General features: G+C 33.8%; 4 protein-coding genes and 1 long non-coding RNA gene across 5 annotated transcripts in view; 2 read left to right on the plus strand and 3 right to left on the minus strand.

Annotated features, from left to right (window-relative positions):
• Window positions 1-322, minus strand: part of LOC129226917 (uncharacterized) — an 8,311-nt gene extending 7,989 nt beyond the window's left edge. Inside the window, exon 1 of the long non-coding RNA XR_008580814.1 lies at window positions 263-322. This is a non-coding gene — a long non-coding RNA (uncharacterized LOC129226917). The remainder of the gene's footprint in view (window positions 1-262) is intronic.
• A 9,516-nt stretch (window positions 323-9,838) lies between these two features.
• Window positions 9,839-32,056, plus strand: LOC129226907 (dnaJ homolog subfamily C member 17-like). The gene is made up of 10 exons (XM_054861539.1): window positions 9,839-9,907; window positions 12,463-12,532; window positions 14,419-14,477; window positions 15,005-15,092; window positions 18,425-18,495; window positions 22,184-22,268; window positions 24,257-24,321; window positions 27,189-27,266; window positions 27,345-27,422; window positions 29,379-32,056. The coding sequence occupies exons 1-10, from the start codon at window positions 9,839-9,841 to the stop codon at window positions 29,628-29,630; spliced, it is 915 nt and encodes a 304-aa protein (XP_054717514.1). The 3' UTR covers window positions 29,631-32,056.
• A 12,671-nt stretch (window positions 32,057-44,727) lies between these two features.
• LOC129226925 (techylectin-5A-like) lies at window positions 44,728-73,488 on the plus strand. The gene is made up of 6 exons (XM_054861557.1): window positions 44,728-44,856; window positions 45,939-46,110; window positions 50,749-50,915; window positions 54,741-54,846; window positions 70,358-70,522; window positions 73,097-73,488. Exons 1-6 carry the CDS (start codon window positions 44,824-44,826, stop codon window positions 73,387-73,389), a joined length of 936 nt encoding a protein of 311 aa, XP_054717532.1. The 5' UTR covers window positions 44,728-44,823; the 3' UTR covers window positions 73,390-73,488.
• A 7,400-nt stretch (window positions 73,489-80,888) lies between these two features.
• LOC129226936 (genetic suppressor element 1-like) lies at window positions 80,889-205,766 on the minus strand. Its single transcript, XM_054861568.1, has 17 exons — window positions 205,620-205,766; window positions 117,974-118,192; window positions 114,575-114,762; window positions 112,944-113,119; window positions 111,807-112,007; window positions 110,365-110,547; window positions 107,864-108,111; window positions 104,606-104,832; window positions 102,768-103,694; window positions 101,194-101,245; window positions 99,603-99,833; window positions 97,690-97,809; window positions 95,588-95,737; window positions 93,736-93,918; window positions 89,490-89,681; window positions 85,191-85,294; window positions 80,889-81,435 (listed from the first exon to the last, which is right to left on the minus strand). Exons 1-17 carry the CDS (start codon window positions 205,699-205,701, stop codon window positions 81,340-81,342), a joined length of 3,579 nt encoding a protein of 1,192 aa, XP_054717543.1. The 5' UTR covers window positions 205,702-205,766; the 3' UTR covers window positions 80,889-81,339.
• A 49,269-nt stretch (window positions 205,767-255,035) lies between these two features.
• Window positions 255,036-277,773, minus strand: LOC129220129 (endonuclease/exonuclease/phosphatase family domain-containing protein 1-like). Its single transcript, XM_054854476.1, has 7 exons — window positions 276,833-277,773; window positions 274,808-274,859; window positions 272,399-272,515; window positions 267,443-267,574; window positions 266,558-266,663; window positions 261,412-261,537; window positions 255,036-255,385 (listed from the first exon to the last, which is right to left on the minus strand). The coding sequence occupies exons 1-7, from the start codon at window positions 277,771-277,773 to the stop codon at window positions 255,036-255,038; spliced, it is 1,824 nt and encodes a 607-aa protein (XP_054710451.1).
• Between the last annotated feature and the right edge of the window lie 10,585 nt (window positions 277,774-288,358).

The raw sequence follows: 288,358 nt of genomic DNA on the forward strand, positions 1-288,358 counted from the left end.
GTTGCCATTTTTTTCTCGAATATGAACGAAAAAAATTCTGGCTTTCGTTTTGAGGCTTTTTCTGAAATTAGGAGATTTAAAATCTTTCCTGTTTGGTTATTTTTCTGCAATCAATACTAATAATTGAACAAATTAATCCACTCAACCAAATGGATTTTTTTGCATAACTAGTATATAATACTCAAAATAACAGATGAAGTTAAGTTCAAACAGTCCTAATTTGTTATTTAATTCAAATAGAGGAAAAGGAAAATATCTTTACCTTCTTTTGATTCTCTGAATGCAAGAATAGCATCCACATTTAGTTCCAGACCTCCACTTGAGCCGTCTAATAAAACCATCAGAATAAAATTAGTTTTAATAATTTACAATAATCATTAAACATTCATAACTGCTAGGCAATAATTTTGGCAATGAATTTTCTAGATACTTGAAGAAATTCATTTTTTTTTTTTTTTGCATTGAATACTAACAGTAGAAAAATGTTAGAATTAGATGTTTGTTTTCAGCAGAAACTAAACGAGCAAAGTTTGTATAAAAAAGCAAACTAACTTGTAAAATAGACAGGGTTCATACTCTATTTGGATGAAAAAATTCCATGACTTTTCCAAGACTTTTTCATGACTTCAATGAAAATTTTCATGACCACGTTACACGAAGAGAATAGCACTGTTTAAGGGGAGTCAGTACCCCCTATACCGTCAATGTTAATTCGCACAGGTTCATGTACCTTTTTCTGAAAATCTATTTAAGAAACATTTATGAATTTTATTCTGTACCTTAAGTAGACTGTTTTCTCTATACTGAAGTAACATTTTACAGAAAAGAAGCTTAGTTTTTTAAAAAAAAAATTCTAATGCGGAAGTCACTGTTTTTTTTTTCAAACAATGTCATTTTGTAACACGAAATCAGCTCTATAAAAAATATATTTGGAATATGAGAAAGATTTTACTTCAGTATATGCAATTAGGTGTATGGAATAGGTTGTAAAAATTTCAAAGCCTAACACAATTTAGTTTCTGAGAGAAAGGAACATTTAGCTTCAAAAATACCAGTTCGAGATATTGCAATTTAAAGGGGAAAATCATACCTTATCAACATGTATTTAAATTTTTTTAAAGCTTATTTTAACTTACTTCTAATATGAGCACGATCAAGAAATTTGTATCATTAAAAAGGTATTGAAATGGAGTTTCAAAACATATAAAAATAAAGAAATCAAATTTTTGAAAGTATTTAGGGTACTGACTCCCCTTGGTAATATTTGGAAAAGAGCATTAGCAAAACGTCTATATGAATGCCACAGCCTCATTGAAGCACTTACTCATAATTGAAAAAATATAAGTGCACACTTAAAAAACTAAACACAATTCTTATTTGCCTTCATCATATGAATTTAAATAAAGCAAAAATGCAGTGAAGCAAATATGATGATGCTTAAATGTCTGATATTTTTTTTAAAAACAGGCAGAATGATATTGAATGGGACAAAGGTTGAATGAGTCATCACTAAGTTTCAATAAATTTGCTTCAAAAGTTACCTTTTAGTGTCCCAACAGTGCCTTTAATCATCCACGTAACTTTACAGCATTTTGGTTCTTTAAAGTAAAGCCACATAGTTTAGTTCTTTATGTTTCTAAACCAGATCTTTTTTGAAAAAACCATTCAGTAATGAATCAATCTTCTGATTCAAAAGTATATTTGTTTTGTTTACAAATTTGCATATTTTCAAATGCATATAAATTAATAGGTTCAGAAATTCCAGAACACGTTTAATTCCCGACATTGAACGCAGCAGTGGGTCGCATGGATTAATTTTGCGTGCCGCATGTTGGGCACTACTGTTTTAGAGCATTAGAATTCCTCTTTTTCTGTATTCTATCGCCTGACTTGAGATCTTTATTTCCTAAAACATTCAACAAATTAAGATACACTCTGATAAATTTAATAATAAAGTCCTTACGAGTGATGGAATCGAACTCGCATGCAATTGAATTGCTTTTTTTTTTTTTTTTTGAGTGGGCGTGGCAAAACTAAGAACGTGAAATTTCGCTACTACAGAATATGAAACATAAGAAAAATTGAAAATAACAGAAAATTCCAAATAAGTGATGTCCAGGCAGTAAAATCACATCGCAAAAAATGGCAAGCGGCTGCGGCAGAAGTGGATGCAATGAGATTTCAAAATTTAGATTTGATTTTTGGATCGTTTAGTTTTCCACTTTTTTTTATGCTTTTATGTGCTATACTGTTAAATCACTCAAGATTTCTAATGCTCCTTTAGCTACTGTTCCTTTCTCTTTGTCCAGGAAATTTTTCCATGACTTGAAATAAATTTCCATGACTTTCAATGTAAATTTCAATTTTCCATGACTTTTCCAGGTCTGAAATTCTGTTATTTTTTTTCCATGACTTTCCAGGATTTCCATGACCCGTACGAACCCTGAATAGATGACAAAATGCAAAAGAAAAATTTGCAGTTATTGCTCTTTACCTGTCGATGGCAGACTATACTGTGGATTCCGGTTTATAGGATCACATTGGGATGGGACCATTTAGGTCTGGTCCTAATAACCGGCGGTCCGATTAAGCGAACAGCACCTGTGTAAGTGACCAAACATGCTAACCATAAAACATATAAAAGCCCTAATGATTATCATGAGCCCCATATGTATCGTGTGCATGCAAAGAAGAAAAATTGCTGTTTACGAAATTTTTCTACAAAAAAATTAAGTAAATGTGAATAATCTTTTTTGCACTCGTCTCAGACCGATACAGTTTTTGTTATTCCTTCCAGTCAGTATCTATTCAATTCAACAACCAGATGTAACTAAAAATGTGAGAGTGAAAAAATAAGTGTTAAAAAGTATTAAAAAATTTCCAATGAAATGTAAATTATGTATTTTACAACTGAATTGAAGGAATCAGAAATTTCACTAAAATTTGATTTCTGCTGGAACAGTGCTGCCATGAAATTGGGGAGTTTGTTAACCTTTTTTTCCTGTAAATATTGCTGGGTTTAATTGAAAGTTACAAGGAAGCATTTTTATTACACTAACTATTAAGTTTGTTGACCCATTTAAAACTCGCTTCAAGTGTGCAATTTAAAATTCTTTCTTACTTTGTTCTCATGCTCCTTGGTCCGATTAAACAAATTTTTGGTCAAAATAAGCGAATAACATTAGGCTTGTGTAATTGGGTTTGTTTTGGTTTTTTAAGATTTGGTCCGAATAAGCAGCTGGTTCAGTTAAGCGGATTCCACTATATCTTCATATTTCTGGATCTTCAGACTATAAACTTTTCCTTTAGAATTTTGAATGCTACAACTGCAACTATGTTACCCAATAATTTTGTATATTTACCAGCAGTGTTCACTATAAAGCAGCGGTTCCCAACTGGGGCTTCCCCAAAGGTATGAAGGGAGTTCGCGAAAGTAATATTGTAATGGTGGAATTTTAATATAATTGTTTGACTTGATGTCTTAAGTTAAAACGGATTTTTGTTCATCATTTATTCATTTGTCTCTCGCACATTCGATACTCACATGAAAATGTTAGCATACTTGCTTACATACTTTACATTTAAAGAATTAAGTCTCTCATAACAAGCCGTGGGTTTTACCACATTTATTGATAATGATAGATCTGAAGCCATGTCAAAAAGGTTACACATTTGAATACAACAACAGCACATTTGAATCAAACACTGTATCTGATAAAAGAATATGAATGGTTTTCTCAGTAATATTTGAAAGGATATTTTGATTAAACTTGATGGAAACATTACGTGGAGCTCTTGGGGTATGCCGAAAAGGTGTAGCGATGCAATCACACTGCTATCTATTACTACAATTTTCACACTACAGATTGAGCAAAATTTATTTGAACTTTGTTGTTGAAAATGGGAACGACTGGCTGCAACCCAAACAATGCCAGAGAAAGTGAAAGAAAAAAATACTTTGTTCAAAAAAGGAATTTATGAAATTTGCTTTTATTCTCCACTTTTAGTATAAGGACAAGAAAAATTTTCAGCACGCAAACGATTCATGTACACTTATCAAACAGTTGAAAACTTAGTCATTTTCAAGAAGACATAAATATTAAGATCTATGTGATTTTACTGGAAAAAAAACATCATTATTTAATCGGAAAGTTCTCTGAAAGGTTTAAAGATTATTCTTTAATTGAGTTCTGATTCAATGTGAGATAATAGTACTATTTCATCAGAAAAAGAAATTTAAACATTATTCTCTAAGAAGACATAAATATTGAGATCTATGTGATTTTACTGGAAAAAAACATAAGTATTTAATCTGAGAGTTCTTTGAAAGGTATAGTTTAAAGATCATTCCTTAATTGGGTTCTGATTTAATGTGAGATAAATGTACTGTTGAGTCAGAAAAAGAAATTTTAAACGTTATTCTCTTTTTGGACAACGTTTCAACATAAAGTAGGATTTTAAACAGAAATAGAAGCAAATAAACTGATGAATCTAATGTATGACCATAATCAATGTCAGATATTTGAGCCAAACATATATTTGACATTATCTTTGTGCTTTCAAAGTTGACTGAAGCAAATGATGAACCAAATGTATGACTAAAATGTCAGATATTTGAACCAAAAGTTTAGTATGTTTGTGCTTTCAAAGTCGACCGAAGCTCAACAAAGAATTCATTTTGCACTCATTTTCCAGATATCATTTTAGTTTTTAGCAATGTTTTATGTTATTTTGTCTTGTTATGAACTATTAAGCAACATCAAACTGAAAAAAAAAAAAATCTTCCAAATTTTATTATGGGTGTGCATGCGCGTTTGTATTATTCATTTCTTCGGATTTTGGAAAGGGTTCTCAAGGGGGAAAAGGTTGGGAACCATTGCTTTAAAGGAAATAAGGGCAGGGTGCTGGTCTTTGAAAGGGGCACTTCTTTTCATAAAAAGGGCCCTATTTCAACGCGGTGTCCCCCTCCCCACCAAAGAGCAATGATGCACCCTCTCAAAAAGTTACAAACGTCCCGCCTCCCCCAAAAGAAGAGAAAGAACAATTTAAAACATCTTGCAAAAATTCAAACAGTTTAGTCTGCACCATGAATGATGTATAAGTTGACCCCCCTACTTAAAGGACGAAAATCAGGAAAAAATTGAAAACCCGCTTATAAGTCAAGCCCTTACTAACTGAAAAAATCAGGAACATTTTACCACTAATTTTGAATGTACAGTCGTCCCTTGCTACTTTGCGCTTCGACTTTCGCGGCTTCGCCACATCGCGTTTTTTTTTTTTTTTTCCAAATATAGTAATTAGCTTTTTTATGCACTCGTGTAAACTGTTTCCTACATAATAACAAAGTATGTTTTTTTAAGTAAGGTAAGCTCTTCTGAGGGCTGCAGCTGTACTAGTTGAGGGAGTGGAAGTATAAAATCGTCGAAGAAAGATTTGGGAATCGCTATCTCATTTTAATCGTTAAACGCTAACTAAAAAGAATAAATCACTGTATTATTACACAGGGTTGGCAAGTTTTTGCCAAGTGGCAAAAATAGATTTTGTGTTAGTTTTTTTTTCCTTTCATATAAAAGTAAAAGCATGAAAAGATTTTTATAAAATTTTTATTTAATTATTTTTATAGTTTAAAAAAAAATTAAGGTTTAACTTACTTTTAAAGTTATGGAGCATTTTTACTTCTAAATTTTTAAACGTTAACATAAAATTTCAATTTATAACATCTAAAACAAATAATTAACTTACCATGAAAATGTAACTAGCTTGTTTATTATAGCATTTTTTACAGAATACTAAATATCTATATAAAGTATACTTAATCAAGATACAACTATAAAATAAAAGAAATAAAAGTAATTGAAAAGCAAAATACACATTTTTTTAGATTGAAATATCACTTAAATCATCATAGTCTATACCATCTTCATCAAAACCTATTTGTTGTTTAAGCATAGCATAGCAATAAACTAGTTTCGTGAGAGAAGCAACTGACAAATGGACTGTACAAAAGAAAAATTTGAGAAATATCTCTCTATTGCGGCAGAACTTGCAGGACACATTTGAACAGATGCGACTCGTGTGCAGAAATCTTTAGGTACTGTACTGCATGTAAATGCATTATTTCTTTAGTGAGGAAAAGTTAATATTTTTTTATATTCAAGTAAATATTCTGTTATTAATTAAATAGCTTAAAAATCTTAGTGGGATAAAAAAAGTGATTGATTATATATATATATATATATATAATTAGAATTCAATCTTTTTATTAATTTACTAAGCTTAAGTAAATATTCTTTGTTTTAGCATTGAAGGAATTGGCTGATTCTGAAAAAATTGTTTTAGCAAACATTTAAAATCTTAAGTTTTGCAATCCCAACATTTCTTTTTTATTTATTTTTCACCTTATAAATTGGAAGTAACATGGAGAGACATAACTAAAATATTAAAGTGCATTATTTATATTATATTGTCACTATTTCTTGATTAACAATATAATGCTACTTTATTTGCAATTACGTTTTTTCCATTTTTGCCATGGTTTTTTCCACTGTCCCGGCAAAAATATCTTTTTGCCGGCAAAAAACCCAACCCTGTTATTACATCTGTAATTGTGAATGGTGTTCCAAGAATTTACTAGATTTTTAAGTTGTATACGTAATATCTTAAATGAGGATAATTGTAGAGGAAGAACCGGGGCACATACGGTCACTAACTGGCAATTAATTCATCATCGAACAAGTTGAGCCATTTCTATAGATTAGTAGTAGTGTGAATGAACTGCATGTGTGTGTGTGTAGTTTATTTCCCAATAATTAACAATGTGATACCCATTATGTCTAACATATCTCATTTTCTCATACTTTGCAATTTTTTAAGTAATGCAAATGTAATGGTGGCTACGTTTCATGTCTAGAGGGCTCTACCTATGTTAAAAACCTATTTAAATTGGCTTAAGTAAGTTTTACGCACTCCAATTAGGAAAATATATGGTTTATAAATACCAGGGGTGATTGTGGGTTCATCAAAAAATACCTGAAAGTTTCAAAGCTAGAACGGGGGGGGGGGGGGGTAATCTTTGGCCCCAATAACTTAAGTGCACCTATGCCATAGTATTAAATAGTTCAATAGTCGGTGTCAAAATAGTGTGTGTACATTTGATTAAAATTTTAATGGGTTACAAAGTTACTTTTGAGCTGGTGTTATACAAAATTATCTTGACATTTGTCCACCTTAAGGGATAGGTGTCCATCTTAAGGCTCTTGCAGGTATATTTGATGAGTATTATATAATTTTTAAAAAATTGCGGAGGTAGGGAGGTAAAAGCATAACAAAAAAAAACATAATTCTGGTATTTTCGGACATAAAAATACCGGAAATATGTCCGTAAATACCGGAAATTCGGTAAAATACCAGAACACAATCACCCCTGAAATACAGAATCCTACATCGCAGAAATTCAGTTATCGCGGTAAAGTTTCGAACGAATTAACCGCGATAAACGAGGGTTGACTGTAAACCTTATAAAAAGGAGGAAATTAAAGCGTAATGAACATTTTTATATTAAAGAACGCCCGATTACAATTCTTTTGCACAAAAAGGGTTCACTTCTGAGCTTTTTGTAAAGGGTTTGATTTTGCTATTACGATTTCTGTTACTTGTTGCTTTTATTTTGAATAAATGTCGATAAAATGCTGTGCTGTAGCAACATTATATTATTTTTAAGAAGATGAGCATAAGTTTGCGACTATCAGAGAACGTGTAGTCGGTGGTTTACTGTAATTAGTCTTTATTTTATAATCAGACCATGTAAAATTATAGCAGAATGTGTAAGTATTTACTTCTATAGCATCTGCTTTAAAGAGTTGATCCAAAATCGGGAAAATGTTCACGTTTTCAAGTTTTTTTCACAAGAAAATCGTTAGGGGAAAATTTCTGCCCCGCGTATAAGTCGACCACCTGATTTTTAATTTTATTTTTTGCACTAAATTTCGCGACTTATACGCACGTATATATGGTGATCTTCATACTTTTTCTGCTGGCATCTTATTCTTCTTTTCCCCCAACTCCTTTAATTTCCTTTTAACAGAAGGCATGAGTTGTTTGCGTTGCACTCTCTTTTTCCAAAACAAGTACCCCCTCTACTTTTCCTAGAACAGGAAATCCTAATCCTACATTAGAAAATACTATGAAGTTTTCAAAACCATCCACCTCTTATTGTTGATTCTGAAAAGAAACAAGACTTGAATAAAATAATCTCTCCCTCCCCTTCGCGGATGACCAGACTGCTTCCTCACACCCTTTTAAGCCCCCCCTGGGAAGAATAATCTTTTGTCTTATCCTGAGAATCTCATCCACTATCTTTGCCTGGGTGTTTGCTTCTCCTTTTATTTATGGTGTCATTTTCAGGGTGAAATTCTGTGGATAATACATGGACGTTTTTGTGGCCGATCACTGGACAAGTGAAATTGCCCCGATAACCGCAGGGTCCTATACGATACTCGAGGTATCTTTTTAAAAACACAGGGAGCAATTTGTTATTTTTGCAAAGGGCAGGGCGCATTTTGAGGACTAAAAGAAGGGCAGCGCGCATTCTGCAAACATAAAAAAAGGGCAGGGCACTGTGCCTTTCAAAAACGGTCTAGCGGGAACACTATTTACCAGAATCTGAATCCTCTGAATCTTCACTGGTTGTTTCCACATCTGAACTTGATTCATCACTTTCTTCTGATGTTTCATCCAATTCCTCAGATACACATGAGATACTTGTCCTCTGAACAAGAGATGATGTATGGGAACCCTGTTGTTCAGATATGTTTTCATCATTATTTGTCCAATGCATGCTAGCTGCTTGATTTGCTACATTGTAATAGTGATGTTGATGAATGTGTTGCAACCAAGATGTCATTTGAGAATGCTGCTGCACATACCTGTTATAAAAATCACTGCGTCTAGAAATTTGACGCGAGATAGTTTGTTGATCCCACATAAATGACCTGCAAAAGAGTAAAAGGATTTACGTAAATAAAGAGTTACATGTAGAAAAAGAGAGACGGCAACAAAAGGTTCTAATGAATAAAATATATGTCAAGAGAGTATGGCTCAATGAAATACGAACTATATTAATGAAATTTATGAGTAAGCAAATAAACAGGAATGTTTATGATAAAAACATTTATTGATGGAATAAAATTTAATTCTTACGACTTATCTGTGAATAAGTAATTAATAACCTAAATTAGCACTTTTCAGAAAGACAGAACGAAGTTTGTAAACCAAATCAAAACAAAATTTGATCCATTGTGCAGTTGAAGTTAGTTAAATTAACTGATACATTATTTTTGAAATTTGTTGTTTGAGTAGAAGAATAATATAGTAAACTGTATTTCTCTAAAATTTGGAAGTGGTAAATTTTTTACTTTAGGTGAATTTTTTTTTTTTTTTTCTGTTGACGCTTTCTAGAGTACTACTGGTAGCGACCGGTTGGTTGATCACGTGACAACAATGACGAACGCTTTCGGTTGATCAAATGTCACGTGGTTCCATCAGCCAATGAACCAGCTGACCGGTTGAACAACCGATGAGGCTCATAGAACAACATCGGTATTAGTCACCGGTAGACCGGCTGAGCTCGTCGAACGCAACCTTTGTAGGATTATTAACTAACGCTAACTGTTTGACCTTACCGGCAACTGCAAGTTTTCTGTTTACAAAATTTTCAGAATCGAAAACAAAAAAAAATAATGATATTGATCAAATGACATTAATGTAACAAATTCAACGTAAAACATTTACAAAAAATTTAATGAACAATCTATGAAATTCATTTCTATCTTTTTATAGAATGGACGACCTGATGAAAAGTGATTTATATGAACTCTTAAACATCAGTATTACCGCTGAAGAAAAAGAGGTTATTTTTCGAAATTTTTCTGTACCACATAAACTTTTGATAATGCATAATATTTAGAATGTATTCTTCTGTGAGTGATATAAATAACGAAGTTAACATATTTGTATATGTGTACATCCGTGCTAGGGATTTCAAAGATGCTAGGCAGTAAATTAGCCAAATTTTAAAAGTTTTACTCAGACTAAAATATAATGCATTTTAAATGTGAGTTTTCAAATTTAATTTTGCAAGCTTCAATCAGAAAACAAAGGAATAATTTTATAAGCTATACAACGCAAGTGCTGATATTTTAAATATGCAGCATATATGGGGTAACCAAAATCCCCCCCCCCCCGCCACCCCACAAAACGGAGCTCTTTAGGATTTCAGGCTATAAAAAAATGTGAATAAAAGTAAAAACTAAGCAAAACTTAAAGTTGACCCCCCCCCCCACTCCTATTTTTTAACGGATCATGCTTATTACAAAGAACAGAAATGAACAAAGTAAAATAAAGAATGGCACCACAGATTTCAATAGTACACTTAATCACTATTAATTTCTTAGCCTAATCTGATAACTTCAACAAATAGTGTTTTCTATTTCCATGTCTCAGACCAGGGTTGTCAGATAAAAAGTTTTGAAAATAGCTAAAATACAACTTAAAATTAGCCAAAAGTAGCTGACATAATGTGAGAACTGCATGACCTTTTGATAATTTTAAAAACTTTAATTGAAAAGCAACACTTGAAAATTTACAACATATTCTCTGTATTTTAACCCAAAAAAATTTAAGTTGACGTAATAATTGGAGCTTAGCTATTCTATTAATTTTCTAAGAGTGATTTATATAAAAAAACAAAACCAAATTTGTTAATATTTTCAAAATATGGTAACTATTTCCTACACACTGTTCTATTAATTTCATGGTTATGCTTACTTTGCTCGATTTGTTACTGCTACTTTTTAACTTAATGTGACCTTAAGATAGCTTTGGTTTTTTGATTTAGACCAGAAGCCGAACAATCCCCGGTTCAGCACTTTCAGAGGGATTGATTCACCTGTTGGACTTTATGATTACGACATACTTAATGTGCTCCAGTCACCATTAGCGAACACAGATGATCTTTGAGAGGCTGGTATCGAGCCGGGACCCTTTGATTTTAAGTCTTATGAAAGACAGGAAAAGGGGAATATTATCCAGTACTTCCTTTCCAAGTAAAAAAAGATGACTGGGGGAGGAGAGACATTGATACCAGGCCTTCAAGGGGGTGGGGGGGGGGGGTCATGGCGCAGACTGTGCTATTGAAATTTTTAGGGAGGGATGTTTTCAGGCATATTTTTCTCGTTTGAGGGGGGGGCGAAGAGCACCCCCTGAAAATTAAATAAGAAATACATTCAATGTTATTTTATGCCTTTCTATTTTTTCTATACAAATACAGTCAATTCGCGATAACTCAAATATCACCATAACTCGAAGTTTTTATCAAGTCCCTACCCCTTTGTCTTTAATTCCATGCTAATTATTCTCAATATCTGGAAGTTAACTTCCATTAGCTTGAAGTTTTTTTAAAGCTGACTCAAAATTTATCTCAAAAGAACGAAAAAAAGAAAGAAAGAAAGAAGCAAATAAGAGAGAAAAATTAATTCACCTTCACTTGCAATTCCTGCACAATATACCTCTAAAGCAAGAAGAACACCTGTTGAGCCAATGTGAGATGAGTTACACGTGCGAAAATGAGTTAGCTTGCTTTCTTTTGTTGTACCGTACTGTTTACACTTTGACATATTGCTAGACTACGAATTTGCTTTTAAGCTGTCAAGTTGTCAAGTCAACTGATTGTACCTTGATTCAAAGGTAGACCTAAGTTAAGATGTGTTCCCCGTCATTCTTTAGTTCGATTATTTGCAGATAAGTTCCTGAGAGACAGAGTGATTTTCTTTGCTATTAAAGATGTCTAAGCAAGTACTCTGTCAATGATATTAAAAGAAAAATAGAAACTTCGAAAGCAGTAGAATTCATGATTCCAAAATTGAAACAAATGAAGATGTGCACCTTTCCTGAAGTAGAATCAGTTCTATTCAAGTGGTTCCAGCAGTATCAAAATCAAAACCATGCTTTTGATTATTTTTCTTTCAATATTTTTGATTAAACTGCGTATTGTGCTTAGAAACTTTTAAGTTCTGTAATTTTATCTGTTTTATGTACATATTAATTAAAATATTCGATGGTTTTTAATAGTAAAATTTAGAAACACGAAACTAGCGGTAAGCGGCAACTTCAGATAATTTGAAGTTTTTCGTTGGTCCCTCTAGATTTGAATTATTGCGAATTGACTGTAATTACCTGTAAAAACAAGTTATGTGCTGTCCAAGAAAATTCGTATAGAGTTATTATTGTAAATGGATTTTAAACCCCCCTCCTCTGCCCCCCTCATTTTCCAACGCCATTTTGTTTTTCAATCACTATGCAGTGTTCTAAACAAATAATCTAACGTTGTATGTTACAATGTTTGAAATCTGTTCTTCCATTGTGTGAAAATATAATTAAAATTCTTTTATCTTTTATCGTTTTCAGATTAAAAAAGCTTATAGGAAGAAAGCTTTAACATGCCATCCGGACAAGAATCCTGACAATCCTAAAGCAGGTAATTTGCTTTCTTAAACCAATATTTTAATGATTTCTCACTCTGAACTTTTATTTAGTGTTTTGTACCACTTTAGATCAGGTCTATGATATTTTCAAAAATATCGAAAATATCCGATATTTTGATATATATCAGATATTTTGATATATGCATCCGATATTTTCAATTAGCACAAACTAAAGTCTTCAAAATAGTAAATGCATCCTCAAATCACTCTTTATTTTCTTATATTACAATTACAATATGTAGATTAAAAATTAATGTTTCTTTCATTATTTATATCTCATATTTCAGTTTAAATTTCTATCAATTTTAATGGAGTTCATTTAGCATTAGCTATTTTACACATTTTTCTTCTGTTAGCTACTTTCACAGTTATATGATTCAGAAATAAATAATTTGCATTAGTCGGTGAACAGTCAAAAATACATTTCCTTTTTTTCTTATCAATGTTTAAATTTTAATTTGGCACTTTTAATATGAATTAAAATTCTTACATTACTAGTAATTTTATGAATATAAAATACAAGTAAAAAAGTGAGATTATATTACTTTGTTATATTAGTGATGTATTAACATTACAAAAATATAGTACATAACTTATGGTTATTTTTAATAATAAATGTACAATATTACTATGATTAATATACTTTTTATATTAAAAATACTATAGTTGAAAAAATAAATATAGAAAATACCAAAATATCATCAAAATAAATATCGGATATGTACCATGATATATATCATAATATATATATATAGACTGATATATATCAGCGAACCCTGTTGGAAACATTTTCGTTTTTGTACAGGTCATAATCAAAAGTGCATGAAATGTAAAATTACATTTGAGATTAATGATATCTTCCTCTTAAAAGTCGTTTTGGAGCAAATAAAGGATATATTATATAGAAAATTACAGTGTACTTTAAGCTTTATTAGTGAAAAAGAAATTTCTAACCAGTATAAAGCAGACATAAATGAAAAATTTTTATTTTTCTCATCAATATCAATGGTTTTCAGGGGTTGATTCAGACACAAATTAGGTCCACTTTGCTGCCTCATCACAAATTTCTGTCATAAAAGTGCCCACTTCACACAATTTCATAAAATAAGGCCTTTCAGAAAATGTCATTTGTAAAAACAGTTCTTTGAGCACTTTTAAGCTCAATCAGTTCATCTGAAAGCAAAACTTTAGTAAAAAAAAAAGCCTCCTGCTTTCAAGTCATTCCCAGTGAAGTCCTCTGGACCAAAGAAATAGAGGCGTTATATGTAATGAAAGATTCTGAAAAGATTTTCAAAGGCCAACAACACTTGAAAGAAACATACTCAAAAACTTGGACACTTTCATGATTTTAAGCTAATCTCTTTTAACTAAAAAAGAAAACCAAAGAGTGCAATACAGCTATACAAAGTTAAAAAACAATGTTTCATTGATATTAGTTCAGAATTAAAAATTAATCAACAAAAATACTGCTTGCAACAACAAAATCTTGACAAAAATCGAGATTTTAAACATGAAATTTTCTGGTGCACAAGCATTTCGGATAATAAAGCTATTTAAAACCACGGAAAGGTAAATGGCAGTATCTGCATAAATGAATTTTTGAGGTATTTCAAGTAACTAATTTTAGTTTCCCATACTAACTGTAAGAAAATTTTGGACATTGCGATGCCTATGATAAAAATAAATTACTTACAATTATTTGGAATTCTTAGTAGTAACTGCTGAAAAAAATGTTTCTATAAATGTTCATCTTATGTGCAAATTTTACCCGAAAATATAAAATTTTTCATAAAAATGAAACTTTTTTGCAGTTTTGTTTTATTTATGTTGCTAAAATGGCTCATTTCTGTTTTCTGAAAATGTCCTTTTTGTTTCATAGCTGAACTTTTCCAGCAGCTTTCAAAGGCTTTAGAAATACTTTTGGATAGTTCTGCAAGAGTAAGAAAAAGTTTTACTTTCTTATCAGTATACATTCATACGTACTATCTATGATAAATAAATACCTTTATACTGAACAGTAAAGTAAGAAAAAACAACGTTAAAAAAAGCACAAATTTGCCAATTATAGCAGACACGTGTTTCGGCGTTACAGGGAACGCCTTTTTCAATGCAAAAAGTAATGAGCTTATGGATGAAAAGCCATCCGACAAAAAACAAAAACGTTTATTGGATGTCTTTTCATCCATAAGCTCATTACTTTTTGCATTGAAAAAGGCATTCCCTGTAACGCTGAAACACGTGTCTGCTGTAATTGTCAAATTTGTGCTTTTTTAAATGTTGTTTTTTCTTACTATACTATCTATATATTATTTTAATTTAATATATTTATTTAAAAATTTCACATTTCATTTAAATTTTCAAAAAGCATTAGTTTTGAAATGTTCTTGTTTGTATTTTCTTTATTATTAAAATATGAGTGATTTATTATTATCATTATTATTTTATTTATTGTTTTATTTTTGCAGGCTGCATATGACAAAGTTCTGAATGCTAGAAAAGCTTCACAAATAAGGAACAGAGAATTAGATAGTAAACGAAGAAAACTAAAAGAAGGTAACACTTTCTTTTTTTTTTTTTTTTGCTTTGATGTGATTAGTCACTAAGGTTTGTAAGCTTCTTTTATAATGTGTGCTATGTTATTCTGTATGTTCTTAAGTTTTTAGACAGTAAAAATATCAATCTCCTTTCTTCATGTTGAATGTTGGTATTTATATCTAAGTCATCACTCACATACCCAAACCTTGTATCTTCATTTCAACAACTATACCGTCACTCACTGTTTGCCTTAGAACTATACTATGGTTTCCTCAGTTTGATAATAGAACACCGACTGGTGTCATTTCGACGCTGGTCAAAACTAAGTGAGATATTCGAACGAAATAAATGCAATTTTCGTTTTAATATCTTTTTAATTTATGTATAGTAATAAAATAATAAAATGACATCAAGTTGGTTGATAGATGAATTGGAGATATCAGATAGATGAGTATATTTTCTGTTGTATTTCCGTTTTTAAACATTTTAGATTGTTATTTTGCTCTTTTGGATAAGTAGAAATGGTGGAGCTTGATTTTATTGTTCAATATAGGTGCAAGGGCGCCCATACGGGGGGGGGGGGGGGCTCAAGACCCCCCTCCCCTTTGAAATTAGAACTTCCTTGCTTTCAATACTTTTTTCTTTGCAAAAATGTAAAAACATTTCTTCTCCATCCATTAATGAATAATTTATCAAAAATGTCAAGCTTTAATAACTCTAATCTGTACTGAAATCAATTTCTATGGGGAAAATATCCTGCTAGGTAAACCATGGGAAAAATATCTGATCCCCCTTAAAATTTTGCATATGGGCGCCCTTGTATAGGTGTTCTTGTTTCTTATTGGTCTATTCATTGAGCTTTTCATTGATTGCTAGTCTGACCATTTAAGCCTTTTCTGTTTCTAACTTTACAGACATCTACTAACATATTCTTGCATTGATAAAGTTTCCTTATCTCTTGCTGTGCGTTATGATGAAAGAATCAGTGCTCATGAATGTGTGACATGGATCAAAATATCTAAACAAAATTGTTACTGCATTTATCTTCTTGCTGTCGATCAGGGCAATCATGGTCGTAAAAAGGCACCAATTTTCATTCTGGGCTGTACAATTGTCATCCAGCAAACAATCATTTTTCTGCCCCCTTCTAGTTCTAAAGCTTTAATGAAAGATAAGGTCAATTTTTTACCCTTTTGTCGAGCCATACCCTTTTGTCAGAGCACTGATACGTTCTTCCTCTTTGTATTGGATAGATGTTGAGCGTTTCTTTGATCCTCTACGATGGCAAAGGTTTCATGGAAAACCACAATCCTTTTCGTGAAGTAGACTGACTTGTGATCCTAAGAAAATTTCAGTCCTTGAAATGCTTAAAAAAAAAAAAACAGACAGAAATGGATGCAAGATCAGCACATGGTGCAATGCAGAAAAGGATGAATTAAAGCATTTTATTCTGTTTGTGCATTACAGTGATGCCTGTTTAGATTAACCCAGAATCAAATCGTATGATAAAATATTTCTACTTCGTAATGTGTCACTATGTTAAAGAATAAAAGATTGAATGCATTCTATTGTAGTTTTAAAGATTGAATTTGAAGCTTTTGATCATCCACTATGAAAATCAAACTTATGAATTATATTTAAATTATAACCCGAGTAGCATCAACTCATCGGCCGTTCATCGAAATCCGATCAAACTTTGATCGGATTCCGATGAGTTTTCATCGGAAATTGCTCCAATATGTCTCATCGGCAGTAGTAGAATCCGATCATCGGAATCCGATGAATTTTGCTCCCTATACCGATGAGATTTGGAGCAATATACAAGCAATGCTGTTCTGAGGCGATGAATTTTGGATGAAAATACGATGAGATTTGGAGCAATATACGAGCAGTGCTGTTCGGAGGCGATGAATTTGGGATGAAAATACGATAAGATTTGGAGCAATATACGAGCAGTGCTGTTTCGAGGCGATGAATTTAGGATGAAAATACGATGAGAAGTAGTAACAACTGCAATATAGGGACAAGCAGGAGGGAAAAAAAAATTAACAGTGGGATCCGCCATCTTGGATGATCACGTGACCCTTCCGCCATCTTGAAAACTTTCAGGAGGGGTATTTTCGAATGACGTCTTTTGGGACAATTATTTAATATATTTTAATTTTTTTTAATAACTTGCTTATTTAATTTCTAATTTTACAACTTTTGATGAACGTGATTCATGAGCTCACTCTAAGTCGCTTTAGCCGGGATCGAACCCTAGACCTCTGGAATACGAGATTCATATGCTAACCACTAGACAAGTAATGCTCTTTCCAAGGAGGAAAATAATGTATTAAATGGAAAATCATTTGTGGCGCCATCTATCGGGGGGCAAGGCCATGACAGATTTCTGAACGGAAAGTGAGAATTTTATTCAGTGAATATACTTGTGGCGCTAGCTAGTGAAGAGTCGGAGTCGATCATTTTGCCCGCAAACCGAGTCGGAGTCGGTAATTTTGGGAGTCGAATTGAACGGAGTGGAATTGTTTTGGAGATAGAGAGAAATCATTCAAGAGTCGGAGTCTCATTTTGTTCGCAATTCCAGTGAGGTAATCGGGTTTGGAATCGTGGAGTTAAAGTTGAATTGATTTTGCAGCAAATCGGAGTAAACCCTTTCAAAATCCAGGAGTCGGATTCGGAGTCAAAGTCACAGTCATTTTTCCTCTGATTGTACACCCTGAATGTTGATCCGTATAGCCTTACGTTTGATCAATAGTCGTATATTCGAATGATAAAACTTTTATTTTAAACTGTTAAACCTATTTTAACAGTTGGGAGATTTCCAAAAATTTTAGATTGGGAAATATTTTATCGGAAAATTTAAACGACCTACTTTTTTTAAGATGAAATGTAACTCGGCAAATTTTCATCGGAAAATTTGATCGTTACGATTTCGTTTTTCGATGAAATTTCGCTCGGAAAATTTTCATCGGAAAATTTGATCGTTACGATCTGTTTTTCCGATGAAATGCAGCTTGGCAAATTTTCATCGGAAAATTTGATCGTAAGGATATAGTTTTCTGATAAAAAACAGCTCATCGAAAACCGTTCTCGGATTTTGATTGCAACGATATCAGCGTGCATTACACGATGAGTTTAGGAGGAAAAACTTGGGGGGCCTGGGAAAAACTTGGTATTTGTTGTCCTAAAATTTCATCATTATTGTGTCCTAAAATTTTTGAAATCACCACTCCCCCACCTCCCCACAAATCACCTCCCCATCCTGCAATACTGTAACCAAGCCAATTTGTCAATGCTTGTAATTTTACTCTTATAGTCTATTTTAATAATTTATTTGTTTGTTTCAGATTTAGAAGCAAGGGAGAAAAATGCTGAAAATTATAAGGAAGTTGATCCTGCAGTAAAACTGAGAGAAGAAGTAAGTTTCATTAGTTGATCTAAAAAGTTAAATAATTCCCAATCGAGGTTCCAGTTATTGTTATGCGAGGCATAGGCTTTGACCATCTTGTAAAGGATACATATGTATATCTATATAAATAAAACAGAATATATGTGTATATATACAGTGAAACCTCAATAAGTAGTCGACCGGTTAAGTGATCACTCCGTTGAAGTGGTCGTTTTTCTTTGGTCCCAAAAAAGTCTCATTCACAGTAATGTAAAATGATCCTCCTTTACTGGTCACCAAATTTAATTTTACCCGGGTAACTAGTCACTCAAAAATTGTTTTCTAAAATTCCTTTTCCTTATCGAATCTTAGAAAATAGTGTCGGACTTGTTTGATAGTCATTTTTCCTTGAAACCTCGATCCTCCGTTCTGGTCGTTCAAAGCATACTTCTTGCTGTGACTCTGCCGAGTGCCAAGAGTATGAATCAAACTCCTTTCAGCAAGACATACAAAATCTAATACCTGGATAAAGTTAGTCAGTACTTAACATCCGTTCAAGGAACTACAAACACAGAATTTAAAGTTTGATGTATTTTAGAAGAGATCATTCTTTTCCGTAAGCAACAACTTCATGAGTCAACATTGAAGGATTGTATTAATGTACTGCAACTACATTAAAATAAGTTGTTGTTATTTAGTAATGTATAAGTAAGAGAAAATGAAACAAAGTAACTATCATTAGTATTTTCCCCCCTTTTTAATATTTCCACTAATTTATAGACATTGATTACATAAGCTATTGTTTTACTCACAGAATTCTACTGCTATTCATGAATATTTGTAAGGCTTTTTTTTTCTTCCTTAATTTCCCACTCCACATAAGTAGTCACTCCGCATAAGTGGTCAAAAATTTGTAGTCCCTTGAGTGACGACTTAACGAGTTTTTACTGTATATTGTGTGTATTGTATGTTTCCTGTACAAATCCAGGTTACGCCAGATTGTGACCAAATTTGGCAGAGAGGTATTTGGGCACTCAAGAAGGAACGTAGGGGGGGTTTTCAAACGCCAAAAAAGTACTGAACCTTTTGAATTTTAATTTTAGGGCCAGAAAACGGCATTAAACGGCTCTTTCTACCCGAAATAACTATCCGATTTTCTTGATTTAGGTCCTTTTCGAAAACCTGCGAAAAATACCCCTGAAATTGTTTTTCTTCCTTTGACTTCCAAAATAATAATAATAATAATAATGTTTAAAAAAATCTAAAAATTTTAAATCTAGAACCAAATTCCAAATTTAAAATATTTTAAAATTAAAAATTTTTTTTAATGAAGTTTAAACTTTTTAAAGTTGTAGTGAGTGAATTCTATCATGTGTGCATCAGCACCCCCCTCCCCTCCAAAAGTAGATTTTAGTGTTCTCCAAACTTGGAAAGTAGATCATCTGTTATTTAGGTTGCCGACTGCTTTCTTAGACATTTAAAATGTGAGAGAAAGAGAAATTTGCACTGTGTTGATTTCTCATGCCTAGGATGGTGATACAAGTAATGATTCTAAGGCTCTGGTAAAATTTTGGACATTTTTATCAGAACATTGTGGCTCTGGTAAAATGTTGTGAGTGGCAGAATGCTCTGAAATGTTGCAAGTTTCTCAAACTGAAAATTTTTTTCATTATTTTTGTCTGTCTTCAAATATGGACAATCGTATCATTTTCTTTTTTTTTCTACACACTTAATCTATTTTAGTATGCAAAAGTTTATCATTTACTGAAACCTTGTGAAACAATTCATTTTTACATCCTTTTACAAAAAAGGAAGTGTTGTATTCGCGAAAAAAATTTCACTCAAAAATCGACCTTAATTTCCATTTTTCTCACCCTCGAATGAATGTTGAGTTTTTTTTTCGACTCGACCACACGTGGATATATGCCTAGGAACCAAAAGACACCCGAAACATCCATTTTGACAACCCCCGAGTTAATTACAACGAATTTTCTCGTGACGTCTATATGTATGTATGTATGTGCGTATGTTTGTATGTATCTCGCATAACTCAAAAACGGTGTGTCCTAGAAAGTTGAAATTTGGTAAAAAAAATTCCTAGTGGGGTCTAGTTGTGCACCTTCCCTTTTGGTTGCATTCGGATGTTCCTAAGGGGGTCTTTTGTCCCTTTTTGTGGGGAAATCATTGTTAATTTCGATTTAAACTAAAGTGGTGTTATGATTTGTCGGACACTTGGCGATATATCGCCAGTCTTTTGGTCACCAAGTTTCGTGACAAATGTCGCCAACTTGGCGACAAATTTGGCGATTTTTTTTTTTAAATTTGGTTTGAATTGCATTAAAATTGCCAATAATGGGGAAATGACATTGAATTGGAGTAAAAGGAAGTCATGTGATGCACACATCAGCTCGTTTAACAATATTCGCTAAGGTCAACCACTTTTGTAAAAACACTTTGAACTTAAAAATTTATAATTTATTTTTTTTGGTTCTTTTTAAATGTATTGACACATTAGGTCCGATACAATTCGAAAATTTTTGTTGCTATAAATCTTAAAACTTTCCTAGAGCTATATTCCTTTCAATTTACATCTTTCTAACCTGGTGATTATTTGCGAGTTAATTTGCTTAGATTTTAGAAATTCCAAAAAAGGTCTCGGCAAGTTGCCGTTTTTCTCATAAATGTTACCTCCATAAAACATTCTGTAATTTCTTTTCGAAAAATAAATAACCCAGCAAGTCTTGATTAAACTATCTTAAATACTCAGTTTTAAGTCAAAATGGTATAAACATATATTCATTTAAGAAATTTTAAATATTTGTAAAAAGTTTTTCTCATAAGTGTTACTTTGTTTCCTGAATAAAGGGTAAACTTCACGAAAAACATATTAAGTTATACATGTAATGTTTCCATTGCAATTACCAGGAAAACCTCAAAAATTTCAATATTGAAACCAATTTTTAAAGATTCAAGAAAAAGTTTATTAATACAAAATCTAAATTTTAGCTTTAGAAACACTCATAAGAGATGAACTCATTAAATTATAAATTGTAGAGTTTTGGCGGTCATTTTTCTAAAATATGTAGTTGTTTGAATACCATATCTTGATTGAGAATTAGAGTCTTTCCTTAACAACACACAAGAATTTCGTTTTTGAAAACATTAACTTAGTGTCAGTGTTCACTCTTCAATTTTAAAGGTAACACTCATGAGTTGCACATAAGGACACAAACTACATTGAAATTTTAAACTGTTAGAAGAGTGGTTCAGTAAAATCTATTTCAGATGTGTGTAGCTAACGAATATTACTTCCTTCTTCAGTGCACAAAAAGTAAAAAAGCTGCTTGAAAGAGTAGAAAAAAGTTTCTTTAAATGTGAATTTTCTAGTTAAGACAAGGAAATTTCCGTTACTAGCTAACTAAAGTAATGGAAAAGGCTTATTAATCTATGATCATGAAAAAAAAAAGCACTGAATGCAATGAATTACGTGTAAAACAATGCATTACTACATGCTTTTTCAATGCTAAAATAATAATTTTAGCAACACTAAACAGAACAGATGAAATCAGGACACCAAACTGTCAATCGTTTTGAAAATCGCCCCTTTTGCTTAGAAAGTATCAATTATTAATTTGTCAGAAAATTTTCATTCTACTTCTTATTATTACTACCTTTATTATTATTGATTTAATTATCTTGTTGAATTTCTTATTTGTAGATTGAAAGGTTGAGGAAGGAAGGCTCAAAGCTACTGGAACAAGAAAAAGAATTATTGAGACAAGAAATTGAAAGAGAGAGATTTGGTAAATAAGTTTTATTTCTTGTGTATATGTGTGAGTGTTGCTGAACATTTTTTAAAAATGTTTTTAATTCATGTTGCTTTAAATTGGTTTAAAATTTAATTATTATTATTATTTTAGTAATAAGAAAAAGTGTGTTTTAAAATGTTTCAATAACTTCTTTCCTTCTTCTTCTTCTTCTTCTTCTTCTTCTTTTTTTTTTTTTTTTTTTTTTTTTTGATTCTAATTTTTAAAGGAACAGCTTTTTCTAAATGTGTGAATTATGATTACACTACGCATAATTTTTCAAAAACGTTTGTCGATTGTCGTATTTTTAAGTGCTAAACAGGGCCTGATTATGTGAAAGAATTATTAAATTATACCAAGGTTATTTTTAGGGTCCCTAAAAGTGTAGTTGAGCCTTTATTATTATTATCATCACTAAATATAAGAATTTTGTGAATAAAATATTGTAAACAATATTTATTTATTCTATTCGATTAAAATATTGAATAATAATTATGAATTCCGCAATTTTTAAAAATAGTTAAATGACCTTGTTTACATTCAATCAAATTCTTAATATTTCACTTGACAATTAGTCCAAAGTTAATCAGGCCCTTAATGCTGAATCTCTTCTTTTTTTCTATTCCAAAAAAACGTATTTCTAGTTATATTTTCTAGTAAATATGTGAAGTGTACACATATTATTTTAGAAAACTCTTATTGGATGACTTATACATTAAAGCAGTTAATATACACTGGTTGAAAAACAAAAAACGATTTCTTCGTTCCGATGCGTCAATGGCTGACTTTTTCAAGAGTTTAAAGGTAAGAACGAAATTTAATACTTGTAACGGAAAGACTCGAGAAAAATCAGAGCCTTTACTGGCTATACTTGTACGTTTCCACCAATCATGGTAATTTAATTAAAAACAACTGTACAAAACTGCTGTTTCTGAAAAATAAAAGAAATACTAGCTACGCCGCCCGGCATTGCAGTCCACCTCGAAAATAAAAGTTATGTCAAGTGACTCGTGTTCAACAATCAGGCTTAAACAAAAAAAAAAAAAAATCAGCAAAATTTTGCGGCAAATTTCAGAAAAATAACCAAAAAGTAAACATTTTAAATCCCCTGATTACAGGAGAAGCCTTTAAAACAAAACTCAGAATTTTATTTGCTCATATTCGAGACAAAAAATGGCAACAGATCTTTCGTTTCAATGATTTTTTTCACGCTATAAATTTTAATGGAAGCATTGTTGCGGAAAGTTGAGATGAAGCATTGAATAATAATTTGAATGGAGGAAAGCCTTCGAAAAATAGGAATTTTTTATTGAAATCAAAGTGTCATAATTAATAGTTTTTAATTGATATCTCCCTGCTAATTATTATCAGAGGATTATGTTAAAGATTAAGAAACCATTGATACCTAGTTCGATGGTCAGTTCACTCTCGTTCGGGAGAAGAAACTTGGACATAGATACATAGGTACATACGCTCAGTTTTGAATTATATAAGATAATCAAAGAGTTTCAGGATACTAAAGCCGTTCAATTCCATTTTTCTTTTCTTGAGACCAAAATTTTCTTTTTATTTTTGAGTTCTAATATCAAGCTTTAGTTCAAGAAAACACATTTGCATATTAAGTATTATTTATTTTTTGCTTGCCTTATAATGTATACATTCTTCTTTGAAAGTACACTGAAATCTGCTACCATAATTCCTTTTTAAAAAAATTTTTTTATCAGGAATGAAAAACAAGAAATCTCCATCTCTCCCCTCCCCTCCTGAGTCATTTTTTTTCTATAAAAATTATCTGTATTTAAGTAAAAATTCTTTTCATAGGCAAGTAAAATCAATTATTTTCACAGTTAAAGTGTTGTATTAAGGCTATCTGTAGCAATTGCAAACAAAATTATAATGTTCTGAAGCATAGTTACTTAAGTAATATTTTGTTTGGAAAACAATTTTTGTGTATACTTAAGGACTTCGTATCTTGTTGATAACAGGCACACAACTGCAAGAAAATGTTGCTGCACAACAACGAGAAAATGCTGTTTTGCCTAGGTTAAAGGTAAGTTTTTTCCCTTTGCACCTGAGATTTTGTTTTATTTATTTATTTATTTATTGGAGATAATTTTAAATTTATGTTTCGAAAGAAAATCAACTATGAATTACAAAATTCCTTATGTATTAAAAAATATTTAGTTTTCTTTAAGACTCTCCTTTAAATTATACTGAATTGCAACTGCAGGGTTGCCACGCACCGGGAAAACCGGGAAAACCTGGAATTGTCAGGGAAAATGAAAATGGCCGAAAATCAGGGAAATGTCAGGGAAAATGAAAAACTGCATATTTCGGATCGTTCTTAGCGCAGCTCGCGGTCTATGACATCAAAAAAAAAAAAACTTTCAACCTTGTTTTTTTCGCCGCCATTCCCTTCCCTTCCCATTCGTCGTTTTGTCATTCCCCTCTTTCTTCTTCCCCCTGCAGCCTTTTTTATCAACTCTCTGCCATTGGCGCGTGCGCCATAGCAGTCGGCGGCGGACATGCCCAGAAGGTACTTCTTTTCTTCCTCGTTTGAGCGGGCTCTGTTTAAACGCTGCTTGTTTACGTCAGCAGTTCTGAAGTTGTTATGATGCACAGCACATTGTTTTGTCTGCGAGTGCGCTTTTTAATGAGCTGCAATAATCTTTTCATATTTTATATTATTTCTTTAAATTAATTAATGAAATCGTATTATTCTAAACAATTTTGTTCTGTAAATTTAGTTCATTAGACAATTTTAAACTTAGAAACTTTCTTTTTTACAGAAGTATCGCGAATCTTTTAGTATTTTGGTAATGATCTTTAAAGATTTCCAATGCGCTTCTTTCTTTCAAAATAAAAGTAATCCGATTAAAAAAAATCTGCACATCAGAGGAGTTTCTGATCAATGCTCAAAATTTAACTTTATGACAGGGTGCCCACAGGAGTGATTATGGCGCAAGTTGCGCCATCAAAAAAAAAATTTTTTTTTTTTTTGGGGGGGGGGATTTTTTAATTATTTATTTTACTTTATTTTTATTCAAATTATTTACTCATATTATTTTACTTTATTATTTTCATCTGTGTGTGTGTATTTTATTGGAGAGCGAGCACACTTTTCTTTCAAAACAATAATAATTAAAAATAAATAAATAGGTAAAAAAAATAAATAAAAAAAGAGGGTTAAAAATAAAAAAAAAGCGCTAAGGCGTTCAGAAATATTGGGGGTGGGGGTTGTGCCATTGAACTGGAGGGGGGGGAGCAGCCCTGTTTTATGAGCAACAAACAAGGGGAAATATGTGAAAAGCTAAAAGATGCATGATTTTTTTACAGGCCAAAGTCTAAAAGCGCTTTGAGTTCAATGGATTGGAGGAGTAGAAGGCAATAATTGAAAAAGTTTACGTTTCATAAGTTTTTAGTTCAGATTATTTTAGCAATTAACTTTATTTTTGTGATACAGATGTCACAATTGTTAATTTTGCAGTTCTTTCACTTGATGTAAGGCAGTGGCTCCTCGCTATTGAATATTAGATATGCTACATTTACATTAATTGTTTATTACAGTGATTTGCTTCACTTGTGTTAGTACATTAGGGTAGTTCAAAAATACACTTAAAAAAAAAGGTTTCTCCTAGAAAACAGGACACCACTCAATGTTTTTAGACTTGTGGATAGTAAAATACTGGAAGAATTTGAACTTCATATTCCAACTGAAAGAGGGTGCTCGACCCCCTCCCTCAAAACTTCATAAGTATGAGGAGGGGGTTAAAAAATACATTAAACTGAAAAAACAATGTTACATACTATAATCTACACGAGTTATATGCATATTTATTGCAATTAAATAATTATTTACATAAAAAAAACAGCTGGGGAAATGAAATGTTTCTAAATTCGTGACTTTTTCTATGCTTGAGCTAATGTTAAATTAAGTGGTCATTGATCACCCTCTTAAAATTTAAGTAAGAAGCTAAAACTTTTACAGCATAATACTATTAGTAAGTCTAAAAAAAATAAGGGGCGTATTGGACTCGAGCTGAGAAAGAGAAAAAAAAAAATTGAACCACCCTTAGTACATATTTTTGATTATTTCAGCTTGAGTAAATTAAATTTGGTAACCATTGTTTGTAAAGTTTGAAAATGAGGTAAGTTTCATCAAAATTTGAGATGTATATATTAATGTTGCAAAATGAAGGTGGAGATCGATAACCTGGAATTTTTTTCAAAACCACCTGGAAATGTCAGGGAATTTCATTCTTGAACTTCCGTGGCAACCCTGAACTGTTATTATATTTAAAACTTTTCAGTACACAAAATAAAAAAATTAATTGAAATTTTACCGTTGTATTTCACACAATGCTGATTTGAACTATTTCCAAACCATAGACCTGAACGATTGGGTTGTTTCCGAAATTTTAAAAGAATTTTTTTCTGAAAGAGCATGCTTAAAAACATTAGATTAAACTATTTTTAAAATAATTTGACAAAGGGTAATATTTTTTAACAATTATTTTTTAATCAGTGCGCAATTTCATTTTTTTACGCTTCTACACAGGAAGGACATCACAAGTGATGAAATGCCATTCACTGATGCCATTAGTGCACAGCGCAAATTATCATGTCCTTGCAGTGCAGTTTACAGAAAAAGCGTAAACATTTAGTGTACCAATGCAGTAGCGCACCAAAGTGCAAGTTGTGATGTCATAAAGACCACCACTTATTTTCAAAGTCAGACACTTAAAAAAATGAAAAAAAAAAAAATTCTGGCTCCATATTATTGTTTTTTTTTTCTTATTTTATCACTTTCAGTGACTAAAAGTAGTACTTTGTACTGAAGGAAACAACCCCATTAAGGTTTTTTCTATCTCCATATGTAAACAAGAATTGGTTTTTATTTATTTTTTAACCATTTAGGTCAAATGGAAAAGTGAGAAATCTGATAAACAGAATGGAGGTTATTCCGTAGAAAATTTGCAACATTTGTTTCAAAAAGTAAGTTTTTAAAAGTTTTACTTCTATAATCAGTAGGAAGCTCTTTCATTTTCTTATTACTTTTGAAAACCTTTGCAGTATGGGCACGTTACATGTTTGCTGTCTTCTAAAAGAAAAGGTCGTGCAATAATTGAATTTCCAACTATAGATGCTGCTGTAAGTATTTTCTTCACAATATTTTCAGATGGATTCTGTTTAATTAAATTGTGTTTGCAAAGTACATTTATTCTTGGATAGGTTCTTTTATCTGGAAAGTGAAGTAGGTAAATGTTTTTGTTCTTCGCTGCAATTTTGGGTAAAAATGCATATCATTACTCCTAGTGTGAAATGCTTATTACATTACTGTTCAGTGTTGCAGTGAGGGAAAATGATTTGGGGGCTGAGGGGGCTCTCCAACCCTTTGGTTTTATGGTTTTAACATTAATACCAATTCTAATTACTTTAGTTTATACACATGTAAGGACAGTTTTGATCCCCCCCCCCCCCCAAGAGAAGGTATCCAAACTAAAGAAGCTATTAAATTTAATACTTACCTGCAATCAAAATTAATAGCAAAGATTAATTTTTAATTTACTAATTAAATAAACTGTTATTTATTAATTTTGCGAATTTATCAATATTCCAGCTGTTGTGTGTAATCTACATTGAGTTTGGCTAAATATTGATTGAATAATTGCTGAATATTCCTACCTGAATATTGATAACTTTTATTCTGAATACTTTACTATATGAGGGATAAAGACTGAGGGAAGGGGGGGAGGGGGGCTGGATTTTAAACATTTTAGTTCGTAGTAGTTTTTGAAATAAAACATATTAGTGTGATTTTTTTCAGCTGAGAAAAATTTGGATCTAAGCTACTTTTTTAAACATTGTTTCTGATTTTGAGTGCATCTCCTGTTTATGATTTTGAAAGCTTTTTTACAACTATGCAATGTTTCATCTGTTTATTGAGAATAAAAACAGATCCCACAGTTACTTATAATTTTCTTTGTAAATGGTTTAATACAGAACTCACAATTTACTGTTTGTTTTCCAACATGCCTTTCATAGTCAAATCCTTTGGAGTAATTGAGATAGTGTTTCTATGTTTAGCAAAAACATTATGCATATAAATATGTGCCATATTAAAAAAATATCTTGCAATGCAGCTAAGCTCGAGGAACTAATAAAATGTTTATTCTTCATGAATGCTGTTCAATTTAGTTATTTGATTTACCTTCATTAATTTTCCATTGTCTGTTAATGTTATTTCAATTTGTTGAACTTTGGCGTTTCCAAGGTTTCTTTCTTTCTTTTGTTTTTTGAGTGGGCAAGGCTGCTTATGCTTTCACTTTGTCATGGCATTTCATAATTTATTTTATTTGTGACTTAATCATTTTATTTTTCATTCTATGATTATTTTATGTTTTATGGTATTTATCTTTTTTTTCAGCTGATAATTCTTTTTTCATCTTGTTTTTATTATTATTTTCATAAACATTATTTACAAGCATTATTGAAGTATTCGGTTTAAAAAGCTAAAATAAAAAACCTTTACATATTTCAAGTAAGAAAAAAATGGAATAATTTTTGATCTGCAAAAGTTATTTTCTGGTACTGGGGTTTTTGAGGATTGTATATCCCATATGTTAAGGATTTTTTTTTCTTTTTTTTTAAAATTATTTTTAAAATGCTTTTGCTTTATTTATTTAAATGCTATATAGTCAGAGTGGATGCATATTCAGTTTTGTATGTATTTATTATACCCAGTGATGTTCCCATCAATTTTTCTGAGGGTATACTCCCAGTAATCCATTATGCAGAAAATGTGCATGCAATCATGTACATAATAGGTCATAATATGAACTTTTTTGAAGCTTGAGGGTATACACTATGTATAAGTTAGAGAGTATATAGCGTATATTCCCCCCCCCCCCCTATGGGAACACTACTGATTATACCTTGCTTACCAGCCAACGCCCACTCTCAGCTGCTCAGCCACATTTTTCTTGATTATGCCTCAAAGAGTTCTTGTATGTTACATAGAGAGGCGAACAAGATTTTTTTGGCAAAAAATATGATTTGAATGCATTAAAACTTAACTGAAGTTCGTTTGTTTTTCCCTTTTTGCAGAAAGCAGCCTTTGAGTTGGAGAAAGGCCATAAACAAAACCCTTTGTCTCTGTCATGGGTTGCCGGACAGCCGGAAGTTCCTCCTAGCCACGGCCATTTTAAAGATCCTTCCTTAGTGAAGGGCCCCGTTCCGGAACATAGTAAGGACAGTACCTTAACAACAAGAGACTATGAAAGCATTGTGCTTATGAAACTGCGACAAGCAGAAGAGAGGAAAAAGCTTATACAACAGATGATGGAGGAAGAAGATTAAAGAACTTAATTCCGGATAGACTTTAAAGAAATAATAAATTCGAACTTTTGGCAATATGAGTACAGTCAGACCTCGATATAGGGTCATCCGCTTTTAAGGTCACCCCGCATATAAGGTCACTTCTCTAAAGTCCTGGCTCATTGAATGGGAATTCTATGTCATGTATTATCAGATATATGATCAGGTCTTAATACATTAATTGCTTATAAGGTCACTTTTGTCAGATTTCTTTGAATTATTTCAGTGCCTAACAGATTCACTTCACCGCGATATACAATCCTTAAAAAGTGAAAAGTCGTTTTTCCTATTAACGTAGCAGGTAGTGCACAGAATGCAGTAGCAAGTGAGCATGATGACAGTGATACTAAAATATGAAACAGTAATGCGGGCACTCAGCGTGTACGTATTGCACTCTTTTACCAGCTGAAAAAATTTTCAGAAAATAATTAAAAACCATTGTGCTTAAATTAGAGAAAAAACACATTAGTCCTGTATTAATGATAATTTTAAGTAAGGTAAGTTGCACATCAGTTGTTTGCTTGGGGATATTTGAATGCAGCTTTACTCTAAATGAAAGTTTTAAAAAAGTCATTTCAAAATTTCTTATTGATTCGAAAAATTTAAATTGGTTCAAATCAATTTGACTATAATAACCTAATTAACTGATAGTTTTGAACGTATTAAATTTTGAAAAGAATTAATGAATTACAGGTTTATTTATCAATGAATATATATGAATTGGTTACAAGGTCAATCCGCTTATAAGGTCAGTTTCGTGAAGTCCCGAGGGGTAACCTTATATCGAGGTTCGACTGTATATCATTTTGTGCTAAATTCACTCTGAACCTTTGAATGTTTTATCAGTTGCCACTTATATGTATTGAACTACTCAGGGATGGACTCTAGTAGTTCTGCTTCCCTAGGCGATAATAATAAGTGCCACCCCCCATTGAATAATATTAAAATAATAATAATGTAAAATAATAATATATTAATAAAATAAAAATAATAGTAAAGTGCTTAAAATTAAAATGAGTTTCGAGTTAAATTCCAAACTAGGTTTTGCATATCCAAGCACTGGTACACACTTTAAATTACCTTTTTTAATATTAAAGTAGTGCATCTTTTGGCACTGAAACAGATATTGATATTTTCAAAAGACTTAAGCCACGCAATTTGCCGCCTCTAAAATTAAGTTGAATTTCTACTTAAATTATTAACTATGTTTTGCATATCCATCCAAACATTGGTACACTCTGTTTTTTTTTTCCCTCCTGCATTGAAACAGTGAATCTTATGGCGCTGAAAAAAATACTTTTAAAAAAATGTTTCAACTTCGACATTTGCCGCCCCTGATATGTGCGGACCTAGGCGGTTCCCTACCCCAGGAGCCGGGCCTGGAACTAATAGTGTTTTTTTCATGATAGGGTGAGGCAACTACATTTGTTTTTCAACTACTTACACCTGTTCTTTATTTTTTTAGTTGATGATATATTTTTCTCAACTATTTTTGCTTCTGTTTTATCAGTTGAAATTTCGAATATATAATAAAATTGATAATTTTTTTTATTTTGCTCAAAAGCATTATTTGAAATTTAAATGCATTGTAAAATTTCAATAAAGTATTAGCTCTTAAAATGAGTTAATATTCAACTGTGTTTCTTTAAAATTTGTATACATACCTTTTTTCTTTTTAATTCATGGTTCATGAGTATTCAGAGGATACATATTGTAGAAGAAAAAACAGCAATAAAATACACATGCAAATGTATAAATTCATTATGTTTCTATGATCCCGGGTAAGCACTGCTTAATTCTGCAAGTGATGCGCCCTATCTGTATTTTATTTGATTTTTTCTTTGTTTTTCAAGGGTTGCCACAAGTGCTTAAAACGCCACTTTTTTGCTATTTTTTCCCTTGAAAGACCTTTTTTTTTTTTGCTTTTTTTGTCTTTTACATTTCAAAAATGGATTAAAAATTCACAGATTAATCCATTCATCATATGCTTGAAATCTCAATACAAAATATGTCATGTCATTTGAATTGTTGGCGTAAGGTATGAGGGGCCATTGCGTATCCTATTGTCTGACATTCATTGCTTACGTTTATATGTAGTTTAGTTCTTTGTTTCATGTTTTTGATTTCAGTGCTGAGAATGAAGCCTCATAGCAGTAACAGTTGTCATTTTTTAAATTTACTTTTTCTGAAGTCAACATTCAAATCATTTTAAAGTTTTACAAATCTGATCATCATGTAAGCTGAAGATTATAAGCTGAGCTTATAAGCTGAAGCTTGTAATGAAGATAAAACTGAGGGTTCAAATCCCATGTCTTATTTTAATCTCAAACATTATGCTTGCAATATTGATTTTATCTAAAATTTCAATGAAACCAATTTTTTGTGTAACACTTTTATAGCAATAAACAAAAAACATTACTTGATTTATGCCTTTTAAATTCCCCCCCCCCCCAATTTACTGATTTTTTGTTTGCAATAATGACTGGAAAAAGCTGAAACTTTTGAAGAAAAACAATAACCTGTAAATTCAAGTTTGAAAATAATTTGCAAGTGGCAGAGTGCTAAGAATGGAAATTAAGGAATTTTAATGCTCTGTCATCTGTGTGTGTGTGTGTGTGTTTATGTGTTGGAAGTTATGGTATAAAATGTTTTCTATTGTGTTTACATGACTGAAAATTCCAGTCTTCATATTAGTGATTGTTACTGCCTAATATTCACACCATCATGCCTGTAAAAAATATAACAGATTTATTTAGAGTTCGATATCAGGCTAGGAAAAATGAGGATTAGTCAAGGAAATTGAAAATGCGGTTAAAAAGTAATGGAAATTGGAAAAATATTTCCGATTACACTACGGTCGTTTAAATGCAGAATGTAGTAATGTTTTTTTTTTTTTTTTTGGTTGACTGTTGGATATTGTCTATGGGTTTTATTCATTCCCATTATTTTTCTAATTGCTAGTTTGAAATACTTAATTTTTTTCTTTCAAAAATTCAAGTAAAAGTTTTTGGATTATAGGTATGTTAGTTGCACATGCGATCAGAAGAGACATTAGACAACATTTTTCCCATTTTCGGTATATCGCCCGGAAAAAGTTACCGAGTAAGGGATTTTTTTTGGGAGGTCACAGTGGCCTCCCATTGGGGTGCGCCTGTCTGTCATATTCTCAGACAAGAAGAAATTTAATTTAGATGATCCCGATGACTACCAGCACTACTGCCGTAATCTTAAGAATGAAGAAAATTTTTACTGAACTCGCTAAATGATGGAAGGAAGTTTGATGATGTGGTTGGACATTTGCTATGAAGGAACTTGCCTAGTATTTTTAAACTAGAAAGTTGCCCGTCAAGGTATGACGGGTGAAATTTGCTTCTCTCCTTCTACATTTTAACGAAGCAATTGCCTGTTTGGTGAAATTTTTTTGATAGTTGAAATTTTAACCCTAATTCCAGTGGATGAACCCTCCACAGATAGTGCTCATAGTCAACCGCTTTTTCGTTTCTTCATTCCCCTGAAATGAGTCTTACCAGCAAAAACAGTTAAGTTGCCGGATCGAGTTCAGCCTTGTTACAATAAAGCCTTTCCCTGCATATTAAATATTACCAAAACATATTATCAAATTATTATGCCGCTGCGCGAGTTTCATTGTTGATGACGGCAGGAGCGTTACTCAATCATCGGCTATTATTTATATGAGGATGGTTGGTAAAACCACCAAGATTATGTTTCAAGTGTTGGAATCTGAACTTTTTCTTTACGCATAGCAGTTAAAAGAAGAAGACTGGACAGTCTGACAAGACTGCATCCATTTACGCAACAAATTCTGAAAAATTTGTTCTGCTTTACCTATGTTCGAGTTTTGCCATGGTCAGTCAAAAGCCTTGATTTAAACCTTCTAAAAGGATTAAGGCTGGACAGTGAAGTTCAATGGATATATGGTGAAGGAAAGTAGTGAAAGTCTGTCCATGAGCTTAATCATCCAGCGGCAACGGCCTCCATACCACCGTTAAACAGGGTGCACTTTGATACATACACTATTTTATACATATCAATTTTTGACATATGTTGCTGCTGAACCTCGTTAGTCTAGTATGCTTGTCCATTTGCTTTATGATTTGAGGTACAGTAGTGGTAAAAAAAATTGCATCATCCACGCCATAAAGGATAGGAATATCATCCTGACTGCATTCAACACACAGTCCAGCATCGCGTATCCCAGATGATTTGGGGATGTATTTCTGATCAAGGAATTGGTGGGCCTCACTTTGTGCAAGGAACAGTAAACACTCAGGTGTGTACTGGCATTTTGGAGGAGAAATTGCTTCCTACTATCCGGGATCACTCTACTTCAGTTCCAAACGTCATTTTCCAGGATGATCCTGCTCCGTGCCACAGGGCAAAACTGGTAAGTAACAACTCAAAAACCTTTAAGCTGCCATTAGACTTAAATTGACATGGGGTTAAGTAATTTTTTTTTCTCTAAACTCACACCCAGGTTCAGAAATGGAAAAATGAGCATAGGGTCAGCAGTTTGCCTTGGCCCGGAAACAGCCCCGATCTATGTAAACAATGATCGGATCCCGGCTGTGAAATGTTTATTTCATAAGTTTTTCAGAATTTCACATATATTCATCATTAATCGGTCTACCAAAACTTCTCATGTAACCCCATGAAAATGTGAGGGTGATGCATTTTTTTTTACCAGCTCTGTAACTTTTATGCTCAGTTGAGTTCAGTGTTTAAAATTGAAACAGTGTATATCTGGGAGATGTGCTTGACTATTTGAGTTGTTTGTATTGTTATAGGATTTTAAAAATGTTTTTATATAATGGTAGAGCACCGTTTCACTGTATTCCTAGGGTCCGTTCTTAGAAAAAAAAACATATAATTTTAAAGCCTGAAACACTAGAGTAAATTGAAAATCGAATGCAGCAAAAACTCACTGAAACAGTTCCACTTCTATCAGATACAAACTCATATCTCTCAGATATAAACAGCAGATGTGCAGACAGCTACCGACACTAGAAAAATTTCAATGATGACTAAAGGTAGGTCAAGGGGGGGAGGGTGGAATAGGTAAAGCCAGACGTTTGTAGCGATATCTGGCATAAAGCTATGAAATGAGAGTGCCTGTATTTCTCAGATACGCGCCCAGTGGAAGGTTAACTTTTTGACAATTTCTATCAATCTGATATTCAATCATTATATGGTTTGATGTCAAACAGAATTTAAACGTATCAAAGTAAATAGAAAGAAGACTTATAACTAAATTATTAAGTTTCCAGTCCTAACTGCCCCAGCGCCTTTCCGCTTTTTCTAAACATTGAAATACGTAAAGTAAAAGATAATTTTTTACAAAAAAATATTAAGTATTTTTAAAACTCTCTATTTAACAGTGTTTTTGTTCCTTTAATCAGTACATTCTGTTTATAAAATAATTTACGTGTAAAAAATAAAAGCTTCCGTTTTTGGTTAAAAATTCCAAGTGGCCTTCTACTTTTTTTAGTGTAGAAGGAATTGGTGGGTCTCACTTTGTGCAAGGAACAGTAAACGCTCAGGTGTATATTGGCATTTTGGAGTAGAAATTGCTTCTTACTATCCGGGATCACTTTACTTCAGTTCCAAACGTCATTTTCCAGGCTGATTCTGCTACGAAGATGAATAGGTTAAATCTAGGAGAACCTATCCGGGATTGATGCCCCCCGCCCTCCTTCTATTTCTTTTTATACACCTTGTGTGGCTTCTTATCCTGAACCAGGACCTATTTTGCGTGGGAGCTCAGCTCCTGCACTCATTTTTTTGTAATGAAGTTTTACAAATTATCTGGTAAGCAATGGAGCTTATGAATATAGGGCTCAGGTTCAGGAGCCCACCTGTACATCAGTTCTAAAACTAATGAACATTCATCTTCTTCCTGCATACTTCTTCCTGTTCTTTACGTATAGAAATGTTCACGCATGGATGTAACTTGTGTTACATTTCCTTGTTACTTGCGCCCACATGGGGGGGGGCTCAAGCCTCCCCCCTTAGACTTTAGAACTTCTTTGCTTTTAGTACTTTTTTCTTCGCAAAAATATAAAAACACTTCTTGTCCAGCAGTTAATGAATAAGTTATTTAAAAATGTCTAATTTTTAATAACTCTAATCTGCACTAAAATCAGTTTCCATGGGGAAAATATCCTGCTAAATCATGGAGAAAATGCCGGAGCCCCCCCCCCCCCTTACAATTTTGCATATGGGCGCCCTTACTTACACCCAACTGGTATCTTCTAACTACCGGTGGAAGTTTTAAAGGGTGGTCGAAGGTGGGCGTCGTATCCTCCTTTTATTTTCAACATTATGTTAGTTATGGGTGTATGTTTCTTACACACAGTTACCTTGAGGTCTTTAGAGTCATAAACATCGGTAGAACATCCCCCATATCGTAACACAGCTGAATTCTGCGCCATGTTCTCGTAAATGTTTTCAGGAAAAACATCTCCGAATCCCCGACACTCAGTGAAACATCTGTAAGAACAATGGTCCAGAATTCACCAGTGTTCTTAGCCACCGAGAGACGTGCGCCCCCTCCCCCCTGTCGGTTTGGTCACCGGGCTGACAGTGTCTTTGGTAACTGTGTGCAACCGGAGTAGTATTCATTCGACTAGTTTTGTGGAAGGACTTCCATAAAACTTGTCAAATTAATACTACTCCGATTCCGAGTCAGGCTCTCAAAAGACGGACCCCTTAGACTGACATGGCCTTTCGTCGGCTCTGCCATACGACATGGAAGGTATTCTACCGATGTTTATGACCTGTTTGTATCTGTAAGAAACATACACCCATAACTAACAAAATGTTGCAAATTAAAGGCGGGTAGACCCACTTTCGGACCATCCTGTATTATGCATTCAATAGCTTTATTTCACAGTTAGAACACAGTAGCGGCGGACTGGCTGACTTAGGCCCAGTCGGCAAAAATATATTTTGGCCCACCTCTGTAAATTAAAAAAGTTAAATTAAAGAGTGCCAGATCTCGATTCTTCCAAGGCGAGCTAAGACATGAAACTACCATTAGTTTCTATTTTCCTTTAAGTTTCTAAATCAAATTCTAAGGTTCTAAAAAAAATGTGAAACCTAAAAAAAAACTAACTGACATAAAAAATAAAATAGCTTTTTTATGTGCCTTGAAAGAAGGATACCAATCGTTACAAGTCTTAAAGGCACATCTTTAGGCTTCTATTTTGAGAGCATAGGCAGAGGGCACGAAAAAAAGGGGGAATTAGGTAAATTTCCCCGGAAAATTTTCGAAATTGAGTGATCTATATAAACTTAAGGAGAAAAGAACGGGAGAAGGGATTCAAGTTCTCATCCAAGCGATATTTTCAAAATTGAAGAGAAAAACAACGATTTTACAATTTTTCGGTAACGCTAGACAAGAGTAAAAGGAAGATGTTTCTCTATTTTATTTTCTTTTTTCTTCAAAAGTGAAGTCCATCTTTGTTTACAATAGAATGCCAGGGGCTCTTGGCGGACTTTCTCCGAAATGTAAAGTTTTTGAAATACAATTTTTCATGCTCCCCTTAGTAAAATCAATGGAACAGAGTAGCATCGGGGGCTCTCTACGAAAACTCTTCGACGTTTAACTATTAAAAAACGCAAAGGAGCCATTCCACGGAAAACGGTCATTTTGTCCCTCATGTGACGCCTCATATATGTCATTAAAAATAATACTTTAAAATATTCTTGAACAATTTTTTTCTGCTTAACAAATTACAAACTTATGTGTGATATCTGAAGCAAAAAATTTTGTCATTGCCTTTTAAAATTATTACTTTTAAATGAAATATATGAGCCGTATGACCCAAAACTATCTTTGGTTACGTTAGAGAGAGAAGAAGGCTCAATGATCTCATTAGGAAGCATTTCAAAACTGAAGTCTACTCGACCCAATTTTAAACTACATTTAATTATTCTAAAGAATCTGGCGACCCTCCTTCGGAATTTTTCGACATTGAAATTTTAAGAACATAATCGCATAATATGTTTGGAAACAGTTAAAGGAAAGGAGAGTTTTCCCTAGTGTTTCCCCCAAGATTTTTTAGGAGGTGCCCTTACGCTTTTAAGCCAACCTTTGACATTCAACCAGAAGCGTAGCATAACCAAACATTTAGGGGGCAGGGCTTTGGCCAAGAAATGTGTTGCTTCCCCCCCCCCCCCCTGGTTTTTAAGAAATCGAGCCGCCAATTTCGTGTTAAAAGAAATAAAATAAAAAACAGAAAGGAAACATTCGCGATCTTAAGAAAATGGAATAGAAATAATAAACAACAAACAGAATAAAAGTTTCAAAAAGGGTTTTTTTTCGGCGAAATTTTGAAAGCAAATGAAATCTTTAAATATTATTTAGGAACATCCAAGGTTCTGCCTTATGATTTACCTAACTAAGGGCCGCTGAAACGAATGTTTCGAACATTTTTTTTAACCAAGTTTCAGTCAAATAAAAAATGAATTGGTGAATAAACACAGGCAGCATAGATGGTGCTGATATAATTACATTTCTATCTTTTTTTTTTTCTTTTGCCTTTTTTTAAAATCAAAATATTGTGGAAATCGCAGTTCAGTGGAGAAAAATGTATGTGCTGCCAAAATACGTTTTAAATAGAGAAGAGGTTGAAACAGAGTAAGCGAGACTTTAATAAAAAAAATTTTGAAAAAAAAAAAACCGACTTTAAAATTGCTCTAAAAAGGGAAAAATAATTTTATTCTTTAAACACCATCGATAATACATGCTTCGTTCATTTTTTTTTTTTCAGAAAATCATCCAAAAGTTAGGAATTTAACATTTATACTAGCTGCGTCGCCCGGCTTTGCACGGTCCACCTCGAAAATAAAAGTTATGTCAAGTGACGCGAGTTCAACACTCAGGCTTGAACCAAAAAAAAAAAAAAAAAGTCAGTGAAATTTTGCGGCAGATTGCGGACCCCCCCCCCCCTCTACAAAAAAGTAAACATTTTAAATCCCCTGATTACACGAAAAGCCTCAAAACAAAAACAAGAATTTTACCTGAGCATATTCGAGAAAAAAAATGGCAACAGATCTTTCATCTCAATGATTTTCTTCACGCTCACATACATTTTAATAAAAGCATTGTTGCGGAAAGTTGAGATGAAGCACTGAATAATAATTTAAATGGAGGAAAGCCTTCGAAAAATATGGATTTTATTTTGAAATCTAAGAGTCATAATTAATAATTTTTAATTGATATCTCCGCTAATTATTATCGGAGGATTATGTTAAATAGCCAAACATGAAGACGGGAAGATGACGAATCCATCGATACCTGGTTCGATGGTCAGTTCACTGTCGTTCGGGAGAAGAAGCTTGGACATAGATAGATTGATACTCAGATTTTATATGTATAAGACTAGCTGCGTGCCCGGCGTTGCACGGGCTACCTAAAAAATGTAAGAGCAGTCCAGTTGATGCTTTTGTAGTACACTGACACTAGTTTCTAACGCGTTAAGGAATAAATAAATGCGCGTAAAGCAAGGTTTGCAAAACACCAGTAAAACATATTTTTGCCAAAACACCTCATCAACGTTAATAATCGTTATCAATGATACAAGTTATGAGTACATTTTCAGTCAGCACAAAAGGGGAAAATATATGCATTATCAACTATAATCTTTACTCACGTTAAACTGAATTACATCTGATAGACTATATCGGAAATATTTATGCACAATAACAATCCGCTTTTTACATAAAATAGTCTACTACCCGGCGTTGCCCGAGTGTTTATTAATACAACATACCACTCAGATAAATATTTGGATGGATTCTATCCACATGGTCGTACAAGAATTACATCAATCCGTTTTCCAGGTACAAACCCTCAAAGAACTCAAATAACTTGTAAATCACTCATTTACTTTACGACGTGCACGGTCCTCCTCGAAAATGAAAGTTATGTCATGTGACGCGAGTTCAACACTCAGGCTTGAACCAAAAAAAAAAAAAAAAAGTCAGTGTAGTTTTGCGGCAGATTGCGGAAAACCCCCCAAAAAAGTAAACAATTTAAATCCCCTGATTACAGGAAAAGCCTCAAAACAAAAACAAGAATTTTACCTGTTCATATTCGAGAAAAAGAAATGGCAACAGATCTTTCATCTCAATGATTTTCTTCACGCTGTAAATTTTAATAAAAGCGTTCATCCGGAAAGTTGAGTTGAAGCACTGAATAATAATTTGAATGGAGGAAAGCCTTCGAAAAATATGGATTTTATTTTGAAATCTAAGAGTCATAATTAATAATTTTTAATTGATATCTCCGCTAATTATTATCGGAGGATTATGTTAAATAGCCAAACATGAAGACGGGAAGATGACGAATCCATCGATACCTGGTTCGATGGTCAGTTCACTGTCGTTCGGGAGAAGAAGCTTGGACATAGATAGATAGATAGATAGATAGATACTCAGATTTTATATGTATAAGATCGTTACTCAAATACGTTGACATCAATGCATAATGTTTGTGGTAGTGAAGAAACCGGGCTGGTTAAATTTATAGTTGTAGTTCAGCTATATGGTTGTGAATGATTTTATCTATCGTTTTTGCTCCGACTTCAAAAATTATCTTTTAAAGTATTATCGATGGTGTTTAAAGAATAAAATTATTTTTCACTTTTTAGAGCAAATTTGAAGTCGGTTCTTTTTCTTTTCTATTTTTTGAGCAATCACGATTGCTTATTGTTCTCATTTGACCGTTTTTGGTGTCCGTGCCTTTTTCAACTTGGACCAGAAGCCTTTGCAGCACAACCGCCCACCGTCGTCTGCTGGCGGCGCAGCGCGGCGCGGCTGCTCCGGTTTTGAGCCATCCGCTTCTCCCGTTCGGAGGCGTCCATGTCCTACACACACGCACGTTCACACACATATACACTCACGACTTCACACACATACACTCACACACACCTACGTGCATACACACAGGTCTACGCACCCGCACAACTATGCACAAGTAACCGCCCAGGAGGAGAGGCAGACTTGGGGGGGGGGGGGACAGGAGCCGTTTCTAGAAACAATAACTCCAATGAGTAGGGTCCTGTCTCAGTTCGTGATTGCGAAAAACATAATTTGAATTAAAAATTTCAGAATTCAAATTAATTTTCTTTTTTTTCTCATTTTTTAAAGTGTAAATGTATTTCAGAAATAGGTGCATAGGTGAGACGCTGTAAGTGAACCAAAAAAAAAAAAAAAAAAACCATACAGGGAAGTACAGGGTGCGGTAGATAAGTAATGAGACTGGCCGCTGCGAGGCGCCCCGGTCGCTCGTAGTGAGGTCTCCACTGGCTGACACGATGGTGGGGGGTAATGAGCTAATAATAGAACCGGTCCGCAGTCAGGGACTGATTTACGGCGGGGCATTCGGGGCACCAAAGGAAAGGGCGCACCAAATTTCTGTCATCATTTTTTTTAAAGCAAAAAGACAGAAAAAAACTCCAAAACGGTTTTATGATGGACAATGTGAAGAAGTCATATTAGACTCTAAGCAAAGTTTCAAGGTTTCCTGTTTTTATGTAATCTGTGATAATTTGATTACAAAACTAAAATTCAGGATGTCAGCCTATGATGGCATATTAAAGAAATTTTCTTTCTTGTTTGAATGCGACAAGCAAAATATTCGAGAAAATGCAAAAGATCTTTAAAAATCTTACTCCTGTGATTTGGAGGAATCTTTTCCTGATGAATTTATTCATATTAGTTCAATCATCGGAAAAGAAAGTTTAATCACCGAAAAGTTAAAAAAAAATCCATAAACTTGATAAATGGATACACTGTAGAAAAATTCCGAAACCTAACTGGTTATTTCCGTGGAACGTCTCGGGATTTCATACGTTTTCACCTATTTCCCCATAAAAACAAGTATCTTCAAAAAAAAGTTTCCCGAATCGCTACAAGTTGCACGCGTGCAGACTTTTCACTGTTGTGGAAAATATTTTTAGCAACCAGTTTAAAGATTGAATGAACGTGTTTATTAAGTGTATCGGCCTAAGATTGTTTACGGCCTGTCCAGATTGACTAAGCTCTCAATGAAAGCGAAAATGTCAATGGATAGCTACAGCTTTATAAGGTTGGAATTGCAGGCAAGAGATATGCTTGGTTTCTTCTTGCATAGCCGTGGTCGCTCTGATTTTTATGGAGTCTTCTTGGTAAATCAGGAAGGTTCTAATCAATAACATTAATACTACTTAATTTTCCTAGAAGGTTCTAGAGTCATGAATAGCTTTAACAGGGGAGATTTCGCACTTCTGCAGGAAGTTTCAAGGTTAATTTCAGAAAGGTTACTGACTTTTAGCAGAAAACGTTCCTGGTTTTTCCAAGATATGTTACTGGAAGAAATTGGGCACATCAGCTGCCTATTATTTTCCAGGAACGTCTCTGAATCGTTTTTACAGTGTACTTTTGCCAGCGTAGATACAGCTCTGAAATTGTTTTTGACTTTGCCAATCTCCAATTGTTGTGGAAAACGAACGTTTTCGCTATCGAAGAGAACTAAGTGTCCTTTGCGTACTCTCATTTCTGACAGTAAATTATCGTCATTAGCTCTATTATCAATAGAAGGAAGTTTGACCGCAAAACTTGGTTATAAGGACATTATAGAAGAATTTTCTACAAGAAAACAAAGGAACGCAGAAAGCCTTATAACCAAGCCTTATACCTTAACCATCATAGTTTCTCCATCTGCGACTGTAAAAAATTTTCTTACATGAAAATCAGGAATTTATTGTATTTTAGAGTCCTCTTTCTATCAAAATAATATCCAAAAATTACCTTCATATTTTTTTTTTTTTTGGGGGGGGGGGGGCACCATATTTGTCAATGCCCCCGGGGCACCAAAGTGTGTAAATCGGTCCCTGATTTGCTAATTAATAATCAGAAACAATCTTCTAAATGTGTTCTGGGTTTCACTGAAAGATTTTTTAAACTAAAAATTAACAGGGTTAAATGCACATTTTATAGATTTGTTTCATTTTATATTTCCTGATATCAGAATGTTTCTTAAAGTTATGGTGTTCCAGTGAGATTTTTAAAGAAGCAAATTGTAAACGAAATACTGCTCTTGATCACTTAATGACATTTTGACCAGTTGCAAGATCTTTCAATTTATTTTCCTAGCTTCAGAAAAGTTTTATTCATTACTAGTGGCATCCGCACGGCTTTGTGGAAAATTAGAAGGTCATTTGGTTCGCCTATATATTTATAAATAATGTATGACGAATTTCTCGCCAATTGTCTTGCCCATGTTACGGTTCCACGTTATGATAACTTGGTCATTTACTCGTCCATCTTATGAAAATTTTGCTCGGGAAAATGTTCTTAAAATTGGAATAGAAAAAGAACAAAATCGAATTTTCGAAAAATCGCTTCAAGGTGCACACCCCCATGCTACAGACTAGTTCTGTGCCGAATTTCATGAAAATGGGCCGAACGGTCTAGGCGCTATGCGCGTCACAGAGATCCGGACAGAGAGAGACCCTGACTGAGAGAGATCCAAACAGAGAGACTTCCAGCTTTATTATTAGTAAAGATTCAATAAATATATGAATTAAAATCACATTTTCAGACAAAATTTGTACCAAATAAGCTTTACATTATGTTACTGCACATTACCAATAAAGCTAGCACCTATTTCACCAAGTATGATACTCTTTTTTGTTACACCAAAGTTTATTAAGTTTTTAAATTTTAGTCAGTATTTGGTCAGTAGTAGTCAGTATTGGTCAGTATTTTATAAATTTTGGTCAGTAAAGTCAGTATTTTTGTCCCTCCAAACAGTTTCCCCTCCCCCCCCCCGCGTACAACCATTCAGCGTGTCTTTGAGCCAGTCCGGATAACTTTTGTGCCACTTCAGATTTTTTTTTATAGTAATAGTATATTTCAAAATCTAAAGAGCAGAAATCTTATTTTATACTTTCGCTAGAAGAATGCACCGCTGCTACTTCTAGTTTTTTTCCAAAGCCGAATAAACTAAAAAATATGAGGTGGGGCAAAGTTAGCTGTTCTGCTTTTCGGGAAAAATAAATTCCTTTTGAATAGAAAACTTGTTACAACTCAAGATTAAATTATTTCTCACCGGCGTTTCGGTACTGGAAAATGTACGAATTCACCCCTGCTCACATTTTTTTCCCCACAAGCCACAACCTAAATGCTAACGAAAACTAATTTGTTTATAAGCAAGCCCGTGGTTTCGAATTTTTCACGGGAGGGGCAAAAGGTTTTAACTCAATGCAAATTATGCACAAAAACCACATAAACACGCAGACTTATTTTTGGTTACGGTGATTTCTCTAAGCTCAGGTGAGGGGGGGGAATTGCTCTCCCCAACCCCCTAAAATGACGGGTTTGAATTTTGTTTTTATCAGTTGTGTCCCTGAGTTCCCGCAACAATAACTTCCTTGTCTTTGAAATCATTGGTAAATAGTTTCCAGTGCGCCCCAGCGTTAGGTGACCCCTAGACCAAGCCTCATATGCCCTACTGCAAATTCAGGTCCTGCATATTCATGCAAGCTACCCTTGTATTTTCGTATGCACAGTTTTTGATTTGTAGAACAATCCATAGGAATTCAGTTTGGAAACACGTATCTTTTAAACTTCAAGAATTTCTTTCCAAGTCAAATGACTAAAAAGTAATGGAAAAATCCGATGTCAAAAACAATCATCCGAAAATAGTTTGTATTGTCTTTGGAAATTGAAAATGAAAATTATTGTGATTGGAATATTTATACTGTAATTGTTCATAAATAATATTTAATTATTTTTGTTTTAACAGTTATTTTAGTGCATCCCTTTTCCCCCATCCATATACTGTGTCCTGATTGATCTGCTTTTTTTTTCTTCCTTGTTCAACCAATTTCAAGTTTTAACACAGTTTTCTTTCTATTCGGCGAAACGCGACGGTCATTTCTGTTGGAGTCTTATCTGATTCTCATTTACAAGGAACTAAGTATCACAGAGAAGAATAATGAGAAAAAATGTTGACTGCTCAATCCCAGCGCTTGCCCATAAATGGCGAGATAGTAGGAAGAGGAACTAATATATCGGAGGTTGCGTCATTACGATTTCTACCGAACTGTCAAGAGGCCGAATCGGGTTGTGGTACAAACAGAAGTTCATTCGCATCCGACTCTTCTGAATGGTTATTGGCAAAAGGATAGATGCTGCCATGGTAAGTTCATCGCAGGAGTGCCCCCCCCCCCCAAGTTCGGTGGTGAAAATCGCCCCCCCCCCCCATTTTATTCCCTCAACCCTCTTTTCCTGTACATTTTTTAGTTTTCAGCTCTATTTTTTTACTTTCTTTATTTTTAAAAAATATTTTTAATTTGTTTGTTCATTTATTTATTTATTAATAATAATAATAATTATTATTATTATTATCTTTTAATTCGAAAAGTTCTGTTCTACGCCAATGACATGCACTTATACAGCCACACACACACACACACACATACACACAAACTAAATAAATGAATGAAAAAAAATAAACAGTATAAAATAAAATAAAATAAAATAAATAATTTAAATTCAAAACGATTTTCAATAAATTAATACAAAAATTTTGATAGTGCAACTTGCGCCATAATCCCCCCCCCCCCCTTCTGTAAGCACCCCTGGTTCATCTTGCATAAAATCTATTTATTCATTAAAAATGAATATCTGCTTTTTGATATTCATCAAATTCATAGTTGGTTAGTCCAGATAATTAAACAGTTTAATGACGTAGCAGTCTTATTAATTGCCAGTTTACTATTTCCATAGAGAGTAATGGGTTTGTAAAATTAATCTTTAGCTAAAAACATTAAATGAAAAAGTATGATTAATTAAAGGTTCTCCATGAATGATGTCACAGTTTTTTTTCGGCATATTTGACTCCTTTTCCCTTTTTTGACTCAATGTGTCACACTTCATCTTACCCCCTTCCATCCTTTTGTCTCATGTCCCTCTGATTATACAAGCCTATTGTCGGATTTTTTTTTATCTCCACCTAATTGTGTCATGTCACGCTTTTTGCTACCCTCCTTCCCTCCTCCGTGTCACAAACAGTCAAGTTTCCACAAAAATCCCTCCTCCTCAAAACGTGACATCATTTGTGGGCTGCCCGTTACATGTCTTCCATATCTCGTTATTTTGAATTCATTTTTGTGAATAATAACAATGGTGTAGTTTTTTTTTATTAATGTATCCAATAACTGGTTAATGTGCATACTTATTTTACTTATTTATTCATTTACTTTGCATATCATCAAACAGCTTTTCTGGAGAACGATAGTATTTACTCTGGTATGCATTGTGGTACATCTATCATCTGGAGTGCTGGGCCAAAATGGAGAAACTGCAACTCAGTGCAACAGTGCCAAAGCAGAAGCATACATAGCAACAACAGCAGCTTTAATCGAGAGACTCAGGGATACTTTACCATCAGGTCAACATTTTGTTTTCTCTTTTAGTGTATGAATATAATGTAAACTATACACTTTGAAAATTGTCTTTCAAATTGTGATTGTGACAGGAGAAAACAAACCTGCCAGCATCGTTCGTATATTCAAGCATCCAGAGCCTAAGGAGTGTAGCAAATTAAAAATTTGAAGAGAAATAGTAAAATAGTAAAAGTGGTAGGATAAACTATTATTTGTTTCGGCACAAGAGCATGATAGTTGCCCTGGCAAGTGTGCTGCTATGTAGTATGATTTAGAAAAACTTTCCAATGAAAAGGTTTGAACTACAGTGAAACCTGTGTATAACGATAACCTGTCTATGACAAAAAATTTTTTGGCCCCAGCAAAATGTCAGCATGAATAATCAAACTGTCTATAACGATAACCTGTTTATTACGATATTTTTTTTAGGTCCCAATAGTATCGTTGTAGACAGGTTTTACTGTATACAGGCGTTTAGTTTACTCAATGCTCTTTTAGGTCCACTTAAATCCCATTGCTTTTCACTGCCTAATCTGATGATTGGATTACCAGCCTGGTTTTATTTTCTTACTAGCTGCGTTGCCTGTCGTTGCACGGTCTGCCTCGAAAATAAAAGTTGTGTCAAGTGACGTATGTTGAACATTCAGGCTTGAATAAATTTAAAAAAAAAATGTCGAAAAGAAAAAAACTTTCCCGTCAACGTACTCAAAATTTAAATTTAGATTTTTTTGGATTTTTTTTTAAATTTAAAAAATTTAGTCCTTGTTATTTATCGGAGCAAACATTCCGTTTCTTAGATTTTCTGGTGAAAACCACCTCCTAAGGCAGTTTCTCTCCCATCCACCCCTATGTGAGTTCTTGAGCATCAAAGGACCTCTTTTCCCAAGATCTATGTAATTCTTAGTACGAAAATGTCTTCAATTTGTGTGGAAAAATTAAAATGAAATAAATTTGAGTGCAAACGCACTCAAAAATGTTTGTAAAATTTGTTATACTGACATTTATTTAAAAGATGTTTTGGTTTGTTAAGCATAGTATGAAACATATTGGAATGTTTGAAGAACAGAAACTAAGAGTTAAATGCATGAGGAATTTACTCAGTTATCAATATTAAACAAGCAATAAATCTAGTTATTTGAACATTCAGTTCATTTTATGTTTTCATTTTCGAAGTGTACTCGTAGTCAGTATAGTTAGTTTCAAAAAAACTCAGTAACATAAAGATGAAACAAAAAATTATTCTCTAGACTCGCCAAAACTTGATTAGTTAGCATCCTACGATTTGAAAAAGACCGTTCTATATCACTGTTCGCTAGGTTCTGCACCACTGATCCACCCCACTATTTACGCTTTCCATCTCAGTACTTTCTACAGTGGTGGTCAAAATTATAAGGACAAAAGAAAAATCCTCAGATCTTAGCTGCATTTGGTCAGAAAGTTATGCAAATTTTATGACTAGAAACTAATGGTAAAATACAATTTTTTTAGTACTTTTGTTGGAAATACATAGAAACTTCGTATTCATACGATGAAGTTTGAATTTATAAATCCCTGTTATTGGGGGGAAATTCTAAGGACAATGAGATTTGTGTGCTCTAAAATGCAAAATTTGCTTGTTTTTTTTTTTTTTTTTCCTGCACATTGTACTACGTAAAGATATAAATGCTCAGTAAACGATTGGGGACGTCACATTCTATATTTACAGTCACGCCGTTAGGAACTAAACTTAAAGAATTTGAGAAAACGAAAGTGGTTGCTTGAAAAACTTCACGACTTACTGTACGTCAAATAGGAAACAAATCTGAATAGATAAAGATTGGTTATTTAGAGCTTTCTCAAAAATCCCAGCAAATAAGGGCCACAAAGACGAACAGGTAGGAAATCTTCTGTTTCAGTACGTGTGAAAAACACGATAATGAGACAAATTTGCTCTAAAAAACAAACATCAAGACGTATTAGACGGGAATTTAAGTTACAATGCAGTTCTCGAACTATTCCACCTGTTTTACAAAAAAAAAAAAAAAAAAGAAAAGAAAAAGTTTCATGATGTGAAATTAATGTTACGGCCAACTCTAAAGAAATTCATAATAGATCAAGGGTTGAGCGTTGCTAAAAATTGTGCTGTTATGGGCAAAAGGTGACACAATGCAATGTTTTCTGATGCGGAAAAGTTTCATTAGGATGGACTAGATAGTTTTTTACTTCCTTTTACAAAAAAGGAAGTATTGTATTCGCAAAAAAAAAAAATTCACTCAAAAATCGGCCTTAATTTCCATTTTTCTCACCCCCGAATGAATGTTGAGTTTTTTTTTCGACCAGATCACACGTGGATATGTACCTAGGAACCTACAGACACCGGAAATATTCATTTTGACGACTCCCGAGTTAATTACAACGATTTTTCTCGTGACGTCCGTAATTACGTATGTATGTGCATATGTGCGTATGTGTGTATGTATCTCGCATAACTCATAAACGGTATGTCCTAGAAAGTTGAAATTCGCGGTACGTAGACTCTTAGTGGGACCTAGTTGTGCACCTTCTCTTTTGGTTGCATTCGGATGTTCCTAAGGGGGTATTTGCCCCTTTTTGTTGGGAAATCATTGTTAATTTCGATGGAAACTCAAGTGGTGTTATAATTTGTCGGACACTTGGCGATATATCGCCAGTCTTTTGGTCGCCAAGTTTTTTCGCCAACTTAGCGACAAATTTGGCGATTTTTTTAATTTTTAATTTGGTTCCAATTTGGCCACTGTTGGTGATATATAGAGAGTAAAGAACACATTAAAATTGCCAATAATGGGGAAATGACATTAAATTCGAGTAAAAGGAAGTCATGTGATGCATACAACAGCTCGTTCTACTTCTAATGCGCGATCTCTCTATTAAGGATTAAAAAAAAAAAAAAAAAAAATCTCAACGCATACATTTCGAGGTGGCTCAGTAATGGTCTGTGGAAGTTTCACTACGGACGGAAACTATACCAATGTTTCTTGTGCACGGCAGAATGAATTCTGAGAGTGATGTTGATGTACTGAGCAGTATTTTTTTAAACCAAAAACTAATTACTATTTAAAACAATTTGTTCCAGCAGGATAATGCCTAATTGCATGTTTCTTAAGCCTCAAAATCATTGTTCAATGCTTATTCGTGAAATTGATATACTGGTTCGATAAAAGGCTTGATCTAAGTTTAATATAAACTTTGTGAGGCATTCTGGCACCCGAAGTATGAAAAAATGGAACTCAATGTCGAAACAAGCAAGAACTTATTTTATCCTTCGAAAAAGCCAGGATAAAAATTTTCAAGAACGTTCTTCAACTTCCATGTCATCAAGACTGATGAAAGTAATTGAAATAAGGGAGGAATTATTGGTTACTAGGGTTTTTCTGTGCAAAATGCTCGTTGTCCTTATAATTTTGCCCAGTTTTAACGGTAACAATTTTTCATTAATCACGGCAAAACATTTATATTTTATATTTTCAAATATTCTGCTTTCCACAACGATTTCTAGCATAAAAAGGCACTTTGTGTATAAATTTTGCTGAATTATTCTAGAAATAATTTTTTTCTGTGCAATTTTCTGCTGTCCTTATAATTCTGACCACCACTGTATATGCTGGTTCTACGTCACACTTTATGCAATGAATGAACAAGCCTGCAATGAATTAATATACGTATATGGATGCTTTAGGTGCCAAATCGATTAACTCCACTTAAAAAAAAAAAAAAAAAAAAAAATCCTCATTTCTGCTTTAATTGTGCTTAATCAATGCTTAGAATGTTTTTTTTTTTTTTTTTTTTTTTTTAAATTTACGCCCACAAACGTCCTCTCGGACATAAGGCACCTTGCAGTCCAATACAACAGAGATGCAGTAGCACAGCGGGAAAGCTCCCTGAATACGACATCCTTCAGCACGTCGAGAAGAACGGGGCAATCAAAAAGATGCTCCCCTGTCATTTGCTTAGTCCCTTCACATAGTGGGCACAGCGGGGAACTGGCCATTCCGATTTTAAAAAGATGGGCTTGTAAGTAGTCGTGACCAGTAATTGGAGCACAACGTCTTTATCGGTCTCAAGAAGTGAACTAATAATGAGTTTACATTCAAACTCAGTCTCGGTTGGGAAAAGGTTATGACGTCTGTGATTGACTGTATTGGAGCTTGGGAGTCAACAAAAATAACAATTTTTTGGCAAGACAGCTCAGTGACAGCCGTGAGGGACATATAAATATGCTTAGAATGTGAAGTTACATTAAAGTTTTGGTTCAGTAAATTTCTGATCCTGCGACGGCAGAAAATGTAACACGAGGGCCCATTCACTCCTATGGATGACACTATTTTCTTCATCACTTTTCTCTACTTTTTGTTTTACGGAGTTAATCAATTTGGCAAGTGAAGCATCCATATAATAATATAACTTTTCCCAAGATAAAACTGATGATGAGAAGTAAAATGAAACTTAAATGTAAAACTGGCGGCAGCTTTAACGAGTTTTTCATTAAAGATTTAATTAGAATGCTTATAGAATATTAAGAGACTATAAAATAATGTGAAACGATTATAAGAATTTACTGAATCGAAGCTTGTAAAAAAGAAAGTTGAAATGCATATTAAATAAGTTGTTTTTATGTTCTTAATAAGGTGGTGGTGAAAACTGTAAATGCCCACCAGAGCCAATGGACTGCGATGAAATACTTCGATGTGGATTCAATCAATCGGGGGTTTATCCGATCTGGCCACGTAACAGGATAATGCGGGGAAGTATCGATGTTTATTGCGATATGGAAACGAGCGGAGGTGGATGGACGGTAAATGTTTTTTTTCTATTTATGTATCTCTTACGTAAATTAATCTACACGTCTGTCCGTCTTCCGGACTGTCTATATGTGCATATCAAGACAGGTATTAAACATCCGTAAGAAGCCATTTCGCTCGGTCTCATTGCTCTGAAGCTTAAGCACCGCGGATACATTAATTAAATCCTACACCATTAAAATCTGCAAGCACACGTCATCCGAGACTTTTGTGAGATGTCATTCAAATTAAGCAAACTACTTGATTGTTGCGCGATTGTTGCGTTAGTTTGGCGAAATATAGCCAAATCCGACGCCAAATTCCAAGCAGCCGCAACGGTTTGACCATTTGACGAGCAGAGCGACTGGTGAGAAAAGCTACCAGTCAGAATCTTCTAATGAAAGTAAAGCTAAATTTTTACTGGACAACTGCACGATTAAATCATTTGTGATAAGTTTTTTTTTATAGATGTCAAAACTTTTAAGTATTTAATCAGTTCAAAAACTACTAAAAATAAATTTCTTAGTTATATAAACTAGAGGTGCCCGCCCTCTCCCGAGAGTAAGTGTGCACCCTTAATATTACGACCTCCTTAAATATTACGACCCCCTAACAAAAGAGCGAGAGCCTGCCTTCCAAAAGGAGAAAAAATTCCCCTCGAAACAGCCCCCTTCCATAAAAAAGGCAATGGCGCAGCCTGTACCCCCTAGGTAGTCAACTCTGTATAAACATCAAACACAAAATGAAAGTTTTTCCCTCAAAAAGAAGAAGAAAAAAAAAAAAAAACCTTCAGCAGTAGATCGACTTCTATGAGTGACTAAGTTTAGAAATGCAAATCTTTTATCCGTCTGGTCGTTGGTGTCGTTTCTAAAAGACATAAGTAATTAATTCGAGGATTGGGGTTGAAGGATTTGTTCTAATCATGATTCAAAAGAAAAATGCATTACAAAATTTGTTTGAAGAGAAAAAAGATCCTATACAGGATTTTTGTTTTAAACTCACATGTGATGTGTTATGTAATATATTTTACAATTTCTGTTACAATAACATCAATCTATTGATTAGCCAACGTTTTGTTTCTAAAAATGAAATTTGTAACGATTGCTGTCGTGGCTTAACTTGCTACTGTTTCTGCCCTTCGTGACATGAACTAATTATTACTGCTAAATAATAGTAGAGTTAATTCCGATTTTTCCGTCTCCGTTTTTACAGAGTTTTTCCGTATTAAATTTAAACCCGCAACTGCCAGAACAAGTTTTTTTTTTTAACGCTAAACGTCGCAATTTTTTCTTTTCTTCTTTTGAATACGTAGTCACATTTGCTCTGAATCAGAAGTTTTCAGAATTCTAAACATTGTGATTAGGGATGTGCCGATTAATCAGCAGTATCGGTTAACTGACCCCTCTGCCAATCATTTCAAATTGGCCAGATTTTTAATCGCCGAAAAAATATTTTCCAACATAAATTTTATGTTGGAAACTTAATCATACATTCAACAAGAAACAAGATGAATACATTCGTTAAGAAAAAATAAATGTAATTTTCTGCAAATATTACTACAACATGTAGTTTGAAAGTGTTCAGAGTAAAAACAAAATACATAGGTTAGAAAGTGAGTAAAACTGAATGAAATATTAAAGGCTCATTTCCTAAGTTTATGTTATGATACCCTCACCCCAGCTTTTAATGACCTAACATTTTTTACCAGCTAACTATACATGAGATTGCATCGTATATTTTACAACTTACTCTTTAAATTATTAATTTTTGATTCAAAATTTTTTTTCTAACATCATTCATTTGATTAAAAATATATGTACATACTTTAATATTACTGTTTTTTACGAACTGTTATTTTTTCTATTTTGAATGAAGTGCTTTATTGAGAGTGGGCAGTAACTCAATACTTGAAATTTAAATGTCTCACGATTTTTCCTTCTACACTTAATGTGGTAAAATTAAAAAAAAAAGGAATTATTTTAGGTCTTTTGCGAAACACTATGAGAAAAAAAAAATAAATAAAAATAGAAATGATTAATAAAATTTGAAATTTTTTATGTCTTTACTTCGCTTACTTCATGATGTGTTCTGCTTTTAAAATAATTTTAGAAATTATAGTAAGTTTGAAAACAATTCTCTAACGGTAAGTGTAAATATTTGCAGATCCTTTGGTAATCCGGCGAAAAGTTATTATTGACACACTAATTGGAAATTTGTTTTGAAAATTGCAAAACAGAAAGAAGGAACAATGTGTTTTATAATAAAACTTGCATTGAAACGTCATTTTTTAAAAAAAATTTGGCAATAATTTGTGCCTTCAAAAAAAGATGGAAAGTTTTCACTTTTTTTTCATGGGGCCAAGTGAAAAATAAAATACTTTTCTAATGAAATATTTTTTGTTCGATTGTAAGAATCATTTTTGATCAAATGACTAAACGAATAAGAGGAATGAATAAATTAAATGATAACGAAACAATCAACTAATAAATAAATAAATAAATAAATAAATTATGAAAAATAAATGAGTGAATATAATACTGAATGAGTAAGAGAATAAGTGAATTATTAAATGAAGAAATGTAATTTAATTTATTAAAAAAGGAATACGTAAGTGATTTAGTAAACGATTGAATGAGCAAGCGAAATGAACTATTTTACTTTGCCCCATCCACTTTGTCCCGCATGCACTTGACTAAATGTGGAAAATATTTAAAACACAAATAAGCCTAATATTTGAATGTTAAGCTTATGTGTAAGCTTATGAGTGTTAAGCTTCATGTATTTTTGCCTTAGCCCTGGCTGTAGGCCGGTAACTTATTAAAAATAAGCTTAATATTACCGAAATAAATACTGCACCAAATATTAGTAAGTCTCAATTAATATTTAAAATGTTCAACCCAGAACTTTATCATCTTTACTAATAATAAAGCTGAAAGTCTCTGTCTGGATGTCAGTAGGATGTCTGGAGGATGTCTGGATGTCCGGAGGATGTTTGGATGTCTGGATCTCTCTGTGACGCGTATAGCGCCTAGACCATTCGGCCGATTTTCATGAAATTTGGCACAAAGTTAGTTTGTAGCATGGAGGTGTGCACCTCGAAGCGATTTTTCAAAAATTCGATGTGGTTCTTTTTCTATTCCAATTTTAAGAACAAAACTATCATAAGATGGACGAGTAAATTACGAAATTATCATAACGTGGAACCGTTACATGGACACAAGTCAATTGGCGAGATACAAAATTATCGTAACGTGGAGCCGTATAATGGGTACAAGCCAATTGGCGAGAAAATTCACCATACATTATTTGCAAATATACAGGCGAACCAAGAGACCTTTTAGTTTTTCTATTACGGACAAAGCCGTGCGGGTACCACTAGTTTTATAATAATCAATTTTTAGCATCAATTTTTAGAAATTGCTTGTATACTCACATACTACAATCTTTGGCGGTATTTTTTCCTGGTTAAAATAGACTGCATGTGCTCTACTACGTAGTTTAAATATTTCCAGATAGTTGGAGCTAAAAGCAGAGTAAATATTTTACCATTTCACTTTGCCCCGCTGTTTCACTTTGACCCACATTCCCATACTTTTGTACATCAAGCTTATTTCTTTTAAATTTTCTTTGGATTTAAAGCTACTGTCAACAGAGATTACTCAATTCGATTAATGACCAAATGTATATTTCAATGAACTGATGGTCAATATCCAATGTCAATAAAAATACTGATCAATGAGTTTATTTCAGAGAAGGAAAAAGTTCAAAAGAACCAACTAGTTGAAATACATATTTGGGAATTCATTACCCTGTATAATTATCTTTTATTACCATTTTAGGTATTGCAGCGACGAGGAGATTTTCGCCGACCGGCGAATTTTTTCTACAGATCCTGGCACCAATATAAAATTGGATTTGGAGACCTTCGCAAGGACTTCTGGTTAGGTAACATAATTTCTTCTAATTTTAGTGTCTAAAAATTAATTGGTTCTTTTAAATAGCAGTGAAAAAATGCAAAAATTCCCCTTCAACGACTAGAAAGGAGCAATTTTATGACTCAAAATTCAAAACTTAGACTATTTGTTTAATTCCTAAACTTCAGTCATTGTTATTAATAGGCGTAAACATTCCGTTTCTCGGATTTTCTGGTGAAAACCTTCTAGGATATGGGTTTCACTCTTCATAGGTGCGAAAAAAAAAAAAAAAACCTATGAATTCTTGAGCATCAAAAGACCTCTGCGCCATGTTTAACAAAGATTCGATGTTAACTGTGGATTCGTATAAGGTAGAAAACCTTATGGAGTTGGAGTGGAGTCGCCTCCCATAACGGAACAAAAACTACCCTATGTGAATTCCTGAGCATCAAAGGGCCTATGTGACAAAAATGGCCAAAATCCGACGTATACTGTGGGTTTGTGCGGAACAACAAACGAACACATACACATAAATAAAACTCCATTTTTTACAGGGTGTTTCTGAACTCTTGGGAAAAACTCTAAGGGGTGATAGTACATACCAGGGCAAACAATATAATGGCAAAATTAAGGGACCTAAGCGAGTTCCGAAGGAGATAGGAGCCATTAAATTTTAGGGTCCAAAATTTCAAATGATCATATAAAACGGAACAATTGGTAGATTCGTTTGCGTTTTCGTTAAAATTATTCTTGAAATCAGTATTTTCTTGAAAATCAAGTTTGAAGATGTAGTTTAAATTATGCCGATAGAGGGCGCTTTAGACTTTGGGGGTAGCGAACAACTATTTTTTACTGCTATTTATGAATCTCATTAGATTTTTTCTAATGCTTGGACTTAAATTTTCAGCTCTAAATCAGAATCATTGGGCGTGATTAAGTTGCGCAAACTGAACTGTGTTCAGAAGTTGAAATACACTCTGTCACAAAAAAAAAAAAAAAAAAAAAAACATTAACCCAGATGGTCACGAGCGATCTTCATGAAACTTAAAATGGATATGGCTATGACAAGATAAGGAAATGATTACAAATTCAGAACAAAAGATTCTTTTATTAAGAAGTTATGACACAACAAAGGTTACAAAACCGTTAGTTGTATAGCCTACTCTGACAGTTATACAAAACAAAACACGGCGTGGAATGGAGTGAAATAGGTTACCTATGACCACTGGGACTAAATCAGGATTCATCGTTGAAGATAACATGCCTCCTGTACTGTCTGTCACAACCCAGCTAATCAAGTGCAGCAAATATCCAATCGACGAAAATCCAATTCATCGCGTTAGACTCCGGTTCGAGATACCAGCGTCTTTCAGTCTACTCAGAATTGTTTTTCTTGATACCATAAGTTTCTTGGAAGGTGTTAAACGGCATGGAACTAATGTTAGCGACCTTGCTGATACGGTAGTGGCCGTTCTTATGAAGTGCGATCTTCGTGCTCATTTCTGTTTCTAGAATACCTTAACCGATCGCAATGGAGTGATTAATTTTTCCCCTATACTAATCTACTACCATATCGCTCCGACCGAGATGGCGGCAGATACGCACTTACAACCAACCAGCTTCTCTGAGACCTACTGTACGTCCCTTTAAAAAGTCCAACAATTCTTCGTATACCTCTAAAATGTCGTCCAAGTCACAATAGCGTCCATATAACTCGACAGTTTCGTTTGAAGTGCTCTTTGACACAAGGTTTCCCTTTCAAACGTACCTATCTGCGCATCTTTTATGCGCATAGTGTCCTTACCATTTCGCCACTGGCGACGAAATTTAAATCATCTCTTACCAAAATACATTCCTGCCGAGTTTGCTGGTTGCAGATTTTTTTATTTTTGATGCATACATTTTTTTGTGACAAAGTGTATTTCAACCTTTGAAGACAGTTCAGTTTTCGCTACTTAATTACTCTCAACAGTTTAGATTTTGAGCTCAAAATTTAAGTTTAAGTCCAAGCATTAGAAAACATTTAATGAGATTCAATAACGGTAAAAAATAGTTGTTCGTTACTCCAATGTCTAAAGCACCCTCCCCCCTATCAGCATTTTTAAAACTACATCTTCAAAAATTTATCTTCAAGAAAATACTGATAAAAAGAATAATTTTAGCGGAAACCGCAAGCAAATCGACCAATTGTTCCGTTCTTTATGATCATTTGAAATTTCAGGACTATAAACTTTAACGGCGTCTATCTCCTTTGGAAGACGTTTGGGACCCTTATTTTTGCTGTTATATATGCCATTTGTCCAGATGTGTACTATCCTCCCTTTAAGTTATGCCCAAGAGTTCAGAAACACCCTGTATAGATAGTAAACGAACGACGACGCTTTTTACGAAACAAAACTTCCGTTGCCAGCTCTTTATTTTTTGCACCAACCCGTGCTAGCCTTATTTTAAACCGGTTTTGAAGGGTTCTCGTCCAAGGACAAGCGCTATCAATCCTAAGGTGCACTGTAACATATATACTGGGTGTTCCGTTTTAACTTGCAAGACTTTTATTTTCGCAACCGTTGGTCCTAGATGTATATATAGTTCCAATTGCAAAAATGTTCAAAATCAGATGCAGAGTTAAGATAGAGAAAGTTTGAAGCAAAAATAAAAATTTGTCAAAAAATACAAAAGTTAACTTTTTATATGATTCCCAGGTCCTCCAACTTATATTAAGGGAAATAATCTCCATTGAAAACTATTACTGACACAAAAAACTTGACATTTGTGCGACAAAAACTCAAGGAGATTTTCCATTTTAAAGTTTTTAAGGGACCATACAGAAGATGAGATTGGAACTTATCGCCCTTTCAAAAGAATAACAGGTCGTCAAAGTATGAAAAACAAGGTACTTATATTTTTTTCATTGCTATTTAAAAATAAATGCAAAGGTTACGCCGTGATACGCAAAAATACGATATAAAACCTCAAACAGTTTGTAAAACCACACTCTATGCACACATTTAATTTTAAACACATATAATTTTTAACAGCTATATTTCCCCCCAAAAGGTGTTATTGACAGCGACTGAAAAGTGGTGTAAGTCAGAAAACGCTGCGTTTCATATCTCGGTGAATATTGGTTGTACTAATTTCAAACTTTTTGTGTTGGAATTGCTTTTCAATGGAGATTATTTCCCTAAATATAAGTTAGGGGACCTGGGGCCCGTATAAAAAGTTAAATTTTGTATTTTTTGACTCATTTTAATTTTTACTTCAAACTTTCAATATCTTAACTCTGCATCTGATTTTGAACATTTTTGCAATTGAAAGTATACCTACATCTAGGACTAACGGTTGCAAAAATAAAGGTCTTGCAGGTTAAAACGGAACACCCTGTATATTGCATTTTAAACTCTATTATGAAAACAAAAGTGTGAAATTTCTATCGGACTTATTTTTACACGTAGGATTTTAAATATCTTCGAATAAATATTTTCTATTAAACTTATATTTTATTCCACATTCTCCTTTACATTAACAGTTTGGATGAAAAAAATTTTAATATTTACTCAAAAAATTTCCTTTTATCTCCTTCCTTTCATTATTTCAAGCTTTTAAAGGCGAAAAGTATCCGCTCTTCATCTACGTTTTCTTTCTGCGCGAAATATCCAGCTTCGTGGACGACTTTTTGCCAGAGCAGGAGACGAGAAAGCTTTTAAAGTTCTTCTCGGGGGGGGGGGGGGATTTTATTTTTATTTCTTGGGTGAGATGTATATTCTTTCTTGATGGAAAACGCCTATGCATTTAAAGTAATGTATGCAGAAAAAATATAGGAAAATTTCTTACTCATTTCAGTTTTTGTGCTGCTAACGTGATATTAAAAGCTTTTCCGAAATCAATTGTTTTATCATTCTCAAAACAAAAAGAAATTCTTTCATGAAAGGTTAATTTAAAAGGTAATGCGCAAATGACTTAAAAATATATTTATGCGTTATCAAGGTTGCCTTAGGGATTTAAAATAACTTACTTTCCCTTATAATACTTTAAACTTACCAATTACGCTCGACGATCAGTTAAACTGCTGGTGGAGGCTAAAAGGAAGTGGAAGCAGTTTTTCAATCGAGAAAACTACGCTTAATAATAGCTGCAGCGTGCATGTAAAATCAGCACAGGGAGAACACCACCCAATGAGCACCAAAAAAAAAAAGATAATTTGAATTTTGACATCTTGAATTCAAAATATGTTTTTCGCAATCACGTGTTTTTTTTGTATGTGTGTGTGTGTGTAGGTGTGTGTTTGTGTGCAGGCGTGTGTGTGGGTATGTGTAAGAGTGTGTGTGTAGGTGTGTGTTTGTGTCTGTGTGCAGGTGTGTGTTTGTGTCTATATGAGTGTGTGGTTTTGTGTGTGTGGGTATGTGTGTATGTATGCGTCTGTGTAGGCATGCGTGTGTGTATGTATGCGTGTAGGATATGGACGCAACCTAGAGACGGTTTTCGTTTGAGGAGCAGCATTGTGAGGCTGGTCAACGGTGGTGCTGGCAGAGGGTGCTGGCGGGAAAATAAAATCATAGCACGCCAAAAACAGTCAAGTGAGAGCAATAAGCAATCGTGATTGCTCAAAAAAACCACATGCATGAAAGAAATTTTTTTGTACTCAAATTCTCGTCAATTGAAAAAGTTGGTGCTATAAATAAATAACTTCCTCAAATCGAACTAAAAATCTATATTTGAATTGGGAAAATGAAGCTAACTTGGCAAAATTTTATCAAAGTAGCGTACAAATGTAAATTAAATAAAAATTTCATGCAAAAACTATTAACTCGAAGCAGTATTTAGTTTCCCAAGGAAGCTCGGAAAAAGAACCTCCTTAGAAGGTTTTCTACCTACGGTCTGAAGGAACGGAGGGCTTTAATTAACGAAGAAAAAACTTATTAAACATTTTAAGTACGGGAAAATCAATTTAACATTCGACATTTGAATCGCTGTCATTTCTGTTCAAATGTGGGCAAATAAAACTCGTCAACGGATTTAGGCTTCTCCGATAATGGGGGACTTAAAATTTTCCCCTTTTTATTATTATTTTTTTGTTATTTAACGTCTGCGTATTTATTTGTTTGCGCAGCTTAGAAACGTTCGATAAATAATTTATTTTGAATTTATAATGGAGTCGTTTCCAAAATTTTAAAAGTATTTTTTTCTGAAAGAGCATGTTTAAAAACAAAGTATCTGACATTTTTTTAAATAATTTATTTAAGTTTAATATTTTTAAAAAATTACTTAAATCGTTGCACTTTCATTGTTTACACTTCTGTCGTGTGACATCACAAATGATGAAATGCCATTCAATGTTGCCATTCACAGAACAAAATATTTAATTCGCATCTTTACTTACGTGTGTTGGCAACGATATGGTTGATAGCAAATTGAGAGTGCAATTTTAATTCGCTGCTTGATTATCATAACGTGGAAACGTAGTAGAAAGATGCGCCGAATTGCATCATTTGTGACGTCATAAAGATCATGCCTTGTTTGAAAAATCGGACATTTAAAAAAATAAATTAAAAAAAAAAACTTTTGGGAAAATAAAAGTATTTTTTGGGTCCATGTAATTTTTTTTTGCTCATTCTATCCATTTCAATGACTAAAAGTAGTACTTTTGACTGAAGGAAACCACCCCATTGAATAAATTAACCAGGAAAAAAGTCATAAGCATTTATAGTAAGGGAAAACAAATTTTAAATTAGAAATTTGAAATCGTCTGCTCCTCATATTGGTTTTTTTTTATGGAGTGAATTTAGCTGAATAAATGCCATTTGATGCTATTTTTGCTTTGGTGTGGAGAAATAAAATTCTTCAACTGTTCTTAGGTTTCTCAAATAAAGGGGATTTTAAAATTTCCCCTTGATTGTTATTTAAAAGTCATTTATTTGTTTCTGCTGTGCAGTCTAGACACGATCGCTTAAAATTTTATTTTGGACTAGTGGCACCCGCACGGCTTTGCACGTAGTAGAAAGTTAAAAGGTCATTTGGTTCGCCTGTATATTAACAAATAATGGAGGATGAATTTCTCGTCAATTGGCTATGTTAAATGACCAGGGCTGCGGAGTCGGAAGGAAAATGGCCGACTCCGACCTCGACTCCGACTCCTGAATTTTGAAACGCCCGACTCCGACTCCAACTCCGACTCCGACTCCGGATGTTTTTGATTTTTTTAATTGTATTTTTTCAACTCCCTCTCTTCCTTCAGGGGAAGGGGGAAAAACCTCTAAACAGAGATTGAAATATTGATTCCTTTTCATGAAAATTTCGCATTTTGTTTTTTATTGTAAACCCAAGACGCATACAACGTTAGAAATTCAATTTAAAAATCAAATTTTCCAACAGTTACGAGTTAAAAAGTGAGATGACTTAAAAATCCCTTTTAAAAAATTTGAAACGGATTATCTGTAATTTGCCCCTTTTTAATGTTTAACAAATAGATATTGATCAAATCGTGTGCTTTCAATTTTTGAAAGCAGTAACTTGAGAGAAAAAAAGCTTTTTTTCTAAATCCAAGTTCTTGAGAGGGGGTGGTTTGCCCCGGGTGACACCCATCAGGTAGATGATACCCAAAGTTAATTTCAGAGTTTATAAATACTTTAATTCTGAAAATTTTCGCGAATATATTTTAAATTATATTTCATCAATCAAATTTCAACGAAAATAGGGCACATATACATCAGGAGCTAATTTTACACAAAATGCGGCGGTATACAAATTTGTACGAATAGCTTTTACTATACCTATATTTCTTCTTCGCTAAATTTTTAATTTAAATTTTATTGTCTGCTTTAGAATTAACCTTAATATTAAGAGTTTAAGATTAACTGCAATTATTGAGTATTGCAATCAAGAAATCATTTACACTTATTTTGTTCCATACTTTTTAGTGAGAACCAAGCTCATAGAAATATATTTCTATTTTTATTTGAAAGTGATTTTTTGAAAATGTTAGGCAACAAAACCGTTTGCTGACAGTCGCTATTAGTTAAGTTAAAAAGCAAGCAAACTAGAGGACGGCTACAGTAAGTTCGGTAAGCATTCAGGCTAGCTGATTGCCATAATGGCAGTTATTTTCTCATTAGTATCTTTTTATACATTATAATCGAACCAATTAGTAGTCAGTTTTTAAAAAATGCAAGGAGAGTCAGTGAAAAGGAAAGAAAAAAAGAAACCCGGAGTCGGAGTCGGAGTCGGCAAGTTTTCTAACAACTCCGACTCCGACTCTTTTACCCCCAAATCAGTCCGACTCCGACTCTTCGACTCCGACTCCGACTCCACAGCCCTGTAAATGACTCGCCCATGTTACGGTTCCACGTTATGATGATTTCGTAATTTACTATTCCACGTTGTGATCATTTGCTCGGAAAAAATTTCTTAAAATTAGAATATAAAAGGAACAAAACCGAATTTTCGAAAAATCGCTTCGAGGTGCACACTCCCATGCTACAAACTAACTTTGTTCCAAATTTCATGAAAATTGGCCGAACGGTTTAGGCGCTATGCGCGTCACAGACATCCTACAAACATCCTCCGGACAGAGAGACTTTCAGCTTTATTATTAGTAAAGATTTATGACTGAAATTTTCATTACTGTTGCATTTAATATAATCGGGATCTGAAACTGACTGTTTTAACGTTATTTAAGAATAGTCGAAGCCAGTGATTCTTAATCTGGAAGAGATCACCACCAAAGGAGCGAGTTAGGTCCTCACGGGTGTGGTAAATTTTTAAGTTGTGACAGAGGCGGCGAGTAGGGCCTATAGGTGCGGGGGGAATTTTTTTTTAGGAAGTTGAAGACTATTTTAGGCTATCTTGGGTAACTAGGGGGAGGGGGGGGGGGGGGAGGGGGTTCTGATGTTTTCTCGCATGAATGTTTTGGAATTGTAGTTTTAAAAACACCGTTTTGGGAGTTTTCTTAACGTTTGGGGAATGGAGAGTGTTTCTAGGGTTTTCCTCGTAATGTTTCTTTTTGATAAAGTCTAATTAATAATCCTCATACATATAAAAGTCAATGATCGAGTAATGCTCCTGACGTCATCAGCAATGAAACTCGCGCCACTACATGATGATTTGATAACATGTTTTGACAATGTTTAACATGTATGGAAAGGCTTTATTGTGACAAGGCTGAACTCGATTCGGTAACTTAACTGTTTTACTGGTTAGACCGTGTCATTTCAGAGGAATGAAGAAACGAAAAGGGGGTCAACAATGAACTCTATATACTGGAGTTTAGGGTTAATCCACTGGAGTTAGGGTTAAAATTTCAACCATCAAAATATCACTAAACAGGCAATTGCTTCGTTCAAATCAGGGAGGTTCAAATGTAGAAGCAATTTTTACCCGGCATATCTTGACGGGTGATTTTGTAGTAATAATAATAAAAACATGTTTTGGTAATGTTTAACATGCAGGGAAAGGCTTTATTGTGACAAGGCTGAGTTGGATCCGGTAACTTAAATGTTTTACTGGTAAAATCGTGTCATTTTAGGGGAATGAAGAAACGAAAAGGGGGCCAGTAATGAACTGTATCCACTGGAATTTAGGGTTAATAATCTACTGGAGTTAGGGTTAAAATTTCAACCATCAAAATGTCACCAAACAGGCAGTTGCTTCGTTCAAATCAGGGAGGTTCAAATGTAGAGGCAATTTTTACCCGGCATATCTTGACGGGTGATTTTGTAGTAATAATAATAAAAACATGTTTTGGTAATGTTTAACATGCAGGGAAAGGCTTTATTGTGACAAGGCTGAGTTGGATCCGGTAACTTAAATGTTTTACTGGTAAAATCGTGTCATTTTAGGGGAATGAAGAAACGAAAAGGGGGCCAGTAATGAACTGTATCCACTGGAATTTAGGGTTAATAATCTACTGGAGTTAGGGTTAAAATTTCAACCATCAAAATGTCACCAAACAGGCAGTTGCTTCGTTCAAATCAGGGAGGTTCAAATGTAGAGGCAATTTTTACCCGGCATATCTTGACGGGTGATTTTGTAGTAATAATAATAAAAACATGTTTTGGTAATGTTTAACATGCAGGGAAAGGCTTTATTGTGACAAGGCTGAGTTGGATCCGGTAACTTAAATGTTTTACTGGTAAAATCGTGTCATTTTAGGGGAATGAAGAAACGAAAAGGGGGCCAGTAATGAACTGTATCCACTGGAATTTAGGGTTAATAATCTACTGGAGTTAGGGTTAAAATTTCAACCATCAAAATGTCACCAAACAGGCAGTTGCTTCGTTCAAATCAGGGAGGTTCAAATGTAGAGGCAATTTTTACCCGGCATATCTTGACGGGTGATTTTGTAGTAATAATAATAAAAACATGTTTTGGTAATGTTTAACGTGCAGGGAAAGGCTTTATTGTGACAAGGCTGAGTTGGATCCGGTAACTTAAATGTTTTACTGGTAAAATCGTGTCATTTTAGGGGAATGAAGAAACGAAAAGGGGGCCAGTAATGAACTGTATCCACTGGAATTTAGGGTTAATAATCTACTGGAGTTAGGGTTAAAATTTCAACCATCAAAATGTCACCAAACAGGCAGTTGCTTCGTTCAAATCAGGGAGGTTCAAATGTAGAGGCAATTTTTACCCGGCATATCTTGACGGGTGATTTTGTAGTAATAATAATAAAAACATGTTTTGGTAATGTTTAACATGCAGGGAAAGGCTTTATTGTGACAAGGCTGAACTCGATTCGGTAACTTAACTGTTTTACTGGTTAGACCGTGTCATTTCAGGGGAATGAAGAAACGAAAAGGGGGTCAACAATGAACTCTATATACTGGAGTTTAGGGTTAATCCACTAGAGTTAGGGTTAAAATTTCAATCATCAAAATATCACTAAACAGGCAATTGCTTCGTTCAAATCAGGGAGGTTCAAATGTAGAAGCAATTTTTACCCGGCATATCTTGACGGGTGATTTTGTAGTAATAATAATAAAAACATGTTTTGGTAATGTTTAACATGCAGGGAAAGGCTTTATTGTGACAAGGCTGAGTTGGATCCGGTAACTTAAATGTTTTACTGGTAAAATCGTGTCATTTTAGGGGAATGAAGAAACGAAAAGGGGGCCAGTAATGAACTGTATCCACTGGAATTTAGGGTTAATAATCTACTGGAGTTAGGGTTAAAATTTCAACCATCAAAATGTCACCAAACAGGCAGTTGCTTCGTTCAAATCAGGGAGGTTCAAATGTAGAGGCAATTTTTACCCGGCATATCTTGACGGGTGATTTTGTAGTAATAATAATAAAAACATGTTTTGGTAATGTTTAACATGCAGGGAAAGGCTTTATTGTGACAAGGCTGAGTTGGATCCGGTAACTTAAATGTTTTACTGGTAAAATCGTGTCATTTTAGGGGAATGAAGAAACGAAAAGGGGGCCAGTAATGAACTGTATCCACTGGAATTTAGGGTTAATAATCTACTGGAGTTAGGGTTAAAATTTCAACCATCAAAATGTCACCAAACAGGCAGTTGCTTCGTTCAAATCAGGGAGGTTCAAATGTAGAGGCAATTTTTACCCGGCATATCTTGACGGGTGATTTTGTAGTAATAATAATAAAAACATGTTTTGGTAATGTTTAACATGCAGGGAAAGGCTTTATTGTGACAAGGCTGAGTTGGATCCGGTAACTTAAATGTTTTACTGGTAAAATCGTGTCATTTTAGGGGAATGAAGAAACGAAAAGGGGGCCAGTAATGAACTGTATCCACTGGAATTTAGGGTTAATAATCTACTGGAGTTAGGGTTAAAATTTCAACCATCAAAATGTCACCAAACAGGCAGTTGCTTCGTTCAAATCAGGGAGGTTCAAATGTAGAGGCAATTTTTACCCGGCATATCTTGACGGGTGATTTTGTAGTAATAATAATAAAAACATGTTTTGGTAATGTTTAACATGCAGGGAAAGGCTTTATTGTGACAAGGCTGAGTTGGATCCGGTAACTTAAATGTTTTACTGGTAAAATCGTGTCATTTTAGGGGAATGAAGAAACGAAAAGGGGGCCAGTAATGAACTGTATCCACTGGAATTTAGGGTTAATAATCTACTGGAGTTAGGGTTAAAATTTCAACCATCAAAATGTCACCAAACAGGCAGTTGCTTCGTTCAAATCAGGGAGGTTCAAATGTAGAGGCAATTTTTACCCGGCATATCTTGACGGGTGATTTTGTAGTAATAATAATAAAAACATGTTTTGGTAATGTTTAACGTGCAGGGAAAGGCTTTATTGTGACAAGGCTGAGTTGGATCCGGTAACTTAAATGTTTTACTGGTAAAATCGTGTCATTTTAGGGGAATGAAGAAACGAAAAGGGGGCCAGTAATGAACTGTATCCACTGGAATTTAGGGTTAATAATCTACTGGAGTTAGGGTTAAAATTTCAACCATCAAAATGTCACCAAACAGGCAGTTGCTTCGTTCAAATCAGGGAGGTTCAAATGTAGAGGCAATTTTTACCCGGCATATCTTGACGGGTGATTTTGTAGTAATAATAATAAAAACATGTTTTGGTAATGTTTAACATGCAGGGAAAGGCTTTATTGTGACAAGGCTGAACTCGATTCGGTAACTTAACTGTTTTACTGGTTAGACCGTGTCATTTCAGGGGAATGAAGAAACGAAAAGGGGGTCAACAATGAACTCTATATACTGGAGTTTAGGGTTAATCCACTAGAGTTAGGGTTAAAATTTCAATCATCAAAATATCACTAAACAGGCAATTGCTTCGTTCAAATCAGGGAGGTTCAAATGTAGAAGCAATTTTTACCCGGCATATCTTGACGGGTGATTTTGTAGTAATAATAATAAAAACATGTTTTGGTAATGTTTAACATGCAGGGAAAAGCTTTATTGTGACAAGGCTGAGTTGGATCCGGTAACTTAAATGTTTTACTGGTAAAATCGTGTCATTTTAGGGGAATGAAGAAACGAAAAGGGGGCCAGTAATGAACTGTATCCACTGGAATTTAGGGTTAATAATCTACTGGAGTTAGGGTTAAAATTTCAACCATCAAAATGTCACCAAACAGGCAGTTGCTTCGTTCAAATCAGGGAGGTTCAAATGTAGAGGCAATTTTTACCCGGCATATCTTGACGGGTGATTTTGTAGTAATAATAATAAAAACATGTTTTGGTAATGTTTAACATGCGAGGAAAGGCTTTATTGTGACAAGGCTGAGTTGGATCCGGTAACTTAAATGTTTTACTGGTAAAATCGTGTCATTTTAGGGGAATGAAGAAACGAAAAGGGGGCCAGTAATGAACTGTATCCACTGGAATTTAGGGTTAATAATCTACTGGAGTTAGGGTTAAAATTTCAACCATCAAAATGTCACCAAACAGGCAGTTGCTTCGTTCAAATCAGGGAGGTTCAAATGTAGAGGCAATTTTTACCCGGCATATCTTGACGGGTGATTTTGTAGTAATAATAATAAAAACATGTTTTGGTAATGTTTAACATGCAGGGAAAGGCTTTATTGTGACAAGGCTGAGTTGGATCCGGTAACTTAAATGTTTTACTGGTAAAATCGTGTCATTTTAGGGGAATGAAGAAACGAAAAGGGGGCCAGTAATGAACTGTATCCACTGGAATTTAGGGTTAATAATCTACTGGAGTTAGGGTTAAAATTTCAACCATCAAAATGTCACCAAACAGGCAGTTGCTTCGTTCAAATCAGGGAGGTTCAAATGTAGAGGCAATTTTTACCCGGCATATCTTGACGGGTGATTTTGTAGTAATAATAATAAAAACATGTTTTGGTAATGTTTAACATGCAGGGAAAGGCTTTATTGTGACAAGGCTGAGTTGGATCCGGTAACTTAAATGTTTTACTGGTAAAATCGTGTCATTTTAGGGGAATGAAGAAACGAAAAGGGGGCCAGTAATGAACTGTATCCACTGGAATTTAGGGTTAATAATCTACTGGAGTTAGGGTTAAAATTTCAACCATCAAAATGTCACCAAACAGGCAGTTGCTTCGTTCAAATCAGGGAGGTTCAAATGTAGAGGCAATTTTTACCCGGCATATCTTGACGGGTGATTTTGTAGTAATAATAATAAAAACATGTTTTGGTAATGTTTAACATGCAGGGAAAGGCTTTATTGTGACAAGGCTGAGTTGGATCCGGTAACTTAAATGTTTTACTGGTAAAATCGTGTCATTTTAGGGGAATGAAGAAACGAAAAGGGGGCCAGTAATGAACTGTATCCACTGGAATTTAGGGTTAATAATCTACTGGAGTTAGGGTTAAAATTTCAACCATCAAAATGTCACCAAACAGGCAGTTGCTTCGTTCAAATCAGGGAGGTTCAAATGTAGAGGCAATTTTTACCCGGCATATCTTGACGGGTGATTTTGTAGTAATAATAATAAAAACATGTTTTGGTAATGTTTAACATGCAGGGAAAGGCTTTATTGTGACAAGGCTGAACTCGATTCGGTAACTTAACTGTTTTACTGGTTAGACCGTGTCATTTCAGGGGAATGAAGAAACGAAAAGGGGGTCAACAATGAACTCTATATACTGGAGTTTAGGGTTAATCCACTAGAGTTAGGGTTAAAATTTCAATCATCAAAATATCACTAAACAGGCAATTGCTTCGTTCAAATCAGGGAGGTTCAAATGTAGAAGCAATTTTTACCCGGCATATCTTGACGGGTGATTTTGTAGTAATAATAATAAAAACATGTTTTGGTAATGTTTAACATGCAGGGAAAGGCTTTATTGTGACAAGGCTGAGTTGGATCCGGTAACTTAAATGTTTTACTGGTAAAATCGTGTCATTTTAGGGGAATGAAGAAACGAAAAGGGGGCCAGTAATGAACTGTATCCACTGGAATTTAGGGTTAATAATCTACTGGAGTTAGGGTTAAAATTTCAACCATCAAAATGTCACCAAACAGGCAGTTGCTTCGTTCAAATCAGGGAGGTTCAAATGTAGAGGCAATTTTTACCCGGCATATCTTGACGGGTGATTTTGTAGTAATAATAATAAAAACATGTTTTGGTAATGTTTAACATGCAGGGAAAGGCTTTATTGTGACAAGGCTGAGTTGGATCCGGTAACTTAAATGTTTTACTGGTAAAATCGTGTCATTTTAGGGGAATGAAGAAACGAAAAGGGGGCCAGTAATGAACTGTATCCACTGGAATTTAGGGTTAATAATCTACTGGAGTTAGGGTTAAAATTTCAACCATCAAAATGTCACCAAACAGGCAGTTGCTTCGTTCAAATCAGGGAGGTTCAAATGTAGAGGCAATTTTTACCCGGCATATCTTGACGGGTGATTTTGTAGTAATAATAATAAAAACATGTTTTGGTAATGTTTAACATGCAGGGAAAGGCTTTATTGTGACAAGGCTGAACTCGATTCGGTAACTTAACTGTTTTACTGGTTAGACCGTGTCATTTCAGGGGAATGAAGAAACGAAAAGGGGGTCAACAATGAACTCTATATACTGGAGTTTAGGGTTAATCCACTAGAGTTAGGGTTAAAATTTCAATCATCAAAATATCACTAAACAGGCAATTGCTTCGTTCAAATCAGGGAGGTTCAAATGTAGAAGCAATTTTTACCCGGCATATCTTGACGGGTGATTTTGTAGTAATAATAATAAAAACATGTTTTGGTAATGTTTAACATGCAGGGAAAAGCTTTATTGTGACAAGGCTGAGTTGGATCCGGTAACTTAAATGTTTTACTGGTAAAATCGTGTCATTTTAGGGGAATGAAGAAACGAAAAGGGGGCCAGTAATGAACTGTATCCACTGGAATTTAGGGTTAATAATCTACTGGAGTTAGGGTTAAAATTTCAACCATCAAAATGTCACCAAACAGGCAGTTGCTTCGTTCAAATCAGGGAGGTTCAAATGTAGAGGCAATTTTTACCCGGCATAACTTGACGAGCGATTTTCTAGCAATAATAATAAAAAACGAAGAAGTTTGGACTGTCTTTGGTAATGGAAGGGTAAGGAAGGCGCTTCCCGGAAAAAGATCTTAAACTGATGTCTTAAGGACACAAATTAAAGCCATCTTTAGCAAACTTAGAGCAAGGAGTTTGGGGTTGTCCCCCAGAAATTTTGCAAAGTTTAAAATATTTTTTAAACATCTTTTGAAACATTATTTCAGACTTTTCTTTTGTTGATTTAAGGTGAAACGCAAGGGTTCGAAAGTTCTCCCAGTTTTTTTTTTTTTTTTGAACTGATGAAATCCTAAGAACTCAGTCTTGAACTTCCTTTGTTGACTTCAGAAAAAGATTTCCGATTTTTTTTTCTCTTCTCCTCGGGACCCTTACGCAATTGATGAATGGCCCCTAAAACATTAAATATATTTTGCTTCAAAACTGATTTGCCATTCACATCCTTCGTTATTTCTAGTAGCCATTTCTTTTTCCTTGATAATTTTGTTCTTAAATATAGTATCAGTTTGATTAAGTTGCAAAGCTACATTGTAAAGTTATCGCTTGGTCTTTATTGTTTTCTGTTTGTTTTTCTTTACAGGAAACGATAACATTTACGCTATAACCAACCAGAAAAAATACAACCTTCGTATCGACATGCAAGATTCCGAAAATCAAACCCGATACGCATTTTATGATCAGTTCTGGATTGACGATGAGAGTTATCGGTACAAACTTCATGTTTATGATTACAGCGGAGATGCAGGTAAGATGATTAAACAGAAACGTTTTATGAGAATTAAAATATGAAAAATTTAATGATTTTTAATGTTGTTGCTTAAATCACTCGGGTATTCGATCTTGTGTAGCGACGCCAACTTGATTTCAGGCAGAGAGGTATAGCTTCCGTTTATAGAGCATATTAAGGTGGAAGTCCTTTTTTCGACTCACACAGCACACGTAGATGGAAGCACCATCCATCAACATTTCGATAATTTAGAAACAAATCAGAAGCAGAACACCTCCTAGTTCAACATCCCCAGAGGTATCGATTCACTTGGAGGACTTCATGACCACAACTTATTTAACGTGCCCCAGTCATCATCAGCGAACATGGAGGATCTTCTACCGAATGGCATCAAACCCGGACCCTTCCAGTTACGAATCCGATGCCGTACCTATCAGGCCACCTCGGCCTTCATGATTATTTTTACCAAATGTTGTCTTTAATATACTTAAGGCTACAGTAATCAAGAACAAACATTGCAGCTCTCCGTCGATTTTACGCAAAAATATGTAATTTAAATAAATATTTAAATTCTGCATGTTAATTCTATTGTCTGTTTTTACTAGCTATGTATGTTCACCACACGGGAAAGTCTGGCAATGATCATAAAACGTTCGAGAAGATTGATTCTGATAACTGCAAGTGTTATGCTTACAACTTACAACATGCAAGATATTTGATTTCAGAAATTTTTCATGAAAGTTTTTAAGTGTGAAAATGTTATGCAAAACAATGAAGATCGAAACATTGAAAAGTTACTTAATATTTTTGTTTTTAAATCTTTTCCGCTCGCTTCTATCAAAATCACGGGGCTGAGCTTTCGTCTCTCTAATTCTTGTGCCCGTGAGAATTCCGGGCTAGAGCGCACTACGTTTTTTTTCCCTTTGTCCCTAATAGGGCTGCGTTACGCTATTTAGCCTTTTGCGACCTAGTGTGATCCAGGGGGGTGCACAGAAATTTTGGGGCCCGTCACAAATGACTTTTATGGGCCCCTATCCACATTGTTTACTCTTTCGTCTACGTTATAGATTTCACCCCTCTTTATGAACATCTCGGACCCCCTTCAGGATCAGACTCGGGCCAACAGGTGTCTCTCCTCCCCCTGCGCACGCCCCTGGTGCGATCCTCCGATACGGCATCCAGTCTTTCACGTACCACTATTATGGCGCGAATATCCATGGCACAGATTATTGTTCTGTGCGAAATATTTACTACTTGTGTATACTGTTATATATATATATATATATATATATATATATATATATATATATATATATATATATATATATATATATATATATATATATATATATCCAGGATGATTCTGCTCCGTGCCATTGGGCAAAACTGGTAAGTAACAATTTAAAAACCTTTATCCTGCCATTAGACTTAAATTGACATGGAGTTAAGTAATTTTTTTTTTTCTCTCTAAACTCACAAACAGGTTCAGAAATAGAAAAATGAGCATGGGGTCAGCAGTTTGCTATGGCCCGGAAACAGCCCCGATCTACGTAAACAATGATCGGATTCCTGCTGTTAAATGTTTATTTCATAAGTTCTGCAGAATTTCACATACATTAATCGTTATTTGGTCGACCAAGATTTCTCACATAATCCCATCGTTGTGAAAGTGCGATGGTGATGCAATTTATTTTACCTGCACTGTAGTTAGATTACAATATGTGTTAGTAATAATATTTTTTATATATGGGTAAGCATTTCTTCGCTTTTTCTCAGTATCATTGACTCACGGTTATTACGAATAACGAATAATACGAACAAATTCGTGGATTTTTGACAGTTCGTATTGACCGAGTTCAACTGTAGTTAAATTGTAAATATTATATTGTTTAATACATATTTATGTGTTTGTACTCCTAATTAAACTGATTAAATAACACTGCGGACAGTGCCTTTGGCGCTCTTTAGTGTTGAATTTTTACTACTAACTCATGTTGAACTATAATCTAGAATTTCTTAATGTTTTGTGATTGTCGTTTGTAATTCACGTTGTATGTTTTAACTTAATTTTATTTTATTTTGCTTACTGTTTGTTATGTATTTGTGTTTTCTTTATCTTTACTAATTATAAAGTTGAAAGTCTCTCTGTCTGGATGTCAGGAGGATGTTTGGATGTCTGGATCTCTGTGACGCGCATAGCGCCTAGACCGTTCGGCCGATTTTCATGAAATTTGGCACAAAGTTAGTTTGTAGAATGAGGGTGTGCACCTCGAAGCGATTTTTCGAAAATTCGATGTGGTTATTTTTCTATTCCAATTTTAAGAACATAATTATCTTAAGATGGACGAGTAAATTACGAAATCATCATAACGTGGAACCGTAACATGGGCACAAGCCAATTGGCGAGATACGAAATTATCATAACGTGGAACCGTAACATTGGTACAAGCCTACTGGCGAGAAAATTCACCATACATTATTTGTAAATATACAGGTGAACCAAAAGACCTTTTAATTTTTCTATTACGGGCAAAGCCGTGCGGGTACCACTAGTTGTCAATAAATCTTATCTTATTTTTTTTTTCTACCCAGGAGACAGTTTAGCACGAACACACGATGGATTCCATTTCTCCACTAAGGACCGAGATCACGACAACAGCACGGAGAACTGCGCCGAACGCCACAAGGGAGCATGGTGGTATTCCTCGTGTCACACTTCCAACCTGAATGGGATTTACCATCCACCAAGACAAAAGAGATCTTCGGACGGAATCATATGGACCACTTGGAAAGGAGCTTCGGAATCTTTGAAAGCGGTGGAAATGAAGGTACGGCCCGTGACGTTTAAGCGATCTGGTCTGGATCTTGGTGTAGAACCGGCATAACAGTTGTTCGCTTTCGCCGAAGCTGCTGTTTAATTTATTAAAGCATATATTTTTTTTATGAATTGTAAATACAGTATTATAAAATATTTATACCTATTAGCATTGTGTTCTACTTCTGCTTATGTTTTTTCAGTTTCCAACATATGAAATGTATTTTCTCAGAATGTTGAATATTTCACGTCTTGTCAGTATCTAATCCTATACTTACTCTTCTTACTAATCCTAATCGTACTTTTACTACTAATCTAAATTTATAAAGGTGACGGTGTTTCTTTGTCTGTTTCTTTCTTTGTTTGTACCCGATGGCCAGAAAACCCCATAGTACCTACAGCCCTGAAACTTGACACAAAAATTCGAACGTACCCCAGACCCGTGCACCTCGAAGCCGAAATTCTAAATTTCGAATTGTTTTTTTATAATTAACTAATTATGCAAAATTTTGGCTAATTAGGGGTAAAAATTCCCCCCACCCCTAAACATTATATATCGTTGGAAAGGGTTTTCCTTCCCAAACAAGATAATGTTTGTTAAATTTTTCTCAATTAATTAGAACAGGGGCTATAAGCGATTCTAATTGAGCCAATTTTCAAGGCTTCTCTTCCGAGAAATTGCTATAACACTAGGTCCATTTTCCAGACAATTTTTCAATTACTTTCTTTTTAAACATTTTGTAGGAAGTCGCTTTTGTTGCTTATGAATATTTTACTGTTATTACTTTATTTTAAATTCATTGTGCGTATGTTAATTGGTTTTTAATTAGAAAGTAACTTGGCGAATTTGGCGATGAATGATGGAGTTTTTTACATTTGAAAGCTATTGCAAATGTAATTTTGATGTAATTTGTTTTTCTTTAATTCAACGGATTTTCATTAAATTTTTAGCACAGTCATCACTGTGCGGGTACTGCTAGTATTATATAAAAAGGATTTTTCAAGATACAATAAATAGATGGAACGATTGTACACGAAAGGTTCATCTGACTAGGTTCAACATTCGCCAAAATTGTGAACATCAAGGAATTTTTTCAAAACCAATCAAGATGCATCAAAAGTATTGATTTGATGATTTATATTTAAGAAATACCGCTGTATGCGAGAATCATGTCCATTGTGGTACGACAGTTATGTGTCGCTTAAAAAAATGAGTATCATGTCTCCAAAAAAAAAAAGTATCACGTCAGGCGAAAGACGTAGTGTAGTTTGTCTGTAATGAAAATAATTTTAACATGGAGAGTGGCCCATTAGACGAGTGCTTTTAATGTTTGAGACCAAAAAATTTTAGAACAGGATGAAACCTATTAGAAATGTAAGAACATATAATAAAATTAATAGGAAAAATAATTACGGGCGATTTGAAGTAGGGAAGGTGGGGGGGGGGGGGGTTAAGGGTTGAAAACGAATTATCACGATTTCTGGCAAAACTGCGAGTCTTATCGAAAAAAATAAAGGACTAAGTTGTTGGTATTAAAAACATCTATAGCTTTTGTATTTGCACTTTTTTTATATATATAACCTCAAAATTTAAGCGAAAAATTCAAAAAACCGACTTTTTGGTTTTTTATTTTTATCTGCCACGAAAAACATTTTTTTTCCCACGAAACTTAGTGAAAAGTTACATTTTTATGTCTCAAATACACTATAATTTTTTTTAATTTAAAATGTTTTTCTTCTTTTTTGATTTAATATTAAAAAGCATCATAATTTTCAATTGAAACATCTCACATCAAAATATTTGATTTTTTTAAAAAACCGGTGAGTGTTTTTTTCGTTGTAATCTCTGCTTTCTGATTATATAAAAAATAAGCACAATACTATGGAAAAATTTCGCAGAAAATAAAAAGAAAAAAAAAACCCGAAAAACCTCGAATTAAAAAAAAAATCATTGCGTAAAATGTACTCTTTAATTGCTCAAAAAATGTAAGTTTCCATGTTGAATTGCTAAATTAAAAAATTGAAAATCTATGAAACAGAGATTTCAAAAAACATCCGAAAATAGTTATAAAAACATACAAGCAGTATGATAATGCGCTTTTACTGTGATTAAATCAGACACATAACTCAAATGAGCTATATTTTTTTTTATCGAACCATTCTGTGTGTTATGTTTTTGAATATGCTGTCATATAATGTCTCTTGTGTTGTTATTTTGAACGAATCGTATTTTTTCTTTAGAAATATTATCAAAAAACCCACCGAAAAAGAAAAAGAAAAAAAAAACAATGAGATTGGAAATTAAAGAGCGTCTTTGTAGATTTCTTTTTCTTCCTTTGATTTTCCCTGTCTTGAAGTACGAAACGTAGCTATTGCAATCTCATCATTCTATTAACTTTGACAAGTTCTACGAATAAAAGGTGACATCAAGGAGTTACAGTACCTCAAAAATGATGAAACGATCAAAAACATTTTTATTGCTTATTTCAAAACTAAAAACTATTCTAAACATAGGGAAAAAGTTTCATTGCTTTAGTTTAAATATTTGAAAAGTTATGAGTGGTTTTAGGCCATGCTCGCTATGTGTTCTTATGCAAAAGAGAAACTTTAAATTGTTTTTTTTTTTCCTTGATGATGGTTTTTTTTTTTTTTGTGTTTTCATGTCATTAGAATTCCTAAGGATTTTTTTCTATTAAAGATACAGCTTTAAAGTAATACTTTTTGCAATTGGGATAACATATTTGACAAAACTGTGCATTGGATAAACATTTTATAAATTACTAAAATGTTTAGAGCATGAAACCTTTAAAAACCAATTTAAAAAAAACTTTGATTTTTTTACATAGTTAATCACAGAAAATTTTCTTATAAACTCATAAGCAAATGAATGCACGGATTTTTAGAGATGATTATAATAATCGTTTAGCAAAAAAGCAAAAATAAAAAAGCCTTATTGATTTTCAAAATTGAAATTTTCCTCAATTTTTTGAATTTTAAAAAAAAGTGGGCAATATTTTTAAATTTTGAAAATAAATTATTGATTAAGAAATAAGTATGCATGTTATGGTTTCAAAAAAAAAAAAATTACTTAAATTTTAAAAAAAATGTTTGAAATGTACTGTGACTCCTTTAGTTCTAAATTTTTTTGTGTTTATGGTAGACTCCTTTCTTGCGAGACCCCACTAAACGATAGAAAGATGTTCTTTTTTAAAGATATTTCATATTCTTGCTTCTCATCTGCCTTATTTCAGATTATGCAAACAGATTCATCCATACTGAAAATCTGAAAAGACGAAATCATTTTAATTATACAGGTGTCTCTCGTATTACACGGTTAAAACGTTCCGTGTAGTATCGAATCAGTGTAATACGAGACTTTATAAAAAAATAATTTTTAAACTTATGTTTTACACTAATTAATCATGTACATATCATAAATCATGTTAATATGCATCGTGTTGTAGTATCGAAACCATGTTCCGTGTTATATCGAAACTGTGTTATAAGAGATAAATAATGTAAAATCAAGGGATGTGTACCGTGTTATATCGAAACCAAATTTCATAAAAAAAAGGAAAAACTTATTACAGTTATCAAAATTAACAGAATGTATTAAACAAAAATGAAATTTCATCTTTTTTAAAGTTAACATTCATGTTATATCAAAACCGTTGACCCCTTCAGTCGGAATTATGAATTACTTGACCAAAAATGTTTATATTTAGTAAACAGTATACTATGGTAAAGGGTATCTTATAGACAAAGTTTAAGGTTTGTAGGGGAAAAACTAAAAGAGATATGGCACGTCCAATATTCCGAACTTATATTTTTGAAATTAATATTTCACATAAAAAAACGATAAAATACCAAACAAACTTCATTATAAAATGTTGTTTAAACATAATATATTCGTTTTAAACGATTAATTAAAAACTATATATATTTTTAAAAATCAGGAAAAAAAGACCTCGCTTTTCGGACGAGAATCCATGGTTGGAAAAATGAGCCACTCTCTATCTCAATCCTTATATGTCAGTGTTGTCAATCCCAAAACGAAAAATTATGTCACAGATTCTAATAAGCAGAATGTAAAGAGTCAACTACAAAAAAATCAAGGAATTTAATCAATTATTAAATGATTAGCAGCTGTTTAAACTGTATGTCCGGTATACCGGACACCAGGTCTGAAGGGGTTAAGTATTAAATTCAAGTTTCATACCGTGAACGATGTGAAGAAACGATGTATTAATTTTTTAAATGTTGTACTAAAATATTTCAAATCTATTATTGATTGCAAAAAACATTTTGCATGTTTTTTGCAATCTCTATGTTTTATGGATTTTCAATTTTTTTATTTAGCAATTTAAAATGGCAACGTACATTTCTTGAGTAATTTAAGGGAAATCTTTAATAAATAGCTAAAATTTTACGTAACATTTTTTTTTCAAATTTGAGTTTTTCGTTTTCTTTCTGGAAATTTTACCATAGTATTGTGTATGTTTTTTATACCATCGGAAAGTAGAGATTCCAACTAAAAAATCTCGCACCGATTAAAAAAAAAAAAAAAACAGATATTTTGACGTGAGATTTTTCCGATTGCAAATAAAAAAACGGATATTTTGACGTGAGATTTTTCCGATTGCAAATTATGATGTTTTTTTAATATTAAATAAAAAAAACAAGAAGAAGAAGAAGAAAAATAAACATTTTAAATTAAAAAAAATCTGTGTTTTTGAGACATAAAAAGATAACTTTTCACTAAAAAATTGTTTTTTTTTTTTTTCTGTGGAAAAAAAAAAATAAGAAACCAAAAAGTCGGTTTTTTGCATTTTTTCGCATAAATTTTGAGACTATGTAAAAAAAAAGTGCATGTACAAAAGTTCTAGATCTTTTTATTACCAACAATTTTGTCATTAATTTTTTTCGAAAGGACTCGTAGTTTTACCGGAAATTGCAATGTAACCATTTTCAACCCTTAACCCCCGCCCCCCGTCCTCCCCCCTTCCCGACCTAACCTCGCCGGTAAATTATTTTGCATATTAATTTTATTATATTTTCTTATTTTTCTAATAGGTTTCATCCTGTTCTAATTTATTATTATTATTATTATTATTATTATTATTATTTTTTTTTTTTTTTTTACCATTTTCAAAGGCATTTGGCACTAGCCTGCATAGTGTGGCTCTGATAAACTGATCTATGGCCTTGACCATGTTTATGTCTTTTTGGATATTCAGTGGAACAGGGACGTGTTATTAGCACGGATTTGCGTTGGAACGCTTTTGCTAAGCTACTATAAAAATAATTCAATTCAATCTGTGCCAATTATCCTTCCGAATCACCCCCCCCCCCCACCCCACCAAAAAAGGGGAAAGCATTGTCCAGGTCACAACTCAACTTATCAGAGCCAAACTACTGTTTGACCACGATTTGTATGTAATTCGGCAACCTGCCAAGTAAAGATGATTCCATCTGAATGAATCTGGCAGGGGAGAAGGGAAAATAACGATGGGATTTTGATGCACGAGCTTTATAATGTCACTGGTGCCTTAGTCATTTATTGCACTCTCAAAAATAAAATAAGGGGAAACAAAAATACTTACCATGGAAACAACAAAAAGAAAATAAAAAAATTTCATTACTTTCAGGAACGTAAAAGCAAAATGGTAAGCTCAAAACTTAGTTGTGAATAAATAAATCAATTAATTTTTGCCGTGAGAATATGGATCGAATATACTTTAGATTTAAAAAATTTTGTTGTGAGCAAATTTTCATTTTTACGAAACTGAGGCTAAATAATGGAGAGGCAAAAGTGCACATCTGAAACAAACCAACATTATAAAGTAATAGATACGTCCATTTCCGCCTATAAACCGGATATTAGCCTTTCCATGGTCAGACAGTACTGTTCATCCTCGAAAGCCAACACTAGCATGATTCCATTTTAAAAAGGGGCGAGAGGTTGGGGATAGCCTCTTTCTGTTCGTACTTGCTATCTATCTCTTTCGATGCTTCTGTTGAATAACAGCTGAACACGTTATTTTGCATTTCCAACTAGCATAGTTTTGTTTCTTGGTTTCCACCTCTACTTTAATAAAATCAGAGCAAACCTGACCAAGGGCGCATATATAGGGGGGCAAGTGGGGGCTCGAGCCATCCCCCTCTTACAAATTAGTACTTTCTTGCTTTTAGTACTTTTTACTTTGCAAAAATGTAAAAACATTTCTTCTCCAGCTATTAATGAATAAGTTATCAAAAATGACAAATTTTAATGACTCTAATCTGTCCTGAAATCGGTTTCCATGGGGAAAATATCCTGCTAAGCCACGGGGAAAATATCTTACTAAACCATGGGGAAAATATCTAAGCCCCCCTTATAATTTTGCATATGGGCGCCCATGAACCTGACGCATGCGCAGATTCTTGGAAGGTTTCGATTTCGATTCCGAGTCACAACTGACTACAACTGTATTTATGTCGAGGACTGCATACTAAGTGCCTTGCCTCCATTTTTTATACCGATAGATGGCAGCACCATCAACGGATCGAACAGTCAATGAGAATTTAGAACTAGACCAGGAGCTAATAACTACCTGGTGCTAGCACCCCCAGTGGTATCGTTTCACTTGGAGGACAAGTGAGACCACGAGCATATTTAACGTCGCCCAGTCTCCTTTAATGACGACGGTGGATCTTCGACCTTCGAGGTTCGAACTCAGGACCCTTCGGCCCCGAATCCGACACTCTACCGATCGGGCTGCCACGGCCCCTTCTTGGAAGGTTTCAGCGTAGGAAAACAGACACTATATGAGTTGATTACTTCTGTTTATAAACAGGACTCGCAATGAACGTGCTTGGTTCTGCATTTCAATGAAGGAGAAGCAACACCATATTCAATATACCACATTTAATTCTTGTAACCTAAATAAAGTAAAATATAAATATAACAGCCCAAGTATATGTATTAGTGTGCAAAACATGAAGGTAAATGACAAACTTTATGATGATATTAACAAGAAGAATCCAATGACGGTGGTCTTTACATAGATGACACATAAATAATACATCGTGTATAAAGATTCAACTGTGAAAAGTTCGATCTTGCTGACCAGGAGTTAGACTAGTTTAAAACCACTAAGGTACACTGGTATGTTAAAATACTTTTGACATGGTCCCTTATTCACAAAGGGTATTGTTTGGTCCTAAACATGATTAATATAATTGCAACAACATTAGGAAATATGTTTTTTTTTTTTAACATAAGAGGTACTTTTACGTCATAGGTACGTCACGGTGCGTTTTCAATCTTGGCGATTATTTTTAATTTTGTTTATTGTCGCCAATTTTAGTCACATAGAAACTGCGCATTTGGCGATACCATACACTAGTTTGCCTTTTTAAAGGACTTTTAAACGAAACAAGACTAAAAGCTCAATTGAAATGAATAAAGGTGTACCAAATGATTAAATCAAGGCATTGATAGTATAAAACAAACTAGCTTGTAATAATAATAGTTATAAAACAAGCTATTAAATCACATGAAAAATCTCATTAAAATAGTTTGCCAAATCAACTTTAAATGCTCCATTAATCCGTCCAATAAAAAACCAAACAAATGTACAATTGTATCGATCAAAAATAAACATTAACACTTTCATTACAATAAAATTAGGAAAAGAGGAGCAAACATGGCGACGATGTAAACGAAATTTTTCTATTTTCGCCACGGTAGAAATCAGACAAGCCAAGCGGCGTACCTACAATGGAAAAGTACCACATAAGAAACAGAAATACAGACTAGGCAGAAAACAGTTTAAAAAGTCGCCAAAACGGCGCGGAATTTGTTGCATGTTTGATGATGACAAAAAGAATCGTTGCTGTCCAAGATCTGTCTTGACCTGAGATCGGCCAATTTGTCTTTGAGGTTTCAGGTTCGGACTAGAGAGTATTATCACTGGGTAAAAACGTAATGAAACATTGACTATCAAAATTATCGATTCCAGTCTTCGTTTCGATATTGTTACCTTCCGAACTGAAGGCACTGTTTTAAGCGATCGATTGCACATTGATGATTAAGTCTCTCATCGTCCATTTCACGTTTACGTTTCAGCAATTCCTGTAAAATAAAATAAGAATCATTAGCTTTTTTTCTGGAAGCTTCAACTAAGTTGATATCAAGAACACCTTCAAAAGAAGTATACAACTTTAACAATTTTCTCAAATCCGGCAATCCGAAATCCGCAATTCTCCATAATCCGTACAAGGTTCGATATGTGAAGTATGAAATTTATAATTTAATTTTAAGTAGGGATTTGAGATGGAAGTAACTCAAAGGTTTTATTTTTATTTTAAGGTTTAATTTGCATAAATATAGTTTAAACTAGCCGCCTGCGGCAACCAGCTGGTTCGCCTTTTTACGCCATTACCCTTCATTGCAAGCAGCCGCCTACGGCGGCTTCTTGACTTACTTGTCATTCACCTTTTTACTCCAAGATTGCCGCCTTCGGCGACTGTTTAAATAAAAATGGCTGTGGTATTAATCAATAAAAATCTATCTTTATCAATATGAATGTGAGTAAAATATTTTCAATTTCTATCACCAGTTCTGTTTTGTGCTATTCACCCTTTCACGCCAAGAATGCCGTCTGTGGCCGCTTCAATCTATTTATAGACCTATCACAAACTTTTATAATCCATCTCTATTTATTTTTACCTAACCACCCATTTCGTAACAAAAACAAAGATTTAAAAAAATAAAAAATCTCTCCTTCATTCCCCGTAGTGTGCAAAAAGTAGCATTTGCAAAAGACGAATAACAGAATTTTTTAAACAATTTAAAAATATATATATTAATTTGAATTTTTGGCATCTTGAATTCAAATTATGTTTTTCGCAATCACGAGCGTGTGTGTGTATGAATGCGCGTGTGTGTTTGCGTAGGCGCAAGTGTGTGTGTTTGTGTAGGCGCATGTGTGTGGGTGCATGTGTGTGTGAGTGTATGTATGCATGTGTGTGCACGTTGTGTACGCAGTGCAGTGCGTGTAGGCGTTCGTGTGTGTGTATGTGTAGGCGTTCGTGTGTGTGTGTATGTAGGCATGTGTGTTTGTGTCTGTGTGCAGGCATGAGTGTGTGTGTGTATGTGTAGGTGTGTGTGTGTGTAGGTGTGTGTATGTATGCGTGTGTGTAGGACATGGACGTAACCTGGAGACGGTTTTCGCAAGAGGAGCAGCATCGTGAGGCGGCCGGTCGACGGTGATGCTGCAGAGGGTGCTGGCGGGAAAGTAAAATCAGCGTAACGCCAAAAACAGTCAAATGAGAACAATAAGCAATCGTGATTGCTCAAAAATACTAAGCACTTTTCATAATGCACTCAAGAGAACAAAATAACTTTTCTGGGTCAGAAGGACAATATTTAAGTATTCCTGTAGTTTTCAATCATTCCAAGAAAATGACTCCACAAACGAAGAAAAGTGCGGCTCAAATCAGGTAGAGAATTTTTTATCATGATCTAACTTTCTGTCATAAGTTTGAGTGTTGAAACATGCATATGGTTACAAATTCTGTAAATAGTAATTATTTTTGTGATTAATTTGTCGTAATCTAGCAAAATTTGACGTTTATTAAATTTTCGCGTTATTTTATCTTTTATCTAAAATTATTGTAGTAACGTAACCTGTAAATAGTTTCTTGTCATGAATATACACCCCCCGTACATTCGGCTTTAGTGTACGGGTCCCCTCATTTCTGAATGATAAAATTTGTGAATGAAAAGAAAATACGAGAAGCATTTGGAATATTATGGAAACTTTTCGATGTCTATAAATAGCCGTGCCGCATGATAAAAAGTCAGTCTCGAGTTAGTGTTTTGCTTGTGAATCGTTACAGCGGTACGCTGGAGAGTATGTATTGCTCTGTTTTGTGAAGCCTTTTGAGCTGTATTTTTGCTTATTTGGATGTAAATACGTGTGTAATCGTTGAGTTTACGGTGTTGATTGATATTTGCTTAATTGCTGATGATTAATTTAGCAGTTGTTAACGACCTTTCCTGTACATAGTGTAAATAAATCTCCTGTGTTTTTCTCAAGAACCGTGTCGTCCTTTCAAGAAAGTTTGAAGCTGCACCGGAACCCTTAACAATATTTTTCTGTGAAAGTTTGGTTTGAAATGCCTTGAGCCGCACTTTTCCTCGTTTGTGAAGTCACTTTCTTGGAATAATTGAAAACTGACATTTTTTTCACGATTACAATACTTCTTTTACTACGCAAAAGAAAGTAAAAATAAATTAATTGGTAAAATAATGTTTCCTAAGTAGAGTAACACCCCAGTAATTGGCAGGTCACCAGTAATTGGCACTTCCAACAAAAATTTCCTAAAATAAGATTCGTATCCAATCTTTTAAAAGTAGAAGGTTATATACAACTGATTGTATATTTACTTTAAAGATTATAATTTTAATTCATGTTGCTAAATGGTAGCAGTTCATTGGAAAGAGAAATAATTGTGACTTGTGTCAAATCAGTCGTTTTTGTTGCAAAAGCTTCTTTTCTGGCTTAAGGGAAGCATGCGCATCAATCCATTAAAATCTGACTTAAAATATATTTTAAAATTTCGTTGTCAAAAGTTTTGTTTAGTTGAAAGGTGTTACTTTGAGGGGGTAAATATATTTTTGTCTCTGTTTGGATTTTTGAAATAATGATGGATGCCATTTAGTGGTGCTTCAGTTTTGTTAGTCTCCGGTAATTGGCACATGAGCCTATAAACACTAAAGTGTAGTGCGATGTGTCAGTAGATTGATTTCTGATACTTTTGCAGCAACTATATCATATGAGTTCTACTATTAATTTGAATCCTACAAAATGTTCAGTTAAATTTTTAAGAGAAACAATAAAAAACAAATATGTTTGACCATCAGTCAGATGTTGCGACTGTAGAGAATCGGTTAATATTTTATGGTCCCTTAGAATCATCGGGTCAATGTTCTTTTTTCTGTGGACGTAGCTATAATTCGTAAAATCGAAACTACCTACCGATTAATGAAACAGCAATAATCTCGATATTTTTTTTCAATCGAACACTCCAAATTAAGTTTTATTTCTCTAAAATACTTTTTCAACGTGAAGATGTGTGATTTAACATTAATTTATGTAAAATTACCTACTTAAAATTAACATTATGTTTCTTATGATGATAAAATATGATTGACTAAAATTATGTAATCTAAAAGTGAAAAATAAAGTGATTTTCCAGTTTTATTAACACGTGCCAATTACTGGTGATTTTGGTAACTTTGTTCAGTTATATATATATATATATATATATATATATATATATATATATATATATATATATATATATATATATATATATATATATATATCAATTCAAATATTTTTGATTTTAGTGAACTAAATAGATGCACAGATGTGTATTCTTTGATACAAAAATATTTGCAAGTGACTATTTTTTTTCTAAGTAATGAAAACAAAGGTATGTTTAAAGACAAAGTCTTAAAATGCCAATTACTGGGGTCGTTGCCCTATTTTAAATTTTGAAATAAAGAGGGGTTAAAAAGTGATTGTATTATTGATTTGAGTTGCAGCTACAAGAGTAACTAACTATGATTAGTGCATTGTAGAAACTCTTCGAAGTTCCTTATAAATTTTTCCACGTTCAAACATTTTGCAGAAATTCAAATCTGTATTGATCATATATTTTTGACAAATTTGAAACTGCTTACATCTACGCAAAATGTAATCCGTTTAAATAGTGCTCATTCTAAATCCATGTTTCATACGTATTTTAAAATTTCCCATTTTATTTTTATTAGAATGTAATAAAATTATTTTTGTTGACACAAAACAGTTTTCTTACCGACATCCGCCGACTAAGGCTTTCGGCTTCTTTTTTAAGTTCTTCTTGAGTATGACGTAATAGTTGACATCTTTCTGTCAAAATAATTTTCTCACTTGATTGTTCTAAGGAAATAAAGAGTGAAAATATTAATTATATACGCTATCCGTTTTTAATAAATGATATTTTAGTTCAAATTTCAACCCTTCATTTTATGCTCTGTTTCATATTTGTAACACAAATTTTACTTTTACAAGCTTTAACTTACTGAAATACGAAGAGTCAAAGAAAATGTGTTTAATGCTAAACTGCAAATGTTACATACATTTCAAATGTGATAAGTGTGAATTCTACTTTACTTTACTTAACTACAGCTTTTTTAGTTTTCACTGTTGAAAACTAAAAGCTTTTGTTTAAACCAAGCTCATGATTCTATTAAAAGTTTGGGTAGTCCCTGATTTATTCCTTTCAGTTTTAGATTTTTACATACCAACTAGAGGTGCGACATCGGTGGCAAAACATCGAAGTTAGAAATTGAAACATCGATGGTATTGATACATCGACCAAAAAACATCGATGTTTCCAAACATCGATGTTTTAAAACATCGCTCTTTTTATCAATGTACTAGCTGTACCCGACGCGCGTTGCTACGCCAAAAAAAAAAAAAAAAACCATCATTATACTGATTTTCATGACAATCGGTTGAACGGGGCAGAAGTTGCTACTCTGCAGTGCCACCTGGTGGCGAGTGGCTTCAATGAGCATATTATGCACCTTCTCCGTGGAAAAATACATAAATATAGCAATTTTCATAATAATCGGTCCAGGTATCAAGTGAAGCCGTGACTATACTCAAATTTTCTACTCACGCAGATTGCAAGATCAATCAATCGCTAAAAATATCAAATAGAAAAAGTTTCAAATCCCCCCGTTGCATGAAAAGCCATAAAACAATAAAGAAAGAATTTATTTGTTCAAACTCAAGAAAAATGGCAACAGCTAACTTCTTATCAATGAGATCTTTCACGCGAATTAATTTCTGCAGCCGATAATTTTATTCGTATTTGTCCAATGGATTGTGACTTAAATTGCAATAAAAAGGAACTATCGATCGAATTTTTTTCGAACTGGTCTATAAACATTCCCAATACCAAAAATAACAAACGGTGAAAGTTTCAGCCAAATCTGCCGGGTAGTTTTTGAGTTCATGGATGACATACAAACATTCATTTTTATATATAAAGATAACATACATTTTTGAATATACTACACTAAGTTAAGCAATACAAAAGAACACGTACCCGACGAATATATTGAAAATACTGAGCCTCAAATCATGAATATAATTTAATAAGAATAATTTCGCAACATCTTGGTATTATAGTAGGACAAAAATTGATAATATAAGACAAGCACCGATCAATACAAACTAGTTATAAGAAAATATTTTCAAACTGAATGAAACTAAAAGTAAAATTACATCAAAAAAGAATCTAACTAGTAAGAAAAATGTATCATAGCACTTACAGTCAGTTTAACGATGAGAAAAACTTGTGCTAATTATTTAAAAGATATAAAATTAATTCTAACAATTATTTTTAAGAGCAAGAAATATGTGTTGTACTGTTAGTTAATAATTAAACACATATTGTAAGTAATAGAGGGACTACTTGTTGGGGGAAGTCGATAAGTAACCCCGAATATTGGTGTTGACAGTTTGGAGAAATAAAAGTTTGTTTACTTTGTCCCCCAGAAGCGCATTTCTCTTTTCGCAGATTATCCCACCACTCAGAGAAACATCTCTTTCCAATGGAACAGAAATTGCCATCACTATCAAATACTTTAAAGCAACTCTTACCAGCTCTCTCTTACCAGTTATAATTTTCATCCCAGTAACGCATAGGATATCCCTTTAATTTAAGAACCGGGGCCTTGAAATAGACTGCAAGTTCTGGCACCAGACTACCAGTGTCAGGTTCTTCCAATAGCTTTGACCTTTTCCTCAATCTCTAGTTAATCTTTCACTATCGTGTAGTGATCTTCTCAAAAATCATCCTCTACACAGAAAAATCGATCTTATAAAATGAGTGCAAAAAAATGATATATTTTTTTGGCAACTCTATAAGTAAACTTAATTACCTAGCGAGGAAATTGGAGCGAATTTTATGATAATTTTCAATTAAAATGCTAAAACATCAACATCGAAAAAACATCGAAACCAAAACATTGATGGTCCAAAAACATCGATGTTAAAAACAACGATGTTTTAACTAAAACATCGATGTTTCCAAAACATCGACAACGATGTCGCACCCTTAATACCAACTTCTAATCACATTTTTTTCATTCTTCATTTCGGTTATACAGTAGAATTTCAAAAATCCGAGGTTCCGTTTAATTCGAAGTACCTATCTAAAAGTTCGATTTGCTAATATAGTCATTTTTTGCCGACTTCAAAAATTATGTTCAAAAGTAGTATGGTGTTCAAAGAATAAAATTAATTTTTACTTTTAAAGCAATTTCCAGCTGCAGTTTTGAGTTCTGTTTTTTTTTTTCAAAATTTTTTTTTTTTTTTAAGTTTTAAAATGCTTTTTATATGCACCAACGACAGAGCAAGTATCCTAAAAGTTGATTTAAAAAAAAACCGAGCTGATGTGTGCATCACATGACTTCCTTTTACTCCAATTTAATGTCATTTTCTCATTATTGGCAATTTTAAAGTGATTCAATAGTTTACTCTCTAAATATCACCAACAGTGGACAAATCAAAACCAAATTAAAAAAAAAAAAAAAAATCGCGAAATTTGTCGCCAAGTTGGCGACAAACCTTGGCGACCAAAAGACTGGCGATATATCGCCAATTGTCCGCCAAATTATAACACCACTTGAGTTAACATCGAAATTAACAATGACTTCCCCCCAAAAAGGGGCAAAAGATCCCCTTAGGAACATCCGAATGCAACCAAAAGGGAAGGTGCACAACCAGACCCCACTAGGAGTCTACGTACCAAATTTAATCTTTCTAGGACATACCGTTTTTGAGTTATGCGAGATACATACTGTCACGAGCACTTGATAGTTTCGGCATTGATTGTTGGCAACACAGACACCTACAAAAAGGGAGTTGCTGTATTGCTCGTGCCTTTTTCGAATGTTCGTCAGCCGTCGATGTTGAGTTTTGAAATGAGCCGTTTTTGCTCAACCTTTTGAAATGTGCCATTCTTTTTACACGTTTTTCAATGTACATATGTTCCAGCTACTAATTAAAGTTCTAAACAGTTTAAAATGTTGAACTGTCGTTACTTCGTATCGAATAGAAAAATTTGCTCTCCCAAATAATCAAGCTATTTCGATGATGAATTGAACACATACACACATACGCACATACATATGTACATACAGACGTCACGAGAAAACTCGTTGTAATTAACTCGAGGATCATCAAAATGGATATTTCGGGGGCCTATACGTTCCTAGGCATATATCCACGTCAGGTCGAGTCGAAACCCCCCCCCCCCCCCCCCAACATTCATTTGGAGATGAGCAAAATAGAAGTTAAGGCCGATTTTTTGAGTGAAAATTTCTTCGCGAATGCAATACTTCCTTTTTTGTAAAAGGAAGTAAACGAGCTGATGTGTGCATCACATGACTTCCTTTTACACCAATTTAATGCTATTTCCCTATTATTGCAATTTTAATGGGATTCTCTCTCTAACTCTTTAAATATCACTAGCAATGGCCACATTGAAAGCAGATTTAAAAAAAAAAAAAATCGCCAAATTTTTCGCCAAGTTGGCGACAAAACTTGGCAACCAAAAGACTGGCGATCTATCGCCAAGTGTCCGCCAAATTATAACACCACTTGAGTTTGCATCGAAATTAACAATGATTTCCCCCCAAAAAGGTGCAAAAGACCCCTTTAGAAACACCCGAATGCAACCAAAAGGGAAGGTGTACAACTAGACCCCACTACGAGTCTATGTACCAAATTTCAACTTTCTAGGACATACCATTTTTGAGTTATGCGAGATACATACGCACATACGCACATACGCACATACATACAGACGTCACGAGAAAAGTCGTTGTAATTACCTCGGTGATGGTCAAAATGGATATTTCGCGTGTCTATACATTCTTAGGCACTTTTCCGCATGTGGTCGAATCGAAAAAAAAACTCAACATTCATTTGGAGTCGAACAAAATAGAAGTTAAGGCCGATTTTTTGGGTGAAAATTTTTTCGCGAATACAATACTTCCTTTTTTGTAAAAGGAAGTAAAAAAGGAAGAAAGTCGAATAAAATACAACTTTGACTTACCATTTTGATGTCTAAAGAAGGCCTCCATGACGGATTCTAAACCAGGCCAGTTGAAAGAATCTTTCAACGACGCCAACGTTCCTTTTTCAGAATTCAGAATGCCAGCATCTACTTGTGTGCCTATGGAAATGACACTCGTTGCAGGAGGGTACAGACACGTCCCATGGATCGTATTCGTTACAATTTGATTGTCTGAGGGGAAAAAAGAAAGAGGATCAAAGTAGAGTCATAATTGAAGAGACATTACGGAATTATGATAAAACATTCTTAAAAATTCCTCCTAATTCTTTTTAGCGTAAAAGAAACGAGCTGATGTGTGCATCACACGACTTCCTTTTACTCCAATTTAATGTCATTTCCCTATTATTGGCAATTTTAATGTGATTCAATTGTTTACTCTCTAAATATCACAAACAATGGCCAAATTGGAACCAAATTATTAAAAAAAAAAAAATCGCCAAATTTGTCGCCAAGTTGGCGATTAAACTTGGCGACCAAAAGACTGGTGTTTACATCGAAATTAACAATGATTTTTCCCCAAAAAGGAGCAAAAGACCACTTTTAGAACATCCGAATGCAACCAAGAGGGAAGGTGCACAACTAGGCCCCACTAGGAGTCTACGTACGAAATTTCAACATTCTAGGACATACCGTTTTTGAGTTATGCGAGATACATACACACATACGTACATACGGACGTCACGAGAAAATACGTTGTAATTAACTCGGGGATCGTCAAAATGGATATTTCGGGTGTCTGTAGGTTCCTAGGCATATATCCGCGCGTGGTCGGGTCGAAAAAAAAAACCTCAACATTCATTCGGGGGTGAGAAAAATGGAAATTAAGGCCAATTTTTGAGTGAAAATTTTTTGTGAATACAGTACTTCCTTTTTTGTAAAAGGAAGTAAAAAACTGCTGAAACGTTCCTGGAAAATAATGGTCAACTTGTGCGCCTAATTTCTGCCAGTAACATATCTGGCATGAAACAAAAACATTTCCCGCTAAGAGTCACTGGACCTGAAAATTAATCTGGAATCTTTCTGATGAACTCAGAAACCGTCTAGGGCCATTCCACCGTCACGCGCGGGACTAGCAGACGCTTAAATTTAATAAACACATTTTGTCATATCTTTTAATACTCTAATTAAACAGGGCTAAGCAATTTTTTAAATCTTTACATTTGATACAAAGATATTCCTGGGTAGGCTTGCCAGACGTCTCGCCACTGAAAAATAAATGTAAATATTGCTTAATTCTTCCTCACTAGTGGCACCGCACGACTTTGCCCTTAGTAAAAAATTAAAAGGTCTCGCCTGTATATTTACAAATATTGTATGATGAATTTATCGCCAATTGGCTTGCCCATGTTACGATTCCATGTTGTGATAACTTGGTAATTTACTCGTCCATCTTATGATAGTTTTGCTCGGGAAAATGTTCTTAAAATTGGAATAGAAAAATAACAAAATAGAATTTTCGAAAAACGGCTTCTAGGTGAACACCCCCATGCTACGAACTAATTCTGTGCCGAATTTCATGAAAATCGGCCGAACGGTCTAGGCGCTATGCACGTCACAGAGATCCTGACAGACGGAGAGAGATATATCCAGACAGAGAGACTTTCAGCTTTATTATTAGTAAAGATTCAAAGTGTTTCTTCTTACTAAAATAGCGTGTAAATATTAACATGCAAGAAGTAAAATTTTGAAATTTATCTGCTTGTGTGATTTTTTACTACCCTTGTTTTTAGGTTCATAATTAGCAATCATTTATTTATAGCATCGAGAATGAACTGCCCAGTAAAATACTCTAAAAGCCAGCCTTTTGAATACTCGTGACGCTGGGGAGAGGAGGGGATTCTGGAGTCCCGGTTGGGCATTTCAGAAATCTGGAAAACCTACCCCTGATACAGTTACATTTTTATTAAACAATTTTGATTTTTAAAATTTAATTCATTTGCATACATCACGTGCGGGACATCAGAAGTCGACATCTTGTAACTCGCTGTATGAATGAGTTAATATTTTTGCTCGTTTAATATAGCAATGACAAAAAATTTGAAAACAAAGGTTCCAATATAAAGGAAACAAATCTCATTTGTTGAGAAATAATAGTTTAAACCTTTGAAAAAATTATTTATTCTGCCATTCGACGAAAAAGTAGCCACTTTTTCCTTTATGTGACGGTTCATATATTTCATTGAAAAGTAATAGTTTTAAAAGGTAATGACAAAATGTTTTGCTTAAGGAATCACACATACGGTTGCAACTTGTTAAGTAAAAAGTAATTTTGTTTATTACCCTTTTAAATTATTATTTTTAATAAAATTTCTGAAGCGTCACGTGCGGGATAAAATTTACCTTTAAAATTTTCAATTTTCTGGAAAAAATATATGTTATGCATATATTAATTCTGAACACCTTACCTTACTTATTTCTATACGCTAAAAACTTTTCAAGTTATCGTAAAAATGAGTAAATTTTCCGCATAGAGATTTATGTTAACAGCAGTTGTTCAGACTTCTTTTTTCTCAGGTGCCGGTTTCTTCAGTTTTCTCGTTTTGCGCTCATGATATCTCAGAAAGTTTCTTATATATCTCCGTAAAACTTTTCATGCATATTTTTCTAGTTTATTTTTATGATCTGAACCTAAATTTTAACTAAAAATAAAAGTTAATATTAGAAAAATAATAATAATTTTGTCCAAAATTTTGGAAATTTTCGATACTAACTTTAATAAAATAATAATAAATAAAATTTCTAAAAGAAAAAAAAATAATTAAAAAAAAAAAAAAAACTAAATTTAGGTTCAGGTCATAAATATAAACCAGATAAACATACATTAAAAGTTTTTCAGAAATATATAAGAGACTTTTTGAGATATGCGCGCAAAACGAGAAAATCGAAGAAACCGGCAGTTGAGAAAAAGACGCTTAAAGAGCTGCTGTTAACATAAATCTCTACGGGGAGAGGTTACGCATTTTTACGATAACTTGAAAAAGTTTGTGCATAGTAATAAATAAGGTATCAAGTTGTTCAGAATTAAAATATGCATAACATATGTTTTTTCCAGAAAGTCGAAAATTTTGAAGGTTAAAAGTCCTTAGACCCGTTAAAGGCCCTCAAATAAAAGCTAGTTACGTTTCTGATTTCTGAATTAGATCAGGAACTTACCAAGAAAACTTGGCATCTTCCAGATTTAAAAAATATGGCAGTATCTAAAACAGAATTGCAAGGAAATTCCGAACAATTCATTTGATTGCAACTCCTACAAAGCTATACAATGTCCAGAGACTGCATTTTGCCCTCGTTTGGAGCTCAGCCAATCTGGAAGAGTCGTAACCGAGCTAAAGGCGAAACACCTAATAAAGAAGACGATCATATCTTTACACTGGCAGCTAAAAATACTTTTCGCAACAGTGAGAAGCATGCATTGATGCAACTTGCATTCACGAAATTTTTCGTCTTGATACTTGTTTTTCACAGCAAACAGTTGGAAACCCGTGAAATCCGGGAATGTTACCTCGAAACAATTTATTACGTTTCGAAGTTTCCTTGCAGTGTAATATGCCGCATTTGCAATTGAACACCGACATCGAGAATATGTTACTTAAATTTTAATCCAGTGACATAATAATACAGGGTGTCCGAGAAAGATCCGTACAACTTCAAAAATTTATTGAAAAAGAAGCAATAGGGTTACAGCGAAACTAATTAGTACATTAGATAGAATAACTCAAAAAGTTTTTTTCTGCAGTATGTTTCTGACCATACATGGCGCTACATGTCACGCAAAGGAATATTAAAGCATTTTAGTTATTTCAATGGCGGATCGCGTGAAGAAAGCTCTATGTGTTGTGTGGTTTACCGAAACAAATCCAATACGCAAACACAACGGAACAAAACATCCAAACAGCTGTAGCTACTGTTGATGTAGATACTGTTGATGTTAGCATGCTGAAACTGTCGTGAATGGAATTGGATTATCGTCTTGATATTGTTCATGCTATGAAAGGACCTCAAGTAGAAATTTCCTAAGGTAATAACTTAAGTTAGGAGTTAAGGAAAAAGTAGGCGGTAAGGAGTTAAGTTAGGAGTAAAGAGTTGAGTTAGGAAAAAAACTTTTTGAGTTATTCTATCTAATGTAGTAATTCGTTTCGCTGTAACCCTATTGTTTCTTTTTCAATAAATTTTTGAAGTTGTACGGATCTTTCTCGGACACCCTGTATTTTTAAATGCAGCTTACTCTTCGATTCAACCGGATCTGGAAACCTCCACTCGTTCTTTAAGCTGTGACCTCGTTTGAAAGAATATTTATTGAAAGACTTCCTTTGGAGCACTGTACACGAAGAGTCACTATTCATCATTTCTGGAGGATTGAAAGATGAACCACAAGAATCACTAGGTTCTGAAGTAATCATGTAAGGCACTAGAAGAAGGAAAACACGAATTAGTCTGTTCAACTTTCAAAAGGCACAAATATCAGATCTGTTCAGACACATTATTATTATCTACACTCTTAAAAATAAAGTTCAATATTTCACCGAAAAATTGGTTAAACCTACCGAAGGTTAGCTTCAACTAAGGCCCTATATATAAGAGCCGGCGCATCAGCCATTTTGAATCGGAGCGCGTGTTTGATTGGTTGTCTTTTCTGGCAAGTTATTGCGTTTGGTGATTTTTCCCTGCTAGCCAATTATTTTCGCCACGTGAATTTTCGACTAATTTGGCAAAACCCGTAACTTTGCTGTGGTAACCCTAGCTCCGCAACAATGAAAATACCGATCCAAAACGGCTAAACTTAAGCTGATGCGTCGGCCTGTTTATATAGCGGCTCTAGCTTCAACCATCAGATAAGTTTTACGAATGTAACGGTGCTTTCGGTGATTACCAGTTTAAAAGCTCCATTATGTAAGTGAAACGTAATAAAATTATATGGGTTGCAGCTACGTTTTGTTAGGTTAAACAAATTTCTTGGTGTACGTGAACTAAATTTTTAACAGTGTGCTATTGCAAGGTTTAAGCTAAAGTGAATCAAACACTATCGATTTAAAATGAACAAAAAATAGCAATTTAAAAAAAAATCCTCCCGCCCCTCCAAAAAAATAAATAAATAAATAAATAAATAAATAAATAATAAATAAAAAATATAAAAAAAAAATAATTTGAATTTTGACATCTTGAATTCAAATTATGTTTTTCGCAATCACGAGTGTGAGTGGGGGGGGGGGATATGTGTGTTTGTGTGTATGGGGTATGTATGTGTAGGCATGTGTGTTTGTGTCTGTGTGCAGGCATGAAAGTGTGGGTAGTTTTGTGTGTGTGTGTGTGTGTAGGTTTTTGTGTGTGTATATGTGTAAGTGTCTGTATGTATGTGTGTTTGTGTGTGTGTGTGTGTGTAGTTGTGTATGTATGCGCGTGTGTGTAGGACATGGATGCAACCTGGAGACGGCTTTCGCTCTAGGAGCAGCATCGTGAGGAGCCGGTCGACGGTGACAGGGTGCGGAGGGTGGCGGTGGGAAAATAAAATGATAGGACATCAAAACAGTCAAATGAGAACAGTAAGCAATCGTGATTGCTCAAAAAAATAATAATTTGAATATTGACATTTTGAATTCAAAATATGTTTTTCGCAATCACGAGTGTGTGTGTGTGTGTGTGTGTGTGTGTAGGCGTGTGTTTTTGTGTCTGTGTGCAGGCATGAGTGTGTGTGTGTGTATGTATGCGTGTGTGTAGGTGTGAGTATGTGTAGGTGTGTGTATGAATGCGCGTGTGTGTAGGATATGGAAGCAACCTTGGAACTGTTTTCGCAAGACTAGCAGCATCGGGATGCCGGTTGACGGTGGTGCTGCAGAGGGAGGTGGAGGGAGGGGGGAATAAAATCATAGGACATCAAAACAGTCAAATGGGAACAATAAGCAATCGTGATTGCTCAACAAACAAAACAAAACAAAATAAATACTATAAAATGAAGCTAAATTATGGTTTACATGAAAAATGATCAAAAATACCTTCAGCTAAAATGAATTAAGTCAATACCCTTATGAAGTTTGTCAAAATTACTTTAACTTCAGAAACATATCCAAGACTTTGAATACCTTTTTCGTACTTTGGCGTGAAGCTTTGACTAGCATTTGAAACATTGAACTCAAAAAGCTGTTGGTCATCTTCCATCAGCTTTTTTGACATCAGTCCATTGGGAATGAAATTTCGTTCTTTCATTTTCCTCAAATGATCAAGCTTCATAGCTGGAAAAAGAGAGAATATATTAAATGTAACAGAATGTAAAAATAGAGAAAGAATATGAAAAAGTGGAAAATGGTTAACATTTCTGCATTTCGAAAGCAAAACGTATCACCTTGTTCATCTTGCGAACTTGATATGTGAGCAGTCGCTAAATTGAATATTTTCTGTAAAAGTACAGTACTAATTTCGTTGTGGGTGAAAATAACATTTAGTGTTTTCTGCAACCTGATAATTAACATCAAATTCCAGTTCGAAAAATAGTTGACGATAGATTTTACGAGCACCTTGGGTTCACGGAAAAAGCTTGTAAAAACGAAAGTTTTTAAAATCGAAGCGCATTGAAAGCTTTTTACTATGAACGTTATATAACGTAATATATATATTGACTATAGAGTCAAATAGTTAGAACGAAAAATAGCGTCATTTCTGCGATAAAGATGGGTGAGGTGTCATTTTTCTCAGTTTCGAGCGACAAACAGACGGTGAATATTGGTATCATTTTTTTATTGCAGAGAAAATCCTCAAAAGTGGCAAACCTTCTAACAACCCATTTGTTTTCTTTTGATCTATCTTTTAGCTGAACAAAGTATAGTCTATTTTTGAGTACAAATAAGAAAAGAATAATGTTAATATTTAAGTAAATTAATCCTTAACAATTTACTCTGTGGTCCATTAAGAATGTAATTCTAGAGTTGTTTTCTATGCATTTATAATTGCAGGAGTCGGGAAGGCATTAACCAACTCCCTAATTTCGTATATAAATTTGACTCGATTATATTATAAAAATCAATCACACTTTATTAGCATCACACATTACGTTGTTACACCCCCAGAAGTCGCTCAGTTAAATTAAAAACCTATCAAACACGATCTCGGGCGTCTTTTACTTTTCAACAATGCTTTTCAACAACGAGGTATTGCCATTAGGCAGTTTGTGCTAAAGTGAAATAAATAAATAAATTTGACAATTGAAAGGCATTACAAATATGGATGAGGTGTTTCCTTATATATTACTAGAGATTTACGTCATTACGTGGGAACACAATTAATTGAGAATAGCACCTCATAATTTTAAGAGCATAGGTAGAATAAAAATAGTGCTCCATTCAACTAAAATCCTTGCGATTTTATACTGTGGCCAACTTAGTTTTTAACTAATGGTTAGTGCCATCAGTGACAACATCTTCGCTGTATCTTTTTATTTCCTTTTACAAAAAAGGAAGTATTGTATTCGCGAAAAAAATTTCACTCAAAAATCGACCTTAATTTCCACTTTGCTCACTCCCGAATGAATGTTGAGTTTTTTTTTCGACTCGACCACATGTGGATAAGTGCCGAAGAACGTACAGACATGCGAAATATCCATTTTGACGATCCCCGAGTTAATTACAACGAGTTTTCTCATGACGTCTGTATATACGTATGTACATGCGTATGTATGTCGCATAACTCAAGAACGGTATGTCCTAGAAAGTTGAAATTTGGTACGTAGGCTCCTAGTGGGGTCTAGTTGCGCACCTCCCCTTTTGGTTGCATTCGGGTGTTTATAAAGGGGTCTTTTGCACCTTTTTGGGGAAATCATTGTTAATTTCGATGCAAACTCAAGAGGTGTTATAATTTGGCGGACACTTGGCGATATATCGCCAGTATTTTAGTCGCCAAGTTTTGTTGCCAACTTGGTGATTATTTTTCTTTAAATCTGGTTTCAATTTGGCCACTGTTGGTGATATTTAGAGAGTGATATTTAAAATTGCCAATAATGGGGAAATGACATTAAATTGGAGTAAAAGGATGTCATGTGATGCACACATCAGCTCGTTTTGTATCAAACTAACTGACAGGGGAATGTATTTTTCGTGATTTATCGCCATTGCTGCTGAGTATATGGAAACATATGGCTAGAATACGAAAACATTATGTATGTATTCGATGGTAAAAGAGAGTTTTCAATTACCTGCTTCATTTTTTGGCACAAATAAGCGACGAGGTGAAGCTTTTCGGTTGATTTTGGCAAGAAAACGAAAATGTCGCTTCATCTTTTCTTCTTCAACGATTCTTCGAATACGTTCCTTTTCTAAAAACAAATAAGGAATGGATTTCAGTAATGCGACACACAAATATGCGCAAATTCCCAAATTATTCTGAAAAATTTCAATGAAGGATTGACCTACAAGTGATTCTCTATAAATGAGCAAACTAAAATATTTAATACATTTCAAATTTAAATAATGTCGTTGACTAATAAATAAAAAACTAATGGTAAAATTTTGTTTTTTGATTTGAATGAAGATTTAGTATTAGGAATAAAATGTATCGATAGTCAAAAATAAAGTTTGAAAGCATTACATATAGGTTTATTTTGTGTCAGAAATGATAAGGAATAAGTAATACCATGTCATTATCGCATTTCTAAAAAACTCGATGTTCAAGAATTTATTTCAGATGCATTTATATACGCTCCAAAAGTTTTTCTTACGCTAACGTTGGGGAGAGTTGGGAGGAAGGGGCCGTCGGCATTTAAGCCGAAGCAAAATGTGAAAAATTATTTGTAACTTGTCCAGTAGATGTATCAAATTAAAATTATGCAAGAGTCTTAAGATGCGACATCTACTGAACAAGCTATACAACTGTTTTTTTTTTTTTAATTTTATTTCCACATAAATGCAGCTGTCCCACTCCTCTTGACTCTCCTCTGCCCTGTTGCGTTACAGAAGGATAAGTAATAGAAAGCTTTCTTACATTGCGCAGCGTCTTTAAGCATCATAGCTCTAATGTGCATAAACATCTCTTTTGTGATGGTTAACAAATTCGCGTCAAGTTAATAAGAATATTCTTCCCTAAATAGAGATTTATTTCAAATGGAATTGAAACTTGTTTTCAACCGAACCAAAAAACATTATTTTGTGAAAAAAAAAAATAATCTAGCAAAAAAAAAACAAAAAAAAATCTATATTTCCTTTTTCAGCATAACAGGAGTAATGAAACGTTTACATACCCCTTAATGCAAACATCAGCTTAGAATATATTTTCATTTCACCATTCTTTCGTTTTAACCATAAGAAGTATAATCCTCATATAAATAATAGCCGATGTTCGAGTAACCCGCGTGTTTCAACAATGAAACTCGCGCCACGGCATGATAATTTGATAACATGATTTGGTAGAGTTTAACATGCAGGGAAAGGTTTTATTGTAACAAGGCTGAACTTAATCCAGTAACTTAACGGTTTTACTAGTAAGATTGTTATTTTAGGAGAATGAGTGGGGCCGTGGTAGCCCGATCGGTAGAGTGTCGGATTCGGGGCTGGAGGGTCCTGGGTTCGAACCTCGATGGTCGAAGACCCACCGTCGTCATTAAAGGGGACTGGGCGAAGTTAAATATGCTCGTGGTCTCAATGTCCTCCAAGTGAAACGATACCTCTGGGGGTACTAGCACCAGGTAGCTATTAGCTCCTGAACCAGTTCTAAATTCTCATAAACTGTTCGATCCGGTGATGGTGCTGCCATCTATCGGTATATAAAATAATGGAGGCACGGCACTTAGTATGCAGTCCTCGACATAAATACAGTAGTAGTCAGTTGTGACTCTGAGTAGGAATAGGAATAGGAGAATGAGTAACTTAAGAATGGTCAACAATGACCGCTATCTACTGGAGTTAAGGGTTAATCCATTGGACTTAGGGTTAAAACTTCAACTACCAGAATATCATCAAACAGGCAATTGCTACGTTCAAATGTAGAAGCAAATTTTCACCAGTCATACCTTGACGGGTGAATTTCCAAACATTTAATGACATCTACATAATTATTGACATGTAATTGCAGTTGTATTTTATTAAATGTTATGAACATCAGAAAAACATTTACCTTCTTTCTTAACTAAAGTAATAGGGGTTAAACCAAGTTGTAGGAAAAATTCCAACTTTTCGGGAGTCGTCTCCGATCGAAGTTTCTCTGCTAAATGATCCAAATTTCTGCTGTCAGATGGCAACGGGAGAACGAGTTTTTCTTCCTCTTCAACATCAGAACTCCAAGGCGAGATATTCGACTCTTCTCGAAGAATTTTTCTTCGTTTTAGGTACATGTTGAATTCAATTTCTAATGAAGTAAAAAATATAATTTAAACCGCACATAATTTCATATTTTTTTGCATTATTATAATTTTTCCACACATTATTGCAATTTTTGCAAATAGTAATATGGTATTTATTACTACAGTAAGCCTGTGTAAGTTGACCACTTGAGGTACAATACTTTAGAGGTCACAACTTAAACAGGTGGTCAACTTATAAAGGTTGATTTATATGATACAGGAGTAATTCTGTACCTGAAAAAAGCTGTAACTTTGACCGGCGGTCAACTCACAAAGGTTTGACTTTGTGAGTTGACCGCCACTGCAACTCACTGCACAGTTCAACTTTGCACTGCACAGTTCAACAACTTTGCACTGCACAGTTCAACAACTGAAACACTGCACAGTTCAACTTTGCAAGTTTTACTGTGCAGTGAAAGCTGTGTAAGTTGATCACTTGCAGTACAATACTTCAGTGGTCAATTTAAACAGGTGGTCAACTTATAGAGGTTAATTTATATGACATTGGAGAGATTCTGAACTTGAAAAAAGCGGTTATTTAGACAGGCGGTCAACTTACAAGTGTGGTCAACTTTACAGGTTTTACTGTACAGTGAAACCTGTGTAACTTTACAGGTTTTACTGTACAGTGAAACCTGTGTAAGTTGACCACTTTCGGTGCAATACTTTAGTGATTAACTTAAACAGGCAGCCAACTTATAGAGGTTGATTTATATGATATAGGAGTAATTCTTTACTTGAAAAAGCGGTAACTTAGGCAGGCAACTTACAAGGGTGGTAAACTTTACAGGTTTTACTGTATATTTGCGAAAATTACAATAATTACTAAACGTTTTATTGTTTATAAAAACAAATATTTACTACAGAAGCTTTAATAATTTAAATTAAATAGTTTTCATGAGACTGACATATCTGTACCTCAGGGCAAATGAAAATAGCCAACTGGCAAGAAATTCATCATCCATTATTTGTAAATATACATGAGAACCAAATGGCCTCTTAATTTTCTACTACAGGCAAAGCCGTGCGGGTACCACTAGTACGCTCATAAAACTCGATTAGAAAAAGTAATCGTAAGAATATGTGCAAGTTTTTGGCCTTTAAAAGGGAAAATCTGAGCAGTGAAAGAAAAAAAAAAACAGATTAATAGTAAGAAACATTCAATTGCTTTAAAATCACACAAAAATGTATCTCTTCATCAACATTACATTCAAAGATAATATCAATCCCAAAAATTGCAGGTGCTATAGAGTTTAGAAAATTTATGATCTCTCATTGTTATAATTAAGATGCTTACACTCTAAAATGTTAAAACCTCACATATATGGTTAAAGATCAGAACTAGTTGCAGAAAAAAAATCTTACTTTTCCTTTTGAAATGCGTCGTTAATCCTAGCAACTGCAGAAACTTTAATTTCTGAAAATATTTCAAAAGAAACAATCAACATTATTTTACAAATCAGGTGTCAAAATTTTACACTATCTACATGCAGGGTTTTTTTTTTTCTCTCGTAAACGTTTATGAATTTTAATTAACATAGCAAGCAGATAGAAGTATTATTTACAAGCTGATAGAATTATTATTTACTAAAATTCCGCTCAAGTATTATAATGACTGCTGTGGTATAGAGATGAAAATCAGATTTTTAATAGTTAAAATTCCTTACTGACATTGTGATTTGCTATAGTTAGTAAAAATATTTTATGCCAATATAAATTCCTCCTAACTTTTAAAGGATAGTTTTCTAAATATTGTTGCATAAAATGCCCATATTTCAGACAACATAATAGTAACTAAACATATTTACAGTGAGAAATAAAGAAATACTTCAATACAGAAAAGTAAAAGAAAATATTGCAAAGCTAAATCGCCCAAATTTGCAGAGAACTTCATACATCTGTGTCGGGGTTACAAGGAACCCTTTTTTTGAATGCAAAAAAGCTCTTTTGTCGAATGTCTTTTCATTCATAAGCTCGCTTCTTTTGTATTGAAAAGGGGTTCCATGTAACTCTAAAACACGGGTATGCAGTTCTCTGCAAATTCGTGGCGATTTAGAATTGTAATACTTTCTCCTACTATGTCTGCATTACTCTACAACATTTTAAAATGAGGCGATCCAAAACCTATTTAAATAGAAAACATATGTATTTAATTTCGATAGTGAAAGAGCGATTTAGACATGAAATCGTTTTGCAATAAACGAATAACGAATTTCAGGAAAATCAACACAATAATTATAAACAATTTACATAGAATAATAACAATTTATTCTATGTGAGATAATCCATCGTTTACTCATTTTTAGCAATAATTTACGATAGGAAGCTGTGGCTATAAAGCATACTTAAGACTAATGGTAATTGCTTTGAATCAAATAAATTTAAAAGTGAAAATACTGAATATCAATCACAAACAGTTAATCGACATGAGTTCTATAATTAATTGTATGATAGTTACAATTATGCTAAAATTGAGTATTTTTACCCTATTTCAAGGGAACTGATAGTGAATGTTAACAAAGCGACGTGACAGTTGGAGATATTCTTGCCTGCTTGGCACGGAGTAGACTGGAAACGGCGCCATTTTGAATGAAAAATCTTGAAGTTCTTCACTTTTTTTATTTCTTTTTTTGTCATGAATAAGAATGCATTTTTTTTTTTTTTTTTTTTTGTAAACACTCTGAGAGAAGATAGGGCAAGTTATATTTTTTATGCAATTATCATGCCTGTAACAGCTGTATCTGAAGCGGAATCGAATTTTATATAAAAAAAAAAATCCTGCTCATTTAGTAGGAATGAAATGACCGAATCAGTGAGGAAACCGTAAATGTGGTAAATGTTGGCGACAAGACGTCAACCCTTTTTTGTTGATTTCGACTATCAGTTATGGTAAAATATGGTATAGATTATATTAAAAACACATCTAAAAATGTACACACCTGTGGATTAGGATCAAACTTTAGAGGAGGGCCCTTAGTGATTATGAGCAGATTTTTTAGCCTTAGTTCTTCTTTTCCTTCGTCTTCAAAGAATTTAAGATCGTTTTTCTGCAGTCTCTTAGCATCAACATCAAGCTTGCTCACCACAGGTGTCAAATCAACGTTACTTTTCAAAACAGGAGCACTATAATAATCTGTATACATTTTATGAGGTCCCATATCTTTAGATAGAACCGGTGGAAAAGAGGTTTTGTACGTCGGTACAATAAGCCTTTCGTTTATGTTATTGTAAACTTGTGGCTTTTGCTGCGTGTGTCCATTCAACTCCAGTCGACTTTTTTCTGATTCCAACAGACGGGCATGCATTCCTTCATTCTGATAAGGACTGGCTTTCAGGATTGCCCCATTGACAGCCTTTCGTTGATGATTGTGGAAGGCTTCCTTGGACTTTTTCGATTCGTGGCTTTTCCTGTGATTGTTTGTGCAGGCTTTTTGCAACTTCTCGTGTCTCCACTCATGCGCACCGCTGTCCTTGCTCGAAGAGTCTGAATTCTTGTGCTGTTTCTCTGGCCTCCAGTCGTGGATATTGCCTTCCTTGTGGACCACTTCTGAGGACCTCTGGACTTTCTCGTGCCCCCACTCGATGGGGTGGATGTCTTTGCTTTGCATTTCATTGGGGTTGTGAGTCCTCCAGTCGAAGGCATTGCTTTCTTTGTTCGACAGTTCCGTGATGTGGTGGTGGATGCTGTCGTACTTTTTGCCCTCGGAATTGTGTGGTTTCGGCCTGTGATCTCTGTTTTCAGTCTCTGATGAAGTAGCACTGGAGGCATTGGAATGTTTCTTGTCGTTTGGAATTGGCGGGCTGAACCTTAAGCTCACTTTCTCATTCACTTGATGGTCTTTTGTATTAACATGTCGATGATTTTCCTAAAATAAGAAAAAAAATGACAAATATATTGAAAATATAAGAACTGATGGTAGAACTGAAATAGAACTGATTTTAATTCAAAGATCTAAAAGTGAAAATGGAACTTTTTCGAAGCAAAATTATATTTTTTTTAAATTTCTTTTTGTACGAAAGAAAGATTGAAGGTAAAATTTCATAATAAAACGAATGTATTAAAGTGAAATTGATAGACGTACGTAACATCAGAAATTGGTGACTATTTGACGATGTTTCTTTAGTTTGGCACCGAAATTACTTGCCGAATCCAAGTTCATCTTGACGATATTTAATGAGCTTCTCCTAGAATTCCATGTTAAGTAACTGACGAGATTTTTATTGACAATTTCTGTAAAACTGTCTTTCCTGCCTCAGTTGACAACAACCTAATAGGTTTGCAGGTTTTTAAAATTCTTCCCTCTTTAATTCTAAAGCAATTTTGTGTTGTATATTTTTTCTTCTTTTGCTCATTCAATAACTGTTTTTGCAATTTCAGATTTCAAACGCCAACGAAAACATTTTTTTTCTTTTAATTTGTGCCATTCTCTCTATTTCTTTTACTTTATACTTACTTTTCATTTATACCTACTTATTTTAATATATGCTGTCACAAAGATGTGGCTTTGATCATTGCGATATTTGATCATATTTATGCTTATGACTATTTGGGCTGCTTTCAGTTACAAAACTTTTCAAACATAAAAAGTAAAAAAAAAAAAAAACATATAATTAAATTTGAATACTGAAATGTATGCTCTAGAGTTAAAAAATAGTTTACTTGACTCGTTTTGCTTAATGTATTCTATTTTTGCAAGAAATATTTTACCAATAAATCTAGTAAAAAAAGTGTGGTTTTTGAATTATCATAGCTGATGCAATACAAGATGATTCTCACCTGCGTTCGATATGCGGGGTGTTTAGAATTGCTTCCCATTTCTTGACTAGCATTATCTTTGGGATAAGGATTGAGAGGCTGTTGCCATGGTAACCACAGTTCAGTCTCCTTTTTGGGGAGTTCCTGACTCGGGTGCATGACGAGATTGAGTGGAATCGAGCTGCTGACCGGCGTTGACTGACTCGTGAGAGTGGCCGTGGAACTCGTTCCAGATGGGGCTCTGGCGTCTGAAATAAATGCATTTTTTTTTTCAAACTCAAAGTAATTAACTCTTAAGTATGTCCTTTCAAACAAGATGCTAAATCATGTCTTGAAAAATAGACGTGGTACGGTCTCACCAAAATGAACAGTTACATGCAATAGTTTGTTTTAGTTGATACATGTAGTTTTATTTAATTTCATGTATCAGAGTAATTTCTTGCAGCAGAAACACTATGGAATAAAGAGTTTTAAAAGGTGCGAGTTTTTAAAGTCTCACTCGTAGGTAGCACAGTGGCAAGTGTATTAAACAACAACAAGAAACTCAAAAGAACATTAACAATGTAAATTGAAAACTATGTAAATATGAAAACTTGAACAATATGAACATTAAGATAAATAATAGAAGTATAGATAGCGCTGTCTAGAATATTTGTAGAATATTTTACTTGAAGTTTTAATAATTATATATATATATATATATATATATATATATATATATATATATATATATATATATATATATAAAAATCTTCTGTGCGGACGTTTGTCACCATAAGGCTTTTAAACGGCTGGACCGATTTTGATAAAATTTGTAGTGTGTAATTAAGTTGTGGCAAGCATGGTTTCGAAACGCAATGGATCGAATCGGAAACGTTTTTGTTAATTAATTAATTAATTTAAACATTGGATGGTTATATCTCCCACATGATTAATATTTATTTTAACGTATTGTTGAGCGAGAATTGAAATAAATATTTACCTGTTGCAAAAGGACAATAAGAAAGCCAGCTCTGCTTTTTGTAATGAAATTTCGTTCCGTGAATGTCAATTAAGATTAATTAAGATTAGATAAAACGTAGAGAGAGAGAGAGAGAGAGAAGCCTTCATTTCTTGAAAGCAACGATTTTAGGTACAGTGATATATTTTAAAGTAAAGTACTGTAAGAAATCGGATTTCTTTCACTAGGTTCACGCAAAACGCGTATTTTTCGTCGTAGTTAAAACATGTGACCAGGTCGGTGCTTTAGGTTTCCCTAACCAAATGATCGGATAGTACCGTACATAACAACATTTGTTTCTCGGTTCAAATCCATCTGAGTTTTGGCACCAATGCCAACAATACTTTAAGGATTATCAAACTAATCATTACATTAATGAAGGAAAAGATGGTGGAATTTGAAGACGAAACAAATTTTATTTTTGTCCAGATTAATTACAACAGGGTAGTTCTGTACACAAAAAATCAGTAGAGTGGAAGATTTTTTATCTTTGGTGGAAAGAACAAATTAGGCAAATATATGAAGTAAAGATGGGACCGCTAATCGGTCGGAGTTCGCTTCGCTCACTGATCGGCTGTATTACAGGAACGTGGTGGCTTGGCGACCTCGGCCATAACAATTTAGTTGCGTGATTATTTGTTTACTACTATTGATGCAATTTATTGTATTTTTTGTTCATTTGGTGAAAAATTTTAAATTGTCAAGAATTGGTTTTGGTTTTTAAAGAGTGTTTAGTCATTTTAATTGAAGAACGTGTTTATTTTACATCGGGAGGGGAGGGGGAGCGATTTTCGCTCATTCAGAGAACTGTTTTTACCTTTATTATTTTTATAAACCATATCCTTTCGATTGTTTTATTCTTTTTCATATGGAGGATGTTGCAGCGGGATTTCCCATTTTTTCTAGATGGGTAGTTAGTTTTTTATACTTAATATGTGAGGATTATTTTTATCTTTTGAGTATGTCTGAAGGAGCAAACCATACAATCTAAGATGATCTTTCAAGTACGCGAGAAAAAATAGTTGATAAAACAAATGATCAGTGGGCACTAGATAAATCAAGTTGTAATAAATATACGCATTCTGACACCAAGCAGCTTAAAATATTTTCTATTTACTTATTTTTTTCAACGGTTCAAATACTTGATAGTTTATTGAAATTTTTTAAATTTTCAAAGTTTGAACAGAACAACGTCTGTCGGGTTCTCTAGTATATATATATATATATATATATATATATATATATATATATTGCCAATTTTAATAAAAACCACTGATTTAAATTCCAAATATGATAACATTAGATATGGAGTGAAATACTGAATAAAACGAAGTAGATAAAGGATTCATTCCTTCATACATAGCTGCTCAAATTCAATTAGGTTCTAATAGCTGTGCTTGAATTTGGAATATTTCATCTGTATGCATTTTTTATGAAAGTAATTTCGCGTCTGGAAACACCTGTTTCTATGCTCTTTTCTCGTAAAAGTTGTTTTAAAAAAGCATAAAATCAGGCTTCATTAAATAATTTAATAAGCACTGAAAATTTAAAAAAAAATTGAAAGCAAGGTAAGAAAATAGGAAAAATGTGCATTTGTTGGTATGTCTTTCCAACCTCCTTTCCCATAACTTTTGAAGGAATGAAATCTATATAAAATATTTTTTTTTCGCTGAAAATTCTTAGGCATGATGTCTCATTTCCACATTCATTTTTTTTCGATAGAGAATAGTTTAAAACCAATTTTGAACAGAGCAGTGAATAAATCAACAAAATTAAATCCAAAAAATCTTATAACATTTGGCCATACGAGAGATTTTAACCCTATAAATATTTTGAGGTGAACATGTGTTTTACAATAAAACTTGCTACTGACGGATTTACTCTGAACAAATTGAAACAATACAGTGAAACCCCGTTATAAGGAACACTATTACAACAGAACATCCATTACAATGAAATTTTCGTTTCAACGAACAACATTTTCGGTCTCTTAAAGCTCGTTGTGACAGAATCTCACTATATTGATTGAATAGCGTTTTGTCATCTAATGTTTCAAACATAAAATTAACTTCAACCACATGAAAAACCTTATGATAAAAATACTAAATGAAGAACGTAACTGCAAGAGGAGACGCTCGGAATTTCAATCATACCTAAAACAAGTCAGACTACACATGGATGTCTATAAAACGCCACGAAACTCAATTCCAGAAGAAATATCCAGTTAATCCCCTCCACTTGGAAACCAGAACACATCTTTCAGATAGAATTCCACTTACTTAGCGATTCGCTCCTTTTGGGAGTGGAACTATGACTAGAATTGGAGAACGATTTCTTGTGTTCGGTCGCGCTGTCTTCTTTTTCTTTGATGGATTTCTCCCGCTCTCGCTTCTCCTTCTCCCTGTGTTCTCTTTCTCTGGCCTCTTTCTCCTTCTGCTGTTCCCTTTGTCGTTCCTGTTCCTTGTTCCGACTTTGGTCCAGTTCAAGCTCCTTTTCACGCATCCGGCGTTCTTCCTCTTGTTTTATCCTGAAGTGGAGAAAATAATTTGAGGCGCTGGAAAACCACTTTAAAGTCATTTTGCTGCGATGCTTCTTTTTAATGAATCAGCAATGGGATCGCTTCCAAAATTTTAAAAGTATTTTTTTTTTTTTTGAAAGAGCTTACTAAAAACAGGATCTGACCATTTTTTAAATAATTTGCTTTCGTTTAATATTTTTAAAAAATTACTTAAATCGGTGAGCTCTTATTGTTTACGCTTCTGTCTGATGACATCACAAATGATGAAATGCCATTCACAGAGCGAAATATTTAATTCGCATATTTATTCACGTGTATTGGCAACGATATGTTTGATAGCTAGCGTAGAGCGCTATATTTAATTCGCTTGTTGATTATCATAATGTGGAAACACGGTAGAAAGATGCGGCAAAGTCCATCATGTGTGACGTCATCAAGACCACGCCTTGATTGAAAAATCGGTTATTTAAAAAAAAAATAATTAAAAAAATAACTGTTGGGAAAATTAAAGTATTTTCTGGGTCCATGCTTTTTTTTTTTTTTTTTTGCCTATTCTATCAATTTCAGTGACTAAAAATAGTACTTTTGACTGAAGGAAACAACCCCATTAGAGACAGGCTTTAATGTGAATTAGAGAGACTATGTTTAATTTAATGTCGCATGATTTTAAGGGAGGACTCTAGAAGATATTCTAATTGCACGCATGTATTTTTTTAAACGGCTTTTTTTTTTGCATACATTACAATATTACAATCTAACATGAACACGCAAGCACAAAGAGTACAATTCCGACTATACGCGACTCTGTCAACCGCTATTTTTAGTTAACCGTAACCTTATAACTTTGGTTGTATTTTTATACAAGAAGCAAACACTGAAGACGCAAATGTAATGTAACCCCATCAAGTGCTGTTTTCTGTTTTTTTAAAAAAAAAGAAAACGCCCCTCCCCACACGCTAAACAAAATGCAGACAAAAATGTGCAATGGACTACTTTGGGAAAAAGCATACTATACTAACGTACTAGACTAACATATTTACTCAGTAAAATTCTAAGTTTGCCTCATTCACTAATTTTTTTATTATCAGATATGCTTTTTTATTAACAAAAGTACATAGCAGATTTTACACATTTTTAAAGTTATTCTTATTTATAAACTAATTTAGGTAAGAAATTTAATTTTAGTAATATATTTGTAGTCTTTCTGTTAACCGATTATTTCGACTTTTCGCCACGCTGTCGATCCCATGAGTAAAAAGTGAGAGGAAATGTAATTATTGTCTGGATTTAGTTTTCAGCCTTACTTTTATACAGATTTCGTCTGCAAGAGCATGAGTTGAGCATCACCATCATAGAGAATTTTATGTTTTATCAGGAAGTTCAGTGGGTTCGAAACACAGTTCGCTTACAAAGCTAAATTATCTATAGCCGTTAGGCAAACTTCATCAAACTCCATAAACTCAATGGTAAACACTTATTTACATCCAAATACAAAAAAAAAAAAAAAAAAACATTAAGATCAAAATCACAGCTACAGAGCTAAGCGCGCTCACAGCCTAGTTAAAAACTAGACTGATTCCCATTGAAGTCGCTTTCCTTATCTAACGTTGAATGAACATTCTAGCATTTCCTATTTAAGTACATTCTAGTATTTTTTCCATTCAGAAATATTCTATTACTTTCCTGAGGTTATAGGGGTTGTCCAATCATTAATAGCATTGAAATATTATAAACATGTTAGTGTCCGAAATTCGCCAAGCTTGGCGACAATTAACGATTTCATGCCAAATTTGGCACCAAATATAGGTCGGCAGAAATAATGCCAACTTGGCGATAGCTCTTAAATATCTCGCCAATCCCATAAACGCAAAATTAAATGGTGCATAGCAGGCAAACTCAAAATACGAGTTCCAGTAAATTTTCAAGAGCTATGGTAATTTTTAACGAAAATTAAGGAATAAGCACCAAATTTAGCCAGATTACAACAAATTAAGCATATGTAAACCTAAAAAATGACTAGTACAGTAGGCTCTCTGTTTAACGACGCTCTATTTAACGACTTTCTTTATTTAAAGACGGCTTTTCACGGTCCCAGATGGTCCACTATAGTGTTAACAGCATTCCATTTAAGGACGATTTTTTGTGGTCCCTTGAAAGTCGTTAAACAGAGAGCCAACTGTATTTACAAAATTTGTAACAGTATGTGATATTTGACGACTGAAATTCACGGAAAATCTTTTAAAAAATTAACACACAACAGACCTCTCATTGATGATGCTGTTATTGGCTGAGTTGAGAGACATTGACTGTGCAATGAGGTCCGCGGCGTATCGACTGTTGGGGTAGAAGGCAGTGGGTGGTGGCGCCATCATGCCTGCTTGCGGATAAGGCATTACAGGTGGCCTCAGCAAACTATAGCGTTCTAAATATAACGGGTCATCAAACCTGGAAAAAATGTTAATTTAAATTAAAAAGTTAACTTGTTATAATATACCTTTAACATGCTATGTTGGTTACTTATACGGTTACTGCACAGTTTCCAAATTTCGCGCCAAATTTGGCGATAATATTAATTATCTGTAAGTATATCAAATAAAACTTGTAGTGATTTTAATGTTTCACCAGGCAGTTTATTTTTCACATATTTATTCCATTTTATAAATCAAGCTTCGGAATAAATGGACAACTTATAAAACACAAGGCAGAAAAAAAGAACGTTAAAAAATATCTGAAAGCATGTTGGAGAAGAGAAATTGTACTCTTTTTTCGAGACATAATTCTAACCAAGAAATCATACTTTAATGTAATAATGAAAAAAAAAATCATATAAGTAGCAATTGAAAGAGCATAGTACAGTAAGTTTTTTGTTTCGTGATTCAATGTCCCTCGTTTTCCCATTATCGAAACATAAGGTCTCAATTTTGGGCAATATTTTGAAAAGAATGGTCAAATTTAGCTAGAAATGGAAAATAAACAGCTTTGTTAACATTCACAGATGTACACATTCTGATCACAATTTCCAGATCCCCCCATTTCTCACGAAGTTTGGCGACTGTAATTAAAATATCACCCAACTTAAAGATCTCACATTTCGACAACGGGGTGACGAAGTCAAATGATTTATGTATCAAATGCATGTTTCATAACACTATTTTAATTGCTACTCATTCAATTTTTCTATTATCACACTATTATTGTGGTTCCCTGGTTATACCGATTGTATAATGCCATGTACCATTGTAGGAAAGTCTGACCACTGACTGAACATCTAAGCACAATCTCATTTTAAAAATATTATCACTTGTTTAAAAGATGTAGTACTTGGTTCTTGACATTAAAGCATCTTTATTGGTAAGATTTATTTTATGATTCTGCTTCAATTTTTTTTTAAGGAGTAAATAAAATAAACGCGCAACAATTCAATAAATGAATCTCTCAGCACAACGCTTTCTGGTTGTTTCTTTTTTAGAATTGTGTAGAAGAAAGTTACTGTTGCCAATTCATTAAGGAAAAATAATTTGAAACCTAATTTTAAAAAACAAATTAGGAACTATTCACTAAGGGATGTTCGCTCACTGGTGGGCCCAACCTAAACCAGTATAATTTTAATCCTTCTAACAAATAAATCACTTCAGTGTTTAGGGATACAGGAATTTGATGCTCTTAATTATATATTTTAAAACTTTTCTCGAAATAATACTTACCTATAAGCGGGATGTGTAAGATGTGGAGGAGGTAAAAACGTAGGGCCGTATGGATAGGAAGTAGCAGGGTGGTGTTCGAACAATGGGAGGTGGTGGGGAAGTGTATTGCGAGATTCTTCTGAGCCCCGGTAAGGTTGAAAACCTCTGGATGACGTCAAGGAATCGTCTGGTCGAGGAAGGGGAGCAATCGTAGCATGTGGCCTAAGATGAAACATCAAACATAACTCATGATCAAACAAATGAAATCAATTATTGTTTTTCAATTTAAAAAGAAACTGTAATACTGTCTTGCAGTGACCATGCAATCATTTTGAATTGTACCACTACAGAGTACGCAAACATATCTTTAACAACACATCTCACTAAGGTTGTGACACTAATGAAAGATTAAAAATTAAATGATCATTCTTTGAACACAATGTGTGAGGAAACGGTCCTGATGTGTGTAGAGTATCTCAATAAACTGTAATGTATGTATATATTACTGTGAGAGACCAAATTGGAAAATGTCTACATTCACCGATAGTTAACCGGAAATAGTTGGTTTTCCCCCGTAACATATGCACTCTTTGATTGGCTATAACATTAACTATTATTGTGATGCAGAAAAGTTTAAAGAATCAAAATTTTAATGTGAACAAAAATGTAACTAGGCATTTAAAGTGTGCAAATTCTCAGGATTGTGATCCGGGCAGTGAGCCACCATTGTCGGTTCATTTGCATTTCTTTGATTTAAAAAATTGGAATTTGGAGAGTTTTTTTCTATGGCTCTTCTAGATTTGGCAATCTAGTTTCATATCTTATAGGTGTTGCGGATTTCTCCTGAGATTGACTAACAAGGCGGATAAAAGTTAATCAATGATTTTCCTTTATTTAAACTGCTTCTAAAGTAATTAGCGTCAAAATAATGTATTTAATGTTTTTCAGTTACAAATGAGTTACAGTACAGCTGCTGAATATGTTTGTGGTGTATACGACAGTTTCATTTCCAAATTTTGCTAATATTTTTTACAGCTCACATTTGTCAAAATATTATCTCTTCTCTTCAAAATATCAATGCATAAAAAATTCTGCATGTAACATTTCTAACAACGATTATAACGGTATGAAAGCTATATTTTATTTCATGAAATGTACCTGACTTGCGGTTGAGCCGATTGCGCGGAGAGAGGACCTTTCTCCTCCCACTTCTCTTGCGGCCTGCCCGGTGCCTTTCCAGCGTCCATCTTCACTGCAAGGCTTTCTGGCAAATGACCATTCGTCATGCCTCCAGAAGTGTTGTTTGCTGGAGGAACACTGCTGAGGTCCATAACCTGTAAAAGTATTTTAGTATCAATAAAATGCAAGAGTCACAACATGTTCTGTGAAATCTTGAAAGTGGTTTTATTTAATTAATTCCTTTTATACCTTTGAAAACCCAATCAGTATTTGTGACATGTTTTCCAATACATTAATCGTTTACAAAATGAAGATGCATAGATTAACATGTCACAAATACTGATTGGGTTTTCAAGGGTATAAAATGAATGAATCAATTAAATAAAACCATTGTCACAACATTCAATATTTCATAGAACATGTTGTGCCAACAAGCAAACAAATATGGTACCAAATAAATTGCTTGCTAGGAAAAGTAGAATTCCACTAATAACTTTTTATTATTATTATTATTATTATTATTATTATTATTATTATTATTATTATTATTATTATTATTATTATTATTATTATTATTATTATTTAATATCAGTTTTCTTTGCAGCATAATGATTAGGATAAAATTCATGATTGAAAATATAAAGAATCCGCAAACTGATAACTGAAATTATTTGTTTCACTTGTGTATAAGTAATCTTTGCTTAAGAGCGGGCTTAGAAATGAAATGCAATAAACCAGCTTAATGCCGCAAATGGGAGTTAAATGAGTAACAAAGTTAGGTAATATTTGAGCAACACGACTGCTGAAGTATTCCGTTTTCTACCTTCTAATGGTGGTTCAAAAATTCTACCAGCAGCGATCAGGTTTTTCCCATGCACAGAGAGTTTTAACGGTTTGAAAAGACCCGAAATGAGCTGCCTTTTCGTCAATGTAAAGGGGCTTACATGAGAGGCTTAACTACTTTCAGCTTTGCTATAGCTATTTCAGATTAATGCTCCCTAATAATGTCGAAACTGCAGTCTCTGAATGTTGTTACGAACTGCTGGTATTTGCTCGTAATTCTGCAAAAGCCACCAAAATTTTCCCTGATCTCTTTACAATCTTTGTTAGTTGTACTCTTGCTTAACTGGTGTAATTTGTTACGTATACAGCAATCGAGTACAACATCTACATCTCTACTAATAATATAGCTGAAAGTCTCTCTGTCTGGATTTCTGTCCGGATCTCTGTGACGCGCATAGCGCCTAGACCGTTCGGCCGATTTTCATGAAATTTGGTACAAAGTTAGTTTGTAGCATGGGGGTGTGCACCTCGAAGCGATTTTTCGAAAATTCGATTTTGTTCTTTTTTTATTTCAATTTTAAGAACATTTTCCGGAGCAAAATTATCATAAGTAGGCGTGTAAATTACGAAATTATCCTGACGTGGAACCGTAACATGGGAAGAGCGAATGAACATAGCCAATTGGTGAGAAATTCATCATCCATTATTTGTAAATATACAGGCTAATCAAATGAACTTTTAATTTTCTCTTCTGGGCAAAGTCGTGCGGGTACCGCTAGTTAACAATAAAATAAATCGAGGATATCTATCGTTTTTGAAGGACTTACCTTTCGACTCTCTGAGGTGTGCGTAGCCACTGGTCTGCTAGGGGCGATCGTAACCACGGGCGGTGACGAGGAAGGGTACTGGGCCCCCAGGAACCCCATAGGTGCTCCACTTCGTTTGGGGGTTAGGGAACCGCCTTGATTCAAGGCAGGGGACGAAACCGGAGAAATGGGCGCCAGTTCTTTCTCACCTGAAATTGTTCCGAAAAATATGAGATCGAAAAATCGATTTATGTTTATTATGTAATATGAACTGGAGCTAAAAGAGCAAATGAAAATGTGATTCCCGTAATTGTTTGAGGCTGGGGTAAAATGTTGATAATCTCGAGATCAACGCATACAATAAGAAAGAGATGGATTTCGTGTTATGTGATAAAAAGCGAGTTTGGAAAAACTAAGTTTGAATATTTTAACCTGATTTTTTTACAAAAAAAAAAAAAAAAAATTACATTAAAAAATAAACGTTTTTCATGCTCGGTGTTTCAGAGTTCGAGTTTTTCTGTTTCAGCTCTTCAGCTCGCGAGTAATAAATCAAGTTCGAATCCCATTCAACCCCAGGGTTTAGTTTGAGAAAAATGGCATCATTCTAAAAAATACCAAGTTAAAAAAAAGAGGTCGAGGATACATAAATCGAGGGAAAATTAAGATATTTTCTTCAACCTTATTTTGCCATTTGAGTTTGACCGCGTGGAAAAATAGTGAAACGTTTAAACTTCCAGTGTATCAATTTTCCATTCAGCACGGAACTTTATTTGTCAACGGCAAAGAAAAATCACGTATTCATGAACGAAGAATTCAAACTAATTGAGATTTAATTGAAGATCCATAACTGAAGAACAAATAGAGATTTTTTTTTTAACTTGGAAGTAATGATAGTGTTCAACATTTCTTAAATGTTTGAATCAATATATGTTCTTGAATCGTCAAACGGTGAAAATGTGAAATAGCTGAATAGGTGAAGTCTACTTTTCAAAATATTTCAATTTTATGACAGAATTTAAAAATAAATTTATACAAAAAATAAGGGGGATTTTCTGATGAATTCTAACGTATAAAGAAAATGTGTGTGATTATTTTCGTAGAAGTTATTCAATGAAAATAAAGAAGAGCAGAAGGTGTAACTTGTTTATCAAATCGGTCGACACATCCCTCCCCCCTATTTATTTCTTTTAGAGTACAAATAATAGTAATCTACAACCTAAGATATTCGTCAGAAGTTTTCTATCGGGTACGATCTTCAAAATGTATTTGAACTTTAAAATTCTTATCAAAAACTAAGTTACCTAAGTAGTGTGCTAACGTAGAAAACAGAACAATGTGTTGAGCTGTTTTGAATAAAGCCCTCCATCTGTCTCTCCGAGGAATCCGAAGGATCCAGGGCTTTAGTTTTGAGTATATGTTGCGATTGAAACTAACATCTTACTAATATTATATATGCGAAAGTTTGTCTGTATGGATGTATGGATGTATGGATGGATGTTTGTTACTCTTTCACGCAAAAACTACTGAACGGATTTTGATGAAACTTTACAATAATATAGCTTATGCATCAGAATAACACAAAGGGTGGGTTTCGTCCCGTTATGGGGGGCAAAACCCCCTTAGGGGGGCAATAAAACACAATTTTTGTATAAATTCTCTAATATTGGGATGAAAAAATACTTGCACATATTTACATTATATGTCCATCGAAAGCTCTGATTTTTCTGCTGAAGATGGCACCTGTTCGAAATTTCTAAGTAGAATAAAAAACGAGTTATGAGCTTTTTAGATCCATGTTCGAAGGCTTTCCTCAACTCAATACAGTATTTAGTGTATCATCTCAACTCCCTGTCGATAGCGACAATTGTTGTATTGTTGACTTTCTTTGCTTTTCGTGATTGTTCAAGGCTTTTCTCAAGTCAAATCTTGAAGTAAGATTGGCAAATAATACATGATTTGGCTGATGATTTTCCATTTAAACGGAACTTTAATGTAATTAATGGTTTTTATTATTATTTATGCTGATTGAACACTTACTCATTATCCAAACAACCAGCAGATCGCCAAAATTTTTGCAGAAAGATTTCCGTAGCTGATGCATTTGGCAGTTTTTTCAACGTTGCTGTTTTTGAAGCCGAAGACTACGTCATAATGTTTCTCAGCTTTCACCATGTAAACAAAATATCGCCAATCAAAGAATTTTCAAAAGACTTTTTTTACTGTGCTAAATAATCCAGCAACTAAATTAGGCAAATCCATAAACAGCACAAAAACTTCCATTAATTTTCCTTTTTGCACAATTTCAAACTATCACCAAATTTTATTACTTATTTTGGTAACATTTCGGATGAAACTGTTTAGCGCCATTTTATGGTGACCAAAAATATCTCAGCATCTGACGACGATATCTCTGTAACGAAAATTAATATCATATCGTTTTACAAAGTAAGGAAAGAATGGGGGAGCATCATCGAAGGTACCCCGAAACGACTTTCGCAAATTCGGTAAAATCGCACCAAGAGCCACAATGATTAAAATTTCCCGAAATAACTAAAGCAAGTATAAGGGGATTACGAGCGCAGCTACTTTTTTTTAATCACTTCGTACTTCATTAGCCATACAGAGAAGGTTTTAGACTCCATGTTAAAAAAAAAAGTATCAACAGATTAATCTTTTTAAACATGAGAAGATTAATTTCATGTTTTTTTAAATTTGTATATGCTTAAATATAGTGCTTTCGGTTCTAAATCAATACTACTTTGTTCTTTATACTTATTGCTATTTTAGTTTTATGGGTAAGGAAGAAACTCGATTTTTAATCACGTCAAAAAGATGTGTTTTAAATTCTTACACTTAAAACAGAAAACAGAAGCAAGTAACGATTTTTTCTAATAATTATTACTGACCCAGGCAACGCCGGGTATTTTTGCTAGTTATTTATATTTGTGACTTGTCAGTGTACTAACCTACGACAGGATAGCCTGCTATTTACAAACAGTTTCCTATCGAGCATTATCACCAAAATGTGTTAGTAATTAAAAAATCACGACCAAAATTAAGTTAAGATATTATACTGAGTTGAATACAGAACGATGGTTTTACCTCTTTTCAGAATCCTACGTATGAAACTATATAGTGGATATGATAAGTTGAACGACCTTGACAATTTTAGCTTCCTCTTGCACTAATAAGAACACATAATTGGCACTAATTACTCTTCTTTGTGAGAACTCCCTAAGTTGAGTTGGGCGACTTTTGTAGTTAGCTATGCGAAAGTATTCCAAATCAAACCGGCGTCAATAACACGTCACTTTTTCACCGAGCTCCATCAAAAGAGGTATAAACTGTCCAGGACGTGACTCAACTTGTCACAGACACACTATAACGTTATTTGAATACGTCGTTTCCCAATGTACTTACCTACGACGGGATCGCCTGCTTGCTTGGCAAGCTTTCTAAGGGCTGCAGCAAAGCTCGATGTCCTGGAACTTGGGGGACCGAATCCTCCCTCGTAGGGGGCGGGGCCTCCCTGGTGCAGGGGCGACACGGTAGCCATGGTGCGGGGCTTCTGCGGGGCGCAAGGATGCTGCTGCTGCATCGCAAGTGGGGGCGGCGGGGGCTTGCATCCATGGGGTAAACCTAGAAAACAAGAAATACAGATCTGTAAGTAAATGGTTTTGATGCAAATGAATAACAGAAATAGAGTGGTCTGAAGGTAGGCCCACCCTCTTTTATTTTCAACACTATGGGTGAATTTTTGTTATACACAATTACCTTCAAGTCTTAAGAATCATAAACATCGGTAAAACACCACCCACGACGTAACACTGCTGAATCCTGCACTGTGTTATCGCAGATGTTTTGCTGCAAAACATCTTTGAATCCCAGAATCTCCGCGATAAAATGGCACAGAATTCAGTTGTGTTTTGTCACCAACTTGATGATACATCGGATAATTGGTGACAAATTTGGGAAAAGAAATCATTTTTCAACTCTGATTTAAATTTATTAATAATCATTTGCCCCAAAACGAGTAAAAGACCCCTTTTGGGGACAACCAAAAGGGACGGTACACAAGTAGACTCCACTCAGAGTCGAAATACGAAATTTCAACTTTCAACGGTATACCATTTTTGAGTTATGCACTATACATACATAAATACATACGTACATGCAAACATACGCACATACAGACATCAAGAGAAAGCTCAGTGATCATTTACTTGGAGATCGTCAAAATAATCATTTTGATTTTTTATAAGTTTTTAGGTAAAGCTCAGTGGCAGAGCTTCGCCTTTCCACGCCGCAGGCACGGGTTCGATTCCCGGATTGCGCATGGTCAACTCAGCCGTTTTCAACTCAGAGTATTTGCTTGGGAACTAAACCCTGGGGGGTTCGCTTTCTGCTGACCACCGAAACATCTGCCTTGACCGCGGAGCCCTGGGTCAGGAAAACTGTTTTGGTCACAGTAAGCCAATTGCCCTAATAGGGGTCTGTTGCGCCACTGGGTTTGATTTTATAAGTTCTTAGGTACATATACAAGGGCAGATGGGTCGAGAAAAAAAACCCTACTCATCATTCCTTTTTGGGTGAATAAAACGGAAATGTAGAAACGGAAATTTCAGAAAAAAAATCTTTTCGCGTTTACAATACTTCCTTTACTATGTAAAAGGAAATAATTAAAGGGGGGTAGTCCCACTTTCGGACCACTATGTATTTGTTCATTTTTTAAAAATAGATTTTATTATACTTGTTCTGCCATTGGTTGGGGGGCCAAGCTTTTGAATCTTTGTCGAAACCAAAATTGAATAATAGTTTTTATAAAGTTGACTGTGTTAACGAAGTTAACAAATAATTTTCATGACTGAACTTAAGCAAGCATGGGTTAGTGGATTTTCGGCTTTTGAAAATTTTCGAATAATACAGATTTTCAAAGTTTTCTTTGGTTTACAATATTAGTTAAATGGATTTTTAACAGCTTCTTTCATCACTTTTTTTTTAGCGGAAGAGTAAAAAAAAAATCTTTTACACAAAATTTTATAGGCTCCATTTTAAGCTCCTATTTTACTTTAAAAACAAAAAAACAAAGAAATACAAGCCCTACATACATGTTCTAAAAAACTTGGTTACAACGACTTATTGAAAGAAGTAGTGATGGTTTGAAGGAACTGCTGGACAGAGTCACTGATCGTGGAAAAAAATCTTGCATGTTCGCTACTCCTTTCATCACTAAAGTCTTAAAATTCTGTCACTGTTTGCACTCCTTTTGATATTCCGGCCTTTATTTTTTTTAAATTTGAAATTTGATGCTTTTTGACTAAACACTTATAAAGGGACTTACTGTGCTTCTTTAAACTGGTAAAAACATTTCTGTTATTCATTCTTTGAAAATGTAGAACTTAAAATTAAAAATTCACTGTTTGGCACAAATGATTTTTCTAAACTGTTCAGCCATTAAAAAAGAGAACAGCACTGACCTATTTTGATAAGTTATTTAGAAATTTATTCTATATTTAAATTTTTAATTGACTTATTTCACGTCGTCTTGCATTAGAAGACGCATTTACTACTTTTCTTAAGTTCATTAAATGCTTTATTTGTTTACTTAACAAGGCAGTTACAAAATTTTTATTGCGAGCACCACATGTGCTTTATTTTTGCCAGAACAAGGAGATATTCAATAAATAAATAAATAAAATAAATAAATAAAATAAAATAAAACAAAATAAATAAAATAAATAAATAAATAAAATAAAATAAATAAATAAATATATAAATAAAGAGGTGAATATTATATGAGCCAGTGAGAAGCAGAGGGATGCAAGTGGACATTTTCAAGTTTTGATAGAACGCGTTTAAAGTTGCGAGGTTCGGGAGGCTTTCATTTATTTTTTTTTCTATATCATGCTGTATAACAGCACCTACCAGGGCTACTAGTACTATCTCATGACTCAAGACAGAGGAGAGGTTTACCTACCATTTGTAATAGGTATCTAAAGATTTTTACTTTCTTCTATATCTAATATATAGAAGAAAGTATTGGATTCGTGCAAATTTTCGAATTTCGAATTTTGACGGATTCGAACGTTTTAAGGTGTGCTGAGTTCATTTCGACTATTTTTGGAAAATGTCTGTCTGTCTGTGTGTGTGTGTGTGTATGTATGTATGTGTGTGTGTATGTATTTGTGTCACGTCTGTGTGTGACCAGTTTTTTGTGGCCGCTCTACAGCAAAAACTACCGCATGAAATCGAACGAAATTTGGTACACATATGTGCCCGTATGTGAACTTGTGCCCATTGGGTTTTGGCGCGAATTCCTCCACGGGGGGTGGAGCAATGGGACGTTTTTTGAGTTATGCGTGCTTGCTATTCCTCAGGAAGTAACTGGCGGAATCAAACAAAATTTGGTCCATATGTTGCCATTAGCAGGAGCAGGTGCTGATTCAATTTTGGTGTCAATAACTCAAAGGGGGGTTGAGCTATAGAACGTTTTTTGTCGTCAATTGTGACTACTGTATCTCAAGAAATAACGAACGGAATCAAACAAAACTTTTGTCAAGTAACCCTTAGTGGGTATAAGAGCTGATTTTATTTTGGTGTCAACAGCTAAAAAGGGGGTAGCGCAATCGCCCGTTCTTTTTTTCCATTGTGAGTGCCCTATCTCAAGAAGTAATGCTACGTTCTGGTTGAAATTTGGAATACATGTGAATCCATACGTAAACAGGCTTTGGTTCAATTTTGACTCCAATCGCTCCAAGAGGTGTTGATTTTTTTTTTTTTTTTTTGCGAATAAAAATAGTTTTATTAATGCAACAATAAGAAAGATAAATCGTAATAGATTGTCATCTGCGTATTTCTCGTGATTTTAATTGTATGGAAATGATCGGAAATATTATCTCAATGATTTAAAATTTTTAACTGTTGCCATCTTATGTTTGCTAATAAATAAAATATTTAATTAATTCAAGTAAGGCTTTTAAAGTAACTTTCAATTTTCGCTCTTTGTTTTGTTTTTACAATAATTCAGACATTGGGATGGTCGTCAAGTTTTTGCATGTGTAATTTTGTTTCTGTTAGGAATATTGCTTCCTCGTCAAGCATGGGGAGGGATCAGAAAAAGGAAAAATATAGAAGAAAGTTTCGTGATGGCCACAACATACTAGTTAATTCTGTCACTCACTGCCTCACATAACGATTTAACTGAGAAAAACTATCTTTCATGCTTCATTATTTAAAACAAATTATTTTTATATGATCTACAATTTGTTCTGTGAAGGAGAACCAAAATCCAAATTTCCAATAGTGCAGTGTAGTCATCTTAGGCTCTTGCACCAAAAAAATCCCAATCCAAGTAACCAACCAAATTTCCAAAAGGAAAGAAATAACCGTGTCCTCTCCTACTCTCAAAGAGGGTTGATAACAAAAATCAGTGATGTGTTTTCTGTGCACGTGAAGAGAAATTTTGTGTATACAATTATTTCATTTGTCATTTCGAAAGAATGCTGGCAGAGGCTGTGATGAATAACATGGCGGAGCTGAATAGCAGGGAGGTTAATTAGGGGCAAGTATAGAGGGGAGTTCTAACCGTTTCCTGATAATGTCAGCATGTGAGAAGCGATTTATCCCTTAGGGAACTGCATGACTCACAGTGAGGCACGGTGAGACATCGATATTATTGGGGGAGTTGAATATTCTGTGAAAAAGAATCATTACAATGTGAAGAGCGCATGGAAAAATGACGAAATGTCATTTTTTTGAGCAGTCCCGAACTGCTTATTGTCCTCACTTGATCGTAGTTAATGTCCTATAATTTTTATGAGTTTCTTTGTAAATCATTTGCTGAAGAACAGATGGAATTCATTTTCTGTATTGATGATGGAAAGTTTGGATACTTTTGTCACACGTGCGCCTCCCTTCAATTTGGAGAAACGTAATAATCATTATCTGCCAATTACAGATTTTTCTATCTCAAATTACCAGAATATCTCAAATGTCTGAACGATAAACTAACACACTGATTAGAGATACAATTACAAAGCCATAAAAACTTTTTGTTTGGGATTATTTTTTTTATATAATTTTCGTTTGTTCTCTAAGATTCCATGCACAAGATTACAAGTACCTCCTGCCATCCGCCCCCTCAAATTGAAATTCCAAGGAAAATTTTTTGAGCGGGTGTTAAAGTTATTAAACAGAAATCTGTATTCCTATAGTTTCAGCTTTCCAGATATAGCAGTTTCAGCCGTGCGTTCGTATTTTGGAAACGGCTTCATTAAAAAAATATGCTTGAAAATAACTTATAACTTAATTCTAAGATAAATATAAAAGCAATTTTGATTTTGGGGGATCCCACGTTTTACACACATATGACATATTTTTGGATTTGCTTTCATGAAATATGTTTTTAAGTGTTTCTGTTTAACAATTAGTTCAGGTTAAAGATACATTTACTGAAATTCTCTTTCGAATTTGTAACATTTATGCTGCCATGGGAAGGCAAACGGCAGTATTTACAGAAATGAGTTTTCGAGATATTTGAAGAAATGTGTGGTGGATTCAATATTACATTAGGGAAATGTTGGAATTAGACGGTTTTTTTTTTTTTTTTTTTCGCATCTTTTTTCAGCAGAAACCAAATAAGCGAGCTTGTAAAATAAAGCTAACATACTAGAACACATGACAAAAATGAAAAATGAAAAATTTGCAGTTACTGCCCTTTGCATGCCCACGGCAGTATGACTCTAAATATATTTCCAGTTATTGAACCTAATTTGTTTTAATGAAACTAATTAAAATCTGAAATGATTCTAAGCATTAGAATCCATGTAGATTCTAATGATGAAAATTTGATTTTTTAAAAATAATGTCGCAGTAATAAACGCACAACCCTCAAAAATTGAATATATGTTTTTTAATTATATATTTTTTACTATACTTTCTCCGTCGTTACTGAGACAAAAATTTTAGTCGCTGCCAAAAGCAAAAAGGAAATTATAAAGTTACCTCTGTTATTGAAGTCAATGCCTCCGTATTACTAAATGCAAAAATGTATAGTAAAAGCTACCATCTGTCGGAGTTTTTCGAAATTAACAGCAGAGAATTTAGAAGTTAAGCAATTATAACTATTTAATATGAAATATTTTGATCCATCGCCGCAGCAACGCCATCATTGGATGGCCACTGAGTGGCGCTGTTTACCACATTATTAAGATATATAATAAGCAGTTCTCATTTTAAAGAAAATGCGATTGGTATGAAGTATTCCGGAGATGGTGTTAAAGTTAAAAAACTAATTTCAAGATTGCTTTAAAAGGTTTTCCCCCATGCACTTGTAAAGTAATCAATTTAGGATGATGGTTATCGTGAAAAAGAGAATGTTAAACATAATTTGTGAATATAAATCCACCCCATTTAAGAAAGTAATTATCTACATCCTACTGCATTAGGTCATTTTCTCAAAAATAAGACCATTCCTGAAAATTTCCTCTTAAAGCCGAATCATCTTTGATAAAATTTATCAAAAAGCTTTAGAATTTGTGAAGTTTATGCGCCAACAACTACGCAGTCTGCTTTGCCATTTGGACTTGTCCCAACTTAAGGGCCGAACTTCCAGGGGAAAAAAAGGGAAGAAGATCAGGGCCATCTTCATTATCGGCCTCTAAACAAAGCTGCGTTTGCGGAAGGATCGTTTATCTTGAGGGTGGCACCTTGAGAACTAAAACTCCTTTGTCGGCAGGAAAAAAAGATCTCTCAAGGCTGATTTAAATGCAGATCGATACTGGCGAGGAGGGTTCGCTTTTATCTCTGCCGCGTTCCAATTTCCAAAAGAACACTGACGATGTATTTGTATAGGGAAATGAGAGTGAGGAAGGAGTTCCGATCTATAAGTTGAAAATGCACTGCAGTGTCAATGAAGAGATTTTTTCTCAAGATTGAAATTTTTCTGTCAATTTTTAGTAAAAAGTTTAGAGAATTATGAACGGATTTTATGAATTCGTTATATATATATACATATTCATGTACATATGTGGTGCCGACCCTGGTACATCCTGGTACATTTGCTCAGCCATTCTCACATTTTAGCTCATTCTTATATGTAAAACTCGTCAAGAGATGATGACGTACACTGTTAAAACTACAGGTTGCATTTGGCACTTTTCGAGGGTGAAAAGCTTGTTCACCAGCGGCACTCTTTACGGTGCCGAAATTGCACCCTTAACACGGGCGAAAAACCGGCACCCTTCACCCAGTGTGCACCGCGGTGAAAAACGGAACCCTATCGCAGAACATTGGCACCCTCTGTTTTCTGTTGCTGAGCACCCCCCCCCCCCTCGGTTTTGTTTGCATTTCCGTAAACAATTGTATACATTATTATTTATTGTTTTGAGTTATAAAAAGCTAAGTCTTGGTACATTTTCCACATTGAATACTTCTGAAAATGATTAAAACTTGTACTTTAAGGCATTTGATCACATTTCAACTTTCGAACATAGTTTAGAAGTGTTCATGACTTAAATTTGTCTGCCGTGCACTAATTTTCGTACATCCACTTGGATTGCTCAGTAATTTTAATATGTTATTGACATTTACTGCAGCACGATCGTACCGAAAATGAAGAACGTAGGTACTATTTGTAAATCATTTACACGAACAATAAATATTCAATTATGTTGCAATCATGGAAAAATAAAACCTTTCATCACGTTCGAAATTTTAATCAAAGAGCACCATATTAGTACGTACGTATATATGATTCGACATTTGAATATCCGTAAAGAATATAAAAGAACAAAAGTCTTTCGATAAATTAAAAGCCAAAACAAATTCTAACGAGTTATTCATTCTTACTATTACTAGAGTGACGAAAAAAGTTCAGTCATTCGCTTTAAGCAATAACGCCGAGGAAAGCTAGTTAACTTAGACACGAGATAATAAATAAATAATAAAAAAAAAAAAAAAATCGAGACGGAGAAGAAATTTCTTTTTCTCAATCCGCTTTCCTTTTTTTTCGTGCTGTTATGTTTTTGCTATTTGCATCATCGTAATTAGAGTTTCCGTTCACTTGCTGAGTGCATCACATTGCTAACAATGAATCTCTTAGTTAAAAATCCACAAGATTGTTGATAATACAAGCAAGTAAAACCACATAGTCAAAATTAATAGTTGAAATAACTTTTCAAATATCATCTAATTTAAGCGTTTTGATTATTAAATGTTACTTATCCGGTGCTGATAGCTATTTTTAGGTAAAATTTATGCATGATAGGAATAGCAAATGTATATAACGGCTAACTGAAGAATCAACGTACCTTTGAAACAATTTTAAATATGTTCGAAAGCCTTAAAAGCTACACTATGATCAAATGCATGTACTTACGCGAAACTTTGAAGAGTAAATCGCAGAAACTTATAAGTTTTAATCCAATTTCGTACTTCATTCAATGGGAAAGTGCATGTGCGTAGTTATTCTTGCGTCCGCCATTGATTGTGGTTGAATGATGTCAGAGCGGAGAGCGCATGCGCCAGCGTTTCACCCATGCATTTAGGAGGTCCGTTTTCACATTTATTAGCGTCATTCACCTTGATCACACTTCCTAGCCTCTACTGCACCCTGAGGCCCGGTGTTTTCACCCCAGGGAGCCAAATAGTTAGTCAAAGGCACCCGTAGTTTTGACAGTGTAGAGTCCGTCGACTACGGCGGTAAAACTTTTTTGATTAGTTAATCGCTTTGATGAGACGAAAGATGTAAGACGTGATATTATGACGAGCAGCAAGACGGCTGCACTCATATATCGTAATCATTTTTGTAAATATTAGTTATGTGTAGTTTAGTAATTATTAAACGTTTAGTATATATTCATAGAGATTTATCTTATATCTTTAAACGAGCAATTCTTGTGGGTATGTATATATATTTATAATGCTGAGAAGTGTTTACATGTATATCTCTCGTTTCTCGGAAGCATCGAGAACCTTAATATTTCGTTAACGTAATGCTTTTCAAGTATATTTGAAAAAGTATCGAACCTTAGAAAAACACGAGTTGGCAAAAAATAATCCTTTTAAAGCCGAGAAAGGCTCGGTCGTCCAGGTACTGTGAAATGGAATTTCTGCTCTCCAGATTTTTTTCCTTTTCAGTATTAATTTTTTAGCTCCATTTTTTGCTGCTGCCGTGTCCTAGCTGCAATTTCGCCTGACACGAGCTAGTCATTTAATCGCTTCGTCCTTTTCTTTTTAAAGGTCAGCATTCTGGTTGTTGTTTCTTTTTGCTGGTTCGCTTTGCAATTACATCGTTCGTATGTTTACAGGTCAGTTTTTATTCTTTAATGTTTTCTTGTTCAAATTGTTCTTCAAGGCTGTCGGGGAAGGTAGTATGTTTTTGGGACCTTCCCTATTGCTTAACAAAAAAAAGCCTTGTGAACTAAGGGATTGGTCTTTCCCTTGATAAAGTATCAATCCGTGGTTCACGTTTTTCATTTTGGTGTTGTTTCCATGTTCTTGCTTTTTGCAATTTCCTTTTGTATTGCTTTATATATATATATATATATATATATATATATATATATATATATATATTTTTTTTATATTGACGAATTTATGATTTTGTTTGAATATTTTCGAGAAATTTCGAGGAGCTTTGCTACCAGCACCAAATGCTACCAGTTAACAGCATTTGCTTACCAAGCATTCACTTTATCCCTTTTTAAATCACTGCCAAATACTACCAGTTAGCAACAAATCAGCACCAAATGCTACCAGATAATAACATTTGATTACCAAGCATTCCATCCTGGAATGATGAAAGAATTCAGAGTCTACTCACACTTTAAACCGCGCCACATTTTGTAAGGACTCTACCACCAGCATACCAGAATTTATTTCACCAGCAAGTGTCCGTAGCATGGTGCGATTCGACTTGTGAATTGATAGAAAGGTTGAGCATTTAGCAGTAAATTAACTCTCCTAAGCCAGAGCTAAGACAGAACTACACGCAATATACCTTACAGTCCGGTTATCACATCCAGAGACTGCAGTTTCGTTCTTATTAGAACTCATCAGTGTGGAAAGCGATACCAAACTGGAGGCAGATGCCATCTCATTGAAGCTGAGAGTGCCAGCAACACTTCTAGATTGATGAGTTCTTGTAAGAACGAAGTTGCAGTCTCTGGAAATGATAACCGGGCTATCTGGTATATTACATGTAGCCTTTGGGGTGGGAACTTACTGCTAAATTTCTTAAGAGTAAAAGAATTAGGTTGCAATTGAGACTAAAAGAACATACAACCAATGGATTATATCCTAGTAAATAAGCACAAATCTTCGGTCATTTAAATGTAAGATAATTTTTGCATTAAAAAAGTTTAATTTTTTTTCCCCGTCCCAACGAAGAAATCATCGACTTTCTCAAAAGTCTGCGACGTTCGTCGCGTCACGCTGTTTCTGCTACCGGGGTTTTATATTCAGTAGACGCTCGTTTCAAGCGAGTTTGTTTTACGCAGTTTCGATTATACGCGATTTAAGATTTGACGCCTTTATTTTTTTTTACGTCGATGAGTTTCGGTTTTACGCGGATACGAATATGCAAACAAATAATATTTTTCTTCTTTCATAATCAAAACTCCTAAAAATTGCAGATTACTCGTAATCAACTGCATTTTGGCGTGCTAATAATCGAGCTTGGGATATTTTATGCGATTGTTTCCAGAGCTCTTTCCAGAAGTAAAGTTATTAAACTCACACAGTTCAGAACTCACTGGAAGAGGACTTTTAGGAGTGAAAAAGGAGGCCAAAACCAACGACGATACCGACGTCAGTGACGCACAACCAAAAACGTTCACGTTGAAAATTTTGAGCCATTCCTAGACAATGCAAATGATCTTTCTGATTTGTTAGGGAAGAAAGATTCTATCATGGAAATGACGCAAGTGAACATGGATGTGTTAATGCTCTGCAAAGAATTACAGAGAAAAATCTTTAATGACTGCCAAAAGACTGTCATCAGCAGCTCTTCTTTATTAACAGAACACGAAATTAGTTTGTTTTCTTTATGCATGTTGTGCATTAAAACCGATATAAGTTTATATTCAACTTATTATACAATTAGTCATCACCAGAGTGAAGTATTTTTTTTTTTATCTACGGAACCTAACCCCAATTTTAACGCTTCTATTAGGTCTCCATTTACACGGTTTCGATTTACGCGGCATTTCCGTGGAACGCAAGCCCCGCGTAATACGAGGGTCTACTGTAGTATATGCAATTACAGCCAGATCAACTATTAAAAAATATGTTTTACCTCTATTTACTTATTTCTAACAATATTAGTACTCAAATAAGTTGTTACGGATTTTCGAAAAGTCAACAAAAGAATTTATATTAATTAAAAAAGAAAACAAAATCAGGCTAGACAGCTTGAAGAACTCAACTGTAGACATAAAATGCTACTTCCGACGAAGCTTTTAGTCTAGACAGCGTTCCCAGACTTAATCTAAATTAAATACAAAAATCAATGCTTCTTTCAAAGACATTAAGACAAAGAAATACGGAAAAAGTACATAGACTTCTTTGTCTTAAATTACGCAAATTTTGATGAGTATCATTGTATTCATCATGAACAAGCAAATATATGATTTATGATGGTTAAACTTATCTTTTTAATTACAAGTGTTTGATAGAATTTGTTGTACCTTATCTTGACGTAGGCGAATGAAAAATAATACTAATAATTTTTTTAATGATTATTAGTTTTCTCCTAAATAAAAACAAACAGAATATAATATAAGACCTAGTATGTAAGCAAAGGAGAAAATTCGTAGTTGTCTTAAAAATCTTCTGCGAATTGTCACCTTAAAAAATAATGAATAGTGCGCAAAAGCATTACATTTGGTGAAATCTTTTCCTTTAAATCCAAGAGGCAGTCCTTGTCATTATGAACTAATTTATTAAAAGGCATGTTTGCGTTATGAAAAATACATCGTTTAGCGCTTTGAGTAAGAAGAAGAGAATGAGAAAAAGTGGCCACTATTTCTAAAAAGTGACTACAAGTGAAATTGTGTCTACCGACCAACAGCGACTAAAAAATATCCCCAGTTTTGTCCTTTATTCTGTAAAAATTTTTCAATGAATATGTATAATACGAGTATTATGTTCATGATATATGTGTGTATGTAACATACTATACATGTGCACACAAAACGCACATCTGACTCTTCATTGTTGTGAAAAATATTGTCTGTTATCAAAATATAGAAATTGTTGAAAAGGGAAAATTAAAACATTGAAGGGTAAATGACTAGTTTTGGCACCCAACCATTACTGAGCAAGTTTGTTTTGTATTAATACCAAGTTTGTGATCGATATTTCAGGAACAGCATCAGTGGATTCTGAAAATATCTTCTTTTAAGAACACCCCCACCACATTTTTTTCCAAACATATGTTTTTACCTATAGTATATAATGTTAATACTTTTCAGACAACAGCGGTGAATTTTTCTTGCATTTAAGTTTTCCGAGGGGGAGCCTCGTAACCGCTTTTTTTCCCCTTATCTCACCGAAAATAAAATAAATATTTTTTAGTGAGAGAGGAGGATTATAATTTCAAGGAATTTCCGATGTCCGCACTAGGGAGAGGGGGGGGGGGTGGAGGGTGGAGGGGGGGGTCAACTAAAAAACACTCATTGCGCATGTGCTTGCTCCTCCCTAACGAGAATCCTGGGTAAGCCCATGTAATAGATACATTTGATATTTGTGTCTTACTATCAGGCAAAACTTGACACCTCACTAATGCGTATTTATGATGCAGTGAAACCTGTGTGAGTTGACCACTTGCGGTGCAGTACTTTGGTGGTTAACTTAGACAGGTGGTCAACTTATAGAGGGTAGTAATGAAAACTGTTTTTTTTAATGTCATTTCTTGTCCCATGCATTCATTTTTTAACTAATTGGAATACTTTAAATTCACTTTCATTGTTTAACATTCCTTTAAAACAATAAGAAAAAAGTGTTGTTTAAATATTTTTAGAGATTATTTACCAGAATGACGCGTAAAGTATCGCACAAATTTAAAATTTCTGTGAATCGATCAAAAAAAAAATGCCTCATTGCTTATGAAAAACTGCTTACTTGATATCAACAATTCCTAAAGATTCATAACGAGTCAAAAGTGACTCAAATTCTTCATTTGATTTCTTTCTTGTACATTTGTAACCATGGCAATCTACATTTCAGCAAAATAACTCCTTATTGAAGTTTGACTCATTTTCTAGGACTTAACATTAGCCCAATATTTTTCGATGGAAACATAAATATTCATAGGTTTTTCTAAAATGTCTGGTTACTTATTTGAGGCATAACTGATGAAACTTTTAGTACAATCTAATGCTTTTGCCTAATGGTCAACTTAAAAAGTTTTTTTTTTTTTTTTTTACAATACTCCAAACCAAAGCTGGTGTATATTAGTGGTCAAGATAGACAAGGGGTCAAAATAGAGAGGTGGTCAAGCTACAGAGGCTTTCCTTCATTATATAAGGACTAATTCCGTTCCTGACAAAAGCGATCAACTTAGACAAGTGGTCAACTTACAAAGGCGGTCAACTTTACAGGTTTTACTGTATATCACTTGAACATATCGCTTGTCGCCAAATTTAGCGTGGTTGTTTTGGATGAGTAAGTATCAAAATATTTTACTTTTGTGTGTGTGGGAGGAACACACACACACAAAAATAATTGTGTGTACCTAGGTGGTACTAGGGTGGTACTTAGGTGGTAGGTACTTGTGGGTATGGGGGGGGAGGGCATCGAATAATGCTCATGCCGCGTGATACTTTGGCCTTGCTTTAGGGCACCAGTGATGAGGTCCTCTCCGCGATGCAACCTACATTTTGCCATTTGCGCATCCCACAACGTCGTCCCCTCGCGTTTGTTATTACTTCATTTCAAATCCAATTACCGCGCTCCTCTGTATCACTGAAGAGCTTCGATTCACTTTAATCCTAATTACTGAACTCCCTCATCTTATTCTTTTCCGCAGCAAATTTTCCCGCCGAGAAAAGGTCGCATTCCTCGTGTAAAGCGCCATTTAGGGCCGCACAATAGAAGGAAACATCATCGGGCAATCTCTCCCGGTGATGAGTCCTGGAGGACTCGTTAGGCGGACGTAGGCACTTTTCGTTCCTGGAATGGAAAAAGGAAGCACCCTTTTGTGCTTCCCACGTGAGCACGAAAGGAGTGCAGCCGGAATTGGAGGAACTCAAAAGTGATGCCGGGGAGGGATTTCGGCGGGAATGGCCCCTTTGCCGTCATTTGCGGATTTAGTGGAATGTTTTGGGTGAAAATAAGTTTCCATCTTAGTAAAGGGGTCATTCTAGAGAAAATAGTAAAAACCATGTTCGGCACTTTTGCGTTTTTATTATCAATTTTTATTATTTTCTCACCTGGTCGTATTTGTTTAATGAAAATAAAGTATCGATGATTTGCTTGTAAGTCATTTATAAAGTGTTTTTAAATACAACCTCTGACAATAAAGTTCAGTGAATAGTTCTGTAACATTAAGTGCAGATGAAATATTAGTGAAAGTTTCTTGACTGTCCTTCGAAATTGTCACTTCCCATAACTATGTGCTGCTGATATCTGCTATACATGTCTTGAAGCTCTGCTAGAAATTTTTTTTTTTTGGGGGGGGGGGATGGAGTTCAAAGTCCTCGTCACGTTTCGTTTAATGTCAGGAATATTGTCAAATATATTTCCTTTCAAAACGAGCTTGAGCCATCGGAGTAGGAAGAAGTTTAGAGGATTGAGATCTGGCGAATATGGTAGATGTTTAATTTGCACGTCCTTTCTTGCCAAGAACTTCAACTTGAACTTTTGTCCATGCATTTTCTTGCTCTTGGTTAAGAACCAACGCTCTAAACAAGCACTTTGTAAAACAAGCCTTACATAGAACAAAAACGAGGATTAAACTGAACAACGAGGGAGGCAGATGGTCACCACCTGCGCTACGCAGGCGTTTTGTTTCGCAAGTATTGCGAGATCGGTCGTTCTGACTTCATTCACTGAACTTTACTCTATTTGACTACTTTGTGTAACAGACTGGACAGAGAAGCCAATTGTTTTAATCGTAAAGAAACATTAAAATTTCAGAGCAATCATAAAATTAAATACTGATTCTAAAACTTATTCCGTCTACAATTCAAAGAAAAAAAGTTTAAAAATAATTAATTCAAATGTAACAGAGTGGACACTTAACAGTTCAAAACTACTTTCAGAAGCAAAAAAAAAAAAAAAAAAAACAATTCATCAAAAAGGCATTTTTTACATTAATTAATTTATTAAGTTCAACTAATTGTACATTTGAGTAAAAAAAAGTGGCTAACATCAATTTGCCGCAAAGAACGTGTATGACACTTTTTGGGACATCATAATGCTAACACAAGGGGAGGTGTTCCTCTTCGGATATTGATTTTCTATGGTTTGTGCTAATTATAGAATGTAATGGGGTCGTTTCCAAAATTTTGAAAGTATTTTTTTCTGATAGAGCATATATAAAAACATAGAATCTGAACATTTTTTAAATAATTTCTTTACGTTTAATATTTTTAAAAAATTACTTAAATCGGTGCTCTTTCATCGTTTAACGCTTCTGCCGATGACATCACAAATGATGAAATGCCATTCAGTGTTGCCATTCACGGTCCAAAATATTTAATTCGCATCTTTACTCACGTGTATTGGCAACGATATGGTTGATAGCAAGCGTAGAGGGCAATTGTAATTCGCTTCTTGATTATCATAACGTTGAAATGCGGTAGAAAGATGCGGCAAAGTTCATCATGTGTGACGTCATAAAGACCACGCCTTTTTTGAAGAATCGGACATTTTAAAAAATTAATTAAAAAATAACTGTTGGGAAAATGAAAGTATTTTCTGAGTCCACATTATTCTTTTTGCTTATTCTATCAATTTCAGTGACAAAAAGTACTACTTTTGACTGAAGGAAACAACCCCATTCTGAAATATTTTGATGGGAAAACGACTTTTAAACTCATTGCACTCGGCACATTGGTAACACTTTCTTTTTTTTTCTTTTTTTTTTAAATAAATGTTGCAATTTTGTTTTTGAATCACAATGGATTAATACACAAAATAAAACTTTTAAACATATCAGTTGCCCATGGAATACTTTCAATAATTAAAAATGTTTGCTCCTTCCTTCCCAAAGCATTATCATTCTCCCATTACTGTCGTACAGTATAGTACATGGTTTTTAGATTTGTTATTTTCGAAAATTCAAGGCATTTCGAATAAATATAACTAAGCTTTTGGTTTAGTCGAATTTGGCTAACCGAATTGAAGTGAGTAATATTGCTCATCCTATTTTTATTCTCTTGTTGGTTTCCTTCCCAAGATGTTGCCATCCATCGAAATTTCTAGACTTAAACTTCACATATTGCACAACCGTCACTATTACTTTTTTTTCCCATTTAGATTTTGTGAACATGTGGGAGAATACGTACATTTCCTTTATGCGTTTCTGATCTATTGCCAATACAGTCGAACACGTCTATAACGATCCCTGATTTACCAAGAACCCGGAATTTGCAAGGAAATCAGAAGTACTTGGTTGGTAGGGAGCATAACTCGCTTTTAACGGGCAAACCCCGCTTAATTAAGCGAGAAATATTTTTGCGATTCATAAAATTTCTATTGACTTTCAGCTCAGCTTACCCTCTTCTGGTAAATTTTCTTTAACCATTCCAAACTTAACCAAAGCTAGTGATAAATAATCCTGAGAACAAGCGATGACAGCACTTTTTTTTCATTTGTAGAGTAAAGAAACTTTTAAAAATTACGAAATATGTGCTTTCGTAAATTCATCAAAAACAATGGACTAAGAAAGAGACATTCATACAGTTCAAAGCAAAGTTTCCAACTTTTTTGGAATACAGCGATTAAAAAGAAGAAAAAAAAATTAACAATGATAAATTTTTATAATTTGTAATATCGCGATCCCTTTGCGTTCTTTATAAGCGAGTTCGACTGAATGTATATATTTTGAACCATTCTCGTAGATTTTTTTCTTTTGGATGAGCCCTGGTAGGTATATATGTGTGCATCCACGTATTTTACCATTCACAAAATTCGGTGCTTCAATCAATGAATTGAGAATTTCCCTCTTACCAAAAATTTAAGATTGGAGATCGGGACGTCCCTTCCCTAATTACCCCGCTGGATTCGCTGAATAAAAATGCTTAACTTTTTTCTGCAGAACTAAATACTCAAATAGCAAAACGTTTCCTTCATTGAGAGCTAGATGGCGCCAGCTAAAACACGACTTGACTTATTCAAAATAATTCGGGTGAAGAAGAACTCCGTGCGGAGCAGATGAATCATGTGACTCTCCTTCCGTGTGCCGATCCGAGTATTGAATTAATATTTTCTCAAGGGGCGCAGCCATTATCATCAGCTGCCGTCGTTTCGCTTTCTGCAATCGACAGAATTAACATGGCGGGGAAACGGAATAATTGCTTTCCCTGCTGTTCCGATGCGCTTTTGAGAAAGCGATTTTTTTTGTTTATTATCCTTGCTCCCACGAAATATAGCTTTTTATTGATCGTTTGTGAATGATATTATGAATATTCTTAAGAATTTTGGAAAAATGTTGGTTTCTCTTTGTTTTTTTTTTTTTTTTTTTTGAAGCAAGGTAATTTTTACTTAGTTGGCCTTTGTGTGCTTCGTTTCACATCAGTTGCTAGAACACTTTTGTAATACTTATTGATACTATGATGATTTGATGATTTTGCTTTGACATTTTCGAGAGATTTCAGAGTGCTATGCAATCAATTAACATCATTTTCTTGCCAAGCGCTTCTTCCATCAATCAGTACAAAATAAGTTTAAAAAAGTCCAGAAGTCGCACACTTTTAAGTTACGACCCATTTTGTCAAGATCATACCACTAGTATTCGAGAAAGATCAGTGTTTTTTCCAATGAGTTTAGGATGAGTGTCTTATCAAAGGTTGAGATCTGGGGATATATCCCCCCCCCCGAAACGCAGGAATTTATCTTTTTTAATCAAAGAAAACGACTAAAACTAATCAACCCCCCCTCCCCCTCGAAGAAAAAACATTTAACCATACTTCTCTCCTCCCCCCCCCCCCCGGAATTTTTTTCTGGCTAAGCCACTGTCTATGACGCATGAACTAGAAGAGATAATTTTAATGAGACTATTGGTATCCGAGTCTTTACAAAACGGAGATGGGGCTTAAGAGTTCGAAGCTTAGATTTTTGAAATTAATTGACTTTTGAAGAGAAGGGGCGGGGGGGGGGAAGGCGGGGAGGATGCTTGGTAAGTTAATGCTGTTAAATTATAGCAAAGCACTCTGAAATCTGAAAAGTGTTCAAAAAAATCATAAAATCATGGTTATCGGTAATCACTACAAAAGTATTCAAATGTAGCAACTAATATGGAAAAACATTTTGGGCCTAAATGAAGCGACTAATTTGGGACAGCATTTTAGACCTAATTGTAGCAACTGCTTTGGGAGAGCATTTTAGGCCTAAATGCAGCAACTAATTTGAAACAGCATTTTGGAAAAAAAATGTAGCAACTAATTTGGGACAACGTTTTGAAATTAAATGTAGCGACTAATTTGGAACAACGTTTTTAAATAAAATGTTAGGGACTAATTTTTGACAACATTTTGAACCTATATCTAGCGACTAATTTGGGACAACATTTTAGGCCTAAATGTAGCGACTAACTTGAGACGGGGAGTATATATTTGTAATTGAAGAGTAGGTTGTAAATGTACTTATGAGAAATAAATTTTTTACAATGAACAATGCTACTCTTTCACTTCCTTGCATGAAATAACGAAAGAATTGTATTCACAAAATATTTTCGTCTCAAATTTCTACCAAGTTTCCATCTTCATCACTCCTGAATGCACTTTGACTTATTTTTTGGGCGCGTCATTAAAAACATTTGTACGTACGAAAGAATGGATAACGAAATATCTATTTTGAACATACCTGAGCTCATCATAACGACTTTTATCGCGGCGTCTGAATGCTCAAGTGCCTGTGCATGTAGGTATGTATGTGGTACATACGTGTGTGCAAGAGGAGAGTGGCATGGAGGGAATGGCTCCTCCCAAAACCTTGTGAGTGTAGGAATTTTTTTAAGAAGAACAAAAAGAAAGAAAATATTATGAGAAAATAACAAAATTTAACGCATGAGTTTTACTTGAAAAGACATTTAGGTTTAAATTTAGACAGAAATACACCTCTCTCCTCGAAACAAACCAATTTCTAAAATTTTGCTTACATTATGTTTTGATGCCAATTTTAGACACTTGGACGGTCTATAAATGTCGCTGTCCTCTGAGTACGCTCATTGTTCTGGAGACTAAAGAGAGCCTTAAATTTGGGTTTTATGGCTTTAATTTCGAAACTTTTCAGCAAGTGAGCCCCTCATTCCCAAGCTCCTCCACAAATGCCACGAAAGATACTACATATTGATATATTTTTCTTCAATGCTATAAATTACACCTAAACATTTTTTTCGGTATTAATCTTGTCTTAAGTTTTATAAATTCATTCTGTTTATGTTGGTATGTTAACAGTTGAACTTGGTATAAAAACTTGAAAATGGGTAAAGGCGATGATTTTTTTAAAAAATCAATAATCCAGCACTGTTTGAGAGGTGCCCATGAGGACAAACATCCAAAGAAAGTTTGTTAAAAAAATGTGAATGGCCCCTCCCCAAAACGATCGACTAGATCCGCCACTGCGTGTGTGTTTGTATGTGTGTATCTATCTATGTATCTCTCATAATTCAAAAGCAGTATACCACAAAGGTGAAATTTCGTACTTAGGATTTGTATAGAGTCTAGTTGTACATTTCCTTTTTCTGTTGTAATCGAATGTTCCAAGAAGGCTTTTTATTTTATTTTATTTTATTTTTTTTGATGACACATTTTTAACCTCTATCTGTTATAAGAATTAAGGAGAAGACAAAAATGACGAGCAACTTTCAAATACAGGGAAATGACTTTGAAGTTACAATCTTAACATAAAGAAGTTGTATAGCTCGCTTCAGATTCCTAAGCGTGCATAAAATTAATTTTAACGAGGACTCATATTCATCCATTGTCAAACGAAGTGCATAAACTATTAGCTTTTACTTATTTTTTCTTTTCAAATTTGATTATTTTTTAAAATTTGAACCTCTATAGTCATGTTGCGTATTAAGATAAGGACGATAAAAGTTTTCTATGCCAAAGTTTTTTTCACCATTTATTGTAAAGTTGTAAAAGTAATAAAAGTTATTATATTTTTTTATTCAAAAGAGTATTATTCAATATCTTAATATTTAAAACCAACCAATTTAAGAAACAACCTGAGTTTTTGGCTTTTCTTACCAAGTTCACTAGTACAACTAGTACTGGTTATCTTTTTCTCTGGTTACTGGTTTTAGATCAATGGTTGATTTCGTGTTCAATTATAACCATTAGTAAAATTTAGTCCTTTTAGATCAGATAATGCATGCTCTTTTTTAAGCTAACCAGCTGCAATAAATTTAAAAAAAATTATTAAAAAAAATAATAACAAAATAAATAAAAGAACTGTTTTGCTGGGAGTAAAACAATTTCCTCACGAGGTTTACATGAGCGTCAATTCTTTGAATACTCGGAAAAATGTTCGAGCACGTAAACATGTTATCTTTTATTCTAGGGCAAATACTTATTTCGTACAAAATGGCAAAAAATGAATAAATTTTCAATATTCTCCGAAAAGACAAATATTACTATCAAAGTATTACAAAAATATATTACAAGCAAAAAATGCACTTTACAATTAAATTTTAACTATTTAAAAAACTGCGCGAAAGAGCATTTTACTTTAAGATAATCAGGAGAGAATATATTGGTTACAAGCGGAGCTTTCTCCTCATATTTTTAGTAGCTCTTCTGGCATTTCCATTGTCGATGTGAACTTCAATATGGTAACAGCAATTAATTTCTCATCATTTTCAAACGATTCATCAGAACAATTTTGTCGGAATGTACTAAAATATTAAAACAGCCAAACACATATCACTAGTACGAAAAGAAAAGGCGCAAGATCAATGCACTGTATTTGCATCAAAACAGAGCATATCCAAAAAGAAGGAAAAATAAATAAATGATCTCTCGTCTTTATTTGTGTCATGCGAACAGTCAACATCAAATCACATGTCGCATAATAAAAGCGAGATTCAATGTCACTCGATAATAATCGATAGAACGCGAGAAAGGGAGGGTGCAGCTCGTGATTAATTCTCCTCGGGCAGAGAGTATCGGTGCGGTTTGTTTCGCCCTCCACCCCCTTTTTCCTCTTTGTTCTATCGATCCCTCGGACCTTCTGTTACCGCACTTTCCCCCGCGTGCCACTTCATCGGGATGAAAGGTCAGGAAGCGAAAATAAAGCCGTCCTCCAAAAGTACGAATTGATTATGGTCAGACATTTTTTACCACCTCATGTCTTCTTTGATATTATCATACTTGCTGTGTGAGTAGTAGATAGAATAAGATTTATAATAGTTACAAAAACGGAAATGAGTAATAGTAATTATGCATAGTTGGTAATTGTGTATTATGTAGTGCGCAAAACCTGTGTAAGTTGACCACCTGCGGTGCACTACTTCAGTGATCAACTTAAACAGGTGGTCAACTTACAGAGGTAGATTTATATGATAATGATAAATTCCGTGCTTGAAAAATGCGATCAACTTAGACAGTTGGTCAACTTACAAAGGTGATCAACTTTACAGGTTTTACTGTAGTCTTGTCTACCTTGAAGTCAAACAGCAAACAATTGCGAAGCAAAATTTATTTACCAGTTTTGGTAAAAATAAATACAATCCGCGTCAACTACACGAAAAAGAGATCAAGTACAATAGATCTTCGAGCTTCCGTCCCCAGTTAATCCGGATCTTCAGTTTATCCGGATCGAATTTTTTGAGTTTGAAAAATGCTAATTATTTACTTAAACAAGGAATTTAAATTATTATTGCAAGAACGGAACTATAAATACGCCAAATACTCGGGTTTTGCTTCGATTAAACGTACGACACTTGCAGAGAACGTACAATAAAGTATAGAACTAATTAAACAAACAATATGGCGTACCTGAAGCGCCTGCTCTTCACGGATGGCTGAACTATAAAGGATAAAGTATTTGCGAGAAACGGTACTATGTAGTTTTGCTGCAATATGTATTAACAAATAAATTTCAAGGATGAACTTCAGCAAGCCTAGATTAGTTGATTTTAGAATTTGAAACTTTTCAAATAATACAGGTTTTTCGGGTGTTAGATTGGGACTATGTACATTATTAGTGAAGACATGATTCAGAAAACTAGCATCATCTCCAGGTTTTTCACTGGCCCCTTGAAATGTCTTGATACGTGATAAATATAACATCGAGCAGTCCTCGTCCGATCATTTTCTAGTTTGTCTGGATCTGAATAAAGAAAATCTTCTATAAGTGTCATCTCCTCGTTACGGATTTTCAGAGGACTTATGGGCTCGTGAACTTAGTCTAGCCATGGACTAGATCTAATGAGATTTGTAACGACGACAACAACATACATTGATTGTTTCGACCTAAAATGTACTGAGCTAAAATAAAGGGGAGAGGGGAAGGGGGATAAGGATGAAAAACAAAAGGTGTGAAAGAGAACATATAAGGAAGTGTGTTTTGGGGAAAATAAGGAAGGAAAAATCTCTCCTACTATAAGTATTTATGTCTTATATTTCAAGTAGGCCTTTTACCTATTAAAAAAAAGGTCCAAGAACGATTTCATCAAACTAAAAACTTTTTGTGGATAAAAAACTAGGTTGAAAATATTCTGTTAGAACACTATTATATCTATGGAGAACCAACGGCAATTAATCATGGAGATAATTGTTTTCATTGTAAAAGAACTAAAAATAAAAGAATAACCATAGGAAAATAGGCAGAGGAGTTGGGAGAAATATCCGTTCATCTGTATGTTTGTCTGCTTGTTCCCTTGTTTTTTGGTCTAACTGTCCATGCTCTCCGAAATATTGGTGGTAAATACATGATTCGAAAAGAATCTCATTTTTTTGAGGATGATTAATCGTTTTCCCTTTTGTTAATTTTTGTCTTAATATAATCATTAAAGCTAGTGGAAGGGAATACATATGAGCAACAGAAAAATACAGACTGAAAATAAAAATTAAGCCTATATTTCTCTGTTGGTATGGTTACAAAAGACCTTGTTATGTTCTGGTTGAACAGACAACTTTTTGTTACATAAATTTCCACTTAAGTAACTTAATTCTTAGTTGCTTCTTCAATCAATTTAAATTAAAGTAATTCATAGACATTTACTAAACTATTATACATAAATAAATTTATTAATAAACAGATGCATTTCTAAAAACCAATATTTACCTAATTTTCACTCCGTGCCCTACAGACCTGAATTTTTTGAATAAGATCCGCTTGAAAGCTAAAATAAATACCTAATAAATAACTTAACCAAGGAAAGGGTATTTGTTATTTTTGAAATTAATAACGTTCGTATCACAAAACATTGGAAAACATTAATTTGAACATTCTTGAGTGTGCAATATTCTATCCTTTTGGAGTCTTTAAGCTGTATTAACAGTTGGGACCAAACATGTCCGATATTTTTGCCTTGCGCTGCGAACTGAAGGGGAGAAGAGGGTAACACACGTGCACCAAAGCCACATGGTCAAACTCTCCCAACGGTGCATGCTATTCTGTTATTTCCATCCCACTCTTTAGGGTTAATGAAGGTTAGAAAAGAGATCTTTTTTTTTTTTCTTTTTACTTTTATATGTTATTTTATGTCTCTTCCATGCTATATAGAAGAATATATTATGATAAGGCAAAATGTTTTAATCAAGGATTTTGATGTGCGCCGAAAAATGTGTATCAAAGAAAAGTTGAAATACATTTCGTTTAAAACTTACAAGTAGATGAGTGCTCATTCATTTGTATATGTAGTCACATTTTTCTCCATTTCGGATAAAAGTTTTAAACTAATTTACTTCAATGCCTTTTTATCATCAATGTTTTTTTTTTCGTTCAATTTTTGAATGTGTTTTTTCTATCAGCAACAACAACTAGTAAGAATACCAACATGCCTTTCCGTTAAACGTTTTATTATTCGTGTTTTTTTGATTTGGATCACAGCATTCAGCTCAAAAATTTAATTATAAATACATTTTCCGAGAGATTCATGAAAGAACTAAATACAGATTTAGACTCTCTAAAAAAGAAATCTTCTCTCCGCTCATGGTAGAATGCGTATTATTTCTTAAACAAGTTTTTCATTTTTTTTTTTTCAAATGAACGACCCTTTGCTATAAAAGAACTATTTCATTACAAAAATTCTTAAATGAAGCTGCTTGTGGATATTTATCAATGCGCATATCTGTGTTCAACCCAAGAGAGCTTTTGTAAATAAAGGAAGACAGTTTCAGATTAATTTGGGAAAATAACAGTGTAAAGAAAACAATGTAAAGTATTTCATTTAATATGAATTGTTTTTATGGTTTTATTACATTGGAAACTTTAACATATAGGAAACATTTATAATTATAGTAATGGTCAGGTACTTCACATACAAAATTGATCTAAAAATGTGTCATTTTCAAACAGTTTACATTGCTCTTCATTATTTTCTACCTTTGAGGTAATTCATATTGTCGCGCGTTATGTAACACAGCAACTTTATTTTTGATCAGTTATAATATATGAAACTGCCCTTTATATATATTTTTAATTTAATGTCTTTTCAATCGGTTGCATCAAAAATCAATTATCAATTGTAATATCAGTTGCAAAACAAAAGAAGTTCCATTGCTCTATTAGAAAATTTTATTTAAAAAAAAAAACTTAAAAAATTTACTAAATGCATGTTTTTTTCAAAAATTTTCGCACGCGTGAACAACTATTAACGCGTCTTCACCTTGAGTTGTTTTGCCAGCAGAAAGCATTATATGATAAGGAAAACCAATTTACAGGGTTAGCAATTCCTCAGAATATTTTACGTTAAGAACAGAAAATCAAAAGTGTCACGAGCGTCATTAGATATAAATTGGGATTATGTATAAAACATAGAGTTGCCTTTGTTTTACGGTATTAGGGAATTTATTGCTTATTTCAACTTTATCAATATGACAGGACCAGATATAATAAAATCTGTATTTAAAATTAGTTATTTCTCTCTCTGTATTAAAAAGAATATCTGAAACTACTCTACAATATAATCTGACTTTTATTGATTACTTTTATTTAGGGGATTTTCAAAACTTTTAATTGGTTGAATGAATAAAATTACGCTTTCCATTTTTAACTTTGTCAATCTGATTTTAGGGAAGCGAACTGAAAGTGGAAAATGCAGTTTTAACTAAATTTTAATCCGTCTGAAAACAGTTTTTTTAATAGATATTTTACGGTTGGAAAAATGTTTGCCCTTAAATTGGAGCCTTACACACGATTTCCCAAAAACACTTTCAAAATTTATATATTTTCTTCTATAGGTTGATAAGCATTTTATAACCACTCTTAAAAAAAACTCACAGTACTAAGGTAAAGGGAGAAAAGAAAAATGAACACTTACAGGCTTAGAGTGCACAAATATTTTAGAACTTGAAAGGTAGCAGAAATTTAGTGAATCCATTGATATTATCACGATTTTGTTAGAAATAGAGCACCAACTAATGTATGATGCAACAACAGAAAAGACAACAGGACTAGCTACTTTTATTTGTTGTAATTTTAACACTTTATGTATTTCATAGGGAAAATATTTTTTTTACTTCCTTTTACAAAAAAGGAAGTACTGTATTCGCGAAAAAATTTTCACTCAAAAATCGGCCTTAATTTCCATTTTGCTAACCCCCGAATTGAGTTTATTTTTCAACCCGACCACACGTGGATATATGCCTAGGAACGTACATATACCCGAAATATCCATTTTGACGATCCCCGAGTTTTCTCGTGACGTCTGTATACACGTATGTATTTGCGTATGTGTGTATGTATGTCGCATAACTCAAGAACGGAATGTCCTAGAAAGTTAAAATTTGGTACTCAGACTCCTAGTGGAGTCTAGTTGTGCACCTTCTTTTTCGGTTGCATTCGTATGCTCCAAAGGGGGTCTTTTGCCTCTTTTTGGGGGGAAATCATTGTGAATTTCTATGTAAGCTCAAGTGATATTATAATTTGGCGGACACTTGGCGATATATCGCCAGTCTTTTGGTCGCCAATTTGGCGACAAATTGGGCGATTTTCAAACTTTTTTTTCTTTAAATCTGGTTTCAATTCGGCCACTGTTGGTGATATTTAGAGAGTAAACTATTGAATCACATTAAAACTGCCAATAATGAGAAAATGACATTAAATTGGAGTAAAAGGAAGTCATGTGATGTACACATCAGCTCGTTTTTTTTTTTTTTTTTTTTTTTTTTTCCCAGTGAAGTCATTGTTGATTTAAATAAACAGTTCCTGAATAGAAGCGTCTCACACAGGATGAAAGGAAATTCTATGAATTGCTTGGTACTCGTCTCCTCCCCAAGTCATGGTCGGTGTCCCTGATGAAAGTTAAATATTTGAGTCATGAAACATTAATCTCGCTCCTTCACCTTTCTTAGTTCTACTCTTGCGCCTCGAGCATAATTGCATTTCAAATGTTTCAAATCCGTCAGATCACCGGCAATTAAGAAAAACCTAAAATAAAAATTACACCATCCCCTTCACTCTATATTCCAAGTAATTTTGGGTGGGTGGATATGCAAAAGATATTCGGCTCCCCTTTTCATTCCTGTCATCTGACATACACATACATAAAAGTCCAAAGGGGGAATGCAGAGATAAAAAAAAAAGCAAGACGTCATCACTGTTTGGATTAGGCCCTCCGTTGCCAGGGGCAACGGCCCCCTAAATTGATCATTAATTCATCGGGACACGCTTCACTACGCAACATGTAATTTCTCGGTTCTTGGCAGCTAACCGCAACCGCGGCGACCGGGTGGGTTCTCTCCCAGTAAAAATGGAATCGAAGGGAGAGGGAGGGTGACGGATGACAGACGATGACAGAAAACGCCCATGTACTTGCTTCAAAAGCGGATTTTATTGCCCAAATCGCAATGAGGGCGTGGAAAAGAAAATTTTCTCGCCTTTTAATTTTTTAGTACTCCTATCGGAGCTGTTTTAGCTTCTAAAAGTCATGTAAATGGTGTAAAAAAGAAGTCTTTATAAACATTGGGAAAAAATACTTATGTATAAATTCGACCATACAATGGAATTGACTGAGTTGACGGTGTATTTCATGTGTTTCTGCCTTAGCTCTGGCTATAGGGAGGTAACTTACTGAATATACCTGCCTTGCCTTCAATCTTCGAGTTGCACCGAACCATTGCTTCGGTCACTCGTCTGGTCTGTGCTGATTCTATATTAGCTACCAGTTTGTTTGGCACTCTTGGCTTCCTTAAGAGGTTTTCCACCTCCATCTCAGTCACTTTCCTATGCCAGGTTGATGAGTGCTAATAATTACGAAACTGCAGTCCTCGGCTGGAATTGACTGAGTTGGCGGTGTATTTCATACAATGTACTTTTTTTTTGAAAATTCTGTTTATTTTGAGGCACTTTATTTGAAAATTATTAAAAAAGTCATGTTTCTTAACTCAATTTCATGAATGATCAAAATCATAACAGTTTGAAATTTGAATCATATAGTTTCGATATGCTACATTATGTTGCATAAGTAACATTTCTTTTCGCAAAGACAAAAAATTTTTCTCAAATGATTATTTATATCATAACAATTATGGTCAGTGTTCATTCTTGTTTACGAATAGTTTTGGATAGTTTATTTCTCACTTTTCATGTTCTTGAAAATAAATGTCTATGTTTAAAAAACAATTAAAAAGTTAAAAGTATGCATTTTATTCACAGGAGAAGAAAGCATTATGCTAAAGTAAAATATACTAAATTGACTTCTGAAAACTTACATTGAAAATATTTTTATTTTATTAAAACTATGTCTAGCTTTTACTCTTCCTTGTATAACATAACGTGCATACGTACTCAATTAATTAATTTATTAATGTTTTTTAGCCATTTTAATTATATGAAACGAAAAAATATTCTGTAAATCAAAAATATTTATGTATAATTCTTCGCACAATTGAGGGCAAATAAGCAATTTGCAAAATTATAAACTCTTCTCCATTATAACACGTTCAAATATATTTTACGCTTGAAATAAGGAATGATGGGTTTAAATTTAAGTTAGTGGCGAAATTATAGGAAACTTGCCGTTGATGGTGAACTAGAAGTTATAGTCGTGTATGTGAAAAATTCATTTATTTATTATAAAAGGATGAAACGTCTTAAATTAATATGAAGAAAAAGACCACCTTGAATAATAAATGTATCAAGAAATCCATTTTAGCATTTAAAATTTCCGGAAAAGTAATTTAGCCTTGTCATTTACAAAACAGCTATAATAGCCAATGGCATAATGAGTAACTCCTGAAGTAAAAACAATTTTCGTAAAACTTTTTCCGTTTTTTAAATTTACAGCAGCAAGACAAGGAAGAGGAAAAAAGAATGTAATTAAAAAGTGAAGGAGAAAATAAAGGAAGAATAATAAAGTGATTCAAAACTCATTGAAATATTGATGACAAAATCCAACATAGAGCAGTATAATCTGCTCTGTCAAAAAAAAAAAAAAAGAGTTTGATTCCTACAATTGTATATAATTTTAAAAACTTATAATGTTGAAAAAAGTTCGAAGTTATACTATAACTTAATGTTTGTCTTATTCACTAGTTTTATTAAATTATCCACATCGAATCGGTCATCACATATGACGTAAAGAGACAATTTTATTATAAAAATCTTATACTATACTTCATACAGCTTTTTTATTAATTGAAAATTTGGTGTAAAAAAATCTAGCAGAAGAATTAAATTCGCTTCTATTAATATTATATTAAATTTTCACTCAGTTCGTTTTGATTATTAAATACTAGTGGTAAACGCACGGCTTTGTCCGTAATAGAAAATTAAAAGGTCATTTGGTTCTCCTGTATATTTACAAATAATGGATGATGAATTTCTCAGCAATTTGCTACGTTGCTCGCATATGTAACGGTTCCACGTTATGATAACTTGGTAATTTACTCGTCCATCTTATGATAATTTTGCTCGGGAAAATGTTCTTTAAATTGAAATAAAAAAAGAACAAAATCGAATTTTTGAAAAATCGCTTCGAGGTGCTCAACCCTATGCTACGAACTAATTTTATGCCGAATTTCATGGAAATCGGCCGAACGGTCTAGGCGCTATGCGCGTAAGAGACATACAGAGATGCTGAGACACATCCATCCAGACACACAGAGATCCAGAGAAACAGACTTTCAGTTTTATTATTAGTAAAGAATACGTATTGCAGCAAAACTACATAGTACCGTTTCCCGCAAATACTTTATCATTTATAGTTCAGCCGTGAAGTGACGTCGGACAGGCGTTTCAAGTACACCATATTGTTTGTTAAATTAGTTCGACACTTTATTATACGTTCTATGCAGGAGTCGTACGTTTAATCGAAACAAAAACCGAGTATTTGGCGTATTTATAGTTCCGTTCTTGCAATAATAATTTAAATTTCTTGTTTAAGTAAATAATTATTTTTCAAACTCAACAAATTCGATCCGGATAAACTGAAGATCCGGATTAACTGGGGACGGAAGCCCGAGGATCTACTGTACTTGATCTCCTTTTCATGTAGTTGACGTGTATTGTATTTATTTTTAACTAGAGGTACCTGCACGGCTTTGCCCGTAGTTGAAAATTAAAAGGTCATTTGGTTCGCCTGTATATTTACAAATAATGGATGCCGAATTTCTCGCCAATTTCTTATGTTCATTTGCTCGCCCATGTTACGGTTCCACGTTATGATAATTTCGTAATTTACTCTTCCACGTTGTGATAATTTGCTCGGTAAAATATTCTTAAAATTATAATAGAAAAAGAACTAAATTGAATTTTCAAAAAATCGCTTCAAGGTGCACACCCCCATGCTACAAACTAACTTTGTGCCAAATTTCATGAAAATTGGCAGACCGATCTAGGCGCTGTGCGCGTCACAGAGATCCTGACAGAGAGACATCCAGACAGACTTTCAGCTTTATTATTAGTAGAAACAATGTTATTTTCATCAGTGCTCCCCTGATTGAATTTCAGATAACAAATCCTCTTAAACGCATTAAATTACTCAAACCTACAAATTAGGAGCAAAATAATTCATTTACAAGAGAATAAAAATCATCCGGACGAAAATATTTGATCAGCGTTGGAACATAAATGCAGCTCTTTTTAATCCAAGTTGTCTTTTTGCGTCCAGAAAGGGTGGAGAGAGAACAGATCCACCCCTTTTCCCACCACGGCAGAGGTTTGGAACGTGCTGGCTCGGTCAAGCAGGTGGGTGGGGGGTTGGCGTGTGCGAAGGGATGAATGGGTATTAAATTGCGGAGTCGAAACAGAGATCGTCCGCCATAATGGCTTGACGCTCGCTGCTTTGGGATTGAACAAGTGCTATTGATTCTCCGCCACTTCAGCGGATGAAGTGAATGGGGGGCGATTCACAAATCTCTTCCGTGAATGGGGAGGATTATAGTGATAAATACGGGTGAATGGAGGACTGCTGTAAAGGGAGGATTTGTATGTAAGCTGCCGTGATGCTGTGGAACACCTTTTATGTGTATTTTTGCAAGTCAATTTGGGAAAGATGTATGGATAAAGGGAATCAATCCGCCCACTCTCAACGAAGTGGAATAGACCCAAGGAAAATGTCGTTATAGCCGTAATTTCGTTCTAAAAGTTAAAGAATAATCTTTACTAATAATAAAGCTGACAGTCTCTCTGTCCGGAGGATGTCTGTAGGATGTCTGTGACGCGCATTGCGCCTATACCGTTCGGCCGATTTTTAGGAAATTTGGCACAAAGTTAGTTTGTAGCATGGGGGTGTGCACCTCGAAGCGATTTTTCGAAAATTCGATGTGGTTCTTTTTCTATTCCAATTTTAAGAAAAAAAACTATCATAAATTACGAAATTATCATAACGTGGAACCGTAACATGGGCACAAGCCAATGGGCGAGATACGAAATTATCATAACGTGGAACTGTAACGTCGGTACAAGCCAATTGGCGAGAAAATTCACCATACATTATTTGTAAATATACAGGCGAACCAAAAGACCTTTTGATTTTTCTATTACGGGCAAAGCCGTCCGGGTATCACTAGTGCATAATAAAATGTAAACTAGTATGTTGTGGCCGTTACGAAACTTTCTTCTATATATTTGTTACAAATTCTGATCCCTCCCCATGCTTGACGAGGAAGCAATATTCCCAGCAAAACGAGCTGATGTGTGCATCACATGACTTCCTTTTACACCAATTTAATGTCATTTCCCCATCATTGCAATTTTAATGTGATTCATGAGTTAACTCCCTAAATGTCACCAACAATGGCCACATTGAAACCAGATTTTAAAAAAAATCGCCACATTTGTCACTAAGTTGGCGACAAAACTTGGCGACCAAAAGACAGGCGATATATCGCCAAGTATCCGCCAAATTATAACACCACTTGAGGTTGCATCGAAATTAACAATGATTTTCCCCCCAAAAAGGGGCAAAAGAACCCTTCAGAAACACCCGAATGCAACCAAAAAGGGAGGTGCACAACTAGACCTCACTAGGAGTCTACGTACCAAATTTCAACTTTCTAGGACATACCGTTCTTGAGTTATGCATACATACATACATACATACATACACACATATGCACATACGTACATACAGACGTCACGAGAAAACTCGTTGTAATCAACTCAGGAAACGTCAAAATGGATATTTCGGGCGTCTATACGTTCTTAGGTACATATGTACGTGTGTTCGGGTCGAAAATAAAACTCAACATTCATTTGGAGGTGAGCAAAATGGATTTTTGAGTGAAAATTTTTTCGCGAATACAATACTTCCTTTTTTTTGTAAAAGGAAGTAAAAATAAAATTACGCACAAAAACTTGACGATCATTATCGCAAAAGCAAAACAAAGAGCGAAAATTGAAGGTTACTTTAAATGCCTAGCTTGAATTAATTACAAATATTTTATTTGTTAACAAACAAAAGACGGCAACAGTTAAACATATTTAAATCTCATTGAGATAATATTTCTGATCATTTCCCAAAAATTAAAATCACGCGAAATACGCAGACGACAGTCTATTAATTGTTGCATTAATAAAGCTATTTTTATTCGCACCAAAAAAAAAAAAAAAACAGCTCCTCCATTTTTCTAGGCGGAGCGATTGGCGCCAAACTTGAACCAACGACTGTTTACATATAGGTTCACATTTATTCCAAATTTCATCCAGAACGTAGCATTACTTCTTCAGAAATAGCACATGCAATGGAAAAGGAAGAACGTTCGATTGCACAACCTCCTTTTTTAGCTATTGACGCCAAAATAGAATCAACACTTGTACCCTATAAAGGCTACTTGTCGATAAACTTTATTTGATTCCGTTTATTATTTCTTGAGATACAGCAGTCATAAGTGACGAAGTTCAGCCCCCGTTGGGCTACTTACAAAATATTGAATCAGCACCTGTACATGTCAGGGGAAACAAATGAACCAAATTTTGTTTGATTCCGTCAGTTACTTTTTGGGAAATAGTAATCACCCATAACTCAAGAAACGTTCCATTGCATCACCCTCCTTGGAGGAATTCGCGCGAAAAACCAATGGGTACAAGTTCACAAAAGGGCATATATGTGTATCAAATTTCGTTCGATTTCATGCGGTAGTTTTTGCTGTAGAGTTGCCACAAAAAACCGGTCACACACATACAGACACACACACACACATTTTATAAAAGGGGTTGAAATGGACTCAGCACATCTCAAAACTTTCAAATCCGCCAAAATTCGAAAATTTTCACGAAACCAATACTTTCTTCTATATATTAGATATAGTAGAAAGTAAAAGTGGTGATAATTACATACATTTCTGACAAACACTTTCCTGAAAACGTAAACACATTATCAGGTGAAGATAAGAGGGGGGGGGGGAGGCAATAGCCTCAACCTTGAAAAGCTCTCCACCGATAATTTTTCGATATTGAAGTTCAAAAAACGCAGTTTCAGATGACCTTTGGTGATATTAGGGGAAGGCTGGACTCAACCCTGGAAACATATCAGAATTATGTCATAAATATTTGTGATCACATTTGCAGACCAAGATATGTAGCAGAGGACAGAGAATTTGAATCAGTCGTCCTTATCTTGAGAAATTTCCAGATCCGCCCTTGAGATTTAGACACTTACTTTTTAATAAAACAAAAATATAAAACTCTTAGCTTTTTCTATGTAGAAGGACTACTTGTACAATCGCTTTGTAAATGTAAAATACAATTCATTCATTCACCGTAAAATACAACTGTACCAATTGTTTTGCTTATTATTTTTTAGTGAATCCAATTTTTTTCTGCCTTTGTATGCTTGCTCCATATGATTTGAATGCTTTCTTTCTAGCTACAATATGAGCAGTTAACGGGCATTTCAATAAAATTTTTGCTCGGTTTTTCCTAGAATTTTATTCTATTCATTCTTTTTTAGAACGAATAAACGGGTGAGAATACATCTATTTTTTGTTAGTCGTGTGTGCCTCAAGTAAAATGTTATAATACTTCAGAATTATAAATACGTTTCTTCTTCGTATTAGTATACCTATTTCAAGAAGTGTTTGAATACAATGAATCCTATTTTGTTCAAGGGAAAAAAGGCATCTTTTAATTACATAAAATTATTTACAATGGACCGTCATTCACAGAAAGGAATATTACTTCTCTCCATGCTAATTGCAAAATACCAAATTTAAAGGCTCAAAAGAAAATAGTAACTCGCGTTCACAGATCGTCATAATCCTTTACATAGGTACTTTGATCAAACTCACATTCTCAAATAACCTTTTGTTTTACACGTATATGAGCAAACTGGATGGTACTGTAGAAAATAGAATATCTTGACTTAGGAACCTCATAAAACCTTCATCTCCTATTTAAAAAATTTATCGCCAAATGTTACCGTCCTCTAGCACGGCGGTTGTTTCGCTGTAAAACTTGTTTGGCTGCCAGCAGTGACTTAGTGCGGGGAAAACAACACTCGCTAAAGTGTAAGCCACTCGGTCTCGATTTATTTTAAAGCAATCTTCCTGTTCACCCCCCCCCCCCCCAAAAAAAAGACATAAAAATACCCTCGCAGATTCTATAGACATTCTTTAAGCTGTTATTTTTTAGAAAATAGTTTTTTTTTTTAAATTTAATTATTAACAAAAGAAGAAAAAAAAGTTTGCAACCTATATCAAACGTCCTACAGAAATTGACGATATTTTCCGCAAATTCATTAAATCTTTGTGATTTAAATATATTTTGTGGTTTCCACAGCTATGTTTCTACATTCTATGGACTCTTTTTATTAAATGAAGTTAAAAGACAGTAGCAATGTAACGATAATGCAGTGATAAATTGATGACAATTGAGTCACTATTTAGTTAGTGAATAGAAATAATGTGACTTTTTAATTTTAAAGTAATCGCATCATTAACGTCAACAAAATTTGAGGATTAGCAATGACAACAACAAGTTTTATTGTTAGTCCGGCAAAATTTGCAATGATAAATGAATAAATAAATGAATAAACGAAAGAATAAAATAAAGTTAAAAAAAGAAAAATGTTAAGAACAGATTTTAACAGTTTGCACATTAATACAACGAGGGTAGATCTAATAATTTTATTTTGGCTTGCAAGCTTGACGGCCATTATACAAAAACAAAAATTAATAAAGGAATTTTCATAGACTAATAATAAGAGTTGACCGAGCTTTCCCAGACTTGCTGATGAAAAAATTGGTTCATGGATACATCATGTGACTGGTGGGAGGTTTGGCAAAATCTTTGGCAGCATGGTTGCTAGATGGCAACATTATCTATAGTTTGGCACTCGACATATATTTTAGGACGTAATGTGTTTTCATTATAATTTTTTTCCAGGTGCGGAGATTGAACTGTTTTTCTTTTAGTTTTGCATTATTTTGACATTAGTAATTAGTTTTTGATCACAGTTTTCAGTAACTTTTATTTAATTTGGAACTGCTACGTCAGCGTTGGCGTGAACGTAATGGCGTAAACGTTTTTGCGTTAACGCAAAAATGTACTAATCGGTATCTTAAATTGAAATTGTAGGTAAAAATCTTACCGTTTGCCGATTCTTTTTGGTCGCTTGCATCTTTCCTCGCTTAGAGAGTTATTGAAATTGACTAAAGAAAATGCACAATACTATCTAAACGAAAAACTCACTATATTAACAAAATATTTGCAACTTAGAATAACAAATTTACAAATCGGACTCCATAAAAGATCCTTCTTCCGTGATCCATCAATTCTATTTATTTTATTTCGCGCGGGCGTTGATCGTCTGCTACGGAACAACGCCCGCTGTTGCTAGGATATCCACCAGTCACATGGTTTGGTTTATGAGCAGCAAAAGGGTTGCCATAGCTCGGTCTATTCTTATTATTAGTCTATGGAAATTTTCAAAAATACCCTAAAAGCATAAGTTAAATACACTAACGTTAGTGGCAAAACAACTTGAAAAATACAACGTTTTTGTGGGGTTTTTTTTTTCTCCAGAAGAGGGCGCAATAAGAGCCCACACAAAAAGGATGAATTTTGTCTTTTGCGTTTTTTAGTTGGAATTACAGATCAATGAAGCTGAGTTTTGGAAAGTTCTAAAAGGAAACTTATGATTTTCAGCTGTTGTTTAATTTTTGTATATATTGTAAATCAAACTTAAAAGTTTAATATTAGCGTTATTAATTTACTTCATGGAAATTCACCACTGAATTTTTGTGAAAATCCTTATCAATACTATAGTTGGAGTTTAACCCAATCTGAATCAAACGTTTCTGTAGTGAACGTAATGAAACGCATCTACACTGCTAAAGATTTCAAAGTACTTACAAATTATGGAACTTCGTGGGAAACAACGCAGCTCATTTGCTCCCAACTGAAGTACTTTGGAATTAAAAAAAACAACCTTTATTTGCTAACACAAAGCAAAACGACTTTGCATAGCATCAAAAGCTTGACGAGGTTCCGAACATTCAAAAGAAAACCTCCATAAATGAAAGTGCCCTGTAACAAAATTCGCACACGCGTTTCCAAAACAGTCTTCTAAAGATGCTCATTTTAATTTGAGCATTATTTACCCTTTTCAGGTTCAAATTATTTTGACGATAATATAACGATATTTTGCTATTTACAAGTCTATTTATTTCACTTCTAACATTCTTTGAATAATTTCATCCCATGTTTTATTTTCATGTTGTTCTTCCTCCGAGAATTGTGACAAATATTCCTATCAAAACAGTCAAACAAAATCGCCAAATAATTATGCACAAGACAAATTTTTTATTTAAAAGCAAATATGTCATTGACATCCAGCAAAATAGCTCTATTTTTTCTTATATGCGTTAGACTTTTTTACGGAGATTTTCGTATAATGGATATAAGTTACGTAAAATACACAGCCAGCTCAGTCAATTCCAGCCGAGGACTGCAGTTTCGTGCTTATTAGCACTCATCAGCACGGCATAGAAAGTGAATGAGCTGGAGGTGGAAAACACCTTAAGGGAGCCAAGAGTGCCAAACAAACTGGTAGCTAATATAGAATCAGCACAGACCAGACGAGTGACCGAAGCAATGGTTCGGTTCAACTCGAAGATTGAAGGCATTAGCTACCAGTTTGGCACTCTTGGCTCCCTTAAGATATTTTCCATCTCCAACTCATTCACTTCCTATGCCGGGCTGATGAGTACTATTAAGCATGAAACTGCAGTCTTCGGCTGGAATTGACTGAGCTGGTGGTGTGTTTCATGTATTTCTGCCTTAGCCCTGGCTATAAGGCGGTAACTTACTGAAATGGATGTAGGATACTTCGATATTTTCTTATTTCTAACTAACAAATGCTTAAGTGTAAGACAAATCGTTGACAACGTGGAGAACTAAATGAAGTACCTTTTTCCACCACGCATAAGTGTTCCAAATACATAAGGAATGGTGTTTTTAAATACACATGTTGAATCGTAATTGCTTCAACAGGACAACTTGTAAGAAATTTGGCTGGAAATTTTAGGATATTTTTCATCACTTGAGTGTATTTCTGCAAATATGTATTAATTTTTCTCTAGCAAACCTCGTAACTTTACGCCAGTTCTTAAATTGTTATGCTAATTTATTTACCCTTTTCTTCCCTTTATGTAAACAAAAACCAAACAGGTATAAATCCGAACACAGTGCTGCGTTTATTCCAGTGAGCTGATACTCGGATAGGTCTATTCGTGTCTAATGTACTCATTATTTAGACAGTTCCAGGGGATTATTTTAAATCGAACAATAGACGGGTAAACATTTCCACGTCACCGAAAGAAGGGCAGCTTTGATATCCGTGCTCAATCTGGCGAGTATAAAACAGTGCTGAAAAAAATAGAGAAAGAAAGAAAAGAAGAGAAAAATCCTCTTAGGCGAGAAAGGAGAGAGCACTTCAACCAGAAACAGAGGGAAGCAAACAAACAAAGCCGCACATTTCCCCAGAGGGCGCTGTGTGGGCTTTCCGAAACAGAAACTACTGGAAGATAAAAGATTCGAAGAGGAGGTGGAGGGACTGGCAGACGATAGCGCCCTTTCGGAAAGAATGAAAAGCGGAGGGAGGAGGCACGTTCCAACCTCATTAGGACTCCCGGACACGAGCGCCGACCTTCCCACACCACCCTCAGGGCCTGCTATCTGTTCGGAAGGGGGGGGGGAGTAAGGACACCCCCAAACTTCACCCCAAACTGACGTGGCACGTGAGTAGGTCGAGATAGGAATACCGGAAATGTCCTGCTGTAGGGTCCGACATTTTTGAGGCGAAAAATCTGGGGGAAACTGAATGAGCAATTTTACGTTTAGGTTGACTTGTTGTAGTGTGTGGATTTTACAGTGGCTCAAGATATACAGCAGGTGAAAAATCTAGTCCCCTTCAAGAAAACAAAGGTCCATTGTAGCGCTGAAAAGAAAAATATTAATTTAAATTTTTGCCATCTTGAATTCAAATTATGTTTTTCGCAATCACGAGCGTGTGTGTTTCTGCAGGCGCATGTGCGTGTGTGTTTGTGTAGGCGCATGTGGGTGGGTGCGTGTGTATGTGTGTATGTATACATGTGTGTGCGTGTTGTGTATGCAGTGCTGTGTGTGTAGGCGTTCGTGTGTGTGTGTGTGTATGTTGGCATATGTGTTTGTGTCTGTGTGCAGGCATGAGTGTGTGTATTGTGTGTGTGTAGGAGTGTGTGTTTGTGTCTGTGCGCAGGCATGATTGTGTGTATGCGTGTGTGTGTAGGATATGGACGCAACCTGGAGACGGTTTTCGCAAGAGGAGCAGCATCGTTAGGCCGGTCGACGCGACGGTGGTGCTGGCAGAGGGTGCTGGCGGGAATATAAAATGATAGAAGCTCAAAGCAGTCAAATGAGAACAATAAGCAATCGTGATTGCTCAAAAAAAAAAAAAAAAAAAATCGACTTATAAAGAACCGAAGGATTGGGAATTTGATTTTATACTTATTTAATTTTAATTTTTCCCCAACAAGAATCTCTACCATTATCTCTATTCCTCCGACCTAATTATTAGGGCTTATAAGGGCAAGTAAACCAAATGTCCAGGGTCCCCAAATTTTCGATTTGTTTTTTCCATAAATTTCTTCCGTGATTCGTGAAAAATATATGCATTCATCTGAGCAAGATTAAGTTCTTAGTTAACATTTTCAAAAAATAATAGTAAATGTTTGAATGAAAAAAAGAGGTTTTCTAGGCAATAGGTAAATGTTGTGCTGTTTTACTACTTCACTGTATATTAAATTAATAATAACCCAAATATTTTCACAACATTTTCTTAACTTAATTTTGGGGTTCTTTCATTTTTCTAATTGTCAAAACAATGCACAAGAGAACAATGAAATATCTGCCCTGTGCTTCATGCTATCACGATTGGGTCATACTATTGATAATTCGCTAGAATATGAGAATCTGAGTACGTTTTGAAATTAAATCGAAGATGACCATCGAAATATGTTTATTAAACATAAAGAATATTTATTCAGTTGAAAAATCTCTTTATTACTTGGAAATTGTGTATTTTGAAGTAAACTTTTCATTAAAACTGTTTAAAAGTACTTACATTGACGTTCTAAGAATGACATATTTCAAGTTCCTCGAATCATTCTTTTTGCTTTTAATGGTTTTCTTTTTTTATTCTATCTTTGCAATATAGTTATAGACAAGTTTGAATACAAATAAATAATGAAAATATCTTGTTCTATTATCGAAATAGAAGAAATATTTATAAAGTTCCTCATAACTAAGAGTTTTTCTTCTCAATGGGTCCGGTGGAATTTTTCTTCTGGCAAAAACTTAAATGTGGCTTTTTTGCTATAGTTAAGCTTTGGCCGGAAAAACAACGGTGTGTCATTTCCGAAAACCGAACTAAATTCAGAAGTTCTTATCATGAGCAAAAATAATAGTGTAATTCGGAATAACTTTCGAAAACACGATTTAGGGAAATATTCTGAAAATATTTAATTATGTATGCATTTACATAGCCTGTTTTAGGTGAGATACTTGAAAGAAAGGAAGAACCATTTTATCTCAAACTACAGTTCACATAATCTGCCGTTTCTATGAATCCTAATTTGATAGAGCTAGGCATATAATTTGAAGTTTAATTAACAGCGTTGTAAATGCACACAACTGCAAAAACTTCCGACACGCTTTTAAATCCTCTAAATACGAGTTTTTTTTTTTTTTTTTTTGAGCAATCACGATTGCTTATTGTTCTCATTTGACTGTTTTGACGTTCCTATGATTTTATTTTCCCACCGCCTTCCTCTGCAGCACCACCGTCGGCCGGCCTCACGATGCTGCTCCTCTAGGGATAACTGTCTCCAGGTTACGTCCATATCCAACATACACACGCATACATACACACACCTGCACACACACATACACACACCTGCACACACACATACGCACACCTGCACACACACATACAAACACACACACACTCATGCCTGCACACAGACACGAATACACACGCACACACACATACACACACACTCATGCCTGCACACAAACACAAACACCCACGCGTACATACACACACTTACATACACACACACACACACACACACTCATGCCTTCATAGAAACATAAACACACACGCATACATACACACACCTATACACACACACATACCGACACACTCATGCCTCGACACAAACACACACGCCTACGTACATACACACACTCGTGATTGCGAAAAACATAATTTGAATTCAAGATGTCAAAGTTCAAATTAATTTTTTTTTTTGTTCCATTCGGGATGTTGTTTATTTAAATTTTATTTTTAGTATAAAGGTATTTGTTTGTTTCTTGAATATGGAATTGCTAGTGGATGCATCGCATAGTAAGTTTTATTTTTGTGTTGACTCTTGCCACCTTGTTTTTTTGTACAAAGAAAAAGAGGGTCGTTGATAATAATTATAATCTTCAAGTTAATTGTCTAAGGCAAGATTGTCGCTTAACACGGATAGGTTCTAGTGGTGTGATGAAATTTTAGATGTTCTATATAACTTTAGTATTATGCGTAACGCTTTTGGCCAGCTTCACTTGATTTATGAGTCTTTTGCAACAATAATCGTTCGTAATATTGTGTGCAATTTTTTTTTCATTTGAAGTCTGTAAACTCGTTTTCTAATTAATTTTTTTCTTGTGATTTCATCTTTTCTTTTTATACATTCTTGGCTGAGAATCCCATTATAGGCAAGTAAAGGGCAAGTGTCAGTCAGTTTGAAACCACATTGAAACTCTACATCTCTTATCTAGCAAGTAAGAGAATGTAGAGTTTCGGATACTGTTGTGGTTACGTTGAGTTTTTACCGCATGTTTAATTAGCATATAATAAAAATGAATATTAGAATATAATAAAAATAATAAATTTATATTTCAATTTGCCAAATACCTTCCCTATTTTAAGTCATTTTTATCTTCTTTTGAAAACAAAAATACACACACAGACACATAAAGAAACCTTCTCCTGTTCCGTAGAAAAGTGGTCGTTGAAAGTCGCTTAATGGACGTAACTCAGAAATGATTAATATTGTCGCCAAACATATATACCAGTATTTTGTAGTAAGTTACCGCCTTAAGCCAGGGCTAACGCAGAAATATTTAAATACACCGCCAGTTCAGTTATTCCATCCGAGGACTGCAGTTCCGTTCTTTTTAGCACTCATCAGCCCGGAATAGGAATCACGTGAACTGGAGGCGAAAAACCTTCTAAGGGAGCCAAGAGAGCCAAACAAACTGGTAGCTAATGCAGAATTAGCACACCAGATGAGTGACCGCAGCAATGGTACGGTTCGACTCAAAGATTGATGTTCCGGGCTGATGAGGGCTAAAAAGCACGAAACTGCAGTCCTCGGATGGAATAACTGAGCTGGTGGTGTAGTTTAAGTATTTCTGCCTTAGCCCTGGCTTAGGACGGTAACTTACTACAAAATACCATGCTTTGAAATCAATCTTTGAGTCGAACCGCAGCATTGTTGCGGTCACTCATCTGGTGTGCTATTTCTACATTAGCTAGCAGTTTGTTTGGTTCTCTTGGCTCCTTTAAGAAGTTTTTCGCCTCCAGCTCATGTGATTCTTATTCCAGGCTGATGAGTGCTAAAAAGCACGAAACTGCAATCCTCGGATGGAATAACTGAGCTGGTGGTGTATTTTAAGTACATATACCAGTAGTTTGGATCGGCGTCTCTCGCTCGGTGTCCTTCCCGAGATTTGAACCCGAGACCATCTATATAAGAGCAATCGGCTCTAACCACACTAGTTGGATACACCAAACATACACAGAAATGTAATAGAAACGTAGGACTTAAATGTGCGTAAATATAACTTGAACAAAATTAATTTTATTTCTGGGGGGGGGGGGGGAGTGCTAATGCAAGCTCGTTTTAAATTTGGAAGATTTCTAAGTTTATTTTCTGTTAGGTAAACAAATGTGAAACGACCGCCACAATTTCAAAGTAACTGTTTTTAGAGGCTCAGTACAATGTCAAATGCCCTATATCATACGTAGAGTGTGGAAACTCTTTCGCAAAAGCAAGATGTCATCTTACGCATATCTCTCAAAAAAGAGTTTTTTTTTTTTTTTCCTCAAAAGGCATGAAACCAACCTGAGTCATGTTGTCCAGTACACTCTTGAAGAATTTCTAAGAAATGGCCAATGTGGTAGTGTAAGAAGCTCGCAGGAGAATAATTTGTTCAACAGCACAAACAATAACGCATTATTTTTATGAGTTCTTTTTTCTTAGAAGAAAATACGGTCGTGCTATTATATTATAAGTCGGTGGCTTAACGGGAGTATGTTAGCATTAAACTAATGGGGTGAATTTCTGCTCCATCAAATTTCGGAAGGTTACTAGTGTTGGTCAGTCGTGGAGAGTTCACAGACCTAGGTATAGATCGGGCGCAACAAGACAGGAATTCTAGGAAATCTGGCTGAAAGTTTGTAAATCATATGCTTTTAAATTCTTCAAAAATGAAGCCTTAAAAACGCTATTTTAAGATATGACTAAGCACGTTAGAGAAAGATGCCTCTGGGGAATCTCTTTGGGAATATGTGTCGAAATTGAAGCCTTAAAAATTTTCAGGCAGTGTTTGATGATACAAAGTTGGGAGAGGGGGGAGGGTCCTCCCTAGAAGATATTCTTAAACTAGCTTTTAAAAGCAAGTTTCGGCTCTTAAATTACGCATTCTGTTTAATGAAGAAAAAAAAATCCTAGAGGGGGAGAGTTTTGTAGATGGGTCTTTTCCCCCTTTACTCCCCCGTTAATAACGTCATTCAGTATATACCAGTGACATTATATTTAAGGGCTCCGCGCCTTTCTCACTTCGCTCGCCGCCTGAGACGGGTGAGAATGGGGTGGTTTAATCCAGTCAAAAGTACTACTTTTAGTCATTGAAATTGATAGAATGAGCAAAAAAATATAACATGGACTCAGAAAGTATTTTCCTTTTCCCAACAGTTTTTTTTAAATTATTTTTTTAAAATGTTCGATTTTTCAAACAAGGCGTGGTCTTGATGACATCCCAAATGATGCACTTTGCCGCATCTTTCTACTACATTTCCACGTTATGATAATGAAGCAGCGAATTAAAATTGCGCTCTACGCTTGCTGTCAACCATATCGTTCCTAATACGTGAGAGTAAAGATGCAAATTAAATATTTTGCACTGTGAATGGCAACACTGAATGGCATTTCATCATTTGTGATGTCATCGGCAGAAGCCGTAAACAATAAAAGCGCTCCGATTAAGGAAATTCTTTTAAAAATATTAAACGTAAACAAATTTATCAAAAAATGGTCAGATCCTATGTTTTTAAGCATGCTCTTTCAAAAAAAAAAAAAAAAACTTTTAAAATTTTGGAAACGACCCCATTGAGGCAGCGAAAAACAAAGGAATGTAAGTCGATCATTTTAAGTTTGGAGCTAAACGCATATAAAGTTTAGGTACTAAATAGGCTTTTATTGTTTTTTTTCTAAATCCTGCTGTAAAGCAGCTCCTACCAGAGCTGCTATTACTATATCTTGCTCCATTACAGAAGAGAGGTTTCTCTATCATTTTTACTGGTTATCTCCAAAATTTTTAATTTGCCACTTACATCCCTTTGCTTCTCACTGCCTCAACTGATGATTTGTATGGTGTTTTTATCAACTGATTTCTTCAGTCCTTTAGTTCGGTTTAGAGGACAAGGCGGATTGGTTTTCCCTGGATGTTCTATATCCAAAGACAGCAGTATTTACCTGGTAGGCATTGATAGTCCGGTGGAGATAGGTTTACACACACACATGCGCGCACAGATTCTAAGAGTGAACGTAAGAAAATAAATACTTTTAGAAACTTTTAAAAAGTCTTACAACGAGATAGTTAAATCCCTTTTGTTGAAGGTGATCAATATTTCTTTTGAAAGCATTTTTCAACAAAATATGTATAGATAATAGAAATAATGCATACTGTATAGATATACTGCATACTGTATAGATAATAGAAATAAATATTATTAATATTGATACGATCGTTATAAATGTTCCAAGGTTACTTAATAGGAAACAATTAATGACAAAGTCGTTAATTGGTGCTTCCCAAGACACTAACAAAATAATAATAATAATTTGAATTTTGACATCTTGAATTCAAATTGTTTTTCGCAATCACGAGTGTGTGTGTGTTTTGTGTATGTGGGTGTGTATGTGCGTGTGTGTGTGTCTGTGTGTGTATGTGTGTGTATGTGTGTGTATGTGTGTGTAGGTGTGTGTATGTGTGTGTATGTGTGTAGGTGTGTGTATGTGAGTGTAGGTGTGTGTATGTGAGTGTAGGTGTGTGTGTGTGTGTAGGATATAGACGCAACCTGGAAACGGTTTTCGCTATAGAAGCAACATCGTGAAGCGGTCGGCCGTCGGTGGTGCTGGCGGGGGAGAAATAAAATCATAGCTCATCAAAACTGTCAAGTGAGAACAATAAGCAATCGTGATTGCTCAAAAAAAAAAAAAACCTGACTTAATTTTATATAAGATCTCACAACTTTTTACGGTGGAAGCGAAACTTTTCCCTTTGTACATTTTACGTTTTTGGTTGGATCAATATTTCTTGTTGCGAAAGTATCTTTTAAGCATGTTAAACGCACACTGTATAGAGAACATTCACAAAAGATACTTCCAGTAGATCGCTGCTTCAAAGCAACGTCCGAATACATTTCAATGAAAGCAGCTGGTGGCAAAATATGTCTACCGAAATAGTCCTTCGAGCATTTCTGGTCGAGTGCTTTATTCTTTCGTCCACATCCCTGTCCCCTCCACCCCCATTCGAGCGAAACATCCTTCTTCTTTCATCGCATTTTCCAGCAGAGATGTCCATTGAGATGGCTGCTCAGATTTTCCCCTCCTTCTTTTGCTTGCTTGTCTTTTTTTTCCCTCTAAGCACCCCGTGTTTTTCTTTCGTGGCTTATTGTCCGGTTCAAGATGTGTCTCTTGTGTCGATTGACCCTGCTCCTCCTCTTTTAGACAGTCACCAGCAATTACACATTAATGTCACCGATTGTCTCTGGAATAGAAATCAGTGCGGGAACTGAAAAAGTAGCTGAAGCACTTTTACAGCAGTTGGACTTTGTTCAGAATAGAGCACTTAAAATAAAATCTTAAAATAAAAACACTTGCGTTGTTAATAAAAAAGTCTTAGTAATAAAGAATTGCAGCCAGGTTTAAATTTTTTTTTTGAAATGGTCTTTCTTATTTCTAATTTCTATGCTCTACAGTTGATAACGCTGCGATTCTAAAAGTTATCATTTAGCATAAATTTCAGTCTATCCTTTCCTCGCCATCATTTTTGAAGAAAAAATTAAAACAAAACTGTTTAAATTTATAATTAATTTGAATTCTGAAATTTTGAATTCAAATTACGTTTTTCGCAATCACGAGTTGCGACAGGACCCTACTTATTGGTTACTACCCTCTCTTGTTCTATAGAAACGGCTCCTGTCCTTCCTCTTGGCTGGTTACGTGTGTACAGTTGTGTATGTATATGTGTAGGCTTGTGTGTGTGCGTAGACCTGTGTGTATGCACGTTGGTGTTTGTGTATGCGTGTGAGTGTATGAGCGTGCCTGTGTGTAGGACATGGACGCCACCGACCAGGAGAAGCGGCTACCGGGAGGAGTCGCACCTGCAGAGGATGGCGGGGTTGGAAAAGGAACCAAACATCAAGGATGGTCAAAGTGAAAACAATTAGCAATCGTGATTGCTCAAGAAAAAAAAAAAGCAAAGTATTAGTAATAAAGAATTGCAGCTAAGTTTTGAAACATTTATTTATTTATTTTTAATGTTCTTTTTTATTTCTTAATCTTCTCTGCTCTATAGTCGATAGCTCTGCGTTTCTAAAAGTTCTAATTCTGCATGAATTTCAGTCTATCTTTTCGAAACATTGCTTTTTTTGACCGTTCTTATATTTTTTTCTTGATTTTCTAGGCTCTCTATTAGATTTCTCTGCGTTTTTAGAAACATTAATTTTGCATAAATTTCAGTCTAACTTTTCAGATTCATTTTCATGATAAATATCATTAAAAAAGAACTCGAATAAATCGTAATGTCAGTTATGGTACAGTAAAAACAATAAGGAATTCTAATTTGTCAAAATTTAATACAAAACTCTTTTGGAATTAAAATGTTTATGTTTATTTGGAAATGCTCCTTTTTCTTATTCTATCACTTAGTTCTGCTAGATAACAACTTGAACATCTTCAGTTGTGAGTTAAGGATTACGATGAGCAGGATTACTATAGTGTTTTACGTATTTCGGTATTTCAGAGTTTGCTCAATACATTGTTTCGGGTGTGACATTTCTGCGTATATATTTGCCCGCTCATATCCAGGAGTTTTAAACTTCAGCACTTAATTGTTACATGTTTTAGTATCCATTATGCATCTTAATATACAGTTGCAGTTTTCTAAAAAAAACTGCTGACCCCATGCTCAGTTTTCCATTTCTGAACCTGCGTGTGAGTTTAGAGAAAAAAAAAAACTACTTAACCCCATGTCAATTTAAGTCTGATGGCAGGTTAAAGGTTTCTAAATTGATATTTATGAGTTTTGCCCTATGGCACGGAGCAGAATCATCCTGGAAAATGACGTCTGGAACTGAAGTAAAGTGATCCCGGATAGTATTAGGAAGCAATTTCTCCTCCAAAATGCCAATATACACCTGAGCGTTCACTGTTCCTTGCACAAAGTGAAGCCCACCAACTCCTTGATCAGAAATCCATCCCCAAATCATCTGGGATACGGGATGCTTGACTGTGTGTTGAATGCAGTCGGGATGATATTTCTCTCCTTTGCGGGACGGGTGATGCAATTTTTTTACCACCACTGTATAGTAAAGTAGTCGTATATTTTAATGAAAATCAGCTTTGGCATAATGTTTGGATGTTTTGTTACAATAACAACACTTCCCTAAATTTTTATATGAATTCTCCTCCTGATTTGAATAAAAATTTACTTTTAATCCTTTTGATGGAAATTAGGATCGATAATTTTGATATGCAGGTTGTCAAATTTAGAAATCAATATCAAACTCGCGAATGCACTTAATGAACAATTGTGCATAGTTCTGAATTGTTCTTTAACATCAACAGCTTCAAGTTGACAAACTCCGCAGGGCGACTGCAAATGGTTGCCTGAATTCACCGAGCAGAAGAATAAATCACCGTAACGTTACATTCTTTACTAGTGGTACCTGCACGGCTTTGCCCGTAATAGAAAAACTAAAAGGTCTTTTGGTTCGCCTGTATATTTACAAATAATGTATGATGAATTTTCTCGCCAATTGACTTTTACCCATGTTACGGATCCACGTTATGATAATTTCGTATCTCGTCACTTGGCTTGTGTCCGTGTTACGGTTCCACGTTATGATAATTTCGTAATTTACTCGTCCATCTTGTGATATTTTTGTTCTTAAAATTGGAATAGAGAAAGAACCACATCGAATTTTCGAAAAATCGCTTCGAGGTGCACACCTCCATGCTACAAATTAACTTTGTGCAAAATTTCATGAAAATCGGCCGAGCGGTCTAGGCGCTATGCGTTTCACAGAGAGCCAGACATCCTCCGGACAGAGAGACTTTCAACTTTATTATTAGTAAAGAAGATAAAGAAAACAAATTTGCTGAGAATGACACGTTAATATCCTCTATTTACACGAATTGTTACATATTAAGAAATTCTCATGCGTTTGTTTGAATTAGCTAACAAGACAAGGCTGTAAAGCAAACAAATAAATAACTTCGCAAGGCTGATCTGGAAAGTTAAAATCTTTTCAAACATTAGCAGCCTGATCCACTTTGGGGAGAGATGTTTAATGAAGACCCAAGAGAATTACTCAGAATTATTCGACTTAATAAAGTGCTTTTCGAAAGTATGTGATATGAAACGAGCTCTCGAGCATTTTATTTTTATTAAGGGAACAGACGAAGTAATACTTGATTTTTCGTGTTTCAGAACTGTTTCTAGGATTTATAACTGATTTATTTATGAAATGAGATGTAAACCAATCGCAATACAGATATGTCTATACTAATATTATAAAGAGAGAGGGCGGATTTTTGTGTGTTTATATGTTCGAGGTAATCTCCGGAAGCACTGCACCTATTTTAAAAATCCCTTTACTATATGAAAGGTGCTTTCTTACTGAGTGACATAAGCTATAATTCGAAAAAATCCGATAAATAGTTCTTTTTTTATTCCAATTTAGGCCCGAATTTTACACAAATTCATGAATATGGGAGTGAAAAATTACTTTCACATATTAATATTATATATCGGTGAAAAGGGTAGAATTTTCCGCCTTCTAAACAATTTGTTTCAATGCTCTAACTTAATTGCGGCGGGAGTAATTGGCGTTTTTAGCTCGAACTCTTTTAGGCTTAGCTGAAATTTAGGCACTACTTTCTTCATTAAATCTATCAATAAAAAGTGAAGGAATTGTCCCACAGTTTTCTTTTTGACACCATTGGAAAAAACGACATTTTTTACTCCAAATCTCTCTCAACCTCGAGAATTTTTGAAAAATGAATTAAAAAATTTTTTGCATGTAACATTGATGATCATTTTCTGAATGAAAATTTTTTCATCTATAAATGTCACGAACTTTCTCTAAAATCACTTTATGATCGCATTTAAAGCAGTTTCAAAAAGGCTAATACACTAAATCTACCTTTGAAGAACTATAAATTTTATTTTTAAATGTATTCTGTGCATTCGACACTTGAACTGTAAATCAAGTTTTTGAGCACTAGATTCTCACACACAATAACAAAAATTGCAATGCGAGTATGAAAAAAAATAATCTGCCTAATAAGTCTTTCTATGGAAAAAATAATTTTAAAGCTTTTTGCGTGTTCAGAGATCATTTAATCTGCTCGATAAGTGACAGGAAAATTAATGAGCTGTCTACACTTAATTCACAGCGTAGGGTTGCGTAAAATTTCCTACGTCATAATACTTATAAACAGTTTTTATCTCTCCAAATTTCAAGATAACGTCATTATAATTTGAAAATTCGTCCGTACTCAAATACTAGTAACCCTTAATAACGTCCGTAATTACTCAAAAATCTGAAGATCATTGTAGAGAACCTAACACCGCGATTGTAGAAGTTCTTTTTTTGCGAATTTCCAGCGCTGTATGAAGCCTCAACTCACTCAACCAGCCACGGAGAAAGATACAGTTAAAAAAATAAAAACGTCCAATTAATTTCCGGAAAGTACTCTAAAGAGTCTAGAGATTCTTTAAGAAGAGAAGAAAAAGAAAGAAAACTCACACAATAGAATATGGGGAAAATATTTAATTAGACTCCGAGAAGGAAATAAAGTAGAGAAGATGTTTCCTGAAAGCGCCACTTTATTAAAAATTTCCTAATGAAATCTTAAATAAAATATTTAAAAACGCAGAGTGGCAACAATTCCATTGCTGTATCTTGGCGCAGTTGCCTTTTCAAAAACATATTGGTTCGTCTGGAATGGGGAGTGAGTTAAATTTTTTAAACTTACTAGGAAATTAACTTGTTGATCACAGAAGTTTTTTTTTTTTATTGTTTTATTAGGTTGTCGGAAGTAACCATTCGCATTGAAAGTATTTATGCAATTAGGAAAAAGAAAGAAATTTTGTCGTCTTCAAAAAAAAAAGAAAAGAAGAGAAAATTTATTCGTATGGCTATCATGATTTGTCTATCAATGTGTAAAGATTGTCAGATGCCTTTTCTGTGTAAAACAATCACTGCACAAATATTAATATCGCGAGTGATGATAAAAAATCTAATATATGTATGATATTGAATTCACTGTCCGAGTAACGTTCCTGACGTCATCAACAATGAGACTCGAGCCACGGTATGATGATCTTTTTTGGTAATATTTGACAAGCAGGGAAATGCTTTATTTTGACAAGACTGAACTGTTTCCTGTAACTTAGCCGTTTTACAGGTACAACTGTCATCTTAGGAAAACGAAGAAACGAAAAGAGGTCAACAATGAAGGCTGTTTACCGGAGTTTAGGATTCATCCACTGGATTCAGGGTTAGCATTTCAACTAGAGACGTACCGAGTAGCACTTTGGCCGAGTAGCCGAGTACCGAGTACTCGGCCTTTCACTACTCTGCCGAGTACCGAGTTACCGAGTACTCGGCCTTTCACTACTCGGCTGAGTTACCAAGTATCAATTATGCTTTAAGAAGAACCACCAACACACATGTGTGTATTGGAATAGTAGTATAGACCTCCTTGTCCATATAATAGTTTTTAAAACTAAATTCCTGCTGAAATTTAATTATGCATTATATATACAATTTTGTTTGTGTCAAAAATTTTACCAAAGAAAAATATTTTTAAAATTAAAAATAAATAAATAAAAGGTATGATTAATCAAGTTGGAAGTAAAACAAATTACAGTAAAATCCCTCTAATGCGGACACTAACGGGGCAAATTTTTTTGTCCACAATATAGAGGTGTCCGCAGGACAGAGGTTTAATGTTATTTGCATTGGAACTGTGGAATTAAAAATTGTCCGCATAAGAGGAATGTCTGTTAGGAGGGGTTTCACTGTATACCAATCAATTATAGTTCTAGTCCGTCAAACATAAATAATTTTTAAAAGCAGATAAAACATATGTGCAGGAACACTGCAGACATGTGTTTCTGCACCCCCCCCCCCCCCACCCATTGCAAGGAACGTCTTTTTCAGTCGTAACATGTGAGCTAAAGAATGTAAAGACATTTGACAAAAAAATCCGACTTTTGTTGGATGCCTTTAAATCCACGAGCTCCACGAGAGAAAAGGAATTCCTTGCAATGCCAAAACATGTGTCTGCAGTGTTCCTGCACTGTGCTTTTAACGTTGTTTTATTTCCTTTTATTTTTTAAGCAAAGGTATTTTTACATTTTTTATAACTAATTTTTATTTGTAGCAAAAATCCATTTTTAATATAAAAATTCCATATTTTCTATACTTACCTTTTTGCGTAATTTTTAATAAATAAGTTTTATTAACTTTGGGGACATTAAAATAAAGATTTATTCCATTGAAGCATTACAAACTTCATTATTCTCAAAATTTAAATTTGACTTATAAATTTTAACTGTAAATGATTGCAGAATATAATAATTGCTCTTTTTTTTAAATAAATTTTAGTATCTGTCTTGGACAATATTCAATTTTTTGCAACTACTCGGTATTGGCCGAGTATCTGATCAGAATTTGGCCGAGTACCGAGTACTCGGCAAATTGGCCGAGTAGGCCGAGTACCGAGTAGTTACCGAGTACTCGGTACGTCTCTAATTTCAACAATCAAAATATCACCAAACAGGCAGTTGCTTCGTTCAAATATAGAAGCAATTTTCACCGTCATACCTTGACAGGCGATTTCCTAGTTTTAATAGGAAGTATAGACAACTTTTACAACGGAAAACAACAAAGTGTTATATATATATATATATATATATATATATATATATATAATAAAATAAGATGTTTGTATGTGTGTGTGTGTGTGTGGCGCGCATCCCGGGAAAACGGTAAGGCCTAGAAAGATGAAATTTGGTATACAGGTGTAGTTTTTGCTGAAGTTGTGCCCCTCGGGCTTCGATTTTTGATATTTTAATTAGAAAAAAAAGTTATTTAATGTTTTATGTGATTTTTAGCACTTTTTAGTACTTTTAACCTCACAGACCCCGAACCAATCGCGCCAGACAAATATTTTTTGTACTATAGGGTCGGAAATTAAATTTTAAATATGATGAACAAAAAATTTTTGAAAATAGAGCAATTTTTGTATTTTTTATAAATTTAAAGAAAACCTTTATTTTGCATTTTTTTCTGGCTTTTATATTTTTCTAATATCATCCTGCGAGAAGTATCAAAGCCTCATTTCTAAAATTTAAGTTGGTTCTTAAAAATACGCAATAGTTTTTTTTTAAAACAATTTTTTTAATGCTGAACACATCATGTCTTTCCACGCATCAGTCGAAAAAAGCGTTCTTCAATCATCTATGGCCCTGACGTCACTACTTGGATTTCGATTCGATATTTACGACGGAATCTTAATCGCAAACAATGTTAATCTTTTTTTTTTTTTTACTATATAGCTTACTTCTAATTTTATGACGTGATGACCACGTGTTTTTTCGGCAGCGCTTGCTTTTTTTCTTTCATTTTTTTTGTTTTATTTAGGGATTGCATTTATTTCTTTTTTCATTCTCTCTCTCTCTCTCTCTCTCTCTCCCCCCCCCGCAAGCTGGACGTTTTGTTGTATCTATATTACGTTACATTTCATAGTTGTGCGCATTTAAGTCACTAAAAACAGCGAGATTTTTTTTTCTTTGTCACTTACTTTACTTTGTCACTTTTGGCACAGTATGGGGAATTTTGGAGATAACTTTTTTTTTTGCTCTACATAGATAAAAAAGCGGTTTTTTGAGTGATCTTTGTTTTTATTAGGAAATGAGCTGGGAGGTTAAAATAAATAGAGATGGATAAGAAATTTTAGAGGTAGATCGTAAAGGTAGATAGCCGCCGAAGGCGTCAATCTTGGCGTAAAAATGTGAATGGAACAAAAAAAGATAGAGATGAATTGATTAATACTGCTGCCAAATTTATTTAAACAGCCGCAAAAGGTGGTAAACTTGAATTAAAATGGTAAATGACAAGTTAGCCAAACAGCCGCCGTAGGTGGCTGCTTGCATAGAGAGGTGAATGGCGTAAGAAGGCGAACCAGCTGGTCGCCGCAGGCGGCTAGTATATATATATATATATATATATATATATATATATATATATATATATATATATATATATATATATATATATATATATATATATATATATATATATATATATATATATATATATATATATATATATATATATATATATATATATACCACTTTTTTATCTGGTTCCCCACTCCTGACCTCATTACATAAATATTTTGCTAACGTGGGAAGCTTCTTCCGAGCCGCTTCGCGTTAACAGAGGGCTGGCGTACTCTTTATATAGAAGAATGTTCCCAATTTTCTTTGTAAATCTGCATTCTATTACATTAAGCTCTGTGTGTGTGTGTGTATGTTAGTGTGAAAGACGCAAATTGGTGAACGTCAACATTCACTGGTTAATGCACAAAAATATAACTAAATCACCTTTGGGCGGACCGCCCCCACGCCCCTCTCCGTAGTGATGCTGCTAATATTGATATATATGTATTTATTTATTTATGTAAACAATTTAAATTTTCAGATAGACTTAGATATTGCGTTCCTTCAAACTTAATTCATACTTAATAGCATTTCAAAACTGGACTTATCACAACCAAATTATCCGTCTAAACAACCGTTCCGCGTGTCCCTTATTTCCCCCTTTTCTTCCGCCAAGGCTCTCCACTGGATGGCCTTTTGGCGAGCTCTAATGAATTGGCGCTGCGCTTAACCTTCGCTCCTAAAAGGGAGAGACGCTAATTGTGGTGATTAGTGGGGGATAATGGATGAAGCTCATTTCGCTCAATAGTAAACAACGCGGCGCCAACGGTTTGCATCACAAATTCGTAATTTAGACAGACCGAGAGTGAAGCATTGCTTATATGCACTCCAAACATCGGCATCCATGGAATAAGGTAAATTAGGCACGTCGGAGTTTTAGTGGAAATGAATCAAAGTATAGAGTCGGGGTTTAGCATTGTTCTCGTGTCAGAGTTTCCGGTTGATGGGGAGTAACCAACTACCAAATCACCTGGAATTGTGTTCGCATCTTATATAACTACTAGTGGTACCCACACGGCTTTGCCCGTAGTAAAAAAAATAAAAGGTCATTTGGTTCGCCTGTATATTTACAAATAATGGATGATGAATTTCTCGCCGATTGGCTATGTTCATCCGCTCTCCCATTCCACGTCGTGATAATTTCGTAATTTACTCGTCCATCTTATGATAATTTTGCTCCGGAAAATGTTCTTAAAATTGAAATAGAAAAAGAACAAAATCGATTTTTCGAACAATCGCTTCGAAGTGCATACCCCCATTCTACAAACTAACTTTGTGCCAAATTTCATAAAAATCGACCGAACGGTCTAGGCGCTATGCACGTCACAGAGATCCAGACATCCAGCGATATCCAGACATCTAGACGTCCTGACAGAGAGACTTTGAGCTTTATTATTAGTAAAGATAAAGATAGCTATTGTATAAATCAGTTCAGAAGACATCATACTATTTTAATCGACCACTATTACTAGATGAGTGCTCGAATACTAATCGTTGATTCAAAAATCTGATACTTATTACAGAGTATGATCATTAAACAAGTCCTCTTTTATAATATTTTTATTAAAAATGGATCAAAGTAAAGACAGGGTCTGATGAGACAGTTAAGAGGGTCGATGGGTTGTAACCAACATCGAAATTCTCCGAAATTGTGTTCGGATTTCTTAAAAATCAGTAGAACTCCAATTAACCGAATCAATTCGGATCAGACCCCATGTTGATGCTCAAAAATTTGGTAAGTTGGATTTTCCGGAAAGAAGGTTGTATTTTAATTACTCACTGTATGCATACTAAAAATGGGAGAGAAAAACTATTTTTGGCTAACAAAAGATTTTAATGAATAAAATGAAAAGGCAATTCTTGAGGCACATGTTAAGTGCTCTGTAAATTAGTACAACATGGTCGCTACGTACCCTGCTTTAAATGAAAGACATTGCTTGCTGGCAGGGCCCGATTAATGTGTCAAGGGGCCCCTGGCCAAACACTTTGTTGGGGGTCCCTAAGTAGTTAAACCTTGCAATTCAAGCCATTGCATAAAAACAATTTTATCCATTTGGGGGCCCCTAAAGAGCGGGGGCCATAGGCCATGGTCTAGTTGGCCTATTCAGTAATCAGGCCCTGCTTGATGAATATCTCGGTCAAAGTAAATTGCTAGACTAGCTTCACGAACGGAAAAGCTAGTGAACAGAATCATTATTTTGCGAATCACAAAACGTTTCCATCTTTTTTTTTCTGAAATTCTGGAAGCGATTTGGATAATCAGCGACTCGGATAGTAGGAGTTCGGATAACTGGAACTCTACCGTATATAAACAAGTTTAGCAGACATTATATTATTTTGATCAACCACTACTTCAAGATGTGCTTGAACACTTGCATTTCAACTGATTCATAAATTTGATGCTTATTGTAGAGAATATCATTAAATAGGTTTCCCTTTTTTATGATACAGTCAGTGGTGGATCCAGAAGTTTTTGTTAGGGCGTCAAATTTCAGTAGCCAGTGAAGTGGAAGAAAAAAAAAGCATAATGTGAACCTTCTTCCAAATATAGGATATATTGCTATTTCACATCAATTAATATTTTTTATGACATTCTATTAAATTACTTATATATGTATTCTAATGAAAACTATTATCGTGAAAAATATAAATAACAATTTATTAGCTGTATAATATGCAGTTAATATCTAATTTATAAAAAATTTCAAATAATGAAATTAGATATTTTTATATTAAATGTTTCCAATGAAAACAAAAAATGCACAACATTGTTGTATTAAAATTTTCTACAACAACGTCAAAAGAAGTACAAATATGCATAGTATTACACGCGTTTCGAAGTTTTCACTGTAAAAAGGAACTTTTATAATGCAAAATAAATAAATAAATGAATAAATAAAAAATAAACTTATGGAGAGCATCCATTTAAATGCCAAGTTTCGCTTTCTTATATGCGTACTTGTGCTCATTTCAAAAGGCGTTTTCCATCACAGGGTGGTCAGCTGACCCTTTGACCCTCCCATGAATCCACCCTTGGATACAGTTGTAGCTAAGATTGTGAGAACTTTTGGAATTGTTTTAATTTTTCATGGCTTAGAAGTTGTTCTTAAATGATGTCACGTATTGAGGAAAGAGTTGGAGTTTCTTAAATTGTGACAACGGGGAGGGAGGTGGTGACAAAAAGTACGACGTCACACGTTTGTAAAAATCTAATATGCTTATATACTACAGCACGATATGTGACAAAAGGAGAAGCAAGGGAAAGGCGATGTGTGACACTTTGTGGCAGAGGGGAGAGGGGTATCAACCATGCTGGAAAAACTGTGACAAGGGGGAGGGAGGTGGTAACAAAAAGTGCGACATCACACGTTTGTAAAAATCTAATATGCTTAAATACTACAGCACGATATGTGATAAGAGCAGGAGCGGGGGTAAGGCGATGTGTGACACTTTGTGGCAAATTGGAGAGGGATATCAACCATGATGAAAAACCTGAGAAGGGGGAGGGAGGTGGTAACAAAAAGTGCGACATCACACATTTGTAAAAATCTAATATGCTTATATACAACAGCTCGATATGTGACAAGAGGAGAAGCGAGGGAAAGGCGATGTGTGACACTTTGTGGCAGAGGGGAGAGGGGTATCAACCATGCAGGAAAAATTGTGACGAGAGGGAGAGAGGTGGTAACAAAAAGTGCGACATTACACATTTGTAAAAAATCTAATATGCTAATATACTACAGCACGATATGTGACAAGAGGAGGTTAGAGGGGTATCAACCATGTTGAAACTATTGGGACGTTATTAATGTGGAGCATCTGATGGAAAATGTTACGTTTCACAAAATACAAACTAGTTCACAGCATTTTATATTGCGTTCAATATGAATTCAATGTAAAAAATAAAACTGAAATATTTGCTACATAAAAATACTATGTTTCAGTAATTATGATTGGATTGCAAAAGAACCAGTCTTCTTTCTGCGGAACAAAGTACAATGATGATTTTTTCCAACTATAAACATAATGTCAGCTTCCTCTTGTAGTTACTAACATTTGATTGGTTGCCAGAACAGAAGCAGTGGATTTCAAGGAAAGTTAGGCATGACAAACCGCTTTACAGCTGCGTTTGTTTTTTAAATTAAATGATATAAAACATTTTTTGTTTCGTAAATATTGTAATTTTATTTTTTGTACTGTATTCAGTATAAAATTCTCATTAAAAAACATCGATATACTTTGCGTTGCGTTACATATCATTTTCTATAAAATACATAGTTAAAAAACAAAATTTTTCGAATGTGTCCCTATTTTTGGCCACTAACGTATTTTTTGGTTGTTTGACTTCACTTTGAAGTTCTCTTCAAAATGCACTGAGTCGGTAAGTTTTTGCTATTTGTAAATTAATCGTCAGGTGTGTTTTCCCATTTATTGCTTATTAATTCAATATCGCCTGCTATGCTTTATATCTTTTGTATTATTTAATTGTATTACCGACTGCTCTATTTACTGCTTTCTTTGAATGTCAGAGCTAAAAGAAGTTAGCGAGAAGCTTTAGAATATTTTGGGGAAGCGTGAATGTTGCTTTTCTTGCCCGTTTTGGCCGAGAATATCTTTTTCTATTTTTTTTGGAAATATTTAATTAAAAAGTCTTCATTTATAACGATCTGATGTGTGCATCACATGACTTCCTCTTACTCCAATTTAATGTCATTTTCTCATTATTGGCAGTTTTAATGTGATTCAACAGTTTACTCTCTAAATATCATCAACAGTGGCGAAATTGGAACCAGATTAAAAAATAAAAAATAAAAAAAATGGCAAAATTTGTCGCCAAGTTGGGGACAAAACTTGAAGACTAATAGACTGGCGATATATCGCCAAGTGTCTGCCAAATTATAACACCACTCGAGTTTACATCGAAGTTAACAATGATTCCCCCCCCCAAAAAGGGGCAAAAGACCCCCTTTGGAGCATCTGAATGCAACCAAAAAGGGAGGTGCACAACTAGACTCCACTAGGAGTCTAAGTACCAAATTTCAACTTTCTAGGACATTCCGTTCTTGAGTTATGCGACATACATACACACATACACACGCACATACATACATACATACTGACGTCACGAGAAAACTTGTTGTAATTAACTCGGGAATCGTCAAAATGGATATTTCGAGCGTCTGTACGTTATTAGGCAAATATTCACGTGTGGTCGGGTTGAAAAATAAACTCAACATTCATTCGGGGGTGAGCAAAATGAAAATTAAGGCCGATTTTTGAGTGAAAATTTTTTTCGCGAATACAATACTTCCTTTTTTTGTAAAAGGAAGTAAAAAACGTTGAATTTGATTTTATTTACTAAAGAAAAGAAAATTATTTATTTTAAAATTTTAAAATGGAATGGAAGACACAGAGAGAGAACCTGCTTTTCTAGCAATCACAGAGCCAGCAGAGAGGAGGACTCAAGGGGTTGGTTGTTTGGAATGAAACCTATCACGTGACTCTGGTAATTTCCACCTACTCCCTTTTCCGCACCCGAGCATCTCTCATCCGCATCCTCTTGCTCTTCATGCTCCTTCCATCTGCCTGAATTCTGGAGTGCGTGTTCCTCCTCTCTCGTTCCAGATGGAGGAGGAGGAGGAGGAGGAGCAGAAGACGATGCGAGAGAGAGAGATAGAGGAAGAGAGAGAAGTCGTCTGTGTACAGAAAAACGAATTTCGGGCAGGAGTAAAAGATGAGAGGATGGAAAAATAAAGAAATAAAAAAGAAGTGGCGGGACGTTGGTGCAGGGGGATGAAAGCAAATAAAAGGATGACGTAGAAGTTGAGAGAGATATGCGGAGTGTTCTATCTGTAAGTGAGGTAAGTCAATGCATTATGTTTTTAATTCGAGGGAGTACATGCATGGGACCGAGTTTTTAGAGTAATCGCTTCGTATGCCTGAGGTCGTGGGTTCGACTCTCATTGGTGCCGTGGGTGCTATTTCCTCTTCCTTGTAAGGTAAATCTTTCTTGTGTTGTTCCGTTTGTAAATGAAAAAGAGAAATTGTACAAATTCCTCGTGAGACAGTTGCAACCTCTTTCTAACAGCTGTGGAGACACAAGAAAAGCAAACAAATTACAGTGCTGGTAAAAAAAAATTGCATCACCCTCGCTTTTTCACAACAATCGGATTATGTGAGAAGGTTTGGTCGACCGATTAACGATGAATGTATGTGAAATTCTCTAAAACTTATGTAATAAACATTTAACAGCAGGAATCCGATCATTGTTTACGTAGATCGGGGCTGTTTCCAAGCCAAGGCAAACTGTTGACCCCATGCTCATTTTTCCAATTCTGAACCTGCGTGTGAGTTTAGAGAAAAAAAAAATTTACTTAACCTCATGTCAATTTCAGTCTAATGGCAGGATAAAGGTTTTTAAATTGTTGCTTACTAGTTTTGCCCTATGGCACGGAGCAGAATCATGATGGAAAATGACGTTTGGAACTGAAGTAAAGTGATCCCGGATAGTAGGAAGCAATTTCTCTTCCAAAATGCCAATGTACACCCAAGTGTTCACTGTTCTTTGCACAAAGTGATCCCACCAACTCCTTGATCAGAAATACATCCCCAAATCATCTGGGATACGGGATGCTTGACTGTGTGTTGAATGCAGTCGGGATGATATTCCTCTCCTTTACGACGCAGGTGATGCAATTTTTTTTTACCACCACAGTAAATTGCATTCGTTCAAATTTGAAAGTATGGTAAGGTGAGCAAATGCGAACGTGGGGTAAATGGAAACAAACTATTACTAAATTTATGGCAGTTTTTGAAACTAAACTAAAGGGTAAGTTGGAGCAAATGGAAACGTGTAGTAGATGAAAACGAGCTGTATTACCATATTTATAGTGATTTTAAAACTAAACTATAGGATAAGCTGGGACAAATGGAATTGTGGGGTAAAGGGAAACAAACTGTATTACCAAATTTATGGTGATCTAAGAAACTAAACTATAGGGTAAGCTGGGGTAGATGGAAACAAACCGTATTACCCCACCTGTGGTGACTTTGGAAGCCAGAACGGCTTTTTGAAACAGAAAGAAAGAAAAAACAATATTGTTTAAATGCAGTAATGGTCTTGCGTTCTACCTATTTAGAGTAAAAGAAAGGCCATTATACCTGTTTTTGAAGGTATTTTAGTTAAAACTGAGATTTTTTTGATATTCTAATTAAAAATCTTAAAATGAATAAATCTATTTGGAGGAAGACGGGGTACAATAAATATTGTTTGATATTTACTTTTCTTATTTATCAAAAGTACAAGAGTTGTTTAAAACGTATTGAAAATTTGTTTGGATGGAGAAATTGAGACTAAATGCGTGCACGCAAAATTTCGGATAATGGAACACCCTCCCCCCAGTAAATTTTTCTTTACTATAGCACATCTTCCCCTATTCATGTCATTAAACTATTTGCTCAATAAATGATTTAAGAGCTACAAAGAAGAAATCTAAGCCATATTTCTACCATACATTGACTTAAATAATAATTACTATAATTAAATTTAAAAAAAAACGCCAACTTAACACGAAAAATTGAGTTTGTTATCTAAGTTTAAAAAACATTGTGAGCAATGATTTATAAATACTTTTGTAAATAGCTATTGAAAAAAGAAGAAAAATTAAAAGCACGCCTTAGGGGGGTGGGGAAACAAACCTTTGCACATTTAGAAATGGCAAATACATATCCCATATCTTAACTGCTTTGTCGTTCCGAAGATTTTCCATTTGAAAAAACTTTTTTTTGGCTTCACATGAAGTATTTTCAAATCGATAGATCGAAGGAAAGAGATTGCATCAGAATACATAATGCTTCGAATTCTAGTTTTTCAGATCTACTGGGAAACTTTGCCCGTTTACGAAAAGGAAGAAAATGATTTAGTTTTTAAAACATTTGACAATATTTACTGTACGTTTTTTTTATATATCTTCGTGCTAGGGTGATACTAATTTGTAAACCGTCATTTGAAGTGCACATTGTCCTTGAAGGTGAAAAACTCAATTAATGTTGTTTTGACAGTTTCTTCATTTTTGATTTTTTCCCCTGTTGACAAACTTTACAAAGAGTAATTAGAGAATTAAGAGTAATAAGAGAAAATCGGAAGGTTCAAAGACTGAGGAGTATGGTAAAAGATCGGTGATGTTCATCAGGAAGCAAATCATACTGCATCACGACAATGCTAACCCACATGAAGCTTTTGTGACTCGGTACAAAATCACAAGGGCTAGAATGGGAAATGGGAAATTCCTTCGCATCTATCACTCTCCCCAAACATTGCACGCTCCGTTTATTAATTTCTTCGCAAAATTTTTTCGCGTAGAAAATTTTGCAAAAATGAAAAAGATGACAAAACAGTACTGCCAAAGATGGAATTGACAAGTTGCCAACATGTTGGCACGATTGTATCAGTAACGATGAAAATTATATTCAATAATGAATATTTTTAAATGTAAAAACTACATCATTTTCTTCTTCTTTATCCGGCATAACTTCCCAGTAGACAAAATATATCTACAAATATTCATTTATATGGTATAGTTAAGAACTCAAACATTCGTCTTTTAGATGAGGAGAATTTGAAAACGATTTTTCTTTTCTTTTAGCTATTAAAGAAAGCCATAATAGAAGCAAAATTCTAGTACACAGCTTTAATCTCAAATTTGAACGAATTTGAAGTGCACTCCACAAAGAGAGGGCTCCACTAACTCCGCAGAAAATGAAGGTGACCGTTTAGTACCGGAGTATCATTATACATTAATCTCCTATTAAAATTGGTGTCACCGTTTGAAGTTTGAAGCTTTTCGTTGCAACAACACATTAACAAGAGAAATAAAATTGATATATTATATTTTTTGGAATATAGAATTAGCAAGAACTTGAAAATACATGAACTTTATTATTATTATTATTATTTTTAGATTCAGTGAAAGGGGGGGGGGGCGGGACCGAGCAAAAAGAAAAGCAAGGAAAAAGTTATCATAAAAAATTTTAAATCAATTTGAAAAACGACGATAGAAAATTTCTCATATATTTCACGATCTCGTTTGTTACAATTGAAATAATGAAAAACAGACATTGCAATATTAAATGAGATACTTGCTTTCTGCATAATATTGGCTCATGAATTGTACAAACCAGTTAAATGAAAATAAAAAGAAAGACCTAATTTTGAAGTACATATTCAATGCCCACCAATATCAGAAACTAAAATAATAATAATAATAATAATAGTAATAATAATAGTAATAATAATAATAATAATAATAATAATAATAATAATAATAGTAGTAATAATAATAATACAAATAACATTAATAATATTATTAATAATAATAATAGGAATAATAATAATAATAATAAAATAAATAACAATAACAATAATAGAAATAATAATAATAGAAATAATAATAATAACAACAGTTGAAATACTAATAATATTGGATATAAAAATAATAGAATAAATAATAATAATAATAATAACAATAATAATATTAATAATAATAGTAATAGTAATAAAAGTAATAGTAATAGGAATAATAATAATAATGATAAGATAATAATAATAATAATAATAATAGTTGAAATAATAATAATAGAATAAATAATAATAATAATGTTAATATAGGAAATAATAATAAAATAAATAATAATAACAACAACAAAAATAACAAAGCAATAGTTATGATAATAATGATAGCAATAATAATAATAACAAAAATAAAAATTCATCATTATTATAATTTGTTCTTTACTTTCTTTTATTTATTTGTTTATTTGTGCATGATAAAACATAAAGTTCTGCTCTCACTGAAGAACTACAAATCTTATATCGCACGTCCAAATTAAAAACTTCCCCGGAGAAATTGGACTCCGCGGATATCTGCAAAGCTTTTGCTTATCCCGCCATCTTCAATCTCACGATGAATCAAGTCTGACTTAACCCATTACGGAACTGAATTCCGCTGAAATTGGAGCGCAAAGCAGGAAAGGGGAGGGAGGGAGCTAGGAATTTCTGGATGATTTAAAAACTAAGGCACGTCTTATGAAAAGAAGAAGCCGGAATGTTAGAAGCTCTTGAGAAGCTTTTTTTTTCCTCTCGAATAATGAATAAGTTCGAGGGGATGGTAATAGAAGAAAAAATATGTATAAATATATCGGCTCGATGAATTTTAATGGTGCCGGTATTTTAATGAAGCAATGGCTAAAAATTTTCTTAATGAATTGCGCCGGTGGCTGTATGCTTTCTGTTTTTAAAAAGAGGATCTTATAGATAAATTAATAATTATTTGTGATGTTTTTCTTACTTATATGTTCTGGGAAGGTGTGCAATTTACGTCTTGGCTCTTTATGAAGATACTAATGAAAAGAGGACGAAACAAGCTGGATAATTAGAATGAGGGAATTATTTAGATTTGAGTCTTACATTTGTTTGGTGTTATTTTTTAATCTGTGAAAAAATCATTTTCTCTTACAGTAATTAATTAAAAACCCGCCAAAAGACTGAAAGTTTCTGAAAATTTTCTCTTTTTCCACAATTAGATTGGTATTATGGATTCCATTTCAATGATTATGCAGTTTTTGCGTAGGTATAGAAACATAACAAAATGCCTTATTTCACGATGTGAGAGGACAAAAAGCGTATTTTTATCAAATTTATTTGAATTATATTTTTATTTACAAAAACGGTTTACCAAATAGGCTAGAGAACGTATAAAAACATTTTAATTTAATTTTATTTTTCAAATTCAAAAAATAAATATAGTAGTATGCATTTAGCATTCAAAAACCTTTAAAATTATTATTTAGAGTGGACATTTTTTAACAACTCAATAACACAGAATTGTTCTTTTTGAAAATACAGTTACAATAAAGTTCATTTTCTCCAGAATTTAACTGCTCATTTTAGTAATATTTTCAAATGTACCCATTCTTGTTTCCATATAAAGCGGATGTAGTATCTTAGAGTCAATTGTTGTAACTTTTCAATGGACTTTTCTTACGTTTTTAGTTAAATATATAGTTTTGAAATTTGTGTGTTCCTTGAAGCATTTTAGACTCTATTCAAATATTTTTCAACTTAATTTCTTGAACTTGCAATTCAAAAGGAAAAAAACGGGGTCTCTCTCTTCCTTTTTAATACAAATTTTTTTCACACAAAAAACAAAGCAAAAAAGAAAATTATTTGAAAAACACTTGAAGCCGATAAGCCTTTAATTTAATTTCAATCAGTTTTTTATCAAAACGTAGAGTGTATTTAAAATAACAATAGTGAGCATATAACGTAATTTGGTGTCCTTCCTAGATTTCTCCGCTCACAGGAGTGCCTCTTGTGAGCGGTACAGTGGATGGAAGTCGGACCTTGGAGGTACACTTAGTCGGAGTAAACTTAAGAAAAAATAATATAATAGCTCGGCATCTTCCCGATTTCTCAAGGATGTTCCAAGAGCATTACTGCAAACATGGCCAAAGCTAAGCGAGAATTGCAAATAAGTAACGGTAATTTCACTCACCAGCAATTCTTGCAAAGCTACGTAGTCCATGCTTATTTGCTCCCTTTTGGAACTTATTTAGCATGGGCGAGCCGTGACTGACCTGAAGACGACTCACTTTATAAACACGCTCAGTTAATATTTAAACTGGGAGCTAAAAATATTTTTCACAACAGTGAAAAGTCTTCATTCGTACAACTTGTAGCAATTCAGGACATTTTTGACAATGATACCTGTACTTGATTTTTCCAGGAAGTGGATAAAAAACATTAAATTCCCGAAAAGTAACACGGAAACACCCAGTAACGTTTCGGAATTTTTTCACAGTGTACTTTTATTAAAATTATTTATTTTGCTCCCCATTTCTGTCGTTGCTCAAAGTGATTTTGAACGGCAGCATTGCTTTGAATTTTCTTAATTTCAGAAAACCATACAATACTCGAGGGTTGTCCTTTCCGTTTTATGCCAACAAATCTAATTAAAGGCGTGTGGAGAAATTCAAAATGAAGAAACGGAAGCTCAAAGCTACCCCGAATGACTGTGTCGCCAAGAATCAATCATATAAACGACTCCCAACAACTCGCTTCCGGATCGAATATGTTTGCATCTCGGCCGAGAAGCATTTGTTCTTCAGTTTTGCATCTAAGTGACTTTCGAGTGAGAGCGCCAAAGCGGCGAGCCAAATCCGTCCTGTCGGAGTGGATTCAACGAGGCGCGAGGGCGGTCAGCGGTCATCGTCTGTCCCTTCACCCCCACTGACCGTAGTCCACCTGCTCCGGCCACTTCTGCTCCCTAATTGGCCTCTCTGTCACGCTTGGCCCTGCACTCTGCACCCGGAAAGGGTTGCAAGGACGGAAGCTATGCTTGGCGACGAAGCCTCTAGTTGGCACTATTGAAAATTTGGGGTCGATTAAACATGCGCCTTCTGCTTAAGCGCGTCTTATCTTTATATTTCCTACTAGTGGCACCCGCACGGCTTTGCCTGTAATTGAAAACTGAAAGGTCATTTGGTTTGCCTGTTTATTTACAAATAATGGATGACGAATTTCTCGCCAATTTGCTATGTTTAATGGCTCGCCCATTTTATGGTTCCACGTTATGATGATCTCGTAATTTACTATTCCACGTTGTGATAATTTTTTCGGAAAGATGTTCTTAAAATTGGAATAGAAAAAGAACAAAATTGAATTTTCGAAAAATCGCTTCGAGGTACACACCTCCATGCTACAAACTAATTCTGTGCCAAATTTCATGAAAATCGGCCGAACGATCTAGGTGTTATGCGCGTCACAGAGATCCTGACAGGCTGAGAGAGATCCGGACAGAGAGACTTTCAGCTTTATTTTTTGTAAAGAAAGATGACAATGGTACTTTTTTGTTTGAAAAACCTATTTGAGTATAAGGCAGCATTTTTCAATAGTCTAAAGATAGATAAATAGAAAAATAATAAACAGGTAAAAACAGAAAAAGAAAACAAGTAACAGTTGAAGAAATAAATAACTTTTCAAGCTTTTGGGCGAGTTGCTGTCCAAAGAAACGTGGGGTAGAGGATAAGCAAACTCTACTGCTGCACTTTTGATAATTTTTGAAACTAAACTATCGGTAAGGGAAGAGTACGTAGCATGTAAAAGAGATTCTCATAGTTTTGCGGGTTTCTAAACAGTTGTGTTAGGCGTCATCAATGCTTGAAGATGACGCTGTGAAAAAAGTTGTTTCAGAGTTTAGTGATTTTACATTTTCCTCTCCGACTAATAATTCTACTAATTCGATGGTCTACAAATTCGAAGCAACTGGTTTCAAATAGTTGTATTTGTCATGTGGAAAGTTTTTAAAACAATTTAGTTATGAATTTCACATACCCTTCTGTTTTTGATGAGCAATTTAAGTGTTTCCATTTAGCCCATCAACATTGTACTCTGAAATAAGTTTTTTTTTTAAGATTAAAGTTTGATTCAAAAGACACTTTTGTGAGTTTTTGCGAATAAATTCAGCGCATAATTTTTTGTGCGATTATTCTTTTTAAATGGTTTCACATTACATTTGGAGGTTTCAACTGGTCACATGAAACCTACCGACCACAGATTGAGTATTGTTGGTGCAAAACTTCTTAAGTTGAATTGGTTGCTCATACACTCACTGGCCAATGAATTAGAAACCTTTGAGAGAAACTTATTGCCGTACTCACATTGTGCAAGGATCTGGAGGGAATATCATCATATGGGGGACCATGTTCTGCTGACATGGAAGTGGTGCCGTGGTGTTCCTCGAAGGTAAACAAACAGCCATACGATACCTAAACATACTAGCAGGTCAAATGCACCCTACAATGTTGCATTTTTTTCCTGATGCCAACGGATACTTCATGGATGATAATGCAACTATACATCGTACTAGAAGAGTTGAAAATTGGTTCGCTGAGTATCTCCTCCAACAGCACTCTCCTCTTCCATGTTATTTACAAGATCTAAAAAGCTGCATAACCAATGCATGGTATTCTTTGGAAGTAAATGCACTCTAGAAGATTGTGGAATCGATGCCCCAACGAATCAGAGCAGTTATCCATGCAAAAAGAAGTCCAAAAAAATATGGATCTTGGGTTTCTAAATCATTGGCCAGTGAAAGTAGTACGATTATGTACCATTAATCTGATGCGAAAAATAAATGGAGCGTTTACATTTGACCCATCACCTCTGGTGCAAAATAAAACATGATTTCATTCGCTAAAAAATAGTCATAGAGTCAAATATTTCATCCCCAGTTAATCTCAGAGAGTGTAGTGTTGAACACAATGCACAAAATTTTATCTCTCACTTTATCCAAAAGAAAGAGAAGGATCGAAAGTTGAAACATTGAAATTCCGTCCTTTTCCCCCAACTAACTCAACAGGATATCCCCTATGTTTGTTTTACAAAACGGCTGACGCAGTTTTCCTATTTTTCAGCTCGATCCTATAAATATAAGGGGTAGGATATCGGCACCAGTCACAGACATCGCTATCAGGTTAAGTCGATTTTCTAAGCCTTTTATTGCATTCAGACTTCAAAAAAATTTACTTTTCTCTTATGCAACAGCATCACATCTAACGTTTGGCTGCTTCTAGATCCTCTGAAATAGTTCATTCTATTTTCATTTGTTCAATTTCGAAAAAAAGTCCGACCTCCAACAGACACCGAACTATCTGATGATACCCAGCAACAGACAGGATGAGGAAAGGATGAGTTAGAGCCGCTATAATAGATAGGCCGACTCATCAGTTTAAGTTTAACCATTTTGGATCGTATTTTTCATTGTTGCACTGCTTGGGTTACCACAGCAAAGTTTCGGATTTCGCCAAATTTGCTGAAAATAATAGTTTATTTTATAAACTATTTCACGTTCCGCTAATAATTGCTCACAGTGAACAATCACCAAACGCGAAAACTCGCCAGAAAAGACAACCACTCAAACACGCGCTCCGATCCAAAATGGCTGATCTTCAGCTGATGCGTCGGCTCGTATATATAGGGGCCTTAGGATGAGTAATAGGCAAAATTCCTTTTTCCTCTTCAAAATGTGCAAAACTTCTTTATTTTTAGAATTAAAGCATTGTTAAATTCAAATGAACATGAAACAGTAGCTGAGACCACGTGGTACCTGTTCGTAACCTTTCACCACTGCCTTGTAAATACCAACTGGCTCTTAAAATTCAGTCTGATAACACTAGATGATTGCACAGTATTCATGGGCCTCACCATCATCAGTTTTACTCGCCTAAAACAGCTGTTACATGTATTTAAATCCAAACATATGACTGTTACGATCCTTGTGTGTTACTGGTAACCTTACCCGAACCAGAACTGATTAACTATTTTTAATATCGAATATTTTCTTCAATCTAGCTCAGAGAATGAATGTATACCGGCCAGGTGCGGATCTGGTTTTAGAGAGAGTTATTAATAAATTATAAGTACACTAACAAGAAGGAGAATGCACCAAAATTCTAGTATTTGAGGTCTATTAGAAGTTCTAGGGGAGCTCCTCCCCGGTAATTTCTTGCGGTTGAAGTCTGTAAGCTACTTTTAGTCGTGTTAAGGGGATGGTCCCTCTAGATTCAAGCTCGATAAAGACATGTTTTACCGTGCAGTATTGCAACTCCATGGCCTTGAATTTTGTGGCAGCTAAATTGATAAGTTTTTAGTACAATGGTGTAAAACAACAGGCAATCTGTCAACCGATAAAGATTTATGTCATTAATTCAAAAATATATGTAAAAAAAAGAAAAAAAAAACGAGCTGTTTATTTACACTGGGCTGTGTTCAATCACTAGTTAATCTACTTTACTCCATACATTTTTTCTATTACAAGCTTTAGCTGTTCTTCGGTTTATGTGATCTCTTTTCGTGCTTGAGTTAGTGAATTATGGTAATAAATAAATAGTCTTACCGTGTGGGGATTTTTTTTATGAAACCAACTCATAACTGAGTTTTTTCTTTGCATTGCCTAGTATATAGACATCGAACACTTAGCATTACATATTTTTGGATAAAATAAAGGTCATTTATGCATACATTGCTAGGGTAAGAATTTGGGTCAGCGAAATCTGCACTGCTACTGAATCTTATTTCCGCTAAAATATTTTCTTTTACAGAAATAATAATAATGACAGCAAAAATAAAAACTTTATAATTTAAAAAAAAAGTAGTATAGTGGACAGAATGTTAAATATTGGTTTTATATGTTTTCATGTCTCAGTAACTTACCTCAATGACCTTATTAAATATTTCAGAAAAGCATCAAGGAATTTAAGTTCAGCAATCCTTGAAAACCAAACATAATACAGTAAAACCTGTAAAGTTGACCACCTTTGTAAGTTGACCACCTGTCTATGTTGACCGCTTTTGTCAGGAACGGAATTAGTCCTATGTTATATAATGAAGGAAAACCTCTGTAACTTGACCACCTCTCTATCTTGACCACCTGTCTATCTTGACCACTAATGAACACCAAATTTGGTTTGGAGTATTGTAAAAAAACCTTTGTAAGTTGACCACTTGGTTTATTTTTTAAAATTTTACTTAGCAAATTATTTTATTTCATTATTTTTTTTATAGTTTTCCAAGAATATTTTTGATACCAGACCAGCATTTTACTAGCTAAATGAAACAGCAGCATAACTAAACCTCCTTTTGAGTTTAACCTCATGGAAAAATTACTAAGAACCCTTTTATTCCCCAAACTTGTTTCTCTTTATGAAAACATGTGTCAATAGAAAAGTACAAAGTATTTTTTTCCAGTTGCAATATTTTGTGGTAACAATCTTCAAAAAGAAAGTTAGTTGAACTTGAGATTGATAAAAAGTATGAAATATTAAAATTAATTGGAAAGGGAGAAAGCCAGAGAAAAGTAGCTGACACATATGGAATTTCTAAAACTAGTGTCTAATAAGTGCGCCAACTTCAATAAGGAGTTATTTTGTTGAAAAGTAGATCATCATGGGAATATAAATGTACATGAGAAAAATTTGTAATTTTTGAGAAGTTATGAATTTTTAGGAACCATTAATATCAAATGAGTAACTTTTCATAAACAATAAGATTTTTTTTGATCAATTTACTGAAATTTTAAATTTGCATGAAACATTATACGTCATTCTGCGAAAATAATCCCTAAAAATATTTGAACAGAAAGAGTAAGTGTCAATCAATCAAAAAATGAATACATGGTGCAAGAAATGACGGAAAAAAAAAAAAAAACATTACCCCCTTCATAAGTTGACCACCTGTCTAAGTTGACCACCAAAGTACTGCACCGCAAGTGGTCAACTTACACAGGTTTCACTGTATAGGTAAATAATAGGAATATGTATATTCCTATTATTTAAAAAGTCAATAAATTTTTAAGCATTCTTCTATTGTGAAACTTAATGATAAGCTTTGGCACATTTATCTAACTCGTCCCGGATCTCTCAACAAGCTTTCCGGATTCAGGGAGACATAAGCTAAGGCAAAAGGAAAAAACGAGTAGATGCATACCCTGCATGTAGTCTGTAAGTGTATTCAAACTTCTTAGACTTTTTCTCCATTATTTTAGGCAAATTAAAAAAAAAAAAAAATTAATTTGAATTTTGAAATCTGGAATTCAAATTATGTTTTTCGCAATCACGAGTGGGTGTGTGTGGGTGTGTGAGTGTGTGTGTTTATGTCTGTGTGCAGGCATAAGTGTGTGGGTATGTGTGTGTGTAGGTATGTGTATGTGGGAGTGTGTGTGTAGGTGTGTGTATATGTGTGTGTGTTTGCAGGTGTGTGTGTGTGTGTGCAGGTGTGTGTGTGTGTGCAGGTGTTTGTGTGTGTGTGCAGGTGTGTGTGTGTGTGTGCAGGTGTGTGTGTGTGTGCAGGTGTGTGTGTGTGTGTGCAGGTGTGTGTGTGTGTGTGCAGGTGTGTGTGTGCAGGTGTGTGTGTGTGTGCAGGTGTGTGTGTGTGTGCAGGTGTGTGTGTGTGTGCAGGTGTATGTTGGATATGGGCGCAACCAGGAGACTTTGCTCGTTAGGGGAGCAGCATCGGGAGGGGCCGGTCGACGGTGGTGCTGCAGAGGGAGGCGGGGGGGGGGAAATAAAATCATAGGAATTCAAAACAGTCAAGGGAGAACAATTAGCAATGTGATTGCTCAAAAACCATTCGCAATAATTTGAAGAATAAATAGTGATTTAAATATTAAATACAACTTTTATGTGTTCTCTTACATAATTAACTTACTGTATAGCTTATGAAATATTTATGAAAAGCAGCAAGATATTAACGTTTTGCATTTTGGGAAACCATTGTAAATCAAACATAATAGGGCAGGTAATGATAACGCTTTTAGCTCCAAATGCGTAGCGCAGTACGTGGCGTTACGCACACTCCTACTACATTTAGAACGTCAATAAACCGTTAAGCATCCAGCTATTATGAAACTTAATGATAAGATTTTGGCACATTTATCTAAGTTGTCCCGGATCTCTCAAGGAGCTTTCCGAATCAAAGGAGACATAAGCTAAGACAAACCGGAGTGAAAAAGAGTTGCAAAGATAGCGACCGTCCCCTGCCTCGCTCACTTGGCGGGTCTGACGATCTTGTCGAGCCCCCCCCCCCTCCCACTCCCTCGGGGCGGGGCGGCAGGGGGTGGAGCAATTAACGGGCGACAAGCCAAACGATTGCCCGGGCGCTCACAATGGCGGAGGAGTGGTGTTGATGAACCCATCTCTTGCTCTGACGATCTCCCTCATTGAGCCGGAGGAATAACTCTCCATCTTCTCTTTCTCTCTCTCTCTTCTCGGATGCCTAAGGGCCGCTATATTAGGAGGAGTTGACTCATCCGCCATTTTGGTTCACAATGTGTACACGTGATACCACTCCACTAGTATATCTACGAACACCGCCAAGCCTCAGAATATGTTGCTTGGTTGGTGTTTTGCTTGTTCAGATTATAAATAATGATCGTCTTAAATTTAAAAAAATAATAATAATTTGAATTTTGACCTCTTGAATTCAAATTATGTTTTTCGCAATCACGAGTGTGTGTGTGTGTATGTAGGCGTGTGTGTTTATGTGTGTGGGTGTATGTGTGTTTGTGTCTGTGTGCAGGTATGAGTGTGTGGGTAGTTGTGTGTATGAGTGTTTGTGTGTGGGGGGGGGGAATGTGTACGTGTGTGTAGGCATATGTGTTTAGTGGGTAGTTGTGGGATGTGGGTAGTTGTGTGTAGGTGTGTAGGTGTGCATGCGTGTGTGTGTGTATGTGTTTGAGTGTGTGTATGTGTTTGAGTGTGTGTATGTGTTTGTGTGTGCGTGTATGTATGCGTGTAAGTGTAGGATATTGACGCAACCTGGAGACGGTTTTCGCTAGAGGAGCAGCATCGTGAGGCGGCCGGTCGACGGTGGTGCTGGCAGAGGGTGCTGGCGGGAAAATAAAATGATAGGACCTCAAAACAGCCAAATGAAAGCAATAAGCAATCGTGATTGCTCAAAAAAAAAAAAAAAAAAAGACTGAGTCACAGATGTAGAATCGAGAGGGAAAATTGAAAATCCTTCTGAAAGCCTTATACTATTAAAAATCAATTGCAAGTATTTTATTTGTTAACAAAAAGAAACTGGCAACAAATAAAAATTTAAAAATCGTTCCTTTTAATTTCCTTATCGGCCAACAATGAATTCGGTTACAATCGCTTGAATAAAGGCTTAGCTCTATTTAAAATCTGCTTTAAAAAAGCGTTATAATTTAAATTCTACATAACATGGAAGTTCCAAGCACGTTCTATCAGACGCAGAAAAAAAATGCTCTTTAATTTGGAACTGAATTTTTTAAAATTTAAATGTGTTTTCACTGCAAAAATAGCAAAAAACCGTTTAGAGGTTTTTTATCAATACCTTCGTTAATTAGTGTCATCCAAAGACGCAACTTAGCTAAGAATACTCTCGATCAACTCTCCTTCCGAACAATTTTTTTTCTTTTTAAATCAGTCCATCCGTTTAGGCACTAGAGTGCCACAGACAGACACACACAGACGCACAGGTACATAGATACACAGGCACGTCAAACTTATAACCCCCTTCCTTTGTGTGTCGGGGGTTAAAAAAATGTCATTCAGATTTAAAACAAGTAGGGTAGGAAAATGGGGCTTTTTACAGGAAACATTTCCCGATAAGCAGTTATTAAATTTAAAATATGAGATACCTCGCTGAGTTTGCCCAAAGCGGCATGATACTCAACGTCCGACTAGTTATTTTTGCGACGTAAAAACCAGCGATTATAATCACGTATTTTCAAGTAGAACAAACCTGTAAAACTGACTACTCTTTGTAAGGTGATCATTTGTCTAAGTCTGAGTTTAACTTGCATGGGAGTTTAGTTTCTATACTTATTTTCAATTTCACTTGAATTTAACGTTTTAGACGGAATTCACTCTGTTTTAGCATTAAAATATATTTTGAAGACTAAAGAGCTCCTGCACTGTTTTTAGAAAAGAAATTTAGCCCTAGTCTAAGTTTACTGCGTTTTTCAGATACAGAATTAGTCCTGTATCACACATGTCAACCTTCATAAGTTAACCACTAAATTACTGTATCAAAAGTAGTCAACTTACACAGATTTCACTGTGCCTCATTAATCAGTACTAATAGCAGATCCAGGTCGTTAGAATTAATGAAAGTAAACTATACACAGTAAAAATTTTATTTTGAATTAAAGAGAAGGAAGTATAAAACGGCAGAAGGGAAAATTAGAAAATTTCAAACATACAAAATACGACCGACCAACCTACAGAAATGCATTACGTATTTCGCTAACTCGCCTTTTATTTTTTCAACTAGTGGTACCCGCACGGCTTTGCCTTTGTCCGTAGAAGAAAATCAAAAGGTCATTTGGTTCGCCTCTATATTTACAAATATTGGATGATAATTTTCTCGCCAATTTACTGTATTCATTTGCTCGCCCATGTTACGGTTCCACGTTATGATGATTTCGTAATTCAGTCGTCCACGTTGTGATAATTTGCTCGGTAAAGTTTCCTTAAAATTGGAGTAGAAAAAGAATAAAATCGAATTTTCCAAAAATCGCTTCGAGGTTCACACCTCGAATGACGTCTCAAAAATAATATTTAAAGAGTATTGAAATGAAAAGATCATTTTGATGAGTCTATGCAGAAGTTCTTTTCTAATCTATGAAAAATCTTTTATAATTTATGGAGCATAGGCTGAACAAAAATATAATACTTAGTGAAATTCTTTCGCGCTACAAACTTCTGCATAGTTTACCTACTATGCAGAAGTTTGCGCTACAAACGCTACAAACTACAAACTAAATTTGTGCCACGCTACAAACTAAATTTGTGCCAAATTGTATGAAAATCGGCCGAACGGTCTAGGCACTGTGCGCGTCACAGAGATCAAGACATCCAGACAGGTAGACAGAGATCCAGACAGACTTTCAGTTTTATTATTAGTAAAATAAAAGGTATGTAGATCTAAATGACTGTCCAGATTAAGCGAAGTCCGGTTCAATAGGGTCCGGATTAATGAGAATTTACTGTACTTGGAACAAGGATGGATCTAACGCTCGTTTGGAGCCAAAATGTCTGCTGGGTCTGGCGCGTCCTCTGAAACTGTTCCACGGTTGCCATGGCGACGAGTGGGGGGAGGACTCCCATGGCAACGCCGTGTGGCCATAAAGCGAGGCCGCGGCTATTGACGTAAGCGGGCTGCGGATCCTTTGAAAAGGACGCTTTTCCGGAGGAGAGAGGAGGATGGAGGTATTATCCTGATTTGCTCCCCTGCTTGCGGACAACCTCCGAGGAAAGGAGGAGGGGGCGGCCACAAATTGCGCCCCCTCTCTCTCTCGCACTTCGGGGGGCGGAACTGTGTCATCCAGTTTGCGGTATGAAGAGTCGATGTGGGAAAAGGTTGAAAATGCCACCTCGGTGGTGATTACTCATTTTATTCACGAAATCACTTGACGGAGCAATCTGGTTTTGCGACTAAAATTGTTGGTTTTGTTCGAAATGGTAAACGTGAAGCCCTTTGAAGAGCAGATCTGTGTTGCATTTAATTCATTTAAGGTATCTGCATATGCTTAAAGTTCCATTTAAAATGAATGCAGCATTTGCACGTTATTAACGACAAAAGAAAATGATTTTGCTTTAGATGAAAATAAAAGAATTTCACTAAGTATTATATCGTTGTTCAGCCTATGCTCCATAAATTATAAAAGATTTTTCATAGATTGAAAAAGAATTTTTGCATAGACTCATCGAAAAGGTCTTTTTATTTTAATACTCCTTAAAAAGTACTATTTTTATAATTGGTATTAGGCTATTACCTTTATTAGTTAGAAAAGTTTTGAAAACACTCGGCTTGAAATTCATGTTAACATTTTCAATGCTTAAAAATAGTTTCGGAAAATTTAAAAAAAAAAAAAAGTGCACAAAACCAATACTCGACGTGCATAATGCTCAAACCAATTATTGCTTTATTTTGGTTGATATTTGGTTTTATTCATCTTTTAGTACAAAGAATTTTTAATCATTTTATACAAAAAGCAAATATGAAATCATTTGAAGAGCCATTTTGTGTTTTCTTAAGGTATATGTAACCAATGTTGAGTTTGTTACACATAGAAATACATTTTCAATTTAAATATTTCTTGAAAAAAGGAATTAATGGGTTAGTTTTGAATACATATTACAATTGACGCGATAACAAAATTGTTTTGGGATTCATAATGCTACCGATCTGCAGAAAAAAAGGACTTAGGATTGGTATGTAATTTTAATCGACTGTTTTATAGTAAAATTCGATTGGAATTCAAAATGAAATCGATTTGAGGAGCATGCCGAAAACCAAAACTTTTGTACCATAGTTCTTATTGTAGGCGCCATGTATATATAATTTTTACTCCAATGTACTCTGAGGTAGATATTATAGGGTATTCTGTGCCTCACGCACTAGCAAGCAGCAAGACAAATAGTATCTGTTTTACGTGTTTTACGAAAAAAAACTTTTTTTTTTTTCAAATTTTTAATCGAAAATTAACTAAGTTGAAAAATATCAGAATAAATAAATGGTTTTTTTCAATCGAATAATACTAATGCTTTATTTGTAAGCGCTTATCTGCATAGGCCCTAGTTTCTCTGCAACGAGGGTCCAAAGTTGCTAGTTTGGCCCCAGAAATACAATAGCGTTTCCATTGGAATTTTTTAACTCGACACTATGTTCGATCTCCCAACATCTTTTTCATCTTTTGTTAGTAAATTGAGTATAAGGGAGGACACGTATTTATTTATGGGCATGATCTAAGTTAGTTGAAAAGTCGAAACAATCTTGTATTTTTGTTCTTTTGTGCGCCATGTTCAATAAATCAGAGTGTTTTTTCTTCTCCCATTTTTTGCTTATGAATGTGGGATATCTTTGATAGCAGACAATAAATATCCAGTTAAAGTAAATGCTTTTATTAGCAAACGATAAATACTTGTTACTAGTAAACGATTAATATAAAATAAAAATAATTAGTTTCATTTGCAAACGATAAATGAGGCCCCTAGTTTGAAAACCGGATACTTGTAGAAAACCAAATTTTACAGGAGACGTAAAAGTCCGGTTTTGAAACTGAGGCAGACCTTCCCGCCCCATTTCAAGGGGGAAAGAAGCGGTTTTTGAACCTAATACTGAGCAGGCAAATAGGCCTTATGATTCTCTACAAGATTAACAAAAAAAAAAAAAAGCAAATCGAATTTTTTGCAAGTATCCGGTTTTGAAACTAGGGGCCTCAAATATCCTGTTATTATGTTATTTTGACATTCAAGTTATTGAAATTAAAAGTTGGAGCCAATTTGAATTTGAGAACCGCTTATTAAAAACTAGTATTCAACTTAAATAATTCAATGATAAGCATGCAAACGGCTCATTCTGCAGTACAACAGCAGAAAAAGCGATAAAAATGGTAATTTTAAAGGAAATTCCATTGCATTTCTGGGTCCAAATTATCAACTTTGGACCCCCGTTGCACTTGAACTAGGGCCTATGCAGTCAAACCGCTATACCTGAGCTCATATCCAATTGGAATAAACCTATATCTAGAATTTTGTCCAAATCCGTGACCCTCAAGGTCGTGCCGTTTGGTAGTTAGCAATTCTCAGAAATAAATTTTGATGAAGAAAATTTTGAGAAGAAACTCTTATTTGATCAAACCTACAAAAAAATATTTTTCAACTTACACCCGCAAAACAGAAACGTTTACAGGACATAATATTGCTTAAAAGTATTTTTTTTTTATGAGAGCATTGAGTTCTATCTTCCATGTCTTGCAAAGTACGTAATACAAGATGGCAGACTTTTGTCATGAACGCGTCACCAACATTTACCCACCTGATGTGGATTCAGCTGTCATGCAAATAGCTCTCTCATCGCTCCAGGAAGTCAAATTGCAGCCGCGTTTGATTTGCTTTCGCCTACAATTAAATCCTTAGATCATTTGATTGAACAGCGGTGGGAGTTTTTCTCCTGCTGACATCATATAACGCCCTATTTGATCAAATGTGATGAATTAATGGTTGCATGAAGAGACTCGTATAGTTCGTCTTGTTTGTACAAAGCTGGTGAACTTTCGGGAAAATATTTCTATTTTGTGTCTATACAGAGAGTGCTTGTGACATTATGTAAACTTGTAATTATTTTTCTGGGACAGATTTTATGGTTTAATCAGTGTTACAACTTTGAAAAGACTAGTATGATTGATATAGATTTTAAGATAATATTGCTACCTTTTATAACTTACAAGCATGTTGTTCTTCCTTTTCACTTCAGAAAATTCCAGAATAAGTATAATTCTGCACTTAAATAAATAAAATACATTCTTACTTTTTATAAAAGAAGACTTTCCATCGCATTTTTAAACAAATAGCATAAATTATGTTCTCGAACAACATAGGTTGAGAAAAAAACTACATTCACAATTCCATCAACAATAACTTATCATCATTTCTTTTACTGTTGCCATTACAAAAAAAAACAATAGAAAGTGCATACGATAAGTAAAGATATTAGGAATTTTACACATTGCAGACGATAATAAAAAAAACTAATAAATTCAAAGCACAGCCGACGATAATAAAAAAGCAAAATTAAATTCAAAGCACAGCAGACAATAAATTAACAAAAGTCGTATCCACATGTCTACGAAATAAGAAATGTTACATTAATATTTATCTTGACTTTTAAATGTTACATTAATATTTATCTTGACGAATATTTCGACACATTTATACCGATGTCATATCTTTATATGGCTTTGCATTCCTTGGCATAACAGATATTGATCTTGGTACAAGAAAGTATATTTTTTTCTTATTATAAATTTCAAAACTTCTGAAGAGTACAAATTGTAAATAACACGGATTCCTTCCCCAAATTACACGTTTCAGACTTCTACAATTTTTTTAGTAATTTTTTTGAAAACGAATAAAACATAAATTTTTTATTGGATATAAAACTATTTTTAAATATCTTTGTTGCTTCATGCAGTTGTGGGATTTTAACAGTCAGTACATTCTAACGTAGATTGGAATAAAAAACGATTCGCAACTCCAATAAACTATAGGGGATGCTGAAGCGATTGTCTAATTGCGGATGAAAAAGGTAAAACAAACAAATGCCGTAACTTATAACTTGCTTTGAAGCTTAATAAGTGACAGTAACCTTTCATCGTGTTTATGGTAAGCTTTCTTTTCTATTCTTCTGAAATTACATTACGCTACAAATTGTCTGAAACCTGTAATTTACCCCAAAGAAATCACGTGGAATGAAATGTTTTACCTTTCTTGGTAGTATTGTTGACTACCGCAAGGTAACGTATTCGAGCTCTGGAGTTGCGAATATCATTATTGTCATAAGTCGTGTTATTTTCTTGTATGAAATGGTAAATTTAACGAAACAATTCACTTTTTTCATGTACCAGCAGATTGCTCACAGTACATGAGATTGAAATTGTTTTAAATTGTTTTATGAGAGACATAAAGTCGTGTTGTTTTGAAAGTATTCTAAGAGAAATAAAGTTAAATTATCATAAAAAGGGAAGCAAAATTGATCTGTGCCGAAATTTGTTTTTATAAGTTGCTTCGCAAGGGAAAATTTTCAGTTGTTTCGAAATTTTTTAAACTTGTTTTGTACGGGAAACGTGGTAAGAGGATTCTTTTTTTTTTTTTTTTTTTTTTTGTATGAGACTTGTAAAAATTCTTAAAGAAAGTTGTTTTTTAGAAGTATTAATGTTCACAATAATGGCATCTGAAAAGAAATTTCTGGGTAAAGCATAGGCAATACCTTATTACGCTTACTATATATGGTCCAATTATACATCGTAGTCCCGTTTAACCTGCAAGTTCTTCAATTTCGCAACCGTTAGACTTTCTTTCTCATCATTTTTGTTTGCTAAATTCTCTCGAATTGTCTTAGTTTCTTGAAAAGTCTCTTTAATACATACTTATATTACTTTCTGAACTTTAATGTAAAAAAAAAATCATCTAAGATTAGTGTGTAACCCCCCCCCCCCCCCACTCAAAGCAATGCATTCATTACGCATCCAAGCCTATTTTTATGGGCTCCTTTTTCCTTTCTTTTTTTCTTCTTATTTTTGTTTGCTCGATTTTTAATAGCAATAGCATATTTTTACTATTTTAACCAGTCTTATAGCTGCACATAGGAATTAGACAAAAAAAAAAAAAAAAAAGGAAAACAAAAATGGAGATTTTTTTATGCATTGCCTTATTGCTCATTCTATTTTCAAGAGGAATAAAAATCGTGAATTAATAATAGTGCCTGCAAATGAAAAGATCAATGTAATTCAAATACGAACTGAAATAAATAAATAAATACATGTAACACATGTATGCATGAAGGGGGGGGGATTGATTTTCGTTATGTAGAATAATACTAACAGGAATTTTTGTTTTTATAACAGTCCATTTTATTAACAGTTTCCTCTGAAAGGAGAGCGTTTTATTTTTTAGTTGTCCTTATCTTATGAAGTGCAGCAACCTTTTTAAAAGCATCAAAACACACTGAGTACATTAAATTAAGCTTCAAAACTCATCACTTGTGAATGTATGGGAATGCGAGAATCTACTGAGTTACCATTTTAAGCATTGTTAAGCACTACACTGAAGAAGCATTATAAAAAAATATATATATCTATTTTTCTTTTTTACATGTTGATGTAGGGGAAAATTGCTGTCAATGGATTAGTTCCATGACTGCAAAGATATTTCCCGTACCAGAGTTCGTTTATCAGTTTTAGTACATTCCTTTGTCTGAAAACAGTCTACTACAGAGTCGTCAAGGTGCTAGAAATACTTCATGATATTGTTTAACGTTCAGATAATATTTCTACCATTCTCTTACTAATTATTGAGATTCTCATTTAGTTATAACATGTTTTGAATATCACTGATCAATTAAAAGTGAAAATTAACTTGAAAGAGTGCGTTTTCATGTACAATTCCACATACTTAATGTTTGATCACTCTTCGTCACAGTAGTAACACCTACAAGAACATTCGAACTGACGCAGTTGCTATCATTGGACCGCTACGTGTTTCGATGAATGGGACACCTGACAAAGTGGTTCATTCATGGAATATCACAAATATTTTCGTAATTTCAGCTCAATTACCTTTGGAAATTGCTCAATTTTTTGTAAATAAATATGATAATAATAAAAAAAGATTTATTAGTGATTCATGAAAACTCCCTCACTTTATTATAAATTCAACTTAAAACTTTTATAAAATTCATTAATATATTTAATAAATAATAATAGTTTCAGATTTTTTGCTGTTAAAGAAAAATGCCAAAATTAATAAAATATGGTCATTGCACTAGTGAAGGCATGAAACAAGCTATAGTAGATTGTCGACAGTATGCAGATCATTAAAACAACTTTAAACAGACACATGGAAGATAAAAACCGGTTTGCTGTCACTTTAATCACTTAGTAAAAGTTTAGGACATAAGCCCTCCGAAATAGGAAAATAATTGGTGTATCACGTTTTTAAACTGGAGGAGAACTTTTTGGAATCACTTCCAATAAATTGGGGGAAATGGTCTTTTAAGAACCTGAGAGAAATAACATGCCCCACAGATTTAGTTAAGACAAAAAGTCTGTTAGGACTTCTATTCTCTGGTAGTCTGAGACGTAAACATCTGGTCTCAGTAAGGAAATGGTCAATAAGTTCTCTGACATTTTAGAAAGTCTTGTCAGCAAGTACAATCTTGTGTCAAACAAAAAATTTCAAATTGGATTAAACAGAAATCCTAACAGTTCGAAAGACGGCAAAAGGATATTAGCTAAGAATGGTGTTGCACAGGTTTGGAAATTATCAAGTGGTGAACGAGTTGTGATAACAACAGCTGTTTGTTGCGTAAGCGCTGCAGATTTTTATGTTCCTTTTATCCAAATTTTGTTTTAGAAAAGAAGTCTCTTTTTTCTATAACTTATGGTTATTTGTAGTGATTATTGATCTCCTGTAATAAATATTTGTAAGTTACGCATTGAATTTCTATTTTGAGAATGTGGTCCATCGATGGAAACTCGATGGTCCATCCATAGCAACCGGTTGTAATGAATGAACCACATGCTATAATATTTATTTTTTGTATTTTTATTATTTACATTTGTCACAAAAGTGAATATTCTTATTAAAAGAGAAATATACTGAGTAATTGTTCCTATAATGAACTTAAAATTTGAGTTGGATTTCTTATTTAAAAAAGTCGAAAACTGTTATGTTGTCCATTGACGGCAACCTTACCCTATGTAAGATTGCTTTAAAACTGGTTTTTATCATTTGAAATGTCTTTAATATCGCTATATTTGTAATTCTGTTTTCCTTAAAATTAAAATTATGATCTGACATTTCAAAAACATTTTTTTTTCATTCTAAAATTTTTTTTTCTTTAACTTTCTTCGAGTACAAAATTGCTTAACTTGGGACAAAATCGCTTTTTTCTTTACGTACCGTTGCTCATTTTGTTTTTAATTTTCAACCCTATTACAGTTATAAATAAATAATATTGAATTTTAAAATTTAACTTTTCAACTGAAATTTAAAATTTGTTAATGAAAATTTTAACATTTATACAATTTATAGAGGATGGATGAATTAATTATCAGATGATGAAATCGTAGGTACAAGATTTTTGAGTTTGTTATGATTTGTTATTTATTTGAGTTTTATTTTTCAAACAGAAGGTTCTAAGTATCTTTCAGGAGTTCAAATAACATATTTAATTTCATTTCTACAGACTCATACAATTTTTTTTTCTCTTTTCAGGATAGTAGTTAGCTCATGTATCACTTTTACATCCTGTTATGTAAAAGTGCGGTTTTAAATATATTGGAAGTAAATAAATCAACTCAACTTCTATTTGGTCTTGAAAAAAAACCACAATTTTAATGGAGTCTATACATAAACGAATAAAAATTCTCAAGTTTATTACCTTCGCAAGTAAACTCATGTTTTTTACAAAAAATATGAAAAATAAATTTTTGAATCGATAAAAAACTTGATTCTTCAAAAATGAATACAAATAAAGTACAATTTTTGTACGCACTACCTCATTGGAATTACTTATGTAAAATATTCTATACACATTTTAAAAACAGATGAAATCACACAATGGTTGGAAATATTAATGCATTTCATTAATTTTCCTGAAATTTCAGCATGTTCGTAACATTAATTCACACCTAACATAGTAAAAAGAATAGAAACACTGCTTCACAAAAAGTAATTCTCGCGCAATAGTTGTACTTCTCCCAATGGATATGAGATTTATTTAGCACATATTAGTTTTGAGCGCACTGTTGTTTCTTTTGTTTAGTTTCCCCTTTTTCTTTGCAATTTTCGTACCAGAATTGAATTAATTATTTTAAAATAAGTTCTTGTTAGCCGAATAACAAAAAGCAGTAATTTATACTAGTAACCATTGAAGTTAACGCCAATCGCATACAAGAAAATGGGCAGAAATTATTGAATCAAATGTACTTAATATGACACAAAGAGGAAATTTAGAAAAAAAGATTACCTTTTCAGAAATTTCTTAAGGTGTCTTTGTGTAAATGTTAAACTGTTCAATACTAAATTTTTTAGCAACGAATTTTTAATTTCAATCGGTAAATTAAGCTTTAATGAAACACATTTTGTGTTTCGAGTTATATTGAGGATGAAAAAAAGAGCCTTTGAGCAACGTTACGAATGGAAATTTTTTTTAAAGAAAATTGAGGAATAATATTTTTGAAAGAAAAGATGTAGTTTGTAAGGTAAGTTAAAAAATTGCATTAAAAGGAAAAGAAAGTGTTATAATGTAAACAACATTAAAGGCATTTTAGACGATAAAAAATCAATCGAAAAACCATCTTACATTTTCAATTATCTATGTATTTGAAAAGATAATCTGCATTAGATACAAAAAGATGTGATATTAGTTTGCGTTTGTAGATCAGGTAAACTGTACTCAGGGATTAAACACATAAAAGTAAAAAATTAACTTTTGTGTGTTTCATCATGACAAAAGTCAAAAATTTACTTTTGAGCTATAAATTTTCAGTTGTGGATGCAGAATCTTTGAGTTTACATCAATATATTACAAAGTCACAGGAGAGTCCGTCAGGGTAAATGTTGAGCGACAATTTCTGTATTTTAAAATGATTCACTAATATTTAAATATTGTTAGTACATCTATTGGCATAAAACTGAAGAAAAACGCCCAAACTATTGCATAGTTGTCAATTTAATACCATTTAAAATAAATTGTTGATCTAGTTTAAAGTAAACCTCTACTGAGGATCATTTTCAGCCACGTGAGAAAAGTGATGTAATATAAATTATTTTTATAAAAATATCCAAGCTTCAACCACAATATAAGAATTTTAAAAAATGTTTAAAAACTCCCTGTTTTTATTTCATAACTTCAAAAGTTCACAAAATTTCCATAACTTATTATATTGCATAGATTATAGCAATGTAGAACGAGAAACTTCAACAACTTCAAAATGGTTGGATAATAAAATCACCTGAGTATGCAGTGTTGCCAACTTGTTTTGTAAAATAGGAAGTTGGAAACTGATATTACAATCTTGCCAGCAGATCGCAGTTTTAGGCGCTCTGCTGCTTCTTTTGTAGTTAAATGCACTAAGAAATTAAGTGGTTACCAGTTTGCTGTAAATAGGGCTTTTGTACAACAATTGTATTTTTGCAGTTAAGTTCCATTACAAGTGGTACAAAGTTACCCTAAATGTTTGTATTAAAATTATAATTTCTTTTCCAGGTCAACTTGCTCGCAGTTTCTCTGTATAGTTTGGATTTAGTAAAGAAATATGTAACTAGAACTAATGTTGGAAACATTTTCCAGTTTAAAAACCATTAAATAGATAAATTCCATTTAAATATACGTAATAATAATTTTCCATTAGAAATACGTACCACCATAATGAAAGTAAAAATTTTCTTAGACATCAAAAGAATTAATGCTATTTTAAATAATTTAAGATACATGTCATTTTAATCGAACAAATTTAAGATAATTCATCTCTTATTAAATATTTAAATAACAAGAGAAGATAGTAAATTAAACAATAGTTGAATTTGATAGTAAAAATGTGTGAAAAAGGTCACTTAAAAATTGTACAAACATATATTTTAAAAATAAATGCATCATCTCGCTTCTGAAAAGTCAGTAACTGAGCGCATTAACATTGATAAAACCTGAATTGTTGCAAAACTGTGTTTACTGATTAGTAAAATTACTCTTTTTTGGCATCATACATTGTGATAAGCACTTGATTTTTACTGAACGTAAGTGGAAGCTGAAAAAAATGCCATGTTATCACTTTTACTTTATTCTCATTGGTACTTTCTTACATATAGGGCAATAGTATTTTTTGAGCAATCACATTGCTTATTGTTCTCACTTGACTGTTTTGATTTCCTATGATTTTATTCCCCCCCCCCGCCTCCCTCTGCAGCACCACCGTCGACCGGCCTCACGATGCTGATCCTCTAGCGAAAACCAACTCCAGGTTGCGTCCATATCCTACACACACACATACACCCACACACTCATACCTGCACTCAGACACAAACACACATGCCTACACACAAACACACATACCCCGCCACACAAACACACATGCCTACATACACACACACACTCTCGTGATTGCGCAAAACATAATTTAAATTCAAGATGTCAAAATTCATATTAATTTTTTTTTTCTTTTTTTCAGTTTCTCAACACGGTTATCAAATGCGTCAACTTGCGCGCGAGACCATTTAACAGTTTGCTGTAAATAGGGCTTTTGTACAACAATGGTATTTCTGCAGTGAAGCCAGACTTGAACATTTTCCCCGCGAAACGAGGAATGGAGTAGGAATATCAACGCATCGTAAACACACTTATTGTTTCGTATATAACTCATAAAAATGCCTGTTTAGGAGTAAAAAACTTAAGTTGATATAGTATAACAGATATAATGAAGGACATTTCTGTACTAGTGAAGCAAAGGACATTACGTCAGAAAGGAATTTTTTTTTAGTAGATGTGTTTTAGTCCTTTTCCGTGATTTTTTTTTTTTTTTTTTTGCTATTCTGTTATTTATGGAGGTATAGCAGGCAAAGTTATTTATCATAATCTTTAGACTTTTTACATGTTATAATTTTAGTTTTTAAAATACATATATATTTTTTTAAGTTATCACTTCGAATGGACATAGTGTCCTTTACCTTCATGGTACAGATAGTCTTTCTTTACCCTATTCACATTTCTTGATTACAGTTATGAAACATTGTGTTATCATTTTTAAGGACTTTAATTTATTACATTAATTAATAATACTTTTATAGCTAAAAACTTTTATAGCTAATACTTTTTTAGATAACAGAATAACTTCTCACGATTTATAGAAACTCATTAAATGATTTTAGAAAAAAAATTATATATATATATATATATATATATATATATATATATATATATATATATATATATATATATATATATATATATATATATATATATATATATATATATATATATATATATATATATATATATATATATATATATATATATATATATATATATATAAACATAAGGTGATTTGTTTACATAGCAAAGTTTTAAGAAGTTATATGCAAACAGATCTAGGTCTGCAGAATCTTTTGTTAAGTATGCGTAATTTATGTCACAAATACCAATTAACAGCATAAACGCATCACCGCTGTTACAGTTAAAAGTTTGTAAAATAGTTCATTATATTAGTGCTCACCTTTAATTAAATATCCTTTTTTAAAGAAAAATAAAGGAGCTTTTTAGGGCATTTTAATGCATCAAAATGCGACCCTCCCCCTCCCCCCCAAAAAATCTAATCGCAAGATGTTCTATGTTGTTTCTTCCAAAAGGTTTCCAGCTTTTTTCTTGTTGAAATTTTATCATCCCTTTTGTAGATCGGTTTGTGTGTGAAATGATCAATATTGCGGGAAAAATATTACAGCTATATTGAACGGGAAGAAATATAGTTAAAGAAAAACATGACGGACATGCAAAAGTAATGGTTGGGGAAATGATTTTTGAAATTTTTCTGCAAGCCATCAAGACACAGGATATTAAAGCTTAATATTATAGAGTTGAGTTTAGATAGAATATTAATTGCAAATTATTTCCAAATAGCGGTAACATTCATCAATACCTTTGAAGCAAAAAAAATCAGGACGACGCACAGTGGGGCGAAAATGCCAAAAAGCGCTTAAACATGTTTTTAAACTACTCTCGTTTGCTTGTTTACACAGGTATGTTATTATGGAGATTTTTCGATTTGTTTGGGCTTAGGGCCCAAAGTTCGCAGGTTTACGCAGCTAATTCCTTTTCAGGATATTTCTGCAGACCATTTATGACTAATTAATATTAAATTCTAAGAGGACATTTTTTTGGAGAGTGTTTTGAAAAAAATAACCTTGAATTTCCAAGTTTTCGGTGCTGATCAAAACCGATTTTCGGTTGGAGAATTCGATTACTCATTTTTTTCTTCGTCTCTTACTACCGTTGGATACGAGAGAAATTAAATACACCCGCCGTATAAAAGAAACAAAAATTGTAAACTGGTTAAAAGCTATTTTTGCAAAATCCCGTAATCATGGTTCTTCAACTTTCTAAAGGCTCTCATCATCTTTGTAGTGGACGAAGGGCTCTGAAATTCCAGTTTTGATTGCCTAATAGGTAGGCCTGTGCAAATTTATTAATCCTTAATTGGTTTAATATAGGAAAAAAAAGCATTTATAAGCGCTTTTTGGCGTTTTCGCCCCACTGTGCGATTTGCCACAGAAAGGAAGTTTGTTTACGTTCTGAAAGGGAAACTCCCAGGGATGGATCAACATTTGGAAAATTACCTTAATGCTAGGTTTCAGATTTTGTGCCTAGCATATCAAGAATGATCATGAACATTCATTTAAAAAAATGGAACATAGGAAAGTAGCTATCGGGCTGTTGTTATGATCATATACTCAGTAAATCTGTTTCAAATTGATATTGTAAAAAAAATTAATAAAAACTGATGTGTTTGCAACTTATTTTTCCCCCCTTATTTAACATTAAATGTATTGTTTTTTCTCTTAGTAGAAAATAAAACATTAAGCTGTATTGAACTGAATATGCATAGCTTCTACTTACATTTTATCGTATTTTCTTTTTCTGAACCTTTGTATTACAACTGATCTCTAGTTTCACCGCCGTGTGAATGAAGAAGGGGAGGGAAAAAAAAACAACACTGTAAATTTTTTCTTGCAGAAATTCACAATCGGCTTCAAAACATACCATAGCTTTCTGCAGCTTTTTGGGTTTTAAGATGAAATCAGAGTGGCTTACCTGGTAAAGGAAAACAATCCGGCAGTCCTACTGGTCTCAGGTACACAGCTCCGTTAGCAGCAAAGTAATCGTTTAGCGACATTTTTCAAGGGCCAGAAAGACACACCGTAGGCGGATCAGAAGACAAGCGACGCTCACGGATCTATCGATCCGCACCCGATCCGCGGCGGGAGACACATGCGACACACACGCACATACAGTGATAGAACTATCCACTCCGTCTTTGGATCCGCGAACGAGAGACAACCTGCTCGGATACAAGCTGATCCGCTATCTGCGGCGCCGCGATTGGTCAGGAAGCTTCGGTAGCTACTACTTGGCGAGTGGTTTTTTCTCGCTTGGCGACATTTTGACCGGGAGGTGGATGGATTGTTGACATCCGAGAGGTGCGATGGAGGTTAGCGGACGTCTGTTTGTGTCAACGAAGGGGGGCGGGGAAGGAGCATGGGCAATTTTCGGGTTCTAATCATCTGTCTAGCCATTGCAAAAATATTTTGGGTTTTTCTTGTGCTGTTAATGATTGCCAGCGGAAAAGAACCATTTAGCCAATATTATATTCTTTCGTAAGCAAAATAAGAGGATATTTTGATGAATTTGGACGTAACTAAGGGACTTGTAAAGTCTTATGCTATTTTCTTGTTTTATCACAGGAAAAGAGATAATGAAATTAATTTATTTGAAAGAAATCAATAATCGCCGAATTTTGTAGAAAGTTGACTCCTTGATTAGCTATACGAACCTTTTATGTTGAATTCAAAACAATATATCTAAGCAAAAAAATTACCATTAAAAATTGTGTACACTCTGCAGGGATTGCACACCTCTATTTTCAATAAGGCAAATAATTATCGTATCGATTTCTGGAAAGAAATCGAAACGATCACTCACATTGCTCTAAAATGTCGTGAATAGAAAACATTTCTGTAAAAACGTAATGTTATCTAACTAATAATGTTCCAACTCCTGCATAATTAGTTAATTTTGTTTTTAGCTGACGCAACGGAAAGAGTTATTTATTTGCTTCTCGGTTTAGTTTTAATTCTTCGATTTTATTTCAGTTAATATTTTTTTTATGTAGCTTGGCTTTTGACGTTTTGAATTCAGGATACGAAACTTAATTTTGTAACTATTATTTGTCAGTTCTTATTTTACGTTTGTTTTTAATGTATTGAAGTAGAATCAAATGTGATTTTTAGGAAATTTTGATTTTTGAGTGGTTCAGACTAGGTTTCCTCGAATTGTGGAAACATTCTGTTAACAGACGTCATGTAGGGGAATATGGGGAAAGTAAAATAGTTAAGTTAACTTACTTTTTTCAAAATGAAAGAAGTAGAGATTTGTTTTGAAAATTACATTACATTAAGAAAGAACAATGTATTTTGAAATAAAATTCCTATCGAAGCATTATTTTTGGGTATAGCAGGAAATGTGTAAGGGAATTTTTTTTTTCCACTGGGCAAAGTGAAAAATAAAACACTTTGCTAATAAAATTGTTTTTATTTGATAATAAAAAAATTGTTTTTGATGATAAAACGAATGAAAAAATAAAAGAATGAATGAAGAAATTAATAGATAAGAAATCAATAAAAGATTAACATAATATGAGAAAAGTAAATGAGTGAACAAAATAGTGAATGAATGAAGAAATAACTGGATTATTAAATAAAGAAATGCAAGTAAAGTAATCTATTAGTGAATATGTAAATGCATGAAATACATCGCCAATTCAGTCAATTCCAGCCGAGGACTGCAGTTACGTGCTTATTAGCACTCATCAGTCCGGCATAGGAGTGACTGAGCTGGAAGTGGAAAACCTCTTAAGGAAGCCTAGAGCTTGAACCGAACCATTTTTTCGGTCACTCGTCTGGTCTGTGCTAATTCTGTATTAGCTACCAGTTTGTTTGGCAGTCTAGGCTTCTTTCAGAGGTTTTCCACCTCCAGCTCAGTCACTCCTATGCCGGGCTGATGAGTGCTAATAAGCACGAAAATGCAGCCCTCGGCTGGAATTGACTGAGCTGGCGGTGTATTTCATGTTTTTTTGTCTTAGCCCTTGCTATAGGGTGGTAACTTACTGAACACATGTAAATGGTTTAATAAATGTCAGAACGAGTAGAACAAAAGAACCATTACACTTTGCCTCGCATGCGCTTGACTAATTGTACAAAACATCTAAAATGAAAATAAAATTAATATTAAATAAATAAATCCTGCACCGAATATTGGTAGCACTGAATTAATTTTTAAAATGTTAATAACAAGAACTTTATCATTTTACAAAAACAAAAATAATTTTTCACTTGCCACAAAATATTACAATACTGGAATATCGCTCGTTAAGTTATGACGGGCGAAAATTGCTTCTACTCTTCTACATTTGAACGAAGCAATTGCCTGTTTGGTGATATTTTGATAGTTAAAATTTTAACCCTAACACCAGTGGATTAACTCTAAACACCAGTAGATAGCATTAATTGTTTTCGTTTCTTCATTCCCCTGAAATGACACAGTATTACCAGTAAAACTGTTAAGTTACGAGATCGAATTCAGCCATGTCACAATAAAGCCTTTCCCTGCATGTTAAACATTACCAAACATATTATCAAATTATCATGCTGTGGCGCGAGTTTCATTGTTGAAACACGCGGGTTACTCGATCATCGACTATTATTTATATGAGGATGGGTATCAATTTTTGAAAATCGCTTGCATTCTCATATGCCTTGATCTACAGAGATAACTTTACCCGACTGAATTAGACTATGTGGTACTACGTGATTAAAATATTACCAGTGAAATATTACCAGTAGGCACAAAAAACACAATAAATATTTTTTTGTTATTAGTTTTTTGTGAAGGCGGAACTGATGTTAAACAACTTCTGGAATTTCATGAAAATATTCTTAAAATGAAAAGAAAAAAAAATGTTGAAACCTTTGGATTTGGAAATTAAAAAAAAAAAAAAATAGTGACGGAAACTAAGCAATATGAAAAAAAAAACTTGAAACTAGCGAAAAATATCAAGAACAAATTTTTCTGCAAAGTTTAAAATTTCGGATTAAGAAGTTTAACAAAGACAATTGTAACAACAATATTTTTTTTTTCAATTCTAGTGTTTCGGAAACTATTGCTTCAAACATGAAAACCCCTAACTTAAACTAAGCATTGATAATTTTTCTGGTGATTTTATTTCATTAAGTCATGGTTAAAAAATTTCACCAATTTTCTGACGTCAATTCATCAAAATCGTTATTTAAGTAAAATGATGTCGTTTCCAAAATTTTAAAAGTATTTTTTTCTTAAAGAACATGCTTAAAACCATAGGATCCGACCATTTTTTAAATCATTTGTTTAAGTTTAATATTAAAAAAAAAAATCTTAAATCGGCGAGATTTCATTATTTATGCTTCTGCCGATGACATCACAAATGATGAAATGCCATTCATTGTTGCCATTCACAGATCAAAATATTTAGTTCGCATATTTACTCACGTGTATTGGCAGCGATAGGGTTGAAAGCAAGCGTAGAGCGCAATTTTAATTCGCTTCTTGATTATCATAACGTTGAAACCTGGTAGAAAGATGGGCCAAAGAGTATCATTTGTGACGAAATCAAGACCACGCCTTGTTATCAAAATCGGACATTTAAAAAAATTAATTAAAAAATAACTGTTGGGAAAATGAAAGTATTTTCTGGGTTCATGGTTTTTTTTTTTTTTTTTTTTTTGAGCAATCACGATTGCTTATTGTTCTCATTTGACTGTTTTGATGTCCTATCATTTTATTTTCCCACCGCCACCCTCCGCACCCTGTCACCGTCGACCGGCTCCTCACGATGCTGCTCCTATAGCGAAAGCCGTCTCCAGGTTGCATCCATGTCCTACACACACACACGCACACACACATACACACAACTACCCACACATTCATGCCTGCACACTGACACAAACACATATGCCTACACACACATACACATCCCCCCCACATACACACATTCATATACACAACTACCCACACACTTATGCCAGCACACAGACAAACACACATGCCTACACACACATATACATACCCCTACACACAAACACACATCCCCCCCACACACGCCTACATACACACACTTGTGATTGCGAAAAAACATAATTTGAATTAAAGATGTCAAAATTCAAATTACTATTTTTTTTTTTTTTTTTGAGTAATCACGATTGCTTATTGCTTTTATTTGACTGTTTTTGATGTCCTATCATTTTTCCCACCACCACCCTCCACAGCATCACCGTCGACCCGGTCCTCACGATGCTGCACCTCTAGCGAAAACCGTATCCAGGTTTCGTCAATATCCTACACTTACACGCATACATACACGCACCTACACACATATACATGTATACACCTACACACGTACACAAACACATACACACACAAACACATACACACACACACTCACATACACACAACTACCCACACACTCATGCCTGCACACAGACACAAACACACATGCCTACACACACACACACATACCCTCCACACACAAGCACACACGCTTACATATACACACACACTCGTGATTGCGAAAAACATAATTTGAATTCAAGATGACAAAATTCAAATTGATTTTTTTTTTGCTTGTTCTACCAGTTTCAGTGACAAAAAGTACTACTTTTGACTGAAGGAAACAGCCCCATTGAAAAGTTTTCTTATTTAAATCACTATTAACCGAGGCAAATTTACAATGTTGTGGAAGGGTTTCAACTATCGGAAGAAAACTAGGGCTCTTGTATTGAGCTTTTTGAGCAACATTTCAGTAAAACAAATTTTATGGTAAATACTCAGATGAATAATCTCTTGAGCACTTAACCTATCAAAAGTTCTTCGAATTTAAACGGTCTTTAGGAATTGCATGTTCAGCGCGAAGTTAACCCTAGAAGTTTAAAAAATCTCGGGCATACATCTGATTTCGACGGACATTTGTTAAATCCAATTAAATTGAAATTGTTACCTTCAGATATGGTGTAAGAATTTCGTCGTAAGCGTTAACCTGAACAAGGTAAATGTAAAAATGTTGGAGTTGCCAAATTTTTAAGAGATGAAATTGAATGTCGTGAAGCAAATTCGTCTGTCAAATAACTCTTGAAATGCCAGTAAAGCATATTTTGAAACTAATTCAATAATTGATAAATGAATAATTTGAAAATAATTAATTATTTTCAAACAAAAAATCCGTAATGTGAAAAGGGAAAAGCAGCAACAATGACTTTGAACACATCTCAAAATGTAGAATCGGAAAAATTGTTTAGCATATTTTGTAAATCGTAAAACAATCATAGTTCTAATAACTGTGGCATTGTAGCCGATAACGTGAGAAGAAAAAAGCTTATAAAAGAGGGTCATTGTTAAAAAAGTAAGGCCCAATGAGTGGGAAAACTTTGACTCAGCGCAAGAGAGAACTTCATAAGCACAGCTGATGCGAAATTACACGAAGTAAATAGTTTAAACTTAAGTATTTTTAGTGATAGAGTTTAAAAAAAATATTGATTTGAATTTTTGGCATCTTGAATTCAAATTATGGTTTTCGCAATCACGAGCGGGTGTGTGTATGAATGCGCGTGTGTGTTTGTGTAGGCGCATGTGTGTGGGTGCGTCTGTGTGTGTGTGCGAATGTGTGCGTGTTGTGTATGCAGTGCTGTGTGTGTACGCGCGCGTATGTGTAGGCGTTCGTGTGTGTGTGTGTGTGCGTGTTGTATATGCAGTGCTGTGTGTGTACGCGCGTGTGTGTGTAGGCGTTCGTGTGTGTGTGTGTATGTATGTAGGCATATGTGTTTTTATCTGTGTGCAGGCATGAGTGTGTGTATGTGTGTGTGTAGGAGTGTGTTTGTGTCTGTGCGCGGACATGAGTGTGTGTATGTGTGTGTAGGCGTGTGGGTGTATGCGTGTGTGTGTAGGATATGGACGCAACCTGGAGACGGTTTTCGCAAGAGGAGCAGCATCGTGAGGCCGGTCGACGCGGCTGTGGGGCTGGCAGAGGGTGCTGGTGGGAAAATAATATGATAGGAATTCAAAACAGTCAAGTGAGAACAATAAGCAATCGTGATTGCTCAAAAAAAAGTCTTAGATTTGAAGTCTTTATGATTTGAAGCGTTATATTACGAAATTGTGTAAATAGCCAGTAAATATCCTGTAAATTTTTGAATCTTCACATTTTTAATTAGAAGTATAAAGCTTTAAATTTGTTATTATTATTTGTTAACTGTTATTTTATGTGTGCTTTTAATGTTGTAACGTCGAGTTGAATACGTTTTGGAGAATTTTGAGTTTTTTTGACGATTTAGACTAAAATTACTTGAATAGTAAAAATATCACATGGATTTAAGTTACATACACAATTTTTTTTTGTCAGAGAAAAATGAGCAAAAAATTAATTTAAACTAACCTGCGTGCCCGGCGTTGCGCGGGCTACTTAAAAAATGAAAGAGATATCCAATTGATGTTTTTGTATTACTCTAACATCAGTTTCTAAAGCGCTAAGGAGTAAATAAATACGCTTAATGCAAGGTTTGTCAAACACCAGTAGAGCATATTTTTGTCAAAATTCTCTTTAACGTTAATCATAGTTATCAATGATACAAGTTTTGAGTATTTTCAATTAGCACAAAAGATGTAAATATATGCATTATCAACTATAATCTCTGGTCACTTTAAACTGAATTAAATCTGATAGACTATATCTGAACTATTTATGTACAATTACGATCATCTTTTTACATAAAATGACACACGCATTTTGATTGATTATGTGAAACTAAAGCACCAAGACTAAATAAATACCAATAAGCATTAATTTAATACCAAGTCATCAGACTCCAAGCTAGCTTTAGTTAAAATCCTTAAAAACAATTTTTTTGTTCTACTCTGTTTCACTTAAAGAAATCCAAACAATCTTAATTTAACATGTTCTTTTAACGATACAAACTGTATTTCAAAAATAGAAACAGGAAAGAAAAAGAAAGTTTTTGCAATTCGGAAACTCACCCAGTAACGGGAAAAAGTTCAGCAAAATAAACATAATTAGTCGCATATCCTAAATGTATCAAAATATGAGACCGGTGAACGATAAACTTACACTACAATCAATAAACATATCTAAAGAAACAACTTTCCTACGCTGAAAGGAGTAAGAACGTCGAGTGTAAAAAAATAAAAAAAAAGGACAGACGATAAAATAAAGGCTATATCCGAATAGAGCAACCAACTTTAAACTAATTTGAAATGAAATTCTTGATGGAAACGTTGTTTTAAGATTTGGACAGCAGCCAAAAAAATCTCTTTTAAAACAATTATTAGAATTTTATTTGCTCATACGCAAAATGGCAACAGGAAAGAAATAAAATTTCCTGAATAACGTTATGTTAATTAACGTTTTAATTAATATCTCCGCTAATTAAAGTCGTACAATTACGAGATTGGTTCTATTGTTTTCTTTGGAAAATTTCGAATTGATCGGTATCTCGTTCGACTCTCAATTCGCAGCGGTTCTCGAGGAGATCGATCTTCAGACAGACAGACAGACAGACAGACGGACGCGAACAGATTTTAATATTATAGTGGATAAGAGAAAGAACTGATTTCTTTCGAAGAAAGCATTAAAATGTTTAATCTTTGATGTGATATCCAAATGTCTTAAGTGATGAAATTAAAAAACAACATATGTATCAAAAAAAAAAAAAAAGAATACTATTAAAAATATTTTTTTTAACTTGCAAGAATTACATGCGTATATTGTTTACTACTGCAATCGATAATATCGAGTAAAAAATGTTTTGTTAATATTTCTCCCAGATTTTGTGAATAAAAAAAACTTTCGATAAAACTTAATATTTTCCATCTCGTGGAATGCTTAAAAAAAAAGCATGGTCAACTGTTAAATTTATTTAAAAAAAAGCTTTAAAAAGAAATATCTTTTGTTGTTTCCCATATGTAGCAGTCATATAGGGGAGGGTGGCCCGAAGCCGGTAGGTCGCCTAAAGCGGGTAGGCCTTCGTATGCTCCCCCCTCCTGGTGTGTTAGCGGCGATGAATACGTATGACTTGTTTACCCGAACACCCCCGAGTCATTGTCAGTCCCAGCGAAGCAGCATTAAAGCAGCATGGCGTAGCTACGCTTAAAATAATAATAATAAAAAAAAAATACATTTCTAAAAAAAATTAAATTTTGTAACTTGTGATTAGTCGAAGACCAGCTTATTTTTTTGATTGTCAATAATATTAACTTCTTCTGACACTATCCACCTATAAACTACGATGGTCATTCCGTTTTTTTTTTTACATTATTAATTTAAGGTTATAATTATTGAAATACAAAACATGCCTTTAGGCAAAGCAGGTCGGGCAAAGCGGGTATAGGATTAAGGCATACATTTATTTAAAATTTCTTGACTCATGTGCTGACTTAGATTTTCTCTTTCAATAGGATAAGTATAACTTTAAAAGTTAATTTTTAGGGATGGCACAATTAATTAGTCTATTAATTAACTCATTTATTGCTTTATGTTTTATAAACAAATGTACTGACTTTAAATTGGATAAGTACAACTGTTTTATATATTTTTGTATAATTGCAGGTAGTTAGTCAACTATTTTAATCATTTATAACTTCATATTTGATTGGAAAATGTACGAAACCACAATTAGTTAAGCTTATCCTCTTTGAGCTACCTGGTAGGGCAAAGCGGGTTTTTCACAGGTTTTTTAAGTTTGATAATAAATAAATATTGAGTTTGAAATAATGCAAAAATGACTTTTTATTTTGAAGTTCAAGAACCCTGCTAGGAAATAAAACCGAAATTGTTGCGGTTAAAATCCAAAAACTAGAATTTTCGAGCGTTCTTTGAAACCTTACCAGCTTTGGGCCACCCTCCCCAAAAATTTATGCATTAGTTCTGTAATCGAAAATTCGGCAATAAGAAGGAAAGAAAAATTGTTTATTGTTATTGAAAATGGGGCAAATATTCTAGAAGCAATCCTTGTTTCAGGAACTTATATTTGCCATTGAGGTACAAAATTGAGTTATTGCCTGACCACGGATTGTATGGAAAGACAAACATCCGTTTTACAGCCGGAAATGGACAAATCTATTATTTTTGGTGATGTCAGCTTTTGAAAAAGCAGAGTTTCATTCAAATGAGCGGAATACACGCATCAAATTTTTACTTTCCCACCTCATTCAGATAGATTCGTCTCATCTGGAAGTTTGAAAATTCCATACTATCCGTGGTTGGACAGTAAAACTACATATTTTGGATGTAACAACAGTATTGATTGAAAACTGTACAGGTTACAAAGGAAAACTAATTTCATCTTTGAATGCAAGCTGCAAATTTAGCTAAAATCAGTTCTAAAACTCTAAGCATTGCAGTTTTTGCTGCCCTGTGTGGAGATTTTTTATGTCTCTACTCCAGGTTTTTGGGAGTTTACATAAAAAACGGGAAAGTTACTCAGTTAGTAAACTTATCTATTAGTGGAGAACCTAAAATTTTCTAATCATTTTCCTCTTGGAATTTTATAGAAAGAAATGACTATTGTCAAAAAACTTTTCAAACCTTACCTTTTTATTTTTTTTTACTAATAATAAAGCTGAAAGTTTCTCTGTTTGAATATCTCTTTGTCCGGATCTCTGTCTGTCAGGATCTCTGTGACGCGCATAGCGTCCAGACCGTTCGACCAATTTTCATGAAATTTGGCACAGAATTAGTTCGTAGCATGGGGATGTCCACCTCGAAGCGATTTTTTGAAAATTCGATTTTGTTCTTTTACTATTCCAATTTTAAGAACATTTACCCGATCAAAAGTATCATAAGATGGACGAGTAAATTACCAAGTTATCACAACGTGGAAACGTAACACGGGAAAGCCAATTGGCGAGAAATCCATCATACATTATTTGTAAGTATACATAGGCGAACCAAAAGACCTTTTAGTTTTCCACTACGGGCAAAGCCGTGCGGGTGCCACTAGTTTTAAAAATAAATCAATTACGAGCTGTCCCTGGGATGCGTTCATTTGCTGTTCAGACTACCCTACACTCTCCCCCCCCCCATTTTTATGTATATCACTTTTAATCATGTCTCACACACTCCAAAAATAGCCCAGAGCATTTTTTTCAGCCAACATATACGGAGGAACATCTTTCTTCCGAGATGTGCCTGTTTTATGCTTTTTTCTCCTTCCAAATGTAGAAAAACGCCCCTGGGCTCAGGAAATACTCATTCCCCCAACAACTGATTTAGAACGCTGATCAATTCATCCCCTTCCTCCACTGAGGAGGAATATAAAGAAAATGCTCTCTCTGCCGTCCTCCCGAAGGACAGGGAGAGAGAAAAGCCTCTGTGTGGTTTCCGTATTTTATTGCAAGTCCTGTTTACGGTTATGTGAAGCTGAGAAATTAAGCTGTGATCCTATGCACTTGTGGAAGCTAGATTTTAAAGATGGTTTTAGCTTTTCCCTACTGAAAAATCTGTTTCCCTTCGCTTCAGTGCTTTCTAATTTTTTTTATTTAGCTTTTTTTAAACTTTGTATTGGTTGATTTTCTCTCAATCTTTTTTAATGCAATTAAGTTTTACGTTTATTGCTTTTCTTTGAAATTGAAAAAATAATTTATGCTTTCCGAGGGATGTAACTCCATGAGTACCGTATCCTTTAAAATAAGAGAAAAGAGCTGCTGTACGAAGATTTTTTGTCGAACATAAACATAAAAAAACATAACTATTTACCCCATCCCGCGCTAAGACAGTTTGTTCTTTTGATTTTAGTAGACACGGAAGCGTTTCGCCTTTCTTAACTCTGATTTTCAAAAACAAATTTGCCTTTTTTATGTCACAAAAATGAATTAATCTTTTAAAGATTCTAAATTTTTAAGATGTGTAAGACGTTTTTAAAGTGAAAACTTCTTCAGGCGTGCTAAGCATTTTTTGAGGTAAGAAAAAAACCACTGATTTCGCGAGACCGTCACCGACATTTGGAATACAACGCATGCGCGGCTTCTCTCTGCTCCTTTACGTGCGCTGTTTTCGTTGGGAACTGCGAAGTTCAGTAGTGCTGTCATCAGCACGTCTGTCTTATTATTCGACTCCTTAAGTTAGCAATCTGACGAAAGCGATTTTGACCCTCACCCGTGTCATGGCATTTCTCCGCCAGAAGAAAACATTCTTAAGCTTCTTTACTAATAATAAATCTCAAAGACTCTCTGTCTGGATATCGGGATCTCTCTCTCTCTCTGGATGTCTGGATCTCTGTTATGAAACCGTTCTGGATCTCTGTTACTCATATGGGGGGAATATTCATTGGGGAAAATACTCATTCCCCCAACAACTGATTTAGAACGCTGAACAATTCATCCCCTTCCTCCACTGAGGAGGAATATAAAGAAAAGTGCTCTCTCTCTGCCGTCCTCCCGAAGGACAGGGAGAGAGAAAAGCCTCTATGTGGTTTCCGTATTTTATTGCAAGTCCTGTTTACGGTTATGTGAAGCTGAGAAATTAAGCTGTGATCCTTTGCAGTTGTGGAAGCTAGATTTTAAAGATGGTTTTAGCTTTTCCCTACTGAAAAATCTGTTTCCCTTCGCTTCAGTACTTTCTATTTTTTTTTTATTTAGCTTTTTTTTTTTTTACTTTGTATTGGTTGATTTTCTCTCAGTCTTTTTTAATGCAATTAAGTTTTACGTTTATTGCTTTTCTTTGAAATTGAAAAAATAACTTATGCTTTCAGAGGGATGTAATGGCCATGAGCACCAAATTCTTTAAAATAAGGGAAAAGAACAGTTAAAGAAATTTACAGTTAAAACAATTATGAAAAATACACATTTGAGTACTGTAAAAGTTTCTGCAGAATTTAATAAAAAATTTTACATTAAACTTTCACCTAAAATTGTCCGCCAAGTTCTCTCATTAGCTGGACTAAATGGGACCTCTTCCCGCAGAAATTTTCTTGTTCGTACCAAAAACAGAAAGCTTACGCTTTTCGTCGCAAAACCAATGATAAATAAGCTCAAAAAACTTTTGGAATAACATCTTATTTACAAATGAAAATAAATTCATTATTTTTGGTTAAATTGTTGTATAATTGTAAATAGAAGAAAAAAATGGGAACTTAATCTTAAGAACTTAGTTGGATCAGTTTATCAGGACGGTGAGATGTTCTTGTGTGAAGGTGCATATCAGTATCAGGACTTGGTAGTTAGGAACTTTCTGATATAATAATGAATCATGCTGTTCATTTAAATATTTTTAAAAACAAATTTAAACTCTTAACCAAAAATTTGGTTATCGGAAACAACTTTGTTTTTCATCAAGATAATGATAAGAAGCGCACGGTTTTCAACGTTTGCGTCTAGTGCCTCGAAAATTGTCCTAAAGTTTAGAAAATACCCCCTCAATCTCCAGATTTGAACTTAATGTAATCTATTTAGAGATATCTGAAGGCTAGATTACGAAAATACGGCTTTGAAACGAAAAGAGAACTAGAAACAGTAAAACTCGAAGTGTGGTTGAACACTTACTCAGAAATTACAAAAAGAAAAAAAAAAAGCATTGAAATCTATTCGCAGACGTTCAAAAGCTGTTGTGGATGTTGTGAATGATATTCTACTAAATATAATAATGAAAAGTTAGATTATTCAATAATATATAGACATTTTTTAAAGTGTACGAAAACTTTTGCGAGGTAAAATTTACTGCACTTTTTGGTTTTTGATTTTAAAAGATTTAAGTTTTAAAAATTTATTAAATTTTTTCATGTAGTTATGTTAAAAATTGATCATAAATCTTATAATTAAATACTTATTCCGAAATATTAATTCTAACCAACAGACAGGGGCCTATTTCATTGAAAGTCGTAGGTATATACGAACACTTTTGGGAGTCACTGTATATATTTTAATTCTTGGACCTAACGTATTATTACAAACTTGCAAATAGCGATTATTTTTAAGTTTATAGGGGAAAAGGGGGCACATGTGAACATGGTATGTTTTACTGGGATAACGTCCAGCAAAAAATCTTAAAAAATTCCTGACCTACCTAAATGACGGGTCTGTTTATAAACACCCTAGTATAGGAATGACAATTTGAATCAGAAAGATTTGGTTTCACAATTCATCTTGGCAGTGCACCTGTGCCTTATTTGGTTACATTCATTTCCACCCAACTAATTCAGTTGAACTTATTTATTCATAAATTTGAAAAATTGCAAATACGCTCCAAACTTGGGACACTGTTCCAAGTTAGGATACTAAGGCTTAAAGTTTCTGTAAGAAATATTGAGGAAATAAAGTATAAATTGTATTAACAAAAACGTACAGATACATAATTTTATAAATTGTGGGTTATTCTGATGACAATAAATGCGTCATACCATTGCAAGACAGAACAGTTATCATTGTTTAAAAAAAATTGTATCTATTGATGAGCAAAAGACGTTTCGCTAAAATATTACATATATTAGTTCTACTAAGGAAAATGAATCTCAAAGTAGTACAGATGAGGCTAATTCATTAGTAGTGAATTTCACGTATTAAGAAGGAATGAATGTGGAAAGATATATATATATATATATATATATATATATATACATATATATATATATATATATATATATATATATATATATATATATATATATATATATATATATATATATATATATATATATATATATATATATATATATATATATATATATATATATGTGTGTAAAGAAAATGAGAGCTAAAAGTAAGCTGTTTTAATAATTATTTCGGTTTACCAATTGCTTTTATGCTTCCATATATGGAGGGGAAGGTAGAAATTTACAATCAAAGGAATTAAGAAATCGAAGGAGAGATTCAATGTTTCCACGGGAAGTGTACAATCTGAAATCACTGAAAGTTTACAAGATCATATTATTTCTATTTAATGATATTTTTTTCTTTATTGGGTAGTAAAGTAAACTTCTTTAAAGTGATAGTTGGTGTCCCAAACTATTATCTATTACTGAATGCATGAAAGAGAGATCAAATTAATAAGTGTCCCAAGTTATGTGGGGGGTTTCTAAGTTGGGACAATGAACATTTTTTGTTTTATTTTTAAAGGGATGTAGCTACGCATCTGTGCCTTGTCTTGAGGTGAAGTACTGAGGCACACCCTAAAAACAGAGTACTTCGTTCGAATGGAAGACATACGATTAATATGCTACTAAAGGTAAAAATTCAAAACTGTCCCAAATATGGGCACTTGACAGTATCTATAGAAGTTTATCTTAGCGATTTCATTTCTGGTATTGTGCGTTCATGAGGAGAAGAGACTTCGGAACGCCTTCCCGAAAGCAAAGCTAAGTTTAGCGCGGGGGTGATCGCTACCGCTTTTCAATTGAGACAACCCTAAATTTGGCGGGCATTTAAATTTGTAAAAATGTCTTTGTGTTCTTTCCTTTCGTTTCTAGCTTCGCGTAATTGTCGTCTACGGGGAATCTATACTTTTTAAACTGAAAATTTCAGAACAAAAATATTGTATTTACAAAAAAAAGTAAGGTATTTTGTTTTCCGAATGAAACATTTCTATTAAGGATAGGCTTTCTGAATTTTGAACAATATCCTTTTAAACACTAACGTCCTATATTCGAAATTGCAAGTGCGCTGATGAAAAAAAGGGGGGGGGGGGGACAGGAAAACTTCATTGCCACACAGACTGTGGCATTGAAATGCTTAAGGGTTGCGTTCGTTTTGAAGACTTAATATCTCTCTCCATCTCCCTCTCCCTTTTCTTGAGGGGGGGGGGGTGACTCAGTAGCTCTTACGGGTTGGGTCTTTTTGATGCATCTGTATGGATTGTACAAAATTTCAAATCATATAGAGCAGATATACAGTCAGTAGATCTACAGTAGCAGTTATTTTTGAAAAATGATGAAAACATTATTCGAACAAAAGTTGCCCCCCCCCCTCTCCCCCCCCCCCAAAAAAAAAACTTGGTTGAACCAAAGGCGGGGACTGGGCAATTGTTCCAGAAAGGATTTACATGTGAGAAATAAAAGTAAATGAGAAAACAATAAAAAATCAATCTGAAATATTTAAAGCAATTGACTATTAAAATCAAGGCTATTTCTCTAAGTATTGCATGAATATTAATGTTTAGAAATATGTAATAATTTGCGATGCGTTATAAAAAGTGTCTTTGGTTTGAATACTGTTTTAAAATTGTAGGTTCATCGGTTGGGTCCGGCTTAAGAGATGACGACTACCCCCAGGGCGAGTATTTTCAAGGCGGGGGGGGGGGGGGGAGGTAACGAACTTCGTTTCTGGGGGGGGAGGAAGAAACGAAGTTAGTTATAACACTTCAGTACACAGTAGCCTAACGTAAACACGGATTGTCCATAAAGGACGTCACACTTCACCTTAGCCTCTCCCCTCGTCACATCTCACGCAATGTTCGATGAACATATTGCTATAACGAACGCTTTTATTTGGACTAAAATATGTGAAGTCATATTTCTTATAATCCCCTCCTTCCCCCTTAAGACTAACTGTCCGAAGTTCATGAACCCCGAACCCTCTCTCCCTACCCCTTTCAAGCGTGACATCATTTGTGAACGACTCCTTAGGTTTGCTCTAAGTCACCAAAATCGCAGTAACAATTGTTTTAAGGGAAAAGACCGGCTCCCCCCCTCCTTCTTGGATAGCTCTAGTCACAATTTGTTTATGATCATGTATGTTTTTAATAAAGAATCATATCGCACTCCGGCAAGGAAAGTGACACAATTCAAAATCTGGGAAAACCGTACCGGCTATTGATTTAAAATCTAAATTTAGTGCTTTTTCTCGACACAAAAACCACAAAGTTAGCTCACCTAAATGGTGCGGGGGGGGGGGGGGGGCGTAGAAACGATTTCATCAATAATGACACATCATTAAAATTTCATAATTTGGAAGAATATTTTTCGAGCTTAAAGTATGCATATTATCTATACTTCAAAAACTAATTAATAAACATCACATAATAAGTTGACTGCGCATATTGTAATGTTTGAGACTAGATCACCTAAAATTACTATTGCGTCAAACCTTAATTTTCTCCATTGCTGTTTTTTTTTCTTGTGGTTGAGCCAGTTTCCTTGCCAGTGTGGGATATGTTGAACAACTGAATAGGTTGACTATAGCAACGTTTCTTGATAAAACTTGAATAAAAAAAGCATGTATATTTTTTCGTATTTACAAAAAGAAATAGGTTAAAACAGTAACATAAAACGTTGTTTCAGGCACTTATTCAATTATTCTGTAGATAACCATATTGGCATGTGAAAAGCTTTAATTTTTGTTTTGTTCCTTTTTTCATTTCTGAAGAATAAAAGCCATATTGGGAAAAAAAAAAGTACTAAAGTATTGAAATGTGTCACACAGAGTGCAACTTACCTACTGAGGCTTCCAAAATTGTTCGTAGGCTTTAAATGTGTATGGTTAAAAATGAAGTGCCTAGGAATCGAAATAGTAGTTCAATACTTTTTCATACTGTCTCTACATGATTACATCAATTCAACATTTTTTTTTACAAAATATTGACTGTTTGAAATGGGCCAAAAATGAGGTGACAGAGAAATATTTTCAGAAAAATTCGAAATTAAAGTTATCGTCTGTCGTTTTCTTTCTTTCTTTCTTTCTTTTCTTTTCTTTTTTCTTTTTTTTTTTTTTTTTTTGTTATTTTTCAATGCGGTGATAAAAAATCTTTTGGCATTAATTTTTGCTTGTTCACTTTACAAATCTACGTATTATTTTAAAAATGACTCGTATTCGCAAAGTAACAGCAAACACAATTCGAAAACGCATTAATTCTTCATTATATTCGAAGTAAAACAGTTCGAAATACTGCAAAAGTAGTTCATTTATCCCTAAGCACTGTGTAATATTTAATAAACGCTTTAAAGAAGAAAATCGGATCGAAAATAAGGTGAGAAATGGTTGACCAGCAAAGTTAACAATATGCGATTAGAGATTTATAATTAGAATACATATGAAAAACCCACGTTTGAGAGCTGTGAAAGTTTCAGCAGAATAGAAGGAAAAATTTTCCTTCCAATTTCACCTGCAACTGTTCACCGTGTTTTCAGAAAATGTTTACTTAGCGTGAAAGACAGAAAGTTTAAGATTTCCTTCGCAAAATCAATGATAAATTAACCCAAAACGTATAGAAATACACTGCAAATCTTAAAATACTTTTAAGTCGAACAATTGTCTTAGTAGCACACCTTTTTTTCGGGAAAGAAGGTGGGAGGTAATTTCTTAGAAAATTATAGAACACTTGTCTTCTTACAGCGTGATAACGATGGCCTATTGCAACCTTTCTCAGTGTTGGTCTGAAGCCTCATCCCCAAATGACGTATTATACGATACCACGTGTTGGGGGCGTGGCCAAGTCTCAACTAGTGAAAAACGGACAATACCCCATTTAGAACGTCAACGAATAAATTAAGGCGCTTAGTATTTATCGCATTCAGATGTCGAACATGAATGAACTAAATGAAAGCAAGATTTCCCTGTTGATAGGCGCGCTGTATTTTTGGCAAAATCTTACAGGGTAAATAGAAAAGTTAACAAAAACTTTATTTGCAATCGATACCATTTTTGGAACAGTAGTTTAAAGTAGAATATCTCCGACGGATGTAAGTTATAAACAAACCACTTCTGCTTTCAAAGTTGAGTGTCGTTCTAATTTGAAGGAATATTTGACCCAATTTTGAAACATAGAACCCATAGGAATTCATGATACCGAAAAGATTATTTCAAATTGCTAAAAAGATTTCATTTCTAGTTTTGAGAATAAAATTTAAAATTTAAGAACGGGATTAATGAAGCCAATGTTTTTCGGGAAAGAAAGCCAAGTGAATTTCACAATAATTGGGCGATAGCGAAACAAAGATTTGATTAATCAATTTAACATAAATTTAATTAAATAAGTTAAAAATTTAATAAACTTAATTTTAAGTTTTAATTTTTATAAATTTGATAAATTAAAATAAAAGAAAATAATTGGCGGTAATCTTTACTAATAATAAAACTGAAAGTCTCTCTGTCCGTATTAAGTCTGGATGTCTGTGACGAGCATAGAGCCTAGACCGTTCCGCTGATTTTCATGAAATTTGGCACAAAGTTAGTTTGTAGCATGGGGGTGTGCACCTCGAAGCGATTTTTCGAAAATTCTATTTTGTTCCTTTTCTATTCCAATTTTAAGAAAATTTTACCGAACAAATTATTACAACGTGGAAGAGTAAATCACGAAATTATTATTACGTAGAACCGTAACATTGGCGAGCAAATGAACATAGCAAATTGACCGGAAATTCGTCATCCATTATTTGTAAATATACAGGCGAACCAAAAGACCTTTTAATTTTTCTATTACGGGCAAAGCCGTGCGGGTACCACTAGTATGAGTATAAAAATGTAAAAAAAATGAGTATAAAAATGTTGTTAAAGATCAGATAAAAGGGAAATGTATTACGTATGTCTCGCGTAGCTTTCGGAATAACGACGAGCCCATTTATTCTCGCTGCGACAACTAAATACAATGTTCGAAAATATAAAGACAGAATTGTTTATATTAAGAATAGGTTCTTGCGTTTTATATGATTTTTACTTTTCGAAGTATGTATGATTCAAAACGCAAAACTAAGTTTTCAGATAAATAATCCCATTAAGGAAATCAAATATATGTATATAACACTTTACTTTAACGAATATCAAATGAGATATACAAGATACGAACCAAGCGTAATTTTGCCATTATTTTAAAAAATTGGCCATTAATTTCGAATCTTTCCCCTTTCCATTTGCTCGAGTTTCACAGGAGAAACACGCCAAAGGGTTAAAACCACTCAAGCCTAACAGAGAAGATGATGGCAGAGGCTGTCAAGAGGCTTAGCGTCAGGAGATGTAAACCGTTTAATTATTGACTTTTCATTGCGAATTTTCCTGGGGGCCTCTGATCAAGACGGATGAAGGGTTCTTAAAACGGAATCAGCCCAACATTCCACCTCGACCAATCGGAATCCTTTGAGCAAATTACGCTGGCGCTGAATCCTTAATAAATGTAAGGCACAACGGGTAAAAATGAAGCTAAGCATGACCTCTTCGTGTTAGACCCCGCTTGTTATCTGACAGGGCTGTGGGGGGAGCTGTCCCAGCGCCATGTTTGATCACGACAGGGCTTGGCGGTGTTTGAGCGCGTTTTCAGTCTCAACCTTTTCGAACAGCACGCTTTAAAAAGTCTTGCAATTAAAGTAAGTAAATGAAGTATTGCGATTATTTTCAATTATTTTTTGGAATTTTATCGAAGAGAGAGGCGGGAAATTTTCTTTCAACAATTAAAATGCATCAAGCTAACGAAATAAAATAGAAATAATAATTAAAAACCATTCAAATTTTGCCGTCTTGAACTCAAATTATGTTCTTCGCAATACGAATTGCGATAGGAACCTACTTGTTGGGCTTCTTGTTTCTGCAAATAAAATAGAATGGAAATGGCCAAGAAATTTGTACCCACCATAATATGACTGGTGATTTTCTAGAATAGGTATTACTAGGCATATATATGTAAAAAACGAAATGGAGATTAAGATGCGGTAGTAAAGTTAACGATTTTATGGTTGATATCCACCAGTACACTTATGATGATAAAAATTATTTACAGCGTATAACACAATGTATTTTCATTTCTAATCAATCTTGGATGATGGGAAATACCAATTAGGAAATTTTGTATATAGATGAATTTTTGTTGCTTAAATTCATCTATGTAGGTGGGTTTTTTTCCCTGAAAAAACGCAATTTTAAGCACAAAAAAAATTTTTTTTTAATGTAAAGTCTGCTTGAGTTAAGCCATGAAAGAAATATGAGTAAAATCAAACCATCGACAATTTTTAACTGTAGCGACGAAAATTTTGCTATTTAAATTAATATTTAAAAAAAATCGTCGTCACGGTCATCTTAAAAATCAGAGCAACATCAACTTTGATCAAGTGAGAATAATAAGTAATTCGTGATTGCTCAAAAAATAAGAATTATTTTTGAAACATCTTGCATACACATGCATGTGAAGCGATATATTATTCATTTATCATAAGTACCCAGAAAAACGGACGTCGTGGCTCCGTTTAAAAGAGTTTCAGATAATCAACATTATCTGTATTTTTAAAGTGTATTACACATACTTTCGTTAAAAAATAATATTGAATCTTGAAATCAGAGCTATATCTCTCTCCTGCACTCATCGGCTGGGGTCGTTTCCAAAATTTTAAAAGTATTTTTTTCTGAAAGAGCATGCTTAAAAACAAAGAATCTGACCATTTTTTTAATAATTTGTTTAAATTTAATATTTAAAAAAAATGCTTAAATCGGAGCGCTTTCATTGTTTACGGCTTCTGCTGATGACATCACAAATGATGAAATGCCATTCAGTGTTGCCATTCACAGTACAAAATATTTAATTTGCATCTTTACTCACGTGTATTGGCAACGATAGGGTTGATAGCAAGCGTAGAGCGCAACATTTAATTCGCTTCTTGATTATCATAACGTGGAAACGTGGTAGAAAGATGCGGCAAAGAGCATCATTTATGACGTCATGAAGACCACGCCTTGTTTGAAAGATCGGACATTTAAAAAATTAATTTAAAAAAAAAAAACTATTGGGAAAATGAAAGTATTTTCTGAGTCTTTTTTTTTTTTTTTTTTTTGCTCATTCTATCCATTTCAATGACTAAAAGTAGTACTTTTGACTGAAGGAAACCACCCCATTGTATTTCGGACGCATAACACTCTTCTCGTGATCCGTAATGGCGCCTCTCTGCTCAACCAGCTTTTAGTCTCAGGAATTTTCACGCCCTCTTATGCAAAAGCGTTCTCCTTTCTGTTCCAATCCAGGACTGACAGATAGATAATACGGAAATGCCTTTTCCTTTTGTAAGGACTGGTTATTAAGGTGTAAGACTAAAATTTAGTTATTACTTTTCTTGAAGAATATCTCATTAATTTTCACGCCATGGGTATTGTTTATTGCAAAGTCGCAGAAGCGCTGAGATTCCTATTTCTGAAATATAGGCTGTTTCTCGAAGCATACCACAAAGAATGAGTTGGGATTAGATGATGATTTTAGTACCTTGGAAGATTTTCTACGATCTTATTACTGCCCTTTTGACTCAAAATGTTTAGCGGTTGGATCACTTTAAAGTAAAACAACTGGTATAAAACAGTGGTAAAGTTTAGTTTTGTCATTCAGCATTGTGTGCTCTGCCTTTCATTCACAATACACAGATAATCTTGAAATGCGACAGTTACGTTTTGCCATGCAGTCAAAATACACAGATAATCTGATTTTTTTTTTTTTTTTTTTTTGCCTTTCAGTCACGATACACAGATAATCTTAAAATACTGCAGTTTTGTTTTGCCATACAGTCAGATTACACAGATAATCTGTGAATCTGATAACTGTGATAACTGTGTGTTTTGCCTGTGTGTTTAACCAGATAACTGTGTTTTGCCTTTTAGTCATAATTCGCAGATATTCTTAAAGTGATAGAGTTATATTTTGCCATCCAGTCAGGTTACACAGATAATCTAAAAACTGCGTGCTCTACCTTTCAGTCACAATACACAGATAATTTTGAAATGCTACAGTTATGTTTTGCCATCCCGTCAGAGTACACAGATAATCTAAAAATTGTGTCCTGCCTTTCAGTCACAATACACAGATAATCTTAAAATACTGCAGTTTTGTTTTACCATACAGTCAGAGTACACAGATAATCTAAAAACTGAGCGTTTTACCTTTCAGTCACAATGTGCAGATAATCTTTAAGTGCTACAGTTATATTTTACCCTCCAGGCAGAGCATACAGATAATCTAAAAATTGGGTATTTTACCATTCAATCACAATACACAGTAAGGTATAATGGTATATAGCTAAGCTTTGCTATTCAGTCACAAGAAGCAGATATTATTTGAATGACACCGTTATAGTTTACTATTTAGTGGCAATATGAAGATAATCTAACAAGATCTAACGAAGACTACTTTCCTGTTTACCAACTTCATTTTTCTAACATGAGAACTTCATATATGAATATGAAGATGTCCACAAAACTCTTGCCTAGATGTATTGACTATTTGACGATGTCTCGTCAAAATTAGGCGACAAAATTGAGGATCCAAATCCAGTGTCAGTTTGGCGACTTTGGCGACGCTTCTCAATTTTTTGTTAGACCCCCCATATTAAACTTTAAAGAACGTCTACAACTGCAAATATCTGTAAAAATATTTCCTGAAAAGAAGGACTTAGAAACTACTAGGCATGGCGACGGATTTTATTACCACTTGGAGATTATCACCAGAATTATTGACCACACACAGATTTATTTCGCAAAAAAATAAGGATTCTAATTCCAGTATCAAGGTTATAACATGAAACTATCAATCTCAAAAAGCAAAACAATGACATTTAAAGGAAAAGAAACCGTTCGAACAAAAACCGTTATTGATTATAAAGTTATCGAACAAGTGCAACACTTCACCAATCTAGGATGTGTCAGCCCCTTCGACTATGATAATGATTCTCAAAAAAATTTCACAAATTCCAAAACATTTACGGCTCTCTGCAAACGACATTAAAAGGAAAAACAAGAAAAGAAATACAATTAAAATACTACACGGTCAGGACGGTTCCCACTTTACTATATGGCTCAGAGACATTAACTATGAGTGCCCAAGTTGGAAGCAGCATCCAGGCAGCTGAGATGCAGCATCTGAGATCTCTAAAAGGCTGCACACTTAGGGGCCATTCATTAATTACGTAAGGGTTCCGAGGGGGAGGGGGTTAGAAAAATCTCTCCATACCCTTACTTGGGGGGGGGGGGGGTCAGACCCATTCTTACGTAATATTTTCCGACACATTTTTTATATTAGAAATCGCGCCGTCAAGTGCTTTGGCAGGGATTATATTTCATTTGCTTCTGGAAGATAAAAAACGTATTAGGATGAGCTGTTTTTTACTTGTTTTACAAAGAATGAATAGTGTAAAACGTAATAAAATAATCGCACTCTATGGCATGTCTATTTTTAACTAGTATCGCATCATATACAAAAAATATGTGTCGAAAAAACGGTCAGTCTAGATTTCATTTAGTAAATATTTCTTTGCTTAAAAATGTTTTTAAAAAAATTTATAATAATGAATTTAATAACAATTTCAGTGATGTAAGATATATTATTTTATTATTTTGAAAAACGAAATGGAATCTTACGTAAGATGGTGGTGGGGGGGGGGGGGGGGGGTAAAAACCTTACATACCTTCACATGGGGTCAAAAATTGCTAAACTCTTCCTTACATAATTAATGAATGGCCCCTTATGGACAAAATAAAGAATGAAGATTTTTGAGAAGAATTGAAAATTTTTATCCTTTGTGAACAAAACAACCAATATCCCATCAACTGCAAAGATCATGTCTAACGTATGAAACCAGGTTTTGCTTCATTCTGACACATATCGAACAGCAAGACAGATCGTGATCAGATATAGAAAAGTTCAGATATAGAAAACGGTAGTTAGACCTTGGACCAAGAAGCCGGAACAGTCTTTTAGTCTAGTCCTTGCTGATGGTGAATTTCACTTCCATGTAAATAATATTAGAGAGGGGAAGTGTGAATAGTATGCATCCAACCCGTCCTGTTTTCCACGGTGCTATTTTTTTACTAAAAATACAAAGCGTGAAAGTAAGTTTGAAAACATTTTTGGTCCTATTCTCGATTTTTAATGCTAAAGATATCTCTCACTACAATAATTTGGAATGGCAACACTACTGCACTTCAGTGACAAACATTTCATTTCTAGGAACTGGTATCATTATAACACTAATAAGAATTATGCTCGTATTTTATAATAACACGAACTGATTGAAATGAATAAATACTCCGAATAAAATGTTTTCTGTTAAATCTAAACCCCTCTACTTTTCTAAACGAAGTCTCACATTCCGCTATTTAATCGGGAAAAAATGTTGCAAACACAAATGAAAAAACGAATCGGATCTGAAATTAAGCAAATGAAAGTGATAAGTGCATTCCTAGCAATTACCAAGCTTTTACGAAGCAAATCCAACCAAATTAACCGTAATTAGAGAAATTTCCTCCTGTGGACCAACATGGTTCTTCGTTCAGCCAGGCCCGATTCGAAGACATTTCCACGCCTCCTTCCTTCCTCCTTCTTGCGTAAAAGGCTTCTCTTTTCTGTTCAGATCGGGACTGACAGACAGATAATAGGGAATTCCTTTTCCTTTTGTGGGGGCAGGTTGTTAAGCTAAGAATGAAGTTCAATTATTGCTTTTCTGCAGGAAAAGCCTTACGGAGTCCTCACGCAAAGGCATTATTTATCGCAAACTTACAGGCGAAGCACGATTTAAATCTTTAAGCAGATTAGCTGTTTCCGAGAGCTTTTCAGAGGAGGTGGTAGGGGTGGGGGGTTTGATGCTATTAGCACCCCGTTCGGTTTCGTTCCGAGCTCGTTTTCTTCTTGTTCTAATTTTTGGATTCCATTGCTCGGAAATGACTAGATTGCTTTGGGTTGGGGTGATTTAATGTGTGGATAACTGGTAAGAGAGATTTGTGACTTTCTGCGCTTTTAGGATGGCTTGTTTCCTCTCTCTTCAATGAAATTTTATTAGGGTTCTGAGAAAGTAATTTTTTGCGAAATAACTGATGTTAGAGCAGAAATGACAATCATTAATCCATTGAACAATGAACCAATCAGAGGCGTGCAGAGAAATTTTGGGGGCCCGGCACAAATGACTTTTACGCCCCCCCCCCCTCAACCCGCGCCTTGTCTTGTGGTCAGAGTAGGCTGACTGCGATGGGGAGGTCCATTCTGGAGTGGACCCGGGTGGGCATGGATGTACTTTCTCTCTAAAGACCAAGTCCTTTCTTTGTGTGAATGTGTTGTTATGCTGTGAATGATTGCCTCTGCTTACCCTATAAACGGTTCCTTATGGCAAGTGTGTACTTTCTCTCTAATGACCAAGTCCTTTCTTTGTGCGAATGTGTTGTTATGCTGTGAATGATTGCCTTTGACATCCCTATAAACGGGTCCTTATGGCAAGTGTGTACTTTCTCTCTAATGACCAAGTCCTTTCTTTGTGCGAATGTGTTGTTATGCTGTGAATGACTGCCTTTGCCTACCCTATAAACGGGTCCTTATGGCAAGTGTGTACTTTCTCTCCAATGACCAAGTCCTTTCTTTGTGTGAATGTGTTGTTATGCTGTGAATGACTGCCTTTGCCTACCCTATAAACGGGTCCTTATGGCAAGTGTGTACTTTCTCTCTAATGACCAAGTCTTTTCTTTGTGCGAATGTGTTGTTATGCTGTGAATGATTGCCTTTGCCTACCCTATAAATGGATCCTTATGGCAAGTGTGTACTGTGAAAGTCGGACTTCACACCAAATTACAGTGCAGTTGGAAAAGTGAAGCAGCGCACCGGGCAACAGGAGTCTTTTCTCCTCCTCCCCCCTGTGCACGTCCCTAGAAACAATAGATTGGATATAAAAAGGCCAGAAGTGAAGACTAAAGCTTATGCTCTTTTTACTAAAAATAAACGAAAACGAAAGGGGAAAAAGTTTAGGATTATGATGTTTATAAGAACATGGAAAAATTTAGAACTAAGAGATAAAAATTGTTTTAATATGAAAAAAATAGCAAGCATAAGCTAAATATACATATATTTATTAGTTTGTTATTATACTAAACAGGATATCGAGCAAACGTAAGTTGTTGATGTTGATGTTCTTGTTGCACGCCCCCTTTGTCAGCAGTGCTAGAATAGGTCCATGATATCGTACACCCTCAAAAATTCCTTAAAGGATCGTCAGTTAAATCCTGTTTCGAGAGCCCCAGGCACGCGAGAATGTGTTCTAGTGAAGCCTGCTCAGAGGAACAGTTGGAACAAATTTCAAAGCTCTTGGATCCCTCCGAAAATTTCATTGATTTAAGGTGACCACTTCGAAAGCGAGCAAGAATAGTTTGATCCTGTCTATAAATTCTTTTTTTTTATTAGACACAAAAAGAAACTCTCTATGCACCATAGTATCACATAGGGCCAGAAAACAAGACGCACAACAGTACAAAATACACAAAATAAAATGAGCACAATAGACAAACAATTAAATAACGAATTGAGAGAAGAAAAACACACACACACAACATACATACATAAAAGTAAAACAATTGAATATATAAAACGTTTTAATAGAGAAAAAGTCTCAACGCTCTGAACCAGAGTAGAAGGAACCAGAGACCAGGAAACGGACAACTTCCTCAGCTCCCGCACAAGAGTTTCTCTCTGGGGAATAAAACGGTTGCAACGAAACAAGTGTTCTGGACGTTCAATATCCTGGCCACAATCACACACGTTACTAGTAGAAATATTAAATCTATGAAAGTAATCTTTCAAATTACCACGCCCAGTAAGAAACTGAGTGACAAAAAAATCAGCTTTGAGGTGTTGCCGCTTCAATCTAAAGAACATAATGGGAAGGAAGCGCTCGGTCCATTTTCAATTATTTGTGCTGGAAAATAATCATTGCAGAGTCGGCATTCATGTGAAACACGAACTGAAATACAACTTGAATAATCACAAATGCTTCTCAAATAACTTTGGTAAAATTTATTCAACTAAAATTATAAAACACTTATAGAAACTTAAAAACATGCCATCCCAGCATTTCGTTACAAATTGCACTTACGTGCAACAACCGGCGAGTAGCATGAAAAGATCGAAGAAAAGAATAATCACTTCATCGAAGTCTTTATACCTGGATCGCTACTGCGACTGCTCAGTTACATGCAAATCAAAATGTCTTTCTTCCTCGATTAAGAAGTGAATAAAACAGTTAGCATTTTAACGTAGATGCCAAACCAAAATTAGTTTGTTTACATGGAGGATAGGAGGCACATGACCAAGAATGTTACCTTATTTCCAACAATTTGAAGACAGATACACTGAATTCCAAACCTTAGTAGCTTTATTAGAGTACTACTGGTACCCGCACGGCTTTGCCCGTAATAGAAAAATTAAAAGGTCTTTTGGTTCGCCTGCATATTTACAAATAATGCATGGTGAATTTTCTCGCCAGTTGGCTTGTTATAATTTCGTATCTCGCCAATTGGCTTGTGCCCATGTTACGGTTCCACGTTATGATAATTTCGCAATTTACTCGTCCATCTTATGATATTTTTGTTCTTAAAAAATGGAATAGAAAATTGAAATGTTCGAAAAATCGCCTCAAGGTGCACACCCCCATACTACAAACTAACTTTGTGCCAAATTTCATGAAAATCGGCCGAACGGTCTAGGCGCTATGCGCGTCACAGACATCCAGACATCCTGCAGACATCTAGAGATCCTCCGGATTGAGAAACTTTCAGCTTTATTATTAGTAAAGACAACAGTTTCCAGAACGAGGGTGGATTAGCTACATCTAAGGAAAAAATAAACGAGTAGCCTCTTTTGCTAAAAAAGCTTCAGCTCTTTCATTTCCTCGAATACCTGAATGACCTCGCACATGGGTAACATCGACACAAATATCGTGTGAACTAATATTGTTCATAATGTTTTAAACTTAAACAATGAGCTTTTCAAAACTTCTGACGTTCAAAAGAGAGTCACTGAGAATCAGTACTTTAGCTCCAACAAAAATCAAGATTTATGATTAAAATGAGCTGATGTGTGCATCACATGACTTCCTTTTACTTCAATTTAATGTCATTTCCCCATTATTGGCAATTTTAATGTCATTCAATAGTTTACTCTCTAAATATCACCAACCATGGCCAAATTGAAACCAGATATTTAAAAAAAAACCCTCCAAATTCGTCGCTAAGTTGGCTACAAAACTTGGCGACCGAAAGACTGGTGATATATCGCCAAGTGTCCGCCAAATTATAACGCCACTTGAGTTTACATCGAAATTAACAATGAATTCCCCCCAAAAAGGGGCAAAAGACCCCTTTAGAAACACCCGAATGCAACCAAAAGGAGAGGTGCACAACTAGACCCCACTATGAGTCTACGTATTAAATTTCAACTTTCTAGGACATATCGTTCTTGAGTTTTGCGACATACATACGTACATACGGACGTCACGAGAAAAGTCGTTGTACTTAACTCCGGGAATGTCAAAATGGATATTTCGGGTGTTTATACATTTTTAGGAAATTATCCGCGTGTGGTCGGGTTGAAAAAAAATCTCAACATTAATTCGGGGATGAGCAAAATGGAATTTAAGGCCGAATTTTGACTGAAATTTTTTTCGCGAATACAATACTTCCTTTTTTGGAAAAGGAAGTAAAAAAAAGGAAGAGAAAAGAAATAAAAGTATTTTATTTTACTGAATTGAAATATTCTTCAAAAATAATAAAGCATTTAAAAAGTCCCATTGCTTTGTCAAAACGCTGCAGTATAACAATATAACGATGAAACGAATTAAGTTCAAATAGAATAATTGCTTATGAAATACATTAAAAGATTATCAGAAGTAATCATTGGATATTTCAACAAAAAATTTAAAGACTAAAATATATGGTAAACATAAATTTTATTCAATACACCTACTGCAGAGGATTGAAAAACATTTAATCGACTTTCCTTACTCTGTATATTTCTTTTTAGTTTTGTTTGGAATGGGAGAGAGAATAAGTTGAAAATATTCCGTGTTTTATTTTTCCAACTCCCAAACCATACATTCCAGTCTCTTTCAAAATGGGAAGAATCTTAACGTTGAGTTGACAGCGGCGCGAAATGGGCCCACTCCTCTATCTCTCCAGCGCCATGTTCTTTTCTTATCTTCTTTGTTTTTAACGTCTCAGAAGACAGGGTAAGAGAGAATGAAAATATTCCATTCTTTCCCTCTGACGACGAGCCATTTTTAATCAAAACTTCATCCCGATTTTCCGTTAAAAAAACAAATATGCTTATTATATTTGTACTAATTTTATCCTAAGAAATATGCAAATTATACATCTATTCTATACATATCATCTATTAACATAAATGGCTACTTCTGTATGTATGTATGTATGTATGTCCGGGGTAACCTTCAAAACTACTGGACGGATTTTAACTATTTTTTCACCATGGATAGCTACATTATCAGGAAGCAACTCAGGCTATAATTTATTCCAAAAAAAACTTAGTTTAAAAACATTATGATGGAAGACACTAAATTTCATGTAATTACCCCATTAAATGATTCAATATTAAACCCATTGTTACAAAACTTCGTTGCCTAACAACAGCAAACTACTGTGTACTTACTACTTCTGTATGTAAGGATGACTGGAGTAATCTTCAAAACTACTGGACGGATTTTAACCATTTTTTCACCATAGATAGCTACATTATCAGGAATCAACTTTGGCTATAATTTATTCCTAAAAAACTTAGTTTAAAAAAGTCATGATGGAAAACAGTAAATGTCATGAAATTTTCCCTTTAAATGATTAAATATTAAACCCACTGTTGCAAAAATTCGTTGCCTTACAACAGCAATATTAAAAGCAATCATAATGAAAATTTTGAATCAAGGCCTTCTCAGGAGTAAACATGAATTTAAAGTCATTTACATATTCGAAAACTGTACCTTTTGCACACTTAGGGAAACATAGTAGAGAACTTCTTCTTTTGTGTGTGCGTGCGTGCGTGTGTGTGTGTGTGTGCGTGCGTGTGTGTGTGTGTGCGTGCGTGTGTGTTCGTGTGTACTATTTTTTTAATAAATAAAGCGCACGGTTTTTAGTGATCTTTGTTTTTTGTTAGTTCATATTTGGAAAATTCTTCACATTTTTATATGCTTAATGTCGTCCTTTCGGTTCTAAATGAATACTCTATCGTTCTTTATATTCATTGTTATTTTACTTTTATGGATAAGGAAGAAGCTCAAATTTCAATCATGTCAAAGCGATGTGTTTTGAGTTCTTTCAGTTAAAATAGAAAATGAATGAAAGTAGCGATTGTTTCTTACAATTATTACTGACCCAGGCAACGCCGGGTATTTTTGATAGTTTCTAAAATAAGATATTTGTTTGCTCGTATTGCTGCTTCCCGGGGAAACGGTAAAACCTAGAAACATGAAATTTTTTTACTGATGTAAGTTTTACTGACGACGGGACATTACCCTGTTTTTGATAAATTAATTAGAAAAAAGTTTAAAACGATAAAATCATTAACTGAATTTAAAATGCATTTTGAAATAAATGCAAAAGATTAAATACATTAAGATGAAGTGCAAAAGATTTAATTTTGTAGATTAAATATAGTAAGATAGAGCCATGCCTAGCCAAGGTGCAATAATGTAACGCTGAAAGTAATGACAGTTCTTGTAGAAAAAAAAAATGTGTGAAATGTGTCATGTGTTTTGCCCATGTCATGTGTTTTGTGTCCATGTCTTTTGAAATAAATGCATGCATTTTTCGTTAGTTAAGTTAGCTACTTATCGCTGCCATTAAAGATGAAGAGTACTTTTCTTTAATTAAACCATGATTTTATTTATTTATTTATTTATTTTTACTGAGAGAGACCCAGAGAGGAGAAGAGATTCAAAATATGTTGAAAGTTGGATAATACCTCTAACATGGCTTTTTTTTTAAAGATAACTATATTATAGATTGTTTACACATGGCGTTATTTATATGCAATGAACGGATTCCCATAAAAAATAATCCAAATTAAAAAATAGAAGTAAGGCAAAACGTTCTTAAAAGCAATGTTCTTGATTTTTAAGTTTGAAAATTCACTAACATCAGCCGATTAACTCTCATAAGATCTCAACTTCAATTTCGATTAATTTTTTTCAACCAAGAAATTTAACAAAAAGACATTTAGCAGAATAAAAAAGAAAATAAATAAATTGCTGACAAATCAATATATTTTGCCCTATTCTTTTGAAACTCCCTGATTGAGTTGATGGGAGTAAAAGCTATATAACAACAACCTGAAAATAAAACCCTAGAATAAAATTCACATCATCTTGCTTATTTCTCCATTTTAATCAAAATTTATTTCTCTGTGACGCAAGCGCAGATATGTTTTTAAACTGAATGCTTGTTTTTTTTTTCCTTTGTTTCTCGAACTGCGTTCTAAAAATGTCTTCCAAAACGTTCGGTTTTGTTCTTCAAGGGGAGGAGAGAAGGTCGACGATTTTGTTCTCCCGCGGGACTCGCCCCATTAATCTGAGAGCTATCTGCATTCTGGAACATTGCTCCTCTCCGCGCCAAAATGGAAAAGATCGAAGAAACAAAAGCGCCCCCTCTCGGCTTCATAGTGCCACCCTAGCTGGTGAAGCGGTGCCAGTCTTTATCGAAGCCGAGTTGAGGTGTTGGTGTGCTGTGCTTGGTCATGTCATAGTGCTCAAGTGGGAGCATTTTTATCGGTTGTGAAAAGGATTGTCCTGACGCATCATTATTTTTTTCGCAGTTATTCTTCAGACAGATAAGAAATTACTTGATGAAACATGCGCTACTGATGTCATTTTTTATCGGCTGATTATTTCAAACAGTTTGAGCAAAAGTTCCAATATTGAACCAAAGCTTCAACTGTTATTAAATATAAAATTCTTTTTACCTATTGATTTAATTTAAATGCTGTAAGATTAGATTACATTTGGTCAGAGAGGGTTATGCCTAATTAGAATAATCAACCATGAAATTAGTGACGCTTCTTGAAAAAAAATGTGTGAAAAATGTTCTTTTTTTTCAGTTATTATCTAATACATTGAAGAAAAGACTTCACTCAAATATGAAACTCATATCGACAGTCTTCACCACAAATTTGTATTTCACTACATGGTTCATTTTGTAATTTGCAGCTGTTGAATACTTTTAAATAATACCACAAAGTTTCAATCATGGAAAGTAACAAACGGATAACTGTACTCGACTACTATATTTGCTTGAATTTTAGTTTGACTATAGAAGTATACTACCGTCCTAAGCATAAAAGTCATATCTGAACTTTTAATCAAAATTAAATTATTGTCACTAGGTGGTTTTTTTGTTAGATATTTTACCTGTTTCAGTAAAGAGCTCAGTAAATTTTGATAAATATTAAAATCTCACTCCAACTCGAAGACAAAAAGAGCTTGATAAAAAATACTTATAACAAATTTGTTTTTAAAGAAACGCTTTAAACAACACCACTCCCCTTTTTAAACTCATGGTCTCTAGTAATATTTTGCTCTCAAGCTCTGGGCTTGAATTGAATTGAGCCCAGGGCCTTCGTTAAGTTACAAATTCCTTATATATGCTGTTTTACTCAATTGATAACATTAGAACAAGCTCAATCAAAGAATTTAAAAGAAAAAAAAAACTCTTACGAATGATATAGGATGTTAAGGGATATGGGAAATTTTTTATTCCTTCAATAGGCAATTTATGTGAAACTTTAGCTTAAAAAATTATTACCAAACAACTAATTCAAATTAAAAAAAAACAGGTGCAACGGTCTCGAAGTGATTTTGTACCAAATTTTAAGGCTGTAGGTGCTATGGGGTCTCCTGGACGCAGACCCGCCACAGGTAGTATATCATAATTAATTTGCTGTTACTTTTTTAATAATTAGAGAAATTCGTCCATACCCTACCGCAAAGTTTATGTTACTACAAGAAATAACACGTTTCTCGTAAATGAAAATGTCATTTTTTGCTCCATTTTCAAAGATTCGACCTTTTTTATTTTACTTTTAAATTTTATTATTACGAATTTTAGTCAACTTCTTTACTAATAATAAAGCTGAAAGTCTCTCTGTCTGGATGTCCGGAGCATGTCTGGATGTCTGGATCTCTGTGGCGCACATAGCGCCTAGACCGTTCGGCCGATTTTCATGAAATTCGCACAAAGTTAGTTTGCAGCATGGGGGTGTGCACCTTGAAGCGATTTTTCTAAAATTCGATGTGGTTCTTTTTCTATTCCAATTTTAAGAACAAAACTATCATAAGATGGACGAGTAAATTACGAAATTATCATAACGTGGAACTGTAACATGGGCACAAGCCAATTTGCGAGATACGAAATTATCATAACGTCGAACCGTAACAATGAGTACAAACCAATTGGCGAGAAAAATCACCATACATTATTTATAAATATACAGGCGAACCAAAAGACCGTTTAATTTTTCTATTATGGGCAAAGCCGTGCTCGTACCACTAGTTTCAAATAAATTCGCTAACATGGAGACGAAAAAACAGAACATGATAGGAGTCTGTAGACTGCTCTAGAAACTCCTATGATGTAACAATATGATGGAAGTCACTAAATTTCATGATTTTACCCCCATTAAATGATTCAAACCCATCCCCCCCCCATATATAAAACCCATTGTTACGAAAAATTGTTGCCTAACAACAGCAATATTAAAAGTAATCATAATGAAAATTTTGAATCAAGGCTTCTCTGGAGCAAACATGAATTTAAAGTCATTTAAACATTTGGAAACTCTACTTTTTGCACACTTAGGGACACATAGTAGAGAGATTTTTTTTTCCTTTTCCTTTTTGTGTGTGTGTACTATTTATTTAAATAAAGTGCACGTTTTTTTTAGTGATCTTTATTTTTGTTGGTTCATATTTTGGAAATTCTTCAAATTTTTATATGCTTCAATTCGTGTTTTCGTTTCTAAGTGAATACTCGTTCGTTCTTTACACTTATTGCTATTTTACTTATACTATTTTTATTGCTATTTTACTTACTAGAAGCTCAATTTTTAATCACGTCAAAGTGATATGTTTTGAGTTCTTTCAGTTAAAACAGAAAACGAAAGGAAGTAGCGATTGTTTCTCACAATTATTACTGACCCAGACAACGCCGGGTATTTTTGCTAGTACTAAATATTTTAAAGATGAATTGTAAACATTTTCGTGTTGCTTAAGAACGTTTGTTCATGAAAGAGTTACGTTGTTAAAATATATTCATTTATTCCTTTCTCAACTTTACCCAAATAAACCAACCAACCAACTAACCATCCAAAAAACCAACCAACCAACTAACCATCCAAAAAACCAACCAACCAACCAACCAACCAACCAACTTTATTATTACTTCGAGAGCGTAACCCGTTACAACGCTTCTTTTACCCTAAAATCAGACCAACTCTCACTCTGTAAGGCACCTGGCACAGCTAAGGACTCGGAGAGAAGACGGCCGATTCAGACTCTGGGAATTTTAAAGCCTTCCATTCCCGACTCTGACTCCTTTACCCCAAAATCAGCCGACTTCGACTTCAACGAAACTAACGCCGGCTTCACATCCCTAGATTTTCTTCAAAGTTGAATAAACATTGATTAATATAAAAGGTTATAGTGTAAAGAATATACGCAAGTTGTTTTTCCCGCAGAGATATAGTAATAGAAGAGAAACACGTTTTACGGAGATAACGTGAGACAGGGTATCTGCTGCATTTCGAGTTTTGAAATCCATGACTTTCCATGACTTTTGCTCGCAACTTTCCATGACTCACGGGACGTAAGTTGTCTAGAAAAAGAACATTAATTTTTCACAAGAATATTTAAATTACTGTTTCGTGAAAATTAAATTGCAACTATCTGATTTATGCCTTGAACGTATATATTTCAATATTCAAATTACAGTGTAATGTAACTAGCTCTCAGCCACTATTACAACTAAAAAACAATTTATACAACAATGACTAGAGATAAACATGAAATAATTAAGAGTTTCAACTTAATTATGTTTTGCTATCAAGGAAATCTTTACTAATAATAAAGCTGAAAGTCTTTCTGCCCGGATCTCTCTCTCTCTCTCTGTCTGGCAGGATCTCTGTGGTGCGCATAGCACCTAGACCGTTCGGCCGATTTTCATGAAATTTGGCAAAGTTAATTTGTAGCATGGGGGTGTGCACCTCGAAGCAATTTTTCGAAAATTCAATTTTGTTCTTTTTATATTCCAATTTTAAGAACATTTTTCTGAGCAAAGTTATCATAAGATGAACGACTAAACTACCAAGTTATCATAACGTGGAACCGTAACATGGGCAAGCCAATTGGCGAGAAATTCACCTTACATTACTTGTAAATATACAGGCGAACCAAAAGACCTTTTAACTTTCTACTACGGGCAAAGCCGTGCGTGTGCCACTAGTACATTTATAAATCTAAATTTTTTGAAAATATTTTTTGCGATCCAACAAATCATACAAATTTTTTACATAGGTAAGGATTTACAGGTAAACAAATTTATTATTTTTTATTATTTTTTCTCCGAAAAATCTGATAAGATATACAATAATTTTTCAATCACTAAAAATACTGAAAAAAGGTTTTAATAACAGAATGATTTTTCAAAATAAAAGAAGCTTCATATTCAAATGCTGCATATTCAAATAAAATATGCAGCAATAATGATACAAAATTACGAAACATTTAAGCTTGATTTTTCTATTTATTTGTTTTTCCTTTGAATTATTTTATTTGAATATTTTATTTTATAAACAAATGATGAATCTATTTTATAAGCAAATAGTTTTCTAAAAAATCTATAACAAACAATAATTTAGTAATCAATAAAATTAAGTTAATATTAAATAAATTGACCAAATCATCAGAAAAAATAAAATATTGATTTAAAGTACTTAATAATTAACTTACCAGACATTACCAGATACATTACTGCCAAAACTTAACGTTAGGCTACAAATATTGAAAAAAAAATCCCGAATTGATGATTTTTGCAACATTTTCGGACTTTTTAAAAATTTTACCCTTAAAAATTCCCTGATTTATGTATTTTATCAATGAGCTAAACGTCCTTAGTTAATTCTTTACGCCAATTTTATTTTCTAATGATAACTTTTATGAATCTCTTGAATCAACATGGATGCAAGTGATTTAAAATTTTCGAGTCGAATGAGAGCGGCAAAAGTAGAAGTCTACAATTCTTCAATTTCACAATTAGAACCTTAAAGAGGGTTAAAAACAGGGCCGGCTCTAGTAGTTCTGTCGCTCTAGGCGATATTGAAAAGTGCTGTCCCCCCCCCCATAGAAAAATGATAATATAAAATAATTTATTAATAAAATAAAAATAATTAAAGTTAGTTTCTAGTTGTTAAATTCCAAACCGGGTTTTGCATAACAAATCATTAAAACAAACTTTAAATTATCTTTTTTTAAATTAAAGTAGTGCATCTAATGGCACTGAAATTGGTATTAAAATTTTCAAAAGGACTGTAATCACGCAATTAGCCACTTCTAAATTTAAATTGGGAACTATGTTTTGCATTTTCAAAACAAGGTACGCACTCTAAATTATTTTAGCATTGAAGCAGTGAATCTTATGGAGCTGAAACAAATATTCATACTTGGGGGGGGAAAATGTTTCAACTTCGAAATTTGCCGCCCTGGGCGGCCGTTTACCCCAGGAGCCGGGCATGGATAAAAATGATCCTAAACACATAATTATAAATGTCCAAACGGTAGAATTTCTCGTACAGAAGATCCCTAAATTTTAACAATTTAGGAGTAAGTTACCGCCCCTAAGCCAGAGCTAAGGCTTACTACTACTACTATAATAACTACATACAATATATAGGGTGTCAAGCAAAGGACTCCCTGGTTTCAATATTAAATATCTCGAAAACAAAGAACGATATTGGAATAAAATAAACGGTATGTTTGTTGTGAAACCCATAAAAATCATATACAGGAACCTATAAATTAGTTTTAACAAGTGCCAACAGGTGGCGCTGCACGCTGTAACTGCAATAAAAGTCGCCATAAATAGTGCTGCGAAGAGGACGATAATATCTAGCGCATATGTAAGTATATCTGAGAGACTAAACTGCTGCTGAAACAACAAACCTCTTCACAGCACTATTTAGGTTTGTTGTTTCAGCAGCAGTTTAGTCTCTCAGATATACTTACATATGCGCTAGATATTATCGTCCAACCTCTTCGCAGCACTATTTATGGAGACTTCTATTGCAATTATATTGTGCAGTGCCACCTGTTGGCAGTTTTTTAAACTAATTTCCGTATTCCTGTATATGATTTTTGTAGGTTTCACAATAAACATACAGTTTATTTTATTCCAATATTGTTCTTTGTTTTCGAGATATTTAATTATGAAACCAGGGAGTCCTTACCTGGACACCCTGTACCAGACAGCCCGGTTATCACATGCAGTTTCGTTCTTATTAGAATTCATCAGTCTGCATTAGTGAATAACAATGTTTATTTTTAAACAGTTAACTGTTTAAAAATGTAGGGAATATTCATTAAACTAACGTTTATCAACCATTTTGTCCTCAGACCAGAAAAATTTTTTGCGGACCGTTGAGGTTTTTATTTATTTTTTTTGGCAAAAGAAAAAAAGAAATCTTCCCGTTAAAAACATTTCAGAATTATTTTCGAACCGGTGGTATTGTTGTTTCCTTTTTTTGATCATTTTTTTTTTGCAGGAAAAGAAGAAAAACTAGTATGTTGTGGCCATCACGAAACTTTCTTCTATTCGGAACTCCAGCGCTCGAATACGCTACCTTGCGGTGATTTATAAAACTGCATCTGCACCTAAAACATTGCCACGTTGCGCATCACGTGTGTCTGTTGACGTAAACGCGGTCAGTTTGTTCTGAGTAACGCATTCAACATGTCTAAGAACGCCTTCAACAACAGAAATTAATTCGTCCCTTAATAGTATTCTCGAGCTTCTCAAAATAATTTCGAAAGCTTCTAAGCTTCTCAAAAGTATTAAATGGTGGAAGCGTAAACAAGAAAACTCTGGATTAACAAAATTGGATAACGTTATACCAGGTAAAATTTTTTATTGTTTTGTATGAATTTGTAAGAATATGGGGGTTTTTTAATCTTAAATTAATTTAACTAATCATATTTTACAGCAGCATTTAGTTGGAATGGACAGTATGCAAAATATTTTCTTGAATATATTATCGTAGAACAAAATGAATAACCGAGAAAGAATTTACTTTATTCCTTTTATTCTCAGCTGAAAGGTTTCGCCAAATTTGTTTAGGGTTATTAATTTTTAGTATTGTGCGAGCAAAGTAGCCTTGGCGAGATTTCGCGTTTTTAGTTAAACCATTTTTAATTTTTATCATGAGTGGAATAAAATGGTAGTAAGATTACAGAATTCGATAAGTGAAAGGAAATAATGGTCAATCAACTGAAAAGAAAACTACCACCATATATCCGTGAGAATTTTGTTGATGATATACATAACATGACACAATTAAATCGTAACTCAGAAATTAGAAAAATCGAAACAGAAAATTTTTAAATGAACCGATTCGGGAATTCGAGAGAAATAACTCAACTACAAATGGAAAAAAAAATAAGCGCTAGCCAAGCAAGGCAAAAAAGTATCATCTTCTTTCGATAACAATTTGTAATGTCACATTGAATTTTCTAGCATTAATTGTTATTCTTGTCAGGCCACAATTATTATTTAGTTTTATCAAGAATTGATAAATATCGAATTCAACATCGTGGAAATAGCTGCTTAGAACTACGAACTACGTAGTTTGCATGAATCTTTGACGTTTAGTAATGCTTCTTGAATTCTCATTTCTTTCTACGTGGGCCAGAATATCCACAAGACTTTGAAAATTAATTTTAAAAGAATAAAGCAAAAAAATCATACGTACGAACAAAAATCACAACACTTTTAGCATTTTCTTCGTTACCATGTGCGTTTGTTGTAGTTTTCAATTCCGCCATTAGACAGTGACTTCAGTGCCCCCTATAGTTCGTTGGAGTTGCGAATATATATATATTTTTTTTTTCTGATCCCTCCCCATGCTTGATGAGGAAGCAATATTCCCAACAAAAACAAAATTACACATGCAAAAACTTGACGACCATCCCAATGTCTGAATTATTGCAAAAGCAAAGCAAAGAGCGAAAATTGAAAGTTATTTTAAAAGCCTTGCTTGAATTAATTACAAATATTTTATTTGTTAACAAACATAAAATGGCAACAGTTAAAAATTTTAAATCATTGAGATAATATTTCCGGTCATTTCCATGCAATTAAAATCACGAGAAATACGCAGATGACAATCTATTACGATTTATCTTTCTTATTGTTGCATTAATAAAGCTATTTTTATTAGCAAAAAAAAAAAAAAATCAACACCTCTTGGAGCGATTGGCGTCAAAATTGAACCGAAGCCTGTTTACATATGGATTCTCATATATTCCAAATTTCAACCAGAACGTAGCATTACTTCTTGAGATAGGGCACTCACAATGGAAAAAAAGAATGGGTGATTGCGCTCCCCCCTTTTTAGCTGTTGACACCAAAATAAAATCAGCTCTTATACCCACTAAGGGCTACTTGCCGATAAATTTTTCTTTCATTCCGTTCATTATTTCTTGAGATACAGCAGTCACAATTGACGACAAAAAACGTTCTATAGCTCAACCCCCGTTTGAGTTATTGACACCAAAACTCAATCAGCACCTGTTCCTGTTAATGGGAACATATGGACCAAATTTTGTTTGATTCCGCAAGTTACTTCCTGAGGAATAGCAAGCACGCGCAACTCAAAAAACGTCCCATTGCTCCACCCCCCTTGGTGGAATTCGCGCCAAAAACCAATGGGCACAAGTTCACATAGCGGCACATATGTGTACCGAATTTCGTTCGATTTCATGCGGTAGTTTTTGCTGTAGAGCAGCCACAAAAAACTGGACACACACAGACGCGACACACATACACACAGACAGACAGACATTTTCCAAAAATAGTCGAAATGGACTCAGTACACGTCAAAACGTTCGAATCCGTCAAAATTCGAAATTCGAAAATTTGCACGAATCCAATACTTTCTTCTATATATTAGATATAGAAGAAAGTAAAAAAAAAAAAAAAAAAAATGAAGAAGAAACAGAAGCAGAAAAAAAAAAAAAAAGTTAAAAGGTTTTCCGGAGTCTAAAATGTGAAAAATTTTGCCGGCTAGTGATTTTCTTTTTGTAAAAGTACTAAATAAACGGATAAATTTTGCTCTATTCAAGAACTGTCACAAAAAATATCAAAAGGGAAAGCTGCTGCTTAATTATTATAATATTTATACGTCAGAAAGTAAACAACTGTGAAAATTCATAGAAAACTACGCAAATCTCAAAATTCACATAAAAAAAGGCCGGTAGAACATTATCGCTAATAATATTTTCATTTTATTATATTTATTTTGAACAAAGCTATTTTTTAAACCTTGACGAGCCAAAATCTCAAAGGACCGGTTAAACATTTCTGCGGATCGGTCCCGTTCCGTCAGACGACAGATTGAGAATCATTCAAGTAAACGAAAGGCGAAAACTGGGAAATTTCTTCAGTTGTCAAGAAAAGTTTATTAGTAGCCACTTTTTTGAAATTATGGAATAAGTTAGTTTGATTTCTTTAGTTGTACTGTACTGTTTACACTTTAACATGTTGCTGAACTACGAATTTGCATTTAGTCTGTGAAGTTGTCAAGTCAACTGATTGTACCTTTATTCAAAGGCTGACCTAAGTTAAGATGCGTTCCCCTTCATTCTTTAGTTCGATCATTTGTTGACAAGTTCCGGAGAGACAGGATGAGTTTTCTTTACTATTAAAGATGTCTAGGCAAGTACTCTGTCAATGATATTAAAAGAAAAAGAAAAACTTCTAAAGCTGTAGAATCCATGAATCTGAGTCTGAAACGAATGAAGATGAGCACCTTTCCTGAAGTAGAATCAGCTCTATTCAAGGGGTTCCAGCCATATCGAAATCAAAACCATGCTTTTGATTTTTACTTCCTTTTACAAAAAAGGAAGTATTGCATTCGCGAAAAAAATTTCACTCAAAAATCGGCCTTAATTTCCATTTTGCTCACCCCCGAATTAATGTTGAGCTTTTTTTTCAACCCGACCACACGTGAATATATGCCTAGGAACGTACAGACACTCGAAATATCCATTTTGACGATCCCCGAGTTAATTACAACGAGTTTTCTCGTGACGTCTGTATGTACGTATGTATGTGTGTATATATGTCGCATAACTCAAGAACGGAATGTCCTAGAAAATTGAAATTTGGTACTAAGACTCCTAGTGGGGTCTAGTTGTGCACCTCCCTTTTTGGTTGCATTGAGATGCTCCAAAGGGGGTCTTTTGCCCCTTTTTGGGGGGGAAATCAGTTAATTTCAATGTAAACTCAAGTGGTGTTATGGTTTGGCGGACACTTGGCGATATATCGCCAGTTTTTTTGGTCGCCAAGTTTTGTCGTCAATTTGGCGGGTTTTTTTTTCTTTTTTTTTTTTTAAATCTGGTTTTAATTTGACCACTGTTGGTGATATTTAGAGAGTAAACTATTGAATCACATTAAAGCTGCCAATAATGAGAAAATGACATTAAATTGGAGTAAAAGGAAGTCATGTGATGCACACACACATCAGCTCGTTATCTCTCAATATTTTTGATTAAACTGTGCATAGTGTGCTTAAAAACTTTTAAGTTCTATAATTTTGTCTGTTAAATGTACATATTAATTAAAATATTCGATGATTTTTAAAATTAAAATGTCGAAAACCGAAATTAGCGGTAAATCAAACTTCCGATAAGTCGAAGTTTTTCGCTGGTCTTTTTATATTCGAGTTATCGCAAATTGACTGTATTTTTAATGTATTAGATTTTATAGAGGCTGTTTATTGACTTCTTTAAAAAATTCCCGCATTACATAATACACTTCATGTTCATCAATTTATTTCTTTTAAGGTGACAATTGACACATAAGTTTTTAATCGCCATTTTCCCCCTTCAGTAGCCCAGTAGACAGTGGCAATTGCTAATTTTGCCCTTTAATGTAAACCATCTCATAATCAGATTAAAAATTTTCATCTAAAAATAGTTTTAGTCTTCAACCAATTCACATCAAATAACAACGAAAGAATTAAATTTTCCAATCTTTATTTACTAATGTTATACAAGCCGAGCATTCTGCAACTACTTTCAAGCGCAGACGATTTTGATGTAAACGATTTATTTCAATAATTACTTTTACACACGTCACACAAGAAATACTGTTTTAATTATTTAGAATGCAATATATCTTTAACCGCGAACATATATATTAAAATAATTTTTCATACATATATTTATACATCTTCAACAGATTTAAACGCTTTCGAACAAACTTTAGAAGTTTCCTCAATGAGTCAATGAGATCAGTTAAACAAAATATAATTAATATCAGCCTTAATAAATATACTTATTGAAATTAACTTTATAGAGTATAAAATGTATGATATATAATGCAAGGAACTACTGTATTTAGTTCTCACATTAAAAATGCATCAACACTTTCATATAATTATACAACATGGTTTCCTTTATTTAAAGAATTGATAGGAAACAAATATATTTTACCTTTTTTATGCTTAAAATATCAATCATTAGTTAATATATTTTGTACAATTTAATTTCTGATTTTTAAGATATGCGAAACAATTGATATGTGAATTGTTTATCATAATATTGTAATGATTTTGCTTGATTTTTTCGATTAATGATGAATGATAAATCACTTTAAAGTATATAAAATTTCGAATGTTTAAGAATTACGAGGTTGCCACCATGCCACCTTCTTTTTCGAATACTAAAAAATGTTCTTTTTAAACACTTTAATCGCCATATCTTTCATTAATAAAAGGATGAAATCCAACATTTTAGAGAAAAAATTGTTTATGAGTAAAAATTTTGCGTATTCGGATTTAATGTAATTTACAGAAATTTCAGGTTACATGCATCAGCGTGTATTTGCTTCTTAAAGTGGCGAAATTTCATTCCTAAAGGAAAGCAATAGATAAATATATTTTTGCTTCTATGGAAAAAAAAAAGGGAAAAACTTATGAGCTGAGAAAAAATAGATTTTTTAAAAAAAAACTATACCATTTAAAGAAAGTTTCGCTCCAATTACCGAATTTCATTTAATTTCGGATGCATTGAATTTTTCTTAAGCCTGCCGCAATTGCATACCTTAATAAACTTTACAAACCAATCAAAAATAAATAAGGAACAATACCGCATAATTTCTTATTTAAAAATATGCTTTAACATATTTTTAATAGAAAATACACTCGACATCGTAGATGAGTAGGAAGAATAAGCATGTTTTGCTTAACCATTTTTCTTTTTTTTTTGTTGAATTAAATTTCAAAATCCCTATGAAATTTTTACCCAGTAATTATGATCCGTCTTTACTAATAAAGCAACTGAAAGTCTCTCCATCAGGATATCTCTCTGTCCGGATCTCTATGACGCCCATAGCGCCTAGACCTTTCGGCCGATTTTCATGAAAATTGGCTCAAAATTAGTTTGTAGCATGGGGGTGTGCACCTCGAAGCGATTTTTCAAAAATTCGATTTCGTTCTTTTTCTATTCCAATTTTAAGAACAAAATTATCATAAGATGGACGAGTAAATTACCTAGTTGTCATAACGTGGAACCGTGACATGGGCAAGCCAATTGGTGAGAAATGCAGCATACATTATTTGTAAATATACAGGCGAACCAAAAGACCTTTTAATTTTCCGCTACGGGCAAAGTCGTGCGGGTACCACTAGTTCCAAATAAGAAGAGTATAAAATAAGTTGGAGAAAGGAAAATTATGGAACAAGATTAAAAAATATACTTTTTAGGAATAAGATCTTTTCTTAGGGCTAAACTTAAAAATGATAATATTCAAGAACAAGTGGCATGTTAATGATAAAAATAGTAACTGAACCTTCTTAATAGTTTAACAATAACTCAAAGAAGGTAACTTATGAAACATTATTTGAATAAGTAAGTTGTAGGAATAAATTTCGTCTGCATTAAAAAAGCATATTAACTATACCACAAAAAACAAAAAGAAATACTGAGATAAATTTCTTTAAATGCAAACCAAAAAATTAACTAACTAAAGAAAAATCAGAAATTGTCTACATTAGAAACAAAAATATAAACAAAAAAGAGACCAACAAACAGAATACTGTAAAGCATATTTTATTTGCTTAAACAAAACAAAGCATGCATAATTTATACTTTTTTTAAAACTGAAATATGGGGACATTCAAAAGCACAGATAAAAGCAACTGAGGGTTTAAAAAATAATAATAATAAATAAATAAACAATCTGTACACTAGAAAAAAAAATATGTATCACATATTCTCATCACATGCATCATACAGGGTTTTTTTTCGTTATTTTTTGGCAAATTTTTGCAAAATTTGTGTTGTTCAGACCATAATTTACATGCACAAAGTAAATACACATTCCAATTTTGAATTTTTGAACAAACTCTATCCTTTACTGTTTAACAAGGCATAGATGTACATAACTGTTTTGTTATCTCAACATAATTTAGACAAACTTAAAAATTGAATTAAACTTTGAAAAACAAACAAACATAACAAATATGTATAAAATTCAAACAAGACCGATTCAAATTATGAAAACAAACACAAAAGCTGTACAAGAAGATAATTTCACAACAGTACGATCTGCATATTTTTAATTTCAAAATGCGTAACAATTTTTACTATAAATGGGTTTTGCATAAGTGTATGTTATAAGCAGGGTTCGAAAATATCCAGTATTTTGATATATATCGGATATTTTGATACATATTCCATATTTTCAATTAGCACAAACTAAAGTCTTCAAAATAGTAAATGCATCCTCAAATCACTCTTTATTTTCTTATGTTGTAATGACAATATGTAGACTTAAAATTAAGGTTTCTTTCATTATTTGTATCTAATATTTCAATTAAACTTCTATCAATTTTAATGGAGTCAATTTAACAATAGCTGTTTTACTCATTTTTTTTTTCTGTTAGTTTCTTTTACAGTTATATGATTCAGAAATAAATAATATGTATTAGTCCGTGCACAGTCATAAGACATTTTCTTTTTTTCTGAGCAATGTTTAATACTTAATTAATCACTTTCATGAATCAAAATTGTAACATCTAATAATTTTATGAATATAAAATAGAAGTTATATTAATGATGTATTAATACATCATTAAAATATAGTACATAATGTTTTAGTTATTTTTAATAATAAATTAACAATATTACTATGATTAATATACTTTTTGCATTGGATATACTGTAGTTGAAAAAATAAATATTGAAAATATCAAAATATCATGATATTTTCAAAATAAATATAGGATATATATCAACCGATATATATCGGCGAACAATGGTTATAAGATATTTAACAAAATAAATGATAACGTGCAAAAGTTAAACAATACAGATTTTTATTTCTTAATTTCTTATTTTGGAAGTATTACGTGAGTGCAGAAATATTCTTGGTACTCTGTTAGGCAACCGCTTTAAAGATGACAAGGGGCATTTTTAAGTTTTGGGAGGCTCTTGCCTCTTGCTCTGGAGGGTCTTCACAGGTTTAGGGGGGGGGGGGGGCGGGTGCACCCTTGATCTTAGGGGGGTCGGCAACCTTAAAATCCCTAAGCCAGCTTATGGAAGTAGAAAAACATAAAGATATTTCTTTTAGCTATGAGACAATTCTGCAGTTATTTCTCTCACTACTTTGATTTTCTACGAGCTACATTTTGCACAAATGTGCCATTTACAATACATGACAAGAGTTTTGGAACAAGATGTTTCTTTTTAATGTAGGGAAATGTCAAGTGCTGCACTTAGGTCATGGAAATAAGCGTATGAGATATCGTTTACAGGGTTCAGTCATAAATCAGGCAGAAAATGTTATGGATCTGGGTGTCTTTATAAATCAGGACTTCAAGTTTAGTCAACAGTGTAGTATTGCTAGTGACAAAGCCAACAAAATGCTTGGGTTCATCAATAGATCTATTTCAAACAAATCTCAGAAAGTTCTTCTGCCTTTATATAGGAGTTTAGTAGGACCTCATTTGGAGTATGCTGTTCAGTTTTGGTCGCCTTATCTGAAGAAAGATATTTTTGTATTGGAAAGGGTTCAAAGAAGGGTAACTAAATTAGTAAGGGGACTCTCAGATTTAGATTATGATACCAGACTTAATAGGCTTAACATGTATAGCCTGGAGCAAAGGAGAGTCAGAGGGGACATGATTCAGTTATTTAAATTTATCAAAATGAAAGATGTAAATGGATTAAATTTTTGCGGGGAAAGCAGGACAAGGGGTCATTGTTTTAAGCTATTTAAATCTCAGGCTAACTTGGAAATCAGGAAAAACTACTACTTTAGCAGGGTCGTGGGCACTTGGAATAGCTTACCGGAAGAGGCGGTAATGAGCAAGGGAGTGGATAGCTTTAAGAGGGCCATTGATCTTCATTGGGGACTAATTAATTGACTAGAACCAGCCTAGCTGGGCCCAGAGCCTGTTGCTGGTCGTCACATTTGTATTTGTATATTTGTATTTTCCAAGCATACTGTTAAATTGGATATACGAAACAAGTTTACAAATCAAAAATTTCAAACCTCTTACACCTTGAGAAAAATACAAAACTGAGCAATTTCAATTTGAGTTGAACTAAAGTTAATGTTAGTATTCTACACTAATGCTACACAAGTTTTGTAATTCTCAAAACTGCAGCAATGACAAAGGCACATTCTAGAGCAAAAGAGTAGTACTAAAGAATTTTTTAGTTCACTTTTGCATTCAATTTAAAAGTTAGCAAAAAGTTTTGTAGTTGAAAAACCTTATGTACAACAAATTACATCTTTATAGTTTTTCTATAGCATTCAGATATAAATGAAAATGTGAATAGATTTAAAATAGAAAAAAAAAAAAAACTATCATCTTGCTTATATTATTTATATATTGCACTTAATCAAGGGGTTTTAATATTTTTTTTTTCACATCATTCAAAAATAGCTACACTTGTTTGCACATTTCATATTTTTTTCAGTTTATTATTTTTTCCATTCACTTTCATCAGTTTACAAAGGACTCTTTCGTTGAAGTTTTGCAAATTTGTGTAACAAAAATACTTCAATTTTAAAACCAAATACATGTTTATAATATACTAGGCAATATTTATTATGTTCTTTTAATATAAGTATATAAGCTAGGTGTTCAGATTAAAAATAAAAATGAAAACTAGTTGGAAAAATGTAATATGATGATTGAATGAAATAAGAGATTAACTATTCCGTTTGGAAACAGCTTACAGATATTGCATGTTATATTTTTCATGAATTACACTATTTATTCAATGGAAGAAACAGAAGTTTTAAATTAACTTTTTATTGCTTTTTATAACACGAGAATTACCATACTTTATTTACATTTGATAGATGACAATATGTTTTTGTGTGAAAAAGCTACCAGTTTTTAGAAATTAATAATTATTTACATAAAAAAGTAAAAGTAGTAAAAAATACTTTTAAATGAAAATAAAACAAACAGCAGTATTCTTCATTAATATCAAACTGTAGTGGTGCGCGCGGGGTGGGGAGGGGGGGGGAGGGAGGGGGGGTCTTTTGTAGTTCAATACCTTTTTACAGATTTAGTAGTTAACATACCAAGGAATGCAAAATATGAATAAAACACATTGATGTCACTATTTTTAAAGATGAATACACAAAAAATAAACATGTTTCAACATTACAACTTTCTTGCAGAATGTTTTGTTAACACATTTTAAAAACTTCATGTCTGTTATTTGTAATAAATAACATATTCAGACACTATTAATATCTTCCAAAAGCTTTATATTATTTTCTCACTGACATGACAACTATTATGATCAAAGTCAAATAGTAAAACGGTTCTGAAAATAATACTTTCAGTAAAATATATACACATTATATTTCAATTTATAAATAATACAAACACTAATTTCGTGCATGGGGGAAAAAATATTACTCATTTTAAAATAAACTCTGATAAAAAGATCTATATAAACTATATATATATATATGTTATAGTCTTTTTTTGTCTCACATTCAGTGATTCGATAAAATCTTTTTAAATGGAACAAAATAATGAAAACCAAATTATTAAGTTATAAACTAGAAACAGTAACAGATTTTAGCATACAGCAATGTTCAGATCTTTGATTATGAGAAAGATTTTAAAGAACTGAAAATCATAAGACACCGAATTATTACGATGTATTTTTTTTATTTTAAAGAAAAACAAAAGGTTGTTAACAAGGATTATATGGTTTAATGAAACATTTTATATTTCTTGTTAATTAATGTTTAATAGATGAGATGAAATGTCAACATAATTAAATCCCAAGAATATTGAACATTGTTGAATGTTCGAAATGTTGATTCTAAAACAGTAATGTAAAAAAAAGAAAAATGAAAAAAAAAAAAAGAATATTTACATTTAACATTATGAAATCCTTGAAGAATATTGTAATAATTAATATTTCAAACAACATTGCTCATTTTATTCAGGTGTTAAACAATATTTTTGGTTCAGTAATTGTTGTATTAAATGAGATACACCCATTACTGAGAAAAAAAAATATTTAAATATATATTGCTTCTTTAAATTTTCAAAATTTAATTGCATTACATAGAAGGGTAGTCCATGTTCTTCATAAATTGCATTGAATTAAGGATCTAACATGCAGGTAGTTATCAAAATAATGGAAACACTTGGAAAAAATTTTTGGGAATCGCTACTCAGCCGTAAATGTTCTGTTAATAAAGGTGCCTTCTGACTGTAATTTATCATACTGGTGAATCCATATCGTGATTGAGTTCTGTGGTCACTTTTGCTGCAGTTGTTCACTTTTTAGACACTTCAACACCTGTCGGTTTCTTTTACTGAGCTTCTCTTTCCTTCTACTTTTTTACTTTGCCATGTGTGTATGCTATTATGACTTTAGATACTGTATCTCTAGAAACATCAAAACATTGAGATGTTTTAGTTACATTTTCTCCAGCTAGACGCGCTTCAACAATTTGGCCTCTTTTAAAGCTTGAAAGGTCTGACATTTCACGCGCTTGGAAAAAAAATCCAAGACTTCCAGAGTTTCAATTAAGCCATCATATACTACCAGAATATGTACATTGCTATTTAAAAAAACAATAGTTACCTAGTTTTATTCTTTATTACTTATGAAGTGCATTCAATAAGGTCACTTTTATTCACAAATGTTTCCATTTTTTTGATAACTACCTGTATTTGGAGTCTTTGTAGGGCCTTTTGTGCAGCAATTGATAGGTCTGTTACCATGGAATTGCCCGTTTATCAACAAGAAAATTAAATTAAAGTTTTAAGTCACATAAATGCAATTTTCTACATGAATTTCAATTTAATTCGGTTATTTCAACAAACATTAAATATTTTTTTGTAAAGCTAATAGATCTGTTAGTGCTTCTATATATATGTGTACATATAAATTAGTTTCAGAGGCAACCATTTTCTTTACCAAGGACTTTTGTTTTCTCACATGTCACATGTTGTCGATGGTTATACCTCCACGTCCAGGTACGATCCCAAAAGCCCTTACACTTTTCTTTGTTTTTGTCACTTAAAGTACTAATATTTTCATTGATAGCATCAGCAATTACATCCGGTCCGAGAACTGGAATTTTACTGATGCCGTTTGAAAGAGGTAAAGAACTGACACCGTTAGAATCTTCTTCCGTGAAAACCTCAGCCCAAACAGGGCAATGCTTGCTCACTGAACCACCCCACTTCCATCCGTTGGGTATAGCTAAATGACTAAGACCATTCAAAACAACACCGCTCCGGCCTAAAAAATAAAAAGGCACATGTATTAAACCAAAACATAATTTTAAAAACATTTTTATGGGACTCTCATTGTAAAAATGTAGAAATGTATACCAAGGTGTATTTATCTTTTTGCACTGACAATATTTGAACTGATGTAAGACAATTTTGCAATGAAATTGTATCAATATATGTTAGTGTTACAAGAAATCCACCTAAAATAAAAGTGAATGAAGAAGAGCAAGAAAAACGGCTAAAGCAGATATGTATTTTGGAGCAACAAAGACTCTTTCTTCAACACACATAATTGGAGCAATGCGACAAAATTTTTGCAACCACAAAAAAGACAAATACATGTGATTTATATCAAAAGTCTTACGAGCTTTGGCTGTGAGCTGTAAGTTCGATAGGTTCTTTATAAGGCTTGAGGGGATTGGGGAGGGCAATACATTTGTCTTGAACCAGCAATTGGAAAGGAGAATCTCTACATAATATAAAATGAAGTCCCCAAAAAGCGTCTGTGTGTTTGAACTCGCAAAACTAGAGAACTACCCGGCCGATTGCGCTGTAATTTTCAGTTTGTTCCTTTAAGTCCTGAAAAGGTTTGTAGACCAGTTCGAATAAAATTCGATGAATAGTTCTTTTTTATTCCAATTTACGTCCAATTTTCACATAAATTCCCGAATATCGGGGTGAAAAATTACTTGCAATTATTAATATTATATATCGTTGGAAAGGGAAGAATTTTCCGCGTTCTACGCAATTTGTTCCAACGCTCTAACTTAATTGCAACAGGAGTTATTGAAGTTTTTAGCTCGAATTTTTTTAGGCTTAGCTGAAATTTAGTCACTACTTTCTTCAATAAATAAATCAATAAAAAGTGAAGGAATTGTCCCACAGCTTTCTTTTTGACGCCATTGGAAAAAGCGACCTTTTTTACTCCAGGTCTAACTCGACCTATGGTCGAGCTTTTATCTCGACCTTAAATAAGCTTTTATTTCGAAAGGAAAAAAGTTACAAGCCTTTTTAAATCAAGTCTAAGAAATCTCGATTCTATTCCAATGTGAAGCATTTTCTTTCGCATTTTAATTCCTTAAACTTACTTTATTTTGTGTTTTCATGGCTACGCATTTTAAATCCATCTTTCTCGATTTAATTTCTTAAAAGTATTTTAATATCTGTCGTCATTGTTTGGAAGGCAAATCATGATGTTTTTTTTAAATTTATTTTTTAAGCCTGATTGTTGAATATTGACACAATTTGTATTTTCAAGATGAACCGGGCAAAGCTGGGCAACACAGCTAGTAACTAATAAAATTGATCATTTGAAATATACAGGTGAGGCCTGAAGGCATTCCGAAAAGAAAGGTTCAGAAAATTTCTGCACACAGCTCAGGTTGTTCTCATGTGAAATTCCTCTTTCAGTTCCTTTTCGATTTTTTGATGAATTAGCCGATTTTTACTTTTATAGTTTATACTCTGTAATTCTTATTGAGTTTTAAAACAATCTAAAAGAATTTAACACAGCAATCTGGAAGAAAATTTGATATATTTTCAACTAAGGATGAACCAATAAGCAAATTGGTCAATTACCAAGTAATGAGCTGTTGGTAACTGGACGATAAATCAGCAGAATAAATTAATGATCATGATGATTTTTTAGTAATAGAATTTCTCTACCATTTTTTTTTCCAGAATAACATTTCATTCAATTTCTGTGAGCCTATTTTTCTATTAATAGTTATAAAGTTACATTATGCAAACTAGATACGAAAAATCAAATATTTAGTTAATTGATTGTAGTCAGAAGAGGCTTTTAACTCAGCAGCTACTTTTTGGGTTATTAGTAACCACAAAATCCAAGACTTTTATTCAGTACTAGAGGACCCAACAGATGTTGTTCTGCTAAAAACTTTGTAATTTGAAAAGTTAAAAAATTTCAGTATCAAGTGTTTGAACTGTTTTGTTGAAAAAAATAAGTAAACAGAAAATGTTTTAAGCTGCTTGGTGTCAGAATGCGCATATTTATTACAACTTGATTTATCTAATGACCACTGAGCAGTTGTTTCATTAACCATTTTTTCTTTCATACTTGATGGTTTGTTCCTTCACCCAAGGTTCAAGATAAAAAGCGTCCTGAGATATTAAGCGTAAAAAACTAACTACCATCTAGAACAAAAGGGAAATCCAGCTGCAACATCCCCCATATGAAAAAGAAAAAAACAATCGAAAGAATAACGTTTAAAAAATGATAAAGGTAAAAACAGTGCTCTGAATAAGTGGAAATCACTCTTCCATCCCCCTCCTCCCGATGTAAAATAAACGCATTCTTTAACTAAAATGACTAAAATCTCTTTAAAAATGAAAAACATTTCTTTGCCGTTTGAAATATTTCGCCAAATAAACAAAAATACAATAAATTACATTAACAGTAGCTTTAAAATGTAAACAAATGATCACGCAACTCTATTGTTTATAGCCCAAGTCACCACGTTACTGTAATCCAGTCGATCAGTGAGCAAAGCCAAATCCGACCGATTAGTGGTCCGATCTTTTGAACGAAAAACTTTTTAAACTTTATATATTGCCTAATTTGTTCTTTTCACCAAAGATAAAGATCTTCCACTGCATTGATCTTTTGTGTACAGAACTACCCTGTTGTAATTTATCTGAACGAAAATAAATTTTGTTTCGTCTTTAAATTCCATCATCTTTTCCTTTAATTTGATAATCCTTATAGTATTTGAGCCGAGAAACAAGTGTTGCTAGGTACGGTACTTTCTGATCATTTGGTTAGGAAAACCTAGAGCACCGATCTGGTCACATGATTCAACTACGACGACAAAACACACGTTTTGAGTGAACCTTCCAGTACTTAACTTTGAATATATATTGGGACCTAAAATCGTTGCTTTTAAGAAATGAAGGCTTCACTCTCTCTCTCTCTCTATGTTTTATCTATTCTCAATTGACATATCACAATAGGAAATTTCATTACAAAAAGCAGAGCTGGCTTTCTTATTGTCCTTTGGCAACAAATTAAATATTTATTTCAGTTCTCATTCAACAATAGGTTAAAATAAATATTAACCATTTGGGAGACATAACCATCCAATGTTTAAATTAATTAATTAACAAAAACGTTTCTGACTCGATCCATCGCGCTTCGAAACCATGTTCGCCACAACTTAATTGCACACAAAAAATTTGATCAAAATTGGTCCAGCCGTTTAAAAACCTTATGGTGGCAAAAGTCCACGCAGAAGAATTTTAAATATTAAGATGAAAATTATAAGGTAACCCTAAAACACCAAGCTGAAGGTAGGGCATAGAGAAAAGTAATGACACGTGAAGAATGCTGCAACATTGAAAATAGACATATTTATTCAAAACAGAAAAATTAAAAAAACAAAACAAGTTTGTAATCTATATTCCAGGAACGTCATTAGAGTATTCTCAAAATAGCATCTTTCAAAAACACTCAAACCACATCCCCCCTCCCCCTCAGTTTTATCTTAAGTATGATTTATTTTTTTAATGTTTCTTAGACACCAATAGTGAACTTTTCTTGTATTTAAGTTTTTGAAGGTTTTATTTCTTAAGAATCCAAAATTGCTGTTTTTGTTTTGGACCAGATCTTAGTTTAATTGGTACATACTAATTTCTTAGCTTTTTTTTCTACCAATATAGGTACATTTTTGCATTTAAGTAAGGTATTTAAGATTTTTTCAATTTAATATGCATAAAACTAGTCATTTAAAAGTAAGTATTTTAGTTATAAGCATATCTGAACATAATATCTTGACCCTTTTTACTCAAAATTATTATTAAGGATTGAAAATAAAACATAAGCTAAATTTGGTCAACGATAAATAAAAAAATGCAGCAATAGAATAGTTCTACTTATTTATTTTTGTTGTTCTTCAGACAAACTTTTTATAAGCAATTCGTCAGTTATCGATTTTTTAGTTTTAATATTGCTTGAATTGGTAAGTTGTCCAGATACCTTCAAATTGATTATATTGTAAAAAAATAAGTGTTTAATTATTGTTGAATATACACTCATGTTTGTGAAAATTGCAACACCTAGAAAGAATTATGCAAAAGAATCGAAATTTACAGGAAATATATAGCAGGATAAGATATGCAAATGATTAGAATTAGAGAGACATCACAAATGCGTGAAACGAGAAATGCCCTCGGAACTGCGGCATAGACTCTGTATACAAAGAGCTGTAAAAGTTTTTAGTATGCAGTGTTTGATCTTCTGCTCATGGTAGATGTTTCTCTAGTACTCAATGTGGCTCACCCAAAACGCTGAACATCATACGAACAAGTAACGAAGTTTGAATGGAGCCACATGAAGGTGACTTTACGTATAGAGAAATTAGTGCCCACGCGGGGCATAATGCCAAAACTGTGATGTGTATTTGTGAAAAATGGACAGAGGACGATGAAATTAGTCGAAGGGCTCGCACCAGCCCATGCAACTGAACTATGTAACAGAATTATCGACAACTCATTCGCTTAGCTGGGATGGAACTTTAAAATAACAGAATTTAAAAAAAAAAAAACAAAAATACTAAGCACTTTTCATAGTGCACTCAAATAAACAAAATAACTTCTCTGGATCAGATAGGACAATTTAGGTGTTCTTGTAGTTTTCAATTATTCCAAGAAAATGACATCTCAAACGAAGGAAACTGCGGCTCAATCTTATCATTATCTAGCTTTCAATCATAAATTTGAGTGTTGAAACATGCATATTTTTCTGGGAAAATTTATTTGAAATGACTTGAGCCTCACCTTTCTTCCTTTGAGGTGTCATTTTCTTAGAATAATTGAAAAATACAAGAATACTTAAATTGTCCTTTTGATCAGAGAAGTTATTTTGTTCTTTTGAGTGCACTATGAAAAGTGTTTAGTATTTTTTCTTTAATTCTGTTATTTTAAAGTATTTCGTTTTCAACAAAACTTTTATTGGGGTTCAAAATATAAATTTTAACAATATTAAGAATCAATTTTATTTTTTAGCCTTAAATTGTACCTTAAGAATCAACAAATCATTTAGTGAAATTCCGAAGCCTCTAAGTGATCTAGTTGCTGAGATATATACAAAAGAATGGTTCACAACATACAAGTTACATGATAAAGAACCCAACATGTCTCAACTTAGCCTCGTTATCGATTATTGGCATAGATGAGGATAAAAACCCTAAGAAAGCAACAAAAGCTTGGTGTTAAACAGCGAATAAATTTCATGCTTGCTCCAGAGAAGCCTTACCATTAATATTACTGTGTAAGGCAACAGAACTTGTAACAATGGGTTAGGGACTATTTTAAAAAAGCAGGGAACTGCTCTTAAAAAACTGGAAACAACGTCGCCAGTTTTACTGTTGCAGTACCTATGTTTGCTTAAAACATAAAATTTCATTGATATAAAAACAAAATAAAAGCCACAACTAAAAAATAATGTAACAGCGAAATCAAACCTTTTGCCAAAAGCGTGATCGCAAAAGTGAACCCTCTTGGTGCAACAGATTTAAAACCAGACGCTTTTTAAAATAAAAGTGTTCATTGCATTTAATTTTCCTTCTTCTTATAACTTTTAAATTCAAAATTGGTGGCAAAATGCTCCCTTTTTTTTTAAAATAAGCGGGTTTTTTATTTTCCCCCAATTTATCTCGTAAAATAGATGGGGGGGGGTTGCTTTATACGCGAGCATATACAGTAGTTACTTACAATTACCTACCATATGAAAGGACCTTAGGTAAGCAACGTTACATTGCCTTATTAAAAGTCGAAGTCACAAAAAACCCGTAGATCATGAGACTCTTACTATGTACCAATCACTAAATGAACCTAACAATCACTGAGCCACAGTAGAGTGAAAATAATTGGCAATCCTTATTGCTCCACAAATGAAAATAAGGATAATTTCTTCTTTGATCAATGCTATTCAAATTTTCACTGTATACATTTCTAAGCAATGCTTTAATCTTTTACGATACAATTTTTCCAAATAATTCTAGCAAAATGAAAACTTACCAGAATATATTTTTCTAACATTTAAACTTGACCAAATGTGACTTTCTTCCTGCCAGTTTTCATTATCTGAAGAAGATTCTACAGGAACTAACTGAGTATATCCTTGACCACACAAAACTTCAAAAACTACAAAAGAAATCACAATATCAGTCAAGCCCAGGACATAAAAATTTAAAAGCCATTTTTTTTTCAATTTAGTCTTATTGGTAGAAATTTGATTAAAAACCTAGATATAAAATTATCAAAGATTTGAGAATGGGGTTAGATCAATCTTCTTTAATCATTTAAGGACCATGAGACATAGTGTCCCCAAAGTTCAAAATTTGTTTAATCCATTATTGAACACAAATAATTTATAAATTTTATTTTCCCACAAGAACAGAATTATTGTTTAAATAACATACTGAAACTTCTTTGAAGACATTTCAAATGAAACAAACACATATTCATTCATACTGCCATGCTTCTACTCTTTCATTCACGATTACTTTTTAACTGCCTATTATAGGGGAGAGTGGGGCAAGATGGCTATGCTAAAAATTTTTGTTGTTTATTAATTTATTTTTTAGGATAATAAAATTAATTTTGCATGAGCTGTTAGAGTAGTCTTTAGTTGTTGTTTTTTTTTCACCATCAACCTAACCCTATAATTTTTCAAATAAAATAAATGAAGAATATTTTTATTTTTTCATAACCTTAACAAATTGCCATCTTGCCTTAGTACTGGGGCAAGATGACAACACTGAAAAAGGTTGAACATATTTTATCTTTTGAACATATTACATAGTTTAAAAAATAATAACTGTGTTTTTTCATCTTACAAAGTATCAAATTAAGCGTAATGCTTAGGCAACGTAATGTGGAAGTGTTTACTCATGCAGCTAACAATAGTCACAAATACAAAGGCCATTTTCATATTTTGAACATTCCTCATTCCACCACCCTTGGCATTGCAGCACTGGATACATTCTTCTGTTGGGGAGGGGGGGGGGGTCACAATATTCCTCTTTAAAAGCAGAACTTGTAAAGAGAAAATCTTGTCATCTTGCCCCGGGTTTTTGGCCCGTCATCGTACGCTGGACTGCCTGTTTGAAGGGATTCATCTTCATTGCCATAAAGGAAGGCGACTAATTATCATCTTGCCCCGGGTTTTTGGCCCATCATTGTACGCTGGACTGCCTGTTTGAAGGGATTCATCTTCATTGCCATAAAGGAAGGCGACTAATTGTCATCTTGCCCCGGGTTTTTGGCCCATCATTGTACGCTGGATTGCCTGTTTGAAGGGATTCATCTTCATTGCCATAAAAGAAGGTGACTGATTGATGTTTATTCATGGTAATAGGCAGCATATAGACTAAATGACTCATAAATACTAAAGAGAAACAATCTATCATGCCTGTATCTATAGCAGAGCTTATTAACACATGCATAAAAGTTCTGACCTGGCAGCGGTAAACAATCAAAGCTTCAAAGCGAATAAAAAAATGGCTATTTCAGTGACTCTACACTGTTGCTGAACGACCAGCCAATAGGAGTGGTAGTAGTATCCATTTGATGCTGCTTCCTAGTAGAAAATGGTGAAATTAAGACATTCGTCAACTTGCCCGGATAGTCATATTGCCCCGGTCTTCCCTATGTATAAGTAAAGTAAAACCCTGCTAATGCTGACACTAAAGAGACGATTTTTTTTGTCCACAATAGAGGGGTGTCCGCAGGACAGGGGTTTAATAATGTTATTTGCCTTGGAATTGAGGAATTAAAAATTGTCCGCATAAGAGAGGTGTTGGTTAGGAGGGGTTTTATTGTAATTGTATTAACTATCCAAATATTTCTGAATAGTTAATCAAAATTGTATTCTAGCTTAATCAAATATTGAAAATTGCTGCAAAAAGAATTGCATCTTTTATGCTCCACCCCGGGAGCAGAATTTTTGTAAGAGTATTCGACATTAGATTAATCGCAAAATGTGTAAGAATAAGATGCTAATCTAAAAAGGTGCAGGAACATTCTACCAGTGGATTTTCCCCGGGACCAAGGAAATACAGGAAAAAACTTTGCTGCTTAAATTTAAGAATTTTTTTTCTTCAAAAATTTTAGTTACTTTCCACCCCAACTAAGAAAAAGTTGGCAGTCTTTCTCATGCATGTAAGACATAACTCGCAGTGTCACAATGTTTCTGCTACCACATACTCTATGCAGACATGTATCATAATTTATAAATTCTAACCAACCACTTTTCACAAGATTTGACACATATTATTAGTGTAGCCATTTTAAAAATTTTGCGCATAAAAATTTTCCAAACTCTACCACAAAGCTCATGGTCCTCAAAAGGGTCAGGTATTACTGTTTAAGGAAATACAACAAAAGTTTAGCAAATAATTTACAATCAAATGATTCTGAATTGAACTCTGTCTAAATATGTACTAAAATAAGTGAGGATCTCACAATAAAAAACTTGCAGGCCACAGTTAAACTTCATCAAGGCAAACATTTTCATCCTTCTTTTTAACATTAGATATTTTTAGACTCTGATAGTAGGATATTCTCTCTACTGAAGATTGTCAAGTTTCCTTAAAATTACATTGTACTGAGATAAAAACTGAATGTTACTACCAAAACAGTTACGAGATATTTTATGAGATCTTTGAAGAAAAAATTAAATCTCCACAAATGAATATACAAACTTTTATCATGAAAATAAATGCAGACAAAATGAGCATCGTGATCATAGGCCACAGGTTAACCAATAGGTATAACGACGACTTCTTGATCATCTTTACACTAGCAAAATTTGATGCCACAGAAATGATGAAAATGGGACATTGCGAATTATTGCAGGTGACACCAACATCAGATTCATGTGCACTCATTTCTCACAGTAAAATGTAAAGACTTTAAAAATTATTAAGTCCAACAATAAATAAATTGTAAAATGCTTATTTGACTAAATAATCTAGTTCAGAACCTTTGTTCAAAAAGGAAAATTTCGAAAAAATATTCATAGAAATATACACTTGATTGTGAGATATTTCTTGCTTAAAATTTCTACAACCCCTGCAAGGCAAACATACTTGGTCAAAATATGTAAATAGTAGCTTCAGTAAGTTAAATTCACAGCATCAATGCTATCATTTTTCCCATTCTCATCTTTTGGAACAATTGACACATTTTTTATAACAATTGAGAGTTATTCATTCAAGTAAATGATTTATTTACCATTTAAGTATATGATTGGTTCAAAAAAAAGAATCATGCCTATGTAGCAGATATTAAGAGATTTTAAGGTTAAATTTACTTTAAAAAAAGGAAAAGCTTTAAAATTATAAGATCCACATTTATTCTAGCAAACAAATGTTCACTTTCGATGTTATACTGGTTAAGTAAGTTTTATCCTACATGACATGTAAACACTTTGTCCAAATAAGTAATAATTCAAAATGTTCAAGCAATAAAATCATCAAAATTCTTCATAAATAACTTCAAAGTCAAAACAGAACCTTATCTTCAGTATACAATGTATAATAGTTAAAGTGAATTTCTACTCACCAGTGTGTCCTGGTGGCAAAATGAAATCGCCAATAAGAAAAACATTTTTCTTTCCTGTAACCAAAATTCAATAGCGAAATTAAAGATACAATTTATTGAAAAAAAAAATGTAATTTGCTATAAATATGACAAAAAAAAAAGCTTTTAAATTTTTTGCACAAATAACAAGCATTCATATTCCACTTCATACACAATCTTTGCATAATGCTTAAGAATACAAAATGGAAAAATAAAAACACATTTCAGACAAAATATAATAATATGTTTATGATAAATAGTCTACTAAATTGATGATATTTGCCCTGATTCTAGTAAATGGTAAAAAAAAAAATAAAAAAAAAACCTCCGAATATTTCTTGGCAATTTTTTATTCAATTCATTTTGCTCAGCTATTACATGAGTTATCATGTTTTAAACAAGTTGGTAGGAAAAAAGATCCAAAACTTAATAGATTTCTTTTACTGTCACTTTCAACTTTGATTTTAGGAAGTTACTATATATGGGCAAACAGTGCCAAGACATTGTGCTAAGACAATATTAAAGGATTTATTTCCTAAATACTAAAAATTGATTTTAACATCAAATGTAGGTTTTAGATTCTAAAGAAGTTATCAGTTAAAAACAATATAGTGTAGGATTACAAAAAAAAAAAAGAGTAAAATTTTAAAACTTGTTCCTATTGATTACTCCCTAACTTGTATCATGTTTTTTTTTTTTTTCATTTGTGGATTCAACAATGCATGCCGGAAAGGGCTGAAACTTTGTAGGATACCACAAACTGAAACATTAAAAAAAAAAAAAAACTATCAACATGAGGATGAGTCACTAATGCTTGTGTTGCACAAAATAACCCTGTTGAGTTAATATTCTGAGGAATTCCTTATTTTCCTCTTCAACCTAGTAAAGTAGTTGCCCTTCACAACTTTCACAACAACAGCACTTTTTGAGATCAGCGAGCTCTGAGTTAGGGCAGATAAAGACAAAAGCACTCAAAAATGCAGCATCAGCTTTTTTGCTCTGTTCATCACATAACTAAAGAAAATATTGAGACAGGAAGTTTTTTTTTCTTCTGTTTTCAGAACTAGCAAACAGCCTGCATTGAGTGAGCATAACAAAGGCAGCCATTTTTCATTTGTCGACATATACATTTCCATAGTAAACTGTAGCATGAATATTTTACTGAAACTTTGCAGCATTAGTTTTTGAAGTGAAGTTAGTTCATGAAGCATTTTTAGAGCATATACTTTTAGCAAAGCAACAAGAAGATGCAAATGTTTCTAGTTGTTAAGTATGGACTTTTACTCCAGTTTGTTCTAAAGAAGCTTTGAAATTTTGATGAAACAAATTACTTTAAAAGGACATGACAATCTGCACTTTAAGATTGATTAGATAAATGCCAACTTAGGTATCTCAGACAAAAAATCAACATTTAATAATGCCCTCCTCCTTCCAAAATCTTTTCAGTGACACTCATGCAAAAAAATATAAATGCATAAACTTACAAAAATTAGGTTTTTCATGAAATTAAAAAAAAAAAAAAAAATTCAAACTATAAAGTATGATTTATGAATTAAACACGATAAATAAATTACTGTACCTTGGATCCTTTCCTTCAACTGTTCCAAGAGTGAGGGCAGTAACTTAGCCACACAGCTTTCGGAAATTAAACTGAATGTTACAACAACAAAATCCATGTTTTTGATCTGGAAATACAATAACAGATTGATTGTACATTTCAAGGATTGTAATAGCTTGAGTTTAAAACTTGCTAATATACAGTAGGCGCCGCTTAATGTGATCACGGTTAATGTTATCATTCGCTTATTGTTATCAGAACCATGAAGTCCCGGAACACTTGTATGTTAACATGTGTTTAAAAAGTCAGATATTGTAATCAAAGAACAAACATTTCTCAGTCAATAATTTTCAAGTGGCTAAAAAATCGTGACAAAATTGAAAACAAAGTGAAGCTAAATTAAAATTTAAACAACAAGCAAAACCCTGCTACTTTGAAAATGTGGTTTACGAATGTCAGGAAAAAGGATGCGCAAGTAAAAGGTCATATTTAATTTCACCTGTTACTATGTGTTTAAACATATCACATTTTAATTTTTCCTTTTATGATTCAGAGACTTCTATTCTGCTAATTTAGTTAATTTATAATTTAAAACTGCATTTAGTTGAGTCATTGTAATTTTAATTTACGGTTGCAAAAATCAATGCTTCTTAGTTGAAAGAAATCATCATCTTATGTGTCCTGGATTCATTTCGGTTACTGTTATCAGTCGGTTATTGTTATCAAATTATATTTGTCCCAAAGTGATCATATTAAGCGGCGCCTACAGTAGTTAAGAAAATAAAGTTAGAATCTTTCAAAAAAATTGAATGGGACAAAGAAAATGAACAGAAAACTTAACAGCTCCAAAATAAGTATTTTTTAAAACGATCACTATCCTAAATTCATACATAATAAGTGACTTACTTTGAAATAACCAAGGAAAGGTTGACATTTGATTGTGACACCCATCATTTTCTCCTTAGGTATGTATAACACAGACGAATCTTGCAACTGCAGTCCTCGACTTGTATCATACAAAAAGCCATTTACAAAGGACTAAATAAGAAGAAAAAAAAACATTTAAACTTGCAAATAAGCACTATTTTGTTTCTGTGAAAAATCACATAATTACTAAACCAGATGTTGATACATTAGATCCTCCCCCCGAAAAAAAAAAAAACGTAACATATTGACTTTATATTATCTATTAGGTCCAAGAGAACTAAAGCTGATTTAAACCAATAAGAAACAACTCAGTAAACCACAAGACCAGTTAAGGGGTCTATCGCTGTTAGTGATGTAAAATACCCGGGTATATATTTTTAGGGGTAAATACCCAGGGTATATAAACCGGGTAAATACCCAAAATGGGTAAATACCCGGGTATTTATTTCAAAAATTTATATTCAACTAAAATACTTTTCTGTATGTATTCCATTATGTATATATACAACCAACCATATACAAAACAATAAATTTTTGCCCAAAAATTGTATTTTGATCACATATTTAAAGAATTATTGTGTGAAACAGCTTAGCAATCTAATATGATATTCACATTAAATGTGTTGGATATGCCTAACCAATGTTGATAGCCAAATTTCAGATATAAAAAGCCATTCTACAAAAAGTAAAAAGCTTAAGCGGTTACAAAAAAAAGCAAACATCAATTTTTTAAGGTACTAGTCTTTTATAACCCAGTAATATGTCCCTGCATGACATCAAAATGTAACGAAATGTCACTCAATTTATTATTACTATTTATTTACCTATATCTTATGCAGAAATTTCATCCACACTTAGTTCAATTGCTCAGGTGTATTCTGTATCACATACACACATAATATACATAAACATTTAAAATTTTTAATCTTTTATTTTAGGGTTTATGCTAAAAAAAAGAAAATAGTCACCTTTTAATACTACCTAATTTTTTTTTTCAAAATGCGCAGTTACTAGGGGATTTACCCTGCCTTCGGATAAATACCCAAAAAAATATTTCCCTTCCCACTCTACAGGGGAGCAAATGTAAATGCGCAAGGCAGCATAATAGAATATTTTGCTTTTTTTTTTTTGCTTATTAATGTGAAAACTGTTTCTATATTTTCCATGTTATCACTTAAATAAATAACACCATAGTCTTAATAACTTCTCAGTTTATTCTTCCAAACATCCCTCATGCTTCCTTTTTTTTTCATTTTGGATATGACTAACCTAGATTGTGATTTTGAATCCTGAAGTTCATAATGAATTGCTTATACTTCTCCAATTATGACATTGAAAAGAAAGATTCTTTGGTTCACGATATGTTTCTTTCATGATTTCATCAAGTCTTTCAATAAAAAATATTATAAACTGTGTACTACATATGTATATATCAATTTTACCAATTATTTCATATTTAGATTTAAATAAAAAAAATCCCATTCACTTTTTTGCATTTTTTGTAAAATACCCAATTTTTGGGTATTTACCCAGGTCTTGGGTAAATACCCGGGTAAATACCCAAAAAATATTTACCTACCCGCTGGGTATTTACTCGATCCACATCACTAATCGCTGTCAAATTAAAGTATTTCATACTTATATTTTCAACATTTTTTATACTTACAGTAATTCTGTGCATTTATATTTAGGTAATTTTTTTAACATAAATTTATATAGAAGAAGATGAGGCATGTTAAACTACATTTTCTGTTAAATGAATCGGTCACTGTCTGTAGATCTGCATATCGTCATGCATGCTGTTTTGGAGGACCAATTACTTTTTCTTAAAAAGTAGGATAGCTAACACTATTATAAGTAGAGATGCAACAAATATTCTGTTAGCATTTGATATGCTGCATATTTGGCAGGCAAACTTAATATTTGGTTCAGTCAAATAGTTTGATATTCGGCTACCGAACAGTTAACAAATTTAAATATTTGACAATTTTTAAACAAACACAGTATATTATACAACAAAGGAAATTTATATTAGCACTATAGTACAAAATGAATTTCATTGTTACTTATGAACAATGGTAGGTTATTCTAAGCCTATTTTAAAGCTAGCTTCTAATAAAAATTGAGTTTTTCTTCCTTAATATAAAAGTTTTGTAAGACATCATATGGAGTATGCTGCTCAGTTTTGGTCTCCTTATCTGAAGAAAGATATTTCTGTAGTGGAAACGGTTCAATTAAGGACTGCAAGGCCAGTTAGGAGACTTTCAGATTAAGATTATACCAGACGTAAAAGGCTTTCTGGAGCAAAGGAGAGTCAGAAAAGTCATGATTCAGTTGCTTAAATTTTTCAAAATGAAAGATGTTAAGGGGTTAAATTTTTGAACGGAATGCAGGATGATGGGTCACTGTTTCAAGCTGTATAAATCTCAGATTAACCTGGAATTTAGAAAAATTATTACTTTAGTAGAGTAGTGGGCCCTTGGAACAACTAAACCAGAAATGGCTGTAATGAGTAAGGGGGTAGATAGCTTTAAGAGGGCATTGATTTTCCATTGGGGACAAGTAAAATAACTAAGACCAGCTTAGCTGGGCCCAGTGCCTGTTAATGGTCATCACATTTGCACTTCTATTTGCAGAGCCTGTTTACTGAATAGGTGCACTAGGACGTGGCCTAGAGCCCTTGATATTTAGTGTCCCCAAAATGGCTGAAATTTCTTCAGGGTTTATTCTATGGCTAAGATTGTATCAGCCAATGGCTAAAGTTATACAGTTTGAATTCAGGGGGGCCCCCAAAAAAGTATTTAGTCTATAGCCCTTTGATTTCTTAATTAGGCTCTGTGTTTGAGTAGGGGCCTTTGAGTATTGTTATATTCAAAGTAACTTTAATGATACAGAAAACACTCAGATGTGGAATTAACAGGTACTATTATCAACTGTTCCATTATTAAAGGGACTAAATTAGAAAATCACTTGAATAAACTGTAATATTATTTTCAGCCCAACTATGGTTTTTATAAATGCAACATTGTAAAATAACATGTTACCATGATTATCAGCCTGCAAATTATAGGTCAGGAAATAAATTATCAAGTTGTGTTGAACTGTAGATATAATTAAATTAAATTAGCCATTTACTTTATTAATTTGCTGTTTGCCTCAGAAATGATTTACTTTATTTTTCATTTCCTTTAAATTGACAACTATACTTAATGTAGATGTCAATAAACTTAGGACACTAAATAGAAATGGAAATGTGTTTACAATTCATAAAAGACACATAATAGACGAGTGTTTTCAATTTTACATTGGCATAGTATAAAAATACCAGGGTTAGCAAAGCTTTGGGCACTTGGGTAAAAAACATGGTAATTACCCTGGTTTTTAATTTTCTAAAACCCTTGTGTCCATAACTGTCCGAAAACATCTAAAACTATTTTTAGAGAAACTGTATTTTGTGAGAAAATATTGAAAACAGAATAAAATGTGTCAAAGTAATGTTGTAAATTGAATATTTATTCAATGTGAACATTCAATAACTTACATAAACAGCTGCTTCTAATCTACTCACATAATACTTGAATTCCATACTAGAAATTTCAATTTGTAAGCGTGAGGTTTTTTATCTTCATAATAGTAACTAAATTTTTCGACATTTATGCATGTGTGCAAATGGAAATGCTTAAAACATAGTGCAATGATTGACTTAAATGCAAAAAATAACAATTTTCAGATTGATGGAAAAACCTATTTGAGAATCTTTTACAGCTTTGTGTAGATACTATTATCGATACTATGGTGCCATTTTTTGATCTAAAGCTAAGTTACCTCCAAACTACTTTAGGAAATTGTGAATAGTTCGTTTCCAAAAATTGTCAAGCTGCTACAGTTTTTGTTTGTTGTAGTAATAGAAAAAATATAACTTAAAAAACAAAATAGGACAAGTTTTAAAATATAGGTGCCAAGTACATTTATTTAATCATCAATTTATTGCTTTAATCTATGATTTAAAAAAAAATTTTTGTTAAAACATCATGAAAAACCTATTATATACAGAAAATATTAAAAATAATTAAGCTTTTTTTTGCACCTAAATATTACACATTGAATAACATTCTTTTGAGTTACATACTGAAATTAGTTGTCTTGGTAGTGTTGTGAATTTCTTTTCATAACATTACCAACTCTTACAAAAGGAAGTTTTTGTGCAATAGAGTTATTTTTAAGTAAAATTAAGTAAGTACTATGGTTTTTTTAAGTAACATTTCAGAGATAAATATTATTAAAAACTCATTAATTAAAATTATTAATATTCTTATTTGTGAATTACAAATATTGCAGTAAATACGAAGTGATTAGATTAGACCCTTTTAGCTTTAGCATACTTTTGGACAGTTTAAGAGACTTTCGGACACTTTTAGAAAGTTTTGGATGATAAAAAACATCTGTTGTCCTAAACCAATTTCAAATGTCCAAAACACAACCCTGACAAATGCAATAATCATTACAGTTAAAAAGGTTTAAGCAAGTATTGATTATTTGGCCTAATATTTGGTTAGAATTTTTACCAAATATTCAGTATTTGGCAAAATATGGTATACTCGGGGCATCTCTAGTTATATAAGTATTTAGTATAAAATTTCCTACAAAAAATGGCAAAGGTAAATATGGTAAAACTAATTCTACATAGTTGTTTTAAAATTAAACAGAAATGCAACAGAAAAATCATTGAATATTTTCAGAAATGTTTTGGTACATTATTTCCAATAAGTTTCTATTTTTGCCAGTTTGAGAGCAAATAGCATAAAAAAAAATCAAAAGATAAAATTTTAACAGATTTAAAAAGTTGAATAGAAACATTAAATGAACTTTGAAACTCACTTCAGGTAGATCTTGCAAGAAGTTCAATATAACAAAACATGTAAATTAGTGAATTACCTTCTGATGAGAGTTGTCTGTATCAACATGTGAAGAAACTAAGCTATGCCATTTACCACGATCTCCCTTCCAGCTTTTAACGGGATATAATTTTGGTTCATTGAGCTCAGATGCAATCTAAAAAGATAAATAGATTTATAAAATTGAGAATATAATGAACCCAATTCAAAAAAATCATAATATACACTATATTTTACATGATGTAAATTTTATACAAGTTGAAGCTTATAATATAAAACAGTTGTCAGTATTTTAACCATATGGTAAAATTAACAACGCACGCATGTTTTAAAGTATAAAATTCTTCCTCCACATCAATAAAAATATTATCAAAAAGAGAACATTAGAGTAGATTTTCTTTCTAGGTATCAGTAGAATAATTACACAAATTTAAATGGAAGAAGGGAGAAAAACTTTACAGAAGAAAAACCGCAGATGTTTGACTTTTATTGCAGTGAAATTTAGTGATAATAACAATAATTCTTCACAAAACATTTCCCATTGCAACTTCAAGTCTAGAGTTCAATCCCCCTTCTAATATTAATGATAATAAAAAAAAGCTGTCTCAAAGCTGGCCGATCATCTGTGAAAAAAATTCCACCATAAGGAGCCATACTTTGCGATATATTAAAATAAATCTGCTGATGAATTTGAAGGGGGAAAAGTTATTTAGTGTTCATTTCTGGAGGAATGAGGGGGAGGGGTTGGTTATGCACAAGTACTTCTGAAACTGCTGCTTGCAAAATTTAATATAATGAGACAGTCAGAGAAAATAAAGCATCAGAGCAAGTTTACAATGAATATAAAACTACATTAAATTTAAATACTTAGTTTTTTTTAAAAATCTGTTTCAGGAGTAAAAATTGACTCTTCTTTCTAGAAATGTATTAATCAGATATCTCGGTGTCACATAATTTTGTGTTACAGCAAATATGGAAAAAACTAAAACGAACTTATTTGTTTTTTTCCATATTTTTCATTGAAATTTCCATTAATATTGAAAATTCAGCAATTTAGGAAAAACAGTGATGAATAAACAAAAAATATGCATGTCAAACAAAAATAGCAAAATAAACCATGTTTGTGACAAATTATTTTTATCTTCCCCTGCTCACTTAGTCACAGAATTTTATTAAAGACAGAAATCCACCAAAAGAAAATTTTCACCACTGTGACTGGAGCATGGTTGAAGTTCAGAGCCCATGAGAGCAGGGGCGGATTCAGGGGAGGGTGAAAGAGTCAGCTGACCCCCCTGTGACAAGAATTTTTATAATACTATTATCAAACTTCAAATTTTTGGATCCAAAAAAAAAAAATAGTACATGGAATCAATGTAAAAAATTTTTTTTTTTTTTTTTGCTTCTTTCTGTAAATTTCGCTTTATAATTCAAAGAATTTACTGGGTTCATTTACTAAGTAATTACCACTTGAGTTTTTTGTTAATTTTCATAAGAACAATCATCTCTAATGAGATTAACGTTTTTTCAGAGCACTCTTCCACCTCAAACCTTGCATGTGTGGACTGTAAAATGTGTATGTAAATGCATCCAAGTATTTTATAGCTTTAAGTTTTAATCTCTTGTATAAAAAGCTTAAGGTAACGTCACCAGCCTGTCTGTCTAAGGAAATATGACTTTTTAGGAAAATTTGAGGGAATATGATCCATGACACAGGTTGCGCCACTGAAAAAATGAGGGGGGGGGGTTTCGAAAAGGGTTTTGATTCCATTGGGGGGGGGGGGGTCCATGCATATGAGGGATGTACCATTGCTCTCGGGGAGAGGGGCACTCATGCCTTACAGATAAATTTCTACAGAAGAGGCTTCACACGCTGAGCACTGAAACTTGACCCCCCTTTCAAAAATTTCTGGATCCGCCTCTACATGAGAGGCCATGCCAGCCTAGTCGGAAATTAGGGGCCCAGCCCTTGAGAAGGTCTGGCTCAGAATTGTAGTACAAAAAGTTTAATAAATTTTATAGGGGGAAGGGGCCTGGAAGCCAATCCAACAAGGGGTGTGCTTGGCTCTCAGCGACCCTGTTGAAGTTATTCCTTCCTATTTAAGTTCTGAACATTGAACCTCATTTTTACAGGAATGAAAAATACAGATGTTATCTTGATAAAATGACATCTTGTAGAAAATATTTTTCAAACTTTTTGGGAACCCTATTCTAAGTGAATGTAGTATATATCTTTTGGGTTTTGTATTAACGGAATATTGTAGGAAAAACTATATTTGAAATGCAAATTAACTTTTGTGAAAAAATTTAAATTGGAAATGAAAAAATGCTTAGAAGTTATGGTTTAATGATACTGATTAACAATCTAATTCAAAGTACATTTGTTGAAATTTGTTTAAGACAGAATTTTATTTCAAATTTTATTTATTTATTAGGAAAATTATTTTATTACCAAAGACAATGCTTCTCTGGAGGCAACTTCTTGCACAGCAATTAAACTAAAACTGAAATGAATTAAAAACATTTTTATAAGTATGAGGTTCAAAATTTATTTATGAACTGAAAATGAAAGGTGAAGAAATATTTGTGGTAGCTACTAGTACAGTTAAAAACATTGAGAAGAGATAAAATGGAGGGAGTGATGACTTTCATTCATGAAACCAAGACCCCAAGTCACCAGATAGATTTTAAAACAAAGCTTTGGAAGAAATCAGGTTTCCTTCGCTTGTTTCACACAAAACAAGCCAACCATTCGTTGTTGTCGAGTCACGTGACTTGGGGTCTATGGGTTAGCTTTTGCTAAGCCAATGATTGGACTTGCTCCCTCCATTTTAATTCCTGCCCTATGGTTAAAACTGTTCCAATGATTGGCAATATTGAAAATGAAAAAAATTCATCAAAAAGTAAAAATAAACTGCATTTAAATTAGTTTCAGATACATAATGTAGCATGTTGAATAAAAACATGATTAATTTCATAATGTTTGTTATGGTTGATTGAAAATAAAAAAGCTGGTTTTTAGATCCGTTTCACCGCGGGTGATCCTACTGAAATCAAAATCCTTGATTACAAAAATGCACATTTAAAACTAGAAATAAATTATTATTTAACAAAAATCAAGTCAGTTTACAAACTATAATAAAATTTTGCTTCATTTAAACCACTAATAATCAGGTAAAATGAGAAATGAGGGAATTTTCCGAGTGTCCACATTAATTTGGCAATCCACTTTACAAGCATGTAAGGAGTTTTATGAACCTCCAGGAGAAAATTCTGGCTGTAGTGGTACATAAGAACTCAACTGACCAACAACCAGGGTTCGAAAATATCATGATCTTTTCGAAAATATCCAATATTTTGTATATCAGATATTGTGATACATATCCAATATTTTCAACCAGCTTAAACTAAGATCTTCAAAATCGTAAATACATCCTCAAATCACTCTTTACTTACTTATACTGTTATTACAATATCGTCGCCTGAGAGTAACAGTAAGATATCTTAATGTTATTTCAGGGATTAGATATCTTACTGTTGCTCTGAGGCAACGATATGTAGACTTAAAATTAAGGTTTTTTTTATCAATTTTAATGGTGCTAATTTAGCATTAGCTGTTTTATTCATTTTTCTTCTGTTAGCTACTTTTACAGTGTATGATTCAGAAATAAAAAATATGCATTAGTCAGTACACAGTCATAAGACTTCTTTTTTTTCTGATCAATGTTTAATATTTAATTAGGTACTTTAAATATGAATTAAAACTGTTACATTACTAATAATTTTATAAATATAAAATAAAGACAGAACATTCTATTACTTTGTCACATTAATAATGTATTAATACATCATAAAAATATAGTACAGGGAAAACTGTGAAAGTTGACCATTTATGGTGCAGTTACATAAGATCCAATTCTGTGCCTGAAAATAGCAGTCAACTTAGACAGGTGGTCAACTTAACAGGTTTTACAGTACATAACTTTTTGGTTATTTTTAATAAAAAACGAACAATGGCGCTATGATTAATTTAATTTTTGCATTGAAAATACCGTAATTGAAAAAATAAATATCGAAACTATAAAAATATCATATTTTCAAAATAAATATCGGATATATATCGACTGATACTATACCGATGCTTCACTTGCCAAATCAATTAACTCCATAAAACAAAAAGTTGAGAAAAATGATGGCCCTCGTGTTGCATTTTCTGCCATCACAGGATCAGAAATGTATTGAACCGAAAGTTTAATAGGATAAATTCTCATTCTAAGCATTGGTTAAGCACTATTAAAGCAGAAATTAGGATTTTTTTTTTTTAAAGTGGAGTTAATCGATGTGTCAACTGAGGCATCCATATATTGGCGAACCCTACCAGCAACAGATCTAGACATCATGGATGAGTCATGTTTAGCAAATTAAATATGCTAACGGTTTATAAATACAATAAATATATAAATATAAAAGAACTGACCCATTTTCTAATATAGTCCTGGCCATAACTTCTTGTACTCCAGGATTTTTGGCTTTTTCAATAACAAAATCTTGAAGATTCCAAGATGCCAGCCTAAACACTTGCCTGCCTAGATAATTATTGCTAAAAACTTCACTTACAGGAGGCCGTGTAATAAGAGAAGAGACTAGTTCATAAAAGTCTTTTGTACTAGGATCATATGAGCGTAACTTTTCTAATCCACTAGGTGCAGAATTAGTCCTACAATGTCCAATAGCACGTCTACCGTATAAACAGTTTTGAGACATTTTATTATGCACAGATGAGCTATTTATAACATTTGAAGATGAGTCTACTGTTAAATACATTTTTACAATCGCCAATCTATCGGGAGGAAGTCCTTTGACTTTCGACAGTTCGTCTATACTCTTAAAGGGTCCTTTACGTTCCCTGTAATGCACTATGTTAGCTGCCATTTCCTGAGTCATACGTGTCACACTCATTAACTGAAAGACATTTGCACTATTTACATTCACAAGTTTTGAAGGCGAAGGTTTGACATTAGTTTCGTTAGTCTGCAAAGACTCTAAAGACTGCGTAAGAGAGGAACTACGGCTACTGTTGTTGATTTTGCGACGTCCGACCGTGATTTCGGTTCGGAACTGCTCCAGTCTGTTAGCACCGACGCCGGAAACTAAAGCCAAGTCTTCAACCCGTTTGAAGCCACCAATCCTCTGGCGGTACTCCACGATGTTTTCGGCAGTCACTCGGTTTATTCCAGGCAGTGTCATCAGCTGTTCTTCTGTCGCAGTGTTGATGTTGATCAAATCCCACTTCATATCAGAATCTAAGACATGGAATGTGGCACTTAAATTACCGTTTCTGGAGCGATAAAAGCGTTTGGTTGATCCTTCGTGCATCATAGATGACTTATGATGTGGGACGCTGATGCACTGCCCCATGATCCGAAGGCTTTTGCTCAAGTTATGTGCCGACAAATGTTCTCATTTTTTCTTTCTGAAACCAAAAAAAAAAATCATACTTAGCATATGTATGACAACCAATAATGTAATGTGAACGTAAGCTGCTTAATCGGAACTGATGTGATATACCCCACCCTTGACGACTTTTTCCTGTTGGCGCCAAGAAAGCGTCACCAAGAAAACGATGTATGACGACATATGTCATACATCGTTCTTAGCGATGCTTTTTTAGCGCCAACAGGAAAAAATCAGATAAAAAACATGATCAAAGCACTTCAGAACACAATATATATAAAAACAAAATAAAAGCACAGCAAAAAACATCACGAATATATGCTTCAAAAATGTACAGGGCCGGGGTTTTTTGTAAACATATGAAATAAATTATTGTATTAATTACAAGTCGAAATTAATGCATTAATTTTTTTTCATCATTTCTCCGGGATACGAGCCCTCGGTCTCATAGTACTTTCGTAATGAGACTTCGACTCGCCGGCCCTGCCTCGGTCTCATTACGAAAGTACTATGAGACCTCTGGCTCGCCAATTATCCCTCCGACTGTTAATATACATTACAGTCGGAGTATGGTCACAGTTATGTATATTTTCATGGAGGCACACAAGGGTGGCTCCTTCCGTTCAGTGTACAATAATGACACAGTTTTAAGTGTGAAATATGCACCATTATTGTGCAGATTTATTAATAAAATTCAGCATTTTTAAGAGTACAACCGAAAGAACTTTCAATTGTTAACATAAAATTCAGTACCTAATGGAGGCACGTTAATAGAATGTCTAAATAATTCGTGGCATCGATAAGAATTAACTTTTAGAACAAAATAACCGTACTATTTCTGTAAAATTAATTTACATACAGTAAAAATAAAGTTAAAAACTACAAGAACCCCTCAAGGATTTGTAAAAACAAAGAATTTTGGAAGTGAGAGGTTTTTTTTGAATTCTAAAATAAAGAACTTACCTTTTTATATGGTATAAATATTCACACTCAGTCTAAAACAATACATCATATGACAATGGCACATTACAGATACACACCACGTTGGAGTTAACTTTTAATTAACCTTCAAGTTTGAAGAAACTGACATTTTCTAATGTTTTTACTTCAAAACACAACTACTGAATTTAAACTAACACAAAATAAGCATTCCTGTAAGGTATATTGCACGAAACAACACCACGTATCTCTCCTGCGTGAAACTCAAACAACCCAAGTAAACAAGTTTGAACAGATCTGTAAGATTGCCTTCGAGTTGCTAAACACAGGTTAGTTTGGCCAGGGATGCCATGCATAAAAAATTATCGCCTCATTGGCGAGAAAAATATTTTAATTTTGTGCAAAAAAATCGAATGTCGCCAAATGGGGGGGGGGGTATATCACATCTGTACCAAACAAAAATATTTAGTGTTTGTGCACACGGCTCAAAACTATCTGATAGTATGAAAAACAATATACTTTACTTAGATAATTTTATTTTCAAAAATTGCCATCATGTTTCCATCAACTTTTTGCATTAATTTATCCCAATTTGGAAGATAACCAATATCTAATATCGCTATTAAATAATGATTTATTGGATGAAGTACATATCCACTACATGGCATGTGCATCTATGTTATCTTGCTATGATGATGAAAATTTCATTTTGAAGCGATGAATTGTTCTGTAAAACAAAAAAGGAAAAAAAATCTATGTAAATATTTTTCCATAATAAAAAAATGCAATTTCCCCACGAGGTAAAAAATGTTCCATTAGTGCAGCAACTAATACTTTTTATACACCTAAAAATGTCATGGGCTCCTCTTACAAAACTGAAAGATTTAATATTTTCTGCATCTCTTATACTGCTGCATCATTGTAAATTTTTCTTTGATAGTAAAGTTATAACATAGGAATAAGATGGTATAATGCATGGCAAATTCTATGTTACGATAAAGAAGTATATAACAAAATTCATGCCTTAAGTTATGTCATGGGAAATTTTGAGTAACACCATGAACTGGCGGGAAAAAAAATCAAAGCACTATATAGCACAAAAGCACTTATGCCCGTACATGCAACTGCAGAAGGGATTAAACTATAAACTATTTAAAGGAAACAATAAAATAAATGCTGAACTTAGAAACAAACCTATTACATATTTCTAAACTTGTACAGCCTATTGGTTGAAAAAGGATATATTAATCAAAACATTAGTAAATCCAAATTAAGATCACAGAGGTATGTTTTAGAACATTCAAGCAACATATATGTTTACATAGACTTAAACTCAGGATTGAAGCAATTATAAAGCCCCATAACTAAAAGAATGCATTATACTTTTAGCACTGCATTAACTTTATACACACATAAAATAATTAAACATTATGATTTTATCTGAAGTATCTTCTTCACACAGTACCCAAGTATAAAAATCAACTGTCTAGTGGTAGATAATTAGTTTTTTACCACCAAGTTGAGTACAGTAAACAACAAAACCAACCATATTTGAAAATTTCTTGATAAATGCATTCAATCATGAAAGTACTTATGGATGAATAGTACTCATACACGCAGAATTCGACATTATACATTAAAAAAAAGGACAGATTCTAAGTTTATTTCAAAATATTGAAATGCAAAGCTAACGAACAAGTGGTTGAAAGCAAACGTAAGATTCAAATCACACCAGCTATTTAGCATCGGGGAACAATATAACAACACTTTTGATGAAATTTATAATTTAACTGGTATCTACAGCGCATCATAACGTTATTTCTCACTATTATTTGCACACTGAAAGTCAATCGAAAGAAGATATGTAACTAACAAGTTGTGTACATACGTGATAGAAGCGAATGCAACATACGAGAAAAACCTAAAAGCAGCATTTCTTTCCGAAATCAAACTCGGCTGTGAGTGGAATAGCACCATAAACAAAGGACAGCAACAATATCAAGGCACTAAAGTAATATTTATTCACCATCGTTCGACACTCGTTAAATGGAAGCACACAAACAATAACGAGAGAGCCACCGCTGTCACTTGCCTAGCGCAGCTCAAAACACTTCAGCCGCTACGCTTCAGCCAATCCTTGTTGTGACCCTTATCGAGTGCAGCGCCATCTGTTGATTTTAATAATTGCATGCAAATACTTGCGCTTTGGAATCGGAGATTTCTATGCATGATCTTTCAGGAGATGCGGAGAGCATTGAGTAAAAGGGAAGAGATAGGGGTGATGGTAGGGTAGGTCATGGGAGGTCGCTGTGACCTCCCAAAAAATTTTATTCAGAAAATTCTGAGCAATGATTCGGGAAATTTGGAGATAGTATTGCAATTATTTTTGTCTCTTTTTTAATGATGCCTAATTCTCATTGTGTAGGTACATGTTTCATTTTTTTTTTGAATCGGAAAAAAATTTTTAGTCCTAAAATTGAGAATTCCCCCTCCCCCCATTCTACCTCCCCCCCCCCTGTGAGGAAAATAAATTTCCATTATTCCCTGTGAGGAGAATGAATTTCAATTATGTTTCTTCTCTTTTAACCTTTTAAGGACCAAATGGTGCATATGTGTCCCCAGGCTTTCATTTCGGAGAATCACGGAGCGGCAATTACCCCTGGAAAATTTCATATTCTTACATATAGGCGGGTGTAGTTTTTGCTGTTTTCCGATAAAATTTTCATTTGCCATACATAAATAAATATGATACAATTCAAATAATATATTAAGAAAACAACAAAGTATAAGTGAGTACATGACGCATACTTATACGAACATTATGTGTGTAAAAATGAAATGGGGGGGGGGTCGTGTACTCCTCTTCTTCTCCTTCTCCGGTCTTCCCAAATGACGCTTTTGCCCTCTCCCTTCTTTTCTTAAATCCGTTTAATAAGTATTGTAATGTAGCAAAGATATCAGCCTATTTAAAGGATTTTTTTTTTCAGTGTATTTTTTTTTTCCTTTGATGAACAATCTCCTTGCTACTCTAACAAAAATGTTCACAGAAAAAATACACCCATGAAAATTATATACATAATTCGGTATATGTAAATGTGGCCATGCCAAAAGATTCTAGGTAAAAAAAAAATTCTTTATGCGATAGGGAAAAAATATCTTGTATTTTATCAATTTTTGAAATGATGCAGATGTTCGGATGCAACTTTTATTTCATTCTACTTATTTCTCTTCTCTTTCCCTCCTCTTATATATATATATATATATATATATATATATATATATATATATATATATATATATATATATATATATATATATATATATATATATATATATATATATATATATATATATATATATATATATATATAAAAATATATATATATATATATATATATATATATATATATATATATATATATATATATATATTGGTGAAGCAAATCCTCGTAAAATGGTGAGTAAATATTTTTCAAATTGTTCAATTCCATGCCATATCAATCATCTTCTAGACCAGACCATTTCCGATTTTAATGAAATTTGGCATGAAGGACACGTGTGACAAAAGATAAGTAATCCTGCCAATTTTTAGACTTCTATTTTGAAAAATTTTCAAAATACAGGCCTGTAAAAAAACTCAATATGGCTGTAACTTCTCAATATAGCAGAGTTGAAACTCAAAATTCACTGCAAAGCTAAGGAATAAAGCCTTCTATTCATATAATACATGATTTAAATTTCAAGGTCATTCAGCGAGACTTTGGATCTTGAATATCTCAAAATATACCCCCTTTCAGAAATTTTCGAAAAAAATATATTTTATTGCTCTTAACACTATCCTTCCACTGTACCAAAAATTAGGCTGGCATTACAATGGTAAAAGGCACTGCAAAAAATCAGGAATAATTACATATTTTCTGTAGTAGATGATTAATACAAATTTAACTCAAATTTTGAAAATTTTGAACAATTTTCACAATAGAAATCTAAAAATGGACTTTCCTCGTCGTATGTGTCCTTAATGAAAATTTTATTAAAATCGGAAATGATGAGGTCAAAAACTCACTTTATTTGGCTTGATGTGACATGGAATTTCTCATCTACAGAAAATAGAAAACATTCCTTTTTTTGTTTTTTTGCAGCGCTTTGCTATTGCGGTCCCAGTCTAATTTTTGGTACAGTGTAAGAAAATGTTGGTTTTTTTTTTTTTTTTCAAAAAAGGGGTGGGGTTGAGATATTCAAGGTCAAAAGTCACAGTGAAGTTGTAATTTGAACGTCATGAAATATATATATATACATATATATATATATATATATATATATATATATATATATATATATATATATATATACAATGGTTCTTAAATTTTTATTCTACTATAATTAGGAGAGGAGTTACAGTCATTAGAAAGAACCCACTTTTAATTTTTTTCGCACATTTTGAATTTTTAATTGGCTTATATTTTGAACTATTTTCAGAATGGAAATCTAAAAATTGGCAGAATTACTTTCTCTGCCATATATATCCTTCATGCCAATTTTTATGAAAATACAAAATGGTGAGGTCAAAAACTTCCTTTTAATGATTGATCTGACATGGAATTGCTCGATTATCAGTGTCATAACAATTAAAATAAACGAATTTTAAAACATTAAAATCCGTTAAGTCAAATAATAATAGTAATAGTAAAAATATATAAATAAATAATAATAATCTATATACATAAATGGCTACTTCTGTATATAAGGATATCCGGGGTAAACTCCAAAACTACTGGCCGATTTTAACCATTTTTTTCATGTAATTTCCCCATTAAATGATTAAATGTAAAACCCATTGTTACAAAAATTCGTTGCGTCGCAACAGCAATATTGATAGTCATGACAATGAAAATTTTGAATCAGGGCTTCTCTGAAACAAACATGAATTTAAAATCACTTAAATATTTAGAAACTCTACAACTCCACATTCTGCACACTTATTGAAACATAGTAGAGAGCTTTTTTTTTCTGTCTGTGTGTGTGTGTGTGTGTGTGTGTGCTATTTAATTAAATAAATTAAGCGCACGGTTTTTTTAGTGATCTTTGTTTTGTTAGTTCATATTTTGGGAATTCTTCAAGTTTTTATATGCTTAAATGTCGTGCTTTTGGTTCTAACTGATTCTGTTTTGTTCTTTATACTTATTGCGATTTTACTTTTATGGGTAAGGAAGAAGTTCGATTTTTAATCACGTCAAAGCGAATAAAAGTAGCGACTGTTTCTCACAATTATTACTGACCCCTGCAACGCCGGGAATTTTTGCTAGTAATAAATAAAATACAATAATCTTGCAAAAAGTCCTAATTTGTCCCATCTTTCCCTATATCGAATTTTTCATAGTTCCTTTACAATGCATTTCAATCTCTTTGCTTGACAGAGAAGAAAATGCAATCCATCATATGGAACCTTAATCGATAAATGTCATCACCGTAATCGATACCTGAACTTCATCCGTATTTTCCTTTTCTGCCTTACTCTCTATTTACTTCTTTCTATAAAAATTTTATTTTCTTAATGTAAAGTTTATGTAATTAAGTTTCTGTTCTCTATATTAATAAAGAATATCAATAAACTTTATCCCAAAAACTTCATTCATTTATTCAATTCCATCATTAAACTTTCTTTTTTGGAATATTTTTTACCTTATTCCTAAACTCAAATTTCATGAAGATGAACTCATCTGAAAAAATTTCAAATGATAATCCGGGAGTTAGTTGAAGAAAAATACTGTTGTTGTTGTTGTCGTGTCCAAAGAAGTGCAGAGTGCGAAAGGTTTAAATGGCTCCAAAAGTCTTAAAAACAAGATCCGCTAATTCTGGAGCCCGATGACTGTAAAGGATTTCATGTGGTGGTGCTCCAAGTTGGAGGAGGGAGCGAATAATGGCCTGGCAATCAAAGACATGGTCCGGGGTTAGTTGTGAATAGGGACAGTGCTTGCAGATGGGATAGGATTTAATATTATTTGGTAGAATCTTCATGCCCTTGTAATGTCCAGTACGTAGCCTAGCTATTGTAGAAGAGAGTTGAAGAAAAATAAAAGTAATAATCTACAAAATTACGACGAGGACGAAAGTAATGGCTTACATTTTTTCCGACAGTTCATACTTGCAATTCCGCACCATGTATATGCAATTTGCATTGCAAATTTGTACTTAATAATTGTTTCTCTCCTATAAATTCAAGGTGAATAATTTGAAGTAAAGATTTTCTCAGGGACCGTCTATAAATTATCTCATGTCTTTTTTCAACATACTCTATTACAAAGTTAAACACTTCACCGTACCCCATTCCCTCCCCTTGTCACATGTAACACCAAGAACGAATCCAGCTTCTGGTTTTGGAGGGAGTCATTATCAAACTACGAGCTCCTTCACATTGACCAAAAAGCCGGCTCGTTGCAGGCAAGGGCTTCTGGTTTTGGAGGGAGTCGTCCCTTCCCCCGAAAGACGTGACTGAATTTATGGATGACCCCTAATCCCAGAATATTCATGCTAGACTGCTTTTGATTCGTGTGTTAAGGGAAAGTTTTTAGTTCAGACTCTTTCATTTTCGCGACCCTTTTCAGTTGCAGTGGCGGATTTACTAGGGGGTGGTGCGAGATCGCCCCCTCCGTGACCGTCATTTTCTAAAACCAATAATATAGTATTAAAGGAATTACTAGCATTCGCTACTAATTTTTCTTAAGTACATTGAACGAATTTGCTTTAAATTAAGTTTAGACTGTTAGTGTTGTCGAGGATGGACAACGTTACCCACTTTTTAATTTGAACCTAAGCTCGCACCTCCCCCCTTTTTGAACTTTAATAATTTTTATATTTCTAAGTATAAAAATGTACAGTCTTGAGCAAAGAAGAGACCGAGGGGACATGATCCAGTTGTTTAAATTTATTAAAAGGAAAGATGTTACGGGCCTGAACTTTAGCACTGAAAACAGGACAAGGGGTCATTGTTTCAAGCTATTTAAATCTTAGGCTACCATGGATATTAGGAAAAATTATTATTTTAGCAGGGTAGTGGAACCTTGGAACAGCTTACCGGAAGAGGTGGTATTGAGCAAGGGAGTAGATAGTTGTAAGAGGGCCATTGATCTTCACTGGGGATTGTAAATTTACTGGGACCAGTCTAGCTGGGCCCAGAGCCTGTTGCTGGTCGTCACTTTTGTATTTGTATTTCTATATGTGTCTTTTCCAACCTTTTTCTTCCATGGACTACACTATACTGGTATGATAATACATTGCTGGCTAAGAACAGTGGTTTCCAACCCTGGGGGTGATAGCCCCCAAAGGGGAGAGATTTGACACTTCAAAAGGGCAATAAGTTCGTGAGGGCGACAGGGTGCGATTAGTATTTAAAAGACAGGGTAAAAGGGGGAAGAGGAATGGCTTTTACGATTTTCGACAGCCACCCCCTTGGACTGCAAATCCGCCCTTCTCAGTTCCCCATCCCGTACAAGAAATTAAACGCATCTGATTAAGAGAGAAGGTGGTACGAGCGTGTTTTTGATCAATCACGATTGCTTATTGTTCTCACTTGACTGTTTTTGGCGTTCCTATGATTTTATTTTCCCACCAGCACCCTCCGCAGCATCACCGTCGACCGGCTCCTCACGATGGTGCACCTCTAGCGAAAACCGACTCCAGGTTGCGTCAATATCCTACACTTACACGCATACATACACGCACCTGCACACATGTACATATATACACCGACACACACATACATACACCTACACACACATACACAAACACATACTATCGTTCACACACACGTACACATTCACACACACACAACTACTCACACACTCATGCCTGCACACAGACACAAACAAATATGCCTACGCACACATACACACAACTATCCACACACACTCATGCCTGCACACAGACACAAACAAATATGCCTACGCACACATACACACAACTACCCACACACTCATGCCTGCACACAGACACAAACAAATATGCCTACGCACACATACACACAACTACCCACACACACATACACAAACACATACTATCGTTCACACACACGTACACATTCACATACACACAACTACTCACACACTCATGCCTGCACACAGACACAAACAAATATGCCTGCGCACACATACACATAACTACCCACACACTCATGCCTGCACACAGACACAAACAAATATGCCTAAGCACACATACACACAACTACCCACACACTCATGCCTGCACACAGACACAAACAAATATGCCTACGCACACATACACACAACTACCCACACACTCATGCCTGTACACAGACACAAACAAATATGCCTACACACACATACACATACCCCCCACCCCACACACACACCTACACACATACACACAACTACCCACACACTCATGCCTGCACACAGACACAAACACACATGCCTACACACATACACATATCCCCTACACACAAACCTCCTACACACAAACACACACGCCTACATATACACACACACTCGTAATTGCGAAAAACATAATTTGAATTCAAAATGACAAAATTCAAATTATTATTATTATTATTATTTTAAGTAAGTAAGAAAGAAAGAAAAAAAAAGGTTTTATCTAGAAAATGTGTTTACCGCAGAAAGAGAACAATGAGAAAATGAAAATGAAAGGTATTAAAAATTACACACCAAGTTAATTAACGCAGTTTTATATCGTTCTTTTATTTGCTCAGTTTTTTTTTTTTTTTTTTAATAATAAAAGGCACGCTTAAAAGGCTTATCCTTTGATATCAAATGCGCACTACCTGTTTTATCTTCCACATTAACATGGTCGGAATTTTAAAAAGGATTTTTACAACTTACACAAAGATGAAATTTTTCGCAAGATGACATTTAAGGCGTATAAGGAAACCTTGTATTTTCACTGTCATATATAATTATCATTTCGCTCCCCGCCCCCCTTCTTCTATTGTTCTGCGTACTTTTGGTAAACTTTTTAATTTTTTATGGGTATATGAAGAAAATTCCACTCTATAATGTTCGATACTTAAACAAAAACGAATATTACTAAAAATAATATTTTGTTGCAGTTTTATTATGAAAACAGGAGGTGTGGGGGTACCCTGATTTTGAAGTCAGCTATGCACTGTGCACTGACTTGTTTTTGTTTTTATCTATTAAGCTCAGATTATTTGCCTTAAAGTTACTTCGAAAGCCTCTTATCTATTAAGAAATTTCTCAAAGTTCATTGATTGGAGATAAAAGGTTGCTATTATTTGAAGAATTTTGTCGTAGCAGACTTCATGACCGTCACTATACAGTCAGGATAATCTTCAAAAGACAAATTGACTTTTGGAAATTCCATTCTTGTATTTCCAGTTTGCAATCAAACAGAATATTGGTTTTTTTGTCATCTTCGCGGGCCGTATGTGGCCCACGGGTCATAGGTTGCGCACCACTGTGCAAAAGCATTTTTTATTAGAATCTCTCAGAAAACTTGATGTATACAATTTATGCATTAAATGAATTTTTCTTAGAGGAATTTTGAGTATAACTTACGGAGGGCTTATGGAGATTTTCAGTTACAAAAATTTTACCAATTTTAGTTTCTTGTATAG

The sequence above is a fragment of the Uloborus diversus genome, chromosome 1 (assembly GCF_026930045.1).
Source record: "Uloborus diversus isolate 005 chromosome 1, Udiv.v.3.1, whole genome shotgun sequence".
Taxonomy (NCBI): Eukaryota; Metazoa; Arthropoda; class Arachnida; order Araneae; family Uloboridae; genus Uloborus; species Uloborus diversus.

Excerpts from the sequence above, each read along its gene's own strand:
- LOC129226907 (XM_054861539.1), top strand. The coding sequence starts at position 9,839 with ATGGACGACCTGATGAAAAGTGATTTATATGAACTCTTAAACATCAGT. Across the intron at positions 14,478-15,004 it reads TTTTGGATAGTTCTGCAAGA|GCTGCATATGACAAAGTTCT; the intron begins GTAAGAAAAAGT and ends TTATTTTTGCAG. Across the intron at positions 22,269-24,256 it reads AATTGAAAGAGAGAGATTTG|GCACACAACTGCAAGAAAAT; the intron begins GTAAATAAGTTT and ends TGTTGATAACAG.
- LOC129220129 (XM_054854476.1), bottom strand. The coding sequence starts at position 277,773 with ATGGGGCAGTGCATCAGCGTCCCACATCATAAGTCATCTATGATGCAC. Across the intron at positions 272,516-274,807 it reads CCAGAGAAGCATTGTCTTTG|ATTGCATCTGAGCTCAATGA; the intron begins GTAATAAAATAA and ends TTATCTTTTTAG. Across the intron at positions 261,538-266,557 it reads GTTGAAGGAAAGGATCCAAG|TTTTTGAAGTTTTGTGTGGT; the intron begins GTACAGTAATTT and ends TTTCTTTTGTAG.
- LOC129226925 (XM_054861557.1), top strand. The coding sequence starts at position 44,824 with ATGGTTATTGGCAAAAGGATAGATGCTGCCATG. Across the intron at positions 50,916-54,740 it reads CGAGCGGAGGTGGATGGACG|GTATTGCAGCGACGAGGAGA; the intron begins GTAAATGTTTTT and ends TTACCATTTTAG. Across the intron at positions 70,523-73,096 it reads TGATTACAGCGGAGATGCAG|GAGACAGTTTAGCACGAACA; the intron begins GTAAGATGATTA and ends TTTTCTACCCAG.
- LOC129226936 (XM_054861568.1), bottom strand. The coding sequence starts at position 205,701 with ATGTCGCTAAACGATTACTTTGCTGCTAACGGAGCTGTGTACCTGAGA. Across the intron at positions 118,193-205,619 it reads GGATTGTTTTCCTTTACCAG|GTTTACCCCATGGATGCAAG; the intron begins GTAAGCCACTCT and ends CTTGTTTTCTAG. Across the intron at positions 113,120-114,574 it reads ACACCTCAGAGAGTCGAAAG|GTTATGGACCTCAGCAGTGT; the intron begins GTAAGTCCTTCA and ends ATACTTTTACAG.